The 276,023-nt window shown below is 40.6% G+C and overlaps 3 protein-coding genes and 1 long non-coding RNA gene across 7 annotated transcripts in view; 3 read left to right on the forward strand and 1 right to left on the reverse strand.

Moving 5' to 3' along the window:
* SLC4A4 (solute carrier family 4 member 4) overlaps window positions 1-10,675 on the forward strand; it is a 320,437-nt gene extending 309,762 nt beyond the window's left edge. For 2 of the 4 annotated variants that reach the window (XM_084758173.1, XM_084758176.1), the window contains exons 23-25: window positions 3,213-3,309; window positions 5,675-5,754; window positions 6,433-10,675. In XM_084758173.1, coding sequence (XP_084614299.1) covers window positions 3,213-3,309; window positions 5,675-5,718 — 141 coding nt within the window. In that variant the 3' untranslated portion in view covers window positions 5,719-5,754; window positions 6,433-10,675. The remainder of the gene's footprint in view (window positions 1-3,212; window positions 3,310-5,674; window positions 5,755-6,432) is intronic. The other 2 variants (XM_084758174.1, XM_084758175.1) reach the window with 1 other exon arrangement.
* A 21,978-nt stretch (window positions 10,676-32,653) lies between these two features.
* LOC311584120 lies at window positions 32,654-203,068 on the forward strand. Its single transcript, XR_014774787.1, has 5 exons — window positions 32,654-32,666; window positions 180,680-180,742; window positions 184,744-184,841; window positions 188,408-188,579; window positions 202,997-203,068. It is a non-coding gene; the product is annotated as an uncharacterized lncRNA (long non-coding RNA).
* Window positions 138,180-170,022, reverse strand: GC (GC vitamin D binding protein). The gene is made up of 13 exons (XM_084758201.1): window positions 169,846-170,022; window positions 159,281-159,350; window positions 158,215-158,347; window positions 154,491-154,702; window positions 152,633-152,765; window positions 152,243-152,337; window positions 150,074-150,203; window positions 148,339-148,541; window positions 146,312-146,444; window positions 145,733-145,830; window positions 144,589-144,721; window positions 142,472-142,531; window positions 138,180-138,328 (listed from the first exon to the last, which is right to left on the reverse strand). Exons 1-12 carry the CDS (start codon window positions 169,901-169,903, stop codon window positions 142,496-142,498), a joined length of 1,434 nt encoding a protein of 477 aa, XP_084614327.1. The 5' UTR covers window positions 169,904-170,022; the 3' UTR covers window positions 138,180-138,328; window positions 142,472-142,495.
* A 23,640-nt stretch (window positions 203,069-226,708) lies between the features above and the next one.
* NPFFR2 (neuropeptide FF receptor 2) lies at window positions 226,709-263,561 on the forward strand. Its single transcript, XM_084758196.1, has 5 exons — window positions 226,709-226,897; window positions 249,439-249,587; window positions 255,292-255,626; window positions 258,648-258,747; window positions 262,271-263,561. The coding sequence occupies exons 2-5, from the start codon at window positions 249,559-249,561 to the stop codon at window positions 263,094-263,096; spliced, it is 1,290 nt and encodes a 429-aa protein (XP_084614322.1). The 5' UTR covers window positions 226,709-226,897; window positions 249,439-249,558; the 3' UTR covers window positions 263,097-263,561.
* The last annotated feature ends 12,462 nt before the right edge of the window (window positions 263,562-276,023 follow it).

Consider the following 276,023-nt stretch of genomic DNA (forward strand, 5'->3'; position numbering starts at 1 on the left):
TTTTATAGGTAAATGCTGACTTTTTATTTTTCAGAAACTTAAAAAAAAAATTAGCTTGAGGTATCACTGGTCAATGAAACTGTATATATTTAAACTGTGCGATGTGATGCTTTGATACGTATATTAAAATCACTTTTCTAAGTGTGCACAGCTGGGGGGTTGGGTAGCAAAGACAGAGCTCTCATCTAAGCCTCTCTGTGTGTCTGTAGTTGATCGGGCTGTCTGGTCTTATTCTTCTCATGGAACATGGATAGAGTACAGCAAAGGGAAGCAGCAGACAGAATTGGATTTCAGATAAATTGATCTAATAAGAAAAGGTTAAATATACGAGACACATTTAGCTATAGAGAAAGGGGGTCTGAGAGAGCTTCTGCGCTGTCTGCATCCATCCTCTGAAAGAGCAGGTGGATAGATTTTCTGTTTCCAGTGATGAAAAAGAAGTAGACTGTGGGTTTAAACTGCAGCAGAGCTTAACACACTGTATCAAGAAGAACGATGTGTGTGCTTGAACATTGTTAGAAACCGAAGCTTGAAATGAATTTTTGGACCATTCAAGACAAAAAAAAAAAAAAAACAAACAAAGGTTGCCCGAGATATTAAAATGATTAAACCGGTAATCAAATCTTGAATTTCTAAAATAGACATGGCAGTTCGTACTCATGAACCAAACTGAAAATCATTACACATTGCTAATGGGGCAACTAACAGTGTAACGTCATTTCTACTATTTAAAACAAGATACAACCTTTGGAGATTGTTTTAAATGTACTTCTCTCTCCTGACAAAAGTTGGATCAAATGAGCTCCTTACACTAATTCCAGAACTCATATATATATATATATATATATATATATATATATATATTTTTTTTTTTTTTTTTTTTTTTTTTCATATTCTGATGACTTGTACTCACACAGTGTTCTTGTTTTGATAACTCTTACCACTTTTTTGCTGCATGTCACAGACAGGGTTTTTGTTTTGAAATGCCTTGGTTAGTGCTCACTTATGTCCTTTCTTCCCTACCACATGCATGTCAAGATGGCAGATGTTCATACACATTTGTTCATACACAGTGAACATGCTTGGCAGTTTAGAGTATATCAGGGCAGTAGGTTCTATATGTTGAAGCCATTATTTATTTAAAGATTATGCATTGGAGGATGTCTCTTGATATTCAGGGGTTCTGGGCGGGGGGGGGGTGGTCTGTGGTTACATGTGGCTGTATCGGGACTCGAGCATCACAGTTTTTATATTTATGGGCAGATGTTGTGGAAATTCTATCTCGCAACATACTTGGTCTGCCCCTGGTCACTTCTGAGGCTGCCTAGTAGCCTGTAATTAAGAGTTGGCTGCCCAGGTGTCTGTGTGTAAGTGCTATTGTTTGGGCGCTGTTTCAAAGGAAACTTTCATCTGTGACGTGGTCACGAAGAAAGGTACATGTGCCATTTTAATGAATTTTAATTTTTGTCAATTAGGCATATCATCTTACTTATCAAAAGATATTCTAACTCATTAACCCCTGCATATTAATCATAAAGGAATTTTCATTGTAAGCAATAGATTTTACCTTCAAGTTTGTTTTTTGATCACTCCACCCCATTCTTTTCTCTTCCTGGACTCTTTTTTTTTTTTTTTTTTTTTTGGTTTGGTTTGGTTTTTCAAGATAGGGTTTGTTTCTTGTGTAGTCTTGGCTGTCCTGGACTCCCTTTGTAGAACAGGCTGGCCTCGAACTCACAACGATCTGCTTGCCTCTGCCTCCCGATTAAAGGCATGTGCCACCATGCCCGGCTCTCTTCCTGAAGTCTTAATGATTGAGCGCAGGGTCTCACAATATTAAAGAAACACTCTTCTATTGGGATATATTCCCACCCCTCTTCCTCCTCCCTTCTCCCCTGTCCCCTCACTCTGCTTATTTCAGTTAAAGAGTGTTTCCCTTGAAATTTTCAGTAAGGAGATAAATTGGATCTCTTTACTCCAAATATAGAGTTGGAATCAATATGTTGATTTTTAAAATTAATTAAATGTTAAAGTTCAGGTGTACTGTATTATTATATGTTGAGCTGGTCTTCCTCCATTGGTCCCCTTTGTCTCCATAGACAGTTTTACTCCATGATTTTATATGTCTACATAAAATCTATGAACGACAAACGAAGGAAAGTCTATAATATTCATTTTTCTGAGACTGGCTTAATTCACATACTATGATCTATGATTATCTCCAATTGCATCTACCCTCTTTCAAAACAACTTGAATTGCTTGTTCTTGATGGCCAAAAAAATGTTTATTCGTGGTGTGTGTGTGTGTGTGTGTGTGTGTGTGTGTGTGTGACATTTTCTTTGTCCAGATTCTGCTTTTGAACATGTAGTTTAGTTCTATAATTTATCTATTGCAAATAATACTGACATGATCACTGAGGTTTTAAAAAGTAAAGAGTTCTAATGGAAATCTATGTTATTTTTTGGCTAGGTGGTCTGTTCTTAAGAAGTTCTACAGCTGCCCAGCTGCCTAATTTTCTTTTTTTCTGGTTATGATTCCCTACTTATCTGATCAGCCTTTGGTTTTATTTTCTCTTTTTTTTTCCTTATGTTCATAAATGTTGTTGACAAAAGCAAGTTGGAATGAATCTTTAGTCATAAAACAGTTCCTGAGAGTAGTAAAGTAAGGAAAGGATACTTTTAGTCTATAGAGGGTTCCTTGCTAGTGGATGTCCAAAAGGTCTTAAAATTGGTTCGGGCAGGAATATGGGTCATGATTTTCCTGGAGACAGAATCAGAGAACACTGTAAAACAAAACATGAATCTTAAGACCATATATAGTTTGGAAATTTTCCTGGATTTAATCTGTTTTCACTGGGAGTGTTCTCACTTCATGCACACGACAAGCAAAGCTTGCCAACTGGGAGTTGGGGAGCACTTCACAGTTGTGTGTGGCTTGCTGATCCAGAATCCAACAGTGGAGCCCTTTACAGTTAGGCTGTAGAAATCTCCTTGCTGTGGTTTGAGCCTCAAGAAACTTGGCCCCATTAACTCAGAAGAGGGGAAAACAAACATGAGGGGTCAAGGTGTGGAGAGCCTGCAAAGCTAGGCAGTTGGAAATAATACTGAATGCGTTTCTCTTTAGTAGGTGGACATGGTAAACGGTAGGTTTGGGTAAACACTGGGAAGCAAGAAAGAGAAGACATTCTAAAAACTGTTGTACATTTTTTTCACAGTCTGACTGCCCATACTCAGAAAAGGTCCCCAGTATTAAAATTCCAATGGACATCATGGAACAGCAACCTTTCCTAAGTGATAACAAACCCCTGGACAGTGAGTAGAACTAACCTCTTGCGCGCTTGCCTGCCCGTGACCCACGCTTGCCTGCCCATGACCCACGCTTGCCTGCCCGTGACCCATGCTTGCCTGCCCAGGATCCTTTAGGACTGCCCTCAACTTAACTCTCCCCTGCTTTGTCTTCTTTTCTGTGAAGATGTAAGCAGATTACTTCTTAGGAAACTTTTATTTTTTCTTTTCCTTAAGCTTTACCCCTCTTCCCTTTATTCATAACCTCTTACATTTTGTTTTATAGTCTTTTTGATAAGTCATCACCAGAATTCTTTTGTTGTTGTTGTTTTGTTTTGTTTTCAAAAGCCAAACCTATAACCATGTTTTTTTAGTTGATGTTTTTCACTTATATTTTGAACTGCACCCTATGTAGTATTACGTCACTGTCTGCTACTATTTGTTCTTGTTAGGTTTCAGCCAATCATCAAATTGGTTAAAAGAGAGAAATAATACTCAGAGTTTCTCTACGATCAATGAATTGATTGTTAGTATTTAGAATTTGGAATATTTTTCAATTAAACTGAGAGTCAGAAAATATTAGGAAAACTAGATATAAGTGATACAGTTTCCTTTCCATTTTTTAAAAAATTTCTCTTCTGTTAGTTCATATTCACAGTTATAACTGCTCTGGTCTTTCTTGAGTAATAGACTGGTGGCTCCAGTGTAATAGCATGTGACATGTCATGTCATCTTTTCCCCTGTGATTGACACTCCACCGTAGTAACACCAGTGACCATATGAAGCTTTTCCAGTAGCACAAAGCAATTATCTCCAAAGCACTTCATGCTTTGAGTTTTCTTTTTTTAAAAAAAAATATATTTTATTAATTTATTCATATTGCATCTCAATTGTTATCATTTGAAGAAAATGTGTTGCTTTAGGTCCAGACATGCACCTACAGAGTGCACTGTGAGCCACATCAGAGATACATTTATTTCTGGTGGGTAATATCCCATTGTCACTAAGAGGTTAGGTTTACCAAGAAAATTTGTAATGAATAACCATTGATAAAAATGGGACCTATATACTTATTGATTTCTCAGTAACAAATTACCCCAAAATACAGCACGAACATGTATTTTCTCTCATAGCCTTTGACATTGAAATTTTTAAGAACTGTTGAGTTGGTGGATCTGGCTCAGGGTCTCATGAGATTGCATATTCAGCTGTCAGCTAGGACTGAGGCTCTGTAGATGTAGACTTGATTGGGCCTAAGGATCTATTTCCAACCAATGGCCTTGGGCAGGAAGTTTTGATTCCTTGGCCTCTAGAAATTTCTATAGGACTGCCATGGCATAGTGGCATGGTTCTCCCTCAGAGATAGCTGAAATCTGAACAGCAGCTGTGGTATTTTATAATAGAATCTAGGTTCAACATTCCAGAACGTATGCCATAGCATGCTAGCTGTCGAGACAACTCAATTGCAGTGGGGGAAGGAATCACACAAGAACACAAACACCTGGAAACAGGAAACAGTGGACACTATTTTGAGGTAGGGTACCCACCCACTGCATCTGAAGAACAAGTAGCCTTCCCTTCATTGCCCAACTTGTAAATATCTATTATAAACCAAGCTAGTTAGTTTTATGCCCACCCTTATCAACAGAAATTAATTAAGAATTTCATTTGCAATTCCAGGCCCCCTATCCTAGTCATTTCACTTTTTATCGCTACACGATTAAAGGCAAAAGAAGGCTGTAAAGGTTATTTAAAAAACAAAACAGACAAACAGAACGAAGCAAAACAAAACAAAAAAATGTCAGCCCAGAATTGAAGACTTGTGATACCAGTTGTTTTCCCTGTCAACATCCCTTTTCAAGTTAATTGATGGTTGTTGTAGAAGCTGACCTATGAGCATTTTGACTGAAACTTTTCTAATAATTGCCCTAATCTTTGTAGGGCCAGGAAGGACAGAAACTGATTAAACAGGAGTTGCCACACAAGCACCTCTCAAGTCTTCTTTTCCTCTTGAGTAGCAACAGCTAGGAGAGACTGAGTGTTGAGAACGGAGGGGACGCTCAAAGACATGCGTGAGACCTACAGAAGATGTTCTAGTCCTGTGGCAGGAATCCCCTCTCGCCCTGGAGGAGGAGGAGGAGGAGGAGGAGGAGGAGGAGGAGGAGGAGGAGGAGGAAATGATTTGGGCTCCATCACGCTGCTGCTTGCATGCTTAACTTGATAAACAGTGTGCATCGACACTCTCTAAACCCGATTTTCCTACTCTTTTTCAGTTCTGAAAGGTGCCTTGGTTTGCATGGAGATTTTCGTATTCACTCTAAGTCTATGGTTCCCCCCCCCCCAAAAAAAAGATCTACTTCATTTCAATTAGCGTTTTGTTTTCTCTTCCCAGGAGAAAGATCCTCAACATTCCTCGAACGGCACACGTCATGCTGATGCAGTCTCTTTCCTCGAGTCGCTGGGTATACCAAGGTGAAGGAAAGTCCGCGTTTGCCTTGCGCTCTGGGATGATGTAGCAGTGGGCTTATGGGCAGAACTCCTGGTTTTTCTCTTCTCTGGGACTTAAATCAATTACCCAGGGACCCAGGACTCCCCTCCCCGCCCCCAGGCTTTGCCTATTGGAAGCAATTTAGAAGTCCCGAGCTTTACTTTTAAGAATAAAGAAAAATTGTCAGTGTCGTGAAGTCAATGGGTAGGATGGGCGGGAGTTCTTCCGATTTCGTGCAGGCTTTCCTGGCAGCTTTCCTTCTTCTGTCGTTTCCTTCTCTCTAACAAGGGGTCTGGAAATGACAGGTTCCATGTGACTCTAGGAAACGGGACTGTGAACGTCCTCAGGGCGCTGGCCTTGACTCTTAATTTCTAACAATATTACCCAGGTGGTAGTCTCATTTTTATATTTTGGGAATTTTTATTCTATATGAAATCTCGGGTAGTCGTTGCTTGAATTCCCTTTCATTTTACTACTTGATTTCACTTAAAAGTCCCTGTTCTTGATCCACATGGAAGAGGCAGAGGTGAGAATGGAAAGAGTGGTACATTTTAAGTGTGACCAAGGCATAATAAGCATTTCAGAGATGACGACGAATGTTGTACTGACTCCGTGTTTCTTCTCTTTTCTTTTTTTTTTTTCCTCTTTCTGTTTTACTTTAGCCCTCCTAGAACTCCAGTGAAAGTTGTGCCTCAAATTAGAATTGAACTTGAGCCTGAAGCCAACGATTATCTTTGGAGGAGCAAGGGAACAGAAACCACATTGTAACCTGTTTGTCTTTCTCAAAAACTGATAGTTCTGTTGTTAATTGTTCTAACTTCCCTCCCTTGTGTCTATGTATTTTAAAACTTTTGTTTGGTCACTGGCCGAATAATACAGTCACTCTCTCTGCTTCTCTTTTGCATAGGTAAAAATCAAGACAATGGTGTCCCTTAAAAAAAAAAAGGCACTTGAGGGGGTCACACTTTTGTTTTCATGGATTCAGATGTGTCCTCTGACCTGTATATTCCTGTCACTTATGACACACAGAAACCACCCTTGTCAAGCAGAGATGAAAAGTATTAAGAATTTTTTTTGTACCACCTTTTATGAAACTATTGAAGGAACTTAGGACCTAAGCTTGGAGCTGTGCTTGCTGGCTTGGCTCTGTCTGGTTGAGCAGCCCTTTAACTCCAGACAGAGTCCCTTCTTGCTTACAGAGCCCCCAAGACTGGAAAAGTGCTGCTACCAACCTGCCCTTGCTCGTCAACCCTGATCTTCTTAGAGTTATCAAAAAGCAGAAAACACTAAAGGTACTTTGCTCCCTGTAGAGAAACCCTTGCCATCATTGTAGCAAGTGCTGGAATGTCCCTTTTCCTATGCAACTTTTTTAACCCTTTAATGAACTTATCTGTCGAGTACATCGAAGAATATTTTTCTTCCTAGATTTTGTTGTTTAAATTATGGGGCCTAACCTGCAACTTATTTTTTGTCAACTTTTTAAACTTTTTTTTAATTACTGTAAAGAAAATGAATTTTTTCCTGCAGCAGGAAACATAGTTTGAGTAGTTCTACCTCTTACCTGTAGCTGCCAGGCTTTCTGTAAAAATTGTATTGTATATAATGTGATTTTTTACACATGTGTGTGCACATGTGCACACGTGAGCACGCGAGCGCATACACACACACACACACACACACACACACACACACACACACACACACACACACACCAACCACTCTAGGGTAAGCCAGAAGGCTAGAACAAATTGAAAGAAAAACAAAACACCATGTTTCTAGGAATCTTTTGGGTTGTTGGGTTTTTTTTTCTCTCCCTTTCTTCAAAATAAATGTAGCTGTTCTGTGAAGGAATTTAGGGGGGGATAGAGAAATGTGTGTAAAAGGAGTAACTTTTGTTGTGGTGATGGTCATACTGGGAGCAGATGCTGGTGTGTTACATGTCAATGTCCTGTGCAGTATTGTTAGGGATTTCCTCATTCGAATCATTTGTGTGTTTGTGCAGGGACTCTGTGTGTGGTTGTTGTACACTTGTGCAAAGCCAGGTAAAGAGTGACAGTAGGCAGAGGGCAAAGTTGCCAAGCTCCTTGTGTTCATCTTCATAAAATCTCAACCACTCATGAGAAATCTGTCAGGGGCCAAGAAATGTATCATGTAAATTCAGGTGAACATATCTTATTTCACTCAGACATCAGTCAGCATCACAGATACAGCTACAGATCTACAATACAAAAAGCCCTAAGAACATTATTAACAGCCCAGTCACACATCTCTACCGTGGTGTAGGACCACACCAGAGATCTGCAAAGGGCTCATTTGCATGTACTCATAGGATGGGGTTGTCGGATCACTTAAAATATATATGTGTGCGTGTGCATGTATGTGTTCCAGGATACCATGTTGGAAGTTAGACCTTTATTGGCCAAATTGAGTGTGGCATTTGATTGCAATGTTTCTAGTAAGTTACATTATACACTGAATGTACATTAAAATAATAGTTTGGATGTGGAATCCATACTTTTAGATTTGTATAGCAGCGGGGGCAATGTACATTCACTGTAACAGGTTTCTGGAGGAGTAAGAAAAGCAGCATGGAGCCATTTATTGGTTCTATGCTGTGTTCTTCTGGGTGCCCACATTTTTACATTGACTAAATTATAATTTTGCCCCCCTGAAATGTTGACGATCAGAGTCTCATTATCCTAAGTTAACGGTAACTTTTATTGCATTCAGATATCTTGGAACGCCACATTATTGAAGTGAGGCATGAGTGACCCCAAGTGTTTTCACTGGGACAGCGGCAGATTACATGTCACTCGTTAACATCTCAAATCAGATGCGTTTACATCACATTTGTATTCAGAGCCATCCTTAAAAATGGCTATTGTGCATTGTCTGGTTTTTCTATTAAACCAGGTAAGCAACCTCACCTTTTCCATGATAGACACATCACTAAAATGTTTAAAAACATGCATAGGAAATGCGGTCCAATCTTGATGTTAAATCAAAGCCACTTTGTTTACTTTTACAAAATCTTTGTTTTATATATATATATAGATGTGTGTGTGTGTGTGTGTGTGTGTGTGTGTGTATGTGTATTTTTCAAATTATGAATCAAGTTTTGACAGGGATTCATGGTCCTCCCCTTATTTTTCAGAGAGCTCCTGGAGTAACCTATCACTTCAGTCTTTGAGTAAATCTTAAAGTTATCTCACCCCATTCTTAAGTCTGTGACTGGGGTGGGTGGCTAGTGTTCACAGAGTGACCATAAAGCTATACCTCACATTTGCTGCAAGAGTAGTCAGCACTGAGCACTCTCATTACCACCGTGGTTCCCACACTAGCAAGCAGAACCCCAAGTCTCTATGGATGCACCACAGTATCTGAATTGGGTTAAATTTGCTTACTGGCTGATAGCTAAGCAGATTTCATGGTGGTTTTGTTTCTATGTAAACTGGACACAAATAGAGCAATGAATTCTTTATTAATGCCTTTCTGCCCTTCTTCCTCCCTGGATGTGAATTTGGAGATAAATGTTTCTTGAAGTAAAGACTCAGAGTCGTTGACCAGGAATACTGTGGTAGTGCAAACTGGCTGTGAAAACGAAGATGTGCAGGCTGAGCCCGTCGAAGCATCGAGGCCTCCTGTTTGCAGAAACCCTTGGAGATGCTGGTCCTTTTCTACTGTGTGCAGAAACTACTTGGAATCCTAATCATTTTGTGTGTCAGAGGCAGTGTTGTTTCAGCTTCTCCCTCTGGTAAAGTTGAGGGGTGGGGCTCGGAAGTACTCATTTGAGAAGAGGCAAACCAAACCCCCCTCCTCATCTTCCTCCTAAGAGAAGGGGGGGGTCTGCTGTCAAAAATCTCAGCTTATGTGCATTTTGGGCACATGTGACAACACACACAGAGTATATCCTTTGTCAGCTATGCGTTGCTGTTTAATATAGCAAATGATTGTCTTCCATATTTTTGTTTCTTTTCTTTTTTTTTTAAAACTGTGTTAAAGTACTTGAATTGTATTGACTGCTGACTATCTTTTAAAAGCAAAACCATTTGAGTTATATTACAGAGGTTGACATTGATCGGGAATGGGACAGAGTCTTCTTCAGTCTTTTTCATACCACTTCATGATTTTGGTGCAAGACCTGAGGTTTTCTTCTTTATTCTGTGATGTTTCTCACCTGCTCTCACAGCATGGTCTAGAAGCTCCACTGGTACGAAGTGACTGGACGAGGTCAGAAGCCTCCCTGTCACAATAGCCTTGGGGTTTCTCAGATGACTGCATGGAGCTTCATGGCAGCCTGGAACGGAAACCCTTTTTGTAATATATGTGAATCTGGCAGGCTGTGTGTTTGACCAGATGTTGGGATCTATCTTATTCCTGGCTCATTTCATTGTGCTCTATGGATACACACAAGAATCCTGAATTCTGTTTCCTAGGCAAATACCACAACTCAGGGCTAAAGTCACCCAACGAATCCTTAGAGCCTGAAGTAACTTTGTCCCAGGCCTACAATGTGCAACGAATGCAGACTTGCCTCCTTGCAGCCGTTTTCATGGCTGGTACGTACCCGTACACGTCACTTTTCACAATCAGTACGCACTTTCAGATACCTTATTTTTATTCTCTTAAGTCTTTATTAACTTTGGAGAAATGATGCATCTTTTTATTTTAAATGAAGTAGATCAACATGGTGGAACAAAAATGATAAAGAGCAGAAAACATTTCAATATATTACTAATAATTTTTCCAATATGAAACCTAAAATTCCTATAACATAGTATTTTACAGTTTTATGAAGCTTTCTATTGTGACTTTTATGGAATTAAGAGATGAAGAAGATGAGATATTTTAGCATTTATATTTTTCAAAATTAAATGTATACTTAAAATAAAGTAACTTTATGCATTTATGAGTGCCACGTGCTTCTATTCAACTCTGACTAATCGCGGCATCTTGTTCCTTTAGGTGTAGGTAAAAAAAAAGGTTGAATGTGAAGGAATGAGAGTGCTTGTCTTCAGATTGTGATGATCTCTCTAGGCAGAAGGGTAAAATAAATGCTTATACACATATGGACAATTAATATTAGAAGTCATATTTTGGTCTTAGTGACATGGTCTTGTTCAAGGCTCAAAGTAAATTCATATCAAATATGGGCAATGAGAGTAGTTTCATGGGGAAATGCTGTCACTTTTTTCAGTTACTGAAATAAAAAGTATCATTTTCCTTGAATTTAGGATGATATATATGTATATATATATATATTCTCAATTCTCAAGGAAAACCAAAGGGCTAGGAAGTGTAAGCATTCATTAAAAAAATAAGTACTCAAATGAACAAAATCCAGGAATGATTTTTTTTCCTTCAAAACTTGATTCCCCAGAACACATATTGCACACAGTCACTTGTCTCAGGCCAACCTGAGCTCTCATCTAGCATTTAAATGGATCTTGGTAATGTCAGATGGGCCCTAAGTTGTAGTCAGAAAGCAGTAATAATGGCAGGTGAAAAAACTGGTAGGGAATATGGGAAATAGCTACTGCGAGCAAGAGAGAACAGTTACGTTGGAATACAAAAACAGCGAGGCAAAGTCGCCATCCAGAACAGCCATTTAATCTAGGACGTTCCATGAGATGCTTTGCAGTCTCAGTACAAGGTATGGTAGCGTGACGGCAGACTTGGTCACTGAGCTGTAAGAGTCAGCCAAAGCCTAGACTCAGAAGAGATAAAATATGAAGAAGTTTGAGTAATTCTCTTAGGAAATTCATTCACTATTATCATTCATGTGTCTAGCAATCAAGTCAAGAAATTAGGATAAAATGTTATTTTATATATTGTTATCAACTAAGTAACATTCCAAAGAATAATGATATGGATATGTAGAGATTATAGCACAGCAATATTTGTGTCATAATACACGATGATTGCGGTCAAAGCATGCTTATTTTATTCTAAAGGGAAGCTTTTAAGGGTAGAATTGTGGAAGTTACATAACGTTTGCAACACCAATCCTTTGGCATAGTGATTAGGAACAAGGTGGCTCCCACCTGAAGTGGAGCAAACAGTATCTCCACCGATGTCAGCGTAGAAAGACCTTTTGAATTACATTTCTGCAGCAGTGGCTCAAGGTGGGTCACCAACAGACTCAGCCGTGTAACCGCCACCAGGTCGTCAAGGACGAGAACAATTCTGTGTGCTGTCCCAGTTTTACGTTTTTGTTAGCGTTTATGTACACACTTTATTATTCTGGCAGTGTTGGGAATGTGACAAAGCAACCTGCATTGGTATTTCGACGTGTTTTCAGTATGCAACCTGAGATTCCCTACCTACTAGTGAACTAATGAACTGGGAAGTAGATCATAAGCCTGAGTGGCCACACTGTGTCTCAAGGTTAGGCATGAAAGCACGAGCATCTGAGGTCTGGGTCGAGAGCTCTACTTCTCATTCAGAATCTCCTCACCTTTTCTTCAGACTATCAGTCAGCTTGTTTCTTTATTTTCCATAGATATGTAGTTATCTAACTATAAACATAATTATCTATATGTATCCCTGTAGGTATATGTAGTATAGATACGTAATTGTATATAAGGTTTGTGATTATCAGGGCATGTACTAAAGCATGCTGTCAGTTTGTATAAGAAATATATGTCGCTGGGTGTGGTGGCCACACACCTTTAATCCCAGCACTTGGGAGGCAGAGGCAGGTGGATTGCTGTGAGTTTGAGGCCAGCCTGGTCTACAAAGTGAGTTGAGGACAGTGAAGGCTACACAGAGAGACCCTGTCTCAAAAAAAAAAGTGTGTGTGTCAAACAGTGTCTAAAGTGGAACAAAAACCTAGGAAGGGAGAAACAACAGAGAAAAACTATTGATGAGAAGACTGATCTAGCAAGTGCTAATAACTGAGTTCTGGAAAGAAATAAAAAGTTGTAAAGATAACTATAAAATATATTCAGGACCTTAAGAATCAAGTTTTTTTAATCCAGAGGCCAGAATATTACAAATAGATCTTAAAGGCAAATGACATGATCTGCTGGTGAAATGATTGAATTGATTGTCTTAAAGGTAAAAAAAAAAAAAGCATTGCAATCAATATACAAACAGTATCTTTAATAACTTAGAGCCGAAGTTAACGAAGATAACCTGTATTCAGCTTGATCGTTAACTTTTGGAATCTAAATGGAGTAATCCAGTAATTTGCTGGAAAACCAAATATGACACATAAGTCATACTTTCAAGCAGCTTATATTCAAAAGGGAAAGACATAGGGTAAGTAGTACAATAAGAAAGTAAGAGGGCCAGAGGATCATGATGTCTGCTCTGAGACTGTGTCTTCTAGAAATGTCGGGGCAACTACAACCATAAAGTTTCATCAACATGGCTGCCTATGCAAGACCTGAACATGGGTGACACCAACAGACAGGCCAGTGTACTAGCCTGTAGAAAGGGGAGAATTTGTGAAGCCTCCAACTGTAATGAAGAAACCACAGACAACTAAGAGATGCTGAGACAGGAAGAAAATGGTCTTCCCCAGAGAAGATTCTCCCATTGGTTATCCAGGACCAAATGGTCAGCCATTAAATCAAATGCATACAAATTACATTATAGGGACTTGAGCAGATCATAAATTTATAGGTGTGTTTGTATGTGTATAACAATTATTAAAGAAAAAGAGGTCAGTGGCCATGGATGCAAGAGGAAGATGGGAGAGGTAAATAGAGGGATTGGAGAAACAAAAGGGAAATAATATATTTTAATTTTAATATTTTATGATGAGTGGCTGTAGAGATGTGAAGGAGAGATAAACCTGTTTTTTTAGGATTCCAAGTGCGGGATCGGAATGGTCTCATGAGAGAACAGGTGAGGTTAATTCATTAGAAGAACAACCGCCTAGTGCGGGAGCTTAATTGTTGCCAGCTGAATAGATCCTGTGAACAGACTCTGGGAGGAGATATATAAATGAGCCCAGAACTGGAGGCAGGGGCTTTTTGGAGACTTGGGATAGATTTGGCTGTTCACCATTGCACTTCAAGACGCTCCTAGAGAGAACCGCTCGAGGGAAGGCTTCGAGGCTCCGGCTCCTGCTGAGGTTCTGGGTTCTGGTTACCCCAGGTTCCAGCAGAAGAAATCCTGCGGCTCACGCCCAGAGAATCATTCCTTAGAACTGATATCCGTAAGGTTTTGTTATTGTGTCCATTAATCCTCATTTCCTATTGTTTTGGGTAGTTGGGTTATAAGGGACGTATGCTCGGTCACTAAGTTATTAATAAAATATATTGGTTAAGAAAACTGAGCCTACAGAGATGGGTAAGTAGTTTATATTACTTGTTGCTCTCACAGAGTACCCAGATTTGCTTCCCAGCACCCACATGGCGCCTCATAACCATCTGTAACTCCAGTTCCAGGGCATTTGATGCTCTCTTCTAGCCTCCATGAACACTGAATTCACACACATTCCCACCAAATAAATACTTGAAGGCAAAATACTCATGAACATAAAACAAAAACAAATCTCTTCCAAAATTATAAATGATGATAGATACATGTTGAGTGGAAGTCCAAGTGGAAATGCTGATAATTTCTTACGACAATAAGGTTTGTAAGGGACCTCAGAGTCAGCAGAGAACACACCAAGACACCAAATTCTCAACACAAAGATTTGTTACCACCACCACCACCACCACCCCAGAGGAACAAGCAGGGGGCTTGGATCATGCAAAGATAGGCAGCAGGTATTTCTGCAGGAGCAATTTCTAAGGAGAAACAGGAAGTCTGCAAGGGTGAGTTGGTTAGACCTGATTGGACAGTTTAGTCTGGGTAGCTAAGTAATGAATTTTGATTGCTGGACCTTGATATTTTGATAGTTGGACCTTGGAGTTTTAGTTGTAAGGAAGTGGCCAAAACAGGGGACAGGCCTCAGGGGGCTAGATGTAGGAATGTAATCTAACCATTTAGCAAGAGAGAACGAAGGGAAGAGTATGAGGCCTGGCTGTGCCATGTTTGCAATACCTTAGTCTGTTAGAGAGCCCTGAAGTACCCTGGCAGCTTGTAAAATAAATGTGTGCCAAACAAATGGTGTCTGAAGTGGAATTATGGAAATAGATAAATAAAATATGGAAGGTATAAAACAGAATAGTGGAAGGAGAGAATTACCATATGCAGCGTTTGTGTTGTCTCCTCCAAAGTTCACACTGAAGGAGCGCAATCTTCAGTGCAACGATGCCGCCGAGACTGGGAACTTCGGAAGGTTGATGGGGTCAGAAAGAACTCTGCTGTCATGGCTAGACCAATGCGTTTGCCACAGAGGACGGACCTCGTTATCTCAGGGATAGATTCTTCATGGTGGTGAAATTGACCCTAGATATTTCTCTCTGTTTATCCGGTATGTGGTTCTCCTTCCAGCATGGTAAGATAGAGCAAGAAGCTCCCTTCCCATCAGAGGCCATGCATATTGGACTTCTTAACCTCCAAATCTGTAGGCCAAATAAATCTGTTCTTGCATCCATCCAATCTATCTATCTATCTATCTATCTATCTATCTATCTATCTATCTATCTATCTGTTTATCATCTATCTAACCTACTATCCATCACCTATCTACCTATCTATGTCTGTCTGTCTGTCTGTCTGTCTGTCTGTCTGTCTGTCTTTGTGTCTACTGTGTGCACGTGCACGTGCTGTTACACACGTGTTAGAAGGCAACCCTTGCGGTCTGTTCTCTCCTGCCATTCTACGGAATTAGGGATTGAATTTAAGTCCTCTGTACGCAGCTCCCAGGTGCCTCTCCTTGCTGAGCAGCCATCTCATCGGACAGCCCTCTCTTCTCATTATGACTTATCAAGTATGCCGTATTCTGTAATGAGAGCACAAAAGTCTAAGACACAATGTAGCTGGCCAAGCAATTAGTCAGTAATTATCAGTTTCATTGTGAAGGAAACAGTAAAAAGGCGGGGGGGGGGGGGAGACACACATAGTTCCTGCCCCTAAGGAAAGGGGTGATTTAGAAGAGGAGATATACAATGACTGGTTGAGTGAATGAATGAGTGACTGGAAAAAAAAACCATACAGAATTACAATAAGTGTTATAAAGCAAGAATGGTGATTATATGACAGCAGTACAGAGGCAGCAGCGGGCTGATAGATGAGCTGGAAACAGACAGGGAATATGTGTAGGAAGCTGGGTGGACAGACTGCAAGGGAAATGCTGGTTAGGGACAGAGGACACACCATTGCAATGGGAGAGAAAAGATGGAAAGATGAAGAAAGCAAATTTGTGGGGCGGGCATCTCTGCACAGACTAAGAAACAGGGAAGTGGGAGTAATTAACTGAACCTGCTGCATGGTGAGGAGACTGGGGGCTGCGTAGAGGCCTGAGTGTGGCTCTTCAGTGATTAGAAGCCTCTGAGAAGCGAGTTGAGGAAAGTGTCTCTAGGAGATGAGCTCTTCTGTGGGGTCTGACATCTCGGACTTTATCCCAGCTCTGAGATTCAGGCTCACGTTAACGTGCAAGGGCGATCCTTTAAGAGCTTTGGAAAGGGAACGTAATTGACTGGACCTGCCTCAAAGAGGCCTAGCTTGAAGAGGCTAGAAGCAGAGTGATCAGTGGAAATAAAGCCAATGAGGGGTAACAGTTGGCCTGATCCACATTTACCAGGTGAGTAAATATGGTGGATGGAAGAGAATATAAACATAAATTTTTTATTTTGTCATTCTATATGTTTTTCCTTAAGTAACTATATACCAGTGTGTTTTAAGACTTAGGAAAGTTACTGTTTCTGGTTACTCCTTCCCATCTTTTGCTAATTTTGGTTTTTCCAGATTCTCCCTCTGGCCTGATTCTATCTCTTGATGCTATGTCACAGCAGTCACATGCCAGCCCATGGCTTCAAAGCCACATGCCTGCCCATGGCTTCAAAGTCACATGCCAACCCATGGCTTCAAAGTCACATGCCAACCCATGGCTTCAAAGCCACATGCCTGCCCATGGCTTCAAAGCCACATGCCTGCCCATGGCTTCAAAGTCACATGCCTGCCCATGGCTTCAAAGCCACATGACTGCCCATGGCTTCAAAGTCACATGCCAACCCATGGCTTCAAAGTCACATGCCAACCCATGGCTTCAAAGCCACATGCCTGCCCATGGCTTCAAAGCCACATGCCTGCCCATGGCTTCAAAGTCACATGCCAACCCATGGCTTCAAAGTCACATACCAACCCATGGCTTCAAAGCCACATGCCTGCCCATGGCTTCAAAGCCACATGCCTGCCCATGGCTTCAAAGTCACATGCCTGCCATGGCTTCAAAGTCACATGCCAACCCATGGCTTCAAAGCCACATGCCAACTCATGGCTTCAAAGTCACATGCCTGCCCATGGCTTCAAAGTCACATGCCTGCCCATGGCTTCAAAGTCACATGCCAGCCCATGGCTTCAAAGTCACATGCCTGCCCATGGCTTCAAAGTCACATGCCTGCCCATGGCTTCAAAGTCACATGCCTGCCCATGGCTTCAAAGCCACATACCTACCCATGGCTTCAAAGCCACATGCCAACCCATGGCTTCAAAGCCACATGCCTACCCATGGCTTCAAAGCCACATGCCAACCCATGGCTTCAAAGCCACATGCCTGCTCATGGCTTCAAAGTCACATGCCTGCCCATGGCTTCAAAGTCACATGCCTGCCCATGGCTTCAAAGTCACATGCCTGCCCATGGCTTCAAAGTCACATGCCTGCCATGGCTTCAAAGTCACATGCCTGCCCATGGCTTCAAAGTCACATGCCAGCCCATGGCTTCAAAGTCACATGCCTGCCCATGGCTTCAAAGCCACATGCCTACCCATGGCTTCAAAGTCACATGCCAACCCATGGCTTCAAAGTCACATGCCAACCCATGGCTTCAAAGCCACATGCCAACCCATGGCTTCAAAGTCACATGCCTGCCCATGGCTTCAAAGTCACATGCCTACCCATGGCTTCAAAGTCACATGCCTACCCATGGCTTCAAAGTCACATGCCTGCCCATGGCTTCAAAGCCACATGCCAGCCCATGGCTTCAAAGTCACATGCCTGCCCATGGCTTCAAAGTCACATGCCTGCCATGGCTTCAAAGTCACATGCCTGCCCATGGCTTCAAAGCCACATGCCTACCCATGGCTTCAAAGCCACATGCCAACCCATGGCTTCAAAGCCACATGCCTACCCATGGCTTCAAAGCCACATGCCAACCCATGGCTTCAAAGCCACATGCCTGCTCATGGCTTCAAAGTCACATGCCTGCCCATGGCTTCAAAGTCACATGCCTGCCCATGGCTTCAAAGTCACATGCCTGCCCATGGCTTCAAAGTCACATGCCTGCCCATGGCTTCAAAGCCACATGCCTGCTCATGGCTTTGAAGAACAGTTGTCTGCACCAGCGCAGTTCATTCCTGAGCGTGTATGCACGTACAATTGAGTTTTGACCAAAGTGAGCAACACATGTTCACAGACCCAGACTGTATATATAGATCCATCTATTCCGCACTGTGCCGCAAAGGAAGCCACCAGTCACGTAGTAGCTGTTCATGCTAGACACGTAAACACCATCCATTAAGTCTGCTTCTTCTAACTTCACAAATTGCTGATTGTTCCCCACCTCCCAAGCAGATCTAAATTGTTAACTGTCTTAAAGTGTCTTCATGTCCACTGCTCTACCACAGACATCTACTATCCATTACCACTACACCAAGCACCTCCATCCCATTGCTGTTGGGATTCTGGGTCTACCTATGGAAAGTAGGCAGACCTATCTACCCTCTAAAATCACATATTCTTTTTTTTTTAATTTTATTAATTTATTCAGATTCCAACTCAGTTGTTATCCCATCACTTGTATCCTCCCATTCCCCCCTCCCTCCCGCTTTCACCCTATTCCCCTCCCCTAGGTCTATGACCGAGGAGGACCTCCTCCCCCACTATATGGTCATAGGCTATCAAGTCTCATCTTGGTAGCCTGCTTATTCTTTCTTTGAGTGCCACCAGGCCTCCCCACCAAGGGGAGGTGGTCAAATATGGAGCACCAGAGCTCATGTCAAAGCCAGTATCCACTCTCCACATAACTGTGGAGAATGTACTGTCCATTGGGTTTAGACTACCCCATTAGAGTAGGGGTTTGAGGTTTACTATTGTATTGTCCTTGATAAGTGCAATAGTTTGAGCAGAACCCCCTGGGCCCAATCCACCCATCACGATGTTCTTCATGTAGGACCCTCTGGGTCCTTCTGTTTCTCCATCTCCTATATTTCTCTTACCTAGAGTGTCAGTAGGATGTCCTCACATCTATCCCAATCTCCTAGTAAGTAAAGACTTTTGTGGGATGTGCCTTTTGGGCTAGTGCCCAATTATAAGTGAGTATATACCATGTGAGTCTTAGTTCCACCCATTTGTCCACAAATTTCAGGATTTCCTTGTTTTTAATAGCTGAGTAGTATTCCATAGTGTAAACGTATCACAGTTTCTTTATCCATTCGTCAACTGAGGAGCATTTAGGCTGTTTCCAGGTTCTGGCTATTATGAATAAGGCTGCTATGAACATGGTTGAGCATATGTCCTTGTTGTGTGGTGGAGCATTTTCTGGGTATATTCCAAGGAATGGAATAGCTGGGTCATGAGGAAGCCCTAGTCCCACTTTTCCAAGAAATCACCAGATATAAAGTTGCATATTCTTTAAACTATAACACTGCAATCTATGCAAAGTGGTAAACCAGGTCATTTCCTTTCTGAGAGTCTGTTAAAAATAGTTCTTAATGAAAATATGGAAAGTTACAAGTGCCCCAAACACTCCCACCAAGTTCTGAATGATGAAGGTAAAAGATGAAACTACCTAGTTAATGTCCAATGTAGGCTGTGGGGAAGTCCAGCAGACCAGCAGGAGAACTCATTAAGGTTTGGACTCAGCCCTTGTAAGGAACAGGATGTACAGTTGGCTGAGAAGGACTGTTAAAGAGAATGTGCACCTGGGAGCTTCCTCGCCCACTTCTGCTGCTCAGTCAGCCAATTGCTAAGCTGTTATCTGGAGTAAAAACTCAAGAGTGCTTTCCTCTAGGATAATTGAACCAGTTTCCTTGGGAGACGGTAGGAACCTATAGAGAAAAGCTTTTGACTGGTTTGCTCTTCTGTACATTAGGTGCCAGCCTAAATATCAGCAAGACTCACCCACAGACGTGATGCACCCTAACAAACATTTGACTTGCATTCTAAACTGTATGGATAATATGAACCACAAAATACCCTCTAGAAGTCATTTAAGTACTACAGGTAAAGGCTAATAAAATGCATACATTATAAAAATTTTCAGAGACTAGAAGGTAATTAAAATAAGTCCCAATTTGTTTTGCATTTGGGAAACATTACCTGCATAAAATTACAAGAAAATTTAAAAATAATAACAAGGAATTCTTCAAATCTAAACATTACTCCAATTTTTAAATTAAAGGATAATTGGAGGCTAAAGCTTATAAAATAGCTTAAGATAGAAAATCAAAGTTTTGGGGAAAAATAAGAACAGTAAAAGAAAAGATAAAATAATATTTCCAAAAGGAAATGCTATCAATCCAGGAGCTCTAATTTTCATCTCAGAATTCTGTAGGAGAATTAGGGAATCAGGGAGGAATTACAGACTCTACAAAACAATTTTTAAAAATTCAAGACTGAAGGGAGGTATTTACATTCAGTTATAAATCTGAGTGCTCAGAACAAGAAACAGTCTAAAATACACATACACAGTATTGTGTGATTTTAGATCTTTAAGAATAAAAATTTTATAACACTAAAAGAGCATACCTTAGGTTGTTTAGGAAAGGAAGCTGCCAAACCAATGTAGAAATAGTTTTTTTTTCCCCAACAAGATTAGATGTTCAAAGTTATTAATACAGTGTCTTAGAATTTATAGAAGGAATTTTTAAAACCTAAATGTAGAACCAACTAAGCTATCAACAACGTGCAGAGACAGATAGTGTATTCAGAAAGCTTCAACCTGCAAACACGTTGTGTTGTATTTACCTATTATTGTGCAATTACTCACGAATGAACCTCAGCATAGGGATTTAACTAGGATGAAGAGTTAAACACACACACGAAAACAATTGATTCAATCTTGTTGAGCAGTGAAGCCAAGGCTAGCAGCTGAGCATCAGGCTTAGTGGACAACAAATCGGAACCAAGGTGGAAGGAGGGCAGGCCTGGGGCGGGGTGGGGGGGTGGGTGGGTGGGAACAGAACACCAACCAGCAACAAACCCAATGGAATGCGTTAACTAGTGGGAAGTTAGAAAACTTGAGAGTTTGATAAAACCATTTTTTTTTAAATTCTATTAGAAATTTCTGGGAAGATAAAAACTATACAAGGGAGTCATGGCCAACATATTACAAAGCAATCCACATTGGGATAGAATAACAGACTTCAAAGAATGGCCTGGATTCCTACAATCACTAATAATCTGGAAGATGTTAGGGAGATGAAGGAGGCATGTTCATGTTCACGAAAAGGAAGCACGCATAATCAGAAACTCCAGGAAAACTAAAGGCTCCAAATATATAGACATTCCTGATAGAATGTAAGAAATTATTTTAATTCAACATTCTTTGAGTAGCTTAGTTGTAACTTATATTGTAGGTGTAACTATTCCTTGACACTTGATTCAACAAAAATATGAGCGTAGCCATAATATTAACATAAATATAATAATGTTATGGTCGTGGAGACACTTGACCGATTTTAACATGTAGAAAGATAAAAACAAACCAACTCAACTCCCCTGTCTCCTCCTCCAAAAAAACCTCGCACACAAAACATAAAAATAAAAACAAAAGTATTGGAGAACTCTAGACAACGTAAAAGACAGTTGATATAAGGCCGAGAAGTAGATGTAGGCCAGAACAAATGAAATGAAGTGCCACTATGTTTTTAGTAATGGTTTGGAAGAACTGATGTTTTGTTTTTAGTTTTTTGAGACAGGCTTTCTCTGTGTTAGCCTTGGCTGTCCTGGACTCACTTTGTAGAGCAGGCTGGCCTCGAACTCACAGTGATCCGCTTGCCTCTGTCTCCTGAGTGCTGAGATTAAAGGTGTGTGCCACCTTGCCAGGCTAAAAGTTCATGTTTTTAACTTGGCCTTGGGTACCAGCATTTGGCTTTTGTTTAGTTTTAGATCATGGGGTTGACATCTCCACCACTCTTGGTTCTTTGGCCTGTTGAGATGATGGATTTTATCCTTTCTGTCATTTAATGAAAACAAGAAGCTATAAGACCAGCAAAGGACTTTCTCTTAACTAGGCGACGCTTTTCCATTCAGAAGGGAACTTCTGCTAGGTAGATCTCCCCTTAAGTGTTGCTGAACAGATAAGGATTTCTTGTATACACTTGGATCAATCACCATCAAATGGAATTTGGTTAGTATCTTTGGAACTACTATTGAATTGAAGTCTATCAACTCATCGTTCAGGGTATCTCAATACCTGGACAAGTTGGAGCTGGAGTGTTAGTCTGGGGGGAAGAATAGATGCTGAAGTGCAAAATAGTATGGTAGCGTTTGACCATGTATCCTCTGTGTCCATAATGCCTTTGTCGTCTTTTACCTTATTTCAAGTTGCCTCTGTCTCAGGCTGACCTGGTGAAAAATCGAGGTTGGCCAGGATATTGTAAACACAGAGATTTAGTTGAAGAATTGTCAAGGTGGGGGGGTTTGCATTAGTTGAGCATTAGGATTTTTGGAGCTTCAGTTATTAAGTTGCTCAACTCGCAGACACAATTGCTGGCTTTGGGCGGAACTAGAAGAAACTATGAATTACTGGATTAGTGGCTCTGCATAAGCTGTTTTTAAAGGATCAGTTTCTCCAAGCCTGAAGCTGAGATTACAGGGGATGATTATGGAGCAAGAGCAGTTTGGATGCTGTGATTCACCTCCTCACATCGAATCTGTAATTTAATACAAATGTATTTTTTTTTATAAAATATTTTCTGAATACCATATGCTGCATGGTCTCAAACTGTCATGTGTTAAAGTACTTGAAGTAGAGTATCAAGCAGTGGTGGAACCCTTAAGGTAATGCCTTATGGGAGGTCCTTAGCTCATTAAAGTTGTGCCCAAAGTAGGGGTTGTGGGACCCCAGCCTCTTCCTCCATTTCCCTTTGCTACTTAGCTAATGAGGTGACTTGGCTGTGCCACATTTATGTCATGACAAAAGCTCCAGAGCAAGGGGCCCACTGATCATGGACTGGATTGCCAAGACCGTAAGCTAAAACAAAACTTTTATTGCTACAGGGTAATCATCTCAGGCATTTCATTATCTAACTGCAAAGCAGACCAACTCATGGCATGGGCTAACATGACAAATACAAGTTAAGTTTACCATTTCAGTATTTTAACGCATTGTCTGAGACAGGAAGTTTGGCTCGTCTATTAAGAAAGCAATTAAATAAGGCCCCCCCCCCCCCCCGAGCACAGGGTTTGGTATTTTACTCTAAAAGTTCCCTACTCTCTGATTCAGTGAGAGATTGTTGCTTTATAATAAAGTGGCAAAAAGATATCAGAATTTTGTAATGTGCTAGAAAAAAATCATTTAAAAATTTTCTTTTTAGAGAAAGAGGTATTTGTGATTCTTTTTAGATGGAGGCTGTGTTGGCAGAGGAAGTTTGTATGTGTATGCACACATGTGCTCAGTTGGGTAGATGGAGGAAAAACTGCAAATGGAAGCATTGTGTTCCTTCTTAAAGCCCATTTGTTATTCCACAGTCATAGGAGTCTGGAATTAAAAATAGCTGAGATGAAAAAAAAAAAGAAGAAGAAGAAGAAAGAAGAAAGAAGAAAGAAGAAGAAGAAGAAGAAGAAGAAGAAGAAATATGATGTTTGGACTTGTTTACAAAGCTCCATTGAGAATAGTTATCAGCATTTTCCTTGAGTGCAATACTTAATTGATCAGCCACTTGGAAGACCTGGAACAACTAAAATCATTTGTAAAGAAGTAGGTAGAAAAGTCAAGCATTGAAGCTTTAGAGTCTGTCTGTAATCCCAGATTTGCAAGCTCTTCTGAGCGTTTCCTCTTTCTTTTATTCATTTACTTTTCTTAGCATTAGGATTAAACCTGGAGCTCACATATGCTAGGAAGGCATAGATGGCCCCAGCCATGATGATGATGACGATGACAATGACAAATATTTTAGAAAGGAAAAATCTTTCATTTTAAAAATTTTATAAAGCACATTTTTTTTTTCAGTAATCCACCTATCTACTCTATTTGCCCAGGCTAACAAAGCTGTCATCGTAATTGTTCCTTATTTTGAGAAATACTCTAAGATGTTTTTGAACTCTGTTGTATCCTTGATCCCATTACAATAACAATCCAATATGCTCTACAAGTGGTTGATGGGCTGACATGATAAAAATGCCCTTTTAATGGTCTTGTAAAAATAAAAAATAGGAAATTTGTTGTTATAATACATTTTTTTCAGATATTCAAGATTTCTGAGTTTTTGAGACCATAAAAGTATTTCCATTTTCTTGTTCAAAGGAAGTTTTGACATTAACAAGGGGTTACTAGTTACATAGAGTTGTTATGAGACCTCCTCTGTAGTTCTCCAGAATATTCCCTGAAATTCTGCTTCCCAAAGCTGCTCTCCCGTGTCTATTCCAAACACTGCAGCATTACATCAGTGACACTAGGGAACCATGAGGAAATATGCCTCATCCCAAAACACTGCACCTTAGGATTCACTACTGCAGTACAGTGGAGTGACACGCCTCCCCAACCAGCATCCAAAACAACTATTTGGTGGTGACAATAATACAGGAAAAATGTACAGAGCTGGCAGTTATATTTCAAAAGATCAATAGCAAAGCTCCACAAGGGGTAGAAAAGACACACTGATCAATTCAGACTAAATTGTATTGAGGCAACAGAGGCTTCAAAACCTGCCAAGTTTCTAACACTAAACATTTGCTTCTGAGCTATGGAACAAGTCAGTCCACTAAGGTTGCCTGTAGCTCTCTGCCATGTGTCTTTGCTCTGAGATCCAGGTTTATGAAGTGTGCCCATCAGCATGTGGCTGAATTTATGGCAAATGGGAGGATGAGAAAACCACTGACACCCATCAAAGCCTCCACTGATGCTTCAACTTGTAATGCAAATCATATGATCAAGTCAACAGGAAAGATGCATAACTCTGCTTCAGGGAGCACAGTGCATGAAGACTAATGATTGATTTCAATGTCTTGAACAAAATTATCAAGAATTTAGTCTCCATTAAAAAAAAAAACCAGACAAACACGGTTGTCTTCAATCTTTGAAATATACTTACTTCTTTCACCAGAGGAGGAGGAAGTCCAAAGTGCAAGGATATCACCAGGATAAGGGTATGTGAGACAATTTTTTTTTCCTGAGACCCAGTTTCTCTGTGTAGCCTTGGCTGTCCTGGTCTCACTTTGTAGACCAGGCTGGCCTCGAACTCACAGAGATCTGCATACCTCTGCCTCCCAAGAGCTGGTATTAAAGGTGTGCACCACCATACCTGGCCTATTGCTTTTTGTTTTTGCTTTGTCTTTAGTGATCAGGATTGATTGTGTTTTCTCAAAAGATGTGTCCTTCCCTGAAGGACTCATAGCGTAAAAGCATTAGAGAAGCTTTCTGCTCACACTGTTCTACAACCGACTTAGCACCTTGTCTATTGTATAGGCTCAACAGTGTTGACTGAACTTTTTTTGAGATATGATCAAATGTCTCCTCCAGATAGGGCACCTACAACAGGAAGATTATCCCACCCCTGTGCAGCTTGGTGAACCAATGAGATTTTTAGGGTTGCATGCAGAAGTCTAGGTGAAAGGTTACCTACAGGAACTGCATCACTGAAAACAAAAACAACAACAACATCACAGAAACTGTTAACTTTCTATACATCCCTGGGGAGGGGCAATGCCTCAGAGCACTGTTCACTGCCTATAAACTGGCAAACACCAAAGCCCCCTGAGCTTCCTCTTTTAGTTGCCACTAGCTGCCTATAAATCTTGAGAAGGAGATCACCCCACCTCATAACCAGACTTCTCATGTTCTCTGGGGTCTAGCCTGGTGAGTACGCACTGTCTGAAACCTACCAGAACTAGCCCAGGTCCCACAGCCTTGGCTTTGTGTAATAGCCCTGCACCCCTGCTTGTACCACAGCTAAGCTGCCTCCACGACCTTATTAGATTCCTAGACCACTATGTCTCCCTCCATGGTCTAGCCTAATGAGTACCCCTGACCTCTTTGTATATTCCTTTTAACAACCCACCGGATTTAGCTTAGGTCCCACAGCAGTACACCAGCCTAGTCTGGCCTTCCTTCCCCTCACTGCAAAGGAGCTATAGGCTTGGACCAGGATCCTCCCTACCTATCCCCTAAACCCCAAGACCCTCCCATGTCATAGTCAAAATTTCTACTCAAGCCAATCTACCACCACATTCCCAACTGAGAAAAGGAAGCACACCCTGTATACAGCCCCGCCCCCTATGTTCATGTGACTATATCCCACGCAAGCCATTTCCAACCTGTAGGCCCAACCCATCACCACCTCTTCTCTTTTTTCCCAACCAGATTTATCCACATCAAACTCAAAATTAACAAAGGAAGAACACATGCCCAATCTCACTAAAAGAATACCCAAAATAAGAAATATCAAGCTAGTGTCGTCTTCTTTTCAAATCCTCCCAGTGCTATATATAGAGCTATTTGCCAATGAGAATTACCTACATGAACTTCAGGACCCAAAATTTACAAGAACAATCATAAACCTCACCAAAGAATTCAAGGAGTATAAAGAAGACACAAACAGCTCAATGAAACAAATGAGAAAGAACTCAAAAAGAATAAATGTCTGAGTGATGACCCCCCCCCAAAAAAAACTCCACAAACATAAAGGATGGAAGTGGCATAAATAATCCAAGACTTGAGAACAGAATTTAATCAGGAGATTGAAACCTTAAAGAAGACTCAGGCTAAAATGAAGATGGAATTGAAAAAGCAAATAGCCCAACTAGAAAATTCAAAGAAAAGCCTTAGCCTTACAAGTAGAATAAATCAAGCAGAAGATATACTCTCAGGTCTCAAAGAGGATCTAGTCCAAATAATCAAGGACAAAAACAAAACAAAACAAAACAACAAACAAACAAACAAAAACAGGAGGAGGGACAAGGTCCTGTGAGTTACCTTCCCTAGTAACCCTTGTCAACTGACTGTGAATCTTGGAGAAAGAAATGGAGACTTTTGATGCCTGCTGCCCCTTCTATAATGTACCCTTCCATTTTGTTGGCCTCCTTTGGGTAATCATGGCTCCTAATAGTTAAAGAGAGTACAAGCCATGTCATATATGAAGAAGACTATTGCACCACAAGTAGATATAAATATCATACAATAGTCAAACTGAACTGAAGAATTCAGTCAATGAAATTAAACACACACACACACACACACACACACACACACACACACACACACACACACACGCACACACACACACAAGAGCCTTAACCATAAAGTAACCTGAAACAGAAAAGAGAATCTATGAGCCTGGAGACAGAACTTCTGAAATGGATCAGTGAGAGAAAGAGTAACAAGAGAATTACAGGCCAAGTTCCCTGATAAACGATAAAGCAAAAGTCTCAATAAACCAGTTCAGCAACACCTAACAAGTAATTATGCATCATGACCAAGTAAAGCTTTTTACCATATGCAAATTAACTAATATGATATACTCATTAGCAGTTTGAAAAGTAAACACACAAGATGCTCTCAATTAGATGCACAGAAGATACAAAGCGCAACATCTTTTCTTGATTAAAATCTTGTGCTACTTTCAGTGCAGATGAGCAGATCCTGGGCGTTGCTTCTGGCAGTAACTGGATATCACACCAATAAGAGGCAAAAAGCAAAAACAGATGGATTATCAATAAAATAAAACAGCACCTAGAAACTGAGAAAAATATTTGTAAGCTATATATATAAGAGGATAATGTCAAAATCTTATAAGGGACGTATATATGTGAATAGAGAAGAACCAAAATGTTGTTTAAAATTTGGCACAAGGTGAACTGGCTAACAGGTACTCCACACTGTTGATCACCAGGGAAATGCAAACAAAATCTATTATGGAATGTTGCTTCACATCTGTTGAGATTGCGTTGTGAAAACAGAGGCAACAAATGATGTAGAGAAAAGGGAACTCTTGCATAGAGAAGATGGAACTTCTGGATGGTTGATCCGGAGTGGCAGCATGATGGGATTTGGCATCACCATGGAAACACATCTCTGGGCACTTCCATGAGAGACTCAGAGGATTAGGTTAAGGTAGGAAGACCCATGCTAAAATGTGGGCAGTACCATTCCACAAGCTTGGGTTTCAGATAGTATAAAGAGGAGAAAGTTAGCCAAGCTCAAACATCTCTTACTTTCTGACTCTTGACTATAGATACAATATGACCAGCTGCCTTAAGCTTCTGGTGCTGTGATGTCCCCACCACGATGTGGTCTCAAACCAAGTACACTTTACTTTTCTTAAGTTTCTTTGACAAGTTTTTTTTTTTCACAGCAACTGCAAAACTAATACATACCATTGCAGCATTATTCATAATGGCCAATATAGGAAAATGGCAAAAGTGTCTGTCTTAAGTATACATGGATGATTAAATTGAGTTTTAAAAAGTGAGAGCAAAACCCACAAACCTATTTTAAATTCAGACACTGAGAGTTTCAGAAACTTTATAATTCTACATCTTTAGTTCTATTTCCCATTTTATGTTAAACTATGCCCATAGCATGAGAAACACGTGAGGCACATTAGTCTCATATTGACCAACAATGGTTCCAACAACAGCAGACAGGAAAAGAAAGACTATCTTCTCTTCGTGGACATGCCTTGCACAGCTGCTAGAAACTGACAACGTGTGTGTGTGTGTGTGTGTGTGTGTGTGTGTGTGTGTGTGTGTGTTGGGACTATATTCAGTTCAACTGATCTATTTGCCTATCCTGACCCCAAATTCATACTATTTTGCTTTCCATAGCTTTAGAGTTAAGTCTTAAGAGACTTGATACCCTATGATCATATACAGGGGGAGGAAGTCCCCCTCAGGAACAGTCATAAGGGAGGGGAGTAAGAAGAAAATGGGAGAGAGGGAAGAATGGGAGGATACAAGGGATGGGATAACCATTGAGATGTAACAAGAATAAATTAATAAAAAAATTAAAAAAAAAGATCAGGTAGTGTAAGTCCTTAAACTCTATTCTTTTCTCAAATTGTCTTAGTACTCTGAATTTTAACATGCGTTTTGGAGTGAACATCTCAATTTCCAAAAGAAATTGCTGAGATTTTAAAATTACAACCATATAAAATCTACAGACCAGATGGTAATTATATATCTAGTTGCATGTACAGGGCAAGTCTATGCTCCCGTATACCAGGGCACACGCACTAGACTATTCATCTAAGTATTGTTTGTAGTAATCCCCGACTGGAAGGAAAATAAATGCCTAAGCACATAAACATAGAGAAATGTATACAGAAATGGAAATGAGGGGGCAAGGACATGTGTCAGCATGAATGAAGCTCTCAAAAACATACCGAAGGCATCTAGCCAAATAATAATAGATTCAGCACACAAGTTTACATACATTTTAAAGCAGGAAAAATAAACTATAATTTTCGGGAATTAATATGCAGTGTGTATCATGGTAAAAGGGGTGTTAAAAATAGGATTGTATTTGTCCCTAAAAGAAGGGGAAAGGACTATAAATCAGTGGCTTTGTCCTATGGTACTGGCCATTTTTGTTTCTTAACCTCAGTGGAAGATACAGAACAGTTTTCTCAAGAATAAAGCATATTCTTTGTGTTTGCTATACTACTCAAGGAAAACGTGGGAGGAAGTTGTTACTGCAGGTTTATAGATATGTGCTGGTGTTGCTGACCTGGGGCTTCCCTGCAAGGCAGACTTGACCAACTGAGTTGGGACATCAGCTCAATGGTACCTTTGTCTTTATGCGGCCAATGTACCCATGGAGGATTGCTCATATTAGTTGACAGCCCTTCCTGGCACAAAGGAACGTGAGCTGATGGCTTCCACTGTTTCATTTTATTTTCAGGAAGATCACAATTGTTAGCTGAGATGGCACCTCCCAAGCTTTCTGGCTGAACTTCTTTGGAGCATAAACCTGCTAAGAATTGTGGGGGAGGAGGACTAATTTCCTGGGTGTACAAAGTGTGGGAAGGGAACTAGACTTCCCATTACGGAGACTTTTCTCCATTTTTGCCTCTTCAATCTACTTGCACGCCTACTTTGAGCGCTACTTTGTCCCACCATCTAAGCCTGTCTGAGGCTCTGTGGGCACAAGTTGGTGTGCTTCTCTATTTCCACAATTACTGCTTTTTCTTTTCTTTTCTCAGTCTGTTGATTCACTTTCCAGTTGGGCAGCTGCTTTCTTGCTTAAAAAAAAAAAAACCACCCAATACCCACACCTCAGTTTGGAAACACTCTTCAAAAAGGTGAGGTGGGGGCTCTCTAAGAAAATAGTCTGAAGCTAGGGCTGGTTTTTGAATGACACAAGATGATCCTAAATCATCATGCCCAAATGACATTAGCAAAATGAAGGAAACATGGGGCACAAGTATGAACCTAAAAGAGTTCCCATTGGATGAAGCTGGGAGAATGTGAATAGCCAGATAAAAAGTAATGAATAATAGTCTAGGGTTAAATAAGAACACATGAGTCCAAGTTATTGTGGACTTGGTGTCCTTCGCCGAGTGATTAATGAGTGATTGAGTAGAAAAACAATAAACCTTTGTAAAAAAAATCTAAATAATATAAGTAGCTATTTCTTCACCTGGGAGGCAAAGCTGTAACCTCCCTCACTGTGTGTATCCTGAATATATCCACTCGATTCTAAAAAAATAAAGTGCATGGAAGTGTAGAATTAATAACCTTTTTATATCTATCAAGCAACCAGTTATTGATGTGACTATCAGTGGAGTGCCCCTGATTTCATGCACTGAACAGCAAGCAGCTAGGATGTTTCCTCCTAACTCCACAACTCACAAAAAAATCTAAACCAAACCAATATGTTTCTACAAGCAACCTGTTATGTGTATTTGTATAGTCCTAGAGATTGAACCACGGTTCTCAGGCATGCCAAACAAGTGGCCTATCACTGAGCTGTCATCCCAGCCTGTTTTGGTCTTATTGTGTGTGTTCCTGCACAGTGTACACTAGTGGAATCTATCTCTGCATGCACATCCTTGGGTACAGTATTTGGGAGGACCGACAGTGCCTGCTGGCTTCTTTGTACCACATGAGGATGCACAAGAAAACGCCACCTGTAACACAGAGGGCAGGCTCTAAATAGTGCCCATCCTACTGGTGTCTTATGCTTGAACTTCCTTATGACTATAAGATAAGTCCATAATTCGAATGGACTACAAAATATCCTGTGAGTAGAATTTAAGTATGATTTTCACAACTGTGAGGACACCAACAAACCACCATAAACTGAAGGATGCCAAGGACAGATAACTGCTTAATGTGTGAGATCCTGACTCAGGAATGTAAAGGCACTAATGCAGTGGTTCCCAACCTACTGAATGCTGCAGCCCTTCAATACAGTTTCTCACGTTGTGGTCACCCCTCCCCCCCAGCCATAAATTTATTTTTGCTGCTACTCCAGACCAATACTTTTGCTACTGTTATGAATCATAACATAAATATCTGTGCCTTTTCACAATTTTAGGCAACCCCTGTGAATGGGTTGCTTGAACCCCAAAGGGGCCAAAACCCACAGTCTGAGAACCGCTGCTCTAGTGTAAGATGTGGTAAGATGCAGATAATTTTGGTTGTTTAACCTTACATGATAATTTCCTAGTTTTGACAACTATGCCATGCCGTGTAAGGGGAAGCAGGGACTCTCATTTTTACCTTTGTAGTCTCTCTTATAAATTTAAAACTTTAACAATTATTGGGAAAAACCTCTATGGCAAAGCTCCAAGTGGCAACTATATTTTTCTAGGCTTGGGAGCAAGTTCATAGTCGTGCATGCTTCTTCTAAGACTGACGTGCATGAGACTGACTCTGTAAATTTCCCGACTCCCTTAGGCACAGGATTTCCATTGTGCCTTGACTTTCTTTTGATATTACAGCATTTCTCACAGTGCCTCCCCAGTGGAGTGGCCAATCTCTGGGGCAAAGCCAAGGTCGAGTCCTTATTTTGTGTTCAGTATCTAGCAAAGATGCCTCCTAAAGGCTTCTGTGCACTCAGTGAGCACATGCGGTTGAGCTGTTTTACTTATGACCACAGCTCAGCCACGGCAGTGGCTCATTCATGAGAACATCTGTGGAGTATCCTTTCTGTTTTGGGTAGTAAACAGAGGCTGCATCGTTGCTTCCTGTGACAGGGAACTACAGCCACCGCAACAGCTAGAGTGCAGTGAAAGCAAAGGTTTCATTAGCCTTGCCCTGGTGACATTTTTCTCAATAGTAATCTATGGTCTTTGAAAACATCCTCTCATAACCAAAAGGGAATTTTTACCTAATGAAAGTAGCTGGTACTCAGGTGATGGTGTCTGGGCCAGAGAAGTCTGGGGACATTTGACCTTGGTAGCCTTTTGATGGTATGTTTTGCTTGTATCTTTGCTGGTTTCTTTTTCCATTAAATGATTGGAAAACTACCATGACTTTATTCCCATAGGCTGAAAATTAGCCTGCTAAGCTGGGGCCCAAATCAGATTCTGATGACTAAGAATTAATCTATTTTCATGGAAGCATGCCTAACGGAAATCAGTACAGCTCTTCTCGGCCATGGCAAAGTCGCCGTCACTGCTGTCACCAGTGATTGATATGCAGCAGCCAAATGTGGAAATCACTCAGGTCTGAATCCCTTTGTTCTCTAACCAATATTGATTAGGTTTTGTTTTCCCAGAGCACATCTGTTCACTGCCTCACTTTTGCAAGCTAAGAGAAATCTTCATTTTGAAGGTTAAAAGCTGTGCTTCAAGAAGTCTTTAAAGCTCACTGGCATGACTACGTGGAGCTGTGATTGCTCAGTCCTGGCATGGTAATTCTGGGCTACTGTAATTTCAGTAAATGGCAAGAATTTATTGTGATGTTTCAATGGACTGGTAAAAATCTTTCCAATTAGTTTACAACTTAATGTATCATAGGAAAAGGTGGCAAAAGGCAAAAAAAAAAAAAATATGAGCTGTAAGTCTAAAGGAGCCATATACATGAGTTTTATTAAAAATTTATCCATCTGCTATGTATGTGTAGGGGCGGGGTCTAGATCCAGTCCATGCATGCTCTTTGGCTGTTGGATCAATGTCTGTGAGCCCCCATGGGCCATGATTAGTTTACTCTTTGGCTCCTCCATCTCCCTATATCCTTCCTCCTACTCTTTCACAAGACTCCCTGAGCTCGGCTTATCATATGGCGGTGGGTCTCTGCATCTGTTTCCATCAGCTGCTGGACAAAGCCTCACAGAAGACAGTTACGCTAGGATCCTGTCTTCCAGCATAAAGACATATCATTAATAGTGACAGGGGTTAGCTCTGTCCCATGGGGTGGAACCCAAGTTGGCCTAGTCATTGGTTTGCCATGCTCTCAACCTCTGCTCCATCTTTATCCCTATACTTTTTGTAGACAAGACAATTTTTGCATGGAAGGTTTTATGAGTAGGTTGGTATCCCAATCCTTCCACTGGAAGTCCCACCTGTCCATAGGAGGTGGTGGTGACTTTAGGCTCCTTAATGCCAGTTCTAGGAGTCTCAGCTAGGGTCAACCCCATAGACTCCTATGAGCCTCCCTTGTTCCAGAGATGCCTTCCCCCCAATTTCCATTCACTCTCCCAGTCCTCCCTCCCACCAGCTAACCCTGCTATCCCCGCACCTGATGCCCCACCCTCTCCCCCCGCCCTCTCCCACCAATTCCCTCCCTTCTACTTCAGATGTCTATTTTATTTCCTCTCTTAGTAAGATTCAAGCATCCTCTTTGGGCCCATTTTGGATCCTTTGGTTCTGTGGATTATAGAATTGTTATCCTGTGCTTTATGGCTAATATCCACTTATAAGTGAGTACATACCATATGTGTTTTTCTGGGTCTGGGTTACCTTACTCAGGATAATCTTTTCTAGTTCCATCCATTTGGCTGAAAATTGCATTATTTCCTTGTTTTTAATAGCGGAGTAGTATTCCATTGTGTAAATGTACCACAGTTTCAAAATCCATTCTTCAGTTGAGGGACATCTGGATTGTTTCTAGTTTCTTGCTACTACAAATAAAGTGGCTGTGAACACGGTTGAGCAAGTGTCCTTGTTGTATGGTGGAGCATCTTTCAGTTATATGCTCAGGAGTGCTATAGCTGGGTCTTGAGGTAGCGCTATTCCCAATATTTTGAAAAAGAGCCAGATTGATTTCCAAAGTGGTTCTACAAGCTTACAGTCCCACCAGCGATGGAGGAGTGTTCCACCCCCACACACATCCTCACCAGCATGTGCTGTCACTTGAGATGTTTAGCTTAGTCATTCTGATAGGTGTAAGATGGAATCTCAGAGTTGTTTTGATTTACGTTTTCCTGATGACTAAGGATGTTAAGCATTTCTTTAAGTGTTTCTCAGCCATTTGATAGTCTTCTGTTGAGAATTCTGTTTACCTCTGTACCCCATTTTTAAATTTGTTTATTTGGTTTGGTGGTGTTTAATTTCTTGAGTTCTTTATATATTTTGGATATTAGCCCTTTGTTGGATATAGGGTTGGTGAAAACCTTTTTCCAGCCTGCAAGCTGTTGTTTTGTTCTGTTGACAGTGTCATTTCACTTATAGAAACTTTTTAAGTTTCATGAAGTCCCATTTATTAATTGTTGGTCTTAGAACCTGAACTCTTGGTATTCTCTGTTCAGGAAGTTGTCTTCTGTGCCAATGAGTTCTAGGCTCTTCCTCACTTTCTCTTCTAAAATACATTTACTGTGTCTGGCTTTATGTTGAGGTCTTTAATCCACTTGGACTTGAGTTTTGTGCAAGGTGGTAAATATGGATCTATTTACATTTTCTACATGAAGACATACAGTTAGACTAGCACCATTTGTTGAAGATACTGTCTTTCTCCCATTGTATGATTTTGGCTTCTTTGTCAAAAAATCAAGTATCCATAGGTGTTTGTGTTTATTTCTGAGTCTTCAATTCTATTCCATTGATCAACCAGCCTATTTCTATGTATAAGTACCATGCTGTTTTTATTACTGTTGCTCTATAGTACAACTTGAGATCAGGGATGGAGATTCCTCTGGAAGATCTTTTATTATACATGCTAGTTTTAGCTACTCCAGTTTTTTTTTTCCCATATGGAGTTGAGAATTGATCTTTCTAGGTCTGTAAAGAATTCTGTGGCTATTGAATCTATAGATTGCTTTTGGTAATATGGACATTTTTACTATGTTGATCCTCCCAATCCATGAGGATGAGAGATATTTCCATCTTCTGATATCTTCAATTTTTTTCTTTAGAGACTTGAAATTTTTTTCATACAAGTTTTTCACTTGCTTGCTTAGAGTTACAATAAGATACTTTATATTATTTGTGGCTATTGTGAAGGGTATAGCTTCCCCAATTTCTATTTTGTGTAGTAGTTTGAAGAATATCATTATTAGCTCTTCTTTGAAGGTCTGGGTAGAATTCTGCACTGAAACCATGTGGCCCTGGGCTTGTTGTTGTTGTTGGGAGACTTTTGATGACTGCTTCTATTTCCTCAGGAGAAATATGACTATTTAATTTGTTTACCTGATCTTAATTCAACTTTGGCCAAGTGGAATTTATCAAGAAAACCATCCTTTTCATTTAGATGTTCAAACTTTGTGGCATATAGGTTTTTGAAGTAAGACCCAATGATTCTTTGGATTTCTTCAATGTCTGTTGTTATATCTCCCTTTTTATTTCTAACCTTTAGTCATCTTGATGTTTCTGGCATTGAGTGAGAGTTTCTAATGTCCTTCTCTGGCCATTGTGATCAGCTCGTAAGTGAGTGGCTATAGGTTAAAATCCCTCACCTCTGGGGGTAAGGGAACTCTTCCATGGATCAGGCAGATGACCTGGGTTCAGATCGAGGAACTTTCTGTGGATTGGCCAGGTGGCCTGAGGTCAGATTCACTTGTGCTCTACACCATGGGGTCTCCTCTGGGCTCTAAGATCCAGACAATGTCACTTTGTGGCCTGTAGTTCCGTCTGAAACACAGGGCATGGGTGCTGCTCACCAGAGAGCATGTGGCTAGCTAGGCTTTGGACACTGCGCCTGCACCTACTTGGTCCCAAGAACTCTGTGGATTGGCCTGGTGACCTAAGGTCAGATCCACCTGTGCTCCAGCTCTGGTGCCATGTAGCTCCCAACCCAGTCCCTCAGCTCAGTTCTACTGATCAGACACAGTGTGTGATTGGAGCTGCCATCTTGGATCTCCCCTGATTCTGTTCCTCATTTTTTGATTGGACTACTTGGTTTGTTGATATATAATTTTTTTAGTTGTTTATATATGCTAGACATTAGCTGTCAGATGTAGGGTTGGTGAAGAATTTTTTCCCCATTCTGTAGATTGCCTTTTGTCCTATTGACAGTGTCTTTGCTTTACAGAAACTTCTTTAGTTTCATGATGTCCTATTTATTAATTGTAGATGTTAGTGCCTATTATGTTGGCGTTCTGTTCACAAAGTTGCCTCCTGTGCAAATGGGTTTTAGGCTCTTCCTGATTTTCTCTTCTAACAGATTTAGTGTGTCAGGTTTTATGTCAAGATCTTTGATCCACTTGGGCTTGAGTTTTGTGCAGGATGATAAGTACAAATCTATTTGCATTCTTCTAAATGTAGATATCCAGTTAGTTGAGACCATTTGTTGAATATGCTTTCCCTTTTTTTTTTTTTTTTTACGTTTTATGATTTTGGCTTCCTTGTCAAAAATCAGATGTCTGTAGGTGTGTGAATTTATTTCTGGGTCTTAGATTTGATTCCATTGATCAACTTGTCTGTTTTTATGCCAATACGTAGCAGATATGAAACCTGATCAACATGTTGGTCCCCTAATAATGAGAGTAGGGGCTGTCTCTGACTCTGTTGCCTGCCTTTGGATCCCTTTCCCCTAGCTGGGCAGCCTTGTTAGGCCTCAATGGGACTTGAGATGTCAGGGTAGGTTGGTACCCCTTGGGGCCTCCCTATTTTCTGAGGAGAGGGGCTAGAGGAAAGGGTCATGAGGGTGGAACTGGGATGAGAGGAAAGAGAGGGATCCATCTGTAAAGTGATTAAATAAATTTTTTTAAAAGGAAAAAAGAGAAAAAAAGATTTAAAAAAAAGAACACAAGAAAGAGGAGGAAATGGAAAGGGAAAAAAGATAATTCTTGATTTCATAAAAGACAAAAAAATATTGTTCAGAGAGGCAGCAAAATAACTCAAGATGTAAGGACATTTGCTGCAAAGCTAATGACCTGAGTTCAACCCACAAGACCCATGTGGTAGAAGGAGAGACAGCTGCTTCCCCGTACATGCATGTGCACACACAAATAAATATGTGTATGCCGTGTTTATCTACTGAACGTTTACAAGCACTGTGCTATGTTCTTAGCACAAGGTAGAAACAAAGGTGCTGCTCCTGCCTTTGAAGTTCTGAGAAACTTCAGCCTCAAGAGAGACAAATGGCAAAAGATGCCCATGGTGCATTTGCAGCTGCTTTTGTTTCTGGACTCAGCTTTTATTTGACAGCACTTTTCTGCTTCAGCTAGAGGCCCACCTTTCAACACAGGGCAAGGATGAACTGATGTCAGGGAGGTGGCCGTGGTGGGAACCGATCAAGGTGGTGTGCTGTAAACTGTGAAATTATTTTCAGTCATGTTTTGACACCCTCTAGCTAGGATTAGGTTTTTGTTAGATGGTCTTTGCCACTTAGGGGAAGGATCACTGTCACTCCACGTGGCATAATTTGACTTAGACACACACACACACACACACACACACACACACACACACACACACTTTAAATAAACATACAATAATGTTTCCCTTCAGCCTTTTTAAGCATTCTTAGTATTGTTAATCCCTTCTGTCTTTTCCCCCCTGCATTAATCTCTACCTCCTCCCTACTTAAGGTCTCCTCCCCCCCCCCCCGTTTTTCACAGCTTTCTAGCGACAACCCCCATGTCCTATCCTTCCCCCTCTCTACAGCTCTTTCCCCCCTCCATCCCTGTTGCCCTTTTTGCTTTCCTGCCTTCTGCACTTACTCCAGATCCTATGCTCACAGCCAAGTATTCAGAGCTAGGTTCCCGGAGTGAGAGATCGATGTGGCATCTGTCTATCTGGGTCTGAGTTAACTCACTCAATATAATATTTTCCAGTTCAATCCGTTCACCTACAAATTTCACGACTTCATTTTTCTTTACAGCTAACTAAAAGTCCACTGGGCATATGCGCATTTTTATTATCTAGTCACCAGTTGAAGGACTTTCTGTAGCATGGTTGACGGTCACACACCTGTTACCTGGACGTGTAATGATCAGTGAGTTTTCTTTCCTCAGTCTGGGCCTCTCTGGGGAGGTTCAAGTTCCTACGTCTAGCCCTATAATATGCCTGTCCACATGTGTTTGCTCCATCATTATTTTGAGACTAAGAGAAATGTGGTCTTAGATTGTACTTATATGTTTTAGTCTGGAGTAAAATTTAGTTTCTCTATGATACAACATTATACGGTGCCCATTATTTCTAATAGAAATTGCCTTAGGATGCATTTCTTTTAGTAACTTAGGAATAAGCTCTTAGCTTTTTGTTATAGGTTTTTATAATGCTCGTGCGTTCACTGAAAATGACATGGCACATTAACCACTAGTTACGTCAGTAGATTTTACAGCAGCATTGTCTAAGAAATTATCACAAAGCACACTGCTCTGCAAAGACTGGGTTCAAGAACAGATTATCTATAGTGAGAGAAAATTCCCTGTCCATGTTGATGGTGTGCATGCATCTTTTCAGATCCACAGCCAATACAGACACACACTGTCATAGCTTCAGCAGAGCAGAGTCCTGCTTATCTCCCTGCTCCGTGGTGGCTCCCCAGTAGACTACATTTTGGTCCATCTTTATAATGTATGTCTACTATAGGATCTAAGGTTGCAGTCTATTGCTTGTACAGTTCATGTTTCTAGCCAACTGTCCATAAGCCTGGAGGTCAGAAATCAATGTAAGGAAGCAGACTTTTCAGCACTGAGGAAAACAGGAGGCCTTTCTCTCTTTCTGGGGCCATCAGGGGCAAAAAATAGCTTTTTACCAGGTACATGGAGGCATCATGCATTGTGCTGAGGCAACAGATAGGCATTTCGATGTTGGGTAAGGCCTTTACACAATGCATCTTTCTTCTCTTTGAAAATGTGTCTGGACCTAAATATTTTTGACCATCTGCATCCCCCCTTCCTCAGGAAAACACTGCTTTTCTGTGAGTCAGTTCATACACAGTGAGAAGAGAAGGGGAATAAAAGGATGAGTGGATAAAAGATCATGGAAGCCAGAAGTGGCAGAATGTCTCTTACATATCTACAACTATTATAATAAAACTACTCAGCTATTAAGAACAAGGAATTCCCGAAATTTGTGGATAAATGGATTAAGCTAGAAATGATCATAATGAGTGAGTTAACCCAGAAGCAGAAAGACTCAAATGGTATATACTCACTTATATCTGCCTATTAGCCCAAGGGGCATGTCCCACGAAAGCCTTCACTTACCAGGAAACTGGGACAGAGGGGAGGACATCCTATTGGGACTCTAGATGAGAGAAGCATGGGAGAATAGCAAAGTAGAAGGATCCAGAGGATCCTAGAAACATACAAGTAGAACATTATCATAGGCAGATTTGGGCCCAGGGGTCCCGCTCAAACTAAGGACAATACAGGCCGTAAATTTTAAACCCCTACCCACATCTAGCCAATGGTCAGCACATTCTCCACATTGAATGGAAAGTGGGATATGACTTTCTCACTCTGGTGCCTCACATTTGACCATGTCCCCTGGAGGGGGAGACCTGGTGGCACTCAGAGGAAGGACAGCAGGTTATCAAGAAGAGACTTGATACTCTATGAGCATATACAGGGGGAGGAAATCCCCCCTCAGGAACAGTCATAGGGGAGGGGAATAATGGAAAAATGGGAGAGAGGGAAGAATGGGAGGATACAAGGGATGGGATAACCATTGAGATGTAACAAGAATAAACTAATTTAAAAAATGGAAAAAAATAAATTAAAAAAAATAAAAAGAAATGAAAAAAAACTATAGGCTGCCCAAAATATCCAAAATCCATTAATTTCATTAGATGGAATTGTTAATAATGTAGATGTCTAATGGTTTCTTTCCTTCTGACTCTGAAAACTATGTTATTTTGAAAGGAGTGTGTGTGTGTGTGTGTGTGTGTGTGTGTGTGTGTGTGTGTGACTGTGATGTGTGTGTGTGTATACACATGCATGTCCAGGCATTAGGCAAACTTCTGAAAGGAGAAAAGCAGGTGTCTGCAGTCGTTGAGCACCTGATCCTATTACAGAATGAGGATGTGCCTGCGATTAGGTAGCATCTTAAACCCTAAGGCATGTGCCAGTGTCTTACTTCTCTTTATTTCTATGGCTAAGATGTGGCTAAGAGAAGTCCAGTATTTGCAAGGACTTGCTATATTAGGATATGTCCTCATCAGTGACCAACTCCTAGTCTAGTGGAGTTTCATGGACCTGGCCACACAATGGCTAATGGACTCTTTATCTGCTTCTCAGTCATAGACCTTTCTTTATCTTAGCCTTTTTCTCGGGTAGAGAGAAGGCACACAGAATAACAGGACAGGCAAGTTTAGGATTTTGGCAGTTGGTGAGAAAACAAAGATGGAAAGAAAAGAAAGTTACACTGAGTGAGTTAGAAGTCAAAAAGCCAGCAGTGGGATTCTGGGAGCTACTGCTCCGAGACGTGCACCTCATTATGGGATATTTATTCTTCCCATCTAAAAAGATCTTGTATTATGTTTCTTTTCATGTTTCCACTTTGGGCTGATCATCTTGAGGTTGTAACATGGGATATCCTTTTTTAATCATAAGATGTCTTACTTGAAAGGAGGTCCTAGGCAAGGCCAGAAAGGAGATGTACATTTTGTGACAAGTCCAGGAAACCTGTGAGAGCTGTATATGACCTGTCCATGTATACTAGCAATGGGAGAGGGGGCTTGCAAGGGGAAAAAGGAGCACTTGAAAAGGAGCCTTCTGCAAGGCACCATTTGATGCCAATGTGTTGGCATCTTCCAGCAGAAATGTCATGGTTGGTTTCCAGTAACACTCTTTACAAATGGTACAGTTGGTCACCCATAAAAAGAATGACAACACAACTTACACCTCTCATTTCTGGCCTTGCCTAGGACCTCCTTTGAAGTAGGATAACTTATGCATTAAAAAGGAAATTCTGTATTACAACCTGCCGGAAGAGAAAGGCTTCCCCTCCCCCACCTACTTCCCCAAACACCATCCCTGCAAAAATAACTGAGCCCTACCCCACCCACTGAAGACCAACTGCCATTCAATTGTTGAAGTTCTGACTGAGATAGGGATTTGCTTGCAATTGACTTTCTTCCTACCCTGTGCAAGGACTGCCAATTGTCTCTGCTTTACACTAGATTTCTTTATTTCTTTGTCCCACCAAGGTTTTTTACAGTGGTTAAAAGTAGCCAAGCTGTTTGATCTTTGTGCACTATTTGCTTTAAAAGAGCACATTATGCTCACTTTCATTAGAATTATAAAAATTGTTATATTTGTGGTGATGGTGATGGTGGTGTGTATGTGAGCGTGTATGTGCATGTGTGCATGAGTGTGTGTGTGTGTGTGTGTGTGTGTGTGTGTGTGTGTGTGTGTGTGTGTGTGTGAGACAGAATCTCACCACACAGCCTGGCTGCCCTGGAACTCATTCTGGCTCAGAGTAGCTTTGAATTGATGGCATTCCTCCTACCTTAGCCTCCCAAATGCTGGGGTTACAGACATGGGCCTCCACGCCCAGCTAACATCTCTGTGATGTTGACTCTAAGGAATGTGCTGTGCCTTCCCAGTTATTCATCTCAATCCATTAGTTCTGCTTTCTGTGGTTTCCTTCCAAGCATGATAGGCATGTGTGGCAAGACAATAAAGATATGCGCGTGATTCATTTCTTAGAAGCACCCTTGGGAGTCAGTTTGAGCAGCAACACACACTGGCAGGGTTCTGAATCTGCTTTCTCCCCTGGAGTTCAGAGAGTCTAGGTTCTAACACTTGTCTTTTCTCACTTCCTGGTGTCTGATATTGCCCCAATGTTGCAAACCATTTCCCTAAATCCTGTTTTCCCTACAGTGCATCCCAAGATAGATATCCTAATAATCGTTTATTGGTTTTGCATGTGGTTTTCATATTATGTGGTCATTATAGTAACGGACTGGTCCTGGTGTTAGATGATTAGGAATTGAACCCATGCAGGGTGGCTCTGACAACCCATTAATTCAGCTTGGTCTAACCATAGTGATTAAAGACGGAATAATTCTGGATTCTGCCTGCTCTCTTCCTTTTACCCTGGCTGGCTGGTACAGTGCCTACTTGATTTATTCATCCAACACCTTCTGTTCCTGCTGAAGCTTGCTCAATTGTTATTGTTCTCCTGTAGCCTAGATTTTCTTTCCACAAAGAGAAACTGGAGCTTGAATTCAGGTTTTTTTATGCTTGTGGAATAAACATTAATCAACTGAGCCATCTCTCTCGCCCTATTTTTCTTTTTTATGTCTCAGTGTCTTCAAATATTAAATGGTGACAAGCATTCCTGCCTTAGCAGACTGTCTTACGGATTAAATAATTATTAACAAATATAAATGATTAAATAGTTTGAAGTAATTTAGTATTCAATAAGTGCTAGTTGGTTTAACAATATATGCAATTCCATGATTTTTTTAGTTGAATAATTCTGAAGTTCCATCCAATTTTGACAAAAACAAACTTCTCTCTATGAAATGGAAATTATCTGGAGATAAAAAACAAGAGACATGATATTTTATAATATTAGGAAAAATTGTATTCTACTAGGTAACCTGATTTTTATGAGTACCTTACAATTCTTAGGAAAGTCAACATAGAGAAAGACAAATTGACATTTGTTCCCTATCTTCCTTGCATGTAGATGACATCAAAGACTTCACTGTAAATGATATTAAAATAACATTTGCAAAATGAATTTGTTATGTAGTATGCTGAGAATTTTTAAAAAATTAAAAGTCATCTGTCAAAATATAAATGTATCATAGGTGGCATTATCAAGACATGATGATTTCCTGCACAAAAATATCTGACAATACCTTCACTTGACAAATGCCCTTTGAAAGACTAAGATCAAATAAATGTCAAGTGAGATAGGATCATTTATGGATAATGCTTTTATGGGATCACTTGGATTTAGATTATAGTATTTTTTCTTGTCTGGGAATACGTTAATATCATTTTCTTGCATTTGAGCACTGGTAAGATGGGTAGAAACTGGGAAGAAAATTATTCTAAAACTCTAATTTCAACAGTTTAAAAGTTAGAAGGTAGAATTTATAAAAGCCCACTTTGTCTTAGCTTTCAGTTAACCAAAACTTATTGTAAGGTTAGTGAATCATCTGATTTTATAAATATACTTTATTGGTTCAGTGCAAGGAAAAGAAATTAAAGGAACCAAAGTAAATCAACAAACAAAACAACAAATGGGTATAACTGTAATTGTTTTATGTTCCTTGTATGTGGGTCCTGTGGTTTCTGTACTCCCCTAACTAATCTGAGATTGACTGTGGTAAAAAACAAAGCCGGCACCTAGGCAGAAACAGGAAGAGCTCTGTGAGTTCCTGGTTAGTCTGGTCTACAGAGTGAGTTTCAGGATATATTGTGAGAGCCTATCTTGAAAACAGCAGCAACTGGTGCTGCTGCTGCTGCCGTTGACGATGACAATGATGATGATGAGGATAAGTAATTAAAATAAAACAAAAAAATATTGTCATTTCAAGAAATGTGCTTGTTTGAAATAACAGGTCCCACCTACTGAAGTGCTGGTCTGGAGCCAGACATTTGCATGTCGTATGTCCAGTGTGGTCCTTTCTCAGAAATATTAGATTTGCCACCCTGCCAGGATAACTTTTGATTAAGTGATAGCTTAAAAATGTAAACTTAAGAATTATTGGTTCTTTTGTTAATTTTCACATGTAGACCCAAGACCAGAGGGAACCAAGATAGAGGGAGAGTGGAGATATCCCGGTAGCACAGCATACAGACACAGCTCAGAGGCTTCCCAGCTCTGGCTGTGTTCTTGGTTCTAATCTGCGAGTTGGGTTTCTGTCACATGCAGTGTAGAGTCCTCCTATAAACATATACTAATGGGGTTTCTGCGACATTGAGACAAAACAAGATCTTTCCCTTGGCACTTTTTGAACATACAGGATGTTGTTGCTTTTCTTAAAGATACTAATTTTTGTGGGCTCTGGAACGGGTTGTTTTCCAAGCATGAGGACCTGCGTGCCCCCCACATGAAGCCAGCCTGGTTATGTGTGTCTATAACTACCACACTGGTAGAGCAGACACAGGCAGACCCTGGGAACTTGCTGGATGGACAGTGTAGCTGTAGTGGTGAGCTCCAGGTTCACCCAGTCTCAGAAATAAAGTGGAGAGTGATAGAGACCAGCACCTAACACTGACTCCTGGCCTTCACATAGCTCAGAACACGCACTGGTGCTCACATGCACCCACATACAAATAGTAAATAATAGTCCACTCATTGATGTCTGACTTGGGATTGTCGAGATTTGCTAAGAACCATCTAGCTCATTCAAAATAAAACGATAAGCTTGCTTGCCCTCCTTGCTGAGCATATTAGGGTGAGTGAGTCATGAGTGTTTTCTCTCTCTCAGTCACATGCACAGAGCTATTAATAACCGTGGTGTCAGGAACACAGTATGCACTAAAACATGTTTGGTTCAGCAAATGCTTATGGGACAGAATCCATGCTTTTGGAATATGATTCAAAATATTACTCTTAACTGCTGTCATAAATAGTGAAAACAAAACCTGGATTGAATTAAAATATGTATTTATCTGCTGAAATACACACTGAAGGCTGGCAAGATGGCTCAGCAGGTAAAAGCGCTTTGACAAAAAACTTGATGTTCTGAGTCTGATGCCCAGAATCCATATGGTGGAAGGAGAGGACTGGATCCTGAAAATTGTCCTCTGACCTCCACACTCACTTCACGACATGTATGCACATACATGTCTATATACACCTCTACATGCATGCAAAGTGAGCTAAATGCAAAAATAATCCTTCTACTTAAGAACTGATTCTTTGGTTTTATGTTAATTATAAACATTATGACATTCTTGTGAATGTAGGATTAACGAAAAACAGAAGGCTATTATGTTTTTAGTTTATCTTAATGTAATGCAGAAAACCAGCTGTGCTCGGGCTAGTGTGTCTGGGACAAGGAAACAGGACGTACCATCCTAGGACATACCTTCTGTTTTTATGTCCTCATTGACAGATCTCATCTCAGTATTTATTTCTAAAATGTGCTCACTGTAGCAGGATTTATGGTAAAGAAATGGGATTCCAGAGCAATCATGGTCCTAGTAAATCTTCTTACTTGAACAAAACTCTACTTAACGCAGGTGTTTCCCTGGTGACTCACCGGGCCTGACGCTCCATCACGACTCTTTTCGTACCACTAATTAGCAAACCTCATTCCGTACTACTATCGGGAAGACACAAAGCGTTTTTGGAGATGCTTTGATTTTTTTTTTTTTTATTTTCTATTTTTAAAAGCCCGTTCAATCATCTAAGCTATCTCTCTCTCTCCCCAGCGGAGCTTCATTTGTCTCTGCGCTGGCTAGTTTTACGTCAACTTCACATGAGCGGGAGAAGGGAACCGCAACTGAGGAAACATTTCAATAAGATCAGGCTGTAGGCAAGCTTGTAGGGTATTTTCTTAATTAGTGATTGATGGGGGAGGGCCCAGTTCATTGTGGTGGGGCCACCCTTAGCTGTTGCTCCTGGGCTCTCCGAGAATGTTGGCTGGGAAGGCACGAGGAGCAAGCCACTAAGCAGTCCTACCCCACAGGCTTGGCATTAGCTCTTGCCTGCAGGTCCCTGTCCAGTTTGAGTTCCTGTCTTTGTTTCCTTCAGTGGACTGTGCCAGGAGGATACGTAAGTCAAATGAACCCCTTCCTCCCTAACTTGCTTTTGGTCACAGTGTTTGAGTATGGCAAAATAGTAACAGTAACTAAGACAGTCTGTCTTCTTGAAAATGACATAAATAAGATGTAGATAGTTTTATGCAAAACAGTAAGTTAAGACTATAAAAATTTATCTGGAGAAACATATTATTTTTCCTTCTGAGTATCTTAGTGGAAAGGTCAGGAGTCTTCAGCTGGTGGTAAGAAGTTTTTTATATGATTTAGCCTTACCGGAGTTCTTTGCCCACAATCATCTCACGCCTTTAAATTTACGTGTCTGTGTCTGAAGTTCTGTGTGTGGGGTATGTGTATGTGTGTGAGTTTCTCTCTTCTCTCTCTCTCTCTCTCTCTCTCTCTCTCTCTCTCTCTCTCTCTCTCTCTCTCTCTCTGTGTGTGTGTGTGTGTCTGTCTCTGTCTCTGTCTCTGTCTCTGTGTCTCTCTCTGTCTCTGTCTCTGTCTCTGTCTGTCTCTGTCTCTCTGTCTCTGTCTCTGTCTCTCTGTCTCTGTCTCTCTGTCTCTGTCTCTGTCTCTCTCTGTCTCTCTCTGTCTCTCTGTCTCTGTCTCTGTCTCTCTCTCTCTCTCTCTCTCTCTCTCTCTCTCTCTCTCTCTCTCTCTCTCTCTGTGTGTGTGTGTGTGGTATAATCATTGAACATCATGGTACTTATAGAATGTTTGAGGTTTTCTTTTACTAGAGTAATTTTACAGCAAAATGGTTACATTATATAGCCACAAAGTAAAAGTAAATATTTGCCTCCAAGGATACCGTTGAGATTTATGATCTATGCTGACCTTCTTTACTCAGATTCTTCCTCTATTGTGTACCGTAGTTATCATCCTCACCTGAGGGATCCGTCCTTAAGCCCATGTGCTCTGACAATAGAATTTAGCCCACCTTTCTCATGCTTTGATTTGAAAGACAAAAACATTCACTTTTTAGGTTCCTGCCTAAGAGGACCATGTGGCAGCGTGCCTCAGATGAACCAGGGGGAGCTGATATTGCTAGAGTGTTTTGGGAAGATCTTGTCAATGCCTATCCTTTGATCTTAATGTTTTTAGAGTGGTTTTCCCCCCTGAATTCCAGAGAGAAATAAGACGGTACATACCAAGGCCAGGTGTGGGGCCAGTGATTCCAGTTCTTAGGGGACTGAGGCAGAAGGATGGTGATTTTAGGGCTTACCTGGATGTCAAAGACATAGTCCATCTTGAAACAAAACCACCCCAAGAAAAGATAAAAAGCAAAACTATCACAAAGTACAATTACACTTACTTTCTGTAGTACCCTCTAATATTTACTACTCTGTTATTTTAATACTCTATTATAATAAACACTTCACTACTCCCTATTTTAGAGTTGTATTTTAATATTCTCTATTTTAATACTTTTTAAAAATGCTGTCTTTTTAAATTGGCTTTACTATCCTTGAAAAATAGAAGCTCTTTAACCGTTCCTTGGTTTTTGTCTCATTGTTGTCATTGTTTCATAAGTTCTTTAAGAACATTGTACAATGTATTTTATCATGTCCAATTTCCTACCCCAACCTCCTTTCTTCCCTGCCTACCCAATGTTGTGCTCTCTCTCTCTGTACCCCTCCCCCCCCTCTCTTTCACAAAACAAAACTCAAGCCAATTTGTGCTGTCCACATATTCTTAGATATACGACCACCCACTGGAGCGCTGTCAACTTACCAAAGGCCACACCCTTAAAGAAAACCAACCATTGCTCTCTCTCGCAGCTGTCAGTTGCCAACAGCTCTTCAGCGAGGGATGGGACTTGGTGCTCACCTTTTCCCTCTATGCTGAGATTTTGTTCAACTTGTGCTTGCACAGGTTGTGTACACAAGTGCTGTTGAGTACACATATGAAGCTTCTCCCCTGTCCAGAAAACCCTGTTGTGACTCATAATCTATCTGCCCCTTTCCACAATGAATCTGAGCCATGAGAAGAGAGGGTTATGATGGAGATGCCCAATTAGGTCTAAACATTCCACAGCCTCATTCTCCGCACCTCGACAAGTTGTGGGTATCCGTGTTAGTCACCACCTACTGCAAAAAAAAAAGCGCTTCTCAGATAAGAAGTGAGAGACGAACTAATCGACGGTTATAACAGTAAGTCACTAGGAGTCAGTTTAATACCAGCAGAGTATTAGACCCCCTTTAGCAGAGTAAAAACAGCAGAATCTCCCTTAGAGTCTTTGACTTTTTTAGCCCCAGGCTCTCAACTTTAGTAATAGTACTGGGTATTTTTTTTTTCAACCTTGTGGAATGGGCCTTAAATCCAATCAGAATGTGATTGTTTATTCCTGTGACGTCCGTGCCACTCTTGCGCCCGTGGGCCTGTCTTGCTAGAGTGATTGTTGTAGCTCTCGGTATCCGTAGTTGGGTTGGACTGACTTGTTTTTCCTGCTGTAGTTAGTAGGAAAACTGTAGTTCCTCAGCCATGCTTGCCTCTGCCTCCAGCCATTTGAAAGGTTTTTTTTCCTGTACCTGAAAGATTTTCTTCTTTGTTCTATCGTCCCATCTCTGCCCCATACAGTGTCTTTATCAGGCCTTCTCCTTTATACCCCAGACACCCTGTTCTATTGTTTGTTGTCACCCTGTGCTAGACACCCTGTGTCTGGTTTATTGTTTGCTAGTATAGAGAACATATATTTATTGTTTACTTTTATATCCTCCTATTCTTGGCCCAGAGACTGACAAATAAGTTATTATACATTAAGTATGTAAATTTGTGGGGGAAAAGCATATGGAAGTTTTAGTCATGTTTCCTTTTCAGTTTAAATCAGTTGTTCCTATGAATATTGTAAAGCCAGCTCATCATAAATATTCCTTCCTCGGTATTCTCAAACCACACAGAGTCCATCAAAGACAGTAATACTATGTAAAAATTCTCTCTCCCTAACTAGAGAATAAAAAAACACTAAGTAGTCAAGAAATTCTGATGAAATATTTTTTAAATAGTCCTGATTAAAGCCACTAGTTGGTAAAAATTTGAAATGCAGAAAATGATCCCAAGCAACTCTTTTAAAATGAGGACTATCGGCTGTTGTGTTCAGTCTTGTTGGCCTGGCTACATTTAGAACCAGCATGGAAATACAGCTTTGGGGATGTTTCTGAGGACGTTCCCAGGACGATTTAATGGAATAGGGGGCATCTAACCTGAATATGTGCAACAGTGTACCATAGGCCAGAATCATAGACTCAATAAAACAAGAAAGCTGGCCCAACACCAACATCCACATCTCTCCGCAACGATACTGTGGGTGCAATGTACACCCAGCACTGCAAGCTCCTTCTACCATGCCTTGCAATCACGATGATGACCTCACTGGGAGGTGTGGCCTTGCTGGAGGAAGTGCGTTCCTGGGAGTAGGCCTTGAACGGTTAAGACCTCACCCTACTTTGAGTTTGCTCTCTCTGCTTCATGACTGCAGTTAGAAATGAGCTCTCACATTGCTGTGGTTGCTGTCGTGATTACTGCTTCCCGTCATGCCTCTCCACCATGATGTACTGTAATGCATCCAGAACCTCAAGGTCAAATAAGTACTTCCTTCTATAAATTGCCTTGGTATTTGAACACAGCAGCAGAAAAGTAACTAATACAGCTGTCTATAGTCTGCTGACAACAACATTTTAGAGCCCAGTCCAACTGGTGGGACAGTATGGATTGTAGAAAGAATTCGCAGATATAATAACTTCCTATGAATTAGAATTATTCATCTTGATTTTAGAATAAGACACCTTAGTGAATCTCTACTAGGGTGTATCTTAAAAATCCAACTCAAAAGTAACTTCTTGTTTCTAATTCGTTGTGCTGTGGTCCAAAGTTTTGAGGTATTGTGTAGCTAAGTAAGAATGGCCTCAAACACATCATGCTGTTGCTTCATCTTCCAGAGTTGTGGAGTCACAGGCATGCAGCCTCATGCCTAGCTATGCTTCATACCTTGACTGAACATGAAATATAATGATGTTATACTTTAAGCTAGAATTACCAACCCCCCCCCCCAAGTCAGGCTTGGAATAGGCTCATCAGTCTAGTCACTAAGATGCCTACTTTTTCTTTCTTGTGATGTAGTTTCACTCTTGCCATGTGAGGAGAGAAGAGAGGACAGGATGGCTTCCCTCCTTCATCCCCTTGGAGCTAGAGGGAGTGATGCTAAAAGACAAATCAAAGAAGTGGTTAGCATTTGAACAAATGAAACCTACTCAGTCATCAAGGGTGCCTGCGCAATATTGTAACCCTTGCATTTACTTCTGTAAATAAACCACACAAGGTGGTGCGTATTCACCTAAGATCGTAGCGAAGCCCTGGTTGCAATCTTCTTGAGTTATGAGTCATGTGCCAGGTTACTTTCTGTGTTGGCCATAAAATTCATACATATCTGAGCTTTGAGAGGGTGTGTAGGAAGCAGAATGAACATCATCATTAGAAAAGCGCATGCTGTGTTCCTGCCAGGATTATGGGAACTTGGAGGCTGAGGGGTGCTGCTGAGCTAGAACTGAAGGGGATGATTTTCTTGGTGATGTTTCCTGTCTGTTTACACTTCGGCTCGTCGTCTGTATTGTTCTCCAACCCAATCTCCATTTCTGCGTGAAGGACTTGTTCTAAAATACCAAATATGTTCAAGAGAAGCCACTTAAAACTCAGAGGTCTGTTCTTGTACTGCCCAGGATACACGAAAATTCTAACTCAGAGCTAGGACGATTACATCAGAGCGGGAAAGCTACCCCCCCCATTCCCCCCCCTCCCCCCCGGTGGTCTGGATGTTTTCCCTGCATATTTTCCAGTGCTGGCATCTTCATCATGTTACTGCAATCTAAGAAGAAATGTTGAGAGTCAGTTTTTTATTTTTTATTTTTTGGTAACTTTTTCCTGTAAGGTAATACAGGCTTAGCATTTAGTGGAGCCATACTGTTTGGGTCTGAGCCATAGAGACATACCTACTTGGCTGTCCCCTCCCTGACTTGGGGTCTGGATTCCTTGCTTACTCCTCTCATCCTCTTCTGGGAATATACTAGTTTAATCAAAATGTTCCTCTTATTGGGAAAAGTAGTGAGGGTGAGAGATATTTTCCCAGCTCTACCTCTGGGTAGTTTTTCTCAGGATAGAGTCAAAATGTAGAGAAATTTGATGCTCTGCCTACATGGTTGTTGATGAACTCAACTTCCTTTTTCATTATGCTGTGATTTGTGTGTTTCTGTCCTTCAGCTGTTCAGTGCTGAGCTAGGTAGAGCAACGAATAAGCAAATGTGAATGAAGGAAAATAAAAAGTGGATAGTAACATTTTAAAGTTATATTCTAATTATATATTAAGATAGTGCTTTGAGCATACATTTTTACTCTATATTTGGCAATAATTTACAATACTTTTCTTGATTTTAAATTGTTAGGGGCTCATGTGCAATCTACACAACCATTAATGTCACCCTAACTTTGTAATTTCTTACATATTCACAGTAGCAAATATCTTTTTGGACGGTCATCTAGTGCCTAGAACTACATAAATGCAAAACCTAAAAATGGGAAGACAGTTTGATCTTTTGCCATGAAAAGTTAAAAAAAAATACCTGTTATGCTTGCTGATTGTAAATCATAGAAATAATTACTAACTTATGTAGAATATAAATTATGGACAAAATATGGGAGCACTTACTTACAGGCTTGTTGGTATAGAAAGAGGCAAGGATGCTGAAATATTCAGAGAGTCGTCAGGGAACATGGTGTCATAAGCAGAATGCTTGGCTAGCAACTGCTAGTATAGTGGATGATTAGTCTTTCCTCCCTTTGTGACTTCATTAAGAATGAGAGTCTGAGAAAAGATCACACAGCTGGCTAGGCTTGGGTCCCAGGCCTGTCCCTTGGCTGGTCTGCATGGGAAGGAGGCTTGTTTCCTTTGGTTTCCTTTATGGAATATAGTCTCTCCCCCGAAAGACCACACACAGCCAAGTAGAAGCCAAAGTATGTGTGTCTGGCTCATATCTGCTCAGTAGAGTCAACTGTTAAAGCATTAGCAGTTTTATAAGTTGGATGTTAAATATAGCTATCATTAGAAGTTAATTTATGATTCAATTTACCCTTTAAAAGACAACAAATGATCAAAACTTTTCTCCCTGCCTATTCTTTTTTGTTACTTTCCTCTGTTATGGCTGTGTGCTGGAGGTGTATGTGTGTGTGTTGGGGTCCATGCAAACTTCTTCCTGCCTTTGTATTTCTTGTTCAGCGACATCATGTTAGAGGTTTGAGATCAGCCAAGATGGGAGTGTTTATACCACAAAAACTCGTAAGTGCTATGAACCAGTACTGATCTGTGGGTTTAAAATTACTTAGATTTGAGAAAGTAGCAGAGAAATACATGTAAAACATGCAGACTTAAACTCTGAACTGTGTTATGTCTGTAGCCATTATATTGAAAATGACACAAAAGAGGAGATATTCTGCCAGTGTTAAGAAACTGTTCATCAGATTCCACAAGGAACCCACTTATGCCATAGAGAAGCAGGAAAGTTATGGCATAGGACTGTCTTCACTTCACCTTAGTCACTAACATCACACATCTTACTTACTAACTTTATAGGGGGAACTATGTTCTTAGGCCAATGTCAGCTGCAAATGGCTGCAAGCGTTTGACAATAACATGTGGTGAGAACTAATTGATCACTTGGAATATAAAATAAAGAGAAGACAATATACAGAACTCTTTATAAATTGTCTGGTACATATTCTTGAGGCAAGTAAAATATAATAAATGTGCATGTACACGCACATGCATGTGCACACACGTGCCTATACACTGTGGTATGGTGCATGTGTGTTCCCTTATATCTCTGCCTAAGGAACCAGCTGTTAAACATTTATTAGCACACCACTGTAGTAATTCCCCTGAAGGACATCATAGGTCCAGGCAGCCAAAGGCAGAAATAAAAGCAGTCTCCTAAGGCAGACACATCAGGAGGCAATTACCAGATAACACCTGGAGTGTATGTGTGTGTGTGGGGGGGGGGGGTATGGGTGGGTAGTAAGCAAGGATTCAAACACTAAAATTAAGCCATGTAGGGAAAAGAACAAAAGTAGATTATGGACAGAGTTAAGGGGTAAAACTCAAGGTGAAAGGAAGTACTTTATGGATCACTACCAAATATAAGTTTGTGATTTGTCCTTTGCAAATGTGGGAATGGAACATAGCCAAGGGTTGGAGAAGATATTAATGGATGTCTTGAATGATACTGTGTCTTATCCTCTGTAACTCTAGATAAGACTTTGAGTCATGTTAGTAAACACGTGGCCATGATTATACCAGAATAATTCTGTCCTTCCTATGACCTGGCTGAGACATAATAGGAACATTTGTCTCTATGCCCTTTAGCTTTCTGACCCACAACATAGAGACAATATTAGCTCTTCCATGGTATATATTTGAGAACTAAACCTGTGCAGCCCTTGCTAAGTCCTTAGACTAGTCCTTAGAACTGGGAACCAGTTAGCAACTTATTATTGTCATTTGATTCTATTGGCTTATCCATCATCAGCAGACTGTTTGTGGTCGCATTTTGGTTTATGCTTTGCCGGCTTCTTATAGTATGACTCAGAACCAACTTTTCTGGTGAGATGTCTGCTCGGATAGGAACCAGGCCACACTCTTCTCTATAGAACAAAACCAATGTTCAATTCAATGCTTAGCGAAGGCTACCATGCAACCACAGCGATGGCAAAACATGTCTCTCTTCAGACCACCATGAGGGATGGCGGCCTCTGTACCGCCTGTGACGTCAGGCTTCCTTTAATCTTCTGCCTCATTGACCCGAGTCTTCACCACTGACTCCTCCTCCTTGAGAACTCATAAGTGGCTTCCTTAGCTCCTCTAGGGTCCTCTAACATGATAGCTGGTCACCTGAGAATACTTCTGAAACTTGCCTGACTCACATATCCCCATGCTCTGACAGGGTGTCACCTCACATGCTCCTGCAACTTTGTTTGTTTGTTTTTTACAAGAGGACCCCTAGTAGTCTTGGGCCAGCCTCAGCAGTGCCTATGCAATCAGTAAGTGGTTTCAAATATTGAAATCATTGGCATTCAAAAGACACGTATCTCATGTTACACTTGAATTGACGAGAATCAAGCTTATATAAGCACGATGCTATTGTTTGTTTCTGTTTTACAAGCAAAGTCTCAGGCTAGAAAAAAGTCAAATCTGCAAAACAGTGAGCTTCATTTTTTTTCTGGATATTTTTCAGTGGTTGCTGATATCACACACACACACACACACACACACACACACACACACACACACACACAAACACATCATCATCATCATCACCTCTGAGTAGCTGAGTGTATATTTCCCACAAAAATTAAAACTACAGTACAGTTCTTCAAATCAAGAAGTTACTGTCTCATTTTCAGACCACCTTGAGATTGCACCTTACAGATAGAGATCTCCTTGAAAATGCCTATTGCATTTCTTTATGTCTCTAGTGTCCTGCATTGTAGGCCATATCCTTGCCTCAGTCTTCCCTTAGCTAATGATCCTAAAGCTTTTAATGTTCACATGCCAATTATTTTATAAAATTTCCCCTCAGGTTTGTCTAATATGTCCTTACTCTTGGTTTTAGATTATGCATCTTTGGTGTAATGATCTTAAACATAGGTCTAGGGGCTATGGCTCAGTCAATACAATGCTGGCCAAGCAAGCTTGGGGAACCCAGGTTTGGATTCTCCGAGCTTATGTAAGAAGCTGCATAATGTTCTTCTTGTAGGTTTCTAGGATCCTCTGGATCCTTCAACTTTGCCACTCTCCCATGCTTCTCTCATCTAGAGTCCCAATAGGATGTCCTCCCCTCTGTCCCAGTTTCCTGGTGGCACTCAGAGGAAGGATAGCAGGCTACCAAGAAGAGACTTGATACCCTATGAGCATATACAGGGAGAGGAAGTCCCCCTCAGTCACAGTCATAGGGGAGGGGAGTAAGGGGAAAATGGAAGGGAGGGAGGAATGGGAGGATACAAGGGAGGGGATAACCATTGAGATGTAATATGAATAAGTTAATAAAATAAAATTAAAAGAAAAGAAGGTGCACACAGTCTTCTGAACCTGTCGCTTCAGCACTGGGAGGGAAATTCATAAAGACAGATGATGAAATGAAACTCACTGGCGGGCCAGCCTCCCCAAACCAATGAGCTTCAAGTCCAATTCGGAATCTTTGTCTCCAAAAACAAAGGTGATGAGTCAAGAGGAAAGACCTTAGTCAACCTCTGGCTTCCACAGGTGCACCCACCTGTACACATATATGCACCTCCAAGCACATATGCACATATGTACACTAACAAGTATCCCCCCATACACAGATGCAATATTATATACTCTTTCCTTTGTGTCTTATCAGAGAGGACACTTGTAATATTGCTTGTGACCATTTTAACCACTTGAATAAAGTGACGTTCACCAAGCTTGTCATCTGTGAGGTCATTCTTCTTTTTGCAGCTAATAAACCTGAGTGTGGGTTGGGGAATGTAATTTTGAAAGTGTGCAAAAGCTCCATTCTCTGCAAAGTTTCCATCCGGGTGCTTATTTACTCATGTGCTTTTGAACTCATGCTCTCTTCTTTCATTTACTAAGCTGGAATCTATTACATTGTATTGGTTTTGGCTTTTTAACTGTTCCTGATTTGGTGAGTAGAAGCCCATTCAGCTTGGCTGTGCTTCTCCTTTGACTGATCTCCATTAATTATGCATCTATCAGACTCTGTAAGATGTTGTAGACTCATACTGTACACTTTCTGCCCCGACCTAAACTCAGTCTTTTCTTTAAAAGCACCCTCATTCCCTGTGGATGAAGGTATTTAGAAAGCAAGAGCTGGTATTGTTTGTGTTTGCAACTTTTGCCCTTATGTAATTTACTCTTCCTCTACTGTCATAGCTAGGGAATATGTGCACATATGTATACATTAACACTTAAACTTATTTACTCATTTATCTATTTATGATATATTTTTGAAAGACCTGAGATTATAATAATGTCTTCAATTCATAAATTCCTATGGGGTTCCATATGGGTAACCCGTCCCTCTGAACTAAACCACTGCATGCCTCCCTCTGTTTCTTTTTAATTTTATAAACTCTATTATTAAAAATAGTCGCAGATAAATAAAAACATCACAACACAATGAGCTTCACTGAGTCAGACTATGCATTTGCGATGCATTTAATGTAGAGCTGTGGAGCTCTACATTAAAACTTACATTTTCAGTATCACATATATTTTATGCACTTATCTAGGACCCCCAAAAAATCCAAGACAGAATTAGTACTAGAAAAACACCTGGCTTTATTAGCTCTTTCATAATTCATATTCATTACCTGTATTCAGTCCTAACTTCCAGTATTTGTGCCGATCCCAGTCCATACCTGCGACTTATTCCATTGGTTTTCCTGCCTTTCTCCTTCTATCTGAAAACCTCACTCCAGTCAGGCTTTAGGATGCTGCTATGTCCCTGTTCCCTGTGTGGGCCCCTTGTTATCCACACAGAAACTGTGGGCTATAACGTCCTGTTGCTGGCCAGCCTGGTATCCATGCGTCCTTTCATCAAGCGCTTTGGGGTCCTCAGTTTCCCACTTCAGACCATTCTTTCTTCCCTTTCTCATCCCACCTGGGCTTTGAAACCTTGTACCACATGCCTATCTTATGACTCCCTTTGGTTCCTGCCTTGAACTTGCTTTGCTGCTCTGGGCCATGCTTGTGGACATGTTCCCTGCCCCTGCCTGGCGGCCTGACTGCTTGTCTTGTGTGACATAGACAGACATACTTCAGTAGGCTGCCTCCCGGGTTGGGTGGGCACCCATCTTACCCTGATTGTACTCTGACCCATCTCGTCTCCCTCGAACTGAGATGTTGGACACATGCTTAACCGCAGTGATTGGCTGGAATTGAAATGGCCAGGAATGTAAGTAAAGAAAAAAGGAAAACATCTCAGTTTTGTCTGAGATAGCAAATTTCTGATGTTTTGCTTTGAATTCTATGTCTTAATGAGCCAAGAATGTTAAGGTGTTTTTGTTTTTTTAAAATAAAGTCTTACAGAACTATGATTTTAAAGATACTATATACCAGCCTGTTGTTCCATAAGGTCCAGGAAATAGTTTTTATTTTACACAAAAACTACCTTAGTTTTGTCTTTTCTCGGGTTAAATTTATCACAGGAATTTCCCAGTTTGGTTCTGACCTGTTTGTCCGGCCCTGCTTTCTGTGTACTTTGTACCTTGTGACATAGCACTTTAGTTCTGCTGAACTCTTTGCCTACCACAAATATGCCATGCCCTTTTGCACATTGGCAGGCTTTCTTCCTTCTTCCTGGTGTGCCTTCTCCCCTGGCTTGTACGTAGAAGTTGATGACTTCTTCTTCTTCAGAACTTTGGTCAACTTGCGCTTCTCAATGAAGTCTTTCCCAAGCCTCGCTGGTGAGCGAGTCCTCCCTTTTTCAGAGAGGATTTGAACACAGGCAGATAAAACTCTGCTACTGGCTGGCTGCATAAAGTTCATCAAACTGCTCGACCTAGGCACGTCTCAGGATCTTCATGTGCGACGGGGCCTAATAGTTGTATCAACTTCATAGGGTCATCATAAACCTGAGAGGAGGCCAGCACAACGTTAATCTTTCCTGATATTATTTTTATTGTCATTGTTACTAATTATATTCTATCTCTCATAAAAGAGTAATCTCTTAATTCCAAGATGTATTTCAACATCAACAACATGACATAGGGTCAGCATTTTCTGGAAGAATTAATTCTGCAAATACTTTTCAACCATGTGCCATTGTGTTAGGCAATGCTGTGACCATAATAGTGATGCTTTCTGACCTTGTGGTACATACAGGCTGCTGGGGAATGAGGGACGTTTGCAAATAATTACACAGGTGAATGACTAAATAAGCGAATAGAAACTGTGATAAGTCTATATAAAGGGATATTGATTGTTATGGAAAAGTGTGTGGTCTTTGTTCCTAGTTCCTGACACAGAGTTTCTAAAGCCTGAGACTTCCTGAGCCGGTGACCACAGGAGTACCTTTTGTTCTGATGAAGCAACACTTGGCAGACCCTGTAGTTTCGGGGTAGGACTGGAGGTTAGAAGCGTGTAACGTTCAACCCATTCCTGACCCTTAGGTAGTGGCTAGGGGCTGGATATTGAATTGCCAGTTACCACCAAGTCAATCAATGTGTGTGTACCTAATGAAAATATCATGAGAAGTTTGGAGTATTTACAGGTTGATGGACATACCAAGGTTGTGGGACTGTGGCATGTCCCTCACTTCTTGTCCTACTATGTATTATTCCATTTGGCTGTTGATTATTTGTATTGTTTATCATATATCATTAATAGTACAGTGCTTGCTATAGATTTATGAGCCATGCTGTCAAATTGTCATAGATAAAGAGGGTTTCAGGAGCCCTGATTTTATAGATAAGACAAACAGCAGTGCATGTCTTGAAGACTTGATTCTTAGGACTGGCACCTGATGGGGTACTCAGTCTCATCAACCTGGAGCCCTTAAAACCTGCTGAATCTGACGTTAATGATGAATACTTCAGTTGTATTGGATTGAGTGGCGTGAGCCCAAGATGGTATCATAATTTGCTGTTATCAAGAAAAAAAAATAAGCAAAATCCTTCTCATTTTAGTCAGAGGTATTAGAAGGAAAATTGGCTTAAGCAGACATGATTGAAATGGGATAATAACTTAGATTAGAAGATGTGGAAATTTTCTGACAATATGAAATTTGCCTGAGACCCAAATGCTGAATAGAAACCATAAGAAAAGAAAATCTGCAAGTGAACGTGTGTGGTGTGGCGAGAAAGAACTTGGCATCGTGCTTGGTTTCCGGATTTGGTGAGTGGGGTTGTACAGAGAGAGACAGAAGAGGAAGGCTGAGCCATGCCTTTTACATTTCACATTTAAGGGACTTCGGACATTTCAAAACCTATGCTGGAAAGTAGTTGCGCTTTCCGGTTACGGTGGTGAGCCTCCACTACAAAAGAACTTGGTTTTGCTGGAAACAACTGAGAAAACAGAAAAGTCCCAGGGAGATGTAGGCCAGGTGCTGCAATGGAACAGAGAGGAGGTAGGGGGGGGGGATGAGGGATGGAGAGAGGGAAGGAGGGAGAGAAAGAGCAGAGTAGGGGGACACATCTAGTGATGGTTTAAATGTAGTGTTTATGTACATGGGAGTCTGCCATGATGGCCAAGACTCAGGGTTATGTATTAGGAAGGGCCCAAGTCTAGGAACAGTTCACTAAGCTAGGAGAAATTGGAGGAGGGGACGGTTTCCAGGACACAGTTTTGGACATGCCCACTGTATCTGAGATCAGTGCAGGAAGACCAAGTCGTGCCATGTACACTACTGACTAAATGAGTCTGGAGTGCAGCGGGATCCCATCTCAGTAGGTAAATAATTAATTGTGAGACTAAAGACGAGATCCTCGTCCCTTCTTTCTCTTTCCTTCATTACTGACAAGACCATGACTCTCATTTACTATCATCTTTCTGAATAATTGCCCACCTAACTATCATGTGTAGATGAATGGCAGTTATGGTTTGAGAAAGTGACCTCCATTGGCGTATATGCTACATTATTTAGTCCCCAGCCTGTGGTACTTTTGCGGAGGTGGGGATTTGACGAGGAACTTAGATCACTGGGACACCTCCCTTACGGGAGATATTAGTGCCCTGGCCACTTTCCTTCTCTTTGCTTACTTCCCGGCTGCCATCAAGACTCATAATGATGCAGAGATTTGCCACAGTCCCCCCCCCCCCCCCCCGCCGCAACAACATGTCAACCAGCCACAGGATGAAAATTAGTTTCTAAGACAAAAAGTAAGCCTTCCCTCACTATAATCTAATGGTTACTTATCTTGTTGTAGTTACGGAAAGCTGACTAACCCAGTTGTTGCCCAAATCTAGTACTCACTGAAGAGTACTGGAATCAGTCTGTCATAGCAGCATTTAAGTGTTCTTCAAAGCGGAAGTGCCACATAAAATTGTATAATTAAAGCTACAGAGCTTATGAGGAAATGGGAGAACAACACATAAAAGCTTCATTAGTGACCTGCAAAAAAAAATTATAGACAACAAATAAAAAGGGGTAACAAAGTTTTACACATGTTAAAGGGATGTGATGTGGACAATTACTACCGCAGTTAGAACCTAGTAGTAGACATGGGCATTGGAAGGATTGCAACACTCCAAGTGGAAAAGGGACCATTCTATGAAGTCATGTGGGACGTTGTAATATCACATACAGATAAACTTAGGCTAGACAAGAATATCAGTTATGCGATTTGCATCTTTAAACCCCAGGGCACATTGTTCTGCCTTTGATTTGTAGGTCCTTCTAGTCATAAATTTTAATGGACTTCCATTTCTCCAAAATAGATAACCTAATGCAATTTGTCTTCAATTCACCTTTGTATTACTACTGGGTATTTTTCTTTTTAAGTGTCCACCACATTTGGATTTATGGCTTCATCGAAGCTCTTCATCGAAGAGCTAAAACTTTTGAGAAATTTCCCATCAAAATGTCTCTTTTATCACCAAGAGGAGCTGCATCTGTAGTCTCTGTTAATTCCTGTTGAAGGTCTCTCTATGTGTGTGGTGCTCCCTTTTTGCTCATGAGAATGCTTGCTTCCACTTATTCCTGCCGCTTAGTCTTCAATCCACATGTTTACCAGTCTTGTTGTTCATTCATCTCTTTTAGTTCTTTCCAACACTGGCTGCCAATGCAGCCACTAACTTCCCGTTCTCTCCCACTGCTGTCTCTCGTGGTTGGCAGGGTAGGTTTGTTTCCTCCACGCCTGCTGTGCATGATGTTTCACGTGTTGTCCTGGTTTATCCAAAATACCTCATTTTACACCTCTCTGGAGGTCTGGAAACTTTCTTCTGGCCCACACACCTTGATTTTCTGCAGTAGGACATGGAGAAGAATCTAAGATAAATGAATGAGTATTTTTTTTTTAACACAAAAATTTACAAATGCAAAATGTGGCAAAGGCAAAACTTTAAAGCTTAACGCATTGATGGTCAGCCGGGAGAAATTTAGTGTGTGTGTGTGTGTGTGTGTGTGTGTGTGTGTGTGTGTGTGTGTGTGTGTGTATGCGTGCGTGCGTGCATGCGTGGGCACACGTGCGTATACTTGACACAAGCTAGAGTCATCAGAGAGGAAGGAGCCTCAGTTGAGACAAAGCCTTCATGAGATCCAGCTGTAAGGCATTTTCCAATCAGTGCTCAATGGGGGAGGGCACAGCCCATGGTGGGTGGTGCCATTCCTGAGCTAGTGGTCCTGGATTTTTTAAAAAAGCAAGCTGAACAAGCCATATGAAGCAAGCCACTAAGCAGCGCCCCTCTGTGGCTTCTGCCCCAAGGATCCTGCCCTGCATGAGTTCCTGTCTTGACTGACTTCCCTCAGTAATGAACAGCAATGTGGAAGGGTAAGTTGAATAAAACCTTTTCTCCCCTGTAAAAGTAACTTTTATTCTCCTGGCTCAATTGTTGTTTGGGAGGCTTACTGCCTCTTTCTGCTAACATAGGCCTAGGCCTGGAAGCTTCTAGCCTCCATACAATCTAACCTAGGCCTAGAATGTTTTCAGCCTCTGAGACTTACTGCTTAACACACTCACCCTTTCTTGTTCTTTCTGAGCTCTGGGCTGGCTGGTTCAACTTGGCTGTTCTGGCTCAAACTCTTCTCCCAACTGACTTATTTAATCTGGCTTCTCTCCTGGCCTGAAATTGCTCTGTTTGACCTCAAACTAACTCAGCAATCTGCTCTAATCCTCTGGCTTCTCATTTTCTGGCTTGTTCTGTCTTCACCTGAGTTCTCTCTCTACAACCTGTCTCTCTATTACTGTCCTGGTAAAACTGCCTCCTCTCTTTGTAAAACTACCTCTTAAGTAGCTTCCCTTTGCTCTCTTCTCATGAGAGTTGGGAGTATACTATCCTGTCAAATCTTCTCTGATTTGTCACCTTTGCCACTCAATTAGACATCACTTTCAAAGGTGGGTGCTTCCTTCTAAAAGCTAACTTTACCTTCATTGTTTGGGATTAAAGGCATGTACCACAACATCTGGACTTAAGCTTTTCTTAATCTAAAACTTGCTCTAAACCAGAGTAGTCTTGAACTGAGATTTGCTTGACCTGTCTTCTGGGGTAAAGGAGTATTTGTATTACTATAAGATCATACAGACCTAGAAGATCTTTGGATGTGATCTCTTGCCTGAACAGCCACGTTATGAATTAACATTCCTCTATACTCCCCAACTTACTGTTGGTCATGGTATTTTGTAGCAGCAATAGAAATCCTAAGACTCTGTGTGTGTGTGTGTGTGTGTGTGTGTGTGTGTGTGTGTGTGTGTGTGTTTGGAAATGTTCACATAGTGTCTTCAACAGATAAAGTCACACATAAGCTAATACATGTAAATTTTCATTATACTTCACACATTCCTTTAAACATCAATTACCTTGGAAAACTTTGTATTTCCAAACAATAATTAAAAGTTCACTGTAGTTTTAAAATTTTTGTCCTTAATATTTTCAAGTGAGATGTTTAAGTTTTGGAAAATAGGAAGGAGAGATTACAAAACGCTGTTTCTGGCTAAAAGAGTTGCAGGAAATCCATTCTAGATAGGAGGGCAGGTAATGAAGTAGGCACTAGTGGTTGGTATTGGACTTGTATTATAAATGATGAGAAACTTATATCTCTGTTTTTTTTTTTTTTTACCAGAATTTCAGTTCTGTTTCTCAGATCCTTACTAGAATTGGTTAAAGGAAAATGGGTTACTACAGTTTGAGTCAGACAGAAAACTAGTCGTTTTCTCATTGCTTTGTCTGTGGAAGCGTTACAGTTTGTAGAAAAGATGAAAAAAAAAACCTGGGAAATTTGTATATGGAGATTTAGTGCCGGGAAAGTTGTGGGAACTGTGAGAAGTCTTTTCTAGGAGTTGTTGTCATCATTGTCCTGTGGTGTCAGAGCTTCAGCCTGTCCTTGTCCCAGCATGAAATTTCCTGGAGACATTTTGATGGCTTTTAGGGCCATTCTTACAAGCCATGCAATAATTTAATTGAGTTCTAAGAAATGACAATTTTTATAAGATTGTCTTAAAAATCCAGTTCCCTTTATCCATGTGTCTATCATATCTATCTATCTATCTGTCTGTCTATCTATCTATCATCTATCTATCTATCATCTATCTATCTATCTATCTATCATCTATCTATCATCTATCTATCTATCTATCTATCTATCTATCTATCATCTATCTATCTATCTATCTATCTATCTATCATCTTTCTACCAATTGTCTATCTATCTATTAACATATCTCTCCATATCTGTCTACCTAACCCATCATTGTTTGCCTTACGCCAAATCCATGTGAACTTAGGTGCATTTATGGCGGATTAAAGAACCCAAACCATCACTTTTTATCTAGTTTAAAGTATAACAAAATTGACCTGTGTGTGGGATTGAAATCTATTAACTATACATGGAATATAAATGGATATCTACTAACCTTTAGTCTTACTACTTACACTATAAATTTTTATTATTTTTATGGAATTAATTCTTTGAGAGTTTCATACATGTGCAAAGTGTATTTTGGGTATTTTGGGTATTTTAACCCTCCTCTAATCTCCCTCCCATCCCAATTTCTTCCCTACATATCCTTCCCTCACATTCAGGACTTTGTTTTACTCTTTATGTTTGTTTGAGACCCACTGAATTGAACCAGGATCATCTGTGTGGGTGGAGCTAGGGAGCTATCCATCACTTGGAGACTGGCGGGCTCCTCAGTGGGCATACAACTGAAGATAATAACTGTTCCTCTCCCAGAATCCAACAGCAGCCAAAAGTTCAACGGGGGTGGGGGGTGGGTGGGGGTGGGTGGGAGGTCAGGTCCTGTAAGCTCCTCCTCAATCCATGGTTGACTATTGATGAGTTCAGGCTTTTGTGAGCCATCACAACCAGCTACAGCTGATGTGAGATCCTGATTGCTTTGGCTGTACCAAGCCCCTTTTACCTTCTCACCACCCTGCCTTCCATGATGATCCCTGAGCCCTAGAAGGATTATAATTTGTACTTGTCCTGTGGTATTAGGAATTGAAACTAAGACCTTATGAACTCTGGACAACTACTCTACCAATTGAGCTGTGTTCTCAGTCTAAAATACTTTCTATTTCTTCAGCTTTTACTTGTCTTCCTTTTCTATTGACTTGTTTTAAACGGTTATGATAGAATATGGATAAAATTCCAAATTCTTCTTAGAAGGCTGCTCTAACTAATTTTGGGTTGTTATTTCCTTGAGTGGTATGATTATATTATTGCACATGTTTCCTGCCACCATATAAATAAATAAATATAAATAAATAAATATATAAATAGATAAGTGGAAATAATTATTATGAAGCAAAGAGAAAGTCTGGAAAATATTAAAATAAATATTTCTCAATGATAAAATTATAGGTGAGTTTAGTTAGATTTTTAAAAATACCTTTAATTATTATTTATGTGTATATGTATGCTATATGTTTGGAGTTTCCACTGAGGGCATTGGATACCTTGGAGTTACAGGCATACATTTACCAATCATGGTTGTTGAGAATTACACTATGGTCCTATGTAAGAACAGAATGCACTCTTAACCACTGAGACATCTCTCTAGCCTTCATATTAATATGTTAAAATTCATTGTACATTTTTCTACACACACACACACACACACACACACACACACACACACACACATTCCACTAGTTTCCTTAAAGTGTATTATTAATTTTAATTATAAGGTATAGACTTTAATGTTCAATACAAATGTAGACATTCTATTAATCTGTGTCTAACCCAAGACTAATGAATAATTATTAAAGTCTTTATATATCTATAGAACTTATTTATGTTTCATATTATGCAGATATCTTCTATTTTTAAAGAACCAAGAATATTAAAATCTGATAATCAGTTATAGATTATTTGTCTTCTCCCAAAGCCAGGTCCCCTACAGGAGCTGCAAGTATTCTTGACAGCTACCAAATGTCTCCAGCCCCTCCACAAATTTTTTAAAAGAATCCTTAGTCTAGTTGCTAAGTATATCATTTATAAACATGAAGAGGTGATTATTGTTAAAGGTGGATGATTACATTGCTTTTTCATGAGCATGTGGTGGTCAAATAGGGCTTACTTGATACGTAGTAGAAATTGGCTCAAACATAGTGGTATATTCAAATCTACCGTTTTACAAGAAAATGATGTGGTATAGCAGCAGTTTTGAAATAAGAAAATGTACTTCATCCAAAGCTCTCTCACATCAAAGTATCCTCTGCCAGGCTTGTGGTACATAGCTGTAAGTTCCAGGCCAGCTTGTCTCAAAACAAAAACAAAACAAAACAAAACAAAACAAACAAAAAATGAAAATGGAAGGCTTCACAATAGACAGAGGATCATTTGACCCTTTCTCTGTCTCTCCTTCCCTAAGATTTCTTGCCATGTAGAGGCTCTTCCATGGGTTCTTTGACTAAAGGTAGGAGAACAAATCCTACTGTGCAGTTTCTGAAATGGAAAAATTAAGATGGACACACTTCTGAATGTACAAGACCCCACCAGAGACAGCGTTCCATTTATTGAAACCCACTGTGTCCCATCAGGGCCTTTTGCACTTCTCATCTCCCCATGTGTAGAGACTCTGGAGAAAAACCTCAGGGCTGTCATTGAATAAATCCATTCAATTCTAGCAAATTCTGTCTTCCAATGTTATGGAGGAGATGTATGAAGCGTGGACTTTCAGACTCTGATGATCGTTTGAGCTCTGATTACATGTATAAGGCTGCATATACACATAATGTTTTGTATGTAATTTTCATGTCCTTCTTTCCAGGTAACAATATTCTTGGTACATGACCAGCATCAATAAGAGAAACTTTTGGAGACCTTGGCAAGATTAGGTACAAATGATTAGCTTCCTTGTATCTAAATAGTTAGTGCTAGCAAGCTGGTGTGGGCCCTTTTGAAATGGCCTGGACTCAAATAACGTTACAAAGCAACATTTTAACCTATATGACATGTCTTGACCAGGTACCAAGGACTTTCTGGTAGATCTCGTTATTCCGTCAAGTAATTCAGAGTAATTCTAGGCTTGCTGCAATGAGCTCTGGATGAGCTTGAATTGTTAGAAGGTCTAGATGCCATGCAAGGCCACATAGACCTTAGACCTGAGATGACTCTAAGAGTAGCAGCTACATTAGCAGCCCTTCATAGAGTTACTCATCCTTTTAGCCACTGGTTCTTAACCTTCCTAATGATTCAACCCTTTATACCACTCCTCAGGTTGTGGTGACCGCAACCATAACATTATTTGGTTGGTGGTACATCATAACTGTACTTTTTCTACTGCTATGAATTGTAATGTAAACATGTGACCTCCAAAGGGGTCCTGACCTATAGGTTGAAAGCTGCCACCTTAAGTTGTAGAGGAATGTTAATTCAGAACATGGCTGTCTGATAAGAGAGCACATCCGGAGACCTTCTAGGTCTGTGTGCTCTGGCTGGAATACAAACACGCCTTTCATCCAGGAGACAGAGGCAAACAGATCTGAGTTCAAGGCCAGCCTGGTTTAGAGTAAGTTTCAGGTAAAGAAAAGCTTCTTAGGTTTAGGCATGGTGAAGCATGCCTTTAATTCCAAATGAAAGTAAAGTTACTTTATAGAAGGAAGCACGCATCTTTGAAAGAGATGTCTAATTGAGGGGAGAAAAGGTGACGAATCAGATTTGACAGGATAGGATACTCCCAATTCTCATGAGAAGAGAGTGGAAAGGGAAGCTACTTAAGGCAGTTTTACAGAGAGATCAGGCAGTTTTACCAGGACAGTAATAGAGAGATGGGTTGCAGAGAGAGAGAACTTAGGTAAAGATGAGAAGAAGCCAGAAGATTCGAGCAGATTGCTGAGTTAGTGTGAGGCCAAGCAGAACAGTTTCAGGCCAAGAGAGAAGTCAGATTAAATAAATCAGCTGGGAGAAGAGTTTGAGGCAGAACAGCTGAGTTGAACCAGCCAGCCCAGAGCTCAGAAGGAACAAGTAAGGGTGAGTTTATTGAGCAGTAACTCTCTGAGGCTAAAAACATTCTAGGCCTAGGTTAGATTGTATGGAGGCTAGAAGCTTCCAGGACTAGGCCAAGATTAGCTGGAGGAAACAGCCTCCCAGACAACAACTGAAGAAGGAAAATAATAGTTACTTTTACATTAAGAGACTCAGTGCTTCCATATACCGTGGGCTGCAAATCCATCTTGTAGCAACTACTGCATATATGCGCAGCGAATGCATCAGGAGCATCCTGGGACTTGAAGGACACTGTTGTAAATGTCATTTAAATGCAAATTAGACACACCAGCTGTTGCTGTTATTAGTACTGGCAACCTTAAGGAGACTTTTTATCCTAGCAACCAGAGCAGAGATGGATCACTAAGGTCTTGTTCACAGGAAAAAAACAAACGGTCAGAAGGCCGAGAATTGATCGTTTATTCACCAATTCACCTACTGCATGCTCAAAAGTACCCAACGTAAGAAGACCTCAGCTGAGTCTTCCCAAAGATTTTAGTAAAGTGACTGTCATCACCAAGATGACAGAGGTTTGGTAGTCTCTATTCTGGTTATGAATCGGCTCTCCAAGTTTATAAAGACCATGTTAAGAAACAAAAATAAAGACTGTGTTAAGTGGAGTCAATAACTGAATTCTCTTGAGTAAGCTCATTGGTGTTGTTTAAGTCAAATATCTGTGGGTTGTCTGTCACCAAAATTATTTTAAAATTATTATATTTAAATCATAGTGTGTGTGTGTGTGTATGTGTGTGTGTGTGTGTGTGTGTGTGTGTGTGTGTACATGCATGTTCATGTGCATGTGTCTGGAGTCCAGAGGTTAACGTCAGGAGCCTTCCTGGCTCTCTTTCTACCTTACTATTGAAGACAGTGTGTCTCACTGACTCTGGAGCTTGTCGGTTCAGCTGCACACTCTGGGCAGTGAACCCAGGGGTCCATCTTTCTCTGCCTCCCCATTTCTTGGATTACAGGTACTTGCCACCATGGCTGCCTTTTACAGATGTGTTAACCTGAGTCCCAAGGCTGTGTCAGCAAGCACTTCACTGACTAAGTCATCTCCTCAGCTCCCCAGTGCCTGTTACAATCTGGCTGTTTGTATCATTTCTCAGCTAGCCAGCCAGTAGCTTGAAGTTGGCCATAGAGAAAGCATTAAAACTACAGCAATCAGGGAGTTCAATGAATCATGACTTTTCTTCCTGAAGAACAGGCTTATAAAAAAAACTTACCTCTGTGATACTCATAGGACTTTACTTGCCCTAGTAACAGCCACACCTCCTCATTCAGAAAAAGTGCCTTTTACATATAAGATAGCCACTCTGCAAATATTTGTTGAGTGAATAGAAGTCTGGATCAAACCGTTATTTTTTAAATGAATACATACATTTATTTATGTTAAGGCACATATTTGAACATGGTTATTTTTCTCCCTTTTTCGAGAAAAAAACCCTATATGTATACTTTTGATATGTTTTGATCAAATCTACTCACTCCATGTTTTTTTTTTCCTCCAGTTCCTTCTAATACCTCCTACAAAATTTATGTCCAACGTCATGTGCCCTCTCTCTAGCTCCTTCTTGTAAAGCCACTGTGTCCACTTAGTACTGCCATTGTGTAGGCAGGACCATCTATTGAAGCATAAGCAGCCACTCAGGGGTTTCCCTGAAGGAAACTTACCCTTCCTCCTCCAGTAACCACCAGTTGTCAACAGCTTCTCAGCTATGAGTGGGGGACTTCATAAGACTCTGCCCTGTCCATGCTAGAGTTTTATCTGGCTTGGTGCATGCCACAGCCCTGTTGTGTTCAGCACATTCTGTCTTACTGCAGATGTCGGCTACCTCTGGCTCTTATAATCTTTCTACCCCCTCTGCCACATAATACCCGAGCCTCAAGGGAAAGGGGTATGATATAGACATGCCATCTAAAGCTGAAGCTTTGATTTACTAAGTTTCTAAGACCTTTTGAGATTGACAAAAACTACAGTTTTCAAGTTTTCATTTAGTTGGCGTTGGCATGTTGGTTAGCTTTTTGTTTTTTTTGGTTTTGTTTTTGTTTTTGTTTTTGTTTTTTTGTTAACTTGACACAAACTGGAATCATTTAGAGAGAATCCCAGTGGGGAAATTATCTCCACTGGGCTGGCTGGTACATGAGGCATTTTCTTGGTTTAAGGATTGCTGTGGAAAGGCCCAGCCTTGTGGGCATTGCCATTACTGGGAATCTGAGTCCTTGATTGTATAAGAAAGCAAACTGAGGAAGCCATGGGAAGCTAACCAGTAAGAAGATGTTCCTCCATGGCTCCTACTTTCAGGACTCTTGCTTGAGTTTCTGCCTTGACTTCTCTCAGTGATAGATTGTGATGGAAAAGTATGAGCCAAACAGATCCGTACGTCCCCAAGTTGTTTTTGCTTGATGTGTATCATAGCAGTAGAAAGCAAACCAAGACAGCAAGCTTCTTCAGATTCCTGAAAAGCAATTTCGCTCCAGTTCCATCAAGGCAATGCTTTCTGTCTCCCATACTTACGCCATTTCTAGATCAAGACCTAAGGCTAATCCTTAGCCTGGAAGAACAAGGAAGCCTGGCTAAGGGAAGAAGTGGATTATCAACTAAAGCCCTGTAGTAGCTGCTAATACTGAGAGATCATGCTTGCAATAGTGTAGATTGTAAATATTTGGAAAGAGGAAGGGGGTATGCAGTTTAGGAGACGATTCCTATAGTAATTTCCCTGAGTCTATTAATGTAATTGCAATCCACTTCTGTAGCAATTTATCTAAGTGGATTAAAAAGAATTGGAATGCAAAGAAATGGATTTTCTTTGGGAAAAGTCATGAGCTTTGAGTGTATAAAAGGAAACTCACTAGAAGGCTCAGTATTGGTAAGGACACCAAGAAACAAAACATTTCAAGTTGAAGGGACTCAGAAATCATGGGGCTTTAACTTTTTTATTTTGCACACGATAAAAAAAGAGTCAGGTAGATTATGTGGCTCACCTGTAAAGACTTGCAAGCATAACATAATTAGAGGTAAAGTTTTAGGGCTCCTACCCTGCAGTTCTTTCTGCATCTCCTCCTTCCACCCCTCCTTCCTCTGTTGCTCCTTTCTTTCAGTTCTTTCTTCTGTTCTTTCTTATTTTAGTATCTTACACATTTAATTTTAAAAATCTAAGCATTGCAGTGACACCAATTGTCAATCACTCATCTTACTTTAGGGGGAGAATATATAGCTGGGTCCCAAAGGTAAACTCATGTATTATTACCAGGCAACTGGCAGCCCAAAGAGGCTGGTTATCCACAAGTATAGATGTTGACATATTGGGTATACCAATGAAATTAAAACATAAATAATTATCATGTAAAAATTAGCACTGGAGAAGTCATGTGTCTATGCATGGAACCATTCCACAGATTCTGTATCCTTCAAGTCATCACTATAACCATAAAGACAAATAATAAGGACCAGCAACGAAGAAAGAGATTTGAAGGTCAATTCTTGCCCCACTTTGTAGGCTATTTTGATGTTCAGTATTTTTTAAAGTTTGCAGGATTTGAATAATCCTTCTAAGGTAGCACATTTTTTAAAAAAGAGGATGTGATTCTTCATTGGAGAGAAATTTGTGAAAGAAAGGAAGACATTACTGATGTCACAGCTCTGGGGAGGTCTGACTCATCTGTATGACTTTGCCCAACTTGACCCTACCATGACAACGGGATAACAATAAAATGGTAGAAACAGTGAGTAAATGGCTTGTCGACTGGCCCAGTCTGCTGCGTTTTCTCTCTCAACTTCTTAGTGATGGTAAGAAAGTTACTGAACCCATCCCTGCCCTCACCTAATTATTCAGGTCAGTTTGGGGTTTTATGAGTCTACGGGCTTATAAATCCTCTGAGGATTTTAGCTTTTTGTAGAACAGACAACAATTTCCATACCATTGAATAATTATGGTGAGTTTTCTGATTCTATTTCTATTGAGGAAATATTTGGACATTATGCAGGCTAGTAATTTGCCAGATGCACTGCATGAGTCATATGCTATTTAAAGAGGCACAGATAAGTAATTTAGAAACAAAATAGAGGTGCACATTTCTGTATAGAAAGATGAAACAGAAATACACATCATTTTCAAAAATGATATAATTTATAGTAATATCCAAAAAGACCTTATTATAAGAAGGTACACAAGAATCCAGTATAAACTGAAAGAAACCAATATAAAAATGAATAATCCTCTTTATGTTCTGTGATTTGCCATTTGCATTCTAAGTATATGACAGCTTTACTAGCATCTCAGCCACCACAAAATATAGTTGATGATAACATTAAATACCATAGCCCAATAAAAGAAATGAAAAACCTCTAAGGATTCTTCTTAGGAATAATTATGGGAGTCAACGTGTCTTCACAGCCTCTTTTCTCCTTTAGCTTTAACACACACTACTTTAAGTACCTGCCAAGATAGTCCCAGAGATAGCAGTCATTGGAGATTACCAGCAACAGTGAGGTCTTCTCCATGCACTCCACACTCCACTTCCTGTGTCTGGGCTTTGCCAGCAGTCCCAGAAGTAGAAGCCATCAGGGACTACCAAGAACTTCCAAACCTACCAACACCAGGGACAGCCAGATGGCTAAAGGACAGTGTAAGAACACAAAACCCATGGCAATACAGCACTGTCAGAACTCAGCTGTACTACTACACCAAGCCCTGGATATCCTAACACACCTGAAATGCAGGAAAATGACCTTAAATCTCATCTTATGAATATGATAGAGGCCTTTAAGAAGGAAATTAATAAATCCCTTAAAGAAATACAAGAAAATACAAACAAACAGAAGGAAGTGAATAAATCGGTCCAAGACCTAAAAAAGAAAATAGAAGAAGCAATAAAGAAAACACAAACTGTGGCACTCATGGAGATGTAAAACTTAGGGAAGAGAACAGGAAGTACAGATGTAATCATCATCCACAGACTACAAGTGATGGAAGCAAGAAAACTGAAGGCACAACATACTTAAACTTATGGGACACAATAAAAACAATACTAAGAGGAAAGTTCATAGCCCTACATTCCTTCATAAAGAAATTGGAGAGATCACATACTAGCGACTTAACAGCACATCTGAAAGCTCTAGAACAAAAAGAAGCAAACACACCAAAGAGGAAAAGACAGCAGGATAAATAAACACTAGAGTTTATGAGATGTTTTTTACATTTGTAGAAATCCATGTAATTATTCCCTCTGTATTCAATAAATTCCTGCCATTCAGTCACTTTTGCAATCTTGGACTAAACCATACTTGATCATTATTTTTAAATATACTGTTGGGTTTGATAGCGTAATAGTTACAAGCACTTGATGCTCTTGCAGACTGTAGGAACCAGGGCCAACTGGGCTGCCTGCCTGTCTTGCTGTTGTTTCATGTCCTGTTTCTAGCAGCTTCCATGTCTGTGTTTATCTTGGTTAGCTAGTCATGTTTACTGCTCTGAGAACGAGCCCCTCCCTTCCTCGAGACTTTTCCTCCTGTGTGCAATCACCTCTTGAGGGATTTCACCTGGGAGGAGGATTCCTGTTTTGCTGCCTATAAGAAGGCTCTTTGGAACTCTGAGGGGAACGAGAGCAATAAACTGCTGCTGTGGCTGCTGCCACCGCTGCTGTTCTCTTAGCATAAAGGACCCGCTGTGTTATTGTGTGTGTGTGTGTGTGTGTGTGTGTGTGTGTGTGTGTGTGTGTGTATGTGCATGAGTTAAATCCACAGCCCCTCGCTCTCGACTTGGTACTGTGGTGGTGCGGGCATCAGAGCAGATGACCTAGTTTGGGTTCCCAGCAGATTACAACCATCTGTAAGTCTGGACACAGGGCATCTGGTGCCCTCGTCTGGCTTCTGAGGACCAGGCACACACATGGTACACATACAACAAAGATGAAGGCTAAACACTCCTAACACATAATGCAAAATAAATCTTTAAAAGATTTAGGTCTGCAGCTCAGGCTGGCGGCACAGGCCTGTGATTCTAGCTACTTGGGAAACTGAGCCAAGAGAATCACAATTCAAGGCCTGTTTTGGGTGGGCTACAGAGTGAGATAAAGATAGTTCATCTTGGTCACCTCAGTGAGACCTTGCCTCAAAACTGATTTTCTAAAGATGTAATGGGGTCTGGGGGTGCATAGCTAAGTGAGAGAGGGCTTAGCTAAAATGTTTGAGGTCCTAGGTTCAATCTCTCGTAGTACAAAAAGAGAAGATTTCGTTCATTTAATCCTATCAGAGTTTCAGAAAGCCTTTTAAGCAGAAATTGGATTATATCTTTTTTTTTTTCTTAAAAAAAAAATCTCTGTGCTGTCTGGCTAAAGAGCAAAGCAAATGATCTCTAGAACAGAGTGTAAGTGGACCAGACTGGTAACCATTGCATTGCTAGGCTCAAAGCTGGTACATGTCTTGGAGTTGAAGCACTGCGGACTGAGGGAAGACACTTAAAGGTTTCCGTAGGGGGCACATGCAGCAGGAAAGTATGACAGCTTGTTCCTGGGATCTCTGAAAACAAGAGATGCCAAGGAGGTTTCTTTCTCTTCTGCTTTTGTGATGTGAGTTTGTGTGTGCATGCGTGCATGTACACATGCACACATATACATGCATTGTCTGAAGGTAGACTTGGGGTGTCTCCCTCTATTGCTCTCTGCCCTAATTCCTTGAAACAGAATCTTTCACTGGACTGAAGTCTTCTGTGTGGCTGGCAGCAAACTCCCAGGATGTATCTGGCTCAGCCACCAACACTGTTGCCATAAACATGCAGAGCCACACGTGGCTTTTACACACATGTGGGAGATTCAAACTCAGAGTCTCATGCTTGGACAGCAGGCACCCTTACCTGGTGGGTTAAACTCCCTACTACCCTATTTCCCATCTTAACTGTCCAACTTAATGACGGCTTGATTTCCAAAGGTAAGGCTGAGTTTATGGAAGAGTAGCATACAGATTCAGAGCCCTGTTGGAATGCTAGAGATGGCTAGAACCAAGGGACGAGCATAGACACAGGAGCAGTTTCACTCTGAGTTAAGTGCAAAAATTCCAGTTTGATTTTTTAAAAAAGAGATTTATCTATTTGTCTTATGTATATGAGTACATTATCTTCATGCACAGCAGAAAAGGACATCAGATTGTATTACGGATGGTTGTGAGAAACCATGTAGTTGCTGGGACTTGAACCCAGGACCTCTGGAAGAGCAGCCATTTCACTTAAGTGCTGAGCCATCTCTCCAGCCCAGGTTTGATGTTTTCACATTCTTTTTGTAGCTCATCTTCTGAGAGTTGGTGGTGGTGCTGAGAAGTAGTCTGAAGTTTAAGAAAACCACAAAATGTTTTCAAAGTTACCATGGAATACATGTTGAAAAGAAGAAAATAATTTGGGGACAGAGTTAAGCTCCTTTGAGTTTTAAATTCATTAATTTATGCTGGTGTCAATCTGCCTTGCACTCTGTGAGTTTTCAGTGGAGCCAGGCACCCTGGTGCCAGTGAGGATAATGTCAGAATCATCTAACTTATAAAGACAAAGTAGAAGGTGGCAAGTGGTTTTGGGTTATTGGTAATACTGAAAGCTTGTGCTAGGGACTATCAGCTGGCTAGTTAAGGGTAGTAAGTCTAAGATAAGTTGGTAATAAAGAAATTACAGAAACCTGGTGATTCTTCCTCTTCTAAAATTTTAGTCAGTTGAATCAAAAGAGGAAGGTGCTAGAAGATTTCTACAAATCCAAACTAGTGAGGAAATTAGCAAAGTCACATTGAGAGACTATTTTTATCTGGCTTGTTACGTGACTTCATGAAAGAAGTTCCATCATCAAAGCAAGCTTGGACGGAGTCAGAGGCTATCAGTAAAATAGGCAACACCAAAACCTTGCTTTCACAACAAAAGATATTTATCATTTGGAGAGTGCTTTGTATTTTGTCCAGATTTGAATTTCAAAACATTTAATTATGCTCTGGTAAGTCAGAATGAAATTTAGGGTTAAACTTAGCTCCCCTCTCTTCCTGAAATGGCGGCCAACTCTCACCCGACAGCTTTGAAGCCGCCTAATGGATTAATTTGTCCTTAGTGGATTGTCCTTTGCAAACTTATCTTTTGTTTTCTTAACCTGGGCCAGGCGTTATAAATTGTAAGAAAAACTGTACCTAAACAATCAAGATATTGACTGCTAGAGTCAGCTATTCCAGGAAAAAGGAACAAGAGGAACAGCTATAAAATCTCCACATTATCAATCTTTCTTTAAACTTGTGGAACCCATAGCTTCTGGTGACCTTTAGATAACATCGGAGTACGTGTAAAATATGGATCATTGCAGAACTGGACACATCACTGATGGCCCACAATGGATTTCTTCACATTTCTTTCATAAAGTCTTCATTTGCAGTTGTTAGAGGAGATAGTCCTCAGAGTGAATATAGCTATTTTGTCATCATCTAATTCAGTGTTCCTCAACCTGTGGGTCGTGACCCCTTGGGGGCGAAGGTCGAATGATTCTTTCACAGGGGTCACCTAAGACATTTGGAAAACAGATATTTACATTATAAAGCATAAAAGTAGCAAAATTACAGTTATGAAAGAGCAACAAAACTAATTTTATGGCTGTGGTCGCCACAACATGAGGAGCTGTACTAAAGGGTCGCAGCAGTAAAAAGGGTGAAGACCACCGCTCTAGTTGATTATAAGGATAACAAACCACACCTTGCTTTTTGACTTCCATCCTAACAGCAAACCAAGCTTTTGTGGAGGAACATTTTATTACTTCCTTGGGGACTAGACTGCCGTTTAGATATGTTTACTTAAAAGCCAGTGTCAAACATGTAAGAGCACTTGACTGAAGGTCTTTCCCACTGGCAAGTCTTTGATCCTTGCTTCCGGAGAAAGACTTCTTCTTAATTAGCCATTAAACTTATTTAAAGCATAAAAGAGGTAGCTGAAGAACGGGAGAACGGCTCTTCACATTGAGACTGTTGGGCTGTCCTTTTTAACTGATTGGTTGCCCCCACACTCAGGAGTGCATGCTAATTATGAAGAATTCAGGGCAGGGATGTAGCTCATTGGCTGGGGTGTGTGAGGCCTTGGGTTCACTCTAGTGCCACCACCCACTCACGTCACTAGTGGGGGCTTGTCTGGCAGTTGTTCCCTTGCCTCCAGCACACCAAAGTAATTCCTTACTCTTTGTGGCGGTGGCTGGTCATGTTCTAATGTCGGTGTCTTTGGCCCTTACGCTTCTCTGTGGGCTCAGCAGGTCAGAGAGTCTGAGAAGAAAGGGGCTGAGATAGTTCTGTTCCCGCTCTAAAAAGCACGTTAAGAGTTAGCTAAGGAACTGGAGAGCACCACTTCACCTCGACAACCCTTGGCCGTTCTTTCAGCTCGGAAACATTGGCTGCCTCCGTACTCCTAAGTGTGGTCAGAAGTACGTGCTACTACTTATGAAGGGGTTAAACTTTTTTCCTCTTATTTTTGTTTTTCCTGGACCAGCGAGCTTTAGTGGTTAATACCACAATCATTTAGCTTCAGTTTCTGTTACTGTTCCTGACGCCTGGCACGGGTTAAGAAAACCAAAAGGGAAGTTTGCAGAGGACAGTCCACTAAGGGACAGATTAATCAGGCAGCTTCAAGAGGTATCAGGTGAGTATTGGCTGCCATTCCAGGAAGGGAGCTTGCTAATAAGGTGAACAATTAACCCTAATCAATTAGCGTGTGCTATCCTCCTCACTTGATGCTTTCCAACGGCACCTACTCCTGGATTTACTACTGGGCCTGTCCCTATCATTCCTGGTAAGCCAGGATTTCATTTTGTATAAATTAATTACCAAACGTCACCATGCCACATGGAGAACACTGAAGAATCATGGGTGTTTCCTGGGTGATCACACGGCTGGCCACATGCTGAAGTTTCCTCCTCCGGGTTGCACTGCTCTCTTAGGGTTATAATTAGCCTCCTCAGGCCTAGTGGGAGTGGCTCTTCCCAGGTTCTCAATCCTAGTTGTATCCACATTCTTTATAGGTCCCAGTCACTTACACCCAACTCCAGACATGGCCCTGCATGAAATCCCCCCAAGACTTTGCATAAGCATGACTTTCACTCCCTAATAACCTAGATTGGTCTAGAAGGCTGTGATCTTTTTTCCATATTTAACATTTTAATTGCATTTAATTATTATTTTTTAAATGTTTTATTAATTTATTCATATTACGTCTAAATTGTTAGCCCGTCCCTTATATCCTCCCATTCCTCCCTCCCTCCCTCCCGCTTCTCCCCTATTTACTCAAAAACACAGACGTGCAATGGGGAGTCACTGAAGCAACCAGACACACTGTTGGAAATCATGCCTGTGATTATGCAGAGACAGGTAGAGAAGAAGCAGTGACTACGCTCCTGCTTCTGTACCCAGATCAAGCCGATGTGCTGCTTCTCTGGTGCTTTGGCAGACCCTACTCTGCCTCTCCTCCAGGTAAAACCCTCCTCTGAGACTGATGTCTTTGGGGACGAATGCAGTCTATACCTCCAACTTTCCCTACCCTCTCACCAACTCACCCCCTTGTGCTTTCATCAAAATTGAGCTCTGGAATTTCTCATCTAAATACATCTGCTCACATTTCAAGTTCCTGCTTTTATTTTTATTTTTATGTTTATTTAGTGTGTGTGTGTGTATGTGTGTGTGTGTGTGTGTATGTGTGTGTGTGTGTGTGGTGTTGTGTGTTGACAGGTGGAAGTGATAGGAAAAGGCAGGTGAGTTGGTTAGAGCAATAGAGCAAGGGAGGAGGTGTTTGGTCTGAGGACTGAGGCTAAGGAAAGTTATCATTTTGTTCGTGGTCCTTTTACCAGGCAGAAACTATGGGTAAGTGAGCTGTTTGAGTTCCTATCCTTTGCGGCTTCTTAGCCCTCAGTGTTTGTCAGCAGCAAGTGGCCCCAGCGGAACAGGGAAAACAGCAGGCTGGGAGCATGCTTTATAATTATCACCCATGCACAGGCCTTGGTGTTTGGAGCTTTAAGTCTAAAAGTAGTTTAGGCTCTTGGATAAGCTTAGGATACCATGACGTTCTTGGCCTGGGGTGTCTAACCTTTGACCTGAAAGATGGGACAGATCTCTGGGATTCCTTGAGTGGTTAGGGCCAGCTGCCTATCTTCTCTGGCTCCTTATAGTGCCGTTCTTTAGTGTCAGATCTCTGCTCTCCCTTCCATTTCTCTACGTCACTGCTCTTCTTTTTCCTACTTTGTGAATATATCCTTAGCAGTTAGAATTGACTAGGGCTTGGGAATAACCACATACCTAGCGTGATGCTTTTGTACTAGTCCTGCCCGAGGCTGCACCTTCAGGAGCTGACGTAATCAGCTGTTACGGTTGTGTAGTCTTTGCAAGGTGAATGCGGAATGATCAAAACCATGCTGGCAGGAGGGAAGCCTGACCAGATGTTTACCTTACAGCTCTCGTGCTCAAAGCGGTCAAGATGTAAATTAGGGACTAAAATAACCCCATCTCCCAAAATCTTTGCTTGGTTACTAGATGGTAGGCATCATAAGGCATGGTTATGATAGGGATGTAAGGATGTACTAATATGCAAATGGCAATTTTAACAGTAGCTTCACAATGCTTAGCATCTATATGCACAATGCCTAGGAAGAGGTGGGACCCTCTAATTTGTCCCATGCCTATAGAGGCTCCATTTTTGCAACCCCCTCATTAGATTCTCAAATTAAGTCTGCCTTTCCAGCTTCAGACTCCTTTAAGGAAACTAAACCTGATAGCACTCAGGGAGGGGTAGGAAACAGAAATTGCCCAGCCTGGAGGAGTAAAGGAGAAACTCCTGTCTCTGGTAGAAAGACCCCTAAGCAGGACCAGACCGACCTCTGCCTTTTACCCTCTCTCTGTTCTTACTGTAACTACTGCTGCTACCACTAAACTTATCCCTCAAATCTATTCCCTGTCAGACACGGAAATGACTTTTTTGCTCAAATGATTTTAAATTACATAAATTATTTAAGCAAATAATACCTGTAAGTCCATTATTGTCTACTGTAAAAACAGGCAGATCTTTCTTCACTTATCAGAAGGGTAAGTGAAGTCTATGTTGAAGAGAAGAGAAGTCTTTTAAGTCTGTTTAACCAAAACTTTATGTGTCACAGGAGCTGTTAAAATGAAGACCCAGAAGCCCAGGGAGATATATATATATAGTGGTGCAAGGCTTCACTGAAAAACGCTCAGTTGTATTTTAAGACAAGCAGGCCAAAGGGTTTGCCCGAATGGCTGCAGACAGCATGGGCTGTCTGCATTCTTCTTAGCTTCCCTGCGTAGCATTCCTTTCTCCAGGGTAAGGGGGCAGGACCTCTCCAGATCAAAGTCCTCAGAGAGAATTGGGAAGCGGAACAGTGAATTTTCTAGGCTTCTGGGCTTGCTGTGGTGGTGGTGGTGGGGAGGGAGGTGGCTCTAGTTTCTCTGTGGGGTCTTGGGATGTAGGAATTCTGGTTTCTATGGAGAGGTTGGGGGTCTCAGGTTAGGAAAGAGCAGTGGGAGCCAGGAGCACGCAAACACAGAGGATGCCTGGCTTCCAGTGCACAGTACCACATGCTAAACAAGGCCCCGTGCCTAGAGGACTCACTTCTAAGGGTGAACACTACTGTAATCAAGAACATATCATATTCCACTCCGTTGGCTATTCGAGTGATCTGTCCTGATTTTAAAAATATTTGGTGGTCTAATAAAGTAGACTAAAGTGGTTATTCACCAGTCTGAACTCTCAGAGGCCACCCCGTCGAGCCCATTTTCCCATCCAAGACTTCAAGCAGCTTGTCTTGGTAGAAATGCTAATTTCCAGTTTTTCTGTATCTTTTTAACATGCTCTGTCAAGCAGACTTCCTCATCTAGAACTTTCCATGGTGCATTCCAGAACTCTCAGCTTAATTATCACCAACAAACTTTTTTTTATATATATTCAGTATCTCCTACGAACATTCTAGGTTTCCTCATTGTGCTTTATTATTTTTTAATCTGTCTGTGCACGATGTATGTGAGTGCACGTGCATCCATAATGTCCATGATGTCTGTGATACGTATGATGTATGTGTGTGTATGTGTGTATATGATGTGTGTGTGTGTATGTGCATGCGTTGTGTGTGAGCCTATGAGTGTGCAACCTGATTGCAGCCCCCTCCTCCCAGTATCCCTTTGACCACTGCTCTCCCCGTTCTCCCCTCTCCTTCTTCTCAGAGAAAGGGGAGGTCCCCCATGGGTACCAATCTGCCCTGGCACATTAAGATGCTGCAGGACTAGGCATATCCTCTCCCACTGAGGCCAGACATGGTAGCCCTGTTAGGGGAATGGGATCCAAAGTCAGGCATCAGAGTCAGAGTGGGCCACTGCTCCGGTTGTTGTGGGATCCACATGAAGACCAAGCCGGACTTCTGCTACATACATAGGCCACAGTATGCATGTAGAGGTCAGAGCATCATCTCAAGTGTCGGTCCTGAGATAGAGTCATTGTTAAACTGCCATATACATTAGGCTGCCTGGCCCATGAGTTTCTGGATGTCCTTTTAGCCCTACGTCCCATCTGCCTATAGGAGTGCTGAGATCAGGTGTGTCGGACTTACACCAGCTCTGGGATTTGAACATGGTTCCGAATGCTTGTGAGGTCAGCTCTGAGCACTGAACCATCATCCTGCCCCCAGCGTTCTTCTTACTCTAACTGAAAACCTGCTCTCAATGAGCTATTTCTCTGCGAGTCATCCTCACACAGACCCCGGGGGCGGGGCGGGGGGGAGACATGCTTTGTGGTGAAGTTCCTCTTCCTCACTCTCCTTAATGTCTTGTCCTCCTCTCAGTCACACATCCTGTTTGTGAACTTGTCTCTCACTTCCTGAGCTGTGCTGCTCAGCTGGGATTTCCTTCCCATAGTGTGCCCCCAATCTGTGCTCCACATACAGAGAGATGCTGCTCTCTTTACTTATTCCAGTCCCGTGCTTAACCCCCCCCCCCCATAGTCCCCTATAGCTTTCAAGGATAAAGTTCAAGTTCTTTCATTTGGCACAAGAGGCCCTTTGCAACCCCATTTCTCTTTGCAGTTTTAGCTTTATTGTTTTCTAGAGGCGCCTTGAGCTCCTTGCAATTCCCTGCAGGTTCTCAGTGCAGCCCAACCCTGGCCATCTTACAAGCACTGTACCAGCCTTCCTTACCACATGCTGCCTGTGCCCGTCCACCATCTCAGCATCTCTTGTATGGGAGCCCTGTGCTTTGGAGAGCAAGGCTCATATCCTAGGATGGGCACGTTTGTTGAATCAGGGACTAAAGTAAAAGTCATCTAAGCTGTCCAACTGGTAGACCTTAGAGGAGGACGGTTGAGTTCATCCTCCTCCTCAGAGGTGGAATCAGTTTCTGTCGACTAGTTTTATTTTCTTTCTATGGGGTCCAGAAAGTGACGTGGAATGTGGGGTTGGGTGACGTTGGTGGGGTGGGGAAAGGGTCTGCAACTGGCACTGTATGTTTGTGGATGAAAAGGCTATGTGTGTGTGTGTGTGTGTGGAGGGGGGCAAAGCAAACAAGATGGCCCCAAACCTGTGGGGACTAGCTGTTGAATAAACTCCCATGACTGCCTGTCCTGGAATGTCCTCTGGGCTCAGATTAGTGTACCCTAGGATTCGTCACCCTAGCTTCTCTGTGCTTGCTTCCTTAGCAAGACATTAAACCAACAGGAGGTTCTGATTACCATTAAATCGAATCAAGCAAATTCACCCTTCACAGAAATAACCCTTGGAGATTTGACACGGGCTAACTAGCTGATGAGGATGCCATGCCTCATCAGCTGCAGAGGGGCTGCAAAGTTAACCAGGGAAGGTGTCTTTCGTGCCACCTCTCTTCCCTTTGCCTAGAATGTCCTCTGCTTGCTTTTCTGCTTGGCAAACACTGATTTGTTCCCTTAAATTTTGCTGAGGTACCCTGGCTGACGCCTGCATTTCTCTGCAGTGCGATACCTCACAGCACGGACTCAACGGAACTGTTTTAATGTGCAGCAGCCTTCTGTACACTGCTGAATTCTTTTAGAACAAGGACTGTCAGTCTTAAGTTTTTACATTTATCCCTAACACAGTGCCTAAAACACAGTTGAAGCCAATTAGTATTAACTATGGCCTTAAAGTGAGATAAAACAAGACAAGAGAACATTTGTTTGGCCTGGCCAGAGAAATTACTTGCATACACAGCAACTATATTCTTTTTTTTTAAATGAAAATAACAATATTTCCAATACAAAGAAGCCTAGAAAGCTAATTTTTAATTTTCTATAATCTTTACAATTGCCCCACATTAGTTTCAACTGTTAAGAATTTAAATACTTGGCTTTCGATCTATAAAAATTGGAGGGTCTATCTTAAATATTTATGGCCAGCTTAAATATTTAACTGAACGTTAGTTACATCAGATCAATAATCATAACCCATGCCGCACTCCTAAGAAATCAAACCCTCCCTTGAGGCATAGCAGTTTCAAGGACAGGACGAACACTGGAGATTAGAAAAGGAAGTTCAATTTAGTGAACCATTTAGCCTTGAAGGAGCTATTTAACCTGTGAGACTGAGCAGTTTATACTGAAGCCAGATTTTATTTGTATAGTATTACACCCCGCCTCCACACACACCTCTTCCACACAACCCCCTTCACACCCTTTCCCAGGTCTAAAAGCCTGCTTTATAAAGATTGACGAATCTGTTAGTACAATCTGAAGGGCCATATTTACCCATTTTACAAGGTAAGAAAGGAATAATTGACATCCAGGAAAAAAAAAAAAGTAACTAAATACTGTCAAATGTTTCTCTAAGTGAATGTCGTTAATCTTTCTGAATCTCTGGCTTCATCCCTGGGGGCTGTGGCAGCGGGCTCTTTGACACCATCTCTCACTACTCCAGCCCTGCTATTATAGCAATAAGGTAAAAGGAATGGCTTTCCTCTTGGAAAACCGAAATCCTAATTTTTCAAGTTTCCTTTAAATTAAACTAGATGTGGCCTGAGGATATCTCTGTACTTTGAGTCCTTACACAAGAAAAGGCAACCTAACTTAGTAAGTAAACTCATAAAAAAATAAAAAATTCAATTTAGGAATGTGCTTTTGTAGCCACTGGAGTGTCATGAACACAGTATGTCAGAAACAGACAAATATGTTTGTATCTTTTCACAATGTCGGAATTTATTAACAGTAAATCTCATGGCACCACAGCTCGCTGTTATCAATTTGCCGAGTTCTCCTGCTTTCCTTGGTTGCCCTGCCTAAGGCAAACAAAGATCATTTAAGTTCAAATCTTAATTCCTGACATTAATGCTTGGATCACACTACACATACGTACCTGTGTGTGTGTGTGTGTGTGCGTGTGCGTGTGCGTGTGCGTGTGCGTGTGTACATGTACGTGTGTGCAAGCAGGTGACAGAATGGCTACCCAGGGTCATAGGGGCAAAGAGTTTCAAAGAAACCTGAGTGGCGAAAGTTGGGAAGCTGAGGGGGTTCCAGGAGATGTTTTGTGTGCATTAATGAGGCTGCAGAAACCACCAGAGAAGTGCTTGCAGCTCCAGACCAGAGTGTCAGGCTGCAAGGTCAGAGGTCAGCCATGGGACCATGGTGAAACAAAGGGCAGGGCCAGTCCCAGGTGAAAACACAGGTGGCTGGATACAGGGCAGGTTCAGACTGGTGTCTTGAGGAAGGACAGAAGGCAACTGGTGTAGGCCCCATTAACTGTGTGGACCAAGCGAAGCTGAAGCCAAAGTCAGGAACCCTCTGTCTGTGGACCCTTGATACACACATTGAGTGGGCAGGTGAAAGGTGGGTGACGCTGTTGCTATCCCTGTGTTGTGAGGTTCAGAGGTTCTACCATGTGTGTGTGTGTGTGTCTGTTAAGTTCTCAGACCACAGGTACCCCTGCAGCCCTTGTTCACCCTGATAAATTTATAGGATGGCACTTTTTCCTAGTCCAAGAAATAAATCGTTTTCAGTATGTGCCGTGTAGGTGGTGCCTGACAGATGATGTTGTTAATGTGCGGTCAGCCTCCATTCTGTATTTGAAGTCATAAGCTACTTGTCAAATGGGATCCTGAAGGATTTGGTCTTGGGTAACGACTGTTTTGCACAGGATGAGGTAACTTAGGTCAAGACACAGCTTGATTTCAACATTGAGCCTTGATCATTACAGTAGCCAAATTTCAGTCAATAAAAAGTAGCTGCCTGATCAACACGGGTATCTATAGCAGTGCTCAGACTAAACTTCATTGGCTTATTGAACATCCTAAAAGCCACGTGGACAAGTTACAATTGAGTTCATATGAGACACGAGAAAGTCTAGGAGTTGAGTAGAGCTTTTGATTCTGTGGACTCAAGACATGAGATTTCAAAGCATTGTGATGATATAAGCTGAGTACTTTGAATTAAAGGAAGCTGCAAGGCTTCAGAAACATGACCTTTCTGACCTTCTCCTCCTGTCTTTCACTCATCTTTCTTCTTCAAGTGTGTTAGAATTGACAGTTCCTCTTTGCCAAGGTGAGTAACAAATGCTGTTCTCCCATGTGACTTCTTTCTGGAAGATGTCATGTCAGGACTGAGAGGAAAGAATGCTACATGCAGATGCCAAGAGTCTAAACACAGAGGCTTGCCTGGACCCTCCCTTTAGTCCTTGGCCTTTAGGTCAAATGTCAAACCCCTTTACCTACCCATCTTCCTACAACAATGGCCTTTCTTGAATCTAGGCATGGACTAGACAGTTTTCTCTGGATCATTAGATCATTGTTCTTAAGACTTCCTGGCCTGTCATTTTTATTAAGTACATTTTTATGCTTTTATCTAATTAACCCTTTAGTAAAGGAATGTTGGCTGTGGTCTTGTTGATAAGTACAGCAAGTTACCACACCTGTCTGCTCTTCTAGTCACCTGGCAGTCCCTTCAGTTCCTTTATCATAGTATAAACTTATGTAGTGAGTGTGCAATTCTTCAGCTCTTGGCATTTTCTTGTGGTAAGACCCACCCTCTGCAGAAGTTTTGACTTGTGAAATTATCTCCTCCGTGAGAGATACCAAGCGCCTGTTTGAGAACTCAAGATCAAGAATCTGAAGTCTTCTCTCTGCCACTCGGCTACTCTGCCATTTTGAAGCTCTGTTTCACTTCATTCCAGATCTGACTCTCTGGAGCATTATTCTTTTAGCTCTTGGAAAACTGACTAGAGGCAATATTTTAATACACCAAATGTATAATGGTAAGTTCTGTGGAGGGAAAAAAAATAGTGCAGATAATCCAAAGAAATGAATCTGGTTTTCAGAACAAACTAGTTTTTGAAGTTGTCCTGTGTTTTTCCTGGTCCTTCCCTTCTGTAAGCATTAACATTGACTTGTGTTTTACTCACTGAAGGAAGAAGTTGTTGACAAAAACCCCATATCTTTGTAAAGGTAGAAAAAAATATGACCTGGCAATAATTTTTGTTTCAGATAAACTCTGGCATAAACGAGATGTAAATGAATAACCTGAATTATCGTCACAAGGTTTCCTAAGAACAAGCGCCTAGAGAATCAAAACACTTAAAACCCACAGTGCAATTGGAACTCAACAAAATCTGAACTCAACCATAACTAAATTAGAGACATTTAACTCATACACATTTATTATGTAGTGAGAATTTCGGTTTCTTAAAAATCCCACTAATGGTATGCTTTAATCCCGGGTCTGGGATAGAAGGCTGCTTCAGATTATCTACAGCAGCAGCTAACTATGATTTGCCTTGGACCCTGGGAGGGGTATGATTTTGCCGACTGAAATAGTTTATGTTTGGAATTCTGGGGACTCTTGGGAGGGCATAAATTGCCTGAGATTGAGAGGCACCAGCTGCTGCTGCCCCTGCTCCTGCCCCCCCTGCTGCCGCTGTTGCCACTGTTGTTGCTGCTGCTGGTGCTGGTCCCTGCTGGTGCTTTTGTTGGTTGCTGATTGCCATGTGCTGTTTGTGGGATTGCTGGTTGGAGATCTTCTGATGATGAACATTGGACTTGTCCCAAGAAACTCGATGGCTCTAATCATCAGGACGTAGTCTAACGAGAGCTATGCCTCCTTTCCCCTCTATCCTTCTTTCTCTCCTGCCCAGTGTTAGGGGATTGGAAGGGATAGGGCAGTGTTGGGAGGTAGAAAAAAGAACCTAATAAAGTAGCCAAAAGCCTGGCTCCAATACTATTAATACTATACCTGTTTCTCAAATAAACAGACTTATACATAAAAAATTAAAGTCAAAGAATAGGTTGGGTGAGTAACCCAAAGTGTAAAAACTGATTTATGACTGTTAACAGATAGATTATCAAGTCATTGATTTTGTTTCACTTTTACCCATCAAAAAGCAAAAATATTTGTATCTTAAAACTACTTTGCATATATATTACATTAATTAATACTCACTGTATTTGATGGCTATGGCGGTTTGAGTAAGAATGGCCCCCTAAACTCATATGTTTGAATGCTTAGGGTGTGGCATGAGGAAGTATGGCCTTGTTGGAGTAGGTGTGGCCTTGTTGGGGAAGTGTGTCACTGGGGGGCGGGGTCGGCTTTGAGGTTTTAGATGTTCAAACCAGGCCAAGCGGCTCACTTTCTCTTCCTGCTGTCTGCCAATCTGCCCGTTGAATTCTCGGCTACTTCTCCAGTACCATGTCTGCTTGCATGCCGCCCTGCTTCCCACCATGATGATGATGATGATGAACTAAGTCTCTGAGAATGTGAGCCAGCCCCAATTAGACATTTTCCTTCATAACTGTTGCTGTGGCCATGGTGACTCTTTACAGCAATAGAAACCCTAAGACGATGGGCAAAAGGAATCTTTTCATTTCAAAGATCAATGAAATTTGATCCTTTGAGCTAAGTAATTGTATCAAAGTTTAGTTTTTTTGAGGCAGAGCTGATGTTAAAAATAGGAGATTAGAGTTTAAATCATAGTCTCCTCCCTGGATTACCAGTTACGCTAAAAATTAAATAAGATCTAGAATTTGGCTACCAAAGAAACAGAAAAATAATGAAAACTGGGGAAAAAAAAACAAAAAGAAAAAACTTATCCAAAAAAATGTGTTTGACATTTAATAATATTTCAATTTGGCGATTAGTTTCTAGCACAAAAGTATATTTACTTGATATAATTAAAATTCTATCACCTTAGAGACTCAAATATTAAAGAAGCTTTAGGTAGCTATTGCTCACTTTATGAACCTCATTTTATTAAAGTTGCCTAGAAACTTTTCTTAATATCATTTTTTAATTTTGATATTGCACTGTAGACAATGCATTATGGTCATATGCACCCTTCTTGCCTCTCTTATCCCCTTCCAGTTCCCTTTATTTCCAACTAGTTCCCTTCCTACTTTTATTTCTTTTGGTGAGGGATGGGGAGGGGGCATGTGCAAACCTTGTTCAGGAAGTCAAAGCTGCCATGTCTTCATGTTTAACTGTAACAGCCATGCCATATCCAGAAGACTGCAACATATGGCACTCCTCCCCTTCCTCTAGCTCTTAAAAGTGTTCTACCTCTTTTAGTTGATAGTCTCGGAGTCCTAGAGTAGATGGTGGAGATGCCTAATTTTAAGGTTGAACACTCAAAAAAATCCCTTCTTTTCACCACACAGTGTGTCTTGAGTTTGTGATTTAACCACCACCATTTGTAAGAAGAGTCTGCTTTCACCAAGGCTGAGAGCCACACTAGTATATGGGTATAGACATAAATATTGACAAGGCATATTTACTTAGCAAATAGGATGGTAGTGTTCAAAAGCCTGGAGAAAGAAGAGAAGGCACCCACTATTTGATGCGCCTAGAGTTTCAGCTTGGGAGGAAGACATTTTGGAAGTGGATAGTAATAGTGCTTGTACATAGTGTAGCTATGATTAGTGTCACTGAATTTCACTTCTGTAATTGGTTGACAGGGTGAATTCTATGTTTAATCACATGTAACAAAATATTTTAAAGATTTAAAACAATGATGTTGAACATTTAAAAGTCATCCTCAGAACCATGGTGTCAGGCTGAGCACAGAAATTGCCGAGAGATGAGGGAAACCAGAACCGAGGTCAGAATACCTACGGACATAGCTTGGGTTCCATGCCGTGTGCAAAACGCACAGAACTGTGGCTCACGTGCTGAGATGTCACTATAAGTATTAAGATTGAGCAAGTGGGTCAGAAGAATTTAATGCTGTATTCTTACATATTTTATTACATGAAGATCTGTGGTTTTGCTTAAATATTTAAGTTTTAATTTCATTCACAAGGTTTGCCAGTATTGATTTTTCTGCTAAATTTTTTTTTCATTTTATTTTATCTTTCTGATAATTTCATATGTTAGTACATTATTTGCATAAATTCTGTCCCTCCAACTCTTACCATGTTGCCCACACCTCTCTTCAAATTCATAAACTCTTCTTAGTTATTGTTACATATGTATGTGCATATGAAAATATACATAAGTGTATATATGTGTATAAATATAACCTGTTGAGTATATTTAGTTGTCATATGTGTTAAGGGATGAGCACTTAATACTGGACAACCTACCAGTGGGCCTCCGTTTTTCACTAATATCCTGGGAATTAGACAGGCGGCCATGAGATTTGGGTCAGTGGCGAACCGAGGCACAGGCTTTGCAAGCTTCGTAGCACCATTTTTCTTATTGACAGTGAAACATGTGTCCTTTTTTGTTGTTTTTGTTTGTTTGTTTGTTTGTTTTCAAGACAGTGTTTCTCTGTTTAGCCTTGGCTGTCCTGGACTCATTTTGTAGACCAGACTGGCTTCGAACTCACAGCGATCCACCTGCCTATGCCTCCCGAGTGCTAGGATTAAAGGCGTGAGCCACCACTGCCCAGCTGAAACATGTGTCTTAAAACAAACCTGAGTAGTTGATAGCAGTTTTCTGACAATGGGACAATGAAGGGGAGATAAATCTGTTTTTGTTATGATGCCAAGTGTGGGATCGGAACGGTCTTGTGAGAACAGGTTAATCCACTAGAAGACAAAGCACCTTATATCCCAGAGATACTTACACTTTGTAACTTTTCTTGTTCCAGCTCTCTTTCCTGATGTCTCCTGGACCTCTCCCATGTCTCAATCCCTACTACCTCCTCTAACTCCTCCTTCCCTGGCTGGCAGGAAGTCCGGCCCTATTTCTCCCCTGCTCAGTGATTGGCTGGAAACTGCTTTATTGGCATATCAGGGGACAATTGGGGAGCACTGCTTACACAACATTGAGACAGCAGATTCTCAGAACAAGGATAGCAAGCAGATATGGGATGCACAGAAATTATCATCTGAATTACACAACCACTTCATGCCTAAGGAGCATCAGTTTAGAACCTGCTTCCATTAGGTGGTCTTGTGGCCTGTTTGTAGAAGCACTTTCTTACTAGGTGGTCCTCGGATGTATAACAGGATCAAGTGTCCCTTTATGCTCTCTGTTTTAGTTCCTGCATCCAGGTTCCTTCCCTGACTTTCCTCAAGGATGGACCAATAAACCTTTTCACCCCATGTTGCTTCTTTTTGGTCATGGTGTTTATCATAGCAACAGAGGGGTGTGTGTGGAAAGAACAAAGACAAAAAAACAAAACAACAACAGAGCAACAAAACTAAGACTCTGAAGTCTTAGAATTTATATTCTTCTTGTGTGGTTTTTTTCTTGTAGTCTTACAATGTATTGAACTCAGCTAACACACCGAAAGTATTTCTATCTTTGGAAGTTGATAACAGTGGACAGTGAAAAAAAGTAGGAGGCAGCAATAGGGCTTAAGGGATCTTGACAAGCTTAAAAACACAAGGGAGGCAGATTTAACATAAGGGATGATAACTCACCTAGAAAAGAAGGGTGTAAAACCTCACATTCAAAGAGGGCCAGAAACCAGTCATTTGAAGCTATGACAGAAAACATATTGGAATATTCATAGGCAGTAAGGCTGAGGGAAGACAGTATGCTGCTATAGGGTGCTAATTTCTCTCAAATTATGTGTATTTCCATTATAAAACCCTAGCTAAGTCTTCAGTAAAACATTGAAGGCGACCTTCTGTTTCCCAAAACAACAGCTCAGAGTACTTGTCTCAGTGTTGTCTGAGACTATTTCACAGTCAGCTTGGCATTCTTTTATGTCTCCATAAAGGAAGTAGGAAATCCCCTTTGATTTCAGAAATTCATTTCTTTTGGTTCAATTCAAAGTACATTTGGAAATACCTGCTTCCTTGGATGGAAGGAAAGCACCAGGCAGAGGAAAGTTATGCTTTCTTATGACAGTGTAGGAAGAGTTGGTGTGGAGACGTAGACCATCTCCTGGGACCCACAGGGAGATTCTGAGACAGGCATCTCGAGGTGACAACTATCTCAAAGGGAAGTTTGTCCTAGCTACAGTTCTGCCATCTACACTCTCTACACTGCCTGCAAGACAGAGCTCTTTCAGGGTCCCCAAAGAGCCCACAGTATGTCCAGGGAGGTAAAGATTATGAGAAGAATTATGGTAATAGTGGGTGAGAAGGCTAGCTGAGGATTACTGTTGTCTTAAGTGAGCCCGTGGTGACATCTACCTGTGGAGACGGCTGACCCTGGGATTGCTTGACTCTCCCCAGGATTGCCTCTCCTTTATTTAAGCTTTGTCATCTATCTGGCCTAACTCTCTGTAGACTTGGCCTTGCTTCAAATTGGTCTTTTAAAATGTTCAAAAAGAATGGAGTACAAGTGTGTTAATCTCCAGCGACCAGAAGGACCCATGCTTTATGGGATTCCAAATCTCTTCCGAAAAGTTTATGGTTGCATGATTAGAGGGACATATGAAAACATCAGTGAAAGAACAGACATCCTGGCGAACTTACAGGCAGAAGTCTATGCAAGAGAACCAGGTTCTAGAATGGCAGCGTGGTGAACTCTTGAGAGGTGCGGAGGTAAGCATGCCACAGAGAAGCTGAGAACGATGAGACAGGAGCAGACTGGCTTCCCTGGGCCAAGCAGCATTTCTGGACCAGTGCTCTTTATTTGGTTCCTATAAACATTTTCATGTGTTTATTATGGAATGAAACGCGAAGCAGCAAGTGGAGGGAATTTGAGACCCAGGTAGGGCAAAGCTACAGATGATTGGCTATTAAAACCTATGTTCGGACTTACTGTGGGAAACTAAGGCATAGTTTGTGGTGCTTGTGGTCGAACATAATTTCCTGAGGGGTGCTTTGGGTTTCAAGCCAAAACAAAAAGGGAGCCAGAGTAAAAATGATTAATAATCCTCTCTGTTATAAAACGTTCTTTTTTTTTTTTCAATTGATCTTAGCCAGCCTTAGGATATTTTGTTCATTTCTAAAGCCACCCTATTTGGGGTGTTTCATTCTTGAAAGTTCTCCTATTCTCTTTCATGAAGACAGTCAGAAAATGGTCCCCTCAAATATATTCCAAGCTCATTGTGTGTACGATGGGCACGGTGTGAGTGCTAGGGAGACAAGAATAAATAGGTTATGTCTGTGCCTGCAAGACAGAGCCCTACCAGGGCCCATGAAGAGCCCACAGTCTTTCCAGGGAGGTAAAGAGTATGCAGTGAATTACAGTAATAGGGAGTGAAAAGGCTAATTCAGGATTACTGTTGTCTTAAGTGAGTCACTGATGACATCTACCTGTGTAGATCAGAAAGGTTATGAAGTGGGATGAAAGCCAGCTCCTGTATGAAAAGTTCACCAGAGAATAAAGATGGGCATTTCAGTCAGAGGATGGAGGGAAGATGCGCAGGTGGCTCAGATCACAGAACATCTTGTGTGTGCTCTGTGGAGTCCGGACTTTATTCTATAAGCTCTAGGACACCATAAAAATAATTTAAAGCAGGTAAGTTATAGAATGGTAGCCACATCTAAAATTTAGAAAGGTCACTCCAGAGAACTTCAAGAAGGAAGGGTGGTTGGCATGTTCTGGATCAGTTTGGGGGGGGGGGGCAACTGCTACTTGCTCCTGAAGCAGTGTCGAGGAACAGCAGTACGGGTCTCAGTTCTGGTCTTTACTTTCAGTTGGCAGTGTTTGGTCATTTTCACTGAACAGTTGTTGCACACACTCTGGAAATGTACATGTCATTGTTGCATGTTTGTGATAAGTGCAATTGATTTGTGTTACGTTTCTAGTAACGAGCTGTTAGAATACACTAATGCCAAAGATTTCTGTGCATTAGCCTTGGATTCTTGAGTCTGCTAAACTGAGATATAAATTCTTCTAACTTTTTAGGGTAGATTTCTGAGAAATTATATAAAAGGATCATGATTATGTCACCTGCAGAGTTTAACTCTCTTTTCACATTTCTCTCTTTTCCGTTGCTTTGTTCACTAGCTGACTATGATGTGGTTTTGAACAGCGGCAGGAGCAAGCATGCCTGGCATCGCTTTACCACGTGAGTGCAGTGCACTTAGCCTTTCATTACTAACATAGTCGGAGCTGCTGCCTCTTCACAGAAATGGCTTTTAGTTTGAAATGCTAGTCCTAGTTTTTAGAGTATCATGTTGAAACTTATCAATGACTTCTCTGCATCTATTAAAATGAGTGTAGTACGTTTTCTTTCATTCTGCTAATATGAATTATATTGAATGCTTGTTTTTTTTTTTTTAAGGAATGTTTAACCATCTTTCTATTCCTGGAATCCATCCTGCTGGATCCTGATGTCTCCTTCTCATCATGCATTTCTACATTTGCTTTGTTAAAGATTTCCAAGCCCAACTTTCCAAGGAACATTGGCATATAGTTTCTTGTCTTGATGACTTATTCTGGTTTAGCATTAGAGTTATTTTGGTCTCTTAACTACTAACGTGGAAGCCAGTGCTCTTCTTAATATTTTCTGGTGAAGTCTGAGTGGCGTTGTTTGTTTATTTAGATCTTTAAAATTTTTAAACTTGTTCTAGAGAATACCATTTCCTGGTAAAGACACTGGGCCTAGTAAATATTAAATATTCTCTTGTTGTTCCCTAGCCATTGGGCCTATAGTTTTCTTAGTGACAGATTTTGAGTTATGCATCATACCATTTCTTTAATATAGTTATATAGGTCAAGATTTTTCTGTTTTTCTTTGTTCAGTTTTGGTGATTTAAACCTATCAATTTTTTTCCATTTTATCCAAATTTGTTATTATTATTATTTTTTTTTTTTGCTAAACTCTTTTGTAAACTCTAGTTTATGTTTTGTAAGCTATCTAGTGATGTTTTATGCTTGCTTCTTAATAATGAATTTATTTTTCTTTTTTTCCCTTGTCTAACCATAAGTTTATTCATCTCACTGTTAAACAACTGTCTGGGTTTTAAATATTTCCATTTTCTTCATTTTTATTGTTTTAAATTTTTTTCTTTATTTTTGAGAATTTAGTACATACATACAATGAAATAAAGTCATATCTTACCTCCTATTTCTCCTTTCTAGTTCTCACCATAGCTCCCCTTAATATGCCTCCCTTACAACTTTGTGTCTTATTTTATAACCCACTAAGTCCAATTAGTGCTGCCATAGTCTACAGGTCTCTGAGATTTTTGAAGACTATCTATCTATCTCTAGTATATCTGAGTTACTAGTTCTAGCTATACACTGACTGATTAACTTAGAAAACTAGCACCTAATAAAATCATGTTTGAATGACTGTTAGTTTGCATTTCTTAATTATCCTAAACAGTTTGCGGTAATAGCTTTCAAAAGAACTAGAACTTCACATCGCATTTTTAAGAATTACATAGGTGCAATACCTCAAGAGGAGTTAATACAAAGTACACTGTCACAAAAGTATAACCTTAATTTTGTTTCGATATTCAAAGGACCTATACCAATGTAGCCAGTTGTAACCATAATTTTGTATCACTATATAAAGATCTAGTTTCTAGCCAATCTCAACAACCTGTATCAGCTCAAAGACCCCATCCTGCTAAGTGTCACATAAAGCTGCTTGCCTTCCTGCCATTTTCCTTCTCTCTGCCTCCCTGCCATCCTCATCTTGGCACTTTAATCCCCAATAAACCTTTCTCCCTACCATGAAGTGGTCCAGCTTTGTGCTTTCCTTGTGCCCTTACAAAATTTAACCAGTAGGGCTTACTAGCAGGTTGTAGTATGTCTCAGAGCTTATGTCCCCAAAGGGGATATTGACCCAATTTTCTTTCACCTTTCATTTGTTCTCAGTATTCAGTAATTGTCACAATATACTTTTTGTCTCAACCAAGCAAAGCATAAAAGCAATTCCTTTTATCCCAGCACTCGGAAGGCAGAGGCAGGTGGATCTCTGTGAGTTCGAGGCCATCCTGGTCTACCGAGCAAGTTCCAGTAGGATTGCCATGACTGTACAGAGAAACCCTGTCTCGGGGGTGGGGGTGGGGGAAGCAGTGGTTAGGCCAGGTCATAGATGGAATCCTCTAAGCCTGTGGACCAAATAAACCTTTCTCTTCCTACACTTACTAGCTCAAATACTTGTTGAAGAAACAGAAACCTGATGAACTCAGCTGAGTCATAATTAGACCTTATTACAATCAACTCTGATGATCTCTATATTTTATCAAGTATTTATAGTACTTACATATAAGTATAGATACTATTGAGTTTAATTTTACTATCATGGTATTTTCTGTTTTTACTTTTCTTGTCTTATTTTGTGTCAATTTATATCATTACGATTCTATTTTATTTCCACTGATATTTTATTCATTGGATTCTCTTAGGTTTATATTTTATATAAAACTTACATAGTTTTCTTTTCCACAAAAATATTTTCATTGTATGTAGATTATATGTTGATAGTTTTTCTTCTCTGTATTGTACTCTGGCTTATGTAGTTTTTGTCAGGAAGTCTTAATCTTCTCTTGTTTGAGTAGGTCTATTGCTATTTTCTGAGTTTACAGTTCTCACACAGTACAATGTTCAAACTCTATTAATTATCCCTACTTAGGTTTTCATTTTGACTATATTAATTCTCACTTCCAAATGTTCCATTTCTTTTTATTTATCTTCTATTACTTTCATTATCATTTTTCTTTTACCCCTTTATATGCAGAAAAAAAGCATTTTAAGTTTCAGATTTTCTAATTAAATCTTTATTGTTCTATATATATTCCTTCCTTCCTTTCTTTCTTTTTTCTGAAAAGCATTTTTCTGTGTAACCTTGGCTTTCCTGAGACCAGGCTGGCCTCGAACTCACAGAGATCCACCTGCCTCTGCCTCCGAAAGTGCTGGGATTACAGGCGTGCACCATTGCGCCCGGCCTGTATACATTTCTACTGACTAAATCTTCTGGTCATGTATTTGTCTTCTTCTCTTGTTTGTACACCTAAGACACCTGTGACTTCTCATTGGACTCCTTTGTGGCTGGATGTTGTATGCTTTGGTGTGTGTTTAAGTTTGGGGTTTTGCTTAAAGAATGTTAGGGCACTGGCAGATTAGTCCAGTTACCTACAGTTTTACTCTGAAGCTTGTGCATTTTGGTGAGCAGAGAGTAGCTTTGGTTCTAGGGTTTAGTTCCTTTCTGCTCCTTAGCCTTGGCTTTGCCACATGCAGGACACGCTTTGCGTCTTCAGCAAAATCTTCCCATGCTGGCTGAAGGGAATTCAAATAATCCTGGGGGGCAGTTTTAGCCCCAGAATTGTTTACCTTTTTGGATCCCTGTCAACTGCTTGTTTGTTTGTTCTCAGGAATTGTTCTTGTCTGTCTTCCTTTGACTTTATCTTGACATTGGACATATTGCTTCTTAGCCGATCACTTTAGGTGACCTTTCCAGAGAATTCTGGAGTTCTGTATTCAAGAAAGAGCACTGCCCTGAAAATTCTGGCAACTCTGACTTCCCTAAACCCTGTGTCTGCCGTCCACAGGGATACTGAGGCATTCCACATTCCAGGCCTTTCTTCGCTGTATCGCCTGGACAAGGGTGAAGTTTACCTAGCTGCCCATCACTAATTGTTAGCAATCATGATGGCTGTGATGCATGCTCTTCCATGGCCATTACAGACAGGTACAGATGTAACATTGATCACTACTTTTAGTCTTTTCCAGTTACCTCGCTTTGCCCATACCCTGGTCGTCTGGTGTTTTGTTCTTTCTTGTCAGGTGGTGAGATTGGAAAAACTCAGACTTGTTCACCCATAAGAGGGAATAACTAAAGGAGAGCAGGTGATCTGAAGGGCAAGCGGATAGATCTCTATTTGTCAGATAGTTACTCCATGAACAAGGCTCCTCGTCATTGTTTTGGTAATAAATTCTATCCTTTCCTCACCTTACTGAACTAGTGCTGCAGTGATGCCCTTTCTCATTAACCCGATGTGTGTGTGTGTGTGTGTGTGTGTGTGTGTGTGTGACAGAGACAGACAGAGACAGACAGACAGACAGACAGACACACACACATACACACACACACACACACACACACGGAGAGGGGGGTTGGTTTGGTGAGTGTGGGTGCATATACACCACAGCATGTATGTGGAGTTTAGAGCACGACCTTCCTCCTCATTTGACACAGCTGCCGGAAGTTCTTCTCTGCTTCCTAGCTTACTGTAGGAGAGCTCTTGTCACAGACACTACTGGGCCTGGATTTAGAGATTCCAATTCAGCCCCTCAGTCTCGTTCCACAAGCACCTTACCAACTGAACATCTCTCCAGTCTTTGGCCCCACTTTTTAAACAAACCTTATTGCTCTTTGGTTAGTTTGCAGGGGTGGGGTGGGGTGGGGGTCGAGGGTAAAGAGTTCTGAAAACAGTGCAAAGTCACAGGTGTGTGTGTGGGGGCGAAACCCAGGTTTCAGGTGCTATGGTAACGAGAACATTCTTCTTAAAGTTAATGTTTCCTTCTCATGGAAACATAGTTTAAATGTCTGCCCACAGTCATTTATCATTCATATTTCTACCTGGGAGAGTATTTGCTTAAGAGCCAGGGAGGCCAGCACAAATACCCAGGAGAGTGAGCCCAAAGATAAAGTAGATTCTTCCCATATGACCTGATTTTTTTTTACTTTATGAGGTTGGCAGAACTGGTTCTTTCTTTTACTTATTTCTACGGATACCAAAATTATTTTTTATGGGCCCTAGAACGAAGCCACTTTAATAATGTAGATAAGCACTATGCTTATAAATGTGTCTCCATCATAGTAGAGTTTTAAGAAAATGATATTTTATATTGACCAATCTTGTTTATACTATATTATAATTTAATTTCTAGGGTGCTTAGCATGCTTTGTATTTAATTGTTCCTCAAAAACAATTTTCCATACATGATAGTCTGCCCCTGCCCTCCCCCTCCTGCTTGTGTCCTGTCCTCTCTTGCTTCCTCCCTTGAGGCCAGTCTTCACGAAATGAACTATCCATCCTCCTCCTCGCCTGACTCTCTCATCTTAATGACTATGAGCCAAAAAATGGGAGTCCAAGTAGAAGGGTTGGAAGGAGAAAAGATGGGAAAGAAAACTTACTTTGCTCTTGGAGCGTTTCCGCAGGGTGGCAGTACTACTCAACACCTCTCCATAGATGGTAGCTCTCATGAGCCAGTGCCCGTGGCTTGCATTCTTTCTCCCAGGTGTCGCTTCCCTTTTCCTGAGGAGATGTAAACAAGAATCTATTTACCTCCAGTGGGGAGGGGGACAACCAACAGGCGAATGGCGCCCATCCAAGCCCAGTTTTGTGAACCAGTGAGTTTATTGTGGTTCTTATGGGAGCACAAGTGACTCAAAGGTTGATCTTCCACTGGGAAATCCACTAGGAAACTTATGGGCAGCTACAAGGATCCCATCCACAATATGGATGAACCACAAACAATCTGCCCAGTTGGAGAGTTGAAGGCACAACATACAAGTCTCACAAAAAGCTATCCCACTGAAAACTCCCACTAGGTCAGATACAGACAGCTGCAATACTGAAGAGCCCTGAGCCAGCCGTCGGCCTCCAAGAGGGTTCTGAGCGGACCTCAGGAAGGCTTGTGGACCCATGACCCTTGAGAGAGCCGCTAGCCTCATGAGTCTCCCCACTCAGTTTATGAGGACATGGTAAGAGGCACAGTAACATGCATGTCACAGGTGAGCGATCACTGTTACTTTGAACGAAAGCGACTATGATCACCTCCAACCTTGAGGAAACATGCATAAAAAGATGGCGGAAGGACCATTGTCCTCCGTTTGGCTCTCAGGCTTTGAGGTGGCTCTTATAACTTAGGCAAGCAGTGTCTGCAGAAAGAAAGCTGAGATGAATTACTCTTCCGACCAGCTTTATTAAGTGGCAGCATCATGGTCTGAGATTAGAGAACAGGCCTTTAGGCTTGAAGGAGAATAGTAGGAGATATAGTTGCCGTGGACACCATGGCATGGGTCCTGAGAGGGAGATAGCCTTCCACTTCCAGATTCTCAAATGCAACATATTGAAGGATCTTGTTTTTGCATCCATTTTGTTAGCCTGTGCCTATTTACTGGGGAATTTAGGCCATTGATATTGACAGATATTATTGACCAATGTTTATTGGATCCTTTTATTGTGGAGTTAGTGGTGATTGTGTGTGGCAGTGTCTGTTTTGGTTCTGCTGATGTGCGATTATCTGTATGCTGCATTTTCTTGGGTGCGGCTGCTCTCATTTTGATGATGTTTTCCTTCTACTATTTTCTGTAGAGCGGGGTTGGTGTTTAGATACTGTTTAAATTTGGTTTTGTCATGGAATATCTTGTTTTCTCCATCTATGTTGATTGAAAGTTTTGCTGGATATAGTAGCCTAGGTTTGCATCTGTAGTCTCTTAGAGTCTGCATAATCTCAGTCCAGGCTCTTCTGGCTTTCATAGTCTCTGTTGAAAGGTCAGGTGTAATTCTGATGGGTCTACCATTATATGTTATTTTGCCTTTCTCTCTTACAGCCTTTAGTATCTTTTTTTTTATTCTGCAGGTTTAGTGTTTTGATTATTATGTGTCGGGATGAATTTCTTTTCTGGTCTAGCCTATTTGGTGTTCTGTAGGCCTCTTGTATGTTCAAGGGTATCTCTTTCTGTAGACTGGGGAAGATTTCTTGTATTATTTTCTTAAAAATTTGGAACGCTTCACGAATTTGTGTGTCATCCTTGCGGAGGGGCCATGCTAATCTTCTCTGTATCGTTCCAATTTTAGTATATGTGCTGCCGAAGTGAGCACCATTCCCAGATTCTCAAGAGAGCTGGAGCACCAGCCCATAGGGAGCAGCATAATGGAGCTCCAAAGAGAGACAGCTCTTCAGTTCTGAGGAGACAAAGCGGGTATTTCTTGCTGTTACTGTTTTGTGGGGTAGAGAGCTATATCCACAATGCATGACACAACTGACCTGATTTACATGCTCCAAGTTGCCAAGCAGGAAAGCACTAGATATAATTTAAGGCAGTCTTAAGTCTTCCCATTAGGCAGAGCAAGGCAGCTACGAAGACAGGTTGGGAGGACCTCTGACAGGTGCAAGGTCACAGTGAGCTTGCTTGTCAAGAGAGGAAGAGGCTGGATTCTTGGGTGGCCTGATGTGGGAGGAAGAGAAGGCAGGTAGAGGATCAATGATCTAAGCATCACAGCACCACCCTGCGCCCCGTTCCTACAGTTCTCTAACTCCTGTTGGATTCTGCTCTCCTACCCATGCTGATATCGGTAGTCTTCCATGTGCCAGTTTCTTCCTCACTTTGACTAATGCCCGAGAAAGGGGAGATTCAGTCTGGTCCATGGTTTCAGAGCTCCCAGTTCACAGCATCCTGTACTGTTTCTTGCTTTGTGAGGAAGAGCATCATGGAGGAACGACATCTTGGATCAGAGCCCTTTGCCTTTGTGACAGCAAAGCAGCAGAGGGAAATCCCAAGAAGGGGCCAGGAAAAGCTCTCCCTGCCCTCCTTCCTCTTCCCCTCTCCCCCACCCTGTAACATGCTCCCTCAGATGGGCACCTTCTCCAAAGTGTCTGCACTTTTCCCCAAATAAGTTTTTAACCTTTAGTGTGTGAGTGTGTAAGGGACGTTTCATAGTCAACCTACAAGTTCCTTCTAGAATCTCTTCACTGAAAACTTTTGCCCGTGGCCTTTTGTTGCTAGGACCTTGGCTGATGTAAATCCCCTGCCACTTACTCCCCAGAGAACTTTAAAGAAACACCCACTCAAATGAGGTCCCCACTCTACTCAAAACTCCTCCATCTGCTGTTAGAATTAGTATCAACTATAAACACCCATAATCTTACTTTTCCCAATTTCTAATTTCTCCCTTTCTTACTCTGTCCCACCACGTTGATTTTCCCATCCGCAGACACGCTGAGCTCCCTGGCTCCTTTCAGCTGGGCATTTGCTGTGTCCTCAGGCCTGACAACTGCCTTTCTCCAGACACCAGGGCATGGTTGCCCCATGCTTTGCCTCAAGTTTCACTTCATTGTCAGGAATTTCAGGTCAAACTAGCTCAATCACCTCCCTGAAACTCTATATCTACTTAACTCTTTTCTATGTTCAAACCTTAATTGCCACCACTGGAAATAACTTAATGGCTTTCTATTTATTTACCGTCCACCTCTTTCCACTACCATGAGAGCAACTACATGGAAGGTTGCTTGCTTTATTCACTACTGCATCTCTAGTGTTAAATGGGTGTCTAGAGCAAATGTAACCTCAATAGCTATTTACTGAATGACTGGTCAGGTGAAGCAACGGTTAACTTAATGGAAAGTCTAAGAAGCAATTGAGGCTGAGGAAAACGTAGAATTCTTAATCTTTAGGAAGGTGACCTGAGGACATAAGTTTATTCTTAGATCATGTATTTCATTCCGTTTATCTCCTGGAGGAGGGCAGATCCTACTGGTACCAGTGCGAACAAGTTGTATTTGGAAGAGAAAAAAAGTGAGAATGGAACTGAGCCTTTAGAAATTACTGTGAGGGAAATGAAGATTGTGAGCAAAGTTACTCTAGTGGTTTTTAAGTCTTCATTTTTAAAAATCTTACTTTACGGGTATGGATGTTTGGTCTGCATGTATGTCTTTGTATCATGTGTGGTACCTGGTGACCAAAGATGTGTGGAGAGGGCTTCAGATGGAATTGGAGTTATGGATGGTTATGAGCCACAGTGTGGGAGTTGAAATCTAACTCTGGGCCCCAGCAAGACATCAAGTGCTCTAAACTGCTAAGCCATCTCTCCAGCTCCCAAATTGCTCTATTTGAGAGGAAAAATAAAGCAGGAAATAAGCCCAAGCTAGGTCATCAATGGGCTGCCCTGACAAAGGCCAGGAAGAGCAGAAGACAGAAACAAACTGATGGCAACTGGATGGTAAGGCTAAGGCGATGGCGCGCAAGGACACTGTGATATCTGTAGACATCACTGGTTGCATCACATGTAGTCCTGTGACTCTCATCTTGTTTAGTTCAATGCCGTTTCCTAGGTGGTCAATCACAGCAATCTCTGGTCATCCAGGCATCAGGACAGTTTTACTGCTTCTCTGCCAGACCTGTCAGCAGGTGCATTTTTCTTCTATTCAAGTGAGTTATTACAGGAAGATTCCTTTCTATTAAGATGCTGCCCCTCCATTTATAGTTCAATAGCCTGTACACATTTGGAGCACGGTCATGATGTTTCTGAAGAGGATACTGGGCAATCTTTTCATTCCATTGGAAGCCCAGTCCCTGACTACAGAGCTGCAAACACTGCCAGTTCTCAGACAGACTGAAAACATGCAGACTCCTGTGTCCATAATGCCTTCCAGCAATAGGATGGCATGCTGATCTTTGAGGCAGTTGCTCACTTATCCTGGTCAGGCACTACACTATCCTAAAATGACTCAATAGGCAATGGACTAAAAAATCAAATTAATTGAAGATTTAAGTGAAATATCTTGGTTACACATCCTGGATGAAACTGGCCTTCTTTGTGGATCTTAAATATCCCCATAGACTGAAGAATAGTCTTTAAGCCTGTTGAGTGGGTATGAGAAGAGCCACGTCAGAGCCGTGACACCTCAGTGCTCTCCTTCTCCGTGGGAAGTCTGGCAGGATTACTTTTAAAAAGTTGCACAGTTACGCTGTCTTCAGGGAACTCTTCTAGACCAATGTTGTTTCAAAGAACACCCTTCGGTGTTCTATATCTGTGCTGTTCAAAGCGGAGACCACTTGCTCCACATGGAAGTTAAACACTTAAAACAGGGCCAATTTACTGAGGAGCTATATTTTATATAGTCAAATTTAAATAACTAAGTTAACCTATTTTTTGTTGCTGAGAATTGAACATGGCCATGCTGAGTACATGCTGACCATGCATGCACTCTGTCACTTAGGTATAGTTCCAGCTCTAATACTTTAATTTTACATGGACATAATCAAATGCAGTTAGTGGTTGCCATATTGAACACTGAGCTTGCTTATCAACACTCGAGTCCAGATGTAAAATGTTATACTTTCATTTGCCTGTAAGGTGTGGTCAAATGAGAGACTTCAGACTCTCAGGCTTATGCTGGATGGCTATGCCTCATAAATACAATGCTTTGTTTTGGCATCAAACTGTGAGTGACATTATTTCGTGGTCTACTCACTCTAAAAATAGCAGTGGACAGAGCTGATTAATATAGTTTGAGTGCCAGTCATCAATTACTTCATGACCAGGATGGCTGTAGAAGCTGCCGGTATGTTTCATTTTGGTTTGACATCGGCAGTTCATTCTCAACTAAAGCTCATGTTGGCCTTTCCCTAATATTCATCCTTGTTGAACAGAGAACTTTCTGACAAATCCAAGTGCTTCGCTTATGACAAGCATATCCATCTATTAAAGTACATGGCTACTTTGCATTGGATGAAGGATTATATCAACAATTTTAAAGCTTTAGATAACTCTAGATTTTTTCATAACATCATGAAGGGTTTTTTTTAATGCTTCTGGATCTTTCCTAACGTGAATGGACTCTACTCTGCTCTCTGTATAACATTCCCTTAAGGGACCTCTAAGGCAGATGTACATTTAAAGGTCCCTTTGGAAGACATTTGTCAAAGGAAACACAAAGAAGTCTGCAGCTAATCACGATGCAGGTTTAACCTAAGGGACTCAGAGAACAAAAGTTAGGTGGAATAGTCTCTCTCTCTCTCTCTCTCTCTCTCTCTCTCTCTCTCTCTGTCTGTCTGTCTCTCTCTCTCTGTCTCTCTCTCTGTCTCTCTCTCTGTCTCTCTCTCTCTCTCTCTCTCTCTCTCTCTCTCTCTCTCTCTCTCTCTGCCAAGTCATTATGAAATCTGGAAGATAAAGTCCTGCCCATATCTCTTTGTAATGAGTTCTGCCCATGTCACTGCTGTCTCCTTCGCATTTCTACAGGGGAGGCAGGCTGGCAGTACATGCTCTCTATCGGAGTTGTATTCCCAGCTCTAATTACTGAACTTTACACTGGAAGAGTAAGTTAGTGATTGCCATATCGAACAGCACAGCTATAATCTGTGGACGAACACTGTGGCTCAGATGCAACGTTCTGCACTTCCGCTTGTCTGAGGTGTGATGTAATGGAGGGATTTAAAAGGCTCCGAGTTATTTCCAAAGAATACTACAGACAAGAAAAACAAATCTTGTACAGTCCCCAGATTGTTCTCTAAAGTGGAGTTCTTGACAGTTCCATTTTTCATAGTAGTTTAATATGTACATTAACCTACAGAGTGTGTTTAGAGTATCACATCTAAAATACATGTTGATGAACATTGACTATTAGAACAAAACAAAAATGGACTGAGTACAAGTACATACAAGTGCACATCCTCCAGACACATTTTCCATGGCTCCCATAGCTTTATAATGAATAGAAAAGAGAAAGTGTTAAATGAAAGATAAAAGGGTGGCTAGAAAAAATAAAATAAAATTCTGAATGTTACTGTGGAGATTTTCCCTAGAAATCCATGGGTTAGAACCAAGTGGTAATGCTGTCAGGGGAGGTGACATGGCCCTGCGACAGGAAGTACATCACTGGGTGGGGGCTGGGGTAGATTTAAAAGCCTGGTCAAATTTCTCTCTGCTTCATGCTGGAGGTTGATGATGTGATCTCAGCTTTCTGCTCTGGCCCCCCCGCCCCCATCCCATCCACCATTAAGGACTCTGCATCTGGAACCATAGCCCCAATAAACTCTTTCTTTTGCTTTGAGTGTCATAGAGTGTTTTTTCCAACAACCAGAAGAGTAGCTGCTACAGTTACCTTAGAATCATGTCCTTATTCTCTTAATGCTTGGTTCAATTCATTTCTATCAAAGGTTTCTCCTGTGTTTAAAGTTGACTTGGAAGCCATCTTGCTATACCTTTATGTTCTTTTGCAGTTAAAATGTAAATTTGCCCAGTACATATGGATCTTGCAAGATCTTGCCAACCAGAGATATATTAGTAAGGCTTAGAGAAGAAAAAAAAAAGAGAGAGAATAAAAATAATTTCTGTAATCCGCTTATATCCAGTTCTAGATATTTATTCCCAACACATGGCCAAAAGAGGCATGTTTTCTTGTGCTCTATTTTAATGCTCTGACATCTGAGTCGGCTTCCTGGTGCTAAGTCTACAATGTGGAGGTCTACATAGTTTCCTTGCCACTGGTATAAGGTGTGTCTTTTCCTCCAAGTACAGACTCTACCCAACTTGGGAGGAGTGTATGTTTCCCTCAAGTGTTCATGTTGTTCTCTCAGATTTATCAATCAGGTAAAGCTGTTTGTGCTCTGAAACTCTATGAGGGAGAGACAGACAGAGGGTAGGGTTGAGAAATCAATTAAAGGAAAAACTGATGGTTGCGAATATATATATATTTGAGAGACAAAATACCAAAATAGCACATCCTGGGAGCACACACAGGGTCAGAATGAGATGAAGGAAATTTATTCTCTGGCTTCAGAATGGCCACAAAATTATTTTCAAAATTCCAGATTCAGCTAATAGTTGTATTTTTATGCCTCTGTATTTTGGACTTTTTTCTACGCTAGAAACAAACCCAGGTCCTTCATGTACGAAATAAAGGGTTCTCCTATTGAGTCACATCGCTGCTCATTTCTTGGACTCTTCAAAACTGTGCACTTCTTTTCTGTTTGGTTTCAAACACAGATTTAAAGAAAATCTTACAAAAGTTTTGGATTATTTCCTACAAAATATATACAATCCCAATTTTTGCTTTAGATTGTATTTTTCCTTGACTCAAGCTTTAGGCCTCTTTTGTGTACTATTTATATCTGCTTGCACACTCCCACACATGCACACAATGACTCGTCATTGGACTTGAATTTTTGAATGTTCTTTTTCTCATTTCTACTTTCTTTAGTTCACTTGAGCCTAAGAAGCCAAAATCTCTCTAATCCTGACTTTTGAACTTGGGGAGCTTATGTGAAATGGTCCATAAACTCATTCTCAGGAGAGATTACTCAGGGCATTTCTGTATTGCTGTAGAATTAAATCTCCTTTCTCAAGCCCACTTTTATATTATCTTTCTTGGATCGAAAGCTCAACCTGCATTTCATAGATTTTGGGGAGAAATTCTTTAGTGGAGCCATACCATATCATGAGGTCTAACAATGCCCTGGGAATGAATTTAGATATTGGGGTCAGCAAGCTAAGTCCTCATCCAAGCTCTTTGATTCACGTTCATCTTAAGCTTTCTTCAATAATGAGTGCAGTTAACAGTAACCATATATCATAAGGCCATGACAAGAATCAAAGATAATGTGTTCAAGGCTTTTACTACAATGTTTGGTATATAATAAACAGGCAATAAAATTATTATTAATAATAATTATTATTATATTCAGCTTTATGTTATGGGTATCTTTCATAAAGTATTTGTTAACTGAATGCCTAAGACATACCTACTTGCCTTGGTCCTTCTATGCCTGAGAGTAGTACACCCTGCCATAATTAATGTCACTATAGGACAATGGTTCTCAACCTGTGGCTCGTGACCCTTTCACAAGGGTCACCTAAGACTATCCTGCATATTGGATATTTACATGATGATATATAACAGATACATACGTTACAGATTTGAAATAGCAACAAAAATAATTATATGGTTAGGAGTCATCACAACATAGGTAACTGTAGTAAAAGGTCGTAGCATTAGGAGGGTTGGGAACCAGTGATATAGGATGTATTTCTAATATGCCAGTGTCTACTTCTTACATGGCCAGAAGAATTTGTCCAAAGACAAGGTACTATTAGCCATGTAATTGACTGTAACAGTCATATTTATTGAGACATTTTTCTAGAATAAATCAAAATAATATCTCTCAGTGAACATACTTTTAAGAGGCTCATCTCAGAGACTTCTTCATGCATTTGTATCAGACTCCAAAACTTGCTGCACCTGTCCAGTGTCAGAAGCCAATGAATTGACCCAAGACCTGATTAGAACCATTTACTCTTAACCTACATTATTTCATAGATTATAGATAATTCTCACCAAACCTGTCACTTTTTGTAAGTCACAGAGCGTTTTGCATTAGGAGATGCAGGTTAAACAAGTATTTGCTTCATTCCTGTAGTGTTCTCTCTCACATGATTTCCCTCATGCCTTCCTGGACAGATAGGATCTTAGGAGGATGTCAGCTTGCCAAATACCTGAGATTCTTTTCAGTAATATAGAACCCAAATCAAAAACATTCTTGGAGAATAGCACACTTACAAGTGTTATTGCTTATCCAGATGTGTGCTGGAATGGAATAGAATGTTAGTTATGATAACAGCAAATTATAGAAATATGAGGCTGCCTTGAGGCACATGAATATATACATGAGGAAAGATAATATTTGCTTGGAGTTATTACCAAGGATGTGGGATCTTTGAAATAATATTTGGGACAGAGCAGTCCAAGTGAAAGTCAAGGAGGCCAGCCAACAAATAGTTCTTGAATGTGAATTGTGTGCCATCCACAGGTCTAAGCATAGAGAACACATCTGGGAGTGGGACAGAACCAACCTCTGCATGCAGCTCACTGAAGAAAACAGACAAGGCTTCAGTAGCCCATGGCTTTCTGAAGAGTGCAGAATCTTAGGGAATGTATAGTTTTAAATAGAGATTGGAGAAGAAAAGAGACTTGCCTGGTCTGAGAGGTTAAGGAAGTACTCAGCTTGAGGGATGCTATTTACAGCCAAACATAAAGGTAGCTTGGCTAGGAGAAGGGGAAGAAGGTTTGCTCTACTCCACAAACACACACTGTGGGCAGAGATCCTCGTAGAAACTGGAGACGTTCGATGTATTGACTTTCTAGGACTGTTGTGACACTTTCCCAAACTAGATGGATAAAACAACGAACAATTATTTTCTTAGGACTCTGGAAGCTTGAGTTTCAAGATCAAAGTGTCAGACAGGTTGGTTCCTTCTGAGCCTGAGGAAGAATTTGTTCCATCCCATCCTTAGCTCCTGGTGATTTGCTGGCAATCCTTGCTCTTCAGATTGTAGAAGTCTTTACTGTCATCTCTGAGGAGATGCCATTCTCCTTGTGTGTGTCTATGCTTAGGGGCTCAGCATTCTTTAGAGAAACCCCATCTTTTCTAATGATACTTGATACTTAAGACTTTAACATATGCTTTTTTTTTTTTAATGATGGGTACAATAGTTCAACTCAGAATACCAGTTGTAACCAGCTTTAACAGAGCAGTGGGTTAACACAGCATAAAGGTAAGGGCCTACCTATGCCTGTCTCACATTTCCGGATAAACTTAAGAGTTTGGGCCTTGTTTTATGGCCATGGTAAACCACTGATAGATTTCTTTTTTTGTTTGTTTGTTTGTTTGTTTTGTTTTGTTTTTTGAGACAAGGTTTCTCTGTGTAGCCTTGGCTATCCTGGACTCACTTTGTAGACCAGGCTGGCCTCGAACTCACAGTGATCTGCCTGCCTCTGCCTCCCGAGTGCTGGGATTAAAGGCGTGCGCCACCACCACCCAGCCACTGATAGATTTCAAGCAAAGACTGGAAAGTGATCAGGTTTGCGTTTATAATGATTACTTCGGCTCAGTGGGGAAGATGGGAGTCTAGGCTGGAGGCGGGTGGGGGAGGCACTGTGTTGCATTCCTCTACTTCTCCTTTTCAGCATTTCCTTTGCTACTCTCTATCCCAAGGCCATGAAGATCCATTTCACTGGCTCTCAGGACCGTATGCTCCTAAGTTCTATCAACGTGTGCCTGTGTGTGTTTTTCCCTTTTAGTCACCAACAGACATCACACACACACACACACACACACACACACAAACCCTCAATTTTGTCCAAAAGCTCTGTCTTGATCTTTATGTATCACCAAGGCTTCTTAGCAAGATTCAAATAAACTGGGTTTGCTCTCTCACACCTCTAACCCCAGCATTCCAAATTAGGAAGGAGGACTGAGGCAGGAGGATTACTTTGGATTTGAGGCCAGCTGGGCTCTATAGTGAGTTACAAGGCAGCCTGGGCTTGAGAAAGAGGGAACGATGGCTGAAGAAAAAGCAGGAGAGAGAGAGAGAGAGAAGGAGACCTTATCTTTAAAAAAATAATCAAAATAAAATGATTCAAGAAATGTCCTTGCTCAAAGGAGAGTTACTAGCCAAGGCAAAGGACAGTGTGTGTGACTGTAAATTTTATGGGAAACCAACTACTTAAAGATGTACATGTATAAAGTGATAAGCTTTGCTGGGTTTGCTTTGGGGAAGTGGCTTACAGAAGCAAAAGCAACACTGCGTCAAGGGCAGTTGGTTCTCTCAGAGTCCCTGTGGGCTCCCATGTGAGCTGTGGGTTTGAGGTTCCAAGCCTCAAACCAGTGCAAGCCAGCCCTCCCTGCCTGCTTGATGCTGTTTTGGGGTGGTGGTGGGGCGGGCAAGGGGGGGGTCTCCTTTTAATGATCTAATCTCCTCAGAGGATTAGGCCTGAGGATAATGAAACTTTACTAAATGCCCGTGGGAATTTGAAGATAGCCTTTGAAATGAAGGCAATCCATTGCCTTGCCTTACTGCCGGCTGGTAAAATGGAAGGCTATTGAAAGTGACTAACAGAGCAATTACAAGGTGGAAGAAAGAGGCCTCTCAGCCCGAGGTATTGAGAAATGGGAGAAAGACAATCATTTAAAATTGATCTTAAGCTCCAACCTGTGTGTTTGTCTGCGATCGTCACTGGCAGGATAATGAGGCGGTTTTTTTTTTTTTTTTTTTTTTAATCCTAAACCACGGCTTTTCCATCCATTACGTAGAGCACCATTCAGAGCTGGCATATTCTCTAGAGACCATTTGCTCAACCCTTTCTATGTCAGGTATAATTCTGATGAAGCTATGTCAATCTTATGCCATTAAATAAGATGTAGCCCTGTTCTTCTTCTTCTTCTTTCTTGCGAGAATCCAGAGATAAGTGAGGCCGAGCTAATGGGACTTCCGTGTTCAGTTCTGTCCCTCACGCGCCCAGGCTGATGGGGAGCCTCTGCCGCCCTCAACAGGGCTCGTAGCCTCAGGCCTATGATGCTTGTCATTGCCAAACTAGTGGAACTAGGGAGAGTCCAGGCCACCCAGCTCCATATGTAAGAAAACACAACAACAACAACAACAACAACATGCAACGTCATCTTTCTAATCCACACCACTCTTCCTATGACGATAAAATTCAGATTCTAGCTTATGCCTAGCTAAACCTTAGAAGGTTTATAACTAAGAGACTCTCTAGGGTGATTCCTGGTTTAGGTCATGCTCATAGTCTTTGAGAAAAGAATCAAGGTCCAGGGAATATAGTGAGTACCTAAACATCGTACCTTCGCTGAAACAAACTTTTCCTACTTTCTGCTCACATAAATTTTACTGAATACCTGTGGGAATTGCCCCATCCTCTGTTACCTCCACACTTCTGCTATTGTACAGAAACTGTAGCAAAGGTCAAGATTTTACCTTTGAAATGGCAAATGTTTGTCACTTGGCTTTTAGAGAGTTCTATTAATCATGTTTAAATTGATGGCTAAGTTAGAAAAAATATGCATGGGTTTCCCTGGAGAACTTTTCCTCAGAGAATTTGTTGCTTTGTTTCACACTTTTGAGAGTGACTAATACTGACTCACTACTCATTCCATAATACTGCAATTCTGCTTTTCTAAACACTGAAGTGGGATCACCTTTTCAACCATGTTACATATTTAGAAAACATGCCCAACAATGAAAGTTCCATGGCTTCCATAACTAAAACACTGTCCAAAGCAGCGGAACAACATTTGAACCTATTTTTTTTTAAGTGCTTACGTTTTTTTGGTTTTTGTTTTTTGGATTTTTTGTTGTTGTTGTTTTTTGTTTTGTTTTGTTTTTTTCAAGACAGGGTTTCTCTGTGTAGCCTTGGCTGTCCTGGACTAGCTTTGTGGTCAGAACATTCTCCACAGTAGAGTGGAGAGTGGGATATGACTTTCTCACATACTCTGGTGCCTCACCTTTGACCATGTCCCCTGGAGGGGGAGACCTGGTGGCACTCAGAGGAAGGACAGCAGGTTACCAAGAAGAGACTTGATACCCTATGATCATATAGAGGGGGAGGTAATCCCCCTCAGGAACAGTCATAGGGGAGGGGAATAAGGGGAAAATGGGAGGGAGGGAAGAATGGAAGGATACAAGGGATGGGATAACCATTGAGATGTAACAAGAATAAATTAATAAAAAAAGGAAAAAATGTAAAATAAATAAATAAATAAATAATAAAAAAATCAAATTCTTCTCATCCCATCTTTGCTTTTTTTTTTTCAAAAAAATCAATTTTCTGATAAAAAATGCAGATTTCTGAGGTGCCTGGAACAGTTTTTCATATATCATCCTTTAGCTTGAGATTACTATACATGTTTGTTTAACTATCTATGCAAACTACACACAGGATAATATATGATGTGAATATTCTAATTCTGTACCTAGAAAATTTTATTTTAATAAATATATTCCCCACCATTTCATTGAGGAAAAAATGGATCAGGCATACAAAATAGGCATTTGAGTCATAAGTATGAGATTTTGTATTAAGTGTGGAAATGATAAGAATAATATATTTTTACATAACATTATATGTAGCTCTCCTTAGGAAACTCTACGTTGTCTATGTTTTATTCTTAAAGTCATATGTTTACTGTGGGAGTCCTTGATAAAGTGTGAGAAATCTTTCTACTTCAAGGTTTTGGGCGGTGTAGAATTGTGTCCCATGACAAGACTTCAGTATTCATTACCCTTTTGGTCATTTCAGGGCAAGGTTGCTTCCCATTTCTGGAATAGTAGTGTGCTAGCTCTGAGGAGCATGTCTCACATCACTACTGAGGAACCGCTGCCGTTTCTGCTGGTCTGTTATTTGATAGGCTGCTGATTAAACATTAAATCTCTACCACACCTTCCAGAAAAATATGTGTCAAGACAACGTTAATTTTTATTTAAGCACAGGAAAGGCAGTCTTTCCTATTCTAGTAGTTTCTTAAATGTAGTCCTTGAGTCTCAATGTGCAGGAATACTAAATAGATGTTCCCTGGGTTAGCAATGGTTCCATTTATGATTTTTTGACCTCAGCATGATGTGCAAGAGATTTGCCCTCACTTGTGATCCTTCCCCTTGCTAGGACATAGGATAGGTGTTCTCTTGTGACATTGCTGCCGCTGTGGTCAGCCCTAATCATAAAGATAAACAACCAACGCATCCGCAGACTTGCTAAGTCATGGTGATTCATAGCTCAACTGTATTAGAGGTAGTTTCAAGGAACAATAGTTGACTTACAGTGGACACATTGGACAGCAAGTCAATTTAAATCAAGGGCATCTGCACAGTGAGGGAGTGGAGTTTTTTTATACTCAAAATAATACTCATCCTCAAATCCACGTATTGGAGTATTGAATGCTTTATATTTTTTCTTTTGTTTTTAAGACAAGGTTTCTCTGTGTCATTCCGGCTGTCCTGGAACTTGCTCTGTATACCAGGCTGGTCTCGAACTCAGAGATCTGCCTGCCTCTGCCTTCTGGGTGCTGTGATTAAAGGAGTGTGCCACCAAGCCAGGTCCAGGCTTAGACGCTTTATCTTTACCTCAGGGATCTGTGCAGAAGAAAAGACAGGAAGACTGTCAGAGCCTGAGGTGGCGTCAACTCCAAAGAAACAGCATTTTTCAGATACAAGGGAACAGATGCTCATATGGACTCACGGAGACTGTGGCAGTGCACACAGTGGCCAGTGCAGCTCCAAACCAGACAAAACGCAAGCAATGCAAAGGGAAGTGCACACAAAGTCTCATCCCCATCGGAGACGAGAAGATACTCGTAATTGATAGCTGCTGGATGGAGGGAATATTAGTTTTCTTGAGTTTGGTGACACCAGATATGTTAACCACACCTGGGGCAGGGCGCATACTAGGGATTCAATGGGCATCATAAAGTAGACCTCATGGTTAGTCTTGGCTCTCTTCACCCCCCCCCCAAGGGGAATGTGATCTGCTACTTTCTACTCTCAAGTCTGTACCCTCCTAGCTACCAACTACTAAGATGTAGACATACCATGCTGGTTTGTTTCCATTTTGGCAGGAATCACATAAAACCCAGGGAATGTGTCAGGAGGCTGGTAAATATGTGTTCTGCTTGCTACCGTTTCCCAGGACTGCTACCTAAGTCCTGCCCATGCGTTCAGCCACTGGGACTTCAGATCATGTAGCAAGCCCTCTTGCCTGCCTGTTATTGTTTTCACTATACGCATGCGTATTCCTCACATCCTAAGTGTATAAATTACACATTTGCAAAAATGCGTCTTTCATAGCATGTCTGAGTTTGGAAACAATACTACAAATATTACGACTCCCGGGTGTAAATCCTATTTTATGTTCTCAGTTGAATTATGATTGACATATTAGTATGAGAAAGGCCAGTGGTGAAATGTTGCTAATAATCGTTGTCACCAGGTGCTTTGCCTAGGATATTTAACAAAGTAAAATAAATTAGAAGAGATCTGAAGACACCTGTGCATAGGTTCAGTGAGGAGGCATGATGCCTTGTCAATATATAAGGAAACACATTTTCTCCTGGCTGCCGCGTGCTGGATTTACCTGTGGCTAGGAAGTTGCTTTATCATAGCAGTAGAAATGTCAGATACCATGGCCAAATGCAACTTTGGGAGCAAAGGAGTTGTTTCACCTTACAACTCCTGATCACACTCCACGACTGAGGGAGCTCAGAGCAGGAACCCAAGACAGAAGCCTGGACGTAGAAACTGAGTCAGAGGCTATGGAGGAGTGCTGCCCACTGGCTAGCTCCCCGTGGTTTGATCTCCCTGTTTTCTTTTACAAGCCAGGACCATACCTTATCAATCATTACTCAAAATAAAAATGCTTTGCAGGCTTGCCTACAGACAATCTGATTGACATGTTCTCAATTGAGGGTCACTCTTCCCAGATGACCCTGTGACGAAAACCACAGCCAGCACAGAACACTCACCAGGTTTTCTGCTTTCAAAGACCGCTGTGTATGTGTGCAATAAGGAGGAGGAAGGGTATCAATTTGGATCCTTTGACATGCTTAAGGAAAAAAAAAAAAAACGCTGGAAGCTCAACATTTTCATTGGTACTTTGTGATGCTAAAAATGGATTCCCTATCACTTTGTGGATAGAGGTTTGGGGCTTGGGAGTAAGCACTTGCCTTGCCCAGACGTGAAATAAAAATCCTGTGCTGGGGCCCCTCAATTTGGAATAAAGAAGAACAAGTGCTGTGCGAAGCTATTTAAAAGGCTGTGTGTTCTGTGGTCCCAGCAGCGTTTTTTCAAAGGTCGCTATAGGATTAACTGGCTCGTTTTCTCACAGACAGAAAGAATAAAGTGGACTTGAGGTTTCTCTGAGGGATGAATGGACAGGTTCTAAGAGCTTAGTGGGAGTGGGGGAGCTAAAGAACTGCTGGTGGTTTTCTGGAGTAGGGGCTTCTACTTCTCTCTATGCCAATCAACGTATGTTCCTGTAAACCTGCTTATCTGAGAGGTTCTTACTGAACAGAACTTTGTGCCAGGCAATGACAAGAAGTAAAAACATCCCTGACTGGGCTAGTTTTGTATTATAGTGGAACTACTGAGCGAAGTCTTTTTGACGAACAAAGACTTGGGTCTTTGGAGAGAGGAGAAGATCCCTACTTTCAGAGTGAGGCAGAGCTGGGGGTACCACCTAAACAGATTTAATATATGACTGGGATAGGAAGAAGTGGGCAAGGAGTTGGCAAAGCCATGGCCGGGGCAAGGTAAGCCTTTGCTGCAGGTACTCAGAAGAAATCTATACTTTGTGACCTCACACCTAATGGAGACCCAGAGGGTGATAATTATGTATTAAAATAAAAGGGGATGCAGGAAGCTTGAGGGTCCTGTAGCGTGACTGAGGTGAATTCATTAGATTATTAAACTATTGTCTGTGTTTCCATAAATGGAAAAGAAAATGATAGTATCAGAACTAGTACATGGGGAATTGAGCTTAAATCACGTTTGCGTCTTTTGCATCTATGAATGTCATCGTTTCTCAGAGAAGCTTCCGAGGAGGGAAAGATGAGAACCATCAGTGTGTCTTCCTACCTCTAGTACCTGGGATACAAGCATTGAGAAAGTGGCTCTTCAACGTAGCTCAGGAAAAAGCATCACAGACAGCTCATAGCTAAGGCATCCATGCTTCATATTTCTCATTGATCAACTATAAATGGGTTTATTTTCAACCCAAGTGTATGGGCCTGGTAAGTATTTCTAACATATGGTAGTAGTTGTGTGATTAATCGAGCGATTGTTCTTGAAAAAACAAACAAATGAGTGTGTGTATTAGTCAGGGTTATCTAGAAGAGCCAATAGAATGAATATAGACACAGGATTGATTAGAGTGGCTGTGGTCCAGCTAGTCCAACAGTGGTTGTCTCCCAGCAGAAAATCCAAGAATCTAGGAGTTGGTCAGTCCATGAAGCTGGACATCTCAGCTGGTCTTCAGTATACCTCAGAATCACAAGGAAGTAGGCTCTGATGCCAGGGAAGGGATGCCTCAGCAGCAGGGTACATAAGCTTGCCAGCAAAAATTATGGCAAAGAAGCACATTTTATTTTCTTTCTTCTGTGCCCTGTACATAAGCTGCCATGAGAAGATACGGCCCAGATTTAGGGTGGATTTCTTGACCCCAAATGATCTGGAGTTAAGATGAGTCTTTCTACCTCAAATGATTTAACAAAGTAAAATTTCCCCCACAGGTGTGCCCGCCTGCTTGGGGTTTTAGTTAATTCCAAATGTAGTCAAGTTGACAACCAAGAATAGCCATCACAAAATAGGAATAATTTTGCCTGTTAAAAGGTTTCCCCCATTCTTACTTTAGTCTATTTTCTTTCAGGAGTTACTTTTTCTGCCAATGAAATTATATTCATTTTATTTTAGACAAATCATTAAGTATTCCTGTTCTTTGCTCTCTGATTACATTTATCATGTTAAGACGCACTCTCAAATTCAATTTAGGTTTCTATTTGATCGTATGTCATGTACTCATTAGGTTTCTAAATCACATAGAATATCACATTTTAATTCAACTTTGTGTTTGTGAAGTTATTTACATACAACATATTGTATAGTCTTCTGGATAATATCAATGGGATATTGATTATATAGAAGAATAAAACAAAAAACATTTAAACTTTCAGTAACATGAAAAAAAGTTTTCTGCTGGAGTGATCTTTTTGTGCACTAGGTAAAGGTTGCCTTTGTATGTCCAAATGCTGCTTTCTGTACCAGTGGAGAGCTGAGTACAGACGAGACTTTGGTATTGTTAAGATCACCTGTTTCAATGTTTTGTAAACATTGTTTTTCATCACCTTCTAAATGGTTGAATAAAGAGTTGGATGGCCTATAGCAAAGGCATGAGAGAATAGGCAGGACTTATGGCAGAGATAGGAACTCTGGGTAAGGAAAAAGTTGTTGCTTGAACCCAGGCCCAGAACCCTAGCAAGTGGTAAAAGCAGACTCCTTTATTCCAGGAAGAGGATGCCCCCTTTATACTCCCATCCAGCATCCCATTGGCTCTTGGACTGCAAGCGGGTGCTGTGGCTCTTCTTCATTGGCTTGTGTTGCGTTACCCAGCATGACATCATCAGTCTCGGGGCGTGCCCAGGGAAGGTCTCAGGCTGGCTCTAGGCAGAAGCCCAGCCGCCATGTAGATTATTAGCAACAGGCTTTATTCCTGCTCAACTGCAGGCCTTGTTCCTCTTACAGAGCCACCCTTTTGTTTTTATTTTTCTGCAACTCAGTGGGAACCAGAGTTCTTATGCTCTGATCTTCTTGACCCTACCCCAGAGGCCCCCAATATAGTGGACTGTGCATGTCTTAGGTTGACCTGACGAAACACGTTCTTACCCAGCACTGGCTACCAGAGAAAAGACTTGCCTAAGAGACACAGAGGAAGTCTGATGTATAAAACTGAAGAGAGGCAATGAAGCCCATGGCAGAACACAGATAAACATAGGTTATAAGAGGTAGTTGGGAACAACTGTAAGCTAAGGCTTAACGCTATTATAAATAAATACAAAGCCCCATGTCATTATTCAGAGCTTGGGCGGATGTAGGAAGTCTATACGGCTTTAGTTTTCTTCCCTCCCTCATCTTCAGCTCTGTTTAAATATATCAACACCATTTTCTGTCCTATGTCACCTTCCTAAGATTCGTTAACTAAACATTTCAGTGCCCTTTAAAGATGCTGTATTGTGTTCCTGGCATTCAGTATCTACTCAAAGTAGTAGCCTCCCCCAAATGTCTACACTCTAGTCACAATTGAATGCATGGAAATGGGACGTTAAGGTTGATAAACTGCTGACTTTAAGACAGGAGGACTATCTTGTATGACCTGGGTGATCCTTATGTCATCACAGGGGTCCATAAAAGAGGAAAAAGGAAGAAGAGGTGGAAAGTCAGGGGAAAATGAAGTGAATAATAAAAGACCCCTAAGAGATACCACTATTTATGACTTTGAAGATGAACAAAATGGACCAGGAACCAAGGACACCCAAAGCTAGAGAGAACAAGGGCATGGACTTCACTGGGCACCTTGATTTTCACCAGTGAGTCAGCATTAGATTTTGGAACTACATGTGCCTGGTTAAGTCACTGTCTTCTTTCAAGGCTTTTGGTGTATGGTAATTTGTTATACACACAACAGACTTGTCACTTGCATTATTGGGTAGTTGTTGCCTCAAATTAGTTCAAAGTCCTTTTGAACTTTGACCTCTTACTTTATTTTGTGGTGATTCTACCTCCCACCATAGAAGGTTTGATAAGTCTCAGTGGACTAAGGCTGGAGTCATGGTGTCACTGCATTAATGTCCTGTTCACGTGCCCTGGTTGCCCTGGAAATCTCAGCCTGTTGAATATGAGTGAGAGCACCTTCCTCGCATTAGGTTTTTTTTTTTCTACACATGCCCTTCAGTTCATAACGGACATCTGAAGCAGGACCACCTAATTTGTAAACACAGTGAGTTCTATGATCTTACTGAGGACAATTGACCAACTAGTATTATAGTGAAAAATCAACATTTTTTCTTCTGGAAAGAACAAATGTTAGGAGCCAAATATTTAAATGTAGTTAAAATTTTACTAACTCACTGAAATCCCTTTAAAAATGTCCCCAGTTCTTTATGATCTATTGCCATCTAATCTATGTTGTGCAATAGTTACTAGTATGAATCAAAAGATAACTTGTTCTTTTAAATTTTAATCTTTGAGATTTCCATGTAGTAAAATTGACAGTTCAGTATACAAGCCTATGAATTTTAGCTCACACATATATTCCACTTCTAAAAATTTTATGATTTTGCATTTGAGGTAATTGATGTGTAAAGTATACAATTTAGGCAAAGGTCATATTTTGCCCAAGGAATAGGGTTGTCTCAGTCCTAGTTGGTTCATGACTATCTGTTCTCTAGTGGCTTACATGTAAACCTCCACTGAGAAGTAACTGACTGTATTTGTGTTGGTTTATTGTTACACTCTTTTTTTACACACACTGATTTGTGATTTTGCCAACACCATACTGCCTTGCTGGTGATAGGTTTATGACAAGTTGTAAAAATGGTGCATGAGTCCTTTAAATTTATTCTTATCTTCCAAAATTAGCAAAGTTGTTCTGCACCTTCCCACGTGAACTATAGAGTCAGCTAATTAAGCAGAAAATGCTGGTGGTGTTTTGGTTATAATTGACTCATATCAGTATGTCCACCTTTACCACATCAAGTTTTCCAGTCGATGAACCTGATTTCTCTCTAGTTTAAAAATGTTTTCTGCTATCTTTCTTCAGCATTTGTTATATGATTATAACATACTGGTATTTCTGGGTCCTTATACACAAAATTAATTTCTTAAAGTTATTATAAATGATATTGCCTAAGAAATGTGCTGTAAATAGAAATAGGACAAATATTTATGTGCTGGCCAGGCATACTAAAATTATTCAAAGTTGCTTAGTAGTTAGGGGAAATTTTCTCTTTTTAACAGATTGAAGTTTTCTATACAAACAGTCATGTTATCTGCCAAAAGGAAAAGTTTTGTAAGTTACTGCATTGTCCAGAATTTCCTTTATGGCGTTGCATAAGAGTGGTGAGAACTGTGTGCTTGTTTTATTCCCAATATTAGGAAAGAAAGTATCCAGTCTCTAACAGCTAAATATTTTGTTATAGGAATCATATTGAGAAAGTTTTCTATTTGTAATTTCCTGAAATGATAACTAATTTGTTCAGCTGTTTTTGAAACTTGTATTGGTATTATTTTGTGATATTTTTTTCTTTATAGACTGTTAAAATGGAAGAATATAATGATTCAGTTTTGAAAATGGAACCAGCCATGCATTTCTAGGATAGACACCACTTAGTCCTGGTGTATTTGAGAAAGAGAGAGAGAGAGAGAGAGAGAGAGAGAGAGAGAGAGAGAGAGAGAGAGAGAGAGAGACAGAGACAGAGACAGAGACAGAGACAGAGACAGAGACAGAGACAAAGAGAGATGCTGCATTTAATTTGTTAATATTTTACTGAGGATATTTTTTTACATCTAAATTCCTGAGGGACATCTGTTTCTATTTTTGTTTCTTATGTTATCCTTTTCTCTTGGTGAATGGCTGAATGTATTGGGGTTATTTACAGGAACATGGGTGAGGGGCTACTTACAGAAGCATGGGCAATTCAAAACCAGTACCATTGGAAAGTCTCATGGCAGTGTGGGTGGTGAGCATACCCCACAGTGCCATAATTGGAGTCCCTCTTCTGTGATCCTTATTTGATTTTGATATTAAGGTAAAGCTGGCCTCACAAAATAAGGTGGGAGGTCATCTTCCAGCTCCTAGCTTTTGAAGGCATTACACAGGTTCTCTGTAGTTTTTCTTTTTAATATTTTGCAGAACTTACCAATAAAACCATCTGGGACTAGGATTTTATTTTTCTTAAAATGTCTACTATTAAAATTTTAATTTACAGCCTGGTGTGGTGGTGCACACCTTTAATGCAAGTTCCCCGAAGCAGGTGGATAGCTGTGAATTTGAGGCCAGTCTGGTCTACAAAGCAAATCCAAGACAGCAATGCTACACAGAGAAACCATGTCTCATAAAACCAAAAAATCAAACCAAACCAAATCAAACCGAACCAAAAAATTCACAAACAAATAAAAACCCAAATCATATTAATTTCCTTAGTATCAAGACCCATAAATGTATGTATGTAAATATATTACATATATATGTAAATATATATTACACATATATGTTATATATATTTACTTCATATTAGATTAGTTTAGACCAGTAGTAGTTCTCAGTTTTCCTAATGCTTTAATATAGTTCCTCATGTTGTGTTGATCCTCAGTCATAAAGTTATTTTTATTACTGCTTCATAACTATAATTCTGCTTCCATTATGAATCATAATATAAATATCTGTGCTTTCTGATGGTCTTAGATGACCCCTGTGAAAGGGTCATTTGACAATCCACAGGTTGAGAACTGTTGGTTTAGAAAATTTATAGATTTAAAGTAATTGGTCCACATATTTCATTTATGTTGTCAATTTTATATGATGTGGACTTCTTAGTGGTATTTACTCTTTTCTGTTCCAATGTCTGTATGGTCTTTAAAAATATTCTCTCCATTTTATTTTATAAGATTTTATTTTTGGCATATACACTTATATTATTACACATAAATAAAATAATTTACATAAAGCAAGAACCATGAACTATCAGGAATCATGTAAATGTTACATTCAAGGTGTTTTGCTTAATTGTATTTGGCAACCTTGCATAAAACAGCTTTCCTATCTTGGTGAGTCTAAAATTCTGAATGAAAATCAGTATTTATCATATCTCATCTCTATCAACTTAAAACATCTGTCTAGACCTAAAAACATCTTAACCCCTAAGCAACTAAGCTTAATTGCAAGACTAAACTATCTGGTGTTCAACCCCATCAGAGTCTTGAGAAGAAATAAAACTTAATTACTTGAGTGAACCAGAAGTGCAGGTTGGCAGCTTCTCAAATGAGAAGATGACAGAGACAGTTTACTGCCTAAACAATCACCCAACACTTCATCTTCAGCCTTCTGGCCCAATATATCTGACAGACACATTTGTGAGGCAGGAACTATTGAGGACTTGTTTACCCTGTCTTGGCAGATTTTGGCCATTGACTCTGCCTGCATCCAAATTTGCCCATTTTTAGGCAAAATTCTGTTTGTGGCAGAAACAAGAACATTTTGCCCAATGGCTTGTTTGCCACATTTGAAGCCATCTCCATAAGAACATTCTTTGATGCTTATCATCTTCTTTGAGGCAGGCTGGGTGTTGCCAGGCATTAAGCTGTCTTATTATAAATGTATCTTTAAAAAAATATTTAAATGCCATATTCTGTATGTCTCTGAGGCTTTTGAAGACCTTATCTAACCAATTTACTTATCTATAGGATCATATCTCCATATCTTTGTTATATATATATATATATATATATATATATATATATATATATATATATATATATATATATAATTTTTTGTTACTCACAAATAAGGTTATTTTTAATTCACTGGTATAGAAGCCTACATATTGATGAAAAAACAAGCTCAATTTTGACACATAGGTATAGAATTCAGATTCTTTATGTCTATTTTCAGAATCTTTGCCATACACTTACACCTGACACCTGTACGTACCATTCAGTGGCCAGTCTAAGGCCAGGGCCATGCTGTGGCTTTACTTTTCAGGGTCTCTGGTGGAATAAAGGCTAGATCCATGCAAGCGCAGCATTGGATGACCCCAGGCAGCAAGCAAGGCTCTAGGCTCCTGTTTCGGCGTGGTTTCATCATGCTCCTGTTTGCTGAAATTCTTTGCTGTTATTGTTGTTTCTTTCTCCTCAGACAGGTGGTATCTTTATTAGTTATGTCCCCAGATAAGCAACAGGGGGATTGTGAGGTTCACCCCATTTTCTCACATCTTGAGGGCAGAGCTTACCCTTGTAGAGAGGAACTCACTCCTTCCTCAGAATTAGGAATTCTGGCAAATAACCCTTTGCCCACTCCCGGAGCCCCGTAATGATGCTTGTCCGTGATCTCTCTGTTACACACTCTCCTGTTGCTGTGATAAAATATCCTGACAAAATCAATAGGGAAAGAAGGGATTTGAGTTCACAGTTCAGAGTACAAGCCAGTTGTGATGGGGACATAAAGGCCGGAGGAGCCAGAAGCAGCCGGTCCCATTACACCGGCAGCCTGGGGGAAGAGAGCATTGCTAGTGCGGAAGTCATTCTCGGTTCCATACTATCCAGGACTGCAGCCGGGAGAACGCTGCCATCCAGCGTCTTCAAACCTCAATGGACCTTCTCAAGACAGTCCCCCGCAGGCATGGCTAGGGGCCTGTCTTTCAGATGCTTCTAGATCTATTATGTTGAAAAGCCTCAAAAGCTGTCTCCATTCTTGATGGTCCTATTTAGAGATTTAGATTGGTTTGGGTTTATGATGGGGCATCAGTGGGGAAAATGTGAACTACAAACGGGTGGCCCAGGGCCATTTTGAAGCCCGATTCCCTCTACTGTACCCGACGCTGTGTGATTTTCAGTCTTCAAACATTTACTTGTAGATTGCAGATTTTATGCTACACTCAGCGGGAGATAACGGGTAGAATGTGCTTAGTCCATTCTTCCTGGAACTGGGGAGACATTTTTATTAGATTGGGGGGGGTGGTGGGCTTTGAACTGAATGGGACTTTGCAGTTATAAAGTTGGCAGAGAACACTGAGTACCCCAGGGGAGTAGCGGTGCTGGTGGGATTATTTAGGGATCAGAGTTAAACAGCGTCACCCAGGGACACCCCAACTCCCTCACTCACCATCTCCCATTACTGCCAGCCTGTCTCGGACATCTTACATTAATGAATTGTGGCTCTTTTTTTTTTTAATCTGTGTTTTTTTCCTTTTTTTTCATTTTTTTTCATTTTTTCTCCTTTATTGTGGTTCTTTTTTTTTTATCTGTGTTTTTTCCTTTTTTTTCATTTTTTTCTCCTTTATTAATTTATTCTTGTTACATCTCAATGGTTATCCCATCTCTTGTATCCTCCCATTCTTCCCTCCCTCCCATTTTCCCCTTATTCCCCTCCCCTATGACTGTTCCTGAGGGGGATTACCTCCCCCTGTATATGCTCATAGGGTATCAAGTCTCTTCTTGGTAACCTGCTGTCCTTCCTCTGAGTGCCACCAGGTCTCCCCCTCCAGGGGACATGGTCAAAGGTGAGGCACCAGAGTATGTGTCTCTTTTTTTAACTCAGAAAAGTCACTTTCCGTAAGCCTGAGCATCACAAGGCTGCATGACGCACATGGCAGAATTCCACTTTTGATGAACATAAACATTAGTGAGCACCAAACGCTCACCGTTCAGTTGTCTGCTGACAGTTTGCTTTATCACCATTTGCCAATCGCACCATTATCTCACGTAGCACATGCAAGTGAGCCAGCCTAGAGACTATTTCATAGTAGATTCTCAGGTGAAGCAGAGAACACCTTAACTTTTGTGGCTTTGCTCTCAGTTGCTCAAATTTTTTCTTTCTAGATTGCTGGTTAAGCAGCCCGGGAGGGTGTTGACGTGGTGAGCGTCTACACTGCTCTCATGTGCACACAAGCTGATTACATGTAATTACCTGGAATCCCTCTTGCATTTGTGTTACCAGCAAATGTCCTGTAAGCAGTTCAGTTGTTCACACACTGAAAAGCATGTGGGTCAGCGTGGGAAAGCTCTGTGTGGGAATCGGGAAAGATCAAGGACGCTGGCTGACCTTGTTAAGTCTGATTTTCTCCTCCCAATGATCAGCTTAGAGTAAGAAAATTACCCTGAAATGGACTTTAGAGACAATTAACCTAATCCATGAGTAAGGAAAATAAATAGTAAAGGAGTTGTTCCAGGTTTTGTAGGTAGTAGATACCAACTGTAGGCCGACATGATATGTCCCCTATTTTCCTACCTGTTGTGCTGTGTTTACTGAACAGTTCTGTAGCACCTTATACAGCTAGCATGGTGTTCAGGGTTTTCCAAGTGACCGACTCTAATAGATACACAGGAAACTTACAGTCTTTTGGGGGCCTGTACCCTGCCTTAGTTTCTATTTCAGGCTGTTGCATTCTTTTCTAGACTTATCCACAACTTTGGCTTGAAGGTCAGGAGGCGCTAAAGGGAGAGGCTTCGTCACCTGGCACTTCGGTCACCACCACAGGCTTTCTTGATGCTGTGTCCTCACTTGTGTGATCCACAACAGTAGCAAAGAGAAACATTCCCGGAGAGCATACGTGGCTAGCTCCAGGCTGATGACTGGGTCTGGCTGGGTCTCTGGCCCTGGTGAGCCTGTGAAATGAGTAACTGGTAACTGATTGTATTATAGAATTTATTCCAAGCTGGAAAAAAAAACCCCCACATAACCAGAGGTCAGCTTGTTCTTTCTTTTTCTTCTAGTTTGTATTTATTGCTCTTCCTTCCTTCCTTCCTTCCTTCTTTCCTTCTCTTTATGTTTTCAATTGTATCAGTAACTGTAGCATGTTTTTCTTTTTTATTAATTTGTTTACTTTTTCACTTCACATGCTGGTCCTAGTTCCCTCCTTTCCTTCTCTCTTCCCAGCCCCACCCTCCATCCCCAATTCCTCAGAAAAGGGGAGCCCCCCCTACCCACCCACCCCAGCTCATCAGGTTGCATGAGGGCTGTGCTTGCCCTCTTCCCCCGTGGCCTGGCAAGGCAGTAAAAATGGTATAAACATTAAAGAACTATCATTAAACATCCTCTTTGCATCTTTGAAGCATCTTTTGGCAAACAAGATCAGCAATGCCAGAGCCAGACACTCAGTGGGGCCTCTTTGGACAGTCTGGTGCATTCTTTTCCTGGTTTCCATCCGTCTAGCCAGCTTTAGACCATGGACCAAAGCTGGGTCTCTAGGTTCTTATCTTCATCTCTCTTGACATCTAAGGCTAAGACGTGTGAGATGTTTCTGGATTCAGCTCCTGCCAGCTTCTGCTTTCTCATGACCTGAGCATCTTGAGTGTTCAGGTTATGCCCTCACCTCATTTGCCCTGGGCTTGGCGGTGTTTTCTAGTCGCCACTCCCTCTGAACTCTGATATCTTGAGGCGGGCTCGCCCTGTTTCACAGAACATGATATCTCTGTGCACCTGTGTCGTTGTTGAATAAGTTACATGCTTAGCCCTGAATCACAACAGAAAAGGAGGACGGAAAGATTCATTTTAATATAGTATTTTGTGGGGGTAGGGGTTTTTGTTTTTGTTTTTGTTTTGCTACGAGAGAGGGTGGAGTAGGTAAGGGTAAGGTCCTAGTAGTAACTTGCTAGTGTTCGCTCAGCCCTTCACTTTAGTTGTGGTAGGTTATCATCTTGAGTACTTAAAAAAAAAATGATGGCTGCTTACAAGGGCAAAGAATCAGGGTGGATCCCGGGAATTTTATTTACTTCCAAGTCTCGGATCTTCTGAGTTCCTCAGCACTTTAAATCTCGGCTAAACCAGTCCGCCAGGAGCTGGCGAAACAGTCCAATGGCTAGGAGTACTTGCTAGTCATTCAGAGGACCCGAGTTCACTTCCCAGGACCCAGGTCGAGAGGCTCAACCACCTGGAGCTCCTGCTCTAGAGATCAGCATCTTTCTTCTGGCCTCTCTGGGTACCACGTGGCAGGCAGACATGCATGCACACACACACAATGTGGGACATGGAACCTCTCTTCAAACTATTTAACAATACTTTTTTAAAGAAACAATATAATTGAGGCATGTGAGTAAATAGAGCCAATCCGAAGACCAACCGTGTGCACTGGCTTCTATAATCTAGATGAGGGAACATTAGCTCACTTGTATTGATAGATTTGTTGTTGTAGTTGTTGTTGTGAGTGATGTGGGAGCTTACTTTTTGTACCTTAAGATTGTCAAGGGACTCCAGTCTCTGTTAGTGGTAATCTACAGGCTGAAAGTGCATACCGGACATCCTGGCAAACGCCCTGCTAAAGGATTTTAGTGAGAATTGGCTAAAGTCAAGACCGAGATCTAGGCTCCTGGACTTACAGGTTTGATACTTGAACTTTGTGCAGGAGTCTGTATTAGAAAGGATTCCATAAGCTGTTTCTGGATCCGGGGCTTTGCTGGGTGCTCTCTGAATATAGAAATCAGTCTGCAGCTACTGGTTTATGACCACAAATATCAAAGCAGAGAGGGGGCCAGTACCATGAGAGTCAATATGCTATCCAAGAAAATGATAACAAACACATACACACACATGAAAAATAGCAAAAATAGTGACCATCTGTTAGCAGCTTTCCTCACAGTATCTTATCTAATTGTAATACACTTTAAGAACCAGACACTATTACTTTCCCATTTTATACACAAAGAACCTGAAAAATGTTAATGGCCCAATAGCACAGATTAAAAAATTAAAAAAAAATTTTTTTGCATCAATTTCAAACGGTTTGAATGACTCAGGGAAACAAGAAGGACAGAACTGTTAAAGTGAGCCTTGTTCTTATTATGGTAATACTCTTGGAAGAGTGTTGAGTATTTTGTGTTGGGGTAATTAGAAATGTTGACAGGTTTATTTGCCAAAGATCATGGAAATGATTAATGGCAGAGCCATGAGCATAAGTCAAGGCTTGGACCAGCATGGTGAAGCCTGCCTACCTACTTTCTGAGAGCAGGCTTCAGAGCCTTGCACAGGACGGTGACTGGTGGACTCACTCAGTGAGCAATAATTTGCTGCCATCTAGTGGATAAACTGAGTAATTTACACTGCCTAGCAGCTGTAGACCACATCCGCCTCTTTGTCCCTTCCCCATTTGATTTACTGTTATCAGTGGATGTGGTGACCAGTGAAGAGAAATGCTCCTGGAATTCCTGCAGTTGTCTGCCAACACTTTACAAATAAGGATATGTGAGGCTGAATGCCATCTCCCATCTCTCACAGCACACAAACATGGAAATGAAACTCTAGTCTCTTCTATGATTCCGGGCTCGTTTCCCCTGATAGTCCACAAATAAGAAATGAGAGGCACTTTCCACTCCTGGACCCAAAGCTCAAAGTCTTTCCTAAAAACATTAAACTCTTTTTTTAAAAAACATTTTTAAAATAGGGGAAAAAGAAGCATCAACAACGAAAGCCCTTTGACACAAAGCCACTCAAACTATAAGAACCGGGCATGGCTAGTGGATGTATCCTTAGGATCATGTCTGACCAAACTGAAGCAGTTTCTTTATTATAATTGCAGCCCTGCTGGACAGACACACTGACCTCCAGGAACCACAGTGCCCAGCAAAGAGCAGCAGGGATGAGCTGTGTTTCCAGGCTTCTAAGGCAGATTGTCCAGGTCTCAGGATTGAAACTCTGGACTTTACTAATGGCTGGCCTTTATCCAACCAATTAATTTCCAAACAACCTAATTATCACCATCACACAGTCTATTTGTGGATGTGTGTGTGTGTGTGTGTGTGTGTGTGTGTGTGTGTGTGTGTGTTGCTTAGAATATGGTAATGCTATTTTTTTAAAAGCTAGTACAATAATTGTTTTTTTTACCCAGCTCTAGTTTATGATCTTGAAATTAACTAAGGTTAGGCTTAGCAAAGTGAGTCAGTCAACACCTGTTGGGACCCATCTTTTGTTCTAGTCATATGGAGCTAATTTTCTTCCTTGAGTAATAATGCCTCAGTGTATTGAAAGAACAGCTTTTCCTTCGCGAGGCACTTTCGTCTGTCTCTGTTTTATCCTGTGAGGGGCTGTGCCACCATAGCAAAACAGGGGTCAAAGTAATGCAGGGGAGACCATGGCCCTTCTCCTCCTCAGAGCGTGTTAGAAATGGCTGGCATCCCAAGAGGAGATGAAGTAGGCTGCCCTTCGGGTGTATATGAAGACTGCTAAATTTCTTAGTCCCTGCCTTACTACTAAGCTCTGGGCAGGGGACCTTAAGCAAAGCTGGTCTCTGACAGAGACATGCTTGTGGTGGGCTCATGAGGGAGTAAGTGTTCTTACCGACTGAGCCATCTTTTCAGCTCTGTGTTTTTAAGTTTGGGTTGATAGTCTCGGCTAAAGAGCCTCATGTTCCTTCGCGGTGTTTTGCTATTTGAGGCCCATCCATCTTACTGTATGTCCGTCTGCTGGTGTCTTCTAACTGTCCAATATGTGGGGTGTATCTTTCACACTAGCGTCGTATGCTATAGTGGGGCTGAGTAGGTAGTTTTTGTTTGCCTCTGTCTTTAGAGACATTATCATGGGGGCAAAGGCCTGATTCTAACGTCTACCGCTTGTTTGTTTGTGCATTCTCACAGTCTGAGAACTGGAATAAGGTTGAATTTAAAAAGAATAGACTTAGCTGTTTGAAGGAAGGAATTTCTCAAGACAAGGGAGCTTTCATTTTGCTTCATGATGTCTTAGATTTTCTTTTGTTTGTTTGTTTGGGGTTTTTTTTGTTTTGTTTTGTTTTTTAAATTGTTGTAAAGAGACGCCAGGACCAAGGCAACTTTTAAATGCAAGCATTGACACTATTAAAGGGTCTTTTTACTCTTCTCACTGGAACAATAGGAAAGTGCTCTTGGAGCAAGACCTTATACCATGGATGCTTTCATTTTGTAAAACCCAAACTTATTTGAAAAGTGAGAGGCTAAACTGAGAATGCCTCTGAAGTAATTCTCTCTCTCTCTCTCTCTCTCTCTCTCTCTCTCTCTCTCTCTCTCTCTATCTATCTATCTATCTCAAAAAAATCATGCAGGAAAGCATTTCACTGAGGTCAGCATACAAAGGTCAACGGAACTAGGGCCCTGGGGAGGGCAGGCAATGTCTGCATGTCATCCCGGTGGCTCTCAGATCACATCTGAAAGGGCTGCTAAGAAAACTTTCCCCTTCCTCTCTCTTCATAAGTAACAAAAGTGATGCTGCTCTGGGCATGCTTCGGATGGGATTATAATCTGATAAAGTGAAACTTGTCATTACACAAGAGGCCATTTTAGAAGAAGGGGCAGAAGAGTCAAAGGCCAGAGAAGACTGGAGCAAAACCATTGCTTTCTGGATATGACGTGACTGCTGTACTCATTAATCCATAGCAGCCATGGTTGCTTGCAAAAGACCTTCACGAGTTCAAGGCAATCAGCAAACCTCAGAGTAGGGTCACAAGAGGAGCTGTGGACAATTGATGGGGGTGGAAGAATCAGGTTACGGGTGTGGCTTCTAGTGGGCCCACTGTGCTCCAGCGTAGGATAGGACCCCATATTCAGGCTACATAGGCAGCTCAAATTGGACTCATATTTAAGAAAGAAAAAGATATGAGGTTGGGGAGTAGGGTAGAGAGGGTGTACCTGGGAGGAGGAATTAGGAGCAGAAATGGGGGGGTATGGTAACTGTGATCAAAATGCACTGTCAGAAAATTTCAAAGAACTAATAAAAATAAGGTTTTGGTTGTGAGCCTTCGAATTTAATGTCTAAGTCATTTCTTTGGCTCAATGAAAAGAGTTTTTAAGAAGGCAGCTTTACATCACTTTTTTTTTTTTTTTTGGTTTTTTGAGACAGGGTTTCTCTGTGTAGCCTTGGCTGTCCTAGACTCACTTTGTAGACCAGGCTGGCCTCGAACTCACAGCGATCCACCTGCCTCTGCCTCCCAAGTGCTGGGATTAAAGGCGTGCGCCACCACGCCCGGCTACATCACTTATTTTTCTAAGGCTGAAGTTACCTCATCTGTATAGTGGTAAAAACACTATGATGAACCAACTCTGTATGTAATAGAGTCAATATATTTAAATACTTAGCACTGTCTTTAACATATAGTTTGTACCAAGTCAATAATAAATACTTTAAATTTGAGAGAAAGAAAGAGACAGAGTCTCCAGTATAGGGCTGGATAAACGGCTCAGTGGTAAAGAGTGTGTTGCCCTAGCAGAGGACCTGAGCGCCCACATTAGAAGGCTCACAACTGGCTGTAACTATGGCTGCCGTGGCTCTGCATTGTCTTCTGGCCTTCAAGGGCTCATCTGTACACTCTGCCCTACCCCCAACACACATGTATGTAGCTAAAGTAAAATACCTATGGGGGTGGTGGTAGTCTAGAGAGATGGCTCAGAGGTTAAGAGCACTGTCTGCTCTTCTAAAGGTCCTGAGTTCAATCCCCAGCAATGGCAGAGTGGCTTACAACCATCTATAATGAGATCTGGTGCCCTCTTTTGGACTGCAGGTGTACATGCAGGCAAAACATTGTGTAAAAAGAAATAATCTTTAAAAAAAAATACCTATGGAGGGAGGGAGGGAGGGAAGGAAGGGAGGGAGGGAGAGAGGGAGAGGGAGAGGGAGAGGGGGAGAGGGAGAGGGAGAGGGAGAGAGAGAGAGAGAGAGAGAGAGAGAGAGAGAGAGAGGGAGGGAGGGAGAGAGATTCCTCAGTGAATGAAGATGATGTAGGTGATTTACAACTGGCTGCGTTGGAGTTTAAAGAAAATAATGCTTTGATTTAATTATGTGGCTATGGATAAAAGTACCTAATTCTGCAAATCCCCCCATCATCAGGGTGTTCTTTACAGTTCATGTGAGGATGAAAGGAGTCTTTTGTCAAGGAGTATGGCAGGGATAGAGTGTGAAACTTGACCTTCTTTCCAAATTTTGCTAAATTGTGCACAGGGATGGAAGGTGCTCAAACTGGCTTTTGACTGGGAGTGATGAACAGAAAAGGCCAGGATTTTATAGGTTTGTGAGTTTAGAGACAGAAAGTTTACAGGTTTTATTGTTTTGATTTGTATTGGTTTTTATTGTTGTTTCTTTGTTTGTTTGTTTGTTTTTTTAATTTCCCGGGCCTCAGATTCTTGAAAGGTGATCATTTCAAGTGGAGATTATTGTTGTAGCCACCTTGGAGAGACCTTTCCGCACACAGGGCCAGTCATGTGTCATTCCCCATACTGCAGAAGCTAGAGTGTCCAGTGTCATAGACTCCTGAAATAATTGATATTTTTAAATACAAGTATCAAGACCACAACATTCCTTAGTTTGATAGTTGTGCTTCAGAGATAAGAAGGAATGAAGGAATTAAAAAAAAAAGATGTGTGTATCCTTTTTGTAAGTAGAATTCTGCCCAAATTGTGACAACAGTGCTGTTTAAAGTATTTTCACCTGCCAGGAACTCGGCCACTGTATCTGATCAAGACTCCTGGAAATGCTTTGCAATGTGGCTGTGCCACTAAAAACTGACTCTGGAATAGCCAATGGATGAGAGTAATGAAGTTATTTGAATCAAACCAAGTTACTGAGGCATCATTTCAGCCCTTTGAGCCACTAGTTGAAGCTTGCTCTCACTGTGAGTCTCGGCTTTTTACACAGAAATAACTCAAGTTATGGTTCTGTGTGACTGTTGGCTTAGCTTCAGACTGCATAGCTGGAAACTTACAAAGGACAGCAAAGTATGTGTTTCCTGAGGTAGGTTAGAAAATCTTATAGAATAAAATGAGTTTTAGCCTCTAGAATAAGTTTACCAACCTTTATTTTCCTTTTAAACTGGCTATTTATTTTTATGGGATGAATATTATAGTATTTAAGCTTATTTCTTGAACTACTTCCTAGATTGCTGATATGGGAAGTAAATTTTAAAGGCCTCCTTAGGAATTCCTTGTTTGGTTTCAAGTATGTTTGAACTATCTCACCCGCACTAGGAGTGCCTTGTTATGTTTGGAACTTTGAGCATAAAGATAAAAGTGTTGACGTAGGAACTTCCTGAGTGAGTGAAGTGTATGCGATCGTCCCACTTTCTCTTCTGCCCTCTTTTCTCTAAGGAGTCCCTCAGATCTCTCAGCTACTCTGTTTCCCAACAGCCTTAGTGTCCAGGCTGCAGCCTCCCTATGACAGAACCAGTTGCTCATGGCCACCATGTCTCCTTACTCTCAGTGTCCTACTCTGGTTAGTGAGGGCAGATGCCATGCCAGTTGCTAAGTATTTTTGAACCTCATCGCCATTGTTCCTGTCCCAAAACAACTTAGGAAAGTATCTGTATCCCATTTGTTTACACATTTCTACGAATTGACGTCTTCGAGGACAGGCCTTAGGGAGCTCTTGGAACATTTCTGTTTAAGGCAAAAAGCCTTGTCAGGTGGAAAGGATGCTGACAAGGATGCTGAACAGAAAGCACTTGTGCATCTCTTGGGAGTTGGTTGGGGGAGTATCCTGGCTTATAATGCTTTTTTCCATCTGTGCACATCAAAAACTTATAATATATGGGCTCCTTTGGCTGCTTCTTCCAGCTCACATGGTTTTTTTTTTTCAAAAGCAAATATCTTTGGAAAAGAGAATAATACATTTAAATGGCTTGAAATTATTAGACCAAATTTGGAGATTAAATACATCAAGTGTAGAAACACAAATGCATTGAAAAAGAATTGAAAGATAATATAAAATGAGGGGACCGTGACGGGGTTTCAGGGCCTTAGAGCCCTTCAGGAAGGTTTGTGTAGAAGTGTGATTGCTGCCATGATAAGAAGGAGTCCAGAGCCGGTAGCAGAGGGCCCTGCAAGCCACCATTTGCCTCCTTCCCGTTTGCCCAGATAGATTTTCCAGAGCCTGATTGAGTAGACGGTGGTGGCAGGGTGATTTATTTTAATGATGTGATATGTCACCTTCCACTCATCACGAGCAAGCGCTAACAAAATACTAAGCCAAACAACTTATAGGGAGAGACTAGTGACGGAGGCGTTGTTTGTATTGTGAACTCTTAAAGGGAAACAACTTGGCTGGTGAGATGCAGGTGGAGAAGTGACCGTGGATGGACTCCTGGAACAGACACCAAGATGAGGAGAGAGGGGGTGGGGAGGGAGAGAGAAAGAGAGAAGGGAGGGAGGGAGGGGAGAGAGAGATGGGAAGTGAGGGAAGGAGGGAGGGAGAGGGAGAGAGGGAGGGGAGAGAGGGAGGGAGAGAGGGAGGGAGAGAGAGAACCATCCTGTATTTGAGTCTGGAAACTGCAGTGAGCCAGCTTTCCTCTCCTTTATTCTCAGTGACCCTCCAGCACCCCTGATGTCCACTCCCTTGTCCCTCCCTGGTTTACTCATCTCCATGTCTGTCTGCATAAGGACAGGCCATAAGCTTGGTACTTAGGGCCTAAGTAGGTACACTACTTAGGGCCAAGCTTGGTAAATGCTGACTAGAAGCTCCGGAAATGCTTAAAGATCTGTGTTCTGCTAAGTTGTAGTGGACGTCAAAGCACTGTTCAACATTTTCCGCGTATACCCAGCCACCAGTTTCAGTGTTGAGAGGGCAGGCAGAGAACGTAAGCTCCAGTGTGGAGCTCCAGTGTGTTCTTCTACTGTTTGGTGTGTGTGTTTCCTAACAACTAACCTTCAGAGGGCTAATTATCCTCCTTGTGCCCTGAGGACACTAGCACTACCTACCGCAAGAGTTAGTGGACACACTGTATCCGTGCTAGCCTGGAAACACTGCACACTCTTTGCTACTTCCCTTTTCAACATGTGCAGCCAGTTTCTCCTTCCCCTGACTTGGATTAGTTTTTCACGTAGTAGGTGACTAGAATAGAGATGGAAAGAATGCAATCTGAAACTCAATTAGAAAAGAAAACTGCCATAGGAAGCTCAATCCAGGAGCCTTCAGCCACCACAGTGAAATGGCTGGCTGGCCCGCGGCTGCTGTGGAGAGAGACCACCACGGAGCCTTAAGTATTCCAGACTCCAGCCACTTGATCCTTTCCAGCCTCAGGGCTGAGCACGTGAATGGGATAGTGTTTAAGAAGGCTTCCTTCTGCTGGTCACATTGTGACTGCAATTACCCCAGACGAGCTGGCCGGGTTACCCTCAGCTTAGTTTGTTGCTGTTTGCTGTGTAACTGTTTCATAGTTGTTACTGTCTTAAACTGCTCTTTTCAGGGTCAATAAGCTGCTAGCCGGTGCTTCACAGCACAGTGACAGAGGGCAGCTGATCCACAGGGAGTGCTGAGTGTTCTCTTGGATCAATCAATCGTTGCTTTTCATCAGCACATGCCACTGTTAGTGGGTTATCTCACTGATAGCACAATTGCCTGAAAGTTCCATGTGATAAGACCTGGGTTATCTTCGGAGTATTTGTGATGAATTTTAGATGCGGTCACACATTGGGAAGCACGATAAAAAAATGAAGTCTATAAAAAGTGAAGCGTTAGTATCATTTAAATAACTTTTTTAAATTATCTTACACTGCTAAGGAGTTTTGTTGTTGTGTTGGAGATTGAATCTAGAGCCTCCTGCATGCTAGGAAAATGCACTCCCACTGGCTATCTCCCCAGTCAGGCAGTGTTATGTCTTAAGTGACAAAAGGGATCAAATGCTTTATAAAAATTTAAAGAGTCTTAGCAACAGAAGGTAAGTAAAAGAATCTGAGTGGAACACATTTGCTTTGTGAGTACAAAGTGGTCAAATTGACAATAATTATTAAAAATTAGAGAATAAAGTTGGAAGTTTTCTTTCTTATTAGCTGCTTTTCATGCTTTTGTAAACAGTTATAATGCAAAATATATTTAGATGGTTTAGTGTGGACTATTTTATTAAGGTCTATTTTAACATTTATGTATACATGTTATATATGTGTGTATAAATATATATATGTGTGTGTGTACACTAGATATAAGTAAATAAATATGTATAATATAATTATATTATATATTGTTCTATATTCTGTTATACATAAATAAATATATATAAATGTTAAGACATAGCTTAATAAAATGGCAACATTAAATCATCTGAAAATGTGTGAATATGGGTACAGGCAATGAAAATGAGGAGAAAAGGTGAGAGAAAGAGAAACAGTGAGGAACTGTGCAGATAGACTACACATGGCATGATAGTTAAAAGGAGGCTACTGGGTACTAGGCAGGACAAGGGGACTGGGAGAAGAGGAGAGGAAAAAATCATCAAAACAAATTAATAAAGCATAATACTTTCTATAGTATTTGTAAAAAAATAAGTAAAATTTAGAATAATGGAAAAGATTATTTCAGAATCCCTTCCTGTAGTTACCTGCATTTAAACATGTCATCCACAGGGTGGAGGCAAAGGGCTTGATTTCAACTAGTCAAGTTCTGAGTCTTTACACAACAACCATAATAATCCATTCTTCTTACGTTGAAGACTATGGGGCCAAGCATTTAATTTGTACCTCAAAAAAACTTTCTTATAGGCTGGAAAAATATAAATATCTCTCCTTGATCTATAGACAGGTAGCAGATACTTGCTAGTAAATTTTAGTTATGAAAGTGGGAGAGCTCAGGCTGGAGAGATGGCATGGTTCACAACCACTGACTATCTAGGTAACTAGTTTAAAAAAAGAAAGAAATTTGGAGCACTGGTGGGCTGTTGGAGTGGTGGGTGGAAAGAGCAATTTTAAGTACGTGCTTTTCTAATGGGAAAAAGGAAATTTCTAATTTTGCAAGAAATAACCAAGAAGGGAACAACCTGTGGGAAAGGAAGTGTTCTAGTTTGATGGCCCATGGTTGGGAAGGCTTAGTGGAAGATGAAAGTGTCAGTCTGTCATTAAGGATGAGTGTTGGCAATGCAGTGGCAGCTGCAGATAAGTTAGCTGGGTGCGCTCACGCCTGCCTGAGGTATGCCCAGCCACTAAGCCAACAGCTGGAAGCGATGAACTCATTTCTCTCCGGAATTTTTACTTGTCTAGTTTGGCTGAGATGTGGTGGCACAGTGGAGCTTACTCAAGCCTAACTGAATCTGAGTCTCTGGGGGGAGGGGGTTGGGAAGGAGAACTTTGTATTTTAGATTTCTAATGGGAGGCAGAGTTCTGTGAAGGGGGACCAACTGAACGAGCAACCTTCCAAACCCCTTTGGTTCCTTCTAGCTATTTCTTTCCCCATGGAAATTGGTAAATGTCAAGTCAGATCACATTCTTGTGTTACTTGAGATTATTTTCCATGATTTTAAAGGCATAAAAGCTTTCCCCATATTTTAACATCTAAATATTCAGAATAGGGAAGGTGGATTCTGAAGAATTTCATCCTGAGATAATAATAAATCAGTCCTTGTGGAGAGCATTTTAAGTCCAGTAGGTCTCATGTGGGAACCACCTGTGTGTTGCTCTAAGCATCCAGAAAGCATGGTAGGTTAATACTGCGATGTAAAAGACTAAAGTCTACAAAGCACAGCATCAGAGAGCTTGTGCGCTTGTTGACTTTTATGCATCAGGCTGAGTGGGCTTTGGCGAGAATTTGGTGAAAGACATAGATGTTGTAATGTGATTAACATTTATCGTCAGCCAACTTAAAGTAAAAGAGAGAGACATCCAATTTGTTACAACACCCTAAGAGATGAAACAGAAGTTTCCAGGCAAGAGAGAACTGTACGTCAAGTTTGTGACATGGAAACCCTTCCCCAGTGTCTATACTGTCAGCCTACCTTATGGACAGCAGACTTACCAGCTTCACAATGGGATAAGTCAATACTTTAAAACAAATTTATCCTCTGTCATTTCCTAGGAAAACAACCTTGGCATAACTTATGCCATTTTTTAAGAAACAAAATAGAACTTTATTTCTTTTCTATATAGTGAGGATTCAGATAAAATTGATGCCTAAAGTTATAAATCTTTGAAAGCTTATATAAACAAATTGCCTAGTGGAATCATGTATAGTTGACAGTAGATAAAGATGGAAAATCACCCCTTAGTGTCCGGCAGCACTGAGAGGCTATCCTAGCAAGAGACTACTGCTTCATAGGAGGTGGGACCACAAGGAAGTGATTAGGAACACAATAGCTATACCTAAAACTCATACTAGAGTGGTGGAACATTCGACCCAGTGACTCTTAACATAAGAAAACAGCAGAGATGAGTTCAATAAAAATAGTGAAAATACCACTTTGGTGAGCTATGTAAACTTTATTGCCTACTTGGTCACAAAAGAATTCAGTTCTACCTGATCAAGCATAAAAATACCTAACTACAAAACTATGGTCTCTTTTCTTTTCTTTCTTTCTTTTTCTTTTTCTTTTTCTTTTTTCAGAGGAAGGATAGCAGGCTACCAAGAAGAGACTTGATACCCTATGAGCATGTACGGGGTTGGGAGGAGGAAGTCCCCCTCAGTCACAGTCATAGGGAAGGGGAGTAAGGGGAAATGGGAGGGAGGGAGGAATGGGAGGATACAAGGGATGGGATAACAATTGAGATGTAGTATGAATAAATAAATAAATATATAAATTCTTTTAAATAAAAAATGAAAAAAATCGATAAATAAAGAAAATACATGACTAAACTGGATCTGTTTGCAGCCATTCACAAATGACTTATGAATGCAATTTCTCATCTGCAAACAGGGCATGGTTTTACCCCCAAATTGACAGAGCAGTAATTCTGGGCAATGCATAAATAAATTTGGGAAATGGTGACTTATATATAGTAAACCCTGGCTTTCCAAAGAGGAGGTATATTTTCAAAAGAAATGTGATTCAAGAATCTGTCCTTCAAATATGGCCACTAATCTCACATGCACTGTTAACTGGGGGGACAATCTGTCCTGCTCTTTGCTTCCTATGACCTTGAGCACTAGTACTTTTTGGAGTCTGTCCTCTCGTGTTTTATCAATGATCAACTACTTGGAGTTATTTGAAACCTTAGTAAGGATTTGGTTTTGTGAAAGATACTTTTTCAAAAGTCTAAAATGTTGCCTAGTTATGTAGTGGAGAGATGGTTTTTGACATTGTAACACTTCAAGGACTTCTCCATTTGAAGTTAATTTCTCATGTTGGAACCCTTGTATCCCACCAAAGTGGAATACTCTTTCTACCGCAGGTACTATAGATGTTTCGTTCTGTTGGCAATGGTGCAGGAACTTCACTCAGGCTGATTAATGAAATTCTTGTGTTGGACTTAAGGTCTTGGAGAGTGAAGAATTGATTGTGCTGAACTTAATTCTGATTACATATGCCATATAATACATTTCATTTTTACTGTGTAACTATATCTGCCATGAGGTGACTTCAAATTCCTTACTGCAATTAAAGGAGAAGATTTTCCTTGGCTTTTAATAGCTTCTCAGATATATTTATCCAAAAATATATCTGTCTTCCAGGAAGAATATAGAACCAGGGCACCTTCATTTTCTCAGAGCAAAGAACACACTCATAGAAATTCATGCATATTTTAAGTACATTGCAAATCAAGCTAAACTGAAAACTTGTGTTATTCCATAACTTAGGTTGCTAAAATGTTCTTAGGAGTCATTAGCAAAAATAAAAACCTAAACCAAAATGAGAGAGAGAGAGAGAGAGAGAGAGAGAGAGAGAGAGAGAGAGAGAGAGAGAGAGAGAGCGCCAAACCTCCCTGCTTTCCACTCATGTTCAGGAGAATTTTCATTTGCAAGGCTTATAGATACTACAGAATTAACTGCTGCAGGTCACAGCTGGACATGAGAGGGGTTTTCCTAGGAAGGATCTTGATTGTTAGCAAGCAAACTAACTTTTCCTTAATGGTTCCTATGAGCTCTGAAAAACGGTCAGGGAATGGAGCTGAGCCTGCTGGGGCTCGCAGAGTTGATGCTGATGGTGGGAGTCTTTTAGAGAAGCAGCAGAGGTCTAGTGAGAAGCCTGGCTTCTGTGGTTGGCTAGAGCTGTGTGGACCTCCCAGCGACCGTTCTCAGGATAAACATCATTCTCCGTTGTACTTAGAGTTTGCACTGCAAGTCAATTTATTTATTTTTATATTTTATCACAAACATTGTAGCTGGTGAAAATGGAATTATCTTGGTGGTCTTCCCGGAAAACCAGCTCTGCGGTCTTGGCTTGATTTGGCTAGCAGTGGCCAGTTTATAGGTCTGTGAGAAAATGGGAATAAATGGTGCATTAGAGAAACGTCAGATGTACACAAGGCCATTTTATTTTGCTTTTATGGTAAAGGTAAACCTGTCTAGCGTGACCCATATATCCCGTAAAGCTCACAGGGGGGAAGGGGTGTTTAGAATTTAAAAGTACGAAGTTCTCAATTCCCAAAGAAAAAATTGCCATGCCCAGGTGCGTAGTACATGATCCAGTGAGGCCGGTGTGACTGCCTGTTCTACAGGAATAAACTACTGTCAGAGCAAAAGAGAAGCAATTGATGACAGCCGCTGGTGTAGTTTGTGTTTTGACTATCCCGCAGAGGTCATGGGGATAGTTTTATGTCAACTTACCACAAGCTAAAGTTTGTGAGAGGAGGGAACCTTAATTAAGCAAATACTTCTATAAGGCTGAGTTGTAGACAAGCCCATAGGGCATTTTCTTAATTAGTGATCAATGAGGAGGCCCAGCCAACTGTGGGTGGTGCCATCCTGGGCTTCTGGTCCTGGGCTCTATAAGAAAGCAGGCTGAGCAAGCCATGGGGAGCAAGCCAGTAAGCAGCACCCCTCCAAGGCCTCTGTATCAGCTCCTGCCTCTAGGTTCATGCCACATGTGTCCTGGCTTCCTTCAGTGATGAGCCACAGTGTGAAAGCACGAACCAGATAAACCTTTTCCTCCTCGGCTTGCTTTTGGTCATGGTGTTTCGTCATAGCAATAGGAACCCTGATTAGGACAGGTCCCAGGGTGGCATATTGGGAAGAGATTGAGCCTTGCTGCAGTAGGAGGCCCTTAGGTCTTAAGGATCAGTGTGTCCTTAAAGAAGAGTATGGGTGGACACTAGGCCTTTCTCTTGCTTTTTCTCCTTTGATTCAGCAGTTTGCTATGCCATGTGTTCCCAATGGCTGCCATCTGACACCTGCACAGAGGCAGGTGGGATCAAGTGAGGCTTATGGGATAGAACACCTCAGACAGTGAGATGAAACGGACCTTTTCTTCTAATAAGATGATTATCTTGGGTATTTTATTAAACTCATGGGAAACTGGACACTAATGTCTCTGATCATAGGATTGAGATAACAGTTCAGTGTTTTTCACTTTAGTAAGACACTATTGGGTATGAGATGGGTTTTTGTTTTGTTTTGTTGTTGTTGTTGCTATTTGTTTGTTGCATATAAAAATCTTGTATGTATTATGGTAAAATACATTTGCCCTTGTTCTTTTTTCTTTTCTAAGTTATTCAGAAAGAAAATCTTTATTTGCTACTATGTTCACAGAGTTTATGCCTTGGAGAAAGGATGAGACAGAAGACACGAATATACATGACCTAAGTGTCATTTCTCGGCACTCTGCCATATGGCAAGCACACAAACTCACAAGTTTGTGTGAGTATATAAAATAAATTTCACCTATAGGGAAGCAACTCTTTTATCTTGTCATTCCAAGGAACACTAATTTAATTTCCTCCAGAAAAAAAAATTGTAAGATTGAAAAATTTACTCCATATCCAATAGATCATCAGTTTGGGGGCTTGAAGATAAATGTCAAGATGACAGCTCCAGCTATGATGAGACTTTAAAGTATGAGAAAGATTGTGTCTGTTGGCTGTATATGAGATAAATGAGAGGTGTAGCTGGGGATGAGAACACCTAGACACAAAAGACTTCAGTTTGCATTCAAGTCTCTACTAGAGAGTAGTGGGCTTTCACTGAAAAAGAATTAGGTGACCAGTCAAAGTAACCTTGACAGTGTTGGGGTGTCAAAACTGTAGAAAAAAATTGAATATCTTCCAATTTAAGATATGATGAAAAGACTGGTCTGTTTAAGGGGAAATAGTCAACATTTTGTCTGGTATCACTGAGTACAAAACCGGGTGCAGGGTGGCTATGGCAGGACTCAGTCATCTCAGGGCGGTTTCCTGTTAGTGGAATGACTCCAGAGTTATTGAATAGCACCCCCAATATTTTTCTTGGAGTCTAATAGTCACAGTGTATTGGTTGTTGTTTGAAATTTAATAGAAAAGCTTGGGCTGTAGTATTGTTGCTCTGTCATGATGCCTCCATCCACCATAATCACCTTGATACAAGTGACTGTTACTAGCTCTTCATTGTAGATTGTGTTTATGTCTAGCAGGACATTGCTAAAATTGGGTTTGAAACATTTAATGCATTTTGCATAAATTTATGGAAGACAGTGTAAACGACTTTTCAGTTTCTACTTGGGTGATTGAAATGTGTCTCAGTGGTCACATAATTGCATGGCGCAGCAATTAAAAGATTATTTAGAGGTTAAAGAAATAATGCTAACTGAGGAGGGCGACACAAAGAGTCTATAGAAGATGAAGATAATTACTATCAACCAGGAAAATCAGCATTTTAGAATCTTCATTCATGTGTTACTGTGTTAAGTGGGTTTATCTCTTGATTTGGTTAGCATTAAAATATTCCTGAAAGTTGTCAGGTTAAGAGGAAATCTCTTGAAATATATCAGCTCGATGTTGCTTAATTTTATTTCTTTTTAAAAATATACTTATTTATGTTGGGTTTATGGGGAGTTCATAGGCCAGGATACACTTGTGTGGATGTCAAAGAACAACGTGGAGGAATCTGCCATGTTGGTGGTGGGACTTGAGCTGGCCTTGTCAGGTATTGCAACAGGCACCTTTACATGCGGAGCCATCTCATCTATCTTGCTTTCTTAAATGGCTATTTTCTCCTGTTTCAATATTGTCCTCTGAGAATCTAAAATTATCCTTCTAAAATGCTGATTAAAATATATACTGAGCTACTGGGGACAGCACCCCCCCAACTCCATCATGAAAACAGATTCCAGCTGAAATGATCATAAGGCTTTCTAAACAACCTGATTCTTAATTAAAGCGTCATAGGCCTTGAAGGATGGCTTGGAGAGCAGCCATAATGTCCTTGGATTCTTCAATCTATGTAGATTATTATGTACAAATTATGATGAAAACAAACTGAGTTCACTTAAATGGGGTGTAGATAATATATCAGCAATGGTCCAGATACTATTAACTCTATAACATACACACCACGAATAACTCCTCCTTTCAGTTCTATTCTTCAGAATATAGAGAATTTACTTTATTTTATGACATCATGCAGTTTTGTTCTTGGGAAGGTAGATGCTAGTAGGAATACACTCTTAGTCTGGGACCCTGCTGTCATTTACCTCACTATGTGTTACTAGACACTAATACTGAAGTAGATACTGAAACTTCCATTTATAAAGAAGGAAAGCTGAGCTATAGGTAATATGGATCGATGGCTTCAAGTTGAGAAAAACAGATAACTGGACTGGGGCTTTTAATTTAGATGGTTCTAGAAATGATTTTTTTTTTACCAACTCTATGAAAAGTCTGACTAACACAAATCAAAATCATTGTTTATGACATTTTAAAATCTCAGCTGTAATTGTTTTTAATGAACACAATTGAACTGAGGGAAAAAAAACTTTTGCCAAGCACATGCCTTTAATCCCAGTGTTTGGGAGGCAGAGACAAGCAGATCTCTGAGTTTGAAGCTAGCCTGGTCTACATAGTGAGTTCCAGGATAGCCAGACTACACAGAGGAACCTTGTTTCAAACAAAACCAAGTAACAGATAAAAAATAAAAACTTTTGTCAAAATGTATAGAGTTGAGATCACTTTCAGTTTAAAGCATGGGTTATGTCCAATTATAGTTTTGCAGTCTAAATATCTTCATTGGTCACTTTTAAATGGTTGAAAGTATAACCGCTGAAGGAAGCAGGTGGTGCCATTAATGGAGGACTCTGCTGTGAATTTTAATGCTCAATTGACCCATCTTTAACCTGTTTTTCCTCTTGCTGTGCGTGAGGCCCCCTTGTGTGACATTTATGGTGTAGTTATCCTACATAACGGCATTATGACGAGTGAAGCTCTAGACTGGAGATGTCAGAAACTGGGATTAATCTTAAATATGCCAGAAGCTCTCTGTGGACTTTGTGAGCACTTAAGATTTCTTCAAGGCTCAACTGAAAAAATGAGTTGGAATGGATAGTAAGTAGGTTGGATAAGTTTGGTAAAGTTCGCGTCCTATTCTACGACTTATAAAATATGTGAAAAAATTCTAGATTCTACAGTGATGTGTTTTAAATGTACTTACCCAAGACAGTTCTTATGCACTGTTTCAGGACTGCAGGATGTGTCCCATTTCAGCATCAATCTGAAGAAGAAACAGAATGTTCTGTAGTTTATCAAGCGCTTTACTTGTAGGCTACTTGATCATGAAAGACTCACTGCATTTTGAAGCCTTGTCCGGGAATAAGACTCTTGCCAAAATGCAGGTCTTCATTGTCATTGTTGCTAGCCATGCTTCACATTGGTTCAGTTCTGTTCTGCCTTCTCTTGCCAGCCTTGCCTAACCAAGACCATGCATATATCCATGTGGACACCAGAGCACACATGTGCATGCACGCCTGAGCGCACACACAACACATCATTTCAAAGAGGAAGGAATAGTTGTGGGTACTACATGTTTCACAAAGGAGGCCAATGAGATGGAAAGATATTTGTCAAGTTTAACCTTAAGGATGTTGGTGTGCCTGGCTTGGTAGTGGTATCGTCTGGCTTCTGGTGACGGCATATCACTACCAACACAGTCACACCAATAGTCCTGACCCAGGAGCTGAGTGATTCAGAGAATTATAGGGAATCAGAGGACAGGGAAACTGTTTGGCCAAGAGAATAATAAGAAAGGGGAGAAAGAAAATTCTAAAGAAGTATTTAAAGCATTATATTTATTAGTTTTGACATAAGGAAAAACAACTTTAGTATAAATTGGACAGATTCAGAGAAAAGGAAATGGGGTCTTATTCAAGGAAGGGAACTCGATGTAATTTAGAGTGAGCACTACCAACATGGGACAGACCTTGCTGTTAATATTTTAATAATAGTAAGTTTGAATTTTCGGTTAATAACTGTTTTTGGTATCGACAATTTGCTTTTGTCATGACTAGCTAGTTTTGGTTATATGGAAATCTATGACACTAGCACGAAGAAAAAAGAATCAGGAATCTAAGAAACACATGGTTCCCAGGACATTGTATGACCTGTTTCGTTTAGTCCATTATTTATAGCATGTATTTAAATGAATATAGCTGCCTTAGATTATTCTATAAGTATTTATGCAGAGAGCTATTGCTATCTTGTTTAACATATCATAAAATCTCTACCAAGAACCATATTAACCTAAAGGCGGTATGTCATGTAGAGTACACAGCTGGAAAGAGCAAGGCAGGGAGAGAGCGTACGTCACTGAGACTGCCAGTCCAGCAGTTGCTTCTGTTTACTAGATTTTAGTGAACAACTCTGTCAATTGCAGCTGTTTGCTGACACCAGGAGGCAGATGTGTTTTGCTAGGTTATTCTCACCAGGGTCCAGAAATGGAGTGGGGAATAGCAAAAGTCCCAGAACTATTGTACCTTCAATTAAGGTCAAAACAAAAGGCAGTGTTGCTCTGACCTTTGGTCTCTTGTAATAAGTTACGTGGCAGTTGGAGAACAATAGGCACAACGAGTGCAAATGGGACAATTAAATTCTGTCAACAACCAACACAATCTGGTGGAGTAAGGCAGACTCTGAGCTCTTAACTGAGATAAGAGGAAAGTCCCTCAGCATCTTGGAAGCCCAGGTCTAATGTCAGTGAGGTAACACTGGGCTTCCCACTGCAGCCTATAAGAGACAACCAAGACACCTTAGTAGTAGTGAATAGGGAAACACTACATACAAGGTCATCTCTTGTACAAAGTTAAAAAATAATGATGTGTTTAAAAGTGATTACCATTTTAATGTTAAAAATTTTTCTTTACAAAAATAATTCTTATGGTGAATAAATACTTATGTGGCATTTTCTTATTATATTAAAGCAAATTAAATGTATCCTTTTATAGTTAAAATACAAGAATATTTCTGTTTATCAGTCTACTCAGAGTGGGTAACAGCAACCAAGGACCCCACACCCACCCAACAAAGACAAGACAAACCTTGTTTCTTAAAGCTTGCTGCACTTAATACTTTTTACAGACATCTCCCTTTGCTTCTCAGAGAGTGCCACCTGGAAACTATTTTTCTTACTTCCTTTCCTAAGACAACCAGCAAGGTCACCACCATTCAGGAAAGGCTGTCACGTGTGCACACTTTAGGAACATTCAGAACAGTCACGAGAGCGCTGGAGTTTTGGAGTACTCTTGCCTCTGAGAAACAGTGGTGAGGCTTTCCTACCTGTGAGCTGCAGTAGAGTGGGGGTGAGTTTATGGAGCAGCACTTGGAGGCGAAGTCTGAGTGCTTGTCCACCACGTCTTGCACCTCTGCTGGGGAGGCATTGGGCATTTTGGTCTTCAGTCGCTCTGTCAGCCTGAAAAAAAAAAAAAAACAGTTTCTGTAAGGTTGAGCTGGAGGTATTGTAGAAACACTGCTTAAACAAAACAACAGCTATTTCAGATCATGTACAGTGGAGTGGATTCTGGGTGAGCCATGTTGACGTTAGAATTGAAATCTATGCCTTGTTCAAAGTTGTTCAAGCAAACCGAAGTTGCCGCTGAGTTTGAAAGTCAGTTGTTGCCCCTTTTGGTAGCTCATTATTACAACGCAAGTGATGCCTTTTTCTATTTTCCCTGGTGTTTCACTTTTCTCCAGAGTTAAATTTCAAGCTTCTTTAAAAATGCGTCCTTCACTGGCCTTGGTTTCACTTTTATGCTTTCTCCTCTTTGTGCTTCAGTTTGCCGCCTTTGGAACTCACTACGCAGATTGAACTGAAATGGGACCGGCATCCATTGGTCCTTGTTGCCAGGTGTTTCACTAATTCGCTTTTAAAATGATTATAGGATAGAAATTCCTCCCCCCAAGAACCCAACAAATACTATGTCTTTCATATTTTTATGGCCAGCTATTTTATTGTTGATGTCTACTCACAGTGAACTGCTTCCCCTTCAATCGAGACAAACAATGGCTGTGACGTGTGGTTGGTATATGTTTTATTTCCAATTTATAAGGAACACACGCTAGTGATGGTTGGCCTCAGACCAGCAGAAAACCTTGGTTCTTGTCAGAGAACAAATGTGGGCAGGTTCGTCCAGGGGCATGGATACTGGCCAAGCATATGGGCCTTGGTCATGTTGAGTCAAGTCCCCACACACAATTTTTATTCTTTTGTCTGTGTTCTAATTGGCCCCTCACCTAGTGGCCATGACATACCCAGTACCCCCAGAAAAGAGTTATCACCGTCCTTTAAACCCTTTAAAATCCCAGCCCTTCTCTGTCTTCCACTCACTACATCCTACATGCTCACTTGCACTCTTCAATCCCAAGAACGAGACAAGCACAGCAGACACATTTGGAGGATGAAGCCACAAAACCAGCCACTTACTTTTTCTTGTACTCAGTAAATGTGCTCTCAGAATAGTCTGCACACATTTCCTGCCCCTTTTCAATGAAAGAAGTTAGCTGCTTCTTCAGTAGTGGACTCTGTGGGAAAAAAAAATATTGCTCATCAACATCCCTTGTGTAGAAATACTGTCCCTTGAGGCCAGTAGATCAGAATTCCATGTCCCTACCCCAGGCATCAGCAAATACTTCTTTCTTTTTTTTTTCCATGAAGCCAGTTAGTAACGATTTTAGCTTTTGTAGGTTATATGCAATCTGTATTATAGATATATCTTACTCCGCACGGTAGAGGTCATATATGACTTACAAACAACATGCATGGTGATGCTCTAATGCAACTCGACGGCCACTGCAATTTAAATTTTACTTAATTTCAACATCACGAAATACCAATCTTCTTTTGACTTTTTCCCCTTAGTAAATACCAAAAATACCACAAACTGTGTTTCCATTGTTAGCTTGCAGGGCATACATAAGTATGCAGTGGGCCAGGTTTGATCGGTAAACTTCGGTACTCCTATTGTGGCCTGTGTTATTGATAAAGAAACTTAGAGAAGTGTACCTGAGTGTTGAAACAGGTCATGGAGTCCTGAGCGTTGTCACAGCACTCACTAAGGGTTTTCAGCGTGGTCCCCAGCGCTTTGCTGAGGAATACTTCAGGAACCCGAGTCCTTCTGCTTAGTTCAAATGTATACCTGGCAGAAAAGGAAAGGATGCTTTTCAAGGTGTGTCTGGAGAGGGGGACGTCCAGAATCGGAGATGGAATAGTCTACCACAGAGGCGGAGCGAGCACCTTGTTTTGCTCGTTTCTGCTCGCCTTGCTGCTCTGTTTGAGGCAGTCTTACACCGCACAGCCCAGTTCACTCTGTAATTCACAGCCTAGCTGGTGGGTCCTTCATCCTGGATCCTCTGTCTCACTTCCTGCCTCAATCTTCCTAGTGCTAAGATTTCAAGCATTGACTGGCATGCCTGTATTTTTTGCTATTTGTTACTTTAATTTTATTTAAAGTATAATCCTTTTCTTCTTTCTTCTCCCCTAAACCCTTCCCATGTCTCCCCTACTCCCTTCCAAGTTCACGGCATCTATTCCTTTGATTATTACTGTGTTCTATATGCACGTGTGTGAATAAATACATCAATGCAACCTGCTGAGTCCTCTCACTGTTGTTTGTAGAGCATTATATTTAAATGATTTAATACAAACTGATTCCTTGTAGAGTAGCTTTAGATTAGACAATGTTTTCATGAAAATATTTTATTAATGGTTGGTTTAATAACTGAACACATATAACACATGTAACAACACATATAAACATATCACAGTACTACAGCACTTTAAGCTCACTCATATGGACATGTCCTGTGTGTGAGGATAAGCCAGTTCTCCCCCATGGCTAATGTTAGTTGGGTACTTCAAAGGAAGTTTTCCATATGTAAATTTATGCAAAGTCTTCCATTTTGGCTTATCTAATTGCTTTCTATGAATTTATCAAATCAATTATCATTTATAAGAAATATATAATTTGTTTTAGTTCTGTCTAAATTCTGCTTTCTTACATGGGCAACTGACATTCTAGTAACCCTTTTCAAGCTGTTTATAAACAATTTTTATGGTACAAGTGTGGAGATATTCATTATATATATGTGTATATGTCATATTGTATATTTGTTTCACTATTTCTTTCTATTTAGTGTCTTTTTAAGTGGCAGTGAATATCAATACGGTTAAGAAAAGAACATTCTAAATTTGATGTTTTACTTATTATCAAATGGTTATTTCCCAAAAGTTTGATAAACTTTTAGATGTCTTGTGACTTGTGACTTGGAATAAAATATAGTCAAACTGGGAGGTAAAATGCCATACATTAATGTTGCCATTATATGCATGGAACATTTTATGCTATAAACCATTTATGTTGACCTACTACGAGTATTTCTTTCCTTCCTTTCTTTCTTTCTTTTTTTTTTTTTTTTTTTTTTTTTGATTTTTTTGAGATAAGGTTTCTCTGTGTAGCCTTGTTGTCCCAAACTCACTTTGTAGACCAGGCTGGCCTTGAACTCACAGAGATTTGCCTGCCTTTAACTCCCCAAGTGCTGGGATTATAGGTATGAGCCACCACGCTGGGCTGGGGTTGTTTTTCAAGATAGGGTTTCTCTGTGTAGCTTTGGCTGTCCTGAAACTTAACTTTGTAAACCAGGCTGTCCTCAGACTCAGAGATCTGCCTGCCTCTGCCTTCTGAGTGCTAGGGTTAAAGGCGTGTGCCACCACTGGCCAACTTTAGGTGCCTTTGTTAGTGGTCACCTCTGCACTAAGTAAGGCAGTGTTATTATTCTTAAGGCTAAGCCCCTTTGCCAATGCACAGTAATCTCAAGAGGCAGATTTAGGAGCCATAGGCTCTTCCTTTCTTATCCAAGTTTAAAAACTTGGAGTAATTTAAAACAAATTAACAAACACTTAAATTCTATAGAAACCATATAAAGTGACTTGTGTTTGAAAAGAGGAACAGCTTCCTTCTCTTCAGTCTGGCCCTCTACAGAGGTGCCTTCATCCTTTCTTAACAGAAACACATCACACAACACTCTACTTACTGGTCCTTGGCTTGGGTGGTCCCCTGACCACAAAAGTCTTTCTTTGTGGGCAACTTGATAGCTGGCAATTGCAGTGGTTCAGCGGCCGGCATGAAGTAGGTGCACATAAAAATGTCCATGGGTGTGCTTTCTTGACAGCACTCTTCAAACTTAGAGTTCTTTGTGGATAAGTTGTTGCAGATTTTTACTGTGTGTTCAGGCAGCTATAAGGAGAATAGTAGGTCTGTGCAATCAGTGTTCTTGTTGGTCTGACCAAAAATAGAGCCTAGCCTTTCAAGCACTGATGTGATATTCATAAATGTCAGTGTGAATGCTGTTAGAAAACAAATTGATGCAATACTTAGGAAGGGAGTTTGTTAATACATAAGAGTTTATCACATAAAGTCCAATTTCACCTCTGAAAGAGAGAAGGAGAGAGAGAGAGAGAGAGAGAGAGAGAGAGAGAGAGAGAGAGAGAGAGAGAGAATATGTGTGTGGTGTTTATGAAAAGTCCACATTGAAATCCAGTACTTTATGTTAATAAAAAACAGAATAATTTATGATTAAAATAATTAGGATAAAGAGAACTATAGTGATAGAAAATATAGCATTGCTTAAAATACTGAAAAGCCAACACAGAGGCAATACTAGAAGATTAGTTAAAAATATAATACACCCCAGGAGATGGTGTAATGCATACAATTGGCAATCCAGTGTGTTGCAGCGTATTTGATCTCACTGTGAACCCCGTGATTGTGTACTGGAAAAACCTGTTTCTAGTTGTGGTGTGGCTCAGCCCTAGCAGAGACCTTTAATCCAAAAACTTTCTGTAGACAGGATTAAATAAAGTTAACCCTACGTCAAGATGTAGAGCACACAACCAGTTGACAAAAGAAGAGCAGAGTGAGAAGAAGTCTGGAGGACTGATAGAAAGATGCACAGGAGGTATAAAGGAGGGATTCAGTTTGAAGAGTCTTTAAGACAGCGTGGAGAAGGAGAAGGGCCTTTTTCCTTCTGGAATTTCAGCTGAATAGGAAGGCAGCTGGGTGCTTTCTTTGCCTCTTTGAGCTAGCAGGTTTTCACTCCAGCATCTGGCTCCTGAGTCTTTTTTTTTTTTTTTTTTGTAAAATCGAACATTTGAGATTTTTCTTTTAAAACCACACCAGTGGGATCATATATTAGCATATAGTAGCAACGCGTATATGCACATGATTGTGTGTTTGAAAAGGAAAAATATGTCAACAAGACCTTAGAGGCTGATCTTCGTCTAATGTAATTATCTGAATCTGTACCAACTTGAGAAAGTCATGTGAGTTGAGAAAGTAGGAAAAAATCTGGTATGCTTATCAAACTGTACAAAGTATAATAAAAACATTACCAGGCTTGGATAGTTTTAGCACTAATAAGACTTTATGCCATAAGTGAATTTTAAATTGTGACCAATTTAAATGTAATACTGACAACTGGAATTAAATTTGAGTAACCGTGTGTGGGTAATGGATACTGTGTGCAAGGATTGGGAAGCCAGGAATCTTGTCCTTGTATGCCTGTGGATTTTGTCACTGATTGAGTGGTCCCAAATGACTGGCCCCCATTAATCTGTTTCCTCATCTGTGATAAGAGTTGAGAATAGATTTATATTTTGTAAATGTCCATAAAGATACTATATACATGAAAAACAACTTAGAAGACTGTGTGGCAGTTATCTCACAGTTCTCACTACAGCACGTGACAGTGATCACATGGGCCACCTTACCTCCTTGGCCATGCAGTCCTCTGAGGTGGACTCACAGCATCTGGACAAAATTTGAGTAAGGTCTTCAGCTAGTGGCAGAACATCCTCCAGGGTAGCAGTTGGCACTTTTTGGGTTAGTTTAATGAGATGGCTAGAGAGTTAAAAATGAATTTGTTAGGTAACTAATATTCTTAGTTTTCTAGCTTCCGTTACAGATGTACTTCTGAGAGGAAGAATGTAGTCTTTTGGCATCAAGAAGTGAACGGGGCACATGTGACCTGTGCTACACACTAAAGTTACAGTATACTCAAGAGTAAGCCATCCCCAGCTAAGGTTTTCAAATATTCAGCCCCAAGACATTGCTCCTGTTCTGTGTTGGACTGAAAGCAGTTCACAATGCCAGTGTTATGGTAGTGTGGCAGCTCACAGTCTATTAGAATGTTTTATATAATCTCTTTTAATTCAGTGGTTTTGTCAGCAGTTATACAATGCTCTGTGTGTTCTGAATATTAGCTTCTGTCTAGATACAGTTTGCCAGTGGTTTCCCTGGCTTTGGTTTCCCTTGGTGGTTGCTATGGTTTTTCTTGTTTTGCTTTTATTGCTTCTGTTTGACAATAAGATCTGAGGAATCATTGTCGAAGCCAAGGCCCCGTTTTCTTCTATGAGTTTTGTAATTATAGATATTACATTTAGGTTTTTAATATGTTTTAATGGTGTGAGCTAAGGGTCCAGCCTCATTGTTTTGCATGTGAAGATCTAGTTTCTCAATATTGTTAGAGAAATTACCTTTATTCTGCTTCATACACTTAGCATCTTGGTAGAAAATCACTGAACCAAATATACTAGTTTAGTTCTGGGCCTTCTATTCTGCTCAGGGATCTATACCTCTCTTTTCATGCCAGTGGCACACTAACTTGGTTATTGTTCCTTGGTAGTTGCTTTAAGCCTCGATGTTGTTTTTCTCAAAAGTGGTTTTTCTATCTGGAGTCCCCTGAGGTTCCCTTAAGATAAAGTATTAATTTCTAGATGGTGATGACATTTGGAGCTGGAATGTCCACCAAACGGCTATGTGTTAATTCTGTGAACTCAGGTGATGGTGCTGGAAGGTGGTGGCATCCTTGAGCGGCGGGCCTTTCTGGGAAGGGAAGTCTTTAGGTCATTTGGAGTTAACTTTTAAAGGACTTAGTAGAACCTTTTCAATTCTTCTTGTCATTTACTTCTAGCTAAGAGGTGGTGGTTTGCGCTACCATATGCTGCCAGCCAATGTGCCACCAGAGGCCAAAATAATGAGTCTAACTTACTATAGACTGAAACCTTAAAAGCTGTAAGAAAAAACTAACAGTTCTCTGTATAGGTTGATTATTTAGATATTTGTTGCAGTAATAGAAAGCTGACAAAGACCTTTTTTTTTTTAAGTCATTATGACTTCAAGAGATTGGCTTGACTATGTACAGTACTTTAAATAGCTCAATATTTTGTTTCATTTATTATTTCCAATATGTACTAATTTATGTTTTGAGACAATGTCTCAATATGTAGCCCAGACTAGTCTGGAACTCTCTATATAGCCTAGGCTAGCCTTGAACTTAAAATTACCCTCTTGCCTCAGGCCCCTCACTTGGCTAGTATGGCATTTTCACAGTTTAAGTCTTCAAACCACAAGAATGGAGTGCCTTTCCTTTTACTGTATTATCTTTGATTTCTTTGTGCAATGTATTATACTTTTCATTGAGAATATGTTTACAAAAAAAAGAAAAGTAAAAAGAGAGAGAATATTTTTACAGCATAGTCTTGAAGCACTGTTATATTTTATGTTTATATAGTATAGTTGAGATATTTTCTATTCTAGGACCATTTAGGGAATCTCAAAATTTCCTTATTAAAAATATGGCAGCAGTATTTTGAAACTTAACCTTTGATCACATCAAAATGCTAATCCCTTGGGGTAAATTCCTAGACAATAATGCAAGTGTACCATATGGTTAATTATGCAATATATATGATATGTGATACTCACAAAAAATTTCTAAGTGTAAAAGAAAAACAAAGGCAAGACTGAGAAAATGCCCAAGTGTTTGTGTAGTTCGTTAGTGGACTGCATTCTGCAGCTTCTTTCCCAGGCATATTAGGGATACAGAGTGCAGAGTGAAGGGACAAACTTCTACCATGAAGACGGTATGGCATTTTTACCTGAGCCTTGACTTCTCCTTCCCATATGCAACATATTGTGAACAGACTCTGTTTGACATAGTGGTGAGAAGCGACAATTGTTTAATCTGGAGTCTCTAGAAAGTAAAAGGAGAAATATAGAGAATCATAACCAAGGGAATATAGTATGCATAAATCCAGAAAAGGATCAGTTGCTTGACATTTAAAAATCAATATAATGCTCAGGTCTAGCCACTGTAATTTATTGTTAAATCCTTAAAGGCATAACCATTTTCCAATTAACAAAATTCAATGAATGTATTTTAGAAACTTTTGCTAATTACGAAATACCAACCTCTACCACTATTTAAAAGAAATACTATTTTAGGAAGGAAGAGTAATATGCAACTGTAATAAGTAGGTGGAGCCTACCTCCTTCAGGAAGCACGCAGTGGGGGTTGCAGAAGTACAGCAGGATCCAACCATAGAGAGGTAGCTCTTGGTGTAACCAACTAAGAGTGGCAGTGGAGCTTGTCCATAATTACTGGAATATTCATATAGGAACCTGAGAGACAAAATGGGTTGGTTAAAAAGTTATAGGAAAACAAAAACCTTACTTCTGGTAGTATTTTGATGAAGAGAGCATGCATATGATATTGGTTCGTGTGCATGCATGTGTGTGTGCACGTGTGTGTGTGTGTGTGTGTAGGTTGACATCAGATATCTTCTCTACAGCTCTCTACTTTAGTTTTTTGAGACAAGGTCTCCACTGAATCTGGAGCTCAGCACTTTGGTTAGACTGTCTGGGCAGCAAGCCCCAGGGATCTGCCTGCCTTTGCCCTATCCCAGCATGTGGGTTCTGGGTAGCTGAACTCAGGTCTTTCTGTCTACACAGCAAGCATCTTATCAATGGAGCTGTCTCCCCAGCCCATTAGGTCATGACATCATCATGAACTTAAATGCACCATGCTAGACAATTCCCATGTGTAGCTAACTTATGTGACAAGAACAATCATTTTGGTTTTTAGCAATACAAGTTCCTGAGGCTCTAAACAATGTTCTGAGGGCTGGAGAGACCATTCAAAAGTTAAGAGTGCTTCCTGCTCTTCCGAACCTGAGCTCAGTTCCAAGCAACGAAGTCAGGCGGCTTCAGGAAATATGATGGCCTCTTGCAGGCACATAAAAATAAGGCAAGATTTTAAAAATGATTTTAAAAAATACGTAAGAAATCTTGAGCAAAATATCAGGAAAGTAACAAAAATGTGCATACCAACCAATATTTATAAAATTATGAGTAGTGTTAATTTTATTGCCCTTTATCTTTGGATATAGATATTTTTGATCATCATGAGTAGCCTTTTGCCCCATTTTCTGGTCCTTATTTATTTTGGTTTGTTTTGTTCTTTGGGAGAAAGTTTCAGCAAGTAGCTTTGGCTAGCCTGAAACTTGCAGCAATCCCCCTGCCTTTGCCTCCAGTGTTCTTCTCTCCAAGGCAATACAGGCATTTGTAACCATGGCCTGCTTCATTTCTGTCCATTTTACCACCTTCCAAGATGGACATAACTACAATGTAATGTGGCTTCTCCTATAGATTAAGTAATAAAGAGGTCCATACTACATGTTAATTTGGCAATATGTGTCATGTTCACAGCCATTTCTGAAGATGTACAGGAGTGTTTGGGGGCATTTATTTCTGTGCTTCATTGAAACATATTTTAAAATGTGCAGGTTAGTAAATTTGCTTCCACCATCTGCATGATGCCAGTGTTCTTGTCTTTCCTGCTTCTATCCTTTCTATTTCTTAGAGAAAGTCTTACCATGAGGACCAACTACCCTGGTACCCACACTAATCACCCCGTCTTTTCCTTCCCAGCGGGAAGCATCTGAGTTGATACAGAAGAGCTGTAGTTTAGCTTATTATAAGGATCACTGTGGAGGAACGCTGAGTGAATGTATCAACTGTCAATAAAGCACTGTTTAGCCAATCAGCTGGGCAGAAGGACAGGAAGTGGAAGGCGGGACTTCCTGGAGAGGAGAGGAGTTTGAAGGTTGGAGGAGGACACTGGGGACTTGCTGAGGACGACCAACCAATGGGTCATAGTGGCAAGTGCTTGGAATATATGTATGTCATAAGGCTTAGAGTAGTTTGTTTAGTTTACAAGTAGATTAGAATCAGTTCAGACTCTTCCTGGCAAAATGCTGGCAGCTTTAAAGTACATTTCCGACTCCCTGTGTCAGTTACTTGCTTTATAGGCCGAACAGATACAAATTACTGTAACAGATCACTTACTGATCAGCAAAACCCTTTGGGTCTTTTCTGAATGCCTCACAGATCTCCTCATTTGTTGGTTCCACGTAGGTTGGGAATTCTTGTGGCGGGTGACTCAGGGCAGCCATGCAGAGTTTCCGCTCCAGCCCCTCCTTGGTGCAACATTCAGGAGTTCCAGGGTGCACAGGGAAAGGGGCATCGCTTTCACAGGACTTAACAGACAGCTCTGAGGTCTGAAATAAGAGAGGGAAAAGAAGGAAAACTTGTACAGTCCATGTGAGTCTCCATTCAGTATAACACATGTTTTGTAATTTAAGAACTCTCATTAGTAATCAAGTTAAAGTTGCCAAGAAGAGACTTGATACCCTATGAACATATACAGGGGGAGGTAATCCCCCTCAGGAACAGTCATAGGGGAGGGGAATAAGGGGAAAATGGGAGGGAGGGAAGAATGGGAGGATACAAGGGATGGGATAACCATTGAGATGTAACAAGAATAAATTAATAAAGGAGGAAAAAAATTCTAAAAAAATAAAATAAATAAAGTTGCATAATTTGGGTTATAGGCAAGCATAGAATCTTGTTTATGCCAGTCAATGACTCCCTAGGCTTGCGCATGGAACAACTTTCGTCGATAAATGGACTGAGCTTATCGGACTGTAGCTGTTTGACCTTTATCACATGGCCGGGTGTTTCTCAATGATGGGTTTTTAAGCACCTCTGAGGCAAGGAACACTTGAGAGTTCTGGTAGTGACTCTCATCGTCTTGTCTCCTACCTGCTTTTTTCAATTAGACCAACAGCAAGGAGGAACTCCCTTCGCCTTCTCGCCTCCCTTTACTAAATGAGCACCCTCTGGACATTGTCAGGCTTAGCTTCCTGCATGTTGCAGTTGCCTGTCACCTAGGCAGCAGATTGTACATCACAATTACTCATCCGGCATATACAACAATAAACGCTTGCATATTGGGTCAAAGATGGGGACTGAGAATGTGTATTCCCCTCAGCTTTAGGTCTTATCCTTGGCAAGAGCTAGAAGCTAGCAGTCCCTGCCACTTACAGCCTCGGCTGTGCTGTGCTTGCTCCTTTATGCCAGAGGACAGAACGCTACCAAAGCAACAGTAGGGGAAAAAATTGGAAGAAATTTGAAACTTGAAATACACTGGTATAAAAGAATAGACAGAGAGAAAAAAAGAAGTGGAAATTACCACAGAAAAGTCACTTTGGTGTTTATGTAGGAAAAAGAAAATTTTGATATATACTCTTTATCTTTTAAAGGTAAATTTTCTAAAGACATCCCCTAATATAGAAGGAAAGCAATATGCTGAATAAACCACTCAACCCAACTCATTGTTACTGGTGCTGCCTTCCTCCCATGGCTCTTTTTTTTTTAATTTATTTAAGTAATTTATTCAGATTACATCTCAATTGTTATCCCCTCACTTGTATCTTCCCATTTCCTGCTCCTTCCCTCTTTCATTCTCTTCCCCTCCCCTAGTTCTGTGACAGATAGGGACCTCTTCCTCCACCATGATCACAGCCTATCAGGTCTCATCCTGGTTGCCTGCTTACTCTTCCTCTGAGTGCTACCAGGTCTCCCTACGAAGGGGAAGTGGTCAAATGGGGGGGGGTGTACCACCAAGGACAATGCATGCAGTAAACCTAGAACCCCTATCTAGATCTAGCCAATGGACAGCACATCTTCCCACGACTCTTAGAAATTAAGAACTGGGGTTTCTTTTTTCTTTTTTTAAATAAAGCTGCTTTTTTAAAAAAGTTATTTATTTATACAGTGTTTTGCCTAAATGTACACCAGAAGAGGGCACCAGATCTCAGTATAGATGGTTGTGAGCCACCATGTGGTTGCTGAGAATTGAACTCAGGACCTCTGGAACAGCAGACAGTGCTGTTAACTGCGGAGCCATCACTGCAGCCTCAAGAATTGGGTTTTCTTTGCAGATCATCTCTATTTTCCATCAATCACTAACTTCCCTAGAAACTCCTCTGGGTTTTCCTGTCGAACAAATATCAGTATGCAACAGACAATACCCGAGTGCTTAGAGTGAGCAGGAGAAAGGTGTCACTCAAGGTCTGACCATGTTATCGCTCCCTTAAACTCTCCAGTCACATCTCAGCAAGGCTGCGGCAGCAAACAGATGGGGCAAGATGAAAAATGCACTGTGTTGTTTTGAGTGTGGTGGATGATTAGAAGCAGGTCCAGTCTGACGTGGTGCAGAGTAAGTTGAAATGATGGGTATTGATGAACTTGGTGGTGAAAGAAATGATGTACTATAGAGGCGAGAAAGTGGCGAGCAAAGCAATCAAGGGGCAAGAATATTCACCGTACAGAATCTATGATAATAATGGCATTTGAACAGACAAAAATCTTTCCTTGGAGGCCTTTAGCCAAACCTGCCTATAGTTATTTGTATATGTGCTGATAACTGCGTTAGTAAAGTTCTGTCTACTTATTTCCACCTCTGTCAGTTACGGTCTATACTTTGAACTCTAATCTTCCTTCTGGATTTCAAGTTCCATATAAATGCTATAGGAAAGAAAACACATGCGCACGTTTATGTGTGCTCATGACGTGTGGTTTTTCTTTATACCCAAATATATGTACAAACTGTGTGCATAGCAATGTTTGAGTGGCCTAAGTAATTTGAGGCCAACATTTAATTATTCCGTAGCCTTTAGTCCTAACCCTAGAGTAGTGATTAAGATGTAGGCAGAATTTTTAGCCACACAGCATGTAGTTAAAATTATTTATTTGGAAGAGGTTCATTATATCTGAGGTTCAAATTTGTAATGATTTAAAAATTATTTAAAAGTTTGTCTATTTGGTTGGTTAGTCTCTCATATATTGTATTCTAGTCACGTTTTTCCCCCTCCCTACATCCTCCCAGGCCCTGTTCCGTCTCCCTCCTCCTCCAAATCCACTCTCCTCCATTTCCTTTCAGAAAACGGAAGGCCTCCAAGGGATATAAGCCCAACATGGCGTGGCAAGCTGCATGTTGACAAAGACTAGGTAACTCCCCTCATCTTAAGGCTGGATGAGGCACCATAGCAGGAGGACAAGGATCCCAAAAGCAGACAAAAGACTCCTAGACTGATCCTACTCCCACCGTTAGGGCCCCCCCCCCAAAAAAAACCACCAAACTACACAACTGTGACATATATACAGAGGCCCTGGGTTAGACCCATGCAGGATCCCTGGTTGGTGGTTTAGTCTCTGTGAGCTCCTATGAACCTTGGTTAGTTGATTCTGTGGGTTTTCTGATGGTGTCTTTGACCCCTCTGTCTCCTACAATTCTTCATCCTCCTCGTCTGCAGGTTTCCCTGAGCTCTGCCTAATGTCTGGCTGTGGGTCTCTGCATCTGTTTTCATCACTCACTGGGCAAAGCCTCTCTCATGAGAATTGGGCCAAGTACCAGTCTATGAGTGTATCTTTAAATGTTTTTTAAGAGTGCAATCTGGATTTAAATCCTACACATACTTCTCGTTATCAGCGTATATTTAGTAAATCATAAGTTACTTTATCCCAGTTATTTTTTTCCTTCGAAGCTGTAGCAGCAGTAAATAAAAGGAACTGAGTGCTAAAATAAACATGGCTGTTAAAAATAATAGTCTTTATGTTTCCATGCCACTGGGACTAGGTGGCATCTAAAGTGTCCTGAATAAGTGACATAAGGCCTAGTGTTGTTCCCTTCTCTGGACCACATAGAGATGGCCACAAACATACTTACCTTGGTGTCATAGCAGCTGGGGTCAGCCCCTTCAGCACAACATTCTTCGGTCAAGGAGACAACTTCCTTTACAAGCTGATTGACTTGTTCAAATGTACCACTGGGAAATTTCCTGCTGTACAGGATTAGTGATCTGAGGGTGGGAAAAGTGATTATATTAATTGGAGTTGAATTGTCTTTTGCCATTTTGACACATGCCAAAATAGGATATCTATCCAACTTTCACATAAAATATTTCATAGAGTAACTTTTCTTTATTTGTCTAAGGCTGTGATTATGAGGTTGCATGTAAAACATTTGTTCTGGGAAAATTTATCTTGTATACAGTCATGGTGGCTTGAAAGAAAATGGTCCCCATTAGGAGGTGTGGCCTGGTTAGAGTAGGTGTGGCTTTGTTGGAGAGGGTGTGGCTCTGCTGGAGGAAGTGTGTCACTGAGGGTGGTCGTGGAGATCTCTGAAGCTCAAAGCGGCTCACCACCTTCTGCCTACCAATCTGGGTATCGAACTCTCAGCTCCTTCTCCAGCACCATGCCCGCCTGCAGGCCACCATGCTTCCCACCATGACGATAATGAATTAAACCTCAGAGAATGTGAGCCATCCTCAATTAAATGTTTCCCCTGATAAGAGTGGCTGTGATCATGATGTCTCTTCACACCAATAGAAACCCTGACTAAGACAAAAGCAAGAACTAGATTTGTCATTCCGATCAAAACAGCCTGGAGTCTGTTTTGAACTTCACCCAAAGAACATAGCTTGTAGACCTTTGCTTGTATTTTCCGGAGTCATAAAATGGACAGTTCCAATTCACCTCAGAAATATGTATTTGCCCTCTATTGCAAATCCACTCATTAAATTTACCCGTGAGTCTCTTAGGCCACAGTGATCATAGTTCAGCTGGCATCTTCGGCTGAGCTCTCCCTGTTTGACCTGTTAGCCCACAGCGGCTCCGGGGTCTCGTCTCATCTCAGAGACCATTTTGACATTCTGTGCAGTGTGGAAATGAGGTTATGCTTGGTTTGTTTAAGGTCAAGTCCCCAAGAGAGCTTCATGGATCCTGCAACTTACAAAGATCTGAAGTCCTCTTTCCCCAGCATGGCAAGTTCCTTGCAAACTTTATCCTTTTCATAGTCTCGGCCTAGGAAGCAGATATAGAAAATAAGCATCTTTTTTTCTTTTGATGAATATTACATTATATATATATATATGTATATATTTACATCTCTAGATAGATAGATAATGATAGACAGATGATAGATATTGCTATTCTGCACAATCTATGGTAAAGGCATTTCTCAGTATCAGTGTTCAGTTCCACTTAGAGGCATCTTTTCACCTATTTTCTTACAATAAGCCTTGATTTTACGATTTTTAATTAACCTTTACTATGTAATGAGAAAAAAAGGTAGCCATACTAAAGTGATAATAAGGGTAAGTCAAATGTTATACGCCATTTAGTGAGTAGATTCACCAACAGGAAAGCCATTCTCTTTGGCCCTTCTGCATGAAATGCTGAGGGAGATTGTTTCTTCTCCCTCTCTCTCTCTCTCTCTCTCTCTCTCTCTCTCTCTCTCTCTCTCTCTCTCTCCCTTCCTCCCTCCCTCCCCCTCCCTCCCTCCCTCCTTCCCCTCTCTTCTTTCTTTCTCTCTTTATTTTCTCCTGATGTAGTCTTATTTATCCTTAATGTATTCCTTATTTATTCTCTCCTGTTTTATTGTCTGTTCTTGCCTAAGGCTTCAACAAGACAAAAAAAAAAAAAGTAAATGAAGAAGCTTCTGCACTCTGAGGTGACTTTCCAGCTATATTAAGGCTGATCTTGGAAGAGGCCAGTGATTACAAAAACTTCTGCCTGACTCTGTAACCATCCCAGATCCCCGGAGGCCAGACTCTGTACAGAACTCAGCTAGGGAAATGGCTACTCTAAGGAACAGTGTGGAGTGCCCTCAACTGTAGAGAAGGCAGCTTCATAATCACTAGTCTTTGTGAGGTTTCCTTTAGAAGTTGAGATACAGTGGACAGGTATCTGATCCAGACTTTAGAAACCTAAATGCAATGGGGCAAGATTAGTTCCGTAGCCTAGGGAATAAAGAACATAACCATGGCTTGGGAACCAGTGGCTCACAGATGTGGTATTGGACAAGGAAGGGAGCAAGGTGGCCTAGAGACATCTTATACACCTTGAGCCCCAGACCAGCAGCAGCAAGAATGACAAAACCACCGGGCTTTCTGGAAGGCAGCAGGCAGCCAATGGTGAGTCCCCTCTGTGGAGTGAGATGATTTGAACAACCGGTCCCAAGGGGGTTGTTATATGCAGACAGATGTGAAACATTCCTAGGGATGATCGAACGGAGTTTTAAAAGAAAATAAAAGCCAGACAAGGAGTGCACACCTTTAATCCTAGCACTCAGGGGACAGAGCAAGTGTACCTTTGTGAGTTTGAGGCCTGCTTCATCTACACGGAATTTCAGTCTGGTCAGGATCAATAGTGAGAGTATATCTCAAACAAAACAAGACGAAACAAAAACAAACACACAAAAGTAAAAGAGCACATTTGGCTGAAAACATCTCTGCCAACAGGATCTCCTTTCTCTGCTGCTGACTCTCCTGTTAACATCTTCCTGTTAGTCCAAGAGATGCTAGAAGTAATTTAGATAATGGATGAGGATTAAAGGGAAGGGGAGAGAAAGGGACCAAAAGGCTCATTTTTCTCATCATAGGCCTGACTAGGAAAGCAGTTTCAACATCAATGAACTCATGACCTGAGTTTAAATGCCTTCATGATGTTGATCTTTAGGGTTCAGAAGTACAAGAGGACCTGTTTAGTGTTTGAAAAGAGAGAAATGTGAGACCTGGCCTAAAGTCCACTTGAGCAGCAGGAATAGTCAGATTCCTGAGGTATAATTATTTTTCCTGTGTGATTCTGAGACTCTTTCTACACATTCCACTCGTCTGAAGGTAGACGCCAGAGAGCCTGTGAGCGTGTCCTTCTGTGACTCATCATTTATAACAATAGGTCCTGGAGATTTCTCAGCACATTGGATACTAGGGCTTTGAATAACTGTTAACAAGGATAGAAGTAGCCCTATCTCTGTTCTAAGTAGCCTTAAGTGATTTATCCACTAGGCTTAAAGTACTAGGGAAGGCATCTTATCACAATTGCGTGTTTCATCTTAAAGGTGGCCTCTACTCTCAAATTGTAAAGGTCTGGTTAGACTGGAGGTACTTGGCAGGAAATGTTTGTGGTTGTTGTGTTTATTTGTGCGTGTGTCTGTTTTTTTTTTTAATTGAAATGGCACTGATAATGGACAGATATAAATTTGGCAGTTGATGTGTTTAAAAAGTTTTAGTACTAATAGATTTTTTAAATTAAAATAATCTATATAATAAGCTCTTGTACTGTACATTTTCCAAATGAACAATACAAAATAGACCAATGGAGTAAGAAAGGTCAGAGTTGAAGGAGATATCAAAAACCTTCTCTGAGACAGGAAGAGTCTTTCTACATAGCCCAGCTGCCTTCAATTCCATAGTCCTTCTGCCTGTCAAGCCATTTTATAATGAGGCTTGACATCACAAGCCATCAAAACTCCACATAAGATACATAAGGACCTATAGTTTTCTATTTGATGTTAAGTCCTGAAAACAAGGACAAGGCAATGAGACAGTAAAACTAATGGTCAGTGGAACACAAAAGGCCCCGGGCAAACAGTCTCTGCTCTAAGGACCTTGACATCAGCCCACTGCCCTGAAGCCTGTCAGTCCATTCAGAAAGTTGGATATTGTGACATGTTAGACAGGTTAAGGCAAGGTAGGACCACGTTCATTAATTATCAGTAGTAGTCAGTGGGACTGGAGACCGGAACGCAGGAGGAAAGAATACAGTCCAGAACTGTGCTCCCGTGAGCGAGAGCTATGCTCTAAGGCACCACCAGCTGTTTTATCTTATGCCTAAAACAATGTCAGGAAGCATGGCTGGTTGACACAGGACAGTATAACCTAATGAGTCTACATCCCTCATTCGAAGCACGGCTCATCAACAACTGAAAGAACAACATCGTGAAGAAATGAGTTTGTTTAGTCACTGAAAATATCGCAACGAGTTTGAATAATCATGTGTATTTAAGGTCTTATATTTACATAAGACCGTCCTTCTGTTATGATTCCTTCCCAGAGACAAGAAATTAGTCACATGTACAAATTGTAAATTTGGAACATTTCCCCTAAACTTCTAGTATTCAAAAAATCACAACATAGCCCTGTTAAAAAAATGTTTTTCCTTTCAATGCACACCAACTAACTGTTTCAATAAGCCCCCTCTATCACACTAGTCTTGTTTGGGTTGGTACTTTTATTGTGACAGTCCAAGAATGTGCAAAATGCATTCTACATAAAAGTGGGGTGCTACCGATGAACATTTTGAGAAATGTTTGATTTCTAGCTTTTCAGTATCAGAATTCTCATTTCACTAAACACGTGGAGCTTCATTCCATGTATTTCAGCAATCAATATGCTCGAGAAGGTATTGAAATAAGCATTATGTGTTAGCCCATCCAGTTGTTTTGAGTAAATCACACACTTATTTGCACACAAGTGTCTTGTGTCTCATAGGAGGAATTTTGTACTGCTTTAGTTAGAGAGCATACTGCTGAAAGGAAAGTGGGAAATGAGACTGTGTGAGAATTAAAGTCATTTTGGCAGGAGAGGACAGCAATAAAGCCTCAAAGGTTAGCATTGGTATAACATTAAGGTACAAAGTATAGTCTTAAAGAGATAAGCCACAGAGGAAAGCATTACCATGATCTTTCAGGTGTATGGCTTTGGATGTATTTTGGAGCAAATTAATTTATTAATTTATACAGGAGACAATACCTGGCATGGAGAGGTAGATATTTTAATCATTTTCTCATTGCACAAAGCAGCAAATAAATACAGAAATTGCCTTGCAATATGATTGTTGCAGATTGATTTCTCATACCAATGAAATACTTTTTAAAAATTAGTTTTATTTCAGTGTGTGTGTGTGTGTGTGTGTGTGTGTGTGTGTGTGTGTGTGTTATATTCATGTGGGTTGACAGAAGCTTCATGGCAGTTGTGTGTTCTCCCTCACAGCCAGAAGTGGGTATGGGGGATGGAACTTGGGTCCCCTGCAAGAGTAATATGGACTCTTAACCTCTGAACCATCTCTCCATCATCCAAAGTATTTTTAGACTAAGCTCATTTAAAGTTAGTTATATATATACCTTAAGTGAATTATAAATATTCTGTCCTTTAGTGCATCACTTAGAAAGAGAGCAATTTGATCTTCAGTCTAGTGACAGAAATTATTGGCATGAAGTTAAGTGTCTCTTGTGAAATCATGTTCACAGAAAGTGACCTTTTTGTACCAAATGTTTACAAATTTCATTAACACTTTTAACATCTTGTCCAATTTAATCTACATTGTGAAATATTCTGGTAAATCATATCCAATACTGGACTTTTGAAAATGAGTTGTACTTATTTTTGGGAAATCTTGTTGCTTCATGCACATTACAAGTTCTTCCAACAAACTTGGCATTATTCATACATTCATGTCAACAAATGTGTTCTGTGACATGCACTCTCTTCCAGACATGAGATTCACAGTGAGTGTGAGGTGCAGTGGAGACCAAAACAGGTACAGCCTAACCGCGATGGGATGTTCATTCTGAGAGAAGAAGCCAAGGACAGCCTCATGATCTTAGTACAAAGCCCACAAAGACAGATACTTTGGGTTTTTTGAATGTTATAATGACCTTCATTAACTTCTGATTTTGTCCCTTTAGGAAAACTATTTTTTGCCACATGCATAGAATAAATCTTGAATAACAACGGCTTAAGTCAACACGCTACAGGCTATTTCATGCTGCTCTTTTCCTATTTTATATCTTCCCGATGCCCAAATTTGTTAACTTCTAAATATGAGTTGAATGTTCAACTCTAACGAAGATAATTAACATCATGATAACAATAGCTAATATGCGAGTGAATTGGGTAGCACTGTAGTAAATATTTAATCCATATCACGCTGTTTAATCTTTATAGAAATGTGGTAAAGTGGGTAGTTTATCATAGCTCACCCCACTGTTAACTACGTTCTCTGTGTGCAGCATGTGTAGAATATATTTTAAAAAGACTTTTTAAAAATTGGTGATAGTGATGCTGCTGCTGCTGCTGCTGCTGCTGATGATGATGATGATGATGTGCATGTGGGTGCATTCATGCACGTGCCTGTGTATATGTGTGTGTGCCTGTGGGTGGCCACAAATTCTATGAAAGAGGGTGTCAGACTCACTGGAGCTAAAGTTACAAGAGGTGGCGAGCTGCCTGATATGAGTTCTGGAAAACGAACTCTGCCTTTTCAAAAACAGTGAGCACCCTTAAATGCTGCGCTGTCTCTATAGAAGTGCCCTAGAACTTGAAACTTTGTGTGTGTGATGTTTTTAGAAAAAAATTATGTTTGCTAATTAGCATAACTTTTGTTACATTTGTTTCTATGAGTTAGAGAATCACTTTTAAAATTTTGACATTATTCTCCTTATGATATTGAAAGATTCATCATTAAAATGACTTTCTGGCAGAGGGAGAGTATCCAAATTAATAAAATCAGAAATGTAAAGGGGGGATACCGAGGAAATCTAAAGAATCACTAGGTCTTACTTCAAAAACCTGCACTCCACAAAATTGTGAAAATTGGAAAAAAGTGGACAATTTCTTGATAGATACCACTTGCCAAAGTTAAGTCAAGATCAGGTAAACAATTTAAGGAATTTAAGGAAATAAAAGCAGTCATTAAAAGTCTCCTAACCAAAAAAAGCTTAAGGACCCCTTAGTTTTAGCACAGAATTCTACCAAGCTTTCAAAGAAAAGCTAATACCAATACTCCTCAAATTATTCCACAAAGTAGAAACAGCAGGAACTGACAAATTCATTTTATGAGGCCACAGTCACCCTGATACCTAAACCACACAAAGAGTCAACAAAGAAAAAGAATTTCAGATCAATTTCCCTTATGAACATTGGTGCAAAAATGCTCTAAAATACTCTCAAATTGAAATCAAGAACACAATAAAAAATATCATCCACTATGATCAAGTAGGCTTCATCTCAGGGATGCAGGGATGATTCAACAGATGGAAATCAATTGATGTAATCCACCATATAAACAAACTGAAAGAAAAGAAGATGCAGAGACCCACAGCCAAACATTAGGCAGAACTCAGGGGGTCACATGGAAGAGGGGGAGGAAGGATTGTAGTGTCCAGAGAGGTCAAGGCGCCACAAGAAAACCTAGAGAATCAACTAACGTGGACTCATAGAGGCCCGCCGAGACTGAACCACTAACCAGAGAGCATGCATGGGATGGACCTAAGCCCCCTGCATATATGTAATAGATGTGCAGATTGGTTTCATGTGAGACCCCCTAACAGAAGGAACAGATGGTGTCTCTGACCACATTGCCTGTCTTTTGATCCCTTACACCTATTGGACTGCCTTGACTAGCCTTAATAGGAGAAGGTGGACTGAGTCTTATGGCAACAATGCCAAGGCTGGTTGATAGCCAGAGGGGATCTCCCTTTTTCTGAGGAGAAAAGGGAGGAAGGGTTGGTGTGTGTGTGTGTGTGTGTGTGTGTGTGTGTGTGTGTGTGTGTGTGTGTAGTGAGAGGGAGGGACTGGGAAGAGAAGAGGGAGTAGAAGCTACGATTGGGATGTAAAGTGACTTAATTAATTAATGAAAATGCCTTTCTGAAGTTTTAGTTATAGTTATTATGTCTTCAAAAACTCATTATAACTTTTCACACTCAGCCACAACTTTTATTTTTAAACAACAAAGTTACAGGGCTTGGAACAGGGAAATAGAAGGGAAAAGTGTTGGCTGAACTTCTCAGTGAACTTCTTGGTCTCAACAGATGCAAGGACTTGAAACAACACGGGGCGCATACAGACGAATCTCACAAAAGAGCAGTGCTAATTATATCTCTTTTAAGCACACTTCCATTTCCTATTAAAGATATTAATGGGAAAAGATCATATGCAGACTTGGAGTTTTGTTCACACCATGCGTATTTTTACAGAGCCAATTTATTAACCATTCATTGCGAACCTTTAAGGAGTTGCCTGATGAGGTGGCGCAGTTGGGTTTCTGTATTGTTTATACTGAATGAGGTGACAGAGATAGCAAGTGGCAATGATCTTCGTTAGTTGGGTAGTCAAACATGTTCTGCTTCAAAACCCCAGAAAAGAACTCGAAATAGATTAAATAATAAAAAAATGAAAGACCTGTCAGTATTTAACTACTAAAAACAATTATAGGATTGCATATACAATTAAATCATACTGGTTTTACTGGTTTGAACAGTGATTTTTTTTTTTTACTTGTCTTCAGAAGAACAGACAATAGAAAGCAAAAAAAAAAAAAAAAAAAAAAAAAAAAGAACAAGTGTAATAGGAACCTCTGAAAAATATTTTCTTTTTGTTTATCTGTTTTTATGTGTATAAAGCTGTGGCTGTATGTATGTATACACATGTTCATGACTAGGCCACTGGGGCAGGAGCCAGTAGACTGAAGACTGGAGGCTGCCTGTAGGATACAATTAGATGAGAACAGAAACCTCATGTGTTATTTTGAAAGACCGTTTGTCTTCTTCCTGGAGAGGTTGATGCGATGGTCTTGTAAAGGGAATGCATGTTTAATCTTACATCATGCACGTAATGGTGACTACACACCTGGCATTGTGCCTTGTACCTATGATGTTGCTGTTGATTTTTAAGGGGACTAATATTTCTCTTGATGACAGTAGCTACTTCTGCAACTTGAGAGCTTGTTTTGTTGTTGTTTTGTTTTTTGTAAAGAAGAAGAAATCGAGTTCATTTACCAACTCTAAGGGAACTTAAATTGTCTTTTTCAGTTTGGCATTATACTTAATAGAAAGATATATGTAAAAAAGAGGTTAACAGTTTACAGGGAGTTTATTTTCTGTTGACAGTCATTAACTTAGTAATGATCAAGCTGTGTCAATAGCTCCCGTTACTTATTTTGGTGTGGGAAGGGTACAGGGAAAGATGGCTGACGATTAGTGCAGTCTCTGCTTCCGTTCTTGGGAAAGAACACAGATCGGCCAGCAATAACTGCCTCTGTATGTCTTGGGCCAGCAGAGGTGGCTACCACCATGATTTGGCAGATTTGATAAGTCTATTTTTCCCCCAAGATGTACCCAGTTCCTAAAATGCCCTCTGATGGCAAAAGACCGGGCATCTGAACAGAGGTTTGTGTTGGGCTGCGGCGGGTGTCGTTTCAGACCCAGTTTCCAAAGGACAGCGCCAAAGGTCCCAGCACGAAGGAAAGATCCAGTGTGTTTAGAGAAGTCCGATTTAAATAAGTTTCCCTGTGGATTTATGAGAGCCTTGAAGACAGTGAAGGCATTGATGGTGAACCATTAAGGAATGGCTAATTTCCTTCAATATGCTGGGCCACAGGAACAGTTTTCAAGGTGTGTCTTGAGCACACGGTGTTTGGAACAGTGTTCAAGAAAACTGTTAGGTCATCCAGAATGTGGCAGACATAGAGAACTGTCAACTATCAACCCCCATCGGCACCCTCCACCTCTGCTTGTGGCTGTTCTGAACAGAGAGCCAGCCGCATTCCTCAGTCTGTGCTCTGCCATTTCAACCAGCAGGAGGCGCGCTCAGCCTCCAAATGATCATAGCTTGGCGGTGGCTGATGAACTTGGTGTTAATTGAATCCGGGGAACTGATTGATGAAACGTCTCCTTGAGTGAACAGGGAACTATGGATGAAGCATGTCCTGGCAAATCCTGAGTGACTTCTCCTTGTACGTGTATTTTACATGGCTTTGGGTGTCACCTGGCCTACAGGACATGGGCAAGATTTGAAGGAACTGATTTTTTTGATTTTTTTTTTCTTCCTGTGACTGGCTGCTGAACATGTTGAACTAGAGATGGGAGAATGCCCTGTCGATAGAGGATGACTGTGATTCTAAGGCAGAGGCAGGGGTGGGGGTGGGGGTGGGGGTGGCACCTGCTGAGTCAGCACATTTCCAAATATAGCTCCCGTTGGACTTTTGATGTTGGAAATTCAATCTGAACTAGCTTCAGTAGGATTTTTCAAGGATTTCAGGAGACTCCTGAAACTATTGCAAAGACAACTTCATGGCTTCCTGGGGCATCACCTACACAATTCATTTATTCATTTATATCTATTTTTCTAAGATTTGGTCACCTTCATTCAGGACTTATATGTGATTTAAGCATCTGTGGATGAATAAAAATGAATTTAGCATAATTTGGATAATAAAATAGCACAGAAAATATGAATGTAGGGGATAGAGAGATGGCTTAGTGGTTAAGAGCACTGGCTGCTTTTCCAGAGGACCTGGGTTCAATTCCCAGCACCCACATGGCAGCTCACAACTGTCTGTAACTCCAGTTCCAGTGGATCTGGCACCCTCACATAGGCATGCATGCAGGAGAAACACCAATGCGCATAAAATAAAAATAGAGTCAAGACTGAATTTATTCATTGCATAATTGATGTGATAGTTCTTTGGGAGGCACACATATTACTGGTTAAATGTTACTACTATGAATATACAGGAAAGGCTCGGATGAGGCTGTTAAGGGAGAGGAGGACATGGAAATCTTAATTTGACAAAACAGAGTGTAGGCAGAGACCCATATGAGCATCATGAAATAAGCCAATGAAGAAAATTATTCACAAGGAAATTCATAAAATAGCACCCAAACTGTACAATAAAGGGTTAAACTGGGGTTTAGAGATGAGCGTAAAAATAAATGGAAGCATCTATGGAAAATGTTCAAGCTGAGGGATTTATGAAGTTACACACATCCGGTGATGTGCTACCACTGCCGGAAGCCTTAACACACCATAGAGGTGAACATGCTCTTCTGAGGGTGATTTCCATGAGAAACCAGCCCCGTCACCTCGTTTATTGTTTTATTTCATAGTTACCAAAATTCCTATGTTGTGTGAGAAGTATTTTTAAAACCCCAATTCCTTCCAAATACTAAAGAGTTCAATTCCTTAAGAAGAATCAAAGAAATCTCTCAATTGGCTTCCTGTACCGCTAACAGTACGATGCTGCTGAGGAGGATAAATGTTTGGGGGGAAATGCTTAGTTACATATCAGTCTCCACTTGCATTAGAGATCGTATTTACCTGATGTGGGAGAGATAGTTGAAAGCCTTTATAACTCTACTTTTTTGCCATGAGTCTTTTTTGTTTGTTTTGAGACAGTCTCAGGTAGCCCGGACTGGCCTTGAACTCTCTTATGTAGCCGATTCACTAGGAAACCTTAAACTCCTCATCCTCTGGCTTCTACCTCCTGCATCCTGAGGTTGTAGGCACGCACCCCCACAGGGCTGTGTCTTCTACGAGTTGCTTATTTGTTATCTGTGGTGAACATGGCTTTCCAATGCTGTAAAGGCACAGCTGAGCTCAGAGCAACACCCCCCCAGATCCTTCTTTCTTCCAAAATGTCCGCCATTTCTTCTGCTTGTTGCCACCCCTTTGATTTCTTTAAAACGGCACAGGAAAACTGAACTAGTCACAGTTCTTCATCCCCGGGGGAACCTTACCTCGTTCGAGAGCGTGCCCAAGGGCTGCGGCCAACAGGAAAACCAGAACCTTCTTCATTTCACAGCCAGGGGGTCCCGCAGCACCTCTCCTAACACCTGTAGGTCACCAGACAAAGGACAGGAGCGCAGAGCTCCCAGGGGCCTTTACAAAGCTCCTAACTAGGGACTCATCAATTATTAATCTCCACACAGGAGCAAGGGACAGTCAGCCTTGTCCCCAAAGAGAGAAAGTAATATCATCATCAAGGCAAATAGATACCCTAGGGAAATGTGGAGGAGGGACTGGGAGATTTTAATCATTAACTTTGTCACTGCAAAAAAGCCAAGGCATATAGATATGTTCCCACTGCAGTTTTTTAAAACTGAATTGACTTATTGTACTGGTGGGGGCACACTTACCCCCTCTGTATAGAGGAGAAGACATGTATATGTGTCTGCTTTGAATACTCCCTACCATTCTTAGGTGTCACTGGAAAATTTGGGGATTATGTTTCCTTATTTTTCTCCATTTTTCCCTTTTTTTCTTCCTCCCTCTCTTTTTCTTTTTCTTGCTTGTTTTTTTTCTTTCTTTTTTTTTTTTTTTTTTGCTTTCTTTCTTTAAGGCTAATACAAATTAGCATTACACAGATTATCACATATTAGATCTTTTAAGTTATAAGATGACTAAAGAGCAAGACACCAGTTAATTTATGGTAATTCTCCAAATCCATGAATTTAATGTCATAAGACAATGTTGGTGGTATTGTGCCTTATATTTATGTTATAGTATACTATCAACTGTATGTTTAGAATATTTCTTAGGGAGGGGAAAATAATAAATGGAGAGCTTCAATGGCTTGCTGTCAATCACACACAGACACACACACACAGACACACAGACACACACACATAGACACACACAGACACACACACACAAAAATCTTGGGCTCACTGCAGGTGGGTTAGAGTCCCCTCTACCACTATGTAATCAGTATATTTTATTGTAGCATAACTTGAGAACTCACAGTGACCTTGTGGGACACAAAATCTAGCATCTTCATCTTAGAGAAAGGCCCATCATGTGGATCCTGTACCTTGTCCAGAGTACCAGGTATCAATCTTTTGCTGAAATCAAGTCAAGTGTCAGTTGTACCTACAGGTTTGTGAACCACAGTCTTACCCAGATCTTCCTGGGGTGCACCTTAGGACTTTACTTCTTCTCTCTAGTCCCATTTTTCAGTTGTGAAATATGCTCATAACTCTGAGTTCCTTATGATGAGCCATGTACACACACATTAACGCTGCCTCTTTTATTCTAATTATTGCCACTTTCTCCCTGATATTTTATGTTTTCACTCTCTGAGGAGGTCATAGGAACCACTGAAACCTATACACCATTTGAAGATTTAAAATTCTACCTCATGTCTGGGTTCCTGTAGATAGATGCCTGGAAACACCCTTACCAACCAACTCAGTAGCTAAAGATTAACAGTGCAGGCAGAGTCCACCAGCATCTCAAGGCACAGCAAACATTCACATTGTCAGTCAGATCACTGACTCTATGGCAAAAGAATGAGTGTTAGGTTCAGAAAATGGAGTCTAGCTAGTTGGAAAAGCTAGTGGTACAAGAGTAAATACAAACTATTTCTGTAAAGCCAGTAGAAACACACCTGGAAGAAGACATTAGCAGAGGCCAGAAGCAATGCTAAAGACTCACGGGAGGCAGCTTTCTGCTCACACACTAGCTGTGTTCTGTGTAAAGATTATTTTCTTTCTTAAAAAATTTATTATACTTCTTTTTTATCACATATACATTCATAGTATTACATGTAAGTAGAATAAACTACATGCATCAGGAAAAACCATGAAACAATCAGGAATTATATAAATGTTACATTCATAGTATATTTGTATTTGGCAAACTTGACCAAAACATCTTTCCTATCTTGGTGCACCTAACATTCTGAATGAAAATCAATATCTATCATATCTCATCTCTATTAATTTAAAACATCTATCTAGACATAAAAACATCTTAACCCCTAAACAACTAAGCTTAATTGTAAGACCAAACTATATGGTCTACAATCCCATCAGAGACTTGAGAAGGAATACAACTTAATTACCTGAGTGAATCAGAAGTACATGTTAGCAGCTATCCAAATAACAGAGACAGTTTACTGCTTGAGCAGTCACCCAAAACTCTCTACAATATTGGAGCATCATCTTCAGCCTTCTGGCCCAATATATCTGACAGACATATTTGTGAGGCAGGAACTATTGAGGACTTGCTTATCCTGTCTTGGCAGAATTTGGCCGTCAATTCTGCCTGCATCCAAGCTTGCTCATTTTTAGGCAGAATTCTGTCTGTGGCAGAAATGAAGACATTTTGCCCAGTTCCTGGTTTGCCATATTTGAAGCCTCTCCATAAGGATATTCTTTGATGCATATCATATTTTTTGTTTTTTACATATATTTTATTAATTTATTCATATTACATCTCAATTTTTATCCCATCCCTTGTACCCTCCCATCCCTCCCTCACTCCTGCTTTCTCCCTTACCTCCCTCCCCTGTGACTGTGACTGAGGGGGACCTCCTCCCCCTGGATATGATCATAGGGTATCAAGTCTCTTCTTGGTAGCCTGCTATCCTTCCTCTGAGTGCCCTCAGGCCTCCCCATCCAGGGGATGTGGTCAAATATGGGACACCAGAGTTCATGTGACAGTCAGACCCCACTCTCCACTCATCTGTGAAGAATCTCCTATCCATTGCTTAGATCTGGGTAGGGGTTCAAAGTTTACTGCACGTATTGTCCTTGGCTGGTGCCATAATTTGAGCAGAACCCCTGGGCCCAGATTCGCCCATCATAATGTTCTTCTTGTAGGTTTCTAGGTCCCTCTGGATCCTTCTATTTCCCCATTCTCTCATGCTTCTCTTACCTAGAGTCCCAGTAGGATGTCCTCCACTCTATCCCAGTTTCCTGGTAAGTGAAGACTTTCATGGGCCATGCCCCTTGGGCTAGTGTCCAGATATAAGTGAGTATATACCACTTGAGTCTTTCTGATTCTGGGTTAACTCACTCATTATGATCATTTCTAGTTCAATCCATTTGTCCACAAATTTCAGGATTTCCTTGTTTTTAATAGCTGAGTAGTGTTCCATAGTGTAAACGTACCACAATTTCTTTATCCATTCTTCTACTGAGGGACACTTAGGCTGTTTTCATGATCTGGATATTATGAATAAGGCTGCTATGAACATGGTTGAGCACATGTTCTTGTTGTGCGCTGGAGCATCTTCTGGGTATATTCCAAGGAGTGGAATAGCTGGGTCTTGAGGAAGCCTTACTCCCAGTTTTCTGAGATAGCACCAGATAGATTTCCAAAGTGGCTGTACTAGTTTGTATTCCCACCAGCAATGAAGGAGTGCTCCTCTCTCTCCACATCCTAGCCAGCATGTGGTATCACTTGAATTTTTTATTTTATCCATTCTGATAGGTGTAAGATGAAATCTCAGAGTTGTTTTGACTTGCATTTCCCTAATGACTAAGGAGGTTGAACATTTCTTTAAATGTTTCTCAGCCATTTGATATTCCTCTGTTGAGAATTCTCTGTTTAGTTCTGAGGCCCATTTCTCAATTGGGTTATTTGGTTTGGTGGTGTTTAATTTCTTGAGTTCTTTATATATTTTGGATATTAGACCTTTGTCAGATGTAGGGTTGGTGAACTCTTTATTATCTTTTTTGAAGTAGGCTCGGTGCTGCCAGGAGTTAATCTGTCTTGTTGTCAAATAATCTTTAAAATAATAAAAACATCTTCAAATGTCATATTCCATGGGTCACTGAGGCTTTTGAATACCTTATCTAATGATTTTACCTTATATAGCTATAGAATCATATCTATCTGTTAAACCTAGGATATATATTCTTGGACTAGTAATTGACATGACCATGATTTGATCAACTAAAAATTAGCTTGTATTACTTAATTATCCTAAACAGCCTACAGTACCACTTTCAGGGTAAGTAAACCTTGTATTATAATTGGGTTGGATGGGTACAATATCTCATTGTAGATATAGTAGAAATACCTATGTGTGTGAAGAATAATCTTACATTTGAATTCTATACCAATGTATCAAAATTAAACTTATTTTGCATCAATATACAAAATTCTATACCAATGAATTAAAAGTAACCTTATCTGTGAATAACAATTAAGGCCTTAAGTTGAGGACGAGATTCATTAATCTACTTTTGTCCTGTCATCCCTATATACTTCTATAGCCCCCTTCTTTCTCTTCAACCCCTCTCTCCATACCCATGAAAGAAAGATAAAGGAAAAGAGAGACATCCCTGAGTCCAACCTTGTTTTTCTCTATGAATAAGATCAATAAAAACTTATAACCAACTCCCTATGAAAATAAGCATCTATAGCCCAAGAGAGCCAATAAAAACCTACCCAGCCCCCCTTAGCGGAAATGGGGTATCATTCTCTTAAGGCTGATTTGGGGTGAATAATACCTTTGTAGGGGTACAAATAAAATGGGAGAAATAGTTAAACAACCCAAGAATAGCATTTGTGGTCCAGTTTCTAAATGTTGAAAAATTCCAGGCTTAATAGGGATCCTGTGTGTGACAATCTGAAACGCTGGGCCAATTGGGATCAGAAGCTCCCTACAACTCTGTCCTGGAACCTGTCCTGTTCTGATGAGGAACAGCAACTGAAGTGCCTGGGGCTGGAGCATGAAGGATGCAGGATGTCAGTGTCCAGCATGCTGAAAAAAATGAGTCCTTGTTAAGTCTGATCCAATGTCAGTGTCCGGTTCTTTTGTTCTGAAAACACATAATTTCTTGCAAGCATTATGCAGTCCTAAAATTATAATTGTATGAGAGGTGAGGATGCACAGAACAATTAAGGCTGGCTTTCTGCTCTTTGTATGAGCAGAAGACATCTGCAAATCTTCATGCCATATGAAGGATGGCATCTGATAATAAGCCGTAGGGATTCAGTCACCAACACAGAGCCTTGTCTATGCCTAGACATTGATGTCTCAGCCAGTCTCAGAGCTATTCCTGTGTAGTGGAATTAGAAATCTAAGTTCTCTGCTTCGTCTGCAGTTTGAAATATTTACATCCTGATTGCAGGCCCCTCCCTCATCACCTTACAATCCCACCTCCCTCCCTCATCCCTTCTCTCGGCCTCCCCTAGTTCTCAGAAAGGGGAGCCCCACTCCCCTAACATCTGACCTCAGTCTATCCAGTCTGTACTACCTGTGTCCTCTTCCTCTGTGGCCTGGCAAGGCTACCCTGCCAGGAGGGAAGTGATCAACATTGGGAGTCCATGTCAGAAGTAGTCCCTATTCCCCATACTGTGGGACCCACAAGGAGACTGTGCTGCATATCTACGATATCTAAGCAGAAGGTCTAGGTCCATATTATACACGGACCTTGGTTGGTGCATCAGTCTCTGTATTGTAGTGTAACCACAGGATTGTAATGTAATCCTGTATTAAGTGGCTAATATCTGCTCATGAGTGAGTATATACCATGCATGTCTTTCTGGGTCTGAGTTACGTCACTCAGGATGATTGTCTCTAGTTCCATCTGTTTGCCTGCAAATTTTAAGATTCCTTGTTTTTGATAGCTGAAATGTATTCCACTTTGTAAATAAACCACAGTTTCTTTATCCATTATTCAGTTTAGGGACATCTAGGTTCTTTCCAGATTGTGGCTATTACGAACAAGGCTGCTATGAGCATAGTTGAATAAATGTCATTGTTGTGTGATAGAGCATCTTTAGGGTGTACGCCCAGGAGTAGAATGGCTGGGGCTTGAGGTACGTTTATTCCCAGTCTCCTGAGATAGCGCCAGATTGATTTCCAAAGTGGTTATACAAGTTTGCACTCCCACCAGCAGTGGAGGAGTGTTGTCCTTTCTCCACATCCTCCTCAGCACGTGCTGTCACTTGAATTTTTGATCTTAGCCATTTGGATAGGTGTAAGACAACATCTTAGAGTTGTTTTGATTTGTATTTCCCTGCTGGCTAGGCATGTTGCACATTTCTTTAAGTGCTTCTCAGCCATTCGATATTCCTCTGTTGAGAATTCTCTAACTCTGTTCACCATTTTTTTAATTGGGTTATTTGGTTTTGTGGCATTTCATTTCTTGAGTTCCTTATATATTTTAGATATTAGCCCTTTGTTGGATGTGGGGTTGGTAAAGGTCTTTTCCCAGTATATAGGCTGTCATTTTGTTCTGCTGTTTCCTTTGCCTTACAGAAGCTTTTCATTTTCATGAGGTCCCGTTTATTATTTTTTGATCTTAAAGTATAAGCTATTGGTGTTCTGTTCAGGAAGTTGTCTCCTATACCAATGAGTTCTAGGCTTTGCCCCACTTTTTCTTCTAAGAGATTTAGGGTGTCTGGTTTTAAGATAAGGTCTTTAATCTACTTGGACTTTAGTTTTGTACATGGTGATAAATATGGTAAAGATTATTTTCATGTTTAAGACAAATCTTCACAATTTTCTTTTCCTTGGGAAAGTTAATTTAAAGAGAGTTTTGTTTTTAACTATGAACTATTTGGAAATAGATATCTCAAAATATCAAGACCACCAAGAACACAAGGATCAGTATAAATGTTAACACATTTGTATAATTTTATATTTTTCATGTCAAGATTACACTATAAATATATGTTAGAGGCTACTTAATATTTTAGTCACAGTTTCATAATGAGTTCTTTTAATGATACATTTAGATTATTTTTATATTATAACTATTTTCTAGTTATAGCTATATCTGGGTTTTGGAAATACACTCCTGCTATTTAATGATAAACTACATGTTGCAAGAATTGCAACATCTCATTTAGGTATGCTCTTGAGAAATCTCCACACAAACTGCCAAGACTATTCTCCTGGATAGGTCTGGCTTTTTCTAACTCTTTTTCATGGATGGGTATTTACTTTGTGCATATGTTGACTACTGTTGATAATCCTGCAGTAAACATAGCAGTACAAGTAGATCTTAGATGTACTGAATTCAATTCTTTTGGGTGTGTACCCAAATATGGTAGTTCTGGGGTGGATGATCGCCCTAGTTTCAGTATTGAGACTTTTCCATGCCATTTTACACAATGGCTGTACTAACTAATATTCCTACCAACAATGTTTAAGTGTTCTGCTTTCTCCACATACTCAGCAGCATTTTTTTTTTTTTTTTTTTTTGGTATTCATCTTTATGACAAGAGCAATCTGAAGAGATACAGAATTGACAGCAATACTTTGGAAGTTGATATGCACAGAGAGAAGCCAAGTGCAGTCCAGGTTTCAGGATGTTCTTGCTGGAGTTATTTTTCCATTCTTGACTTTCATGAGAAGTTCCACCTCCCTCAATCAGCCCCACATGGATGTTTCCCTTTCACTGACGTGTGTGCCACATGCGTTTCTGTGCCTAGAAGTGAAAAGCCTTTTAACTAACTTTAAATCACTCTTTCTGTTGCCGCCATTTATCTAAAACACAGACGAGACACTGTTAAAGTCTGTCTACGGAGAGCCTCTCAAGCTCCAATCAGAGGCTCGGCATCAATCAAATGGGGTGACGTAAGGACCAGCTTGTTGTTTCTCTGCCCTGGGCTTTCTGCACAGTCTTTGTTCACGCTCCTCTTCTCTCCCTTTCTATTTGTGGGGTTTCTGTCCCCATCCTTCAATAGAGAAGTCATTAGTTGACTCACTTAACATATATTTAATTCATCTCAGTTTGTGCGAGATAACATGCCAGCTATGCAACCCAAGGACAACGAGAGCTCCATGGCTCCTCCCCTCATGGACTTTCCAATCCAGTTAGGAACACGGGTGTTGGAAACAAAGTGTAAAGTACACCTAGCACACCCAGGCAGGTATCCTGCTCCCTGCCAGGACCTGTGATCCCCACCAAGCCAGGTATCCTGCTCCCTGCCAGGACCTGTGATCCCCCTTCCAAGCAAGGGCTTGTCAGGCATTTTTATTCTGTTCTTCAGAATCATTGTACTCCTTGACATTCCCCCAAATATAGGAGAATTCATCTTCCCCACACAATGGGACATGCTGATCTGGACTGGGTGTGTGCTGTTATCTAAGGTTTGTGAGTGGCAGTGGGAGGGATAAACTCAGGAAGTATCAGACAACTCCAATGTAAGCAAAGCTTTCAGGTGTCCGGTCACTGAAAAATCCTCGTCTTCAATCAACTTCTTTAGGGGTGGCATATAATCTACTTGGAGGACTTTTCTGACTTCCCTATCATGACTTGAAAGCCATCCAATTTTAAAAATGGCCAACAACAAGAAATGATTTTGGCAAGAAGTCAGTTTGCTGGCCACTGGTTTTGAGATGCCTTTCAGGATTAGGTGCACGCGCTGAACTGAATAACCGCGTACTCTCCTCTAACGTGAGTGAGGATGCAGGGAGGATCAGCTCCACTCTCCAGCATCTGCCGTTGGCAGGATGCTTTCCATTGCCTGGCTTTGCTTATGCAGAGTCCTGCTTCCCATCAGAGAGGTGCTGTTAGCAGACAGCACAAGCAGGACGCTGCCACACTGCTGTCCTACTGTCTTCCTGATGCTGTTGAACGCCTAGACAGTAAAGGCATTATTGTGGGGTTGTCTAGACAGTAAAGGCATAATTGTGGGGGCATGGTATTCCTTATTATCCATGGAATGTAGACTGTGCAGCAGGGGCAGTAAGGAAAACGTCTGGAAGCTGAGAGAGCATGTTGATCTGTCTGTACCCAGTTATCAACACAGATACCTTACCAGCTGTGGTAAACCACCATGCCTTGAGAAGGCTTTGAGTTCCCTAGGACATCTGTGTGATCTCACTAGGCAAGGAGCCTAGAGGGGCTGTATTGTTCTGTGAAACTTAAGGCAACTTAAGATGTGTGATGGGAGAGAAAAAGAATGATCTTTCGATAGCCTCAGAACGAATCATAGCAGCAGGCAATGTAGCTTGTTTGTGACATATGGAATTTAATATAAGGCACGGAACTGCATAAGTTATATAAGTGAAAGACTGTATTGAACAGTTTCCTCAGTTCTCATCCTCACTTATTTTCCACTTTCCCTTCTCTATTAATTTTGAATTTATAATATAATTACATAATTTCTCTTTTCCTTTTCATCCCTGTAAAGTTTTCCATATAGCCCTCCTTGTTCTCTTTCAAACCCATAGCCACTCTTTTCATTCATTGTTGTTATGTTAATGTTTTTACATGCATATATTCTTAATATACATATATCTACATATTCATATATGTTTTAAAAAATATATATTCCTAAATGTAACCTTCTTAGTCTGCATAATGTTACTTGCATGTATGCCTATAGGACTGACCACCTGGTATTAGATAACCAATTGGAAGGGCTGGAGAGATGGCTCAGCAGTTAAGAGCAGTGTTCTTCCCCGGAGAAGACTATTCCCCTCACTCCCAGCATTCCTTAGTTGCCTTTAGTATAAGGCTTAGTCTTTGCATGAAGCTAAGGCCTCTTAGTCTTTCCCATCCACTTTGGCACATTTGTTTCTGTTGTCCTTGTTCAGCTCGGTTTAGGCAGTCTGCTGATGAGACTTTACGGGTGCAGGCTTTGACATTACTAGGATACGCAGCCTCACAGGAAACTCTCTGATCTTCTGGCCCTTACCATCTTCCCACCCCACCCCCTGCTCCACCCCCATCTACAGTGTTCCTAGAACCTTAGGTACGGGACTTGTTTTAGATATATTCATTGGGACTGGGCTCCACAAGCTTGAATTTTGATTAGTTGTGGTTTTATGTAATAGCCTCTGTCTGTTGCAGAAAGAAATTTTCTTCATGAGGGAGGAGGACTACGTTCATCGTTGGGTATAAGAACAAACATTTAGAATGTAGTTGGGGATTATGTTGATTTAGTGAAGTGGTTCTTAGATGTTTTCCTTCAAGATCCACGACTCTACTAACCCTTGCTAGTTGATTAGGTTTCTAGTACCACGTGTAATTTTACTCTTGCTGAGTGGGCCTTAAGTTCAATTATTGAGCTATTGGTTACTGCCAAGTTATATGTGCCACTACCATACCCAGGCCATGCTGGTCATGTCTGTGGTCCTTAGGCATCACAACTGGGTAGCACTTTTGGTTGCTTTTCACTCTTTGGAAGCCTGCAAGGTGCCTTCTTGTACCATAAAAACTCGTTCTCAGAGAGCAAGCATTTAGGTCAGTTCCAGCTCAGGGGCCTCTGGGCCCTGTATCTGAAGTGCAAGGAGTCTTTAGCAATAAGGACTTTACCTTCTACTCCTAGGAGGCAGCAATGGGTAATAGAAATAGCCTGCACATTCTGGGAGTTTCCTGGACAACTCTGAGTAACAGTTGAAAAGGTTTCACAAGCCTGGTGTTGAGGCTTTTGTTAGGTGGCATTTGGCTCTTGGAGGGAGCATTGTTAGCGTAGATGAGCAAATTTCATTTTGGGTATATATGTATACTTATACACAGAGTTATGTATATTTTAGTTTTTTAGGTAAATAGTTAATAGAATGACTTCTTATGACCTTTTCAGACATCCTTACTGTTATTTTACCTGCCTCCCACCTTTTGTATTTATTTCCTTCCCTATATCTAACTAGGGACGCCCCCTGCCCCAATTTCCTACATCAGATCACTTGTAACCAGATACCCCCACCCCTGTCTTGCTTTTCTACCTTTATACTCCAGCACTGGTCCCTTTTTACTTTCCTGGTTTCTGCAGTTACACCAGCATAGGTACTCATGCCTGAAGATGTGGAGCTAGGAGCCTCTGATGACAGAGAAATGCAATGTTTGTCTTTCTGTGTCTCAATATGGTCTCTTCCAGATCCATCCATTTGCCTGAAAAGTTCATGACTTCACCTTTTGGTTTGTTTGTCTACAGCTGAAGGTATTCTATCATGTCTGTGTGGGATGCTTTCATTAAACGTCACCAGGTGGAGGACATTTAGGTTGCCTTTATCTCCTAGTTGTTGTAAACAGAGCCTCGGTGAATGTGGCTAAGCAAGCATCTGTGGAGTAGGATGCCTAGTCCTTGGGTCACATGCTGAGGGACATTGTATCTATGTCATATGGCAGATCAATTCTTTTATCTTTTTGCGAGTTCTCCACACCACAGCCAACTTGTTTTTAAAATATATATATATTTTATTAATTTATTCATATTATATCTCAATGGTTATCCCATCCCTTGTATCCTCCCATTCCTCCCTCCCTCCCATTTTCCCCTTACTGCCCTCCTCTATGACTGTGACTGAGGGGGACCTCCTCCCCTTGTATATGCTCATAGGGTATCAAGTCTCTTCTTGGACCACCAAACCAAATAACCCAATTAAGAAATGGGGCTCAGAACTAAACAGAGAATTCTCAACAGAGGAATATCAAATGGCTGAGAAACACTTAAAGAAATGCTCAACCCCCCTTGTCATAAGGGAAATGCAAATCAAAACAACTCTGAGATTCCATCTTACACCCATCAGAATGGCTGAGATCAAAAATTCAAGTGACACCACATGCTGGCGAGAATGTGGGGAGAGAGGAATACTCCTTCATTGATGGTGGGAATGCAAACTAGTACAGCCACTTTGGAAATCTATCTGGAGCTATCTCAGAAAACTGGGAATAGGGCTTTCTCAAGACCTAGCTATGCCAGCTTGTTTTTATGTCATCACTGTGGTGGTGTCTCACCAGCTTGTTTTTATGTCATCACTGTGGTGGTGTCTCACCAGCTTGTTTTTATGTCATCACTGTGGTGGTGTCTCACCAGCTTGTTTTTATGTCATCACTGTGGTGGTGTCTCACCAGGCAGCAGTCACTCACTCAGTGGGGACCTGCCAATAGTTTTGCTGCATGTCTTTGTACTACAGTCTTTGTTTTCTCTTGACTCATCATGGGATGGGCAGGACTTCCTGACACAGGTACCAGCTTGAGCTGTGAGAAAATCATTGCCGTGACACACACACAGTCTTTGGCTATAGAGCATTGAAGCAGGCAAATGCTTACAATGGGTGGCATGCAGTCCCTCTGCCTGGCTAGTCAGGGTCATAGCAGCCATTCCTCCTCAGTTTCAAAATGGTCAGAATATTAACATGTGAAAAGTGATTTAGTTATTTACTTATTACTTTCATTCCATAGAATAGAGCAGGATTTGAAACATAGTTTCATTGGTTTACTACATTACAGCTATCGCCTAAGAAAATGGCCGTAGCATGTATACTAAAGAGATGTCAGAAGAATGAATAAAAGACCATTTTCCTCATAATCATCTTGATTAACCAGATGAAGGTCCAAGGCTTCATCTAGTGACAGGCTTAGTTCCTGGCCAGCCTTAAAACCCAGGGACTCAGTACCAGTCCATTGTTGAAATACAGACGCTGGTCGAAGGATGACTCAGTACACTTAAATGTAAAAGACACAGTGAGATGCCTGAAGTGAATGATGTTGGGAAAATATCATCAGAGCACCAACTATCCTCTGCATCCTTAAAATAAAAGTTCCCCATCAAAGTTGGAGAGAAAGAAAACAGGCAGTCTGTTGGAGTGAGTGAAGAGACAGAAATCTTTGCCCACTGTACAGCCAGCCAGATACATGCATGTTCTCAAGATAAGTGGTGACTAGTCCTCAGGTAAAATAACGTGAGTGCACATAGAGTTCTGTTGTGTTTGTGATCTGACCTCCCCCTGTGTTAGCTGAGTGTTTTTGTCTAAGAGAAAGCAGACTTTGCATTTGGAGACGGGAGGCTGTTTCACAGCAAGACACACAGTGACAGTGAGATTAGGTTATTTCTCCAGAGAATGTAGGCGGGCTGCCTTCTGTTTTGTTGAGAAACTTTAAGGAAATAGCTTTCAGATATTTTAAAAAGCCATTTCTGAATTGTAGAGATAGCATGAAGTTGATTGTACTTTAAAAACAAGACTTTATACATTTTGAAAAATCGAAGAATGAATTTACAAATGTACTAAGATAAGTGTTCAAAGGAAATGCTTTGTGGGTTGAGCCTCTTTCCTTATTTTCAACACGGAGCATTAGTTTCTAATTTTTAGTTTGTGTTATTTGTCCTCACAGTTCAAAAGGGCAAACAGAACATCTTGGTTGAACCCTGAACTTTTCATTGAGCAATCTGACACTAAACAAAAAATGGAATATTTACCTGCACCTGGTCCTGTAGCTTGGCCAAAGTCTCTGTTCCTACTGCTAAGAAATATGTTAATTACCCTATAGCTATTGTATTCCTTTTAACATGAAGCTGTGTGGTTTCAGTAGGTTATAGGGGCAGGGCACACAAAAATAGTGGGCATTTCCTACTTCAATTCTATATTTAAAATCATTTTTAAAAAGTACGTATTTGCACATGCCTATGTCTGAGTATGTCTAAATATGTGGGGTGCTCATGGAGGCTGGAAGAGGGTGTTGCATCCCTGGAGTTGTGGTTAAAGACAGTTGTGAGCCCCTGAACGTTGAGAACTGAACTCTGGTCCACTATATGAGTAGTGCATGCTCGTAACCTCTAAGCCGTCTCTCACTCCCCATATTAAGAATCTTAAAATTCAATGGATTTTTATCTGTTTATATGTCTTGCTCTCTACTTTTACTAAACTGTATTAATTCATCATTATTAGGAATAGGCTTCAATAGTTAGAACTACAAGTGCTCAGTGACTATTTGCTGTAAAAGGTGGATGTTCACAGCTCTATTGGGTGGATATGGTTAGGATTCAAAGAGGTAACATGATTCAGAAAAAGGCCTCAAACCCACGTTTAGTTTGACCTTGATAGCTCTATAAAAGAAAACCAGGAAAGTTTTCTCACAGAGTGACCACTATGTTTTTAATGATATATGAGACCACATGTAACCATTCAATAATAGATATTTTAAACCATTGGCATTCATGAGCCTACTAAAGACAAAGACTGTAGTATATGTAAGCTGTCCATTCCACTCTCCGGTCCTCATAGCCAGGATGAAATTAAGGCAACGGGCTGTGTCTAGGGATGAGTGATAGGTTATAATGGAATGAGCTAATGGCAAGACAAAGCTTTGTAAATGCAGTTTTATTGAGAGCAGCAGGGGACGGGGAAGAGAGAGAGAGAGAGAGAGAGAGAGAGAGAGAGAGAGAGAGAGAGAGAGAGAGAGAGAGAGAGAGAGAGAGAGAGAGATTGATATTGGCAGGAGGGGAACCAAAGCATTTGTATTATACAGTAAAGAGCCTCTGGGAGATGAGAGGCCCACCCCTGGGCTAGGGGATTCAGGGAAGAGGGCAGGGTACGCCAGACACACCCTGCAGCAAGCAGGGACCTAACCACAAGTAGAAGATCCTATTTGTGACTTTTACTATGCATTATATAGTATGCGAAGCTAACGCTTGCAGTGAAGCTCTGAGCATCACCCCTAATCTTAGTGCCATTACTTATCTCTCTACCAACAAACTGCGGGTAGCTGCCTCCTCCTGTGCTGATCTGATGTGATGCTTTGTAGAAAGAAGAAAGCCAGGGTTCTATGACTCTCTGGCTTCAGCATAAAAGGCATTTCTCACCCAAAGCAAAGTTTAACAATAGGTTTTCAAATCAACTGATCAAAAATCTCTAGGTATGGAAATTTAATAGAATTAACACGGGAGACAGCTTACCAGAGGACAGACTTCTATCTCAGAAGTGAGCCATTCTGAGAAAAAATATTTTTCTAGTGGAAGTAGAACATGCCAAGTGCTTTCTCCATGTAATCCAAAGCTCTCTGCTTTAAATAACTTTCAACATATGCAAAGGGGTGAAGCAGGAAAATAAGGCATGTTCCTTTTAGGGCCTTGGAGGAATGGTGGCAGGGCCATTTAGGCTAGTCTGAGTTAGGAGAGCCGCCTTATAGGATAACTGACCTTTGACGATTTTGTTTCTGCAGATACAATGTCAGAAGAGGAGAAGGGAATTTTCCAGAAGGAAATTAAAAATGTGACATAAGTTTGGCTGAATGGAGAGCTGATGTCACTCCCTGACTAAGTGAGCATAAACGGACTTATTTTCTATTTTCTGAAACTGCTACCGCATGTGGTCAGTCATTTCTAGTCTGAGGGCAAAAGTTTAAAATGCCTAGAAATAAAGGATGCATGGCTACTTTCTCCTCAATTGCCCTCTACCTGATTATAAAGGTGATGCAAAGTAGTGGTCACTGCATTGGGCATTGGGCATTCATTTACTAAAATGCTAATGGGGGCCTTTTAACCTTTATACAGATTGTATGGAGGACTATTTCTTGTTAATGAAGTTTGGCCAAGGGAAAGCCAATTCAATTCATTTAGGTGTCAACAAAATAATACTTTTTGTTCTTTCTTTTTCTTTTCTTTCTTTTTAAAAGAAAAGTTACACAGCTGACAATGATGTAATCTGGGTGTTTTTACTGTTGACATTTCATATAGAACCTCACTATCTGTAGGCTCCAAAGGGGAGCTCTAAGCATTTTAAGGAGTCTCTTACATCTGGGCAGCATATGATCTAGGAAATAAAGGGACTAGAATCTGCAGTGGCTGGCTCAAACTTAGTCATCTAAACTTCTGGAAGTAAAGTTTTCCATTTTGACTGCTTTTCTTGGAGTATTACTGACTGGTTGAAATCAGCCAACAATCACCACAGAAATCAATCTAGGGGTGGGTGGAGAGATGGCTTTAGTGGAGAAAGTGTTCGCTACACAAGGCTGAAGATCTGCCGTCAGTCCTTGGAAATCATGAAGGTGTAGAAAGAGGAAACCAACTCCACAAAGTTGCCCTTTGACCTCCTCCTCATGCATGCTGTGACATGCACACATACACACAAATGACAATAAAAAGGAGGCCTAAAATCTCAAAATTGCAAGGACTCAGCTTTCAGTTGAAGTGGTTGTCTGTAGAGTGAAGAGATGATCGAGGGCGGGAGAGACCACTCAGCATTAAAGAGCACATAAGCTCAGTTCCCAGCACCGAGCTGGACATCTCACAACCATTCATAACTCCAGATCCAGGAGAGATGATGCCTTCATTTGACCTCCATGGTCACCTACAGTCATGTGCACAGACCCACACACAGATATACACACACATACACGTAATTAATAGAAAGGCATCCAGTAAGAAATAATATGTATTTGGGGGAGTAAAGAGGACAACATTGGAAGTCCATGTGGGATAATTTCAGATTTCTTATTCCTCCCCAAATCTGTATGTATAATTTCATACAAAGATGAGTCTTTTCATAATAATGATCTCCAAGGTGTGAAAGGCAAACACACACACATACTAGAAAGCTAGGAAATGACTTTATTCAAGTTACTGTAATAGGGATTCATTGCACTGGCTGGCATGGAGCAGAAAAGAACGCTGTTTGTTCATGGCTGGAGCAATAGGAAAGGGAAGAAGTCTCCTGTGGGATGAGCCCATGAAAACTCATCTTGAGACTTCCTAGGCAGTGGTCATATTTGTCTGCAAAGTAACATTCATTTCGGTTGTTCACCAACGCTTACAAAGGAGTGGGAGTTGCGGGGATTCCTCATTTTTTAATTACAGGAAAAGATAGGAATGTTAGGATTCTGCTTCGATCTGCCTACCTGTGATGTCATTGCCTACCTGCTATGGGGGCATGGCCCTGCCCAGGGCTATATAAAAGAACAGACACACCCCTCCCCTTACACTTCCTCTTTCTTCCTCTTCCTCTTCCTCTTCCTCTCCCTCTCTCTTCCTTTGTCTCTGTCTCTGTCTACCTCTCTCTGAGGTACCCCTCCCCTCTTATATCCCCCCCATACTTATTTAATAAACTCCTCTATAACATAATATCTGCTGCCTGGTACCTTACTATCTTATCTTCTTATCATTTTCTTAAATATTATACATAAAAGATAGCCCGATAGGAATGTAGAAAACAGGCAATGGACAAACATGGTTACCCATCAAGTACTCCTTGTAAACACTTGAGATTCGATTTTCATATAGTCTCTCCTCAATCTTAATCTGCATGGTAAACTAAATACTCAGGAGGAGTAGAGCTGGCTCCCACACTGTTTCTGCTTTTAGAATTTTTTAGGACCCTCCCTCCATACTGCTTTCCATGCTGATCGGACACATTCACACTCTCATCGGTAGTGTAGAGGAGTTGCTCCTCACCCCACCCCCGCATCCTTGCAAGCTTATGTTGTCACTGTAAGGTTATGTTGTTCTCTTGGATGTTTTCACTGGGGTAGCATGAAGAAGTCTTCATGCAGGTTGAATTTTCCCAGCACTGTTCCCAGTGGAGAGTATTTGTGTTGCAACCCAGTCACGGCATCCTGTGTCAGATTCCCACATGGCTCCATATGGATGGCGACTGTTGACTCTTTCCTAGTCTTCATTTCCATTTCTATGGAAACTTCCACTACCTTCTAGTTACTCTGCACTTGAGGAACTGCTGATGAATGGTGCCCTTGGTTCAGAACTTCCACTTTGCATAGGCTTTAAAAAAGTTTCCTTTGCATTACAGGAACTTTCTAGTTTCATACAATAAATATGTGGGGGGAGGGGGGAAATGTCAAATATCCATAGTCATCAGAAAAATGCAAATAAAAATTACATTAAAATTTCATTTCACCCCAGTTGAATGTACTGTTGTTTATTTCAGGCATGGCTTGCCCTTTATCCTAATCACCTGTGTCCGCTAAGGGATAGCTTAGGTCTCCAGTTTGCCATTACTGAAGGCTGAAATGCTGTGGCCAAGCCAAAGGCAACTGTCTAAAAATCCAAGTCAATTGACATTTTCCCTCTGTTTGTAGGATTCCCCCCCCCCCTTTTTCATTACCTGCATTTGCTTGTGACTATCTTCTCTCCCTGAACTGTCACTATAAATACTGAAAAGGATTTGATTCAAAAGAGAGTTTACTTTTCTGGGGATATTTGTGTTTGATTGGGAAAACATAGGCTATCAAAATAAAAACTTCCATTGGGTAGAAGATGTGGAGTTGTAAAGTGTTAGATCCTTTCCAGGTATCCTTGGAGCCTCCATCTACTTTAATTATATTTATGAACTTATCTTTATTCATGGTTACATTAATATATATGTATGTGTATATACATTATATATTACATATTACATAATATATGTATATATGCATATATATGCACATTAATATATGTGTGTATATATATACACACACACACAGCTTCTAAGACATGTCAGTTGGAGGTCCAGTAAATATCTGCCTTTCTCCTATTCCAGTTTGGCTCTTACACCCGACCGACACTGTCCCTGGCATGATTTACTTCAATTCAGAGTGCTCATGGTGACAGCTTTCGTTGGGCTCTCATGATTATGACATGAATTTTTTTTTTATACTGTAGCACGTTAGGTAAGCATCATACTGCCGAGATACATTCCAACCAATGCCCCACATTCTCAATTATCTTTTTTTGGTATTTGTGTTTGAGAGGTTGGCAGAAAAACATTCAGTTTTCTTTTTTGTTTTGAAGGTATCAGTTCTTATGTACAAGTTAGGCAAGTTGAGTGTGTTTTTAAAACTAGTTGTCTATTTATACTTGAGAAACTGATTCCAGCTTATCTCCATTTGCCAGATGGAAAGGGTGGTAACAAGTGAAAAGCATCAGTTAGTTTCATACAATGAATGCACTGGACACAACTGAAAATCTTCCTTATTAGACTTGACTCATGTGAGGTGGACTTCAAGACTGAGAAAGGAGAGACACCATCTTGTTTCCCAGTACATGAAGCTTAACCACATCTCTGGTAAGGATTTTAAGTTAAAGATCTGTAAAAGTAGTCAGGATGACTTGCAGAGAACACGATGGCGTGGCACTTAATCCTATTGCATACACAGTCAAGTAACATGGCAGCATGGCACTTACTCCTATCACACACACGTAGTATTCTTTCATTCAAACAATTCAAAGATAGAAGGGGAATAGTTCTATTTTTAGTATACTACATTTCAGTTTTCTACTTTAAAATATTTTATAATTTAAATTTTCTTTAAATATTACCATTCCTTTAGAAAATTAAAAACACCAACTTGAAAATTAAAAAAAAAAGACTAAACAAGGAAAAAAATCATTTCTACAAAGTAATATTTTGGTGCATTTGGTGCCTCTATTTTACCTTATGGAAAATGTTTTACTTTAGCAATGTACTTTCAGAGCACAGTTGTTCAAAACTATTGAAAATTAGGGGGCGGGGAGCCAGACTATATTCTTAGTAAGAGACATTTTTAAAAACAACTATTTTTTTTTCCAAACAAAGATTCATAGAATTTTCTCAACTACACTTTGAACCAAGTAAAAAAAAGAACCTGAGTTTTGTTTGTTTTTGGTTTGTACTTTTGGAAGCCACAGACTGGAAAGCAAGTGCACAGGGGACTTGGTTTGCTCTCGGACTATGCATTGGCAGCTTCCCATGGCTCTGTGAAAGGGGTATGGTGGCGTGGACTTAGCACTGGTTATCCTACTTTCTAAAATCAACATCCTTTCAAGCCATTTCTCTCCTTTCTTACGGCCTATTATAAGATACTCCCCAAAGCATTAGATCATGTTTATCCTCAAAATAATCATATACAAAGATCTATGGCTGTTACGTGTTTATCCTGAGAAATTACCAGTTCTCTACATTTGACTGAGTTGATGACCCCAATTAAAGGCCCTCCTACATATACTCTCACCAATGTATGCTTGTTATCCCATCTGCTGTGCCTCGTGTGCTGGTTTTGTATTAGTTTGGCCCCGAGGAGGTGGCAACGGTGGCATGGGTCAATTTTGAGCCTGTGCACACCTCTGCTTGTTCGAGTCACAGATTTGCTTGCCTTGATAGAGGCTGTGAAGACAGTGGCAGACCTTTGGAAAGCCTAAATTACAGCTACTGGGCAGCGAAAGCTTCCCTGCTCTGGATTACGAGTTCCAGGGGAAAGGCCGATTTTCAATGCTGTTCTCTTGCTTTGTCATTTAAGCCTGAGTGTCCCTTCTTTTATCTTTTTTTCTGGCAACCAATTATCTTGAAAATACTTGTCTGCTTTAGTCCAATGTAGGTGATAGAATTGCTATTTCTTAATTGCCCCTTGGATTTTTTTCTTTGTAAGTAGAATAAAGGAACAGTCCATACTATATGAATGTGTATTGGTAATAGGAGGAGGATTTAGCTTGGTTTATAAAGGAGGCATTCCTTCTGTGTAAATCTTTCTGTTAAGGAAGAGATTTCAAAAATCTCTTCTTTTTTATCTCTATATCTCATTGGTCTTTTATGTCTATGGCTTTTATATTCGAGTGATGTTTGCGCTTTTCTATGCTTTAATTTTATATACATATATGAAGCAGACATATAAATATATATATATGTGCACATTCCAGAAAAGTGACTGTTTATGAATCAAATTTACCTGCCCCGCAAAATTTACTTCTACTTTTGAATAAGTTACCTATAAGCCACATGATATATATATATATATATGAAGAATTCATCTGTTTTCATAATATTTTTATCAGATCTATAGAAATGGCATACACACTGACTTATACGCATCCTGTTACTAGAACAATGGTCATTGTACCCAGTGTCAATAATGGCTTTGGAGCAATAGAACATATGTGTGACAAAGCTTTCTCCTAGGCTCACTACCAGAGATTCCAATTTAGGGAATCTGTGCTTGCAGAAAGGGTTAGAGAAATGTATTATTGTTATTTTTTTTTAAATGTAGGAGTCTGGTCTGGACAAGATTTGAAAGTGCTGTGACATCTCAAACCCTAAGGTTCTCAGGAACCTGAAAACCAGAGTTTTATCAGGTCCCTGTGGGAACTTGAGGTTTTGGTTCAAGTCACCCCCAAGGCATTTTGCAAAGATTTGGAGGAACAGCTGCAAAGTTTATTCATTTTTATAATAGAATATGTCTTAACAAACTTGTCTAATGATGATAATGAAGAAAATTGGTTTAGAACAATTTTCTGTGCCTTGTAGAATCTCTCTATTGTACATATTAGTGGCTTTAGATTGTTGGGTTTTTTTTTTCATGTCAAAGCATTTTTTTTTTGAGTATGTGCCATACAGCAAGCATCTAGTATATACCTTGTTTTCAGACATGTCAGAAAGTGACACAGGTGATTTCTTGTTGTAATATTTGTATTTTTCAATTCTAAGAAAGATTTTTTGGCTCCTAGAAGGAACAGGAAATAATCTGGGAGCCATGTCAGAATCTAGCCATGCCCACCTTCATTGTCATCCCAGCCTCCCAAACTGTACAACATGCAGAAACGGACGTCTGCTGTCTAACCTTCCTCAATCTAAGTTGTTCTGGTATGGCAACCTGAGCAATCTCAGGTTCACACTGATATGTAAACTTAATTAAATGATTTCATTCTAATTTATTTTGAACCTGATGAATATAAAACTTAATAATTTTCATACTTACATCCTTGTAAAGATCTAGTAAATAAGAAAGTGAGGTTTTAAAAATACATTTTAATTAACGTACAATCACATCAATTCCCCTTTCTTTCCTCCACATATATCCTTTAAGGCATATATAATAACTAAAAGAATTTATGATGCAAAGGGAATATTATTTTGCTGAAACATGATAGCTGCTTACAGGGCAATTACTTTTGAGCCCTCCAGATTAAATTAAATCTTACAAAAATCCTTCAGTATTTCTTATGCATTATCGATCACAACAATGAGATAATTGTGGAGTTATTTGAACATTGCTTTCAGGCTGGCTGGGTTATAGGTTTTGCCTAAAGAGTTTATCTAAATAGTTTATAGTGACTGCCCAAGTATTTGGTTACTGATATGTGGGTGAGTCAGTAGAAGATTGAGGCCAGTGTTACAGGGAATGACAGCTCTGATAGGAAAGTTAGCTAGTGCTTTAAAAACAAACAAACAAACAAACTGACCTTTAAGCTAAAATAAGGTAAATGGGTTTGTGGAAAGTAGGAAAAATGCGAGGAGACTTTTCATATGACACCCTGCCACAGATGATCAAAGTAGCATTTGTGTGTACAATTCCTGCCCTCCTAAGGGCCAGGTAACTTCTTGGATTCTTGGAATTCTGGGAGTTGTAGTTCTTTTTTTTAAGATTTTTTTTTTTTTTTAGTTATTATTTATACAGTACCCTGTGGTCCATCATCCACCTTCCTTTTATTTCCCAGCAGCATGTAGCACATTGGCCACATGTGCATGTGAACACACACAAACACATGCTTTATATATGTGTGCGTGTATGTATGTACATACCATATATGGTATATATACACACATATATGTTATGTATATGTATATATAACATCATACATATAAATGTATATCCTATATGTATGAATATATATCTTATCATGTATATATGCCCATCTCCCTGCCACTCTTCCCGCTTCCCCACCCTCTGTTCACAGTACCTCCTAGGACAATGGCTTGTTCAGTCAGATGGTGGTCCTCATCTTCCTGGCTTAGAAGCCCTGTGTCACACATCCGAGCTCCATCTTCTTCAGTCTACTTGCTCTCTAGGCTTTCAACACTTCCAGTGCTTCAGAAGCAGACTACAACCCCATACTGTAGAGTCCATTTCTCTACCTGCGTGTAATCTCCCATTTGAATGTCCAAAATCACTTATCAACATTGGAAGAAGCTAATTCAAATGTATAGATGGCAGCCTCCCAGCCTGAAACCTGCTTTCTTTCAGTGTGGGACAAATGCATTTTCTACACCTCCATTTTTCTCCCACACCTAATAACTAGCTCATGAGAAAGGTCTGTCCACTGTGCCTTCTACATACGCCGTAAATTTATCTGGCCACAAAGAATAGATGTTTCTTATTAAAACCATTCTAACTTAAGGCAACCTTAGCCTTCAACTGGCCTCTGGTTATTTAGAGACCCAGCTGGCCTCCTTGTCTCTTTGCTTCCCACTTTCCTATCAAAGTTGCCTTTTTTCTTGTCTATTACGCAGTTAACAGTTGCAATGACACCTGCAGAATAAACCAAATCCCATCTTTTTTTTTTTTTCAGCTTAAAGCCTTTCTCTGGCTTCCTCTATCACTCAGAAGAAAACCTGAAAGTCCTTCATAAACTCTACCCTACCCTACCCTACCCTACCCTACCCTACCCTACCCCCGACCCCTCACACCCCCCCTTCCATCCCCCTCCAATATACTGTGGTTTCTGCAGGCTGTGCATGCACAGGCCTCAGAGGTTTTTCACCTGCTGCTTTGTCTGCGTGTCACTCTGGATTCACTTCTTCAAGCCATTCGTGTCTCCACTAACACGTGACCCAATCAGAGGTCCTCCCTGTAATTAGCATGTAAATCTCAGCTCTTAGTCTACGTTCATTCCGTTTCTTCTTAGGGTTCCCACCACCTGACAAACTACCTAGGCACATGTTTAGTTATCACTCCTCTCTCTAGTGAAGAAACGTAAGCTGCGTTATACAGCAAAGATTTTCCCTACTTCATTCACGATAATGTTAGCGCCTTGAAGAGGACTTCACCCTTTTTGAGGTAAAAAGGAATCTGGTGTTAAATGAAATGTATCTTAATTCAAAATGTGCTAGTCTTTTTTTTTTTTTTACTCCTAACACAGAACACCTGGAGAAAGCTACAGACAGATAAAATATGTTTATTTAGTGCACAGCTTTGGAGGCTGATAATCAAAACATCTTGGTTCAGGCTCTGGCAAGAATGTGAAAGGCAATGAGACACCAACTCAATGGAAGAGAGGGAGGCACACAGGCCTTTCTCTGAGACAAAGCAACTGACTTACGTAACTTAAAACAAATGGTTGTGTTTTTACTCTCAAGGTGTTGGAAGTTTCGGTCCATGGCCATTCAGGTCAACGTTTCTGGCCCCATGGAGAGTCTGTGTACCATAGACGGATGTGAGGATGAAAACAGCTCACCCTGTAGAAGTCCAGTGATGGAGGTGGAATGTGGTGAGAGAAGAGCAAGAGAGAAAGAGACAGAAGAGTGGCCATGACACAATTGACTTTCAGAGTCAATTTCTCTCCTACCCTCCTCCCGATCTGTGACCTATTTCTGGTAACCAGTAACTATTTCCTAGAATCCCATTTGGCTATTAATTTATCAGACAGGAGATTAATGTTTTGATGCAGTTAGTACCCTCCTGATTGATCCAAGCACCTCTCACTGGTGCCACCATCTGGGGACCCAGCTTTCACCATAAACCTTTGTGTGTGCAAGTGTGCAAGTATGTATGTGTGTGTGTGTGCAAGCATGTGAGCATGTGTATGCTTATGTTTGTGTATGAATGTGTGTATACATGTGTGAGTGTGTGAGCATGTGAGCATGTGTATGCTTGTGTTTGTATATGAATGTGTGTATACATGTGTGAGTGTTTACATGTGTGTGTGTGCCTTCATGCATGTGCATATAGGTGTGCCACTATGTGTGTGTTGTCTCAGGGGAAACACTTCATGCACAATCCTATTAAAGGAGCCTGGCTTCCTCCTTTTATAACAAGCTCATCCTATAAATGAACACTTTGGATCCCACTGTAACTATCTCAGTTTCAAAACTCCAAGGACCTTTCACAGGGTCTCAGTTCTTGGAGGTTCCACAAAGTCCTGATCGCAACACCACAGAGATTAGCAAATAGGTATATATGTAACATTAAAGAAGAACATAGGAATTTGAGGTCTGGTGGGAAGGGACGTGAAGAGAGTCAGAGGAGTGAGATGGGAGAGATGGAAAAGATATCAATACAGCACTCGTATATGAAATTCCCCGGAAGTAAGAGATAGTAAACTACAAAAAAAAAAAAAAAAAAAAAAAAAAAAAAGAATCCCAATATAAAGAAATGCATACTAATGATTCTACTTAGATTAGATTAGAAAATATACAGCTATCACAGAAAGTTCAAATAATCTGCATCGTACATGCGCTTTGGGATTTTAGGGCCAGACATTTGTTTTTTGAGAGCTTCAGTTGACGCTCCAGTTCCTGGCATGTTAATTTCATCAAAACATGTCATGATTTATCCACTCCCCTGCACAGAGATTTCAATAAAAATGTTAAAGAAGTTTATTTGAATTCATCTACTAAACAGCATTTCTGCATTTCTGTACTTGGGGATCTGGGTTATTTTTCTCTCTACTGTTAAGAAATTATTCTTACCCAAAACACTAAGAATGTAACCTTTATATAATTTCTGATTGTGGCATGGTTCTTCTTGCTATAGGTAGTTTTATTGTATATATGTGTAATAATATAAATGTATATGTAAAAAATAAAAAAGTTTCATTAAAAGAAATTATTCCTCAGGCTCAGACTGTATCAAGACAGTTCACTATCATCAGGAATGCTGAGCCTAAATTTGAGTCAGAGAGAAAGAGACATTCTGAGAAAATTTGGTCTAGTTAAAGAGTTTTGTTGGCACAGAATTTGAGATCAAGAACAGATGTTGGGACAAATACTATGGATCGATGATCATGCTGCCTTGACAGCCATGTGATGGAAGCATAGTGCTCAGGGTTTTGGGATGAGACCAGTATTTAAGTACCAATTAGCAGAGACTCCCCAAGATTGCGGTTGGGTCCCTGTAGGGGATGAAAGAATGTATTTCCTCTGTGTGTCTTAAATGTGAAGACACAATGAAACTATGGCCCCTTTCAAACAGAAAGTGAATGCTTATCAAGAATTCCAATTTGCTCCAAGGCCTCCAAGAATCCTGAGGAATGTCTCTATCTGTGTTGTCAGTCACCTTGTCTATGGTAGTTATAGTAAGAGTCCTGACTAAATAAGAGGGAGACAGGGAAATTAGACTTTATCAGCAGAAGTAAAGTGTTATGAAACTGAAAACTTCAAATGTCAAGCTTGGGACTCTGTGGTTCCTGCAGTAAATAAAGGGCATGAAATAATGTAAGCTCAGCACAGGGCTCCCAGAGGACAAGGTTTTGTCGGTTCATTATTTCACAGAGCAAATATTTTAAATTTTGGTTCAATTTATCATTTTTTCTCATATGAATTGTGTTTATGCTGTCAAAACTATATTTCCTGTGCTCCTGTATAAATTACATATATTTTCTACATCTGCTTTTAAAAGTAACTTTTATTCTCCTGGCTCAATTATTTGTCTCAGAGGCTTACTGCGTCCATCTGCTAACTTGAGCCTGGTCCTGGAAGCTTCTAGCCTCCATACAATCTAACCTAGGCCTAGAATGTTTTCAGCCGCTGAGACTTACTGCTTAATAAGCTCACCCTTTCTTGTTCTTTCTGAGCTCTGGGCTGGCTGGTTCAACTCAGCTGTGATGGCCCAAACTCTTCTCCTTACTGACTTATTCAATCTGGCTTCTCTCAGTCCAGAATTGCTCTGCTTGGCCTCAAACTCAGCAATCTTCTCTGATCTTCTGGCTTCTCCTCATTTTCTGATTCATTCTGTCTTTATCTGAGTTCCCTCTCTGCAACCCATCTCTCTATTACTGTCCTGGTAAAACTGCCTCCTCTCTCTGTAAAACTGCCTCTTAAGTGGCTTCCCTTTCTACTCTCCTCTCGTGAGAGTTGGGCACATCCTATTCTCTCAAGGCTTCTCTGACTCATCACCTTTTCTGCCCACTGGCAAGAGATCACAGCCAAAGATCTCATAGGTCTGTGTGATCTGGCTGCAATACAAACACACCTTTAACCCAGGAGACAGAGGCAAACAGATCTGAGTTTAAGGCCAGCTCCATATGATGTAGCTGATTTAAACACAATGAAAGACGTCCAATAATATCCCTTGACAGTTGGCATTCTGAGGCATTTTCTCTTCTACGTGCCTTCATGCAAACTTAGTGAGTCAATCACTATAGTAAGAATTACTGTAGCATCATTGTAGGGTTTAAATGAGGTAGGTCGTAGCATCAGGATTATGGAAATCAAGTATTAGTTGTTGCTATTACTGTTATTGTTGATGCTGAATCTATCAGTTCCCATCAATGTGAAAAATAACGATGTTCCATCAAAATAAAGTAGTAAAGGACTACTGTATATGGACAGACAATTAATCAACTGATTGTATTTTATAGGAAAAAAAATCTGCTTTACTCACACAGGTTTAGAATAGTGAGGAAATGGCATTGTATAGTCTATAGATTGTCCTATTGATTGAGACAAGTCAGAGAATAAGCTAATGTTTGATTTATTAATGTATTATTGAGTTTCTATAATGTCAACTTTCAGCTCACTAAAAATTAAATACTGGTAAATCTAAGAGATTTTACAAATGTATAAAATTAATTTTTAATAATATAAACATATTGATAAAAAAGTACTATCTCATTACTGCTTATTTAGAGTAAAACAAAACAAAACATGTTTATTATTTTTTCCCTTGCTTAATTTTTTAAAATCTCAATTATATGAAGCTTGAATGCATTCTAATGGTGCAGAATTGCTACTGGCGCCCTTCCCTCCCAAACAGTCATTCCTTGTTCTTTGCCTCTGGCATTTCTTTTACTGGTTCTTTTTTGCATTGATCTGTAAAGTTAGATTTTCTCCACCATTGGAGCTCATTCTGAATCATCTGAAATGACTCTCCAGAGCTCACAACTTCTTTTCAAATAATTTGCACTACACAGAACTCTGAAACCATGGGTTAGCCTATGACTAAGGATTTTAGGCACAATTGTATATTACAAAAGTATATATTATAATTTGTAATTTATATATAGATGACATATATTCATAAAAAGCATATGCTATTAGTATTTTCTCTTTTCCAATAATATGTATGAATATATATATATATATATATATTTTCCATTTTCTACTTTGTTATTAGAAAGGGAGAGTTACAACAGTATTTACTTATTTTAATTGCTTAATTTTCCCTTAGTAATACTTTTAAAATTTTACTTAGCTGTCTTTCCCTGGGTAACTTTCATAGGCACTCAGAACTACTAACAACAGGGATCATTTCAGACTAAGACTAAAGGAGCTGACAAATACACTAGACATCATGATATGTTGTTTTGGAAGCAATGCCCATTGTGTTTAAGAGTTACTCTTTCTTCACATGCATGAGAAAATCAAGCAGTGAATGAATATGCAGAAGTATAAGTTCTGTAATACTGTGCACAGATACATGATATTTATCAAACCAACATGAAAATTTTTGTGGTAAAACTATAGCTATAGAGTGACCATTGGGTGATTTGGCAGATTTTCAAGGAGTTTTATGCTGTGAACAGTAATATTCATTTGAAGAACCTTCATAAGAGTTAAGGCAGTGCACTTTCCTCATTGTTCCTTATGGCCCTTTGCAATGCTGTGTCCTGGCAATCAGTGCTCTGCATTCAATAGTCACGCACACTTAGCACCATCCAGAATTCTGTATAAATAGAATCATGCATAATATATTATTTCTGAGCTTTTTCTTTTTCTTAACATAACTGTTTTAAGACTCATCAATATTGTCAACTATTGATAGTTTTATAATTTTATTTTCAAATTGTAGCATAGTAAACAGTTTCATGGACCCATCACAAATGATTTATCCATCAGTCTACAGATAAACACTTGGTTCATTACAATGTTGGTCTATGAAAAACAAAGACACTTTTATCATTTGCATATAAGTCTTTATGTAAACCTATGCTTATATTTCCTCTGTTCTTGTCTTATAGGAAGCATGTTGTCCATATATATGTATATATGTATGCATATAGCTGTAAAGCTTTCTTGTACAAAGCTGTCTTTGTACAAAGTTGTATTATTAGCACCATCAGCTCTGGTCTCTATATCATCACCAACAGCTAGTGTGAAGAGTCTTCAGTAGCGAATGTTTCAGTAACACTCACACCCCCAGATATGAAGTATGCAGGCCTTAGAATATCTGGGCCTAACTGTCCCATTTCTAAATCTCATGGTACCTTTTCCCTCCTATATTTCATTTTGATCTAAGGAAAATACATAGCTCCATGATTAGACTACAGTATTGTTTTAAATTCATTCGAGCTATAATTTTTAAGAGTTGTCACCTAGTTTGACCTTTGTTTCACTCTTCATCTTTGCTTCATAACTGAGAGCTTATGCACATAGTAATCTTGGCTTGGAACTCTTATTAGAAAATTCTAGGAGGATTGACTTGCAGCCATTCCTCCAGATTAGCTCTTGCTAATGTTCAGGTAACTTCACTTGAATTTGTTCAACCTGTAAATGTTATAAAAATGAAGAGCCTAAGAATTTAGTCTTTGCCCATGGTCACATTCTCAACAGAAACATTTCTGTTTTCTACTCAGAGGCAAAGAAGAATTAGACAAATTTCTTTGACAATTTCCTTTCTTTTTATACTCAATTACACACATTTTCTAAGGTACATTATGAAGACACTGAGGAATGTGAGGCTTCTGATTTTTGTCACAGACCTTGTGTTTTCTTTTTTCTTTTTCTTATTTTGGCCTTGTGTTTTCTTCTTGAACATTTGGACAGTTATATAAAGACCTGCTTCATCTAGGCTAATAAATTTCTTGAGATCTCGCCTATCTTCTTAGTCTCTATTTTCAGCATGGAATTTTTTCTTTTACTTTTATGAGGGTTAAGTTTATGCATTTAAAATGGGTTTTAGGGCTGTTTAATCAAATATAAAAATTATAGATGTGTTCTAGATAAATATACCAAAACACGATTGGATTTATAATCAAAGAAGCATCAATTTTATAACATCCATCTATGTTTTAGTTTCTTTTTTGATGTGCTGATAAACTACCACAACCAAGCCAGCTGCTACAAGAAAGAGTTCATTTTGGCTTATGGTTCTAAGGGATGAGTGTCCATCCTGGTGGGTGGGTATGGCAGTGGGCAGCAGGGGACTGTAGAGACAGTCACTCAAATTCCATGATCTTGAATAAAAAACTTGATGACACCCTCTTGTTAAAGTGATGAGTATAGTTATTTCTACAAGAAAAAGAATATTAGGTAACATGCAGCATATTCAGGATAGTGTAGCCATTACAGATAATATTAGGAAGAATTTGGCACTAATAAAGATGCAAAGCTTTGCCATCATATATTTTTAAATTATTGAAATTAAGAGAAAATTTGCATAATAATGAGCTGCATGTAATATGTGAAAAGAGACAAATGGACTTATTTTTTTTTGCCATGTTTTAAGAAGACACTCCATTGTCTTTCTCCTTCCTTCCTTCCTTTTTTCCTTCCTTCCTTCCTTTCTTCCTTTCATTTATTTATTTATTTTTGGCTGAGATTGAAACTGCATTTAAACTTTGCACTTCAGAAATAGTTAGGATAGAGTTGGCCTTCTGAGTAGCATCACCTCCTGGAAAGAGTTATGTTGCTATGGACAAAGTTTGTCCTTGAACAGGACACATACTTAGTGGTTGGTTCCAATAGGATTTTTCAGAAGCCATTCATCAGGCAGAATTCAAGGCCCAGGAGCAGAGTGTGGAGCATGGCAGTGTTGCTGCTTCCAGGACCTCATGGTTTAGTAGAAAGACATAAGCCAAGAGGCTATAATTAGGTGACCAGAGTTTTTGTTATAGAGCATTTAGCTCTATATCAACACATAGTGGCAGATATTTAACCCTGTTTCTTGTCATATTTTCAGTTGGATTTTCAACCTCATTTTATAATCATGGGGAAGCTTCTTAGTCATCTGAATCTTAGTGTTCTCATTTCATAAGAAAGTTTTCTCATGCATTGATCAAATGATGACCTCAGTCTCTCAGTTTTCCCCAAGTATTCATTTAAATACTGTACTTAAAACAGTGATCCTAAGAAATCTAATTGTTTGTGGTCCTTTAAATCACCCTTTATCTTTTTGCCACTGGAGTTCAAGAATGACCATCAGATTATTTATATGCTTTCATATATATTTTGTATCGTATGGCACTTGATGGTCATATTGTCCTTCTTAATTATTCCTTTCATTAATAAGTATTCCAGGGCATAGATCATGGCTTCACTCAGGTTTGTAGTCACAGACCTAGACATGTGCCCAACACAAGTCCTTAAGAATTGTGCCTGTGGGGATTAAGTTGTCCTTTGATTCTATTTTTTTTTTTTTTTTTGAAATAGCAAGGGAGCTGGAGAGGTTGGCAGAATAACAGAATCTAACTGTACAAAACCTATGTCATTTTCATTTCTGAATGTCCTAATTATAGCTAAATGACAAAAAATTTATTGCAGGCAGTTGCATTCACGTCAGAGGTAGTTCTGGAGCACAGTGAAGGAAGCTGCAGTGTAATCTAATCAACAGCTTAGTTGCTGAGAAATTCTGACTTCTGTAGCACTCAAGAGAGCAGTAATTTGAAGTAAAGTCAATCAAAATTTAAGAAACAAGGTTAAGAAAACTGCGGTGTATTAAAAAAAACAGTCACACAAGTAAAAGACTTTCATGGAAAATGGATAACAGCATTTTTTTTTTTTTTTCAGAAAATCTCTATCCCTTTTGAGTTTAAGGTCTTGTCTTCCTGGAGAGCAGTGGTCCTTCGTGCCTGGCAGTAAAGCAGTAATCATTTACATAAACTTGCTTGTGCGTTCCTTAAAACAGTCCTTATAAGTCATAGGCACAGTGGCTTATTAAATGGTAGTTTTAAAAAATATTTATAAGGAAGTAGGTAACAAACGGAAGTGGTCACGGGCACACGGATTTGCCAGAGATGGATTAAAAGGCCTTTCAGCTTCTACAGCTGTATAACATACAGTGGAAATCACCTGCCGCGGAACTGGAATCAACACAGAGAAACAAATCCCCCAGCCTTATGGTTCTTGGTCCAACCTGAGAATCGTTGTGATCGCTAGAGGAAGCGGATGCATGCCTCTGTGAGCAGATGTTTGGTCTTTCCACTTCTGTTTGCAGCTCTAAAGGCAGTGGGACCTGGGAGAATGGAGCCTAAAAAAACAAGGCAGATCGAAGTCTCATGCAGTAGCCAGCTTTATTCACAACATCAGACAGTTTATACTCTGAGGGTTAAGAAAGGTCACATGAGTAAAGTCCTCCTGAGTCCAAGCTGTACACAATCACAAGAGCAAGTTGCACTGGGCATGCTTTTTCACAGAGGAGTATCAACATATAAAAACAGCCAGTTGTAAGAAAAACTACCTAAAACAAGCTTACCCTGAGCACAAAAACACATTCCAAGAACAATTCTGGCTTTTGAAGAAAGGAGGTCACGAGAACTCTTGTTTTCTCGGAGTTTTGTCACAAGTACTCCGAAGTCCCTTCTCAGGACTCTGTTCTCAGACATGTTCCCACACACTCCTTATTCATGAGAGGTACTACAGGACCAAGGTCCAGTCTGTGTCACTTCCTAAAGCTGAGTTGAGGTCTTGAGGAGATGCCGAACCCAGGGATGAACGCTGTTCTTCGGTGGTGAGGTTATTTTCTGTTTCAGGGTCTCTCTGTTTATACCCCAGAATGACTATCATGTATAACAGTCCTTTTTCTTAGGAATGAGACTAACCAGTTGAAGACCTTGCCCCAAAGAGCAGAAGAGGACAGCTAACAGGGGCCCAAATGTGACAGAACTAGGAAATGCTGGCTTTAGGACATTTTGCACACAAATGGCTGGCATTTGATGCTGCAGCCTGGCTACCTTTCTTAAACATCTACAGGCTCATTTTACCCCTCATGACATTCATCTGAAAAACAATAGAATGTATTGAGTGACCTCCACTGTCTCTTGAAAAAAATTACCTTTTAAAAAAGCACCCAGATAATTAATCTGAGAGTAAGAATAATCATTGTAAGCCATAGATTAGGACACAGAAAGCCCCCTGGCAGGCGGCTCTGTAATAACCAACATGTCTGCTCTGTTTGTCTGTGAGATCACTAATACAGATCTGAATACAATTTCTGTTACATGACCCAGATGTTATTATGGCCATGTGTGTGTGCATGTGTGTGTATGTGTGTGTGCGTGTGTGTGTGTGCATGTGTGCATGTGTGTGTATGTGTGTGTGCATATGTGTGTGCATGTGTGTGTATGTGTGTGTACTGCAGGGTGTGTATGTGGTAGGGATCAAACCCAGGATGTTAAGCCATGAAGCAGGCTCCAAGCACTGAACTGCATCTCCAGGCCTTGGGGGAAACTGATACTATCAAGGCAAAAGTTACGTCAACCTAAGGGAACCTCAGAAACATGCATTTCTGTTTTCCTTTTAAAAAATCCAAAAGGCTCGTTATTTGATATTGGTTAAGCAATCATGCTTCTGTATTTCAGAGTACAAGCTGTCTCAAGAGCACTACACCACAAGTACTGCAGAGTTCAAAGTCATCTCTCAGGACACGCTTTTGGTCAGTCAAAGTCTCCAAAGCTGCTCTCAAAGGCTGACTTCAGAGATGTCCCATTAACCTGCTCTCACTGTACATCCACTTATTTATCAGCTAACAAGGGCTCGGAGAGTCCACTGGGAGTTCGTATCTATTCTGCTGCTCTTCATAGTTCAATGGGTAATTAAAAGACAAACTTACAAATCCACATTTTAGTATATCTATTAAAGTGATTTCTCATTAAGCAGCCTTTAGTAGCTAACAGTCAACTTCCATTGAAATATAAAATAGTGTGTCATTTTTTTTAGTTGTTTTTGCTTTTATAATGAATTACATTTATAATGCTTAATGTTTCTCCTGGGCTCGGCTCAATAAAAATTGAGTATTTTCTGCTCACTGGATATAAATAAAAATACATTTCTTGAATATTCTTTTCATGTAATAAGAGATAATTTTGAATCAAGGTGAGTCTTTATGATGGTCTCAACCACTGGTTGCCTTTGAGTCAATGCCTCATGGTGTGCTCTGTTTGATTGACACTCAGTGGTCTAAGCTAATTTATGTCAGGATAACGAAGAGAGAAAATAGAGTATTCAGAAAAAGATGAAGATATAGCTACACTGTGAATTTTAGTATGTCTTTTTGTGTTTGACTTTGCTTATGTTTTAGTGAAACTAGTGTTTAGCATCAAAATTCTTTTGAATAGCACATAAGTAAATATATTTCTATCTGCTATCTTTATGACATAGAATATTGATTCATAAAATAGTGCTGTTTTGTTCTTTTAATGACATGCACAGATTGCTTTTTTAAAGTATCTGAAGATATAAACAGTTAATGTTAAGTTGTCAAGAACTGAACTGCATTTTTCTTATCTCCTGATCTTCTTTCCTTGGTGGGAACCAAGGTGTAAACCTCGGAACTAATAAGAACTATTTACCAAATAATTTTTCTTCTCAGAGCACTTTTCAGCTTCTACTCCTCTTTCCATAGCTGTGTCATGTGTGAGGAAGTTTGAAACAATCAGTTGCGGTCAGCTATGATGTCTGCGGTTAAGGAGCATTTGTTTGCACAGGGGCCACTCCCAGAGTGGTTAACCTGCGCACAGTACATTACAGCATCAAGATGAAGATGATAGATGGCATCAGCTTGGGTAGCCTAAGACAGACAGAGCCCTCTGCTGACCAGCAAAGGGAAGACACCATGACTAGACCATAACTCCCATAGCAATAATTTAATATATCCAGATAGCCTCATTTTCACCTATCTCTAAATAGCTGACACAGTCATGAAGGGAGGAAATCTGACCAAATGCTGAAGAGAACCAGAGAAATCTGGGTTAGAAGCTATATCTTTGAAGAGGCGTTATCAAGCAAATGCCTCCTCAAAAAGCCCAATGTGTGTCGATAACAACTTGGTTCAATAAGAAGTTAATCTCCTTCCCCCATTGTCCCTGTCTTGCTTTGTCTCTATGTATGGCTTATTGTTTGAATGTTAGACATCTCTGTTCTCTGTGAAGGTAAATCATGCCTGGAAGGACGGTAGAGTTCATCTCACGTAAATGCCTCCTTTTTATTCCCGTTTCCCTCAGCACTCTCCATCCCCTCCTCTCAGAGCTACCCTTCTTGCAGGAGTTTGGCATATGGCGTCCATCTAGCCCATGCAGGTGCTTGCCTCATAAAGATGTTTCTGTTGATGGTGGGAGTGCACTGCCAGCTTCCAGCACTAGCCTGTAGCTGTAATGTCAGCACTTAAGGCCACCGCATTATTTCTGTCTCTAAAAGTAGACTTGCACTGGGCGTGGTGGTGGATCACTGTGAGTTAAAGTGAGTTTAGGACAGCCAAGGCTACACAGAGAAACCCTGTCTCAAAAAACAAAAAAACAAAAACAAAAACAAAAAACAAAAAACAAAAAAAAAACAAAAAAACAACAAAAAAAAGTGGACTTGCTCATTTATGTGCCCACTTTTCCTCTTAGTTACCCAAACAGTTATGTTTGCCGTCTAATGTTGGGGGATAATCTGATGTGTTTTGATGCTAATTACTCCTTGCTGTCTGACCCACCTTTTGCTTAATAAAAAGCCATCCCACCTGGGCAGGAGGGAGATAGGTGGGGCTAGGAGAGAGGAATCCTGGGAAGAAGAAAGACCGCCACAGGAGAAAGGAGAGAGACCTGAAGTGAAGAGAAGAAGGCCGCCATGGGTTAGCTGGAGGAGAAGCACATGGCTGGCAGTGTGGATGGAGAATCCAGCCCATAGGAAGAACATGAGCAAGTATATGGGATTATAAATGGGAGGTAGCTTAATAGAAGTAATTGGAAGCAGATGGCATGGGATTGAGGCAGGGATCCCATGACTGAGGCCCTACTATGGGAGATAGTTTAGAGGATTGACAACTGCCCTGCCCCAGGTTAACCAAGTCTATTTTAAAATATAGCAAGTGTCCGTGTCTTGATTGATTGCTAGCCGGGCATACAAGTAACACAGATAATTTTAAAAACAATAAGTGGCGCCCAACATGGGACTCGAACCCACTACCCTGAGATTAAGAGTCTCATGTTCTACCGACTGAGCTAGCTGGGCCTACAGATAATACAGATACTTTTAAAAGCAATAGTCTAAATTCATCAAATCGCCTCCAGTGAATTCTTAGTTAAATCTTTTTTGGGAAAACATTTTAAAAAGCTAATAATGTTTATTATTAAATGCTATATAATCATTACAATGTTATTATCTAACCGACTATCATGATCAATAAAAGACACAGACACCTGTTGTATTTTAGAATGTCTTAATTTGCCTGGGGCTGGGCAGATATTAGCCCACTAAAACCCCTCCTGGCATTTCCCAGCCCCCATCCCATGCCATCCGCTTTCATCACTCCTGTCTGGGCTATTTCCCATCCACAATCCCCAAATTCTTGCTTATGTTGGTCATCTGGGCCACTTGTCCTTTCCAACTTCAAGGTTCTCCTCCTGGGCCACGCGGTTCTTTCCTATCCCATGCAATTCTGTTCTCTCTCTCTCTCTCCCCTCTGGTACCTTTCCTCTTACCCAATATCCTTTGTCCTCCCAAGTCCTCGAACCTTCACTCTGTCTCTCATACCTGCCCTGCCCAAGTGTATGCCTTTTCTTTCTTTCTTTCTTTCTTTCTTTTTTTAATTAACCAATCAACTTTAAGTTAGGTAGAGCAAGGTTTATACAACAAGGACAGGTGTACGTGAGAATATGCTTGTCTGGGCAACAACCAGATCTCGGTGAGCAAAATAATAACAATCAAATATAAAGCTCCAGACCATGCTGTTACAAATCTTGTTGAAATTCATCCCTTGCCACATCATGCCTTTGGGGACCCAGCTCAGTTTGTAAAGAGAGGTGTTTGTTTGCTTGTTTGTTTCCCCACGTTTATGGATGTCTTATCAGTACACGGAACCAGTCATCACTTGCACTGAATCTTCAAGGATGATCTCCCTGCTTTCCCTGATGCTGGAGCTCATGCAAAAACCACACCAATTCAGATTCCCCACTAATGATCTCACTAATGATCCAGCTCTTTTCCTTATAAATTTTTAGCTTCCAGAGGGAAAAAACTCTGTGTATTGATTTTCAACATAGATCAATATTGACACCTTAGCATAAATGTGGAATGAATCAACATCCACACTAAATCTCTTTATTCAGTGGCTTCTCCCACATTATGAATTATAAAACATGAGACATTTAAATGCTCTTGGCTCTGAGAAGAAAGAGGGGGAAGTCCATAACCCTTCTGAAAGAAGAGGCCACCCTGGGAAATGTAAGTTTTTATTTCTTTACAGGTTAGAAAGCTAAAGTATTTAAAATGTTCAACATGTTCTGCCCCCAAAGGAATGATTAAAGTGTCACCAAGTATATTAGAACTGCCATCTTACAGTGAAACAGATATTTTTAAGGCTTCAGGAGGCAGTTACTTCATTTATGTCTCTGAGGCTAGAGAATTTTTTTTTTATTATATTCAAGAATACTCTACAAAACTATTGTATTAAAAGAATGTTGTTGCACCATATCAGCCTTTAGTTCTTTTTACACCGTTAAATAAACTTTGGCCAGAGAGATGGCTAGTAGTTGAGAGCACTTGCTGCTCTAACAGAGGACATGGGTTTGATTCCCAGCACCACGTGGTGGTTTGCAAGGGTCACTAACTCCATTTCCGTGTAATCCAATGCCCTCTCCTGACCTCTGGCACAACCACCTTTATCTTTAGCCCTTCATGTAGCCTAGGCTGGTTGGCCCAGTGGTCCCTGGCATCTGCCTGTCTCTGTCTCCTCAGTTCTGGGATTATAGGCACAGGGCATTTTTTTCTTTTCTATTTCATTTGTATGCATGTGGATGTTTTGTCCGCAGGCATGTCTGTGCACTGTAACAGCATGGCCTGGTGCTTTGTGTTTGATTGTTAATTATTTTGTCCCCTGAGGTCTGTTTGCTGTCTTTTATGATCAGATATGCATGGACCCCAAAGTGACATTTGTAATCCTTGCCCTCCAAATTATTACTGATGAGCTGAATAAAAGCCTACACACCTGGGCAGGGCAGAAATGAAGTAGGCATGGCCAAAGTTCATGGGTTTTGAGAAGAGAAGGATCATGGGAGAGATGGAAAGGCAGGTGGGAAAGAAGGAAGCAAGAGGCACCATGGGCTAGGTAAAGCATCATGAGGGCCTGGAGGAGGAACTCTGAAGGTCGGCATGGAGAGATACGGCCCAGTTGGAAAGCACGTGCAAGTACTCATGGGGATATTGGATAGAAAGTAGCCCAGATAGGAATAACTAAGCAAAATGGCGTGGGCTGTGGGGCTGAGAGGGAACAAAGGTAGATTAGGGTGGAACTATCTGACAGCCCCAGGTGAAACAAAGCTTCTTTAAACACAACAGGTGTCTGCGTCTTTTATTGATATGGTAGTGGCTTAAATAAAATTGCTGTAATATTTATAGGCTTGTAATAATAAAAATTAATAGCCTAGGTATTTTATGCAACAGTGCACCATGTGGATGCAGTGATAGCAGAGGCCAGAAGAGGGTGTGGGATCCCCTGGAACTATAGCGATATCTATATCTATATCTATATCTATATCTATATCTATATCTATATCTATCTATCTATCTATCTATATATATATCGACATATATGTATGTCACCAGTTGGGTGCTAGGACTCAAACCCTAGTTCTCTGGAAGAGCAGCCAGCGCTTTTACACACTGAGCCATCTCTCCAGTCTTATGCCTAGGCTATTTTACATGATCTCTTGGGCTGGAATCTGAGTTATTAATGGTGCCATCTCTTCGGCCCTAACGGAATTTGTAAGTACATGGTTGACGGTAGATATAGGGTAGTAGACATATGATGATGAGAAGGGAGCCCTTGGAAGTGTGTATTGTCAGACCCAGGGAAAATTCATGGCCACAGTTGCAGTTTAAGAGGGCCTGGGTAAAGAAATAATGTTGGAGAAATTTTGGTATTGTGTTTACTAGTTATTATAATAGATGAAGCCAACTCAACACCTGTCACTATAGATGACAAGAGACAGACCACGTGGTGAATAGGTTCTTTTGTTTTATGTCTCTAGAAATAAGCTCTTTTGTTTTATGTTTCCAGGAGGTAAATTTGATGACATTCTAGATTAGGATGAGGGATTATTAATGACTCCTGTTTAATTTCACACCACTTCCCCATCATTGTAATAAGAACTGTTTTTTCCTAAATATTCTCTCATTATAAGAATTATAAAGGAAAATAATTTCACTTGATCATTTAGAAGTCATTCATTCTTGTTGAAGTATTTTAATCAACTGCTTGTTAGTAATTATATATAGATGTACATATACCCCAGGAAAACCTAAGTAATATATAAATATATATATACATACATATATATACATATATGTGTGTGTATGTGTATACATGTTTTGCTTTAGTATATACCAGATAAATTCATGTTTTATTTTGGATGTCAAAATAATCCTTTGCAAGGCCTATTACTTAGAGAAATATGAATGTAAGTTTATATGTGCATATAAAGTAGATTATTATTTAAAGATATACTATTTATTATACATAGTATTTATAGCTGATAGTGAAATTTCCTGATATTTAAATAACAGGAGCATGTTACAAGATTTATTTATTTTCAGGCAGACTACAAAAAGACAAAAAGAATATACTTCACTGTTAAATATATTTTCAAAAGACTTTGGCATGATAACTGAAATCTCCATCTAAATTTATGTAGAAGTCTTGTTTTACAAACAGTTGAGCCACATTTATAAAATCCAAAGACAAAAGAAAATTTAGTTACTATGGTAATTGCCCTATGAAATTACTATTATCTATCTTTGTGACAAGTTGGGGCTACTTAATGTGGCATGCAGGTATATATTTCTGAGTGACAGATGGGAAAGAACATGTAATTAAATATATTTATTTACCACAATACCTATTCATCTTCCACCACTTTTAGTTTGAGCACCATAAATACAGTAATGATCCCTCGCTGAATTATTTACATAAACATTTCCCTCCACTGTTTCTTCTCTGGCACCATGAAGATGCCTCCATTGCATGTACAGTTGGGGATCTGACGGGCTTGCTAGGGAGAACAGCTTGGGAACAAAGGTGGACATTTCCTCTGTTCTGCCTTAGCAGATGTTGCAGGCCTTGCCCAGTGAAATTATGCTCGCTGCAGGGAAATCTCTCATCAAGAGGATAATTTGTATTAAAACACATAACATTTAGAGGAAAAAAAAATACATCTGTGTCTTTCCTTTTCCCTCCACAAACAAACAAACAAACAAACAAACAAACAAACCAAACAAACCCCCTGAAAACCTAGCATCTGTTTTATTGACTTAGACTTCTCAGTGGCAAGGCCCCTGGCCCCAGGTCTTGTTTGTGACTCCTGTTCCCTTTCCCCCTCTACTGAGTTAACCCTTTCTGCTCCTTGTTGCAACATTAAAGGTGGAACTCACCTGGGACAGAGTCTCTTTGTCTCTTCCTGTGATGCTAATCACTGTCCACTTGACTGGATACACATCTGGGTGAGTCTTTGTGGGCCTTTCTAGAGAGGCTTAACTAAAGAGCTGCTTTCAACTATAAAATGTCAGAAAATATAAATCTTTATTTCAGGAAAGAGGAATGAAACTGGTGACATAAATTCCTACACTGACTGTGAGTCTATTTTTCTATCACAGTACAATATTATTTATTTGTTAGTTGTGATTTTTTTTTTTGAGGTCCTGGAAATTAAAAACCCAGGGCCTTAAGATGAATATGAACCAAGCGCTCTATCACTGAACTACAACCAAAGGCTATGCCACCTTTTTAACTGGAACACTGTTTTATAAACCCAACTCATTTTCACTGTGAAATGTGACTATGTTGAATTACATAGTTGCTTGCTAGTTGCCCGGTTTTTCATAAGCCATGCATCTCTGACTTGAGCAGAGAAGTTACTTTTTCAGTGGGAGGTGGTTAATCAGGCTCAAAACTGGTCAAAGTGCTGGGATAGTGGGATGAGTCTCAGAAGTGGACAGAGCATCCTCAGCAACCTCCCTCCAAGACTGAGGGAGCATCTCTCAAAAGTAGGAGCAAAGAATGCAGATGGAGAGGCAAGGCATTGGAGGGCTTCCTTCTAGACAAGACTTGGCTGATGCACAACCAGTGCCCAGCAGCCGAGGTTGCCTGCACAAGATCAAACCAGCCAAAAATCATGTGGAGATCCAGGGAGGTGGCTTAGCAGGGCAAAGGAGCTTGTTATGAAGCCCGATGCTCTGAGCTTGATCTCTAGAACCCACGGAAAGGAAAGAATGAACTTTCATAGGCTGTCCTGGCACTCATAGCTGGGTCCTGGTGGTCATGACGTTTCTCAAGTCCCTGTCATGGGCAAAGGCCGCTGTGGGGGCTATGAGACATCAATGCACAAACAAAGTTTTTATATATTAATGTCAAGGTACAGGCAGCATTAATGTCATCCAAAAGTGAACCCACATCCCCATACTCCACAACACATTAATTTTATTTCTATTTGCTTCAAATCTTTTATTTTGTGTATAACATGGGACAAAAGTGAAAGATACAAAACTATAAAAGAACCTTTAAAAAATTTTTAAGGGGCTGCATGGTAAGGAATGGATAATAGTAGATAAGCCAAAATATTTAGGCGAGCCTGTCAGAGGATTAATTTCCAAAATATATAATGAACTTAAGAAACTAGACAACAACAAATCAAATAATGCATTTTTAAAAAGTGGGGTACTGATCTAAGCATAGAATTTTAAAAATATATTTATTTATTTATTATTTAACAGTATTCTGCACTACATGTGAGGCAGCAAGCCAGAATAGGGCATAAGACCTCATTATAGATTATGAGCCACCATGTGGTTGCTGGGAATTCAACTCAGGACCTTTGGAAGAACAATTAGTGCTCTTAACCTCTCAGCACTAAACATAGAATATATATATATGTTACATTCATAGTGATTTGGCTATTTGTATTTGGCAAACTTGAAGTAAACATCTTTCCTATCTTGTTGAGTCTAAGTTTCTGAATGAAAATCAATATCCATCATATCTCATCTTTATTAACTTAAAACATTTATCTTGATCTAAAAACATCTTAACCCCTAACCAACTAAACTTGATTGTAAGACTAAACTATTTGGTCTTCAACCTCATCAGAGACTTGAGATGGAATAAAACTGAAGTGCAGGTTAGAAGTTTCCAAAATGAAAAAATGACTGAGACAGTTTACTCCTTGAATAGTCACCCAACACTCTCTATAACACTGGATCATTATCTTCGGCATTCTAGCCCAATATATTTGACAGACATATTTGTGAGGCAGGAATTACTGAGGACTTGCTTACCCTGTCTAGGCAGATTTTGGCCGTCAATTCTGCCTGCATCTAAGCTTGCCCATTTTTAGGCAGAATGAAAATGAGGACATTTTGCCCAGTGGCTGGTTTGCCACATTTGAAGCCAACTCCATAAGGAGGTTCTTTGATGCTCATCATCTTCTTTGAGGTAGGCTAGGTGTTGCCAGTAGTTAACTTGTCTTGTGGTCAAAGAATCTTTAGAATAACAAAAACATCTCTAAATATTCTGTGGGTCTCTGAGGCTTTTGAAGACCTTATTTAACTATTTGACCTCATATATCCATAGAATCATATCTATATGTTAGACCTAGGATATAGATTCTTGTGATAAAATTAGACTAGTATTTGGCATGACCATGACTTGCATCAATATACAAAATTCTATACCAGTGAATAAAAAATAACCTTATTTGTGAGTAACATTAAGGCCTTGAGTAGAGTGGATTCAATTATCTACCTTTTGTGTTATCCTTCCTCTATATTTCTACATCCCCCTTTATTTCTTTTTAGCCCCTATCTCCTTACCTACAAGAGATAAAGGAAAAGAGAGATGTCCCCTAGTTTTCTCTCTGTATAAGACCAATAATAACTTATAACCAACTCCCAATGAAAATAAGCATCTGTAGACCAAGAGAACAAACAGAAACCTTAGAAGCCCTTAGAAGAAATGGGACCTCATTCTCTTAAGGTTTCATTAGGCTGATTTAAGGTGAATAATACCTTTGAAGCCCCACCCCCCCCAAAAAAGTTGGGGGAAATGGTTAAGCAAGCTACAGATGGCATTTGTGGTCCAGTTTCTAAATGTTGAGAAATTCCAAGCTTAATAGGAGTCCTGTGTGGGACAGTCTGAAATGCTGGACCAATTGGCATCAGAAACTTCCTACAATGCTGTCCTGGAAGCTGTCCAATTCTGATGGGTGACAGCAACAGAGGTGCCTTGGGCTGGAACTTGGAGGATGCAGGATGTCAGCGTCCAGCATGCTGAGAGAAATGAATCCTGTCAGGTCTGATCCAGCATCAGTGTCCAGTTCTTTTGTTCTGAAAACATATAATTTCTCATAAGCATTATATAGTTCTAACATTATAATTGTATGAGGTATGAGGGATGCACAGAGCAATTAAGACTGGTTCTCTGCTCATTGTATGAGCAGAAGTAAGACATCTGCAAATCTTCATTTATGCCATATGGGAAATGGCCTCCAATAACAACTCACAGAGAATCTGTGACCAACATGAAGCCTCGTTTATGCATAGACCTTCATATTTCAGCCAATCTCAGAGCTATTGCCATGTAGTGGAATTAGTAATATAAGTTACCTGCTTGTTTTGCAGTTTGAATTCTTTCTATCCGGATTGCAGCCCCCTCCTTCATCTCATCACCTCCTGATCCTATTCCCTCCCCCATCACCTCCTAATCCCATCCCCTTTCCCTCCCTCCCCCAGTCCTCAGAAAGGGAGCCCTTCTGACCTCAGCTTATCCAGTGTCCACTGTATAACCTGTAACCTCCATTACAGGTAGTACAGGCTTCTGTGACAATGCCATCCAAATGGCAGCTCACTGGATTGTATCCCCTCACTCCTATCTTCCCATTCCCACTCTCCTTCCTGTCTCAAAAAAAAAAAAAAAGAAAAGAAAAGAAAAGAAAAAAAAAGAAAAAGAAAGAAAGAAAGAAAAAGAAAAAAAGAAAAAGAGAAAAAAAGACTTCAGCTTCATTTAAGTCTGTTCTTATCAAAATAAAACTCACTAAGCTATGAGCCATAGCCTTTTTCATTACTAGAGACAGTCTGTGCATGAGTTCTTTTCTTTCTGGTGGAATTTCTATCCTTATGACAGCATTATTTCAAATTTCAGGCAGAGATTTGAAGTCTACAAACCACTTCTCCCTCATCTAATTACAGACAGACAGAGGAAATGATGTGCCTCTATGGAAAGTCTCCTGGACCTCTCTGGTTACTGTTTTTATTATTGACATATAATCAGTTTGTCTCTAAATGCAGTGACTGATGATCATGAAATTAAAATTCAACTTGGCCCACTCTCATTTTAAACATGAAAAAGTCAGTTTCATACATCTTCCAACGAGCTTCCTACAAGATGACAAGAATGGAGAAATATCACAGCGTAAGCCATAAAACCGAGGTGTGGAACTGGGTGTGGTGGCACACGCCTTTAATCCCAGCACTCAGGAAGCAGAGGCAAGAGGATCAATGTGAGTTCAAGGCCAGCCTGGTCTACAAAGTGAGTCCAGGACAACCAAGGCTACACCGAGAAACCCTGTACTGAAAATCCAAAACAAATAAACAAACAAACCCAAGGTGTGTGCCTCACTTTCACTCCATCTCCTTGTCAGAACTTGTATAAATTGGTCTAGAGAGGACAGACAATATGGCTTCCATGATGATGCTATCCAAATGGCAGTTCACTGGATCTATATGTACACAGTGAAAAAAGCATTAGAACTCAGAAATTGACCCCAAAAGGGCCTTTCTGTCAGCCAAAGATAACCCAGAGTCCTTTGGCAGAGCAGGTTCTGGAACTGTATAGTTCATTCCCCCTTTCCTCAACAGTCTGTGGTGATGTAAACACTATTCATTGTCAGCTGCAAATGTGCTCGCAGTTACATAGTCTTACATTAAAGCAAGGAAATTGCCCAAATATTGAGAACAAAGTCAACAGAGAATCCAAACCTAAGAAGGAAATGGTGGCTGATGAGGACAATTGTACAAATATTGAACCAATAATCAAAAGGTTGATATCTCTTGCCGGTAGCCACTGTAAGAGAAACCCACAGATGTTAGAACGTGATTTATGCAAGCTCTTCAGTCGTATACGTATACTGACGTGCAATTCCTGATGTTCAACTTGATAACTAAAGACAGCAAGGCTGTGCATGAGGGAGCAAAGTTATACCTATATTGCAGTGCTTTCAACACAAATGAAGACAAGGTAAGAAATAACTAAAGGACCTTGCCTCTCTGTACATCTTCAGGCTTGCCGGATGACCAAAAGGATGGTGGGAACATGAGACCATACTTTAGCTTAAACTCAAAGGATGTTGCTTCAACCTTACTCAAAATAAGCTTTCCGTATACTTGGATGACTGATGCCTCAATGAGGTATGGCGTGCCTCTGCCAATGTCAGTTTTCTTGCCCACAGATCTATTGTCCATTGTACCCTCTGCCCCTGGAGCCTTTTCCCCAAAGTTTTGGCCCTTGATAGCCATGCAGAATTCACAGACGTCAATCTCTGCCTCTGCATTTGTTTTTCTAGCTACCTTGACTCCTTCCTGCGATTGTTTGGGCATCGTCTTATACACTGTTCTAGGCTAGCACCATTTGCCAAGACTCTGCATTACTTATTCTTTCAGATAGCATCACTTCCTCCTCTTCTCATATACGTTTATTCCTAGGCTTTCCAGCCCTCTTCCTGGCTCATCCTGTTCTCCTCTGCCCACTTAGAGTTTCTCTTCCTGCTTCTAGAAATACAGATTAGTCCCACCTTACAGTGATAACCCCGAGTCAACCTTCCAACGTGAAAGCATGTAAAGGTAACATGTGCTCCACACAGATGGAAAGGGTTGGACCAGCCTCCTCCATGGCTGACTTTCCTTACGGCACTCAACCATTTGGCTTGCTTGCTGTCCTCTTGTTGGTGAAAAGCTGAACACAACCCGCAGGAGAGCTGAAACATCTAAAGTGACCTAAGAGTCTTTATGGAGTTACAAAACAAAATACAGTCTAGCTAGAGCATTTAATGTCTTTAGTTTGTGTAATTGCATGCTCTTCAGAATTGGGGGCATTGGGGGAGAAAAAGCCATTACTCCATGCACTAAAAAGATTAAGTTTTCTGTTGGGAGGAGATGTGGGCTACATGCCAATCTTGCTGAAAGCTAATGTTGAAGAGGCAGTGAGTGGTGTACAGCATCTTCCCCTGCTTTGTCCTTCAGGCCTCTGGTGCAATCTAGAAAGTTCTGCAGTTGCATGGACCCCGCTCCCTACTCCGAGCCAAGGTGTTAGGTCTCTACTGTTAAGGGCAGGATAGGAAAGGGCATCTATTTGCTTTAATTTAGAGATGCATGTTCATTTTCTTTAGGCCATGACATATTTCAAAGTGAAAAAAACCATCCGTGGTTTAAGCTGATATTTGAAATTTATTCTGAAAGTAGAGCTTGGGTGACCAGCACTTGACCTCATTGCTTTAATTACAGCTTGCAAGGAAAGAAAAACAGCTTTCAGATCTGGGTGGCAGTAGCTCTCTCTCTGTCTCTCTCTCTCTCTGTCTCTCTCTGTCTCTCTCTGTCTCTCTCTCTCTGTCTCTCTCTCTCTCTGTCTCTCTCTCTCTCTGTCTCTCTCTCTCTCTGTCTCTCTCTCTGTCTCTCTCTCTCTCTCTCTCTCTCTCTCTCTCTCTCTCTCTCTCTCTCTCTCTCTCTCTCTCTCTCTCTTTCTCTCTCCTGACTGATGTGATCATCTCAGGTCTGTCATGCCCTCCAGCAATGATGGAAACAGTGTAGAAAAACAACCCTTCTAATGCTGTTTCTGTTTCTGTGGGGTATTTAACCAGATCAACAAGATCCAAAACCAATACTGGGCATCTTTTTATTTCTCATATGTCAGAGACAGCAAGAAAAGTCTTGAGTATTTTCTACCTTTTATAAAGGTGCAACCCCAGTCAAGAATGTTTGAAACAGTTTCCACCAGATTTTTTTTTGAGACTTTTGTTATTACGAACCTCAGTGAATTTTAGATGATCCTAACAACTGTTTCCTTCTTGGCAGAGAGAGAATTTCCCTCTGGGGCTCTGGAAGACAATCTGCTGTTATCAGTTCTAAATGGCAAGGTCATCATTGGTCCAAAACAATGGCTGGTCATTGGTCTAAATACTTAAATTACACAAGTAAGCTACTCAGGCCCATTGTAAGTCACTGGTAGACCCTTTCCTGAATCTCTTTCCATGATGTCCCAACATCAGCACACTCAAGGGTTCTCTTAAATGTTTTCCCGTACTTTTTGAAGTTATGGCTGATCTCATAATCTAAAGAAAGAGGTCGCAGGAAGTTATAGCTGTGGTGACAGCAGAGGAGGTACCCTGGCAATAGCAGCAGGCCTTAAGCAAGTCAGTAGGCAGAAAACAACAAGACAGCCAGCTGCTAAGTAGCTCAAGAAGCAGATGAACAGCTTATGAGCATCCTGGGCAAGGAGAAGAAAGAAAGAGAAGGGCAGAAAGAATATTGGGAAAAGAGGGGATGGAAAGCTGAAGCTGAAAAAGGATACAAATCTGTTATGGAACCAGAGAAAAGAAACTGCAGGTCTCAGTCACCAAAAGTTCTAAAAACGGTGGGGTTAGGGGAGCCATGCAGCCAGGGGAGACAGCCTAGAACAAGAGTGAGGTCCAGAAGGGTTCAAACCACAAAAATCTCATCTTGAGACCAGCAAGAGTAGGACCTTTCCCTCCCTGCCCTGAGTCTGCAAATCCCAGTGTATGTATGATCCGCCTTACCCCTCACTACTTCCACTCTTGAGTTGGTTCGATAGCCTGGTGGCCAGGTTTCAGCTTAAACATCCTCTCCCCCTCATAAGGACATGTCCAGCAAGCACCTAGAATTGTTCTTCATGCAAATATGGCATTCCCAGAGCATTAGCCCCAGTCAATGATGTACACTCACTCCTAAAATCCTTACCCACTCCCCAAGGTTTATATAGCTCTTGTCCCTCACCCCCAGGAAGAGAGCCATTTCACTGAAAACTGTCTCTGGAGAAGGCTGTTTCTCCCGCACTCACAAGACTGAGATCCTGTTCACACCCCACCTGCCTGGCTAAGCTTCACTCCCTCCAGTTCAGCCCAGTCTACACTGTGCCTAGATACCCCAAAGGGAATAGCAGACCCTGGGTGGCAGGAGAAGTTGTCAGTTTTTGCAGTGTCAAGGCTCTCAGGTTCTGGGCTGAGCTATAACGTTGGTTGCTGCCTGGGTTCTGGATCCTGATAGCCAAGGCTGGCCTGCAGAGAGTAAAGCTTGTAGGAATAAGGATCCTGGAAGAACAGGACTGCGGAGGGGCTGGCACCCTACAGGGAGCTCCTTGATGTTGCTTCTATCTGCCTAGATGCCTTTCCAAGCTGCCAGAGAACAGCACTTAAAGGGCTTCTCTCCTTCCCCACTGCCAGACACTGATTGCTATCCCATGTGCAGCCAAAGAACACTCAGCCAGCCGGTGGGTGGCATGCTGAGTCTGCCCAGTGTTCTGTCGTTCATGGAGCATAATCATATTAGAGTATTAGTCATGAGAGCATCCATTAGCAAGATGGGTCAAAGAGGGTTTTGCCAGTCTTCTACTCTTCTAGCACTCATGTATTTAATTTTGTGTAAGTGATTTTTTTCTTCAAGCCAATCAACTCCCCCCTTAAATAAATAATGCCTCACTCTGAGCCAATCAACACACTCATATGTATACATACATATACATACATAGAGTCTGCCTGCCTCTACCTCCCTGAGTGCTAGGACTACAGCACCATCATGCCCAGCAACGTACACATGCACATACAGATGTCAGAAAGGAAAAGCTGATAGAGAATGCAAGGCCCTGAAGCAAATGTTCTAGACATCTCTGTGGTTGGTATGAGTTGCCTGGATGTGTTAATCCCATGTACTTGCCTTTACTCACGTCTACATTCAGCGGGTTCTACTTACTGGCATTCCCCACTCGGTTCTGTTCCTAAAAGTTTGCGTCCTAAACGTTTCGATAAGATTTACTCTCTTTAAGTGACCCTTGACGTTAGGATCCACCTTGTCTGCTTAGCACTCCTTTCCCCAATGCTTCAAACCAGGGAAGGAAGCGACACTTGTCATTTCAAGCTATAGCTACTTCTGTACATTTCTGTATTATGTATTTATGTAGACATAACATTTAAGTTTTTCTTCTTATTCTAGGGTTTCAGAAATGCATTTCAAATAAGTCAGTTGTAACCAGATATATATACAGTAGCAAAACTAGTAATGAATGGTATTATTAATTATATTCTTTTCCCATTTCTCTATTTCCTAGTTTCTACATTAGGTCTTTTGTCAAAAGAATATTTTATGTTTCGTGACTTTAGGGTTATGGTAAAAATACCATAACTGAATAAGATGTCTTCAAATTTCTTTCCACATCATGGCCAATGAATTGTGTGAAGTTGGTCAGCTTTCTAAGCCTCTCTGAGATTCTATTCATATTATATAAATAATATACATATATATTTATATTTATAGAGAGAAACTGTATATATATATGAGTGTACACACAGACACACAACACAGGCACAGGCACACAGATATACAAACACACACACACACACACACACCCCACACTATACTCTGTATCAGTGCCTGCCTGAAATTGTTGATAGTTCTCATGAGAAAGTGTAAAGATATTTTATTTTGGTGGTTCTGCTATTTTTTTCCCAGTGGCTCCTGAACATGGCTAACTGTGCAATCACTGAAGGCCTCATCCTAGAGAATTCTAAAGCTCTTCCCCAAGTGATCAGCTATTTGGAAACATAGACTGTAGAGCATGAAATTTCACATGGCTGAGACTTACCAGGACAGTCAACACTAGAGTCCCTGACTTTCAGTGATCACATGTTGTCACCATTCCTGTGTCCCTTAGCACCGTAGACAGACTGTGGATCAATTATAGTTATAGATGCAATACAAACATTAACGCTTTTGGGAAGAGAAGACACTATGGCCTTTATCCTAAAGGAAACAGTTTCTCCTGGTCAGTTCAGTTCCTTAGGGCCATGTTTGCTGCTGTTGATCTTATGATATGATGCACTGAGGGGTCATGACAAGGAACTGTGAAAGCTCCTCTCATTGCTGATGTGAACACAGTTGTACACGTGTCACACTGCGTGGTTTCCTGGTGCTAACAAGGCTTCAAATACTAAAACTTCTGCCTTATACAGCTGCTGTTTTTCCAAGCTAAGCAAAGAACTATTCCCACACAAACCTCAGAGTTCCCTAGCTCTGTATTTTCCCATGGCATATCCTTTACCTAAATTACATCACCCACTGTCTGACATGCCCCAATGGTACTGATTTTTGGAGACAAAACTCAAATGCCATCTCCTTGCTCCTTCTTTTGAAAGTAATATTTCTGTTTTGATCTTAACTTTTGGATGTGGACTCTGTAGAGTCCTAATGGGTAATGATGATAAAAGGCTTACTTCTTACAAACCGAGCTCAAAGTTTTTAAGTGCTGAGAATGACCACACATCCCACAATCTTACCACTCAGGACATTGGAGCAAGAGGATCTTGAATTTAAGGCCATTCTGGACTTCATAGTTTGACCCCAAGACCCTGTCTCACCATAACTGAAAAAAAAAAAAAGAATGGAAATAAAAAAGACTACTGAAGAATGGAGGACGATTCTTTTAATCCATGTCTACCACCCTCTCACATCAACACCTTTCCCAATGGTAGTGAATGTTATTAACTAAATCATTCATTCATAGAGAGACTACAAACGGGTGAATGAAAGATTGGAGGAAGATGGCTTGCTAAACTGGGAATGGCGGCCTAGGCACTTTCATGTAGTAAAACATGAGTTGAATCATTTGTTATACTTAAAAAACAGAAGCTCATGAAAGTAAAGGATCAAACTAAGAATGGGCAGATGCTAGACTAGAATAATAACTATAAGAAATACTAGAGGGGGCTGGAGAGGTGGCGCAGAGGTTCAGGGCTCTGACTGCTCTTCCAGAGGTCCTGAGTTCAATTCCCAGCAACCACATGGGGGCTCACAACCCTCTGTAATGTGATCTGATGCCCTCTTCTGGCCTGCAGGTGTACATGCAGCTGGACACTGTATCCATAATGAATAAACCTTTAAAAAATACTAGAAGAAATATATTCATTTATAATCACAACATAACATATAGACTTTTCCAAATCTCCATCTAAACATTACCCTTCAAACTTGTTATTTTGCATGTAATCACAATTTATCCCAATTAGCATGCACATTTCCCTTAATATTACTCTACATTTTTCTCTTCATTGGCTATTATCATTGGAATTAATACTTTCTATGGCCGCATAAATTTCATTGTGTTCTCATACCAAAGGTCTCCTTCTTTTCCATTTCTTAGTTAAAACTAATAACTAACTTCCTGCTTTTAGTATTTATCATGCAGCTGTTTCCAGTAGGCATATTTTTAAGAATGAGCTTATTTGATGAAAACCTAACAAAAATTGTAATTTGCTTTATACTGTCAAACTGTTTTTCAATAGTGTTAGTTTTGAGTTTCCTTACCAACTGAAAAATGGGTATTATTGCTGTATAAATAGGAAAACAATGCTTAATCTGAATCTTAATATGAATCTGTATTGTACTGGTTTGGCAATGCTCATTTCTTTGCTTTTTGCTATCACATTATATTGCTACATTATTTATCTGTGTAGTTTGCCTATACAGTTTTCTTAACATAAATATTATTTGACTTCTTTAGCATCTTTTAAAAATTAATCTTATTTTCCTTTTTAAAAACAACCATCAAACTTGAGTTAAGAACAACCATATTGGATTAGAGATGTGACCACAACCTAAGTTATGGTGCCCTCTACCCCTGTTTCCCTCCACTGCCCTTCCATCCTTCTTTCAAAGTGTCACTATGTACCTTATAATCTACTGTGCCTCATCACATAAATTTATCTTCATGTGACTTAGGTAGTGTCCTCAAATTGAAGTACTATTGCTGGAATATAAGATACCTTAAAATGTAATATAGACAAACTCTTCAGGAAATTAATAACATTTCTATTTTAATATCTGTTAATAATACACTTTGCATTTGCACCAAACTTCACTGACTTCCCGCTTATATGCAAACGATAGATGGACATGTGCCATTTAAACAACTGGAGAAAACGGCACTGGTAGGTAATTTCGACATTGTGAGAACATCTTAGAGTGCACTGAAATAAACTTAAACAGTATAGGTCAGTCTGTAACAGGCCCCTTGACCCAATCGTGACAAAAACGTGAGATAATTGAGGATATTGTCGGTGTAATGTTATATAGTTTTACAGTGAGACTTTTTAATAAATAGGAGGAATAAGCTCAAATAACAAGCAATATAATAGAGTGAGTACATAAACCAGGCACAGAGCTGTTCACATGATTAAGATCATACACTGTATGTAATTGTGGACACTATTTATCTGAATGACTGGCAGATCATTAGCTTTATTTATTCCAGCTCTGCCACAGGCACATGAGTAATGTGCTGTGCTGAGATGTCACAGTGGAAGAGAAATTAAGCAATGTGACATTTTCAGTCCCATTTTACTCTCATGACTTACAGTCTCTTATTGATCAAAATGTCTTTATTAGGTAGACATGGGGACCATTTTAAAAAGTGGGCTTTTCTCCCGGAAGAGAAGTGCAGGGTCCAGGCAGAACCAGAGAAGCTGTCAAAGCCTGAGGTCCCCTTGCTGTGCTTCTTTCCCACCCAATTTGCACATTTTCCTGTTCTCATGGTTTCACTGGGTGACTTGAGTCAGAGTTAAGCTGGCACTGAGAAGGGCAGATAGTAAGGTCATTGAAAAGGCTGATAAATGGAGGCTGTGAAGGGTGTGATCCTGTGTTTCCATGTGCTGAGTTTGGGGTGATGCTGAGCTAGATAGACATCAGCCATGTCAAGAAAGAGTCCCTTGTGCAGAATGGATGGCCTTTACAGAGAGGTACGATGGTGACATCTTCCGCGTGTGCCTTAATATGCTCTGTGGGGCTAATGATATGAATGAAAATGGTCAGAATCTTACTACAGAATTAGGAGAGAAACATTTGTATTTCACGGCGGTGAAGGAAACAATGACAGCTCTAAGGTGCAGAAATGAAGTTGCCAGAGACTCAGAATAAATAATCAAGCCATTGTGAAACAGGTGCCAAGAGAAAATAAAATATATGTCTGGAAAATCAAGCTGGCTAAGGCCGAGGAAGCCTGATGTGCAAAATACCCACTGCATCTATCAACCACGAGCTAAGCGATGATGCTCACAGGATCATTCCATAGAGGTGAGGAGTGAGTGGGAAGTGAAGACATACAAACCACAGAATAGATTGCGGTTGCTCTTGGGGAGGGATGATGTGGGTATCACATTTGAGGCCTTTGGGGGGAAATGGTTTGGATTTTAATTTTAAGTGAGAGAGAAAGAGCCTGCCTAAAAGCTGCAGTGAATAATTCATTTGACCAGCAGTAGGAACAGAGGGGAGGGCTGGAAGCCCTGGGGGTGGGCTTTGGAAACCTGGTAAGGCAAAGTAGTTAAAGGGATGGGTAGGATGTTTAAGGTGGGCGCAGTGAGAGAGAGGGCTCCACCACAGGCCTGTCCCTGCAGCTTAGACATGCTCTAAAGTTTGCAGTGGGGGCCTAAGGGGTACATCTTGCATTGTGTTGCTTTATAAGATACACAAGCTGACTCATTATTGATCTGATTAGTACATAAGTGTTAAGAGATTTTACATTTGAAATGAAATTCCTGGGAGCTAGGCATTACTCACTGTCTTATCAAAACCGCCTCTTGGTATTATTCACTTTGGAGACTTTTACTGTTGAGTGGTATAGGGGTTGGTGGTGGGTAGCCCACCTTCCCTTCTTGCTCATCAGCTTTTACACCTCAACGGTCTCAGACTCAACAGATCGTCTCTCCCTGTTTTATTTCTCTCCACTGTTACTCTCCAAAGACCTGACTCCTCTTGGCTGTCTGCTGACTTGCCTTTTTTTTTTTTTAACCGCTGCCTAGCTTCCTGTTCCTCACACAGATTGATACATTCTCTCAGACGCTGATCTTCAATTTGTAAAGTTCTTAAAAGGCTTATTCCTGCCTGGCCCCTCAATTTATTCACAACTAAGAATTAAACACACACACACACACACACACACACACACACACACGGGGGAGAGTGTAATTCGATGATGTTACTCTCCAACTAAGCATTCTTGTACAGATGGCCTCTAGAGGTATGACTTAAATGCCACCGTGTGATCTTGCACAAGTCACTGGGCCTTGGTGCCATGTGGGTTAATAATTCCCTAGGGCTTCCTGGGGCTGTTAGTGCCATACACAGATACTCAGAGTTATGCTTGCTCCCTTGCCCTATCTCTGTTACTCTCTCTTAAAAAAAAAATACACACACACACACACACACACACACACACACACACTTGTTATTCGTTTTATATTTTAATTATAACCTCCTCCACTTTCTCCTCCCGGCCCCACCCTCTTCCCCCTCCCTCATTCTCCTCAGAAAAGGGGAGCCCCCCTTACAAACTCACCCCAGTGCATTAAGTTGCATCAGGACTAAGAGCATCCTCCTCCACTGAGGCCAGACAAGACAGCCCAGTTAGGGCAAAGTGATCCAAAAGAAGGCAACAGAATCCAGGTCAGATACAGCCCCTGCTCCACTTTCTAGAGGACCAACATGAACACCAAAGTACCCATCAATTAGTGTGTTGTGGGTCCAGGATCTAGTCCATGCCTGCTTTTTGGTTGATGCTTCAGTCTCTGTAAGCTCCTATGGGCCTAGGTTAGTTGCCTCTGTTGGTGTTCTTGAGGAAGTTTTGTCTCCTCTGAAGCCTTCTGTCCTTCCCTGGACTCTTCCACAAAACTAGCTCCACCTAATGTTTGGCCTTGAGTCTCAGCATCTCTTTCAATACACTATTGGGTTGAGCCTCTAACTCTGAACAGAACACCAACAGCTCAGGCACTAAGATCAACAATTAAGAAATGGGACATCATGAAATTGAAAAGCTTCTGTAAGGCAAAGGACTCTGTCAATAGGACAAAACGGCAGCCTACTGAATAGGAAAAAACCCTTCACCAACCCTACATCTGACAGAGGGCTAATTTCCAAAATATATAAAGAACTCAAGAAATTAAATACCAACAAATCACATAAACTAATTTTTAAAATAGAGTACGGGGTAAACAGGATTCTCAACAGAGGAAACAGTAATGGCTGAGAAATACTTCAAGAAATGACATCTTTAGTCATCAGGGAAATGCAAATCAAAATGACTCTGAGATACACCTTACACCCACCAGAATGGCTAAGATAAAAAACTCAAGTGACAGCACATGCTGGCGAGGATGCGGAGAAGGGGGAACACTCCTCCATTGAGGGTGGGAGTGTAAACTTGTATAACTACTTTGGAAATCAGTCTGGGGCTTTCTCAGAAAATTGGCAACAGTTCTACCTCAAGACCCAGCTACACCATGCCTGGGCATAAACCCAAAAAGTGTTCCACCATACCACAAGGATTTAGTTCAACTATGCTCGTAGCAGCTTTATTACTAACAGCCAGAAAGTGGAAACAACCTAGATGTCCCTCAACAGAAGAATGGATGGAGAAAATGTGGTACATTTACACAATGGAATTCTTCTCAGGTATTAGAAACAATAACATCATGCAATTTTCAAGCAAATGGATAGAACTGGAAATGATCATCCTGAGTGAGGTAACCCAGACCCAGTAAGACACACATGACAGGAGCCTAGCATAAGTGTTCTCTGAGAGGTTCTACCTTGTTACTCTCCTGTTTTTGTTTTCGTTGTTGTTGGTTTTTTGTTTTGTTTTGTTTTGTTTTGTTTTTTGAGACAGGGTTTCTCTATCTAACAGCCCTGGCTGTCCTGGAACTCTCTTTGTTGCACAGGCTGACCTCGAACTCATAGAGAGCCACCTGTGTGCTGGGATTAAAGTCATGTGCCACCAATCCACGCTCTGGTTGTTACTCTCTTAAAGAGCCTTTAACTCGTTCACTCCCTGTGTGAATCTCAGAATTAATACATCCCATTTTAAGCATGGCATTTCTTAGCTACACCAACTTAGCAGAAATTGTCTTAGCAGCACTGCCCAATTCTCCTTTTCTCTCTCCACAGGTGGTTATGAGGTTTCACACTTCCAGAATCGCAGAGAGGTTTTCGTTGGAGCTTAAAAGGCCATTGCAAGGACTAACAGGGTAGCAGCACCGGCTTCAGAGGTGGGGGATGGGTGGTTTGTTTTAGTTTCTAATCTAAGATGGAATTCTCAATTGACCAAAATTAACGAATGCTTAGTATGAACTACGACCTAGCCTACTTACACGTGGCTACCCACTTAGTTCTTAAAGTACCTACTAACTAAGATCATCGCTATGCCTTCTATTTTGCATGAGAAGCAAACAGAGGTTTAAATGATTGCCCAGGATTTTGAGCCAAGCCATCAATGATTCAAGAGGTGGTAATCAGAGCTGCTTCCCCTTCTTTGCAGTTCAGGGATTCTGAATTCACAAGCTACTCAGCCGCCCCTTATTAGCAGGCTGTGAGTAGCTCTGCCGACAACCAGCAGCTGGCAAGTGCCGCCTAGAAAAAGATGTCCTGAGCAAGAGCGAGAGTGCACAGCCCGCCGCGCCAGTCCCGTGGCATGGGGGCGGGAAGCGGCCGGCCAGTCGCTTCTCAGCCAAATTGGTAGATCAGAGGGGCAGAGACTCAGACAGAACCTGTTGCTCAGGCTCCGTTTGGCTTTTGCTTTCAACAAGGCTGAGAAGCTGCCCTTGGCCTTGAGCAGGTGAGGGCGAGGGGAGATTGCCTGGGCTCTCAGCGTGGGTGGGATACCCCTCCCTCACAGCTGGCCTGGGTAGCACACGGTCGCTTGGTTTCTGCGGTTTTACTCTTGAACTTTCCCTAGAGCCCTCTGGCTCCCTGCGCTCTCGCTCGGTGGGTACCTTTGCAGGAGCCTTGGTCGGCTCTGAGGTCGGACGTTGCCCTGGGGGCTTCCCTGCACTACTCCGCCTAGTGGGCGTCTGCACTCTTCATGCACAAAGAAGGGACCTGGCTGGGCTGGTGTTGCTTTCTTGCCATCAAAGTCCCCCAACCCCTCTCCAGGTGAACACTGCTAAACTTTGTTGAATCTCCTTAAGAAGGTAAGTGGATCTCCTTGGAGACGTTAGCGAAAGTTTCTTATACAGCCCGCTTGCTTCACCCAGCGTTGTGTTTACCCTTAGCAATGGTTTTTGTGGACCAGGCTTGGTCTCCTGTGTCAGGGTTTGCCAGGGAGACTAAAATGTGGACAGGACCACACCCAGCCCTCAGTGAAGACGCTGGAAGATGGGATTTCTTTTGTCAGACCAGCAAAGTAGTTGCCAGTGTAGCCCTGGGACATTGCGGGGGTCTGATGGTGAGGAAGAGGAAAATTCTTTCCTGTAGCTAGAACTACAAATCAAGAAACATAAATAGATTTGCTTCCCCTTTTTCTCTGGCCAGGTTGGCGATATATTCAACATTTATTTTAAACATTACGAAATACAACACGGACAACGAAAGGATTTCTTTGTAATCAAAGCATTCTAATACCGTTGAGCCAAACATCTATTTTCCCTGTCCGTCACATATCAGATTCAAGTGAGGAGAAAAAAATAAGGAGGAAGTCAATGTGTTATAAGCTGTGAAGGATATATTTTTGTTTTTGGCTGGAATCCCAATCCGAAATAGCTTGGGTCAAATTAATGACATTATGAGTTACAGCTGATCTCACAACATCTCAACAGAATGCTCGAAGACCGTGTGGATCAGCAGCAAGTGTCAGGGCTCCCTCCTAAGAGCTGCTGCAGATGGCCTGGTTCAGTTAAACACTGGCACGACTGCTCACTCCATTAAAATACTATTAAAACATTATTACCGATAACAGATGAGTTGCTCGAATACCATTACCCCCCGTGTATTGTCATTTTCCTTCAAATCCCTATCATTTAGTTCTCTGTTTCTACCATATCCCTCCCCGTTTTATGGCAATAGGCAGCTTCAGGAATATTTGAAGGTCCTTTGTGCTTTTCTTTCATCTATTTCCTCTAGGATTTTCTGCACTTTGCAAATGTGCTGTGAAGAATTTACAAGTGTGTATAATAGACGTTTATTTTTTAAATGAATTTTTGGCTTGTTACACTCTGTAGCAGTCCTATCTTCCACAGATGTCAAAGCTGTAGAGTAGACAGGTACAAATTCACCAGATCCAAGTTCACTAGAAGGCGGTAAATGGTTTGTGCCTGGATGAGTTGCTGCTTTTGCTGCAGTTGTTATTGCACTTGGGTCCTGGGATGGGGGAGGGGGCGGGGAAGCTTGCAAATGTCTCTGTAGTGTGTGAAGAATTCCCATCTGTGTCTCAGACAAAGACTAAGAACTTGAGTCCTTAAAGCTTCCTAAACCAGCAAATACTCATTTTATAGCACAGTCCTTTAGCGAGAGGTGGAACTGATTTTGGATGACCACTGTGGAGCACTTTTGAAAACATCAACTAGGAACTCCTATTCTTCACTCTTGTATATAGTATGTTGGGAATCTTGACCAATTGCCTGCTGGAGAATCCATATTAGTATTAATTGGATAATAATGGCTGATTTTTTTTTCTTTTCTGCTTGACTTTGCTACTTAAATTCTAGCATTGTGGAGTAAAAACTGGCTCTTGAGGGAATTGTCTTTTTCAGCTGCCCTGAAACGGAATATTAAAGGTCCAAGAAATCCGTCACTATTAAACTAAAGAGCAACTAGGAATACTGTGCTTGCCATGGGTTGCAGTGGTCGCCACAGCAGATAGGTTTACACACACACACACACACACACACACACAGAGAGAGAGAGAGAGAGAGAGAGAGAGAGAGAGAGAGAGAGAGAGAAGAAAAGTAAAAATAAATCTAAAGCTGTGAGAAAAAAAAACTCCACCTTGCTAGCCCAATGGAGTCAGAGCTTAAGCTTTTGCTATGACTGTGACACTGGGGTAATGTCTGTCTTTACCTATATGTACAGAGGCCTCTGGCTGTACATCTAATAACTTAGCAGTGTCTAAAGTAGCAGCAGTGCCTAGAAAATTTTATAACTGTACTTCTTTGTCAGTCTGTGAATAAGCTTAGAATAAAATTAGCCCAAACTTTTGAATGGTTTATTATTTTATTTGGGTTGAGTTTTTTTCTTTTAGAAGTTCATGAATTTGACAAAGATTAACTCTACTATGCAGTTAAAGTTGATTACTTCAGCATTCAAGGACCAAATCGATAGAAAAAAAAAAAAAAACAACCATGTCTGTTGGTGGCTTATGGCATGAATCACAGAGACCTAACTCTTCACTAATCGGACATGGCTAAGGGGACATGTGGTTCATCTTATATGTCACTTTGATTGTGTTAAGTCTGAGGACACCTTATAGTCTGGTCCTACAGTTGTGGAGTTATGTGCATTTAACATGTAAACAAAGAAGATGGTTTTGTTTTCATTAGCGTTATGCGTTAGTGAAACAGACTTGTGTCTGTGGGATGTGTGTGTCCATGTTCTTGGCATCCTGATGACTGAAAGTTGCTATAAACATCTGGAACCCTGGGGTGACTTAGGTTTTTCCACTGGTATAATTTGAGTAGGATGCAATTCCCAGATAAAAGTTGGGGAAATATTTTAGCAGTGTGTAGTATTGCTGTTTTCCTAGTTACAAAACGCTAAAGGCCTATGCAATTGTTCCCCACCCCCCCCCCCGCCACCGTTGTATCACTTGTACCCAGCATATAAATAAGTAAAACTTCAGGAAATTTTAAACATTTACTGTTACAAAGTTAGTTCATTTGTTTAAAACTTTTAAAAAATTATATTACCTCTTCTATAACATTATGCTTTGCAAGGGATGTTGAGAGTATTGCACAATAAACACACCGACTCATTTTCATGAGCCAGCAGAAGAGGTCTCTCCATCACTGACAGGATTAAAGGTCGACCTGATGGAGAAATGTTATCATTTTTCAACTAAAATTGAATCAGGTTTTCTGTAAAGACAGTCTTCTGTTCTTACAAATAATGACTAAAATGTGGTCAACACTCCCTCATAAGTAGAACAAAATGCATTTTTAATTTTAAGAAAGGAGCCAAGGTATTCATCTTAATGTCATAACTGATTTAAGGTGTTTCCTTAAATCATGAGCTAGCCATGATGGGAAATTACAAACTTAATTTAAAAAATTTGAATAAAGTAATAGATCTTAGCCTGAATTATCCTTCCTTCCTTTGTTCACAAACTAGGAAAGGCAGGGAAGAATATCCAGATCTGAGAGGCAGCAGCTATTAGACAGCTCCAGAAGTTATTACAATAATGCTTTTCATGCCCTTCCTCCAGGCAGGATTCTATGAACTGGACATAGTCTAATGAGCTTTTTGATGCCTTATTGATAAGGCACATTTATTTGGATGAAACAAATACTGTATTAATATAAATATGGATAGCAGGGGACAGCCCTGACTATGGGCTTGGACCACTAGCAAGCGGGTTTAGCAAGGCCGATTCGGTGTCGAGACAAGAGACAAATTAATGTACATCAAAGACTGAATGGAGACTGAGGAAGTAAAGCCATTCATTATTAGAATGATGGGTGAGTACCAGAAAAGGAGGTGAGCTTGAGGGTGATTTACCAGATGATTTGGCGTAAACTCTACGTAATACAGGTAAGCCATAGGAAAGTGAGGCTCCATCCACGAGTTACCCTTCAAGGTTGGCCTGCCACCCCTCACTTTGCGCTGTGTTTAGTGCATCTGTGATACGATATTAGAAGATAATGGAAGAATTGGTCTATGTAAAGACAGTATGTAATATCCTAATAGTTACTGTTGACTCCCATAATGATTTCCAAAAAGTGGTAAAAGATTGTTCTTTGATTTGGGAAATAAATTATTCGAAATTATTCTGTTACTCAAAATTAGACAGTGCACTCTACTTTAACTGATAACAACTCAGGCATGCAGGCTAAAATACATGTTAAAATATCTTTTGTGGCCCATGTAGTGGCTCATGACTGCAATCCAGAATTCAGGAGTCTAAGACGGAGGAATTTCCATGATGAGTTAGAGACCAACCTGGACCACATAAGAGAGCTGTGTCTCAGAAAATACTTAGGTTTATGCTCACACATTTCCATTTTCTACCACTATATTTGTGCTGATGATGATTTAACTTGTTTTCTTGAGTTCTCTGCCATGCCAGACATCCTCCAGTGTAACAGGGCATGTTAGGCTCCTCTGTGCTTATTGGTGTTTGTTTGGTGGCATAAACTCATCAGAAGAAAATGTCCCTATGCAACTATGATGGAAACACTTGGTGCTTCCCCTGTGCACTTCTTCAGGGCTGTGGGTTGATCAGTGAACTAACAAGTCAACTCTAATGAAAGGTATAGTTAGATGTAAGAAGACACATGAAACCACTCTGATATAGACCAAAAGTCTCTTGCTTCCTTCCTTTCAGATGACCTGAAAAGGAAGGGAACACAGAGTTTCTACCTCATTCCTGAGCGGAGTCCCAGCTTAAAGAAGTCTTGTAAACTCTTTACAAAGAGGATAAGCTACAAGCATCCATTAAAGAATATTCAGTTTCCTATCTTCAATACTGAAATTAGAGTTGTTACAAATTTTGACAGTCAATGGCCTTAAAACTCATCACTCCACAGACACGAACCCCATCAAATCCACACGGGGGGTCTTGTTTTTTATTTAACAGCAAACTTCCCATGGGGCCTTAGTTTTCATTGAATGTACTTGCCTATTTTGTTGCATCCACTCTTTAGACATTTTAGCTAGTAGGGAGATAGTATTAACTGTAATATGTTCTTATGTCTTTTTTAATTCAGAGGGAAGGAAAATTAGGTTCAATTTTCAGTTCTCATGTAGAGATTTTAAAGACTACGCTGTGCATATATGCATGGGCTGAGATCATGGAATCATTTCCTGTTTTTATGTGGGTGTGTATATGTCTCTGTGTGTGCAGGTGCCCACAGAGGCCAGAAGAGGGTGTCATGTCCCCCGGAACTGGAATTGAGGTGGTTTTAGGAAACCCTTGTTCTGATAATGGGAGCCAAACTAGTGTCTCCTGGGAGACTGGAAAGCATTTGGAACCGCTGAGCTTTTCTCCAGCCCCAGCCCTGTCATTTTTATATTTTATATCGATAAGTGTGTGCACATAACTTTCTTTATATAACAACAAAATACAATCACTGCCATCCTTAGAAGATTTCCTCAGAATAGATTCTTTTAATACCCAATTCACTTGTTTTATTGTATCCCTCTAGTAATTCTTCAACCATATTACAGCTCATAGCCCAGCCTTTACAATAACTAATGCTAAATCGGTACATATGGGTGCAGAAACTCAGCCCATGTTTAAGAGCTAATACAAAAATTATTTCCAAGTGTTATCAGAGACCTGTATGTAAAACTTCAAACAGCAAAATGTCTAGAGGAAAATAAGGTGAAAAATCCTCATAACCTTAGCTAAGATGTTGACCCTGAAGACCCAGTTTTTCCTAGCATGCCATCAGATGCATCCCACAGGCCTCTCAGCTCTCCCTTTCTGTAGCCCCTGCAAGTAAGGTAAATATGCCGGCTTTTCCTGATGACATCCATCAACTCAAAATTGTTCTCTGAAACAAGGCTTCAGGATGACTGTTTCTTTCCTGTTTCTCACCCCCACTTCCCTGTAGGACTTTACTTCCTCAGAAGTTCCTGCCAAGGTGTAAAACAGGCTCAGCCAAAGTATGTACAGCCTTCTATATGCCTCTTTGTATTTTTTCATAGTTCTTAGATCTCAACTGTCCCAACTGGTGGCTGCCTATAGTGTCTTTCTGCACTATAGAACTACTGCAAATCTCTGATTTTTCATCTGACCCTTAACAGAAAAGATGTGGGCCTCTAGTGTAAAATGTAACCCCAGTACTCCATTGGTCTCTTCCCATCATGTCTGAACCCTTGCTGACATACGGGCATGAGGCTAGTAATTGATTTATCAAGTTGTACTTCACATCACAGTATACAATACGGTAAGGTTCTAGAAAGATTAATGCCATGAATAAGGTGAGGATTTAACTCAGTTAGTTGAGTCCTTGCCTAGTGTACATGTGGGTATGGTCTCCAGCACCACATAAAACAGGGCATGGAGGCATATACCTCTAATCCCACCTCAGGGAGGGGTGGGTAGAGTCAAGAGGGTCAAAGGTTCAAGGTCACCCCCTCTTTTATATAGCTCATTTACAGCCAACCTTGTAGAACAGAAAAAGACTGTAGTAAATAATTGGAAAACAGCAGGTATATTGAACCCAACAACAGTCCTACTGTGTAGGTATGGATGGGCTTTGAGAAGGCCAACCTAGGTCAGTTTGTTTAGTCTTGCAAGTGACTCAGAGTTGAAGACAAGAGCTTGGCTGCTATTGACAGTGGCAGCAAAGCAAAGGACTCCTGTGCGTGGAAAGTGACTGTACTCCCACCACGAGGTCAGAAAAGATGCACCAGGAAATCAGTACCCAACCTGACTTAGAGCCATCAGCATCACATGATAAGTGAAATAATTACTACACAAGTGGTAGAAGTACAGAGTGGGCTCCTGAGCTTCTCCTTCATTCATCCCAGTCAGGCTTTCTCCCTAACCGCTCTTACTGTTCATTATTCATCTCGATACTATAGCAAAACACCAGACGAATGTAATTAAAAGGAGGACAGGTTTATTTTAGCTCACAGTTTGAGGGGGCATGGCCCATCCTGGCAGCAGGTGCATAAGACACATTTTGTCTGTGTCACGTACCAAAGAGCAATGGATGAGTGAGGGCACTCAGCTTGCAGTTTTCCTTTTTTCTTTAGTCCAGGATCTCAGCTGTTATCCAATGTCATTCACACCAAGGGTGAGTTTTCCCTTCTCAGTCTGTAAACAGCTTCACAGACATACTCTAGGGGGTTCTAATAAAGTCAGGGCGAGAATTCACACTGACCAGCTCATGGGGAGAGATGACCTGGGCTAGTGTACCTACCTAGATCCAGTGACTGCTCTTTCTCAGTTTCTTAGCAGCATTCAAGTATTTGACGTAATTGACTAGTGCTTGGAACGTCTTACTGGTTTCAGTAACACTAGCTTTGCTTTTGCTTTTGCTATGTCACTAACTTTTTTTCAATATCCTTTGTTAGTTCTCCATCTTCCAGCTACCTTTAAAAGTCAGGGGATCCTGAGATGGAGTCTTCTATATACGTTGATCTCATATGTATAGAATCTGTTTCTACAGCTTAAAATGCCACCAGCAAGCTAACATGTCCTAAACTGTTCTCATCAACCGTTGTCTTTTCTCCCTGGCCCAGTTTATAAACCCAAGTACTTGATAGCTCTATTCAGCCTTCTAAAGGTAAATATTTATGTATGATATACATGTATACATATTCACATAAAGCACAACAGAATTTCTAATTTAAGTAAATATGACTATATCCCATTTAGTATTCATGCCCCAGATTGAGTTTGTTTTCTTACTTTCTAATTAAAAAACATGCCCCGCCCCCAAAGCATTAGCAAGTGAAGTTCACGCTGTCACTACTTTAGGTCCCTTGAGTATTCTTTTCTCTCCATTCACAGCACTATCACTGAATCTAAGTTATGACCATCTTCCCTGTGAGCTGCTAGAAACACCACAGAGGGAGTTTTCCACTTCTACTCTTGCCCTCCATCTTTGCTCAATTTAATCTAAATGAAACAACCCGGGAAATATTATTAAAGTGTAGAGCAGAAAATAATCCTTATTTCCAATATTTTCCATTAGACTAAAATGTACTCTTTTTAATATGGCAAAGAAGTTAACCTGATTTGTCTTTGACTTCAGTGCCAATAAGATCAGGAAACTGTGTTATGGATAGGAAAAGAAGAGGCTTCAGGGTGGCTGAGGTCAAAGGTCAGTGTTTGAAGACGTGAAGGATGATGAGACTAAAAGGCAGAAAGGAGCAAACTGAAACATCCCAGGAACTAGAAGCTTGGATCTTCATCAAAGACTTTGATCAGTAAGATGACTAGATCAAAGGCTACGTAAGTATTTTAAAGGGCAGTGGGCTGTAAGTCCATTTGGCTTTGCCTCAAATAACGGTATTTGAAACATAGGTGCAGCTCATTTCATCAGCGGATGTTTCAGGTGAAATGCTCATCTTGTGAAGTCTTGTGCTTTCATCACCATTACTGTGGACAGTATCAAAGTGCAATGGCAGCCACCATATCACAGGCAGGTAAATGAGTTCTTCTTCTTTTCAGTGTCCTCCTGGGAGGTGCAGATCTCTCAACTTGAGATTCAGGACACTTAGCTGCATTAAATGGGCATCTGGGGGCATCAGGCAGATGTCCCTATCTCACGTTATTATCTTGAGATATTTACTCAGAAGTCTTCCTTGCCCATCTTGCTTTTATTGGATTTTATTCCTTCACGTGGTCACTATGCTTATTGCCTTTTTCTTCATAGAACTTCCTCTAAGATGCACTGTTTGCGCCAGACTCCTTGCTTTAGTTTCTCTCGTAGATGAAATTTAAAAGTGATTTTTTTTTTTTCGAGACAGGGATTCTCTGTATAGCCTTGGCTGTCCTGGACTCACTCTGTAGACAGGGCTGGTCTCGAACTCACATTGATCTGCCTGCCTCTGCTTCCCGAGTGCTGGGATTAAAGGCGTGCACCACCACTGCCCAGGTAAAAGTGATAATTACTTATTCCTTTATTCAAAATTATTAAGAGTACTGTGTAATGTGCTAAAATAGAATCATTAACACATTTCAAGATGAAAATAAGAGGCTATGGGTTTGAACATACAAATACACACACTTAAAACAGAGATATTTCATAATAAAAAAAAAGAGGGATTAAAATCCCAGGAAGACAATTAGAAATCTGTGCGATTAAAAAAAATTATATTAACATTTATAGATACTTTGCCACATTCTACAGCCGTGGCATTTATTTACTTATTTATTATACTTATTTATTATAAATAATAAGAGGTGACTGAAGAGGAAACTGAAGAGTTTACAACATTATTTGATTGTATACTTTATGTCATTTTCAAATTCATCACAGCACAAAAACATTTTTTTTTTAGAGTCAATCTTGGGTAACTGCTGGAGAAAGCGATGACTTGATGGTCAACTTGCTTTGTTTGTGTTGGCATCATTGTTGATTGAAGAGGAGAATTACTTATATCTCATTTACGTAATTAGGTTACTGAGGGAGAGAAATATCAGGTACAGACACAAGGAAATGTCTAATTTCAAAGGCTTCTAAACTCTTACGTTGACTACCATGCCACCTACTCCGAAATGGTCTTTCGGTAATTCCAATAGTACAGGTCAATTACACACACACTTGCTTTCACAATAATGCAAAATCTAAAAGAAACAATGGAATAGAAATTTGGATATTTTTTTCATCTTATAGACTGAAAGACACAGGGTCTATAACCTACTTTGCATGACACATATCCAAAAGATGCTCTGTTGCACCTGTGGTTACTGCTGCCCACTGACAAGGTCATTGAGGGCAGTTTGTTGTTGTTGTTTTGTTATTAAATTATGAATACGAAAATGCTCTGTGCTAAGCACACAGTTAATATCAATAAGTGTATTTCCCTTGATGACCTCTGTTCTTGTTTGATGGCCCACCGAGCAATCTTTGGCTCCTATCAGAAAGTAAAAATAATTAAAAATAACCTAAGAAGTAGTTCAGGCAGGAGACAAAGATTTTACGCTTTTAGCTTTGTGTTTGGTACATGTTTTCATCTTTTTGAAGTCCTTCATTTCCTAAGTAGGTCATAGTCTGATCATCTAGAACATATGTACTCTCCATGGATACTGTGTTTCTAGAGGCAGAGAGGCCATGTCACTTACCCTGTTTTGCCACCTACACTAATGATTAATCTGATGTAAATTAAAGGCTTCTGGAAATCCAGATTTTAGAAATCTAGCTTATGTGTTTCTTCTGGTTTTCTTACTGATTGTGAGAGAGTAATCATGTGTTTATCCCAAATATTTTCAACTGGTTAATATGGGGGTTTGCAATTTTGTCTTACATTTATTATTTCCGTTTATCACTTTAATTTTTAAAAGTTACACTACTCATGTTTTAGGTTATTCTCAAATTGATCTGCTTATAAAAGAATGTTTCAGAAGAACATCAGCAGTTTACTGTCAGTAGGGAATAAATAAAATTTTGCTGCCAATATAGAGTGAGTTTACTACAAACATTGTAAGATACCATAGACTTTGAGAGTTAGATAGCATGTCAGAAGACAAAAATATGCATTATAAATGGCTTAGTTATTTATAAAATTTGATATGCATATTTAAAGATAATAAAGTTATGGAATTTATAAGTCTATTATTTTTCTAAAATAAAATTAAAAAATAAAAATATTTTTATAAATTAATATTAGAGGAGTATTTATCTCCATCAGAAATATAACAGTGCTACCAGGTCTCCCCCTCCAGGGGACATGGTCAAAGGTGAGGCACCAGAGGATGTGAGAAAGTAATATCCCACTCTCCACTCTACTGTGGAGAATTTTCTGTCCATTGGCTAGATCTGGGTAAGGGTTTAAGGTTTACCGCCTGTATTGTCCTTGGTGGCACTCAGAGGAAGGACAGCAGGTTACCAAGAAGAGACTTGATACCCTATGAGTATATACAGGGGAGGTAATCCCCCTCAGGCACAGTCATAGGGGAGGGGAATAAGGGGAAAATGGGAAGGAGGAAAGAATGGGAGGATACAAGGGATGGGATAACCATTGAGATGTAACAAGAATAAATTAATAAAGGAAAAAAAGAAAAAAAAAGAAATATAACAGTGATTGAAAGGGGGGACTTCTATGATAAAATTATTCCACTGATGTTTGTTGCTATGTAGGTACGAAGATTATATTCCATACATCAGCTTATAGCAACCCTTGAACATCTATCCCCCCAAAAAATATCCATGTTGTGGTCTGACACAATAAAAGTGCCTAAGAGTGTGGTTAACACTCAATGGAAGTTGTAGGAATTGTTTTCCAAAAGCCTGGTTGTTTGACATTATTGCTAACTTGCTGGAAGGAGCATTCAAAAAGAAACCATCCAGAAGGAAATGTCCAGAATTTTTGGTGCTCTTTCTGAAAGAACACGTGTGAGCGCACACACACACACACACACACACACACACACACACAACCTTCTGTGCCTCCCGTACAGACATGGATATAAAAAAGGTAGGTCAGAATAATTTGCCAGTTGTTTGAGTTGCTCAGGACTGTGAACGTGGTAGACCATCTACTGTGTAGCTCGTATCTTTTTGAGTGATGGGTAGTGACCTTGTGAAGGATCTAGAGTCCTTGAGAGAAGCGGGCTACCCTTTTCTGAATAGTAAGCTGAGAATTCCCCAGACAAGGCTGAGAGGTCCCATGTATAATTCACAGCGGTGAGAACTGGTGGAAGAAGAGAAGAGTGAGGCTGATTTCTGGCAAAACTCATTTATGTTACACTCAAAACTTGCCAAATAATTAAGGTATTGAACAAATTCAAATCTCTGATATGTATAAAAACAAGATTTGACTAATTCTCCCCCAATTCCTAGATTGGCAAGATTTACTAAAATTATATATTTCCAAAGAAATGAGACTTGCTTGATACTGCCTTGACTTCTTTTTTTTAACTTTATTTTTATTAATTTTTTCTTGTTACATCTCAATGGTTATCCCATCCCTTGTATCCTCCCGTTCTTCCCTCCCTCCCACTTTCCCCTTATTCCCCTCCCCTATGACTGTTCCTGTGGGGGATTACCTCCCTCTGTATATGCTCATAGGGTATCAAGTCTCTTCTTGGTAACCTGCTGTTCTTATATCATATGAAAAGTAGGTGCTCCAGAAGAATTTTAATTGTATATAAAAACTACTTATCAAATCAAATACAACTAAATAACTAAACATTAATTCATTATATCCTAAATAACAATATATTGAACACTTTCGTGATAGATGTATATTATAAGTGAGGCATATAGTATTGCTGTAGAATAAAAAAGCTGAGCATAACTCTATGTCAACACTTGAACCGCCAACTGCTATTTCTACAGCTGTATACATGCATTTCCTTAGCATCATGGTGGGGTCAGATGGATCCTTATGACAGTTCCCTGCTTTTTACCTTGTGTCAGTGTTTTATACCCCCTCCCTTCCTTTACTCTCACGCTTGCCTGTAACTTATCCCCAATTCTCTTATGACTGCCTCAACAAATTCCCTTCCAAAGATTATAATGTAGTAGAGACCAACTCGTAATGTGACTGAAATAGTTAGAATAGTAAGATTAATAAGTTGTTTCTGACTGATGGTGGATGGCAGATTTTTGTAATAAAATCTTTAGGCTTTCAGCTTTATTCCTTTTCTTTCTGCTTCTAGGGTTTTGAATTGAATTTGATCTCTGAATTTTTACATTTAAATAGCAATTTCATTCCTGGAGATACAATCTCATTTATGTTAGGACAATGAAACATTTACCTGGAGAAGAACAAAGCACCCCTGATACATATCTAAGGGACACTTAGCTCCCAAGGCTTGTGTAAAATGTACACTTCTCTCCAATACACACGTGGGAATGGTACCGTCAAATTGCTCATGTCTGTTTATTAAGGTCTCTCACTAATCCCCCCAATATAACCTTAGGGTTAGCTCCAATCAACTGATGCTCCCACAGTCAGTTCTCACTATTCAGATAGAGCTGACAAATTCTTTTTTACATATATTTGTGCGTGTGTATATGTGTGTGTGTTTGGGAGAGAGAGAGAGAGACAGAGAGACAGAGAGAGAGACAGACAGACAGAGACTGACAGAGACAGAGATTTCTTGATTTAAAAGCATGTGACTTATTAGATGCCACTATGCCAAACAACAGTGCTAGTATAAAGTAGAAGCTTAATAATTTTGTATCAAATAGCTGAGTATTTCCCTTACAGTGAGGGAAATTATCTGATATTGTTCCAAATCTATGAGACTAAGTAAATAGCTATGACATATTTTAAACGATGAGCAGCACAAAAGTGAATATGATATGAGCTCTTACTATAAAAAAAAAAGCTACAGTCTATGCCTTTGCTTTCCATTGTTGTGACAAATACCTGCGGCAGACAACCTAAAAGAGGAAAATTGTATTGGCTCACAGTATGTACTCACCTGGTTCTTTTGCTGTGGACCAGCGACAAGAGAGAAAACGGTGGAGCAAAGTTACTCTCTTTGTGATGGTTAAGTAGCAAAGACAGAAAAAGGAAGGGGCCAGAGTTTACAGTATCCTCACTAAAGGCACATCCTTGTGATGTCACTTCCTCCCACTAGCCCCGTCTCCTAAGGTTTCAGCACTCCCCAGTGGTGCCACAGGCCTTTAGAATACAGACTTTCACATATGGATGTTTACAATCTAACCCATGACAATGTGTAAAAAGAGATGAGCTGGTAAACTAACAACTGCTGGTCTGCCCTGGGGGGATAGGCCAGTCTGTATAAGAAGCACTGGCTTAACGTTACATGCTTTCCCTTGCTGTGGGTCTGGCAACTTCATTTATTCTCACAAAATGACACAGGAGTCTGAGCTTAGTCTGCATGTGTCTCAGCTACTCAGAGTCTCTGTTTTCAAAGAGGGATGTCAAGGAGGGTGTGAGTGAGAGTGTGAGATGTGAGAGAGTGAGGCCACAGTTTGAAAGAAACACAGACTCTTGCGGCCACCTTCTTTCTGCCAATATCCTACTTCTCTCTCTAGATGCACAAGTTTATAAATTCATTCATCCTCCCTACCTGGAAGAAAACAAAAAGGACCTACGTGTGTAGGTAATTCAAAATATTTTGTTTGTGCTGCCCCTCAAGTTATTTTTTCATTATACCTAAAAATATTGACTCAGTCAGTAAATTTCAGTATAAAAGACTCTTTTCAAATAAGATAACATGTTGTACCAAGCAGACAGGTCACAGTACTGCTAGAATCTTATGGTTTCATCTCTCTATCAAGCTCTGAAGAGTCTATAATGTCTGTTGACTTGGAACAACCTAGTCATAATAGTGTTCAGAAGAAAACTCGTGCAGACTCTGGCAGTCCAGCCAGGCTTACGTGACCTTTTTCTCTGCCTACTATTATTGATAGGCTAGTTAGTAAAAGAACCAAAGCTAACATAACTTTTTGAATGTGCATGAAAGATAATTTTTAAAAGTTCTCTGAGCCCAGTGCTGGTGATGCCACTGGACACAGCCAAAACTAAAAGGCAAAACTGAGGTAGACTTTGAAATTCTCATGTTAGAAAACTACTTTTGAATAAAAGAATAAGGTGATTTGTTTAAGGGTTCTTATCATCCGAAAGCACCATGGTAGAAGGGCTAAGGGACTATCTTTGCATTTTCCATGATTTAATTTTATACTGAGAGAAATAGCTCTATGTTCTCATTGTGATACTGTCTGGTTGCTGAAATGCAATTGACTTGAAAAGCAGTTTGAATTCATTTTCACTAGAGAGGGAACAGGGCTATGCTATTTATACTTACATACTAAAAAAGAAAATTTCATTCAACTTCAAATACTCCATTGTGAAAATATGTTTTTGGTTTTCCCCTCATTCCATTCTTTCTTCATTTTGAGACGAAGCCTCAGTATGAAACCTAGGCTACACTGAACTTACAAAACCTTTGCTCCAGCCTTTTGACTGGTAAGATTGCAGGCTTGTTCCATCCCAACCAGCCCCAACATATTTAGATATTTTGCATAAGTCACCTATTTTTATATGGACATGATTTCTTAAACAGTATATACTTAAACCCATATCTCCATGGTCCCAAGATAAAATTAAAATTGGATACAAAGTATGCATTAAAAACCTGCCAAAAATAGGTGTTTCGAGGGCATGGTGGTTTGATAGGAACGGCACAGCTTCCCAAAACGCTATACGATTTGTAGAGGAATGTTAATTCAGAACATGATTGTTCTGGCAAAAGAGCACATCCAAAGATCTAGGTCTGTGTGATCCAGCTGGAGTACAAACACACCTTTAATCCAGGAGAGAGAGGCAAACAGATCTGAGTTCAAGGCCAGCCTGGTATAGAGCAAGTATCAGGTAAAGCAAAGCTTAGGTCCAAGCATGATGATACATGCCTTTAATCCCAAATGAAGGTAAAGTTAGTTTGTAGAAGGAAGCACCCATGTTTGAAAGTGATGTCTAATTGGGTGTCAGAAAAGGTGACAGAGAAGATTTGACAACATAGGATACACTCAACTCTCATAAGAAGAGAGAGGAAAGGGAAGCTACGTAAGAGGCAGTTTTACACAGAGAGAGGAAGTTTTACCAGGGCAGTAATAGAGAGACGGGCTGCAGAGAGAGAGAACTCAGGTGAAGACGGAATGAGCCAGAAAATGAGAAGAAGCCAGAGATTAGAGCAGATTACTGAGTTAGTTTGATGCCAAGCAGAACAATTCTGGGCTAAGAGAGAAGCCAGATTAAATAAGTTAGCTGGGAATAGAGTTCGAGCCAGAACAGCTGAGTTGAACCAGCCAGCCCAGAGCTCAGAAAGAACAAGTAAGGGTGAACTTACTAAGCAGTAAGTCTCAGAGGCTGAAACATTCAAGGCCTAGCTTATCAGAGGGAGGCAATATGCCTCCCAGACAGCAACTGAGCCAGAAAGAATAAAATTACTTTTATAATGATTGTGTACTTAAGGCTTTGTAAATGTGATCTCTGCTTCTGAAAATCTCAGATATATCAGGAATTGAAATCTTTGTTTCATTTTACAATGTTTCCACTCCTTCCAGCTTAAGTTGGGTACAAATGTATTCTTCTTAGCCATGTGAGTCTTAATAGAAAAAACTGAGCAGTATAAATTGAAGGAGATAAAGTGTGGCGTTCAACCAGGTCCAGTCTATGGATGAAGAGCTTGTAAAGCAGGGACTTCAGGGTAGCAGTGAAAGGTCTTCGAATAATCTTCATGAGTGGGAAATAAAAAAACCAAGTATTGTAGCAAACCAGTGGGAACTTAATATACAGGAGCTATGCATGAGGAAGCTGATAGGCTGAAGCCACTTCAGATTTCCGCATAAGTGATTACTTAGGCAACCGCAACATTCCATGAGACAGTTCTGCGCTGTGATCCACAAAAAGTGTTTAGGATCTCTCCCTGTTTTCTTTTCCTTCCTTCCTTCCTTCCTTCCTTTTTTCTTTTTTTCCTTGTTTTTTGTTTGTTTGTTTTTGGAGGCAGAGTTTCTCTATGTAGCCTTGGCTATCCTAGAATCACTCTGTAGACCAGGCTGGCCTCCAACTCACAGGGATCCACCTGCCTCTGCCTCCCTGAGTGCTGGGATTAAAGACGTGCGCCACCACGCCCAACTCTCTCCCTCTTTTCTATTTCTTAAAGATCAGAGGACTCATTTTTCAGACCTTCCAATGGTTATTTTTAAAATCTCAAGATTATAGTCAAAGAAAGAAAAATCCACGATGGCTATAGGATGAACTAGGGAAATAAAAAGGATACTAATGCTACAGTGCCATGCAATTTCTAAACTATGGCAACCAATAATATTATCTAGTATGGTATCTATGTTGGCGACTTTCTATGAGGAAAATGCACCTTACAAATAAATCTGATTAAAACCATTCAAGAGACACAGTTCCTTTTGAATAAGAAATTAAAGCAGACAGCGCTTTTGTAAGTACCACATGTTGATGTCATCATATACCTTCTAAGGAAAGCATCACATCACGGTGTTCTGAAATTATTCTCAAATAGTTAACACTTAACCCAAAAAGAGATAATGTTTGGGGGACTAGCATTCTTGATGGGATGCTTAATGAACATTAGGTTGTTGTTCCTTGGGAAAATAAAGTGGTTTAAGAACTCTAAATACTGTAGAAATAATGATGAAACTTGGGAATGACAAATGCCATAAGAAGATCAATGGTAAAATTCACATTTCTTGCCTAGCTCAGCTGCTAGTGACATTAAGCGTATCTGATTCTTTCACTTCTGCAGAAACTTGGAGTCTTTCACAGTAACCCATGTCTGCCTGTGTTAGTGCTGTGGCAACATATGTGACCAAAGCGACTCGAGCACGAGCAGTGTGTTCTGGCTCACAGTTCAAGGCTTCAGTCCCTCACAGCACAGGAGTCATCAAGCAGGAACTTGAGAACAGCGGGTCATATTGCTGCATCAGAAGGGACAAATGCCTGAGGTCACCTGTCGTCACTTTTAATCCAGCTTGGCACTCTGGCCTAGGTCGTGGTGTTGCCTATATCATAGGCTTTCCCACCTCAGTTAGTCCACTGTAGAAACTTGCTACAGACTTGCCCAGATATTTATCTCTGAGGGCATCCCAAATCCTATCAAGTTCCTTATTGAAATTAACAATCACAGTGCCCACCAAATCTGAACTTCCTTAATAAGTTTTTTTTTTTTGTCTTTAGCATTCAATTATCTTATGGCAGGTATAGAATTTCATTTCATGGTCAGAGGGGTAGGGGAACATCAGTTTTATAAAGCTGTCAGCACAACTATATGCTTGAGGCTTCCTTTTCTTTCTTTCTTTTTAAATTTTAAAAGTGTGTTATAATTTATTCATATTACATCCCAATTGTTATCTCCTAGTTTGTATCTTCCCATTCTTACTCTCCCTCCCTTTTCTGTCCTATTCCCCTTCCCTAGACCTCTGACAGAAGAGGACCTGTTCCCCCATCATATGACCACAGCCTATCAGGTCTCATCCAAATAGCCTGCTTCCCCTTCCTCTGTGTGCCCACAGGGCCGCCTCCCCACCAAGCGGCAATGATCAAATTGGGAATACTAGATTTCATGTCAGAGGCAGTCCCCACTCCCCCAAAACCCTGGAGAATGAGCTGTCCATTGGCTAGATCTGAGCAGGGGGGGTCTAAGTTCACTGCATGCATTGTCCTTGGTTGGTGCAACAGTTTGTACAGACCCCCTGGGTCCATATCTGCCAGCTTTGATGGTCTCCTTGTGGGGCTCCTGACCCTCTGGTTCTTTCCATTCCCTCGCTCTCCCATACCACTCTGCCCAGAGTCCATCTGTGAGTCCTGGCATCTGTCCCACTCCCCCACTAGGTGGACTCTCAGAGGACATCTATGTTGGGCTAATATCCACTTAGAAGTGAATATATAATGTGCATGTCTTTCTGGGTTACCTCACTCAGGATGATTGTTTCTAGTTCTACCCATTTGCCTGCAAATTTCAAGATTTCCTTGCTTTTAATAGCTGAGGCTTCCTTTTCTTAAATGGGTACAAGATGGTGCAAGGAAAAAAGCCTGGTTAACATTATAAAATATCTCATATATTTTTGATGAATAACATACCTTAAATACTTCTGTGTCTAGCTCCCAACAACTACATCTTAAGATGCAAAATATCATAACCCTGAGTCCCATTTTTGGGGAAAAGTAGAATACAGATGGCTGAGAGAAGTCTCTGGCCAGATAGACCCTATATCAGGAGGTCTAAAGGCCAGTTTCTTACTATGGCACCTTTTTCCCCCCTATTCTTAATATGATTATTCAAGAATTATGTACATTATATAATTTTGAATTATATATATAATTAACTCTTAAAAGTCATTACAAAACATAGATATGTTCTATTAATAGCCAGAGAATGGAGCTAGAGGGATGGCTCAGTACCTAAGAGAGCAAACTGCACCTGCAGAAGATATGAGTTTGGTTCCTAGTACGCATGTCAGGTTGCCCACCACCACTGTAACTCCAGATCACAGGAATCCAATGCCTTCTTCTGGCCCCTTTGAACACTGTACTCATGTTCATAAAGCTGTACTCTCACACCTATATACATATAACTAAAAATAAAAGTAAAAATCATTTTTAAAAATCTAAGGAATATTCAAATTGTAGAAGCTTAAAGTGAAATGAGTACACATGGGTATTATTAGGCACCAGAGCAAACTAATCACTCTGTAACTCATGCATGTCTTTCCATAGTCTAAATATTTAAGAATTCAACATAGAAATGAGTGTAACATATGAAAGAGTTGTAACAACTGTAGCACGAGGGAATGGTGGCTCCTATTTGGGAATGTGTGAAGCACTGACAGAATAACTGATTAGTATTTTTTTTTCATAGTTAAAAACCTCCATATAATTTCCATCAGGAAGCTTGTACAAAAGTAAACAAAAAAGAACAAATGAAAATCTATCAACTTTCTTTCTGTACACTATAGTGGAGGCAGGCATTTGAGTAATTCTCAAAGGTGCTAGTGTCAGAGCTGTGAGTGAGAGACAAAATAAAGTGTGCGTGTGCATGTGCGTGTGTGTGTGTGTGTGTAGGGCAATTCTGACATGCAGAGTAAGAACTGTAAGATTTCTTGATGCTACAAAAAGATATTTCCCCAAAAATGATAAACACTGTGTACCAGAGGATCACAACCATACAGTTAGCATCCCTGAAGAGCTCAGGGATGCTCCCAGGAAAAGTAAGCAGTGGCTTAACAAAACTGCCTGGCCCATGAAACACCTCATGACAACTTGAGAGAGAGAGAGAAAATAGAGACTTTTCAAGTTTCTTTCTACCTTACTTGTCCATGAGCTACTCAGAAGGAAGGGAAGGGAGTAGATACTGAAAACGGAAGAGGCAGTGTTGTGGGCAAGTCAAGAACAACAGCTGAGGAGGAAGCTGAAGAAAGCTTCAACTCAGCTTCGTCAACCGTCTCCTAATTCTAGTGAGAATCATTTGTGTAAGTCTGGTTTTCATCGGGTTCTACTGACAGACTTACAGACCCTCAAACACCATATGGCTGTAGCAAACAGCTTAATGGAGCCCTCGGCACACTAGCCATCGGCAACCCTTACAGCTGTGTTTTCGTTTTAATGCCAGGTATGTGGATACGGGGCTGCTTGTCAGCAGCTGACTATGATGTGCCTCATGTCCTAGCAGGGGTATGATTTTGCCAGCTGTAGATAGTTTCTGAAAGTGTGTGATGTTTGAAATTCTGGGGACTTTTTAGAAGGTATACAAGTGCTAGGGTCCTGATCGGGTGGGTTGTTGGTTGCTATTGGTTGCAGTTAAACGGTCATGCACGAAGAAGAAATGAGGAGGAGGAGGAGGAGAAGGAGAAGAGGAAATGCAGGAAGAGAAAGAGAAGGAGGAGGAGGAAGAGAAAGAGAAGGAGGAGGAGAAAGAGAAGGAGGAAGAGAAAGAGAAGAAGGAGGAGGAGAAAGAGAATGAGGAGGAGGAGAAAGAGGAGGAGGAGGAAAGAAAGAAAAAAAGGAAGGAAAAAAAGAAGAAATAATTTCATATCTTGATGATGAAGATCAAACTTGCCGCAAGGAGCTCGAAGCTCGTAATCAGCAGGGTGTTGTCTACCATGGCGTTATTCCCTTTCCCCTCTTTTTTTCTTACCTATTTATGTTAGGGGGTTGAAAGGAAAGAAGAAAAGAGGTGGAGAAGGATGGAAGAAAAAGGAACCCGCAAAGTAGCAAGCACAGGCTGGAACGTGGTATTGATCCCTTTGGGACTTATTTCCCTTAGCATAGCATCTTTCGGATTCTGCTGCAATCGGCCAGTGTTCTCAGCCATGCGTGAGTGATTCTTTTCCTTGCAGAATCCCTTGTCGTCCCCTTAAGTCAGCAATACAAGCTTTAAGCCCTACACGGCTGCTCTCTGCAGGAGCCAAAGGATGAATTCTAGAAATCTGGCTAAAGCATGTGCCTTATTCTAAACCTAGTCTTGGATGGTGGTGATTGGCTGCGTCGGGCAGTCATGTGCGTGACATAGTTTAAACCTTCTCAGTTCTCACGAGACGCTTTCAAGTGGATGCCCATTTCCTTGAGTATGTTGTTGGCTCTGGTTCCTTAACAATTGAACCTCATTATGAATTTATTAAACTATCCTAAACAGGAGGGAAAAGGGATAAAGGAGAATAAGAATGAAACCTTCTGGGTGTCAGTTCTGCGGGGTGAATCCCTTGGCGTAATTCTTTGGGAATCTTGCAGATCCTCTACCCGACAGAAGAAAGCAGCACCGCTGGTGGCCCGAACTTGCTCAGCTTGCTCATCTTCTCCCCAAGCCCCTGCGCAATCATATCAGAACCACTGGTCTCTCCTCTGGTTCCCGCCTCCCATTGATGGTCATTTTGCAATACATAGCCTGGCTGGAGTCCCGGGTCCTTGTCCTTATTCCATGGCCTAAAGTGGCTCCTCTCAGTCTATCACAAATGTTTATCTCAGTGGAGGTATCAGTGGGGTATCAGTGGGTTCTCAGTGGAGTCAAGCCACCCAAGACTGCTTTCACCTTGGGCCCAGTTTAAGGCAAGATTACATTCCTTCCACCGTTTGTAGCAAGGCCATTGGCAGCAGATGAAGGGTATTTGAGAGGGTTATTTTTTTAAGCTGGTATCTCACTGGTGACATACAGCCTCATGATGACACATCCAGAGATGTTCAGCAACAAGTCATGTGGCCGCTTTTACTCAGATGGGAGCCAAGTTTTAGACAAACAGCATATGCATAGATGGGGTGGAAGAGGTCCTGTGGGTGTTTCATTGCTGATCCTATAGTCCTCGAAGCAAGCTTGCTCTTGTCTGTGGTGATTGCCTTCCCTGAACTTTCTCATCTCCCAGTGTTTGCCAGTGCATTGCTCTTGAGTGCATGAATAACTTTTGCTGTGAGACTTAAGACTTGAGTGCCTCTGATTTTTTTTTTTTTTACCTTGGCGTCTGAGCTTTATAGTTGCCTGATATTCTTCTTAGGCATGGGCTAGGCCAGTACTCGGTTAGATGCTAGCAAATGAATTCCAATTCTTTATTAGGAGTGGATCTCTTAGATGGATTTTTGTGTTCAGTTATAAGAAGTACTCATTGAACTATTCCATCCCTGATGTTAGTTACAGTGTGTATTTCTGGTCCCAGATAGAACCAATGTTATAAGAGCAACCAATTTAGGGTCCTAGTAGGCCACTGTAGAGCACCGTCCTTTGATAGTCCTTTAGCGACTGTTTTCAGTCAGGTCCTCACTCAAATTCAGATACTTTTGTGGTGCTTTGGTGAATAGGAACCTATATGATTCTTAAATGAAAACATAAAAGATCCCAAGGCAAAGCCAAAGCCACCAGATTCATCCTGCTCCTTGGCAGTGCCTGCAAGATATGTATTTGTATGCTTTCTGGAATGACAGTTGATCCAGTCCATGTAGTTCCCATGAATTTTAGCTGGGATTATCAGCTTGCCTTTATTTTTCATGTGAGCTTCTGTAGGAATTAACTCCTCTGACCTTTTCCTCTGAGGAGGAATTCTCATAACAGTAGTCGATGATGCAATTTAGTAGCTTGCTTTGAATGTTTACTGAATCAAAGTCTCACTTCATGAAACTACAGCAGTTGTGCTGGCAAATTCATATCTACTGCAGCAAACCAGTACATTTACATTGATGTCTCTGCAGAATGCAAATTCTTCTTGCTCGTTCATGGAAACTGCAACGAAAAGGAAAGCACTAGCCTGGTTTATGGTGACAAGGGGTCTCTTTAGCCTGGGGTACTTCCCTGCAGGAAAGATATCACATAGTCAAAGCATTTAGCACTGCCTCACTCACTGCCTTATAAGTTACAGCTAACACACTCGTTGTACTGGTGAACTCTGTTTTTTTTTAAAAAAAAATGAAGCAGTTGGGAGCACTGGCTTCTCTCCCAGAGGACCTGAGTTCAATTCTCAACACTCGCATGGCAGCTCACAACGGTCGTCTGTAACTCCAGTTCTAGAAGATCTGGCCCCTTTCTGCAGACATGCAGGCAGAACACCAATGCTCATATAAGTAAGTAAATCTTTCAAACAACAATACAGCGAAGCTTCTGGGAACCAGTTAGCACACCCCCATCCTTCTCTCCATCATCTTGGGATTCTGTGTTCCCTACAGTTTATTGCCTTAAAAGATAAAGGAAGTTAACAGAAGTTCCCACTTAGTATGACTGGTTAAAACTCCAGGAAGGTGATTCAGGAGCATATTTCTACATGATAAAAAGACACAGACTATTTTCTCTAACAACACAAACTGACTATTACAAGGATAAACTCAGCTAGAGGCATTTAGATGTGGAAGATCCTTCCAATCTGATCCCCTGCTTCTAACCTCAGCCTGATGTTGGTCCTTCCACACTGGCACCTCCCAGTCTTTCTAGTTTCCCAATGGTTCTTTCAGAGCATCGCTATCCCCCATGAGTACTACAGAACATTGAATGCTTCTCTCCAGTATAGTAAGCAATTCTGGGGAACTATTCCAGCTGGTTGGTCCCAGACTCATTACCAAAATGTACCCACAAAGCCGTGGTCTTTCTTTAGCACCGTGTTAGCATCACTCAGCTTTCACTTGATCTTATTCATGTCCACTTTGGTTTATCCACAGAAATAAGTTCTGATTGGTGCTCAAGTAATTTCTGTTTGTGACTTTTGCCATTTGACTTGATTTCTTCCAAACTACAGTCTTCATAAACTTGCAGTGACTGTTTAAAAGGTGCAGGGAGGTCAAAATGATACTCCCTTCCAAATGTTAATTTATTATTACACCAACTTCTTATTGAAGCTGCACTTGACATGCTGGCGTTGCAGCTCAGTGTGCTCCTAGAAGTATAAGATGCAAAGAAAGTACCAACTTAGAACAGGAAGAACAGATCAAGAAAGAGCGAAAGAGGAACGGGGGTAACTGTTCAGACTATTGTTAATATAACTTATATTGCCTAGTTTGGGGGCTACGATCCCTTCCTTTCTTTCCATTTCTCTCCTCATGTCCTCCCCGCCCCCTCTTTGTTTGGTTCTGACCATCTGTTGTTATGTAACCCCTTATGTTTCCTTGGAGTCTGTAATTCCATTTATGTCTCCTGAAGATTATTTTCTTGTCTTCTTAGGAATCAGATTACATGAGAGACCAGGAGAAGTAGTGCCTCCTGGGCACAGCACCTTCTGCTATTCTAGTCAGGAACAGTAACCGAGGTGTTTCCGTGGTCTTCAAAAAGCCTGTACCTCCAGGAGCTTCACAGCCACCAATAGCCTCAGAATCGAGGCATTTGTGGGACACAGAGAATTGGCAATTGAAATGCAATAGATTCCCACATTCAAACAGGTCACTGAAGTTGATCATTATCGTATGGGATGAATTTCAATATTTACATGGCCAATGAAGCTGTAATAAACCCAATAATATAGAACTACTATATTATGCATCTATTGAATAGGAACAAAGTTCCACAGAGCAGAATATTCGCAGCAGTGTATTTTATTTCTGCTGTGCTTGTTCCTGCTTTGGGATCATTGCACTCGCTACGTTGTAGAGACAAGAAGTGCAGCTCTCACCTTAAAGGGAATAGAGAGAGTTTAGCCTAGAGTTAAATTTGCGTGGCCATGGCCACAGGAACAGATCTTTAGGTTATTTCAGATTCACTATTCCAACATGGAGAGAGTTGCATAGTTTTATAGGACAAAATAGTAAATCAGTGCATGTTTTAACACACTGGTGGGTACATCAGAAACATGGGCACAGCAAGATGGGAGAAGCCTTTCTACATGCCTTGGGTGTTATTCAGTGGTACCTTCAGCTTTTGGATTGGTGGAAACTAGAAGGTCTCAGTTGAAAGATTTCAAAAGGTTTTAACTTTTATGAGCCAGGAATGGCTATTCATGAAGGCAAAACCCAGTCTAGGATAAGGTAATTAATCTCTGAACTTGCAATATTCCAACCTCTCTACAACACTGCAGTTCTATGAGTCAGTCAGTCTTTGCAGACACAGCTTCTTTTCATGAATTCTCCTTGACAGATAATCTCACATTTTCACTAATTTTTTTTTATCACAAAGTCTTTAAATAATGTTTTTCTACATCAAACTAGAGTGGGTTGACTTGTTAATGGCATTTTACTCAAATATATATGTCTGTGTTGATTGATTTTATTCTTGAATCTATTTAATTCATTATAACTGTTTTGTTTCTCCACTGTGGCAAAGCTTGAAAAACAGATTTTTTAAAAAATAAAAAGCAAAATGAAATAGGTTTTATTGCCATTATAAAATTAATATGGCTGCATATAAACACTTCATTTGAGATCTAATTTAATTTACATGCTTATTTTATTTCATGGGCATTAGCTTTATTTAGTCCAGTAGTTCTCAACCTGTGAGACACATGCTTAGGCAAACCTTTATCTCCAAATTTGTTTACATTGAAATTCATAACAGTAGCAAAAATTACAGTTATGAAGTAGCAATGAAAATAATTTTATGATTGGGGGGTCACCACAGCGTGAGGTACTGTAGTAAAGACTTGTACATTAGGAAGGCTGGGAGCCACTAATTTATTCTGTTATGAAGACATGCTTGCGATTTATATTGCCTCTCTAGTTTTCTACATTGCTATATTTATTGTATGTTTTACATTTGTCTTTTCTGTTGTTCTACTGTAGTTACATAGTTTCACTTTTTACCTTCATAATTATCCTCATTTTCCAAGCCTCCTTTCTTCTCTAAGGGCTCATTTGAGTCACTGACATGCTGGTAAATATTATTTGAAAGGAAGCAAAAAGAGAAAGCCCCTCTCTCTTCAAGTTTTGAGCCTGTAACTCTCGAACTGAAAGCAATGGTGTAAAACTGGCTTTCACAGAGGGCTGTGAACTGCAGCCGGTGCCCCATTGTCTGAACTCCTAGCCTCCTGGAGGTGGAGACCTGAGTCATCTCATGGTTCTCTTTCTAGTTCCCAGAACACTGCCTAGCACGTGGTCAACATGCCGTTTGTTTGTTAAATAAACAAAAGAGCCAGGAAGTTCCCCCTCAGTTCCAAGAAAGATGACAGAGAATTATATCCCCTAAAGGCCCTAGCTTTGTGACTCTGTCCTTTGTCCAGCCCCTCAGTAACCCAAATTGTTTTTAAGAGGAAGGACTAGTACTTAGTTTTTTAAGTCATTTTTTTAAACAAAATATATGTTAATAAAAAGTACACTGCAGATATTTTACATTCTGGCATCATATCTCTGAATACAGCAAATATAAGGTTAAAATAAACACCATTAAAACAGAAAAGGTAGGAGAGGAGAAAGAGTGGGAAGGAGGAATATAATGTAAAATATTTACTGAGTCTTTGTTATATACTCTGAATTGAGTTATGTGGATTATAGTTAATAGGTTTTCCTCTGGTGACAAAATGATCCAACTCAAGGTGAATTAAAAGTATAAAATCAGGTTTATTGGGGGGGGGCAGCTCCTGGTGGGTTCACTGGGCTCAGAGAACAGGGCTAGGGAGCTCATCAACACCATGTAGCCAAGGAGACAGAAAGGTAGGGAGGAGAGAGACAGAGGGAGGGAGAGAGGAAGGGAGGAAGAGAGAGATGGGGCAGAGAGAGAGAGAGAGAGAGAGAGAGAGAGAGAGAGAGAGAGAGAGAGATCGATCCTGTGTTAAGAGAAGAGGAATGCATGGTGAGAGAGAACACACACCTTGTGCACCTGGCTGTGGCAGGTGATGGCATAGGCAATTGCTAGGCCCCTGAGAGCAGGTTAGGGTTTGGGGTCACAGTTTGAAATCTAACATCAGTGTAAGATTAAGAACATGAATTCTAGAGGAAAGTTCCTGGGAGGAAAAATTCCAAGTCTGCTTCCTTACTGCTTCCTAACTTTGACAAATTAGTTAATGTGGCTATTGTCTCCGTTAACTGTTTGGCTGTGTTACTGTAAAAAAAATGCATATAAAAATACTTATTGCTAAGTTTGACATATAGTAAATAAAATACATTTTAGCAATAAATGTTATTGCTCACAGCATTGTGAATAGTGTAAAAGGAAGATGATGTGGAATTTGAGTGTAGATACAGTATTCTAAAGTCAAAAGGACTTTCTGATTTTTGCTTTTGGGGGAGGTAGCTACAGCTACAAATATAGAAGAAACCTAAGAAGAGCCTAAACTAATTACAAAAAAAGGAAATAAAAGGGTAACACAATACATGCTTATTAAAATTAATATCCTTAAAATATTTTATTTTATTATTTTTATTTTTATATATTTATATATAAATAGTTATATATTTATATGATTACACATATGTACAATAAACATCCTACAGCAAGAAGAACCATGATACAATCAGGAATTATATAAATGTTACGTTCTTAGTGTTTTGGCTATTTGTATTTGGAAGCCTTGAAGAAAACATCTTTCCTATTTCAGTTCGTCTATAATTCTGGTTTCATATCTAGTTACTTTTCTATATACTAAAAAAAATGTAACCATGAAACAACATTCACATCTCATCACTAAAGAGCAGTGATGCTATGACAAGTTGTTGGGGCAAAGAAAGAGACTTATTCTGGAAACTGAAGATGATAAAGAGTCCCGGCAGATGCCATCTTATCTTGGGATTGCAGGCACAAGGTCTCCATCGAGAGCTGTGGTGAAGCATGCCACATAGGTAGGCATCAGTGCCACTTTCAGTTGTCAGATGTTCTGCCTTCTTGATGTTTGAGCCATTATCTGATGCTTAGAGGACAGTAGGGTTCTGCAAACCTAAAAGAAAATGACTACTTAAAAACTGTTATGGCTCATGTATTTTAGTTCTGTAATTAACTAACTAGTTGTGCATTTAGCTGTCAGTTTTAATACATCCTTTCCCAGAGGAAAGGCTGTAAAAGGCTACATCTCTCTGGATGAACAAGGGACCAGACCAACAGTACCTTACCCATTCAGTGACTTCATTCAGAAATGTCATCTACAACAAAGCTCAGTTGAGAGATGACTAATAACTTACCCAGATGTGTGACTGTCAAATAAGTATTGTTTCACAGTTAAGTGGGAAGCAAGTGAAACTAGCTGGCTACTAGGATAATAAATATTCAAAAGGAATATCATCCAAAAATCAAGTATCAGATGTGTAACACATAACTCAGTACTTACTCTAATATTTACAGGATAAACACTGCTCTCTACAGTGATACAAGTATACTTGACAAAGGTCCAGAAAAGATTGTGAAGTCACATTTGCCTCAAGTTGTGCTCTTATCAGCTCAGTAGTTGATCCACTTACATTTTTACCTACCAATTTAAATTCAGCATTACTCTTAAAAGTGAACATAGGAGTTAAGTTTGGTGTTTGTCTAATAATCAGAACACAGAGGTGGGTCTGTATCTTCAAAACACCCAGTAAAAAATAATCCCTTGCCAGATTATTAGACAAACTAGAGGCTCTTTCAGTGTATACCTGTCTTACAAGAACAAGTAGGTTTTGACCGATAAACTATGTTCAGAAATATAATAAAATATCAGGGAATCAACTGTAATGGCTGTTGTGTATGGCATAATGGAGTAATTTCAAATGTTTCCAGTTGAAATCCTAATATTATGAATGCCATATTAATAATTCAGTTTCATGTAAAACCAATGGGTTACTGAGAGCTCACCAAAATCGAATGATGTTTAAAAAGTGTTCCTTGTATTAAACTTAAACCCAGAAGTTACATTCATCTTTTCTCTTCTACCTCTCCTTTGTTTAGGTCCACCATGAGCAAGACATGGGACTCAAATGCTTCAGCACACTGGCATCACACCTGGGCTGGCAACGGCACGCAGCATCGTTGGTACTCAGATACCAACGTCACCTATGTGAACTACTATCTTCACCAGCCGCAAGTGGCAGCGGTCTTCATTGGTTCCTACTTCCTGATCTTTCTCCTGTGCATGGTGGGAAACACTGTAGTTTGCTTTATTGTAATAAGGAACAAACACATGCACACAGTCACGAATTTCTTCATCTTTAACCTCGCAATAAGTGATTTACTGGTTGGGATATTCTGCATGCCCATCACACTGCTGGACAACATCATAGCAGGTATGTTGGCTTGAGCGCAGTAGAAAGAGGATATGGGAAGACGTTGCCACACATACCCAGGGTCAGAGCAGAGTCATTCATTTGTTAATTCATTCATTCATTCATTCATTCATTCATTCACTTACTCACTCAGTAACACATACTTATTGAGTTCTCAGAAGTGTTCCAGGTATCTACCTTCACCAGATGAACATTCTAAACAAAACACGTAATATAATAAACAAATAGATGTATAGTTTGAGAATGAGAACCTCCCCGCCCTCCGTGCTTCTGGATCAGTGTCATCACTTCTTTGGTACCACCTTAAGTTCTAGAGATGCAGGGGCATTGTATTTTCTGGTCCCAGTAGGGCGTTCATTTGGAGTGTTGGTGTAATACTGTTGCATTTCTTGAGGAACAGCATTTGAGGCATTCACATTCCCACCTACATAAGAAAATAATGAAATCATCTCGGCATAGTGAAGTCATCCACAGTAGTACCAGCTATATATATCAAGGCGCACATCCTCCCATGACATTCAGTTTCCTGCCATAATTATTTTAAGCTAAAAGATTACTTTAAGATTCTGCACATGAATCACTTCACTGAACCCCTTGACTTTGTCTCCCAGTTAGGCAGCCACTTGCAGAATTATTTGTTCTTCCTTTGGTAATGCTGACCACGTATCTGAGTAACATGCAGCTAATGCAGTTTTTCTGATTTCAAACTACACAAAACAGAAATTCCATGTTAGTAATTCATTGTACCACATAAACACAAAAATGCACCTCCTCTATTGGCTCAGGACAGGACCAGCTTGGTGATTTTTGCCTGTCTCCCCGCTGATGCCCCCTCAATCTCCTCCACCTCCTCTTTGTCTTTGGGGTTCTGTTTTCTGGATATCACAACTTTTGTCTGCTTCATTCTTTCCCAAGAAATATTACACCACGATGAAACATTTCTGAGAACTTACATGTCTGCAAATGTCTTTGTTTCTCCCTCACACTTGATTATATATAGTTATCTATGTGAGCAATTTTGGGTTGGAAATTTTTCCTCTCAGAATTTTAAAGGAATTGCTCTTTTGTAACTTCTAAGAAATGTTTGAGTTACCATTGAAAAATTTGACTCTTGCTGTCTTTTACTTGAGTTGTATATTTTTCTTCCTAAAAGTTCTCTGAGTTTTCTTTATCTGCAATGTTCTGAATTTTGTGAAATTAGGGCTGCAAGTTGGTCCTCTGTGGTTTCTGTATTGCACTGGACACAAACTACCCCTTTCAATCTGAAGATGAATGTGCTTCATCCTGGAGAATTTTCTCCGCAAAGTCTTTCTCCTTCTTTTTCTGGATGAGTTAATCACATGTAAGAGGCCATGATGCCCCCTTTTCTTGTTTGCCTCTTATTTCTCTATTGTTCAAAGGTTTGTATGTGTATGTGGTGATGGTGGATGGTATATACCTATAATATCTGCAATTTAGAGATCCAGGCCAGAGCATTGCAAGGTAAAGTTCAGCTTGGTCTACATAAAGACACTGTCTCCCAGATCCGAGGATGGGACTAGACAGATTGCGTAATAGTCAAGAGCACTTCCAGGCAACCTAGTTTGAGTTGCCAGCACCCACTGTTGGTTGGCTTAAAGCTGACTATAACTTTAGCTTCCTGGGAATTTATTGCCCTTTTCTGGCCTTTGTGGGCACCTGAACTCACCTGTATATACCTATACATAGACACACACACACACACACACACACACACACACACACACACACATGATTTTAAAATTATAATAAATCTTTTTTTTTTAATCCAAGGGCTAAGTATGTAGCGCAGTGTGAGCATGCTTGCCTGGCCTGTGCAGGGCCCTAGGCTCAGCCCTCAACGCCGGGAGGCAGAGAAAGGCTAGCTCAGCTTTCACCTTGAGTTCCTCAATTTTATTGTCTTAAGTTACATGACCTGTTTTTGTTTCTTTTCTGTATGTTTCTTTACTATCATTTTCTATTTCTGAGATTATAGGTAACGTGCTCATTCTATTTTTACATGAGTTTTCTACTATACAATCCTTTCTTTATTTTATATTTGAGGCTTTCTTGGCATTAAGAACCATTATGTTTTAGTGTGCCTCTCCAAAGGATCTATTTTATGATCTAGACTGCCTGGGAGGCTGAAGTGGGGAGATCCTAGTTTGAGGGCAACCCGAAGAACGTAGCAAGACCTTGTCTCTGAAAGCAAAGTGAAACAGAAAAGCCAAATTGAAAGAGAGTCGCATGTTAAAATACACTCACTCATAGGCTATAACTTTTAAAAAATTACTTTATTTGGGTTTTTAAAAAAAATGTTTATACCTCCCTTCCAACCCACCCAGCCTAGATAACAGAGAAAGGAGATTAAGGGGAACAGGAAAAGTAGACCTTGTTGAATTTAGTTCCTGGGAGCAATCCTGCCGACTAACAATTTCACCAAAGTTGCTGCTGGAACCTGGAACAGCAACTGGAGCCCGGAACCTTGAAGCCTTCCCTGGAGTGGTTCTCTCTAGGAGCATCTTGAAAGTGTAGTGATGAACAGCCAAACAATACCAGGACCCAAAAAAAAAAAAACCCACCCTCCTGTTTTGGGTATATCTTAGAGTCTGTACTAGGATATTTTTTAGCTGGCAAAAACCAAGTCCCTTTTTAAGTAGGTAAACATCACCTGTTTTCTCACAAGTCTGTTTTTCATCTTATATTTGGGACTAAAACAAAAACATGTTTATATCCACTACACTCACTTGTGATATTTGAGCTAATAGAGAGTAGATATGAATAGTTTGGTTTAAAAAAAAAACTATAAAATTAAAAAAAAATATGCCTGTTACCTGGAATGCAATAGTTACTGTGTAAATGTTGTGGATACTGCACTGGTGAAGAGCACTCTGTCTGGAGAAATTACTGAAAACACAGGGATACAGTGTTCTGTGGCTGCCTTCATTTCTTGCCTCTTTGTTTATATTTGCTATATAGTGAAGTGAAACAATCGTCTCAAAGACTATTCCTTTCCTGATCCAGGATGGCCATTTGGAAGCAGCATGTGCAAGATCAGTGGACTGGTGCAGGGAATATCAGTGGCAGCCTCAGTCTTCACCTTGGTGGCAATAGCCGTGGACAGGTGAGTCAGCTCCAAGTTGTGAGTTCCAAAAAGTGCTACCAAATTCCTACTTCTTGTCACCACTACTAAAACGTGCTGAAAATACTGACATAGCTACATGCCCGCTTACATTACTGCAACTAAGGAGCATCACTACAAAATCAATGTGTCACTGAATAGTTATAACAAATTACATAATTCATTTAATTACATGTATTTTTTTCAGATTTCAAAGTGTTGATATTTTTCATGCAGTTACAACTTGGGAATATAAACCAAGGTATTTAATTTTAGAATCACTGATGCATTGTTCTTTTTTTGCAATAACAAGGCCAGCTAGAGCCTCTATGTTTGACATATAAACTACATCACTTTTTGCTAAGAGACACACGATTTTTTTGTTTGTGCTCGTTCAGAATAGACATCTCACTTTTAAGAAGCACATTAAACACAAGGGAGCCCTGCAAGTGAATGTTATGTAATAATTAGAGATCTCTACAGTGAACAAAATCTATACTATCACCTGTATGTCAACTTCCATCTTAAGCTTGAGATTTTTACTTTTACCTTTTAGTTGGTACCCGAGTGTCCTTAAATGCTTTGAGCAATAGTCCTAACATGGCGCTTGAAAAAAAAATTAAAAATAAACATTGACCCTCTTTAGAGAGCAAATGAGATTAAAATCAATAATTTATGCTACTTTTAGTGGTTAATAGTAAAGACAGCAAAGTGAATGAAGCAGGACAGCTTAAGTCAATGTTCCAATTTGTATAGATACACAAAATATGGTGCCATGATGTGAAATCTAAAACACCCCGGAAGCAAACTATTGCTGGAAAAGTAGAAATGCGTCCACAGGAGGGGTGACTGGTAACTTCAGAATGTCTCTGAAAAGAGGAAAAGGGGTGAATATGGCTGCCAAGAGGACTGCAGCGTCTTCTGTAACGTTTAATTTAAGACCGCATGATGTAGGATGGGAAATAACATTTGTCAAGTCTGGAGAGCAATGACACCAAAGGACATCAAGTACCTCCTGCCACATTTTAATTTTTGAATATTTAACAAGGTTAATTAACAAACGAATGCAACATCGTTTTGTTCTTTGGATGGCACGACGCCTTGATCTTCGGCATGTTATTGACTCTTTGGTTGTGTATTTTACATATGACCTGTCTAGTATTTTTGTCAACCTTAAACAAAGCTAGAGTCATCCGAGAGGAAAGAACTTCAACTGAAAAACAAAATGTCTCCATAAGATCAGCCTATAGGCAAGTCTGTGGGTGTATTTTTTTTTATTAATTACTGATGTCATTGTGAGTGGTACTAATCTCAAGTAGGTAGTCCTGGGATAATTGAGGGAAAAAAATTGTTTTAGCCAGTAACAGCAAGCACTCTTCCATAGCCCCTGCCTCCAGGGTCCCTGTCCTGACTTCCCTCAGTGACGGAGTGTGGCTTGAGAATTATAAGCTGAAACCTTTTCCTCCCAGATTGGTTTTGGTTGTGATCCTTTTCTTTGTTGATTTAAAAAAATATTGTAAATTATTCATACTATATCCTGATTGTTATTCTTTCACTGCATCTTCCCATTACCTCCTCCCTCCCTCTTCTGCCCTATTCCCCTCCCCTAGACCTCTGACAGAAGGGGCCCTCCTTCCCTACCATATGACCACAGCCTATCAGGTCTCATCTGGATAGCCTGCTTCCCCTTCCTCTGTGTGCCCTTCTCCTGTATTCTGGCTCTCATCCTTTCTGAGGCCTAGTCTACATTTCTACCTAGCTAATTTCCTGAGCATTCAGGGGATGGAACAAATGTCCTGTTTAGGTCTAACTCTTCAACTATCTACCTTTCTCAGCATCTTGTGAAGCCGTGGCTATCTGCAGTCATCAACATTCAGTGAAGAGGGGCTTCTCTGGTTAAGGCTGAGCATAGCCTTTGTCTGCAGTTATAAACAAAGATATTCAGGAGGACGTCTGATACTGCTTCACGTTAAGCAGTGGTAATAGATGCCTCCTTTGGGCTTATGACCATTTTAATCAGGTTTTTTTTTTTTAACTTGGTTTACAATACTAGGCCTGGGTGCCTTCTTATGGAAAATATATGAGTCAGTTCCAGACAGGAACTGGTTTCCCCTATAACAGTTGCGTCACTATTTCACCAATGAACACATCTTGCCTGGCAGATTGGTTAATAAAGCTCACAGCTGAGTAAGACCTCTATGTCTTGACTGCCCCTGGCAGGCTGCAGAGCACCATCTGGCACTAGGTATGCTAGCCAGAAGGGAGAAAGCTCCATCTCAGTTTCAGCTTCAGTTCTCTGTATCTTATTTTCAAGATAGGTGGTGTCTTCAGTAACGGGGTCTTATCAACTCATTCTTTATTGATTCTGTGAAGGTGTGTCACAGAAGTTGATTTGGAGTGTCTATTCAACCATCACTTTCTTTATCGGCATATCTGTCTGCCAAGTAATAAAATCTGCTTTAGAATCTCACAAAGACAAAATATATATATATATTAAAATGAAAGTTGTATAATAGAACATACATTATAATTCATTATAATACACATCTAATGCACATCTAACAATAAGAAATGTCAAAATCACAAAAGTAGTAAAATTCCTCAACAGAGTTTGAATTGCTGCGGTAAACAGAGGATGTCAAAGGAGTCTTCATCAGATTTCATAATGATGCTTCTTAGACCCATATAATTGTGAAATATCTAAAACCACCTTTTGGTGTAAGAAATGATAATAATTTATTCCTCTTGTGATTCTATGGGCTGAGTGAGCACGCCTTTCAGTCTCCCGCTCCCTGGACCACCCAGGCTGCATTGTTACTCTGTGAATTAAATTGAGACTCATTTGATGGCCGGCCTGATGTGCTTCTCATCCAATTCAAATTTCCTGGAACCTGGTAGCTGTGTTTTCAGAAGAGGCATCCAAAAAGACAGTCCTGATGTGCATTCTTGTTAATGTCTGCTAGCCAGAACACATGCCATGGCCAAGCACAGAAATGATATATTGGGAACACTAAGAACCCAAGGGGGACTTGGTTCATGAATTGCTGCTGCTAAGCTGTCTCCTACAGTACAATAGATCTGGCTGTCTACTGAACCTACCGCTCTCGGGTCCAACTGCTTGGGTTGAAATCATGCATAGCAACAATCAAGATTGTGACCTTTCTTAAATCCACATCTTCATACTTTAATTTACCGTATTTAAAGGAACAGCTCATGCAAGTCCATTGGACTAAATCCACAACAGAGTTCTAAGGGGCCATATATAGGTGAACATAGAATATCAAGTATATTTCAATGTACTGCCATTACCATCCTTTTCTCACTAATAGTATCTGGCCTGTTCCATTCATTTATTTTGAATTAAAACCTATCTTCTATCAGTTACATAAGTTGGCAAGCCATGCATCCTTACCACATGTGCTAACTTTCTGTGTTTTTTTGAAGAAAATGTAGGTGGGTGTCCTCACATTTGTTTGCATCAGGTTTGGAAACTGAGGCAGTGATTGATCCTTGCCTCTCATTGCAGATTCCGGTGTGTTGTCTACCCATTTAAGCCAAAGCTCACTGTCAAGACAGCCTTTACCACCATTGTGGTCATCTGGGGCCTGGCCATCGCCATTATGACTCCATCTGCAGTAATGTTACACATACAAGAGGAAAAATACTACCGTGTGAGGCTCGGCTCCCACAACAAAAGCAGCACAGTCTACTGGTGCCGGGAGGCCTGGCCAAACCAGGAAATGAGGAGGATCTACACCACCATGCTGTTTGTCACCATCTACCTGGCTCCGCTCTCCTTCATTGTTGTCATGTATGCAAGGATCGGGGCTTCCCTCTTCAAGACTTCCGCACACTGCCCAGGCAAGCAGCGCCCGGAGCAGTGGCATGTACCCAAGAAGAAACAGAAGGTCATCAAGATGCTGCTGACTGTGGCCCTCCTCTTCATCCTTTCCTGGCTGCCCCTGTGGACTCTGATGATGCTCTCGGACTATGCCGACCTGTCTCCTAGTAAACTGCGTGTCATCAACATCTACATCTACCCTTTCGCCCACTGGCTCGCCTTTTGCAACAGCAGTGTCAACCCCATCATTTATGGCTTCTTTAATGAAAATTTTCGCAATGGTTTCCAAGATGCTTTCCAGATCTGCCAAAGGAAAGCCAAACCCCGGGAAGCCTATACCCTAAGAGCTAAAAGCAACATGGGCATAAACACATGCGGCTTGCTGGTCCAGGAACCTGCTTCTCAAAACCCAGGTGGGGAAATTTTGCTATGTGGAAAAAGTGCTGACAATCCCACACAGGAATTCCTGATGGAAGAAATGGGGGAAGTTACTAATAGTACCGAGGCTTAAAAAGATAGTGTGGGGCGCCAGTCCTATCTGATGTTATATAGCATGCCAGTGTGAATGTCTTTAGATACTGTTGCTTGTTGTGGCTTTGCATTCCTGACATTTTGATGAAAAGATATACGGAAGCCCACTTTGTCAAAAATGAAAGTGTAAAAGTGGTCTTCCTAGCCAGCCCTATGGGTGCATGAAATATTCAGTGAATTTCATATTTGCCTGGAGGTTTTCAAACCCGACCATTCCCATCTGAACCATTTGTTTTATATGAGCCAGGTAAATCAAGTATGTGCGTGTGTGTGTTTTATAAGTTTGTCATTTTATCTGTCCGTCTCTAGGTCCATACATTTTCCTTCCTGTCATCTGTCATCTATCTATCTAGAACAGTAGTTCTCAGCCTGTGGGTTGCGACCCCTTTGGGGATCAAACTCCCCTTTCACAGGGGTCACCTAAGACCATCAGAAAACATAGATATTTACAGTACAACTCATAACAGTGGCAAAATTACAGTTAAGAAGTATGAAAATAATTTACTGGTTTTGGGCAGCACAACACGAGGAGCTATACTAAAGGGCCACAGCTTTAGGACAGTTGAGAACCACTGATTGAGGAGAAAGGATACACATCTCCCTACATTGTCATGGATACACTTTTCATGAAAGTACATTTTTGTCAGTTATACTTGCTTTTGGATTTGAAATGAATGTGCTCTGCGTAGTCTTTTAAGAAAACAATTGGATTACCAGAAATCTTTGCTACTGGTTTCTCATTGCTGTCGATTAGTCTGGGTTGCTTTTAAAGCAAGATGCTACAAGCACATCAGTAATAGTATCCCTGGTCACTTCGCTTTATGTGGTAGAACTGCAGCACCCAGGAAGGGAACACAGAGTACTCTCAATTTAAAGCCTGTTTTTCCCCCATGTTAAAAAGCATAAAGTCAGAGAAATCATAATATTCCATAGAAGTTACTGCTGGGGCTGGAGACATAGCTCACTGGCTCAGCCCCACTTATGGATCTTGTTGATTGACCTCTGTCACATCCATGGTGGTTCACAACCATCCATAACCCAAATTCCAGGGTATCTGAACCCTCTTCTAACTGCGGCAGGTACCAGGCGCAGATATGAGGCAGATATGCACACACAGGCAAATCACTTACACACATAAAAATTAAATACATCTAAGAAGGTTCTTCAAAGAAATTACGGTTGACTTTTTAATATTTTCATAGTGTGAGACCTGCATTTTAACAGAATGTCAAAAACAGAAGAAGGAATCCTTACACAGTGCAGCAGGGGGCAGGGAGTGCCACTTTCTCTTCTCTTTTAAAGAGCGACACCAGAGCTGCTCAGCCATCGTCAGAATAGTTCCCTGGCGTATATAGAAAGAGCAAGGACTCTTTTCCAAACTTCCTACTGGAACTGATAGCTGAACAGATCACTCACAGATTAATAAGTTAGCACTAAGGTATAAAAGAGATTTGGTAACCCCTGTCAGTGTCCTGATTTTAAGTGCTAAGTTTATCTGGGGTGAGATAGGCTCCCAGAACGTTGGGCATTACAACCAAATAGTTTACTTGGCAAATGGAAATAAATCCTGGATATCAAAATACCACGTCCTTGCAGTCACCACGGTAGTTTTAAGTTGAAAGGATTTCAACAGGTCAGTAAGAGTTAATTATTGACGTTTCATCTTAACTGCGTTAGGAGGAGTTCCTTCCTGCCATGAGGGTGAGCAATCCTTTGAGCGTTTAGGTTAGGAAGTTCTCTCCCCATTTTCTTGGTTTACTGCAATTTTGATTATAGTTGGTGAAATTGAACATTACAAACAATTCACTAGAAACTATGTATTGGCCCTTTCAGCTCTTTCTACAGTTGGCAGAATCATCTTCTTTAAGTAGCTAGCAAATTTATTCTCCAGTGCAAAATCCTTCTGGACACTCCATTTAAAACATGTATAGGCCCCAGGATAACCTGGGCCTGCCTCACATCTGCACTATGTATCCCTGACAAAGATTATTTCCTAAACTTTTATCAAGATGAGGTGTTCAACCTGGATTGTTGTGCTTTTTATTTGCTTTTTTTTTTTTTCTGTTTCAGTTTCCTGTCTGACCGTTCTTTAACATGTGTTTAAAGAAGCCCTCTGAAGAAGTCTGTCTACAGTGTTAGGGCAGGGCCACTCCATCGTCATTCCAGCACATGGATGATGGACAGATAAGAGTTAATAAGCAAGAGCAACAAAGGGAATGATAGAGAACACTAAGTGTCCAAACATTTGTACTGTTTGAATTATGAAATCATAGTATGCTGACCACCTGCCAGGGGAAGAATTTGGGGAATGTCTCATGTCTTCCATAGCTAAAGTTTTTCATTGGCAGGACTGAGATACATAGGCATTAGGCCCACGCATTTGCCATCATGTGAATTTCAAGTGATGGGAAAGACAAGCTTATAAAATGAAAAGCAGGGTGGTTATCACTTAGTATGAGGAAATCGTCGATATTTTTATTATACCATAGTTATAATAATATAACATTATATAATAATCATAATACCATGTAAAGTGATTTTTTTTTCAAAATGGTCTTTAAGCCTCACAAAGAAATCTGAGGTACATGGTATCCCCATTTCTTCAGAAGGCAGCACGGAGTCATAGGTCTCCCAATTTTTTTTTCTTTTAATGTGTATGCTTGAAAATCTGCAGGAGGGGTATGCCACATATATGTAGGTGCCTGCGTGCAGACCAGAAGAGGTTGTCAGACCCCCTGAGGTCTCAGTTAATATGGGGTGTGAACCACTTGATGAGGATGATGGGGACCAAACTCTGGTTCACTGGAAAAGCAGAAAGTGCTCTTAACTACTGAGCCATCTCTACAGTCCACACCCCTAAAATCTCAAGGCTTAAGAGTCATAAAAAGAAAAAAAAAAAGAGGGTTGGGAAGTCCATATATATTATTCAAAAAATACATTTTCACATTTCCCCTAATGTTAGTCATGTCTGCGTTATAATAAGCTATTTTTCTGACTGTACAATGAACCTTTTATTTGTGGAATTTTGGAGATGTACGGGTGGTGGAAAGAACGGAATAAGTCACATGTGTCTTTTTGTAAAGGAAATCTGTTGGTTTTTAAGACTTATTTAACAGGTGTTAAGAGCAGCACCTTACAACACATGTCTGTCGGCAGCAGGCACCTCCCAGAAGGCAAAGCATGATGGGAGAGACAATTACAATAGAGGAAGTAACGAGGCAGACATTCTTGAAATGCTTTTGGCTTTTGCTATTTTTTTTTTCATGGGCCTATCAATGCACAGTGCATAGTTTGTGACTGGCTGTCTCAGAATAGACTACTACGGACTCCATTTTTTTTTCTTTAACTTTTTTTTCTCTGAGAAGTGAGAATGCATTTAAATTCACAGTCTTGCTTACGAGCCAGCACAGATGAAAAAAATGTTCTTTGTTTCTGACTAATTTATAGTTCTCCCTCTTCTCCCTCCCTCTCCCTCCCTCCCTCCCTCCCCATTTTTTGTCTATTTATTTCTATGCACTTTTTGTGTTTTAGTTATATCAGCCCTCACTATCAGAAAGAATTTATTTTTTTATTTTGTAAAAAGACAGTATTGCTTAATTGCATCTGAAACATCACAGAGGTTTTTTTGTTTTGTTTTGTTTTATTCTTGTTTGTTTATTGGTTGGTTGGTTTGTTTTGGTTTTTCAAGACAAGAGTCTCTCTGTGTAGCCTTGCCTGTCCTGGACTTACTTTGTAGACCAGGCTGGCCTCAAACTCACAGAGATCTGCCTGCCTCAGCCAGCTGAGTGCTGGGACTACACCTGGCCAGTACACCTAGGTCACAGCTTATTTTTGATTATTGTTGTTGCTTTTAACTTGGCGGCGGGGGGGGGGGGGGGGGGGGGGACGGACGAGTGTTTTTCTTCCCTCTTAAGTGCTTTGCTGATCCTGATCACGTGTCTGCTGCCAGCTGCATTCTCTAGTTTCCCTTCACATGCTGCCTCCTTCTCTTCCCCCAGGACTCAGCTCAAGTCTCACATGCTCATTTCCTCCAGAGTAGATCTCGTTATCTCTAATTATATTGAAATCTCACCTATGCACTTATGTAATATCTATGTACCCTATCAAACAGTAAATGTAAGGCAAAGATTTTATTTCATATTTCATTTTATTTCTAGTTCTTAAGGTGATACTTGGCATGCAATAGATGCATGATAAATATTTGTTGAAAGATAAATTAAACAGTTACAAGCACCTTCTGTTTTTTAGTTTATTAATTATGGGGGAGCCATATTTTATGTTCCATTGTTGAAAGAGACTCAGAATTCAATATAAGTATTAGGTAATACTGAAATGCAAATTAAGTAAAATGAAAACCATTTGTTATCCTGTTTTCGTGTAGCAATAACTATTCTCGTGCCTTGGAGCATGTGTTTATGCTTTCATTAATAAGGGCATGATTCTATGATATATATATGTTTAAGGCCGTCTTATTTGTTTACAATATCACAGATATGTTTTCATACTTTTAAGAGTTTTCCATATATTTTATTAATTTCAATGCTGTTCTACTATTTACTGAGCTTCTCTGGAGTGGGAAATATCACCAAAGTCTTAAATTGTATAATGTGTAATTATGTAAAATTCTCATAACACTGAGCCTATTACAGCATCTCAGAATAGACCTAGAAGAAATGAGATGGCTTGACTAAAATGCATTTCTTAATGCTTTAATATTCTTTGTAAGATACTTCTTAATTCTTTAGAAACGCTTTGTGTCCATCTGTGGTATAAGAGAATTCATTCACATATGCTCTCAAATATTCCATTTTCTAGAAAACATTCTAAACCAATCTGGTGAGAATGTATCATGCATTGTGGTTTGAATGGTTAATGTTTCCCACAGGCTCATGGGTTTGAAAATTTGGTCCCCTAAAGCTATTTCCGGTGTCTTAAGTTTGATGAGACTTAGGGCTATAGGTTACATAGGAGACACAGGTCCCTGGGGAGAAGACTTAAAGATGGTATCTTCTTCTGCTTCTTGCCCCACGCTCTCTGTTGCCTGATCCAACAAGGTGTGAATTAACAATGCAGCAAGGTGGGCTAAGCAATGGTAGTGTCATGTCTTTCCTGACACGATGGACTGTGACCTTTGGAACTGTAAGCCAAAATAAGCCTTTCTTGTCATAAGATGCTCTGTTGGGTACTTCAGCCACAATGATAAGAAAAGTAACTGACACACAAAACACACAATGGTTCTGAGAAGTGAGGTAATTCCTGTGATAACATGGCCATGTGGTTTTAGGCCTTTGGAACTGGTCACGCTTGCTGTGTCTTGTGCAGCTTGGGTCCTAGAACCCTGACTAGGCATGTGGAAGGAGTAAAGACAGAGCAGAAACAAACACTGGTACAGTAAATCCAGGACCAGGTGGAGTTCCCTAACAGCTGCAACCTGGAACCTCAACATGCTAGGCCCAGCACAGGGGCAGGCTTTGGCTGGTCTTGGTTGGGTGGTCTCTGTAGGCAAGCAATCTCTGGCTGCAAACATTCAAGAGGGGGGACGCTTCAGTTGTTAGTCTCTGCCCACACTGATCAGTTGTTCATAAACACCCAGACTCCCAAGAAGAACTTTACTACCTCTTTTGAGCCCAGCCCATTTATGGAACTGGCTTTGCCAGTGTCTCATGGGTTTGAGTCCTAGAGTCCTCAATAAGCCCTTGCCTATGTCAAATAGACACTCATGTAGAACTTCACACACTCAGGGCTTCCTATGCTGTGGAATACAAAATATTTAGAATGTTGAAAGCAGAGTTTAAAAGGGCCTTTTTGATGAAAGCATGAAAGACCAGAGTGGAGACAGAACATGAATAAGAGGCCTTAGGTCTGGGTTGGGAACTCGTTGAAGACATTGGTGTTACATTCTGCCCATTACCTTGCCTCCGTTCTGCTCATACCCTCAAAATAGTTGTTTCCTGGTGCTATTAGCCATGTTTACAGTGAGAATATAGTGCAGACAGCAGAACAGGATGATGTGGGAAGGGTACATTTGATAAGTGGAGAATGTGTACACTAAACTTGGAACGCTGAAGCAGGCAGATTGCCATGCGGTCTGGCTCATTATGGGTTACATCAGAAGCTCCAAGCCACTTAAGCTACATAGACTTCATCTCAACAAATGAATGAAGTCAAGTTGTGTACAAGGTGGATACAGAGAAATGTCTATGGGTGTTTAGGAGGTTAGTGCCACTACTGGGAAACGGCGCACTTCAAATGGAGATACTAGCATGCCTGGAGAACAAGACTCCACTTGGAGAAGGCTCTAGCCTACACAAATGAAAACCCGTTTAAAAGGCATTCATTTCCAAAGACATAGACACTACAGGGTACGCTGCTTAAAGAAGTCTGCCAAAAAGGAACAATTTCTCAAGTCATTCAAAGAGGCACTTGGAGGCCACTGTAGCTGTGTTGGCAGAAAGGCCAGCTAAATCTCAAGCAGCCAGAAGAATTTGGTCTTCATATTATGGGGTCCTGGAGGCTTGCGTCAAGGGGTGCGGACAGGGGAGAATCTTAAGGCAAGGCATTGTACGGCAGGTCAGAGTCCCCGGGAAGCAAGTGTGTGAACCTCTGAGGGTGAAACCTGGTTTGCCGTAGAGATTCCAAGAAACTGAAGCTACTAGAACTTTGAGATGTCCTCCAAGGGAAGTTTGAGGAACTGAACAGAGACAACGTAAGAGAGAGCCCATTTACCTTGCCAATGGCAGAACTGAGTGCACAGGACTACCCAAGCCTAATAGATCTTAGACAATGCCACCCCATGCCACAAATGACAGGCATAGCCCTGTAGGAGTTGATTTCTACCCAGCTAATCAGTCTGGTTTCTGTCTGCTGATTCCTTGCTTATCATCCTCTCGATTCCTTTTGAACAGAAATGTTTACTTGTTGCCATTGTATACTACAATTTTATAACTTGCTTTTGGGGGGGGGCAGTCGCGGGAGCTCGCTGTTAAGACATTAGCTTGAGGCTCAGCAGAGACTTTGGGCTTTTGAAAGGCGTTAGCACTCTTAGGAGTGTGGAGCATTTTGAAGTTTGGCTGGATGTAATTTGCATTGTGGGAGTGCACAATAGGAACTAGGAATGGAGTGCTACAGTTTGAATGTGAAATGTTTCCCCACAGGCTCATGTGTTAGAGTCTTAGTGTTGGCCCCCAGCTGGTGGCACCGTTTTGAGAAGGGGTAGAGCTTTGGAGACTGGCCAATGGCCACCAGCCTTGCAATTGGGATCTCTTCCGCTTTCTGTTTGAACTTTCTGCTTCCCAATATGCCAAAGAATGACCAAGCCGCACTGAGCCTTCTGCCACAATGACAGAGCCACTTCAGCCTTTCCATCGACCATTGCCTCCGTGATAGACTCGTGGCCTCTCAGCTGTGAGTCAAATGAAACCATCCTCACTCCTCAAGATGCTTGTGTCAAATTTTTTATCACACCAATATGAGAAATAATAAACATTGGCTATCTTTATTTCATTGGTGTACATTTGATCAAATAAGTTTTACTCAGTATGATTAATTTCTACTCATATTTATCTGAATTCATTTACATTCACTTTTTAGCTAGTTGTCTGGTGGCGTCTTTGCCTAAATTTCTGTTAGATTATTTGAGTGTTTTCCTTATTAATTATATAAGGACTTTCTAATTCAGAATACGAATCTTTGACTATAAAATAGATTTTAGTTCTTTATCCATTCAATGTTAACCTATGCATATATGGCTATACATGAATATTGGTACTGTGCGTTTGTTCTGAAGGTGCCTTAAAAAGGATGGATGCATATATCTTTTTTGTCAACTTCTGTCTGAAGGCTGTCATTCAGGAACCCAGGTTCCTCCCCTCTTATTGCTCCTCTCCACCTTTCGCAGGGGTTGGAAAGCTACCATCTAACTTGGCCTGCCATCTACTTAGGTAAATAAAAGTATATCGGATACAGCCTGCTTATATTTTAACATATTTTTTTGTGACTGATTTTGTGCAACAATAGAAGAATTGGGTAGTTATGTCTGATACCATATAGCTTACAAAGGGTAAACTATTTGCTATCTGAACAAATCAAGAAAAGCCTGTAAACTCAGGCTTGGAGCATCATCTTATCTCCATGGTTAGTTGGGCAACAACTGATGATGAACATACTTATGTAAAGGGTCATATGAATGGAAAGGGAGGGACCCTTGGCTGGACAGTTGATATTTAGCCAAAATGCAGACTGTTGATTACCTGGTCAGGACCATGGTTCAAGGCAAGGTAGAAACTGTACTCTTTAGCTGAGCACAGCTATGTACAAACTAAATTCTCCTGCAATGCAAAAGAAAAAGAAAAAGACAGAGCAGACTTTAAATTTTTACATGGTTGTGATAGCTAAATTTTCCATTAAACTTAGGTTTGACTTCAAGAAGTTTTTTCAAGTCTTTACGTGTTATGTGCCTCTGGATTTATTAGGGAAAAAAATAGTTTCTTCTCCCAAAGATGATTGTGCCTGAATCCTTGGCACTTCTGAAAGTCATTGCACTCTTTCTGCAGTTGGCAAAGGAGCTTTGATGATATAATAGACTTAATAGTTCAGAGCTAGAACATCATCCTAAATTGTCCTGGCGGCCAGCATGAGCTCAAGAGAGATGTAGTAAGGAGAGGCAGTGGGTGACCTGGAGCAGACCCATCCAAGGCGAGAAGCTTGGGAAGTTTGTCATTGGAGATAGATGGAGGAAGGAAATGCATAATTAAGTCATGTGAGTGACCTCATAAAAGACAGGAAAGGCAACTGCCTTAGTCACTGTTCTGTTGCTGTGAAGAGAAGCCATGACCAAAGCAGTTCTTACATGGCAGGAAGCAGACAGGCACGGCACTGGAGCAGTAGCTGAGAGCTATACATCCTGATCCACAGGCAGGGAGAGAGAGAGAGAGAGAGAGAGAGAGAGAGAGAGAGAGAGAGAGAGACAGACAGACAGACAGACAGACAGACAGACAGAGACAGAGAGAGATAGAAAGAGAGGGGGTGGAGGGAGGTAGGGAGGAAGGAGAGACAGACAGACAGACAGACAGACAGACTGGGCCTGGTCTGGGCTTTTGAAACATCAAAACTCACTCCCAGCAACATACTTCTTCCAACAACAGGGCCACACCTCCTCACCCTTCCAGTCAGCTTCAGCTTCAGACTAAGAATGCAAACGCAGGAGCCTATGAGGTGGATTCTCATTGAATGACCACAGGAAGGAAGTATGTTTTCCTAGGGTTTCCAGAAAGGAAAACAGCCTCATAAATTCCTTGGATTTAGCTCAGTGAAATCTATGTTGGATTTATAACCCACAGGGATAGTAAAATTTTGCAGCCGTTAAGCCACTAAATTAGTGGTAGCTTGTTATGTCCACAATAGGACGTATGGAAATATGCAGCCACAGGTGAGAGATAGCCTCACTTAATATGTGTAGCTGGCCAAATGAATTCCAGCTCAGAGAGAGAAAAGACTGAGAGGAGAATGTCAGGAAAAGCTTAGGTTATGTGAAAAAAACCTCCTAGCAACAATACATTTCAATAGAAATACTATCAATTCCGTGTGGGGGGAAGCAGAAGGAAATGACCGCCATAGTAGAAACAACTATATATCACCTTGGAACATGAATGCATTGCCATAGAAAGTCAGTTGATAAAACTGTGGCTATTAAAAGCACTGCTTCCAGAGGCTCAGAAGGAAATGAGGACTGTGCTATGACTAATTGGAAGAAAGGAGGTCTTTGGTACACAGTGGCAGTTTGTCAGGATTGCGTCATGTTTTGAGGAACATTGTTAACAATGAACTTGGACATCTAGCAGAAGGTTTTATAGATACTGGGGGCAGAACTCAGGGCTTATCTTGTGCTAGCCAATAGGCAGCCAGGATTTTTAGGAATGTGTTACTGGTGTGCTTGTTGGCTCCTTGGAGCTTCATGTAAAATTCTAAAATAAAGAGATGAATTGAGAAAACGAACTATCAAAAAAAATAACAATAAGACACAACCATATTCGGATGGCTTGGGAAATTCAGAGGACTTGCAAATCACAAGTTCAGGATTTGGCCCTTGTTACGAGCTACGTGGTTACATGTAAAAGAGTCAAACTCTCTGTTAAGATCAGAATTCACTGCCTGTCACCAGCTGCATGGCAATGTGTGAGAGACTTAGTCCCCCACATCAGATCCAAGACTGCCTGCTTGCTGCCAACTGCACAGCTGTATAAAGAGCTTACCCTCTCTGTTAAACCCAGGATCTGTTGCTCATTGTGAGTTGCATGGTTACGTGTGAGGGGCTTGATCTCTCTGAGCACTGGTGCTCTCATCTGTGAAAAGTAAGGCAGCATGTGTTCACAGATGAGCCCCAGGACATGAAGCACATGGGACAATGTCCAGTCTTCTTACGGCCATGTCAGTAATTTGCCTCACGTACCATATATTTTGTTAGGATAAGTCTATTTTTTCCAAATCAATTTCAAAATGACACTATAATATCCTTATTGCACCTTGGATAAAACATTATGAAACATGATTATGAATTAGGATGAAATAAAGTGCTTCTCAAATAAAAAAAATTGGGTTTCTATGAAGCGTTTCTTACAAATAAATATAGTGTGGCAGTGTAGCAGTGAAGGACTTAAGAAGGTACTTTCACCTATTTTTATTTCTGTATGTGTACTACTTGTGTGCAATGTCTACAGAAGCCTGAAGAGGGAGTCAGATCCCTTGGGGCAGGAGTTATACTGGGTACAAGTGGTCTGATGTGGGTGCTGGGATGGAAACTGTGTCCTCTGCAGAGGCAGCAGATGCTCTTAGATGCTGAGCTTTCTCTGCGGTCCTGGTTCTTTTATTTATTCTCCGAACTCCAAAATATAATGAATGGGAGTGGTATTTCAAATGAAGACCCTTATCGAGAATTATATCACTAGCATTTTTCTTTGGTGTTTATGTATGGATTCCATTTTACTGAAAACTATTTAAAAACAGAAGGTCTATTTGGTAAATTATGCTGTAATTATACCAGAATAGCTGTTTCTTTTTAAACTCTAGTGACGTGTTTTTTTCATTATAATAGAGGTAACTGACTAACGTCAACTAAACGTTCCTTTTATTTGCATTGTGTTGTTGAACACATTTGTATAGTTTTATTGGGGGAGTATTTGCTAAACGAAGTGCTGCAGGCAGTGAAGGCCGGATCATGTGAGGAGCTTGACCACAAACCTCTGTGGGTGCCTCAGCACAATCACAGTAACGGAGGCACCAAAGGCCTTCTAAAGTTTGCTTGTGCTGTTTTAGGAAAATGTAACATGAGCTCTGCTCCCTTTCAGAATTTGCAGCACACAATACCTTATCGTTAGTTACAAGCACCATATCATATAGTGGATCTTTAGAGTATATTCACATAGCACGGCTCTCTCTGTGCTTCTAGATTTCAGTATTGTGTGTAAATACCAGAGAGACACTTTCCATGTTCCGTCAGATCTCTGTAGCCGACTGAATTCAGCTCAGCTGTAGACAGTTCTGGTTAAAGCACTTTAGTTCCCCCCATCTAGCCCAGTGGTTCTCAACCTGTGAATTGTAACCTCTTTGGGGGGATCGACTAAACATGTCACAGGGTCACCTAAGACCATCTGCACATCAAATATTTACACTGTGATTCATAACAGTAATAAAACTACAGTTATAAAGCAGCAACAAAATAACTTTGTTGCTGGGGATCAGCACAACATGTGGCACTGTGCTAAGGGGTCACAGCATGAGGAACGTTGAGAACCACTGGTTCTAGCCTGTAAGGATTTGCTCTCTTCTGTAAGCCATTCTGCCCACCTTACCGTGAAGCGTAACCGAAATCCAATAGGAAGTAGCAACAACACCAATGACACCCACACATGCCTAGGTACCAATGGCTAAGAGAACATGGAGTTCCTCGGTATGATGAGTTAGATGAGGAGACAGTAAAGGTTTTGCTTGACTCCTATAATCAAGAAAAACACATTTCTGATGAGCAAAAGGCTACAGTGATTGCCTCCAATGCAAATTGTTTCTCACCTTCCAGATACAGTTATGAGCCAGTTCTCAGAAGTAAAGCTCATGAATTATTTAGCACCACTAAAAGCATATATGAAAAATGTTATTCAATTCAGTTTCAAAGAGAGACTTGTAGCCAAAGAGTAAATTTCTACCTTAGACTGGCATTGTTCTGGGGGTGGGGGCAGAAAGATCATTACATCTTCTAACTAACATTGAAGCAAATGTAGCCCAAGTGATTAACACAGTCCCGAGCCAAATCCATATTATTGTGTCCATGATGGGCAGCTTGCTTTTCTTTCTTTCTTTCTTTTTTTTTTTTTTTTTGTTGTTGTTGTTTTGTTTTGTTTTTTTTTAGTTTTTCGAGACAGGGTTTCTCTGTGTAGCCTTGGCTGTCCTGGACTTTCTTTATAGACCAGGCTGGCCTCAAACTCACAGTGATCCTCCTGCCTCTGCCTCCTGAGTGCTGGGATTAAAGGCGTGCACCACCACACCAGCAGGGGCAGCTTGCTTTTCATGATGGATCCCCTAGAAACTGGAAGGGGGGATGTATCCAACACGGACTCCGTTGCCTGCTTTTGGATCACTTTCCCCTAACCTTGTCTGGCCTCAGTGGAAGAAGATACATTTAGTTCTGATGCAACTTGATGTGGAATGGTACAGGGGTTCGGGGGGCTCCCTGTTTCTGATGAGAAGGGGAAGGGGGAAAAGGAGAAGAGGATGGGAGGGCAGGGCCAGGTGAAGAGGAGGGAGGAGGTTTCTATGGAGATGTTAAATGAATGAATAGATAAATAAATTTAAAAAAAAAGAAAGAAAAAGAATTTGTTCTAAAGAGATTGTCTCATTTCAGTGTTTTTTTGGGGGG

Source organism: Acomys minous, assembly GCF_964271855.1.
Source record: "Acomys minous genome assembly, chromosome: 15".
NCBI classification, from domain to species: domain Eukaryota; kingdom Metazoa; phylum Chordata; class Mammalia; order Rodentia; family Muridae; genus Acomys; species Acomys minous.

Coding starts and splice junctions, on each gene's coding strand:
- NPFFR2 (XM_084758196.1), top strand. CDS start 249,559: ATGCAGGCAGAACACCAATGCTCATATAA. Junction 255,627..258,647: donor GCTGGACAACATCATAGCAG/GTATGTTGGCTT, acceptor TTCCTGATCCAG/GATGGCCATTTGGAAGCAGC. Junction 258,748..262,270: donor GTGGCAATAGCCGTGGACAG/GTGAGTCAGCTC, acceptor CTCTCATTGCAG/ATTCCGGTGTGTTGTCTACC.
- GC (XM_084758201.1), bottom strand. CDS start 169,903: ATGAAGAAGGTTCTGGTTTTCCTGTTGGCCGCAGCCCTTGGGCACGCT. Junction 148,542..150,073: donor AGGACTGCATGGCCAAGGAG/GTAAGGTGGCCC, acceptor TTCTCCTTATAG/CTGCCTGAACACACAGTAAA. Junction 145,831..146,311: donor TGACCTGTTTCAACACTCAG/GTACACTTCTCT, acceptor TTTTTCCCACAG/AGTCCACTACTGAAGAAGCA.